General features: G+C 53.7%; 6 protein-coding genes and 1 pseudogene across 30 annotated transcripts; 4 read left to right on the top strand and 3 right to left on the bottom strand.

Annotated features, from left to right (window-relative positions):
- Positions 1 to 2,461: 2,461 nt before the first annotated feature.
- TBX1 (T-box transcription factor 1) lies at positions 2,462 to 11,104 on the top strand. 3 transcript variants are annotated; one of them, XM_047698228.1, is made up of 9 exons: positions 2,462 to 2,549; positions 3,253 to 3,372; positions 4,663 to 5,026; positions 7,007 to 7,108; positions 7,953 to 8,124; positions 8,731 to 8,886; positions 9,508 to 9,575; positions 9,661 to 9,761; positions 10,132 to 11,104. In XM_047698228.1, exons 2-9 carry the CDS (start codon positions 3,339 to 3,341, stop codon positions 10,617 to 10,619), a joined length of 1,485 nt encoding a protein of 494 aa, XP_047554184.1. In that variant the 5' UTR covers positions 2,462 to 2,549; positions 3,253 to 3,338; the 3' UTR covers positions 10,620 to 11,104. The 3 variants fall into 3 exon arrangements, with proteins under 3 accessions (XP_047554184.1, XP_047554186.1, XP_047554183.1); XM_047698227.1 differs by lacking the exon at positions 2,462 to 2,549 and having other exon boundaries at positions 2,764 to 3,372; XM_047698230.1 differs by lacking the exons at positions 2,462 to 2,549; positions 8,731 to 8,886 and having other exon boundaries at positions 2,755 to 3,372.
- A 17,925-nt stretch (positions 11,105 to 29,029) lies between these two features.
- On the bottom strand, positions 29,030 to 88,208 carry GNB1L (G protein subunit beta 1 like). Of its 11 annotated transcripts, XM_047697497.1 has the most exons (13): positions 88,109 to 88,208; positions 87,752 to 87,846; positions 85,614 to 85,723; positions 85,297 to 85,519; positions 84,524 to 84,638; positions 62,733 to 62,782; positions 60,695 to 60,840; positions 60,060 to 60,185; positions 54,810 to 54,972; positions 50,002 to 50,100; positions 44,949 to 45,164; positions 30,050 to 30,142; positions 29,030 to 29,596 (listed from the first exon to the last, which is right to left on the bottom strand). In XM_047697497.1, exons 3-13 carry the CDS (start codon positions 85,619 to 85,621, stop codon positions 29,279 to 29,281), a joined length of 1,557 nt encoding a protein of 518 aa, XP_047553453.1. In that variant the 5' UTR covers positions 85,622 to 85,723; positions 87,752 to 87,846; positions 88,109 to 88,208; the 3' UTR covers positions 29,030 to 29,278. The 11 variants fall into 11 exon arrangements, with proteins under 11 accessions (XP_047553453.1, XP_047553451.1, XP_047553455.1 ...); XM_047697495.1 differs by lacking the exon at positions 62,733 to 62,782 and having other exon boundaries at positions 84,546 to 84,638; positions 87,967 to 88,180; XM_047697499.1 differs by lacking the exons at positions 62,733 to 62,782; positions 85,297 to 85,519 and having other exon boundaries at positions 87,967 to 88,179.
- A 22,040-nt stretch (positions 88,209 to 110,248) lies between these two features.
- Positions 110,249 to 160,275, bottom strand: TXNRD2 (thioredoxin reductase 2). Its single transcript, XM_047697571.1, is given in 22 exon segments — positions 110,249 to 110,526; positions 111,708 to 111,852; positions 111,854 to 111,880; positions 111,882 to 111,918; positions 113,648 to 113,745; positions 113,926 to 113,997; positions 115,787 to 115,879; positions 116,188 to 116,283; positions 119,426 to 119,482; positions 119,484 to 119,563; positions 129,545 to 129,719; positions 132,077 to 132,103; positions 132,105 to 132,169; positions 133,032 to 133,051; positions 141,270 to 141,340; positions 144,848 to 144,910; positions 145,401 to 145,479; positions 147,204 to 147,278; positions 148,112 to 148,253; positions 148,593 to 148,649; positions 156,506 to 156,571; positions 160,144 to 160,275. Coding segments are annotated over 21 exon segments (1,578 nt in total). The 5' UTR covers positions 160,262 to 160,275; the 3' UTR covers positions 110,249 to 110,526; positions 111,708 to 111,792.
- Positions 160,232 to 181,587, top strand: COMT (catechol-O-methyltransferase). The gene is made up of 5 exons (XM_047697572.1): positions 160,232 to 160,364; positions 175,412 to 175,694; positions 176,581 to 176,774; positions 177,089 to 177,220; positions 180,763 to 181,587. Exons 2-5 carry the CDS (start codon positions 175,412 to 175,414, stop codon positions 180,961 to 180,963), a joined length of 810 nt encoding a protein of 269 aa, XP_047553528.1. The 5' UTR covers positions 160,232 to 160,364; the 3' UTR covers positions 180,964 to 181,587.
- An 820-nt stretch (positions 181,588 to 182,407) lies between these two features.
- On the bottom strand, positions 182,408 to 235,906 carry ARVCF (ARVCF delta catenin family member). 8 transcript variants are annotated; one of them, XM_047697562.1, is made up of 20 exons: positions 235,687 to 235,906; positions 230,235 to 230,288; positions 203,518 to 203,745; positions 194,339 to 194,497; positions 193,673 to 194,196; positions 192,133 to 192,632; positions 191,314 to 191,497; positions 190,375 to 190,492; positions 189,767 to 189,938; positions 189,051 to 189,068; positions 188,439 to 188,510; positions 186,845 to 186,972; positions 186,389 to 186,539; positions 185,908 to 186,106; positions 185,695 to 185,806; positions 185,497 to 185,587; positions 185,122 to 185,175; positions 184,616 to 184,701; positions 183,910 to 184,025; positions 182,408 to 183,257 (listed from the first exon to the last, which is right to left on the bottom strand). In XM_047697562.1, exons 3-19 carry the CDS (start codon positions 203,725 to 203,727, stop codon positions 183,921 to 183,923), a joined length of 2,883 nt encoding a protein of 960 aa, XP_047553518.1. In that variant the 5' UTR covers positions 203,728 to 203,745; positions 230,235 to 230,288; positions 235,687 to 235,906; the 3' UTR covers positions 182,408 to 183,257; positions 183,910 to 183,920. The 8 variants fall into 8 exon arrangements, with proteins under 8 accessions (XP_047553518.1, XP_047553522.1, XP_047553520.1 ...); XM_047697566.1 differs by lacking the exon at positions 183,910 to 184,025; XM_047697564.1 differs by lacking the exon at positions 189,051 to 189,068.
- LOC125081760 (60S ribosomal protein L30-like) lies at positions 209,472 to 210,065 on the top strand (annotated as a pseudogene).
- Positions 235,907 to 240,185: 4,279 nt separating the features above from the next.
- On the top strand, positions 240,186 to 280,987 carry TANGO2 (transport and golgi organization 2 homolog). 6 transcript variants are annotated; one of them, XM_047697324.1, is made up of 9 exons: positions 240,186 to 240,243; positions 251,982 to 252,077; positions 262,104 to 262,192; positions 267,967 to 268,086; positions 268,676 to 268,790; positions 272,477 to 272,547; positions 276,615 to 276,768; positions 278,308 to 278,412; positions 279,937 to 280,987. In XM_047697324.1, exons 2-9 carry the CDS (start codon positions 252,022 to 252,024, stop codon positions 280,055 to 280,057), a joined length of 831 nt encoding a protein of 276 aa, XP_047553280.1. In that variant the 5' UTR covers positions 240,186 to 240,243; positions 251,982 to 252,021; the 3' UTR covers positions 280,058 to 280,987. The 6 variants fall into 6 exon arrangements, with proteins under 6 accessions (XP_047553280.1, XP_047553281.1, XP_047553282.1 ...); XM_047697325.1 differs by lacking the exon at positions 240,186 to 240,243 and adding an exon at positions 240,272 to 240,480; XM_047697326.1 differs by lacking the exon at positions 240,186 to 240,243 and adding an exon at positions 243,841 to 244,692.
- The last annotated feature ends 615 nt before the right edge of the window (positions 280,988 to 281,602 follow it).

The raw sequence follows: 281,602 nt of genomic DNA, 5'->3' as shown, positions 1-281,602 counted from the left end.
GGTCAGCGTCCTCCCGCCTCCCGTCCTCAGCCGGACTTCTGGTCACCACCCCGTACCTACCGGCGCCCCGGCAACGCCCAGCCTCGGTTTTAGGGCCTGTAAAATGGTCTCATAGTAACCCTGACTTCGCAGCCAGCCGGGCCTCAAAATGCGGCTCTGGTCTTTTCTCTGCTCCCCAGACAGAGGGGCGGACGGCGCCCCCGAGAAGGCGGACCCCGGGCGGCTCCCGACCGCCGGCCCTTCGGCCCTCCCGGCCCCACGCAGGCCGGCGCCCCGCCATGCCTCTTACCTCGCGGTCATGGAGGCGCGACCGGCAGGGGGAGCGAGGCGGAAGGGAGCCGTGGCCGGCCAGGTGAGGGAGAAAGGCTTCCCGCGGGCGGCGGCGCGGCGTGCGCGTGCGGGACCGGGTGTGCGGGGCGCGGGCCGGCGGGCGGGCGCGCTCCCTCCGGGCTGCCGGGGCTGGTGCCGGGGCCGGAGCCGGGGCGGCGGCGAGCGCGCGGGCGGGTTGCGGGGCGGTGGAGCGCAGCGCGAGAGGGCGGTGCGCGCCCCAGGAGGGACGGAGGGTGGTTCCGAGAGGCGCAGTCGGGGTGGGCGGGGGAGGCAGCGACTCCGCCGCGGGCTGGAGGCTCGGGCGGCCTGGCGCTTTGAGCGCTTCGGGCCCCTCCAGTCGAGGGCTCCAGGAGGGCCCGGGCATTGAGCAGCGGGGTCGGGGGTTCTGCAGTCGCGCGGGTGAGTATCGGTCGCGGGTGGAAAGGGGTCGACCACGCGACGACGGAGCGGCCCGGGTGAGACCCCTCACCTCTTCCCGGCGCCCTTTTCCTTGACCAGGGTTTGCCCACCCCACAGAGTCATCTGCTCCCGCACTCTTGTCCTCCCAGCCCGGCCCGGCAGGTTCCAGTCTGGCAGGAAGGGGTTAATGAGGGGCTGGGGGGGATCGTGCGCTCCCCTCCACCACCTCAGACCCGGAGGGCCAAGGGCCTCAGGACGGTGCCCCAGAGGCCCATCCAGGAAGCCCCAGGGCTTTTCACTTTCACTTCTCCCTTCTCAATATTGGTGTCACCCGTTCCACTCCACATCTGGCCATTGCCCTTAGGTATGTGCCCAGATACACACGGGAGGCTTCCCAGGTGCACAGGACACAACCACTAGCATTCCCCCATGCTGGGGCAGCTTGCATCCCAGATAATGCACAACCACACAGAGGAGCCCCTCCCAGACACCCCCCCCACACACACACACACACATGGGCTGCACACTCAGCCAGCGCTGCCCAAGGCCTCTTTGGGCTCGGACTGCCAGCGTGAGGTACTCCTGGTGACACTGCCCTGTGTGCCTTTCTGGGTGTTAACTGCCAGCAGTGGGGCACATCTCGTGGGACACTGCCACGACCTGGCCACACCGATGTCCCCTCCCAGCTGGGCTCTCCCCTCCCGCAGCTTTTCCTGGGGTCCTGAAGGCAGTGGGCTGCCCTTCTCCAGGAAGAGAAAAAGGGACTTTAAGCCCCATTGGTTCCACATCTCACTCCCCTCCAGCCCTACCATAGGTCCCACAGGTCAGTGTCACTGTCACAGCCCCAAATAGCCAGGGCTGAAGGCACGCTCTGGCAACAGCTTCCCTTTCCTTCCACACTCCACAACTACAGCCGCAGCCAAGGGGGCAGGTAGGGGGACTCATGGCACAGGAAGTCACACACACCACACCCCAGTCATAAACCCACATGCTCCCACACGCGTGGCACTCACTGCCTCATGCTCTTTCCTGGTCCTCAGGCCCAGAGGCCAGTCCCTTCCTACTGGAGCGTACTCTCCAGTCCTGGGTTCCTGAGCCTTCCCCACTTCTACCCAGCACCCTCTCCAGCCTGGGGTCTGAGGCTCGGGCATTATAAAAAGCCCTGGAAGAGGCCCCCTGCCTCCCACCGCGCCATCCTAGGCAAGGGGGGGTGAAGGCCTACAACATGGTTGCAGGCTGAGAAGCTTTAGAAACAGAGGCCCGGGACTGCCAGAGCCTCAGTGAAGGGCCAGAGAGGCTCCTGGGAGGCTGAAAGACTTGATGCTCTGCTGGGGAGACTCTGGGCTGCGAAGTCGAAGTCGTGGATGCCTTGAACTGGTCAGCAAAGGCCTCAGGGGCAGTAGGTGAAGGAAGACGCAGGCCAAGTTAGGCCCTTAGTGTCCTGAATGCCTGGGCCTAGAGGCCTTGAGGCCTTAGGGTGGGCTTTGCCTCACTCTGCTGGGCCTGGCTGGACACCAAGGCAGCAGGGCCTTCCCAGGTGGGCAGGGTGGGTGGCAGGGTTCAGCATACAGTCCGGACCCGGTGGCCTGAAGTCCTCCGACTTGTCCTCGGCTCCCTGGGCCGGTGCAGGCCCCGCCCCCGGCCCTCCCTGCGCCCGGCCGGTGCGCGGGGAGGTCGGAGGAGCGGGCACTGCCCACCCTCCGGATGTATAAGCGTCCTGGCCAGAGGCGGGTGGTGCGCGCGCGGGTGCGCGTGACACTCGGGCTCCCGGGCTGCGCGGCCTGGGCGGCGTCCCTCTGCTCGGGGTCCCAACCACGACAGTGAGCCGGCTGAAGGGGGTTAGGGGGGTGTTCGCTGGGCTGGGTCCTGTTCTGCCGCGCTGAGGGACGGAGGACGCCACAGCTCTGGGGTTGTCCGCCTGTGGCCAGTGCTGGAAGCCCGAACTGCCCTCTCCCCACCCAGGTGCAGGGGCAGCCAGGGAGGAGGAGGCGGGAGGGGCCGAGGGCAGGGGCATGGCTGAAACCAGGCGGCCCCACGGTGATCCATCGGTGCTTCCTTGACACCGGCTGAGGCTGGGCGCTCCCCATGTAGCTGCTTCCACTCAGGGGCTGTCCAACTCGACAGTAGCTTCGCTGGACAGAGGGAACCCTGGCCTCGGTGGGAACAGCGGGATGTTTGAAGGGCGCTGGTCACGGAGGTCCCTGGGAGCAGAGGCCAGGGGCAGGGAGCTTGAAAAACAGAAGGGCCCCAGGCTCCCAGGGCGCTCCACCCATCTGGGCCCCTCCGCTGCCACCATCCCGGAGTAGGGGGCCCGTGACGCTATAATCCCCTGGGCCCAGGGCTGGAGGCTGTGAGTGGCACCGCAGGCCCCCGCCCCCGGGTCCCGTGGGCTGGGCCGGCCTCAGTGCGCCTGGGTGCACGCAGTCGGAGGCGGCGCCGGCCAGGCCGCCCGGGCGCCTATGGACGCGCGGAGCCCGCTGTCTCCCCGGGCCAGCGCGTTCAGCATCGCCTCTCTGGTTGCAGCAGAGGCCGCAGAGCGCACCGTTCGCCTGGGCCCCCGGTCCTCCGACCAGGCGAAGCTTCGCCGGCTGTTGGGATCCCCGGCCGGGATGCACTTCAGCACCGTCACCAGAGACATGGAAGGTGAGCCGCCCCGCTGTGTCTACTGGGACCCGCCCGCCAGACCCCCTGCCACTGCTGTCGTGGGGCCCAAGCAAAGAGTGTTGGCAGGGCCCGAACACAGAGTAGGTGGAGGGAGCCCTGGCAGAGGGGACTCCAGGCTTCCAGCGACTCTGGAGCAGAGAAGAAGGGCAGGCATCCTGCCCAAAGCCTGTGCATCCTCCAGCCTGGGGTCCCAGCTGTAGAGACCCACAAGCAGGAGACTCAGGCCCAGAATAGGACTTAGTGGAAGTGAAGAGGGATAGGAGAGGCGGACGGGAGAAAGGTGGCAGCGGGGGCCGCAAACTGGGAGAGGCAGAGGAAAGGTGGCAGGAGAGGAGAATGTCATAGAGTCTGGGAACGGGGAAAAACGAGAGAGAGAAAGTGGTGAGGACAGCGGGAGGAGAAATTGAGAAGAGAGAAAACCCAGAAAACTCCAAAGGAAGGTCGGAAAAATGAGAAAGGTGAAAAAGAAACAGAGTGAGAACGAAAAAGACGAAAGTGAAGGGAAATTTAAGATAGAAAATAAAGTCATAAAAGAGGGGGGAAAGCTTGAGAAAATCTCCAGTTTTTATTTTGTTTAAAAAAAAAAAGAGGAAAAAAACCCCTGAATAACAGGAAAAGACCTACAGAAATAAGAGGCAAAAGGCTGACTGGAAAGAAAGACGAAGTGATGAAAAATGAAGTGGAAGAAAGGAGAGGGGCAGAACTGGAGAAAGAAAGAGGCAAAAAATAAAACAGAAATAAAGAGAAACGAAAGAGATAGTGGAAGAAAGAAAGAGGATTAGGAGGGAAATTTTCATCGAGGAAGACAAAGGTAAAGAAATAACAAATTGGAAAAAGAGCCTGGAGAGAGAAAGGAGAAATGCAACGCGGGAGGGCGGCAGAGCGAGGGGCGGCGGACGGCCCGGCGCTCTGGGGAGCCGGTCCGGGCGGTCGGGGGGCCCGGGCCGAGCGAGCCGTGGCGGGCGGGCTGGGGGCCGGGGAGGGGGGAAGGAGCGGGGGAGGGGCGAGAGACGGGGGAGGGGAGGGAGGCCATTGTCTCGGCGCTGGGGGGGGGCGCGGGGCGGGGCGGGGCGGGGCGCCTCCTCGGGGCCGGCCCGCGGTGTAGGGCGGCGCGGCCCGGGGCGCAGCGCAGCGCCCGCCACTCGGCCCGGGGCGCGGGGCAGCGCTCACCTCGGCGGCGGCGGGGCGGCGGCGGCGGCCCGCGGGTCATGATCTCCGCCGTGTCCAGCCCGTGGCTCACTCAGCTCTCGCACTTCTGCGACGTTGCAGCCTTCACGGCCAGCAGCCTGAGCAGCCTGGGGGCCGCGGGAGGCTTCCCGGGCGCCGCGTCGCCGGGCGCCGACCCGTACGGCCCGCGCGAGCCCCCGCCGCCGCGCTACGACCCGTGCGCCGCCGCCGCCCCCGGCGCCCCGGGCCCGCCGCCGCACGCCTACCCGTTCGCGCCGGCCGCCGGGGCCGCCACCAGCGCCGCCGCCGAGCCCGAGGGCCCCGGGGCCAGCTGCGCGGCCGCCGCCAAGGCGCCAGTGAAGAAGAACGCGAAGGTGGCCAGCGTGAGTGTGCAGCTGGAGATGAAGGCGCTGTGGGACGAGTTCAATCAGCTGGGCACCGAGATGATCGTCACCAAGGCCGGCAGGTCAGGGTGCCCCCTCACTGCCCGCGACCCTCCCCACGTGGCCCCGGGCTCGGGCAGCGCGCCTCGGTCCGATCCACGCGAGTGGGGCCGACAAGCGGGGTGGGGGCGCGGCCCCGCCACCTGCGGCCCCCTCTAGGCGCGAGCTGACTCTTGGTTCTCCGCGGTCCCGGCTCCGGCGACAGCCGCCCGGCGTACGGAGCTGGGCCAGGGGACGGCGCGGGCAGCCTCAGAAGGCCGGTGGAGAGAAGCCCGGCGGACCGGCTCGCTCCTCCCGAAGCCCCAAGGCGCCCGCCGCCGGAAGCCCAGGGCCGGCTCAGAGCACACCGGGCTAGAGGGTTAGGCAGCTGCCCCTGAGCGGCCCTGCCAGCCAGCCGGCTTCCAGCGGATCCCACCTCAAAGGAAACTCACGTCTTTAGTTCCCCAGTTCAGTCTACACGGGTTAGATAAAGCGGGGCAGCTGGACAATTGTCTGCAAAATTTTAGGAGAAAGTTAAGACCCTTAAAAACAGTAGGGTCTCTCCCCTGGAAGTTGCTACCCAGTTTCCTCACCCAGTTTTCTTGGGCCTAAATTTCGGGTGATTGTGGGGCCTGGCTCTGCTGCTGGGGCTCGCTGCCTTCCAATTGGCCTGTATTTGCTCTAAGCGCCCAGAGAGAAGGGGAACAAGTTTTGCGATGCAACCTATTTGACCAGCAGACAAAGGCGGGTGCCGGGCTGTGTCTAATGTACACACGGAGACACCAGCTCTTCGAACACACAGCCAAGGGGAGCTCAGGGCCTGTTTGCAGAGCCTTCTCACGGTTTCTGTTTCCCTCCCGAGGCTGTCCTCCCTGGGGATCCTGGGGCCTGTGCTCAGCTTCAGCTCTCTGGGTCTTCTGCAGGCTCTCCTTACTGTCCCATGAGGATGGCACCCCAGCCTCTGGCCTGGTCCAGCCCAGCAAGGGCCGTCATGGTGGCCAGGCTTCATCCCAGAAGCCAGCATTCTGTAGCACCCACCAGCCTGCAGAGGTGGGAGTCGCAGGCCTGGCTAGGAGGCCCAGCCCCGTGGCCTCTGTTTTCTGCCCCTGCACGGAGTTACCTATGAGGGGAAGCCGTAGGAAGGGCCGGCGGGAGCCAAGCCTCATGCTGTCCTCCAGGGCACAGGGGCTGGCCCACAGCCGTGGCCCATCCAGGAGCTGTGGAATGTCCTTTCAAGAGCCTGGATGGGTCATAGAGTCAGAGTCCAGGGGAGGGGAGAGTTAGGTGACCACAAGGGCACAAGCCCAAATTCTCCCAGAGTAGCTGAATGGGGGGGGGGGTGGGGGGGTTATAGTGGGGGGCTGGAATTTGTGTGTATCCCTGAGGAAAGTAGAGAGACTCCACCACTGGTCCGGAGACAGGGCCTAAGAGTTGGGGCTCTGGGCTCTGAGGCCTCAGCCTTGCTGGAGGGACTGGGGAGCAGCCGCAGACCCAGCCGAAAGGGCGACTGGGACTCCTGGGAGCCACACAGAGGGCCCCGGTTTCACTTTGTTCCAGCCGGGAGCTTACATCCGTGGCTTACATAGAGCTGGGGGAGGCTCTGTGGAGGAATGAGACTCTCTGGGACCGAGTCTGGGGAGTCTTACTGAGCGGGTACTGCGGACTGCGGCTAGCTCTAGACCGGACAGCCGAGAATTAGAAAATGCGAGGCTGGCTCTGTGCAGGCAAATATGGCAGAAGCAGCCATAGACCATGCTGGGGCGCCGCCAAGGCTCAGCTCTAGTGCTTCGTGAGGCATTTTGGGGTCTCTAAAAAGGGGGCAGGGGGCTGCCCTGCCACTCTGCTTGCCCTCGGCTGGGCAGGGGCCTAGCTGGGTTAGAGTAGCTGAGGGAGAGGAGAGGAGGTGGACAGGTCAGGCTGCTGAACTCGGCGGCCAGCAGGAAGCTACCGGTCCGGGGTTGTTCAAGGTGGGGCAGCCCTGCCTTCCCCCACCCGAGGTGACCCGAGGCCTCGCCGCCCCCCAGGCGCATGTTCCCCACGTTTCAAGTGAAGCTCTTCGGCATGGACCCCATGGCCGACTACATGCTCCTCATGGACTTCGTTCCAGTGGACGACAAGCGCTACCGGTGAGCGCCCAGCAGGACCTGGGAGGGTGCCTTGGGAAGCGGCTGCTGCCTGCCTGCTGATGCCTCTGAGGGTGGTCCATGAGGACATAAGGGACCAATGAGTCTCGGCACCTGCCCGGCTGTCCCACCGGCTCCCCTTGATCAGCTTCCTCCACAGCCCTGTCAGACCCTCGACCGAACACCCCACCCCCAGTGGCTCTTGGGAACTCCCCTCAGGAGGCCCCCCGGGCTGGGCTCCTCCACTGGGCCTACAGCCGGAGACAGCTCCCCCGCCCCTGGCCAGTAGGCCCCTCGCACACAGCCTCTGCCCTTTTTCTCATCTTCTCCCACGAGGTGAGCTTGGGGCACCTTGTCCCCTTCCCCCATCCCCCGGGAACGCTGGGCCCTGGAGCCGAGCAGGAAAGGTGGGGTGGCCGCCAGAGATTATGCAGGGCGGGCCTCAGCTGCCCGGACAATTAACAGCAATTAATAAAGAGACCATGGTCCGCCCTGCGCCCGAGGCCGCCGGCGCCGCCAAATCCAGGCCTGGCACGGGCCACTCGGAGACCTCCAGGAGGCCCAGAGTGGGCAGACCCGCATGCAGCGAAATGTGGAAATGTGGCGCCCAGAGCCCAGCCTCCTCCTTTGGTGCCCGGCTTCCTGCGGCCTTTCGTGTGTTGGGACGGGAGGGAGTTTTCGGTTTTCTTCACAAACCCCTCGGAAATGCTCCCAGTCCGTGTGGCAGCTGAAGGCTCCATTTCACCGACGATGGGGAAACTCATCAGAGGCACTTCTGGGGTTCACTCAGCAAGGCCCTCTCAGTTGAGCTCACGTAGCATGACCCCCTGTTCTGGTGCTGCCCCAGGTACGCCTTCCACAGCTCCTCCTGGCTGGTGGCCGGGAAGGCGGACCCTGCCACACCAGGCCGCGTACACTACCACCCTGACTCGCCTGCCAAAGGTGCCCAGTGGATGAAGCAAATTGTGTCCTTCGACAAGCTCAAGCTGACCAACAACCTGCTGGATGACAACGGCCATGTGAGCGGTCCCCCTGCACCTCCCCAGGCTACAGCACTCACGCTCTCCCCCCCGGTGCGGGGCCTCCAGAGTCCCTGTTGGCCAGAGCTTGGGCAGGTTGGGGTGTGAATGAGGGAACAGGCTGAGGAGAGTAGGCCCCTCTGGGTCAGGGGCTCACAGGGCTTGGTGGCCCTCATGCCTGGGAGAGGGTGTCACCTTGCTTCCTTCGCTCCACTCCTGATCTTTTGCTGGAAGTTTTTTAACTGGAAAGGATGGGGCTGTGTATAGGGGTAGCGGCCGGTGGCTTTGCAGAATCCAGGCGGATGATGCTGCTTGCCTGCTGGGCTGAGCTCTGGCCTGCAGCTTCCTACCATCCACCCACCCACCCACCCACCGTAGGCCAGAAGTAGTTCTCTCGGGGACCTAGGCAAAGAGGATCGAAACCCTGATCTTTGGCCATTTGGAATGTCTTTCCTGGTGGCCCCAGCTGATTGCAGTCTCCGCTTGAGCCCCGTGGCCCGAACTCATCTGGGGAGTTCAGAGTTTTGTCCAGGTTCTCTGGGGGAGTTCATGGCCTATGAACTTTCGCCCATTTCCTAGTTCCAAACCTGCCACCTTATCTTCCAGATTATTCTCAACTCCATGCACAGATACCAGCCCCGCTTTCACGTTGTCTATGTGGACCCACGCAAAGACAGTGAAAAATATGCTGAGGAGAACTTTAAAACCTTTGTGTTTGAGGAGACTCGCTTCACTGCGGTCACTGCCTACCAGAACCATCGGGTGAGGCCCTGGGGATGGGCACATTCAATAGTTCTGGGTCGCAATTTCCAGTTGCCTGGGGCACAGAGGTTTGGACCCAAAGGTTGTAGGTCCTGGTGGAACCCAACACCCATGGCTTCCCACCCCTAAGGGCCTCAGACAGCGTCCTCCCCTCTGTCGCCCGCTGGCCCAGCCTCCTATCAGCTTGACCTCTCCAGCAGCAACTGTCACTGCGGCCTGAAAGTTTGTTTTCTAAATCATTCCGGAAACTCCCCATCAGGGGCCTGATCCACGGTTTACCCAAATTCCTAGGGCATCCCCCCCACACACACACATTGCAGGGTGGGCGGTGGAGATGACCACATTCTCATCCCAGCCAGGGACACAGGGGTCTACATCCTAATCACTTGGGGCCACAAAGGGGTTCTTTAGCGAGAAAGGAGCTTCCCCATTTGGCAGGACAGAGGGACAACCTCAGTGAGGGAGTTAACTGTGGGGAGGTTCTCGTCCCGGGAAAATAAAAGGGCTCTTATGGGGGAGCTCCTCCAAGCCACCCTACCGGGGTGCCCCCACCCCTAGCGCAGGGGCTCTAGCCACTTGCTCAATGCCCGCCTGCCCCTCCCCCCATCTCCCGCCCTGCAGATCACGCAGCTCAAGATCGCCAGCAACCCTTTCGCCAAAGGCTTCCGAGATTGTGATCCGGAGGACTGGTGAGTGTCCTCTGAGGAGTCGGCGACTGCTCCGGAGCCTGGCGGGGGCGCCCCCCTGACCCGCTGCCCTTCTCCCTCTCCGCAGGCCCCGGAACCACCGACCTGGAGCGCTGCCGCTTATGAGCGCCTTCGCGCGGTCGCGGAACCCCGTGGCCTCCCCTACGCAGCCCAACGGCGCAGAGAAAGGTAGGGCCAGGGTCGGGGGATCCGGGCCGTGGCCCTGCGCGCGCTCCGCCCCGGGCAGACGGCCGAGCCTGGCCTCGCCCGCGCCGCAGGGGCGCTCGCGGCCTTCGCGCCGGTTGCACAACGGCGGTGGCGGCGGGCAAGCGCGCACTCGCCCGCCTGGCCCGACGGCTGCGCCCCGCCCGCCCCGCCTGCCGCCCGCGGAGGGGCGCGGGCCCCTGGGAGGGCCCGGGTCTCCCGCAGATTCGGCGAGAAGGGGTGGGGAGCGCCCGAGTGCGAGCTGGCGTCTCCTCCCCGCCTGTAGCGGCGGGGCGCTCGCGGGTCTCCTCTGCGGTCCTGACCCGGCGCTCTCACCCCTCGGCCCTCCCCGCAGACGCGGCCGAGGCACGGCGAGAATTCGAGCGCGACGCGGGCGGACCGGCCGTGCTCGGGGACCCGGCGCACCCGCCGCAGCTGCTGGCACGGGTGCTGAGCCCCGCACTGCCCGGGGCCGGCGGCGCCAGCGGCCTCGTTCCGCTGCCCGGTGCGCCCGGAGGCCGGCCCAGCCCTCCGCACCCCGAGCTGCGCCTGGAGGCGCCCGGCGCGTCGGAACCGCTGCACCACCACCCCTATAAGTACCCGGCCGCCGCCTACGACCATTACCTCGGGGCCAAGAGTCGGCCGACGCCCTACCCGCTCCCGGGCCTGCGGGGCCACGGCTACCACCCGCACGCACACGCGCATCCGCACCACCACCACCCCGCCGTGAGCCCGGCGGCCGCCGCCGCCGCCGCTGCCGCCGCCGCCGCCGCCGCCGCCGCCAACATGTACTCGTCGGCCGGGGCCGCGCCGCCCGGCTCCTACGACTACTGCCCCAGATAATGCGGGCGTCCGCCGGCTGCTTCCTCGCCCGGGGTCCCCGCACAGCCCCGAGGGCCGTCGGGGTCCCCGTCCACCCAGCCCCAAGGGCCGTCCAAGAACACGTTCCTCCAGCCCCGGGGGCCAGTGCGGGTCTCCCCTTTCCCAGCTTCGAAGCCATCGGGGTCCTCCACTCTCCAGCCCCAAGGCTGTCGAAGGATCTGGTTCTCCAGTCCCGGGAACCACCGCGGGTCCCTCCCCAGCCCGGAGGGCCACGGGGTCCGCGCCCGCCAGTGCCAAAGCGCCCGGTCAGCGGCGGAAGGAAGTGATATTTATTGTTCTCCGCGAGACCGCGTCGCCCCCTACCCCCAGCCCCCGGCCCGGCCGGCAGTTGCAGTGTAGACGACCCGAGAGCCCGTCTGCAGGCGGTGTAGATACGTGTAGATATTTGTAGATACTGTAGATACCGCGCCGGCGCCGACTTGATAAAGGTTTCGCCTCTTTTGGAAGTTGCCTGCGTGTCCATTTATTTGTGTCCAGTTAGACCTCACGGGGGATGTCGGGGAGAGCGTCTCCGGTCGACTCGGGGGCTTCGGGGTCTCCCCAGCTCCAGTCCCACAAGCCGAAGCGAAGCGGGTGTCCCTACAGTGCCCTCCGAGCGCCTCCTCCCGGCCCGCTGCAGAGCCTCTTCCCGGCCACGCCCCTCTCCGTCCTCTCCCCGCCCCCTCTGCGGTGGCCCCATCCTGGTTCGTTCCCAGGGTCTCCTTCAGCCCTGCCCGCCCGCTCCCCGCCTCTCTTCCACCTTGCAGCTTCATCCTATCCTCCCCGAGGCCAAACGGACTGGGGCTCCGCCCCAGCCCCAGGTGTGCATAGGGCCCCTTTTGCTTAACTCTGACAGGCTGGCAGTTGTCCCTCCTCTGGGATTTAGGCGGGAGGCCCTGGCCTGTTTTCAGAACCAATGCCTGTCCTGGGGGCTTTTCCACCGGAGCGGGAAATAACCAACGCGGCAGGACACTGTCCGTTGGGGGCTGGGAAGGGGAGAAGTTCTGACTGATGGCAGAAAGACAAAAACAGGCAGTTCTGCTGTTCTAGCATTTCCCCTGGCTGGCCCTAGCCCAGGCCCGTGTTTTCCCCTGTTTATTGACTTTGCTCCCTGTGAATGTCCCCATGGAGTGACCTGGGCAGGGGGCACAATGACAGTGGTCATGAGTCATCTTGAAACCTGTCTGTGAAGCATTTTTCCCAGGCCAGGTGGTGAGGGACCGCTCCCCATTAACTCAACACCAGGGATGGGGCCAGAGGAACCCTTTGATCCCTCCCTTCCTGAGTCCAGGCAGGAAAAGCTGACAACCGGTCAACGTCAAGGCTGCTAACTTGGACACAAGATGGACGGGAAATGCAAGTGGCTGAGATTCTACCCCCTTTCTGTGTCTGTCCCAGGATGTCTGTGGCAGTTGCTGCCACATGACAGTGGCCACCTCTCCCCAGCCCGGCCAGGCATTTCCCCATGTCTATCTTAGACCGGACACTTTCTTCCCTGGATGTGTTCACCCCGGTGGCATGAGGTGACCCAAGACTTAGGAGTTGGACAGCAGGAAGTGTTTCCATGAGGCAGGTCTATGAAGGGAGGGGGGGGCTAGGCTGCTGAGGAGTGAGCCCTGGAGCCAGGGTCCACCAAAGCTTCAGAGTCCATCTAGTGCCAGGCATGAAGACTTGTTTGAGTGGCCCGTGGGCTGGCCAGTGGCTAGTGGTCTGTAGACATGGCTTCAGGGACTCGTAGGGGCAGCTCTGGACGTCCATCCCCTGTGGGCATAACCCCTCACTGCAGACCTCCCCCTGGGTGAGCCACATGCACCATTGGGCTCCCCACTCGTGCAGCCTGTTTCCCATTTGTACCACAAATGCACTCTGCATTCTTGTCCGGGAAGGCCTGCAGGAATGATGGGCTGTGGCCCACAGAGCTAGTCTCCCCTGCAGGGGCTGGCCTCCCCTCCCAGGTGCACTGTGATTCCCCTCCCAGGCACTCTCTTCCTCTTTATACTTTACACTCTGCCACAGAGAGGGTCAGGGGTTGAGAACCACAGCTGGAAAGATCTCCGTTTTGGTTCTGTTTAAAGCTAAAGGGAGCGGAAGCTCCCATCTGAACTGGCAATGGGGCCGGGCATTTGCAGCGGGAGGGTGCAGCTGAGCACACGGGTCCCCGGTGTGCGGCTTGCCAGCTCCCGCCTGTGCACCCGCTCCCAGTCATCACCTACCTACTCAAGATGGAAAGCTGCTGCTGCTGTCCAACACGGTGGCTGCTGGCTGTGGCAGGCTGCTTCCATGTTAATGAACAAAAATAGAATAAAATGAAACATTCATTTCCTCCCTGGGTGCATTCTGAGTGCTAGACAGCACAGGAGCGGCAGGTCAGCTCTCTGGACGCTACAGGTGAGGGCTCCCCTACACTGGGGAACAGCCCCTCATGCAGGCATGGTTTTCAATTCTCTGCCCCCATAGATGAGTTTGCCTTCCTTAAGAACTGCCCGTAGATGAGATCGTGTCACAGGACACCCGGGCTGGCTGCTTTCCTCTCTGGGGTGTTGCAAGGCTTACCACGCTGCCGCCCACCCAGTGGTTCTCACTGCTGACCAGTGTCCAGTTTCCTGCGAGGGACACTTGGTGGCTTTAAGTTGGATGCTGTAGGACTCGGTGCTGCAGGTGGGACTGGTCCCTCCGTGCAGCCATGCAACAGCTCAGTAGGCTGCTGTCATCCACCTTCCATCCTGGGGAGGCGGTGAGGAAAGGGTGGCTCGGGTCACCCAGATTCTGCTGGGGACCCCTCACATTTCAGAAAGGCACTAGGGCCACTTTTAGGCACTTATTCCTGAAATGGGCGCCTGGTGAGCTCTCCCAGGGCTGTCGCCACTGCCTGCCACGTGGGGCTGACATTCCCTTGGGCAACTACCCCAGACTGTCCTTGACTTCCCTGTAAAGCCACTGTCCTGGCAGCTTCCATGTCCTTGCTTTGGGCTTCTCTCTGGATGCACCTGGCCTGCCCCTTCCATGAGGCGCCGTGCTGCACTGTGTGGGGGCTCTGGGCCCCTCCAACCTGCTTCCTTGTGGACTCTCCACTCAGAGTCTTGCTCTGGGTTCCTCAGTTGGCCCAGAGGTCCCGTTCTGCTCCCTTCACCTGTCTCCAGGTATCCAGTTACTAGGACTCAAGAGGACAAGAGCTTGGATTAGAAGGAACTCCGGAGATGTGTCCAGGGACCCTCGACTCCTTAACCCTTGAAGCTCTTCAAAAAACAATGGCTGTCCCACAAGGGAAACAGGTTAACTCTTGACTAAGTAGAGGAGGGGTGGAGCCTGTCTAGTCCCCTCTTCACCCCTCTGGGTGCCCCATAAGGGATCTAGGGAAGCCAAGGACCCTGGGGTGTGGTGCACGATCCCCTCCCCACCACCAGCAGCCCAGCTTGCTCTTGTGAGAGGAGGAAGACCAAACCAGAGCTGCAGGTGCTGCCTTCCTCCAGTCCAGAGCCTCTGTCTTCAACGCAAACACTCCAGCTCCTAGGAAGGCTTGGGACATGCGGCCTCTGACAAACCCACCGCCCACAGGGTCTCTTCCGCAGGCTCACGGCCAGGGCAGGGGTGCTCTGGGATGGGACGCCCCCCACCCCCCGCCCATACTAAGTAAAGCTGGCAACACCAACGCGGCTCTCCTGAGACCAGGAGATAGTGTCCCAGACAAGCACGTGGGTGAGCTGTAGGGCACAGGCAGCTGGGGGCACAGGTCCCCGATGAGAGGCCTCCTGGGGGGGCTGGTGACACCATGTCCTGTGCAGGGAAGCATCTGGGGGGCAGAGCAGTACACTGAGATTCTGCTGTGGGATGAGGGGAGTCTGTTTGGTGGAACCTCAAGCCAGGAGTTGCAGAGGAAAGGAAGCCTGGTTGGGGGGCGGGGAGGGGTGCCTCAGCCACCCCTCTCCCTCTGGCGGGGGAAGTCCACAGAGTGTGTGGGACCTGTATGACGAAGGGTGGGTGAGCGTGAGGCACTGCTCTCCAGGTGTGCTGTAGATCAAAGCAGTCGTGCACGCTAGAGAATTCCATGGGGCCACAGTTGCTGGGGGGGCAGTGCAGAGTCGGCACAGCCCCGGGGAGCCACGTGCAGGCAGATGGAGGGAGGGTGGGGGCCTGAGGTGCTCCTTCTAGGACAAAAGGAACCCCTCCAGTGACAGCAGGAGTGTGGCCTCCCCTGGAGCTGGGTCCCAGGGAGACCCTACCTCCCAGGGGCCACAGGCCCTGTGCCTGTTTTCCCTTCATGCTGGGTACTGACCCCTGCCCTGCGGGAGCAGTTTAAGTCTCAGAGGCCCGTGTGAGCAGCGGGGACAAGCCTCTCATCCTCTGTGTGGATTCCAATGAGGCTGTGCCGTCTCACAGGTCCCCGGGTAGGGGCAGGGCCAGGCTTCTCCATTTGGGCGTGTCTGATGCCTCTGTACAAACCTGATCCCCACGTGCCTCCCTCACCCCCAAGGCCACCTCTATACCGTGACATGAGCGGGGTGGGGGGAGGCATGACATGGCCGCACATGCAACCTGGCCCTGGGAGGGGAGGCTGGGGTTATTCCTTGGGCTACTCCACACGTTTTCTGTATTCGAAAAAACACACAAATCTCGCCTTTGATTCGATTCCCTGCGCTGCTTGTTGTGCTCCTTCAAACCAGATGGGTTCACAAGCTGAGACTTCGTAGTCTCGGCACTTCTGCTTTACCCCCGCCAGGTCTGTGTGTTGGGAGCAGCAGAACTGAAGGTGTATTGGGAAAAGCAGCCCCCGTGGGGGAGAAGCTTGGGTCTTAATACCGGTAATTAAGTTATCTTCTTCTTTTTTTTTTTTTAAAGATTTTATTTATTTATTTGACAGAGAGAAATCACAAGTAGGCAGAGAGGCAGGCAGAGAGAGAGGAGGAAGCAGGCTCCCTGCCGAGCAGAAAGCCCGATGCGGGGCTTGAACCCAGGACCTGGGATCATGACCTGAGCCGAAGGCAGTGGCTTAACCCACTGAGCCACCCAGGCGCCCCAAGTTATCTTCTTAATTACAAAGAGGAATGGCATTGTCCACATCCTTTATCTCTCAGCTTTCAGCTGCGTCAAGTCAGAGCCTAACCCTCTGCCTCCCGCGGCCGCCACCCCTGTGTTGCCCCCAGCTCACAGGGCAGCCCTGACCGCTAAGACCTGCGATGGGGACACGTGAGGGTCTGGGCCCCCCGCTCCCGGTTGTGCCACCAAGGAAAAGGCCTTCTGATCAGTTTGTGACCCCCTTCGACGGAAACAAGTCCTGACTTTCTCCTGCTGCTGGGGTGCCCTCCAGTTTCCAGCTCTTGCCCACGCAGGTGTCTCATCCCAGTGAGAATGTAAGTTTCCAGAAGAATGAGATCCTATCACATGTACACCCAGAAAATAATTTATGATGAATGAAAAACTTGGTTGAAACCACAAGAGAGGGGCGCCTGGGTGGCTCAGTCGGTTGGGTGTCTGCCTTCGGCTCGGGTCGTGATCTCATGCTCCTGGGATTGAGCCCCACGTCAGGCTCCCTATTCCTCGGGGAGCCTGCTTCTCCCTCTCCCTCTGCCTCTCTCACCCTTGCTCATGCTCTGTCTCTCTCTCACAAATAAACAAATAAAATCTTTAAAAAAAATAAAAATAAATCAACCATGAGAGATTTCGTACCCATTAAGATGGCTGCTATGAACACACACACACACACACAGATAACAGAACACACGTGGGTGAAGATGCAGAGAAATTGGGCCCCTCGTGCTTTGCTGGTGGGAGTGTAAAATGGTGCAGGGGCTGTGGAAAACAGGATGGAGGTCCCTCAAAAGAGTAAGCCTAAAACTACATAGGACCCAGTAGTTCCACTCTGGGTGTAGATTCCCACAGAACTGAAAGCAGGGACTTACATAGATATAACCCGTGTCCGTAGCCGTATCAGTCACAAGAGCAGGATACAAGCAGACCAAGGGTCATCAGCTAACCCATGGATAAAAACGGACTTATGGGGACGCCTGGGTGGCTCAGTGGGTTAAAGCCTCTGCCTTCAGCTGGGGTCATGATCCCAGGGTCCTGGGATTGGGCCCCGCATCGGGGCTCTCTGCTCAGCGGGGAGCCTGCTTCCCTTCCTCTCTCTCTCTGCCTGCCTGTCTGTCTACTTGTGATCTCTGTCAAATAAATAAATAAAATCTTTAAAACTAAAAAAATAATTTTAAAAATGGACTGATAAATGGACAAAAATATGGGATGGCCATGCAGTGGCACCCTATGGGGTCATAAAAAGGAAGGAAATTCTGACTCGGTGCTTTGCGACGAGGATGGACCTTGGGGACATTATGCTTGGTGAAACAAGCCAGAGCCCACTGACATGAGATGCCCTAGAGGAGTCAGCTCCGTGGAGACAGAAGGTATTGGAGAGGGGTGCAAGGGGCTGGGGGAGGAGGGTACGGAGGAGTCGTGTTTAATGGGGACGGAGCTGTATTTAGATAACAACGCTCTGGAGATGGATGCTGGGGATGGTTGTTCAACACCGTGAGTGTGTTTAATGCCACTCAACTGGACACTTGAAATGGCTAAAATGGCAAATTTGTATCTTTCACGTATGCTTACCCGTATTTAACAATTAAAGAAAGGCTGGGGGTGCCTGGGTGGCTCAGTCGGTTAAGCGTCTGCCTTTGGCTCAGGTCACAATCCCACGGTCCCAGGGTCAAGTCCTGGATCGCTCTCCCTGCTCAGTGGGGAGTCTGCTTCTCCCTCTCTGTCCACGTGCCACTCCCCCGGCTTGTGCTCTCTGTCAAATAAATAAATAAAATCTTAAAAAAACAAAAACAAAAACGAAGAAAGCCTGGACTATCCGTAATCTACAAGAGCTGCTCTGTTCATCTTGGATTGACTGAGTCCCAACCTGTCTTAAACCAGGGGTTTTTAACATGGAAATTTCGTTCTGCAGGGCCATTGGGCAGTGCCTGCCCGGAGACACTCTGGATGTCTCCTTTGGAGGCACTTTCTGGTGCAGAGGACAGTCCCAGCACAGAATGATTGGGCCCAGACATCACAGAGTCACAAGCCCCAAGTATTTGGAGCCCCACCTAGCTGTGCAGCAGCTAGACCAGCGAGCGTCCCTCCTGGTGGGAGCTGCTCTCTTGGTGCTTCTTGCCCTAGGCTGAGTCCACCCCAGGCTCTCTCTACAAGCTTCTCTGGTGTCCAGGGACCCAGACTCAGCCATGAGGCAGGCTGTCCGGCCCACCAGCCTGAGCAGTTGGTCCTAAACCCTGGGGGTTGCTGGTGACTGCCCTGGGTGCAGGGTTTAGGACCCCTGGGAGATGCTTCTCCAAGCCCCTGTGCCCCAGCCAGTCCAGCTAGTTCCTGTGCCCCTCTTTTGTTGGTATAGCTTTAGTTAGGTGTCTCGACTCTCCAGGAGGGCCACTTAGCTCTGGGAGGGCCCCCACCAGCCCTCTCTCTTTCGGAGGAGGCAAAGGTGTGGTGTGAGGTAGGGAGCATGGAGTGACATGTTCGCACGGTCACCTGCCAAAGTGGCGGCCACACAGTATTGGTTGAGATAGAGCTTCTGCTCTAGGAGAATGCATGTTCCCACAGGGAGGGACAGATGTCAGTCGCTCTGCTGGCCAGGGCCTTGGCAGGCTTTACCAGGGTTGGGGGGTTAGGGGCTTGAGACAGGCTCCACAAAGGCAGACCACCTTGATGGTGGGTCCAGATGCCTATACCCCGCTCAGGAGCCAGGTCTCCCAGGCCCAAGGGTCACTCTGGGAGAAAGCAGCCATTTCTCAGCAGGGTAGCCAGCCCCTGGACCCCAAATACAGAGTTGCAGGTGACCAGAGGGGAGGCACCGTGCTGTGGAAGTCCGTCTACACATGTTCTGGAAGAAGCAAGGCTGCAGAACAAGAGAACAGACTGCTGGGTGCCGGGGCTGTGTGTGGGGGGCTGGCCAAGAGGTAGGAGGGTGTTCCCAGGGGTGGAATTTTGTCACGGTTCACACAACCATCTCCGAAGGAGGGTGACTGTACTGGATGTAAGTTCTCCTGTGACATATAAAGAACCTGGCAGCCCCTTTCTTTTGTTCTGAGCCCACTCTAGTGTCCTTTCTCCTCTTGCTCCCTCTCCTCTCTCTTCGCTCTCTGCCCCTGGAACTGATCTGAGCAGCGTGTGGCGGAATGACCATCAGATTTATTATTCCTGATTAGCAAATAGCAGGTTCTCGTTCTTTACTTCTCCAGCTAGGGAAGGGGGAAGTCGGGTTCGCAGGTTATGGATGGGAAAGGTGTGTGCCACTGTGGGCTTCACCGCTGTGGCTGCGGACTTGGGCAGAACCCAGTCCCCCCCACCCCCACCGTCTGCCCATCGGACACCTGACATCTGTCTAGTCTACAAGGAGAAGGAGGTGCATTTCATGAGGAATTGTTGCCCCCCCCCCATCTGCTGGAGTGGTCACTCCCATGTTCTAGATGAGAAAGTTACAAGCTCCAGATGTCCCAGAACTCACCCAGATCCTGGGAGCCTTCGCTTCCCAGAGGAAGGTGCCAAGTGCCCACCCTTCAACCCTGGCGGCAGCCAGGGAAACCTTAGTTTAATGTTTAGGCTGAGCATAGGCTGAGCACTGGCTCCCTGGGCATTGCTGTGCCTCCCCTCATTGTGGCCTCTGTTTGAAATCTCCAAAATAGGGGGCACCTGGGTGGCTCAGTCCTTAAGTGTCTGCCTTCAGCTCAGGTCATGATCCCAGGGTCCTGGGATCAAGCCCCTCTTTGGGCTTCTTGCTCAGTAGGAAGCCTGCTTCTCCCTCTCCCACTCCCCCTGCTTGTGTTCCCTCTCTTGCTGTGTCTCTGTCAAATAAGTACATGAAATCTTTTTTTTTTTTAAATGGAATCTCGGGCGCCTGAGTGGCTCAGTGCGTTAAAGCCTCTGCCTTCGGCTCAGGTCGTGATCCCAGGGTCCTGGGATCAAGCCCCGCATCGGGCTCTCTGCTCAGCAGGGAGTCTGCTTCCCTTCCTCTCTCTCTGCCTCCTTGTGATCTCTGTCTGTCAAATAAATAAAATCTTTAAAAAAAAATGAAATCTCCAAAATAGAAAACCACACCAATGATTTGATAAATTCTCAAGATTTATAAATTGTTATGTTGCAGAATAAAGAATTCTCACAATAGCCGCACCTGAACTTGGTTGATACAGCAAAATGTAAGGCTATAATAGAATAAAATTCTCCCGACATTTAAACACTGGTTGCAAATGCACTAAAAACACTTCTAAATATTTAACAAGAATGACAAGCCTAACGTAGGGAATCTGAAAATATCTTAACATCTTAGGAAAGACACACACGCATACACACGACATGAGATTCACTAAAGCTGATACTAAAAGTGCTGATCTGTTTCATTTCTCCTTGGGCTGCTTCTTATTTTTGCTTAGGTGTGTTCTCAGCACCCCGATGGCTCAGACTACCTACCGGGCCAGCAGGCAGCTCAGCTCTGGGCTGGGCACCGAAGGAGGGCCCAGTGCGGTCACTGAGTAAGGCTGGCCGACCCTGGCCTGCTCGGTGACAACTCTTCTCCATCACTCTTGATCAGAACCCCATCTCTCATATTCCCTGAGATGAAGGATTCTTTGGCTTTCCTGTGGATGGGAGATCCAGATCTGCTCTCCATTTATTTGGAAATAGGGCCTGGTGTGTCAGGATGAATAAGCTTCTTCGTGAGCATCTCATCACACCCTGCAAATTTGGGGTACCCTGTGCAGGACTGGAGGGAGTTTGTGGCTGGTTGCTCCCTCCTGGCCATGGCAGGAGGCCCAGGTCCTGCCCCAGGCTCCTTCCCCCAAGTCCTGGGGTCTCAGGTATCTGTGCTCTCTCTTTCTTGCTACACAGAGAAAAACAAGGACGTGCCTTATTTTGTAAAGGATGAAAATATTTTTACTTTCCTCCCTTACCCAGTGGGGTCCGTGTCCCTTTTCTGATACCATGGCTGGGCAGAGAAGACTCCTGCTGGTTTGTTGGATGAGCTCTTGGAGGGCCGTTGTAAAAAGCCTGATTCTCCTGAGACCGTCATGCTGAGAGGCCATGCAAAGGTGCTCCCGTCGATAGTGCCCGCTGTTGCCTAGCCCTCCCCAGGCTCCGCCGGCCCACCGAGGTTCCCAGCTTCCTGACCCCTGGATGCCACATGCATTGAAGGCTAAGATTTGGGCTGGTTTATTAATGCCACGACAGATCATTGCAACAGGACGAAACCAAATGACTTGATTTCCTAACATTCCACTTTTTTTTAAAAAAGATTTTATTTATTTGACAGACAGAGATCACAAGTAGGCAGAGAAGTAGGCAGAGAGAGAAGAGGAAGCAGGGTCCCCGCTGAGCAGAGAGCCAGATTCTGGGCTCCATCCCAGGACCGTGGGATCATGACCCAGGTGCCCCTCCACTTTTTTTTTTTTTTAAGAGGCAGGGAGGGGCAGAGGGAGAGGGAGAGAGAATCTTAAGAAGGTTCCATGCCCAGTGCAGAGCCTGATGCAGGGTCTGATCTCACAACCCAGAGATCATGGCTTGATTTGAAATCAAGAGTTGGATGCTTGACCTGCTGAGCTACCTACCCAGGCACCCCCCTAGCATTCCACATCCTAAAAAAAACCAAACCAAAACAAACAAACAAACAAACAAACAAAAACAATAAATTACAGCATCTTGGGGCACCAGCATGGCTCAGTGGGTTAAGCCTCTGCCTTCAGCTCAGGTCATGATCTCAGGGTCCTGAGATCAAGGCCCACATCGGGCTCTCTGCTCAGCAGGGAGCCTATTTCCCTCTCTCTCTCTGCCTGCCTCTCTGCCTACTTGTGATCTGTCAAATAAATAAATAAAATCTTAAAAAAAAATACGGCATCTTGTCTCAGTCCGTTTAGGCTGCTCTAACAAAATACCACAGACTGGGTGGCTTATAAGTGACAGAAATTCAATTCTCACCGTTCTGGAGACTAGACGTCCAAGATCAAGGCAGAGCCAGTGTCTGGTGAGAGTCCAATTCCTGGGTCCTCATGTGGCGGAAGGGCAGGGGTCTCTTTTATAAGGCCGCCACCCTCCCCCGCTCTCTCCTGGGGTCTCTTTTATAAGGCACTAATCCCATTCACAAAGGCTCCATCTAGAGGCCCCATCCTAGTACCATCACCTGCGGGGTTAGGTCTCAACCTATGAACTTCTGGAAGGACACAGACATGCAGCCCATAGCAATCTTCAGGCACGCTTGGCCTACTTCACTATTACAATACTTTTCTGATCTACTTCCTGTTACCTTGTCCCATTTGAGTATCAATGAGACTTCTTTGCCCACCGGAATCTTGTGTGTTTGAATAGATGACGGTGACCGTCGTCTTGCTGCCTGATGCATCCCAGGCCGGTGTGCAAGGCCCCTTGGCCCTCAGCACTGCTCTTGGCCCCTCTGAATGCCTCCTGGTTTGGGGGCAGTAACAAGATTCCCCACATCTGCCCCTAGGAGCCAGCACCCATGAATACTCCTGGCTCTCTGGGCCCGAGGTCCCAGAGGCTGAGGCCCAAGGGTGTCTATTGGTGGCACACGGGATATACTTTACTGAACCTGCTTCGAGATCTGAGAGCCCACTGTGGGTGCTGGGTGGATGGGTGGAGCGGCTCTGGGCCCCCTCCTGGCAGGGATGGAGGCCAAAGCATTTCCTCGGCAGGCCCTGAGCACCTTTTCTCAGCTGAGCCCTACTTCCTCCGGTCTGGGGCTCCATCTCCAGCTTGCTCAGATGTTTTTTCCCGCAGGGATTCCTTAAGCTCAGGTTTAGGACTGCCTCTGCAGAACTAACAGTTCTGTACTTGGGGGGCACATCTCTGGGCGGGTTGGGTGTATGTCTGCTCCACTCACCAGCTGCTGCCTGGCTCTCAGCCTTTTGCTCCGCTCTGTCCGGCCCAGGTGCTTCCTTCCCGTCCGGCTCCCAGGCTGGAGAGCTTGGCCGCAGGGGGAGCGGAGTCAATGCAGGAGTGAGCGTGGTGATGCTGAGGGATAGGAGGAGTGGGCCAGACGTGGGGATGGGGGGTTCCCCCCACAGCACCACCACCCTCCCCCGCTCTTGAGCCACGGGCTGGGGGGAGGAGTCGCCCCGAAGCACAGGTGCACAGCCAGCTCAGCTGTAAGGTTCCTGTCTGTGCCAGCTCGTCTTTGACACCAGGCTTTGCCATGAAGTTCTAGCTAGTTGAGTATCAAGCATTTCTAAAGAACCCCCTGAAGGAATGTTTTTCCTTTGTGCAAACAGTTCTTTTGTGCAGAGGATGTTCTGCGGCTTCTTGGCACAGACATAGGTGGGTAACACCTGATTGAACATCACTCACTCGGGAGCATAAAGACACGCACGGCACGTCAGCACCAAGCCAGCCGGCCGAGCGGGCACGCCAAGGTCTCCTGGGACACTGCGCCTCAGCAAGCCCTTCATCAGTGAAGCCTCAGCGTTAGAGCACCCCATCCAGCTCCTCAGGGCTCGCCCCCCTGTCACACACCAAGGCTGGTCTGCGTATTTCCCAAAGCCATGGCGGCCTGACGTCATCCCACCTGTGAAATGGAGAGAGCGCAAGAAAAGGTGGAGAATTCTCAGTGTCCCCACGGCCGCCCCACTGGTCATGTCCTGGTCTGTCCCCAGCCTCCAGATTGCCTGAGAGGGACCTGGCCTGTAGGGGATGCTGGGTAAGCGCTATACCCCCTGCCCATGAAAGAGGATGGGTGGAAGGTTCCCGAGGTGGGCTCTCACCAGAGGTACACGCTGGGCTGCTCACTTTCCTGGGCTGGCTGGTCGGGATGGCATAGCTGCTTGCCTTGCCGGGGAGGTGGCCTGGAGGGGGGACCCGCTGCAGCCCAGTCTGTCCTGCTGATGAGAAGCACACTTGGCCCCAGAGGCGGTGACTGGGGGTGCTTTGTCTCCCCAGTAGAACATCAAATCCCACCCTGGGCCACAAAAGGCTCCACAAAGAGTACCCCAAGGCCACTCCTGCTGGCCCTGAAGAGGCTGGGTAGACCCCAGGAGCTGAGAGCCTCAGTCCAAGAGCATGAGGCTCTGGATTCTTCTAACAACCAGGAGGGCTGAAAGAGGTACCCACCCCTACTGACCCCTAACTATAGCCTGTGAGGCTCCAACCAGGGACCCTGGCCGCACCGTGCCCACACTCCTGACCCATGGAAGCTCTTCCAATGAGGATAGAACGGCAGAACACATTGAGCAGAGCCAGAACTGCACATAAGAAATTGCATCGCTACTCCGAATGAGTTTTCTCTGGTTGTGAGCAGCCTCTTCACTGAGAGGGTCTTGTTTTGCCTTTTTTTTTTTTTTTTTTAAGATTTTATTTATGTGACAGAGAGAGAACGAGAGAGCACGCACAAGCAGGGGGAGCAGGAGAGGGAGAACCAGGTTCCCGCTGAGCAAGGAGCCTGATATGGGACTCGATCCCAGGACGCTGGGATCATGACCTGAGCTGAAGGCAGACGCTTAACCGACTGAGCCACCCAGGTGCCCCTCCACTAAGAGTATTAACGAAGAATTCTTTGAGACTGGTGAGCCTCTCTCCATGGATAGTTTGGACTAGAAAGTGTCTTGCTGAGGGGGAGGACACCTGATGAGAGATCCTTGGCCAATGGGTCCCCCATCACTCGCCTGGGGAACCTCAGGTCTCTGCCTGGTGCAGTTCCTGCCTCCGGGCACCTGAGCCACAGCCTTCCTCATCGCCCTGGATGATCACATCGATGTCAGCGCTGCAGAATCACCACGGTTTGGCCACTGTAGATTGTGCTAAATTCAAGTGGCTCCTGAATGAAATGGGGCTTGAGTATAAGTCCTGAAAAAGGTTGCTCAGTGAACAGCGCAAGTAGCTAGGAAAGGTGCTTAGGAACTGGGCAGAAAATCCCAGGGCCGATTTTGCAAAACCATCCAGCTGCCACGGACAGAAGTGGCTGGGAGTGCAGAGGAGCTGCTGGGCCTGGGGTGGGGGGTGGGGTTCTTGCTGAAAGCATCTGACGCGAGGGCACGCGGCCGGCCGTGCGGCCGAGATGCTCGAGATGCTCGGAGGCTCGGATGCTGCCTCCCCACCCCGGGCCCGGCCCCCGAGGTTACCATGGAGACAGGCAGACACCTGTCAGCAACCCCGGTTGCTGTTGGCCTGCAGGGGGGTGACCAGGAGGGAGTGGGGCTTCCCACACGGCCTGAAGGGAAGTTCAGGAGGCCTGTCCCGAGCTCTGCTCTCATTCTTTTGTCTGTTTAACAGGTGGAGGAACACCAGCAGTAACTGGACTTCCAAGGACAAGTTTTACTGACGGGCAGGAGGCATGTGGAAAGATCTTTAAGGAAAAGCAGGCCTTTCTGAATAGTGATGAAGTGAAAAGTGGAGAAAACTCTATCAGGGGGTGTGGGAGGCCTCTTACCGCCTCTGCCAGGCCATGCCCAGAGCAGCCTTCACCTCATGGAGCCCCACCTGCACAGACACCTCGCACGGCCTGCGGGAGATCTAGGCTACGCTGAGCTTTCTGGCCTGTAAGGACCATGGCAAGACTGTGGCTTCCCCCCACCCCGGTTCTTCTGGATCCATCCAGGCTCCTCTTCCTGGCTGGTGGGACTACACCGTACATATTTACCATGGTTTGCTTCTCTGTCCATTCACCTGTCAACCCATTTGGGTTGTTTCTGGTTGGCACTCTTAGGAATAAAGCCACTATGAGCATCCATGCGAAGGAAAAAAAAAGCCAAACCCAGAACATTCAGGGCCCTAAATTTACATCAAAGGGACCGACCCTGAGAGTGTATGCGTCCTTCTGGTAAAGGGCAACCTTGGTTCCACACAGAGGGTCCTCCTCGTAGAGCACCTGCCTGTACTGTGGGACAGCCGTAGGCACAGTGCTCTGCCCACTCTGCAGCTCATCCTGGAAGCTCAGGGAGATCGGCTTGAGCCCTTCCAGCAAGGGGTTCACACAGCTCTTGGAAGATGGCAGGGCCCCTGCACACCTGGGTCTCGCGGCACAGCCAGCCTCCAACACTGGGTCAGGTCTGAGGAATGACTCAGCCCTGGGAACGTGACAAGAACCATCTAAGGCTTTGCAAACAGGAAGTACCCTCCCCAGGCTGGGTGTCCGAGCGGGGCCCCTGTTTCTTCTTACGCCCTGGGGAGTTTGAGACTGGTCAGGTCTGTGGTGATTTGCTAATGCCTCAGATCCTGCTGATGGAGGTCATGTTGTGCAAAACTGTGGGCCCCACAGCGGGCACAGAAGAGGGCCCCACTGTTTCACACAGTAGTGTTTCTAGGAAGTCGGTGCCGCTGCAATTCTCGGCTGAGCAGATCCAAATTCTGGCCACCAGTCTTTCCACAGGACATCCAGAAGGCCTGCGTGGCCTTGGAAACTGCTTGCCTTAGCCACACAGCCCCATCAGGCACACAGGACTAGTAAGGCTTTGCCGGCCCAATTTGGCCCCCCGTACGCCACGATTTGGCCACAAGATGTCCCTGAGACACTGCTCACCAGCGCATGACCTCTGTAAGGAGTCAGTCACCTGCGATCCTCCACGCATCTCTGCTTGTGCCTTCAACATGAAGGTGAGGGCCAGGTATGGACTCTGGGTCCGCGTCTGCCAACACCACCTCCCTACCATCTCCAGGGGCAAGGCGCCCATAGTCTCACCTCAGACATTCTGGAAGCATCTCTGGGTTTAATAAACCTCACGCCAACTTGCAGTGCCCTGTCCCTTTGTCTGGAACACACACCTCTGTGGCTGTTTTTGTAAATGCGGTGATTCTACCAGAGGGCGAGTCACCAAGATTCTTGATGTGCTGATGACACAGGCCTACGCAGGGGTGGGGGCACCACTTTCTCAGCCATCGGGTTTCGAAGCCTCTCGAGGCGGTAGCAGCCCCGCGCCCAGCGCCTCGGAGTCAGAGCTGAGGCAGGGGGCTGGCACCCCCACAGGGGCCTCCCAGCCTCGACAGTGGGTTGTGGCAGGGCTGCTGGAAGGGTGTGCAAAGTAACTGATGAGACTCACATCTCCCCTCCCGCCCCACAGGCAGACAGGCGTGCCCCTCCCCCTCCGTGACCTCCTGCGGCGCAGCACACTCTCCAGAAAGTGCTCTCGAGCACTGGATGTTGTCACCACTCACTCTGTGCTAACAGCTGTGCTCTAACAAGGAGGCCAGGGACACTTTGAGATTCTTCGGACCATTCTTTGCCGTTGGGCACCAGCCCATGGCTGCCCGGCCACAGATGGGATTTGCAGAGGCTCACCTTCCAAAATGAGCCCCCACAACCAGCACCCCAACTGCCTTTGGTGGGGTCAGCAGAGAGAAGAGGGAGATGAGAAAAGGCACTGAGCCAACTACAGCTGGGTTCCAGAACACCCTCAGCACACGGCCTCTTGGGGGAGCCATGCGGGGCTCTGGCTTGGTGAGGCCCCTCTTCACTGTCTCTGACCCTACAGCCTCCCTGTGAGGAGCACCCCAAATGTGGCTGACTTGGCATTTTTCCTCAAGTCCATGAGGTTCAAGTGCCTGCAGCCTAAACAAAGCCCTTCCTTCTGACATTTGTCGTGCGCAGATCCTTCTGGATATGTCCTCCCAATATCCAGTGACGTGGCCACAGGATACTCGGGGGCCAGCGTGGTCCCTCCCAGGGGTGCTGGAGGACACTCGCCAGCACCTCCAGCCAATGGGGTCCATGTGGGTAGTAGGCCAGTCCCCGGGATGGGCCTTCTAGGAGCTCCAACGGTATACCGTCCCCTAGGGAGTGGCCATGTCCCTGGGGAGGCTGGGCAGAAGATCAGCAGTATACGTTTTCTGCAGTGTGGTGGGATCTTTCCTCAAGGGGCCTGGGCGGTGACTGAAGGGGTTGTGACTCTATTTTGGTGGCCCCGGTCACATATCTGTTGGCTCAATCCAGAACACTTCCGCTCAAGCTAAACCTGATCCGGCTGTCACCTCTACTCCTAGGGCCCCAAGGCCACCAGCCCATGCCCGCATCTCTGCCAGTCTGGCTGCTGGTGGCTGTGGCTGCTCACCACCCAACCACGTCTACTCCGTCTTAGGCAGTTAAGGCCACTGCTAGGCCTTGCCACTCGGAGACCCAGTGACTCCACTGCGTTTTGAGATCCTCGTTCCATGGCAGCGGCTCCAGCCGACCTGCAGAGAGGAAAAACCACAGAGCTCTTCAAGGATGCCGGCCTCCCCTTGCAGATGTACTCCTCAAGTCACGGGGAAAGGCTTTTGTGGAGGGTTGGAAGTGCTCATGTGTTGAGTCCCCTCAAATACCACAATCCCCCCGACCCCGCGGCTCACTCCCTCTGCAGCACACTGAGGTGGCTCTGGCAGTTAACTGTCCTCAGCGAACCCGCCCTGTGGTCCAGGTTTCAACCAAGCAACCATACCCTAGGGCCCTTTCTTAGTCCTTGGGCTGCAGCAAGCCCAGACCCTCTGTGAGTGGTCCTGTTTCCATGGATCTGGCTTCATGCGTTTCATATCCCCGCCACCTGGATCCCACACGTGTTCTCCAGATTTCTATCTGCATGAAGTTCTTCTGGAGCGTAGCCACCTCATCACGGGCCACACTTCGTACCTCACCCTTTGGGGCCTCCTGGGGCCTGAGTCTAGTTATAAGCAAAGCCAGTGTGGGGGGAGGTGGTCAGGAGTGTCCCACAGGGACCCCGCCCCCGGGGGAGCCATTCCGGTCCTTCAGGTAAAGAAAGACTGACCTCTTCAGGCAGAGACGGAAGGGGGCTCTTCTGGCAAAAAAGGCAGCGGAACAAAGGGGTTGGAGGCCCCCCAGCTTCCTCAGTGACTGCCCACAGCCCCCACCCCAATTTCCAGGGTCCTATTCCTTCCCAACCAACAGCCCAGCTTTAAAAGGTGCCCTGACAGCCGGGCCCGGTAAGGAGACTCTGGACACACGAGCTGCTTTGGCTGTTCATCCCGTTGCCCCGGGTGCACAGTGCTGGCTCTGTGTCATTGGTGGCCGTGTCGGCCGCACTTAATTCTGCCATACTTTCCACCCATGGCACCTTGCCGTCTTTGGTCTTTCTCTTTTGGGGGCGGTGCTTCCTCCCACAGATCCCGCGCTTGGCCTGCCCCTGAGCCACGAGGTCTCTCTGCCTCTGCCCTCACCCACAGCCCACCCTCCTCCTGCCTTGCTTCCCCAAGGGGTCTGGTCACTTCTTTCTACTGGTTCTGGCTTCAGCCCTGAGCATTGGGAGCTCCTGGCCAGCCTCAGGGTGAGGAGCCAATGGAGTCCGCAGGACCTGGGGGCCACATTCACTGTCCCCCAATGGACAGGGGTCAATTGCCCTGCCCAACAGAAGGTCTGAGGAGAGCTCTCAGAGCTGACCCGAAGGGGGAATCCAGGTTGTCACCTTGGAGAATCTGTACCTTGAGCCTGGGGGTTTGCATCTAGAGGTTTATTGTAAAGCAGGCCCAGGTTGGCCTCTCACCTGGACCACAGCTGCCCAGGGGTCTGGCCCAGTTACTCTTGTAAGCTGTAGAGTCACTGTCGTACCGGTGCTGTATTTCACAAAAGGAAACACGCACCTTAGGCGGAAAACAAAGACTCCACAGACCAAGTACCTCTTGCAGCTGGAGGAGGGGAACTGCGGCTGGCTGTTGCAGGGGTCCTGAGGTTCCACATGCCTGGGTCAGGCCACAGCATGGGCACCCACCTCCCTGCCTTCTGCGTGGCCCAACAAGGGAGCAGACATGTCACTGTGGGTCGGGTAGAGGGACCAGACGCTGATCCGCTGATCCCCAGATCCTGCAGCCAGCAAGCCATCTGCGGCAAAGGCCACACAGTGGACGGTGGCACTGTGGAAGGATAGTACGGCCAGTGGCTTCATCGTCCTCCAGTGAAACACTCGGACCCGGTGGTCCCAGCCCGCAGTGGCCAGGATCTTGCGGTCTGGCCGGATCTTGACATCAGCGATCCCGGGATTCGTGAGTTCATGAGTTCTGCACACCTAGAAGACCAAGAGCAGCAAATAGAACCACGAAGTGGCTTTTAAGACGTGTCCCAGGGACTCCCACCTGTGGGCAGCCCTGGTGTGGCAGGAAGAACAAGGAGGGAAATGCAGGCTGCCAAGATGGCCAAAAGCTCCTGCAAATTTACCGCCTACATCCCAGGAGCCAGGCACAGACCCACTGAGGGGAGCAGCCTAACTGCTGCCCTTGGCCGAGCCCTTGCATAAGACATCAGGCCCTTCCCTCAGAGAGCCCCTGAGGTCCCGCAGAGCTGTTCCCCTACACAAGGCCTGAGAGGAACTCAAGGGCTGCTCTATTTCTCTGCCTGTCAGGCCTTCAGGAAAGACCTCAGTGGGCTGGGTCCTAGGTTTCCTCATCACAGAAATACACTGCACTCTGGCGTCCAAGCAAGATGCATCTCCAGCTTGAGAGCAGCATAAACTCATGCCTACCCACAGCATGAGGAGGATGAGAGACACCAAGTCCATCTTCAGTGACAGGGCTGACAAGCCACCAAGCAGAGAGCCAGTGGGCACAGGCAGGACCTTGGCAGGGGTGGGGAACAACAGTGAAGGTGCAGAATGCAGGAGCTCCTGCAGGTCCTGCCACACTGGTCATGGCCGAAACCTTAGTCCCTAGCTTGGTTCTGAGTGGAGGACAGGCAAAACAAAACATGGAGGTACACAGGCATGTTCTATCTGCATGGAGACACTGGGAGCCAACCTCTTTCTGGACACTGAGTGCTCCCACAGTCAGTGCTGGGTGATGACCCCTTACCGACACGTGCCTCCCTGCAGCAGGCAGGGAATCAGAGTTGCCTTTGTGGTCACAGCTATTCGTGTGAGGCGAACGTGATGACCACTACACTACGGAAACGCAGCTATTCGTGGTTACATGGCACTGTCTCATGCATTGCAATCTGGCATCTCCATTGCGTCCATTGCAATGGACACTAAACGACAAAGGCACTTTGCTGTCATTGTGACAATACACAGTAGCCACTTCCTTCTACTGATTCTGGGTGTACCACAAGCTCTTATTGACCTGAAGTTGCCTTTGCTGTCCCTTACCAGCACACCGTTTTCTCCTAGTTCACTTCCCCATGGGGCCATGGTGGTTTTGGTTAAGAATCACTCACCTATGCGAAGATAACACATGGGAAAAGGAAGAAACACAGAAAAGCCATTTGCGATATTCCTTGGAAGCAACAGAAATTGTCACCAAGGATTTCTTTTACCATGATTTAATAAAATAAAACCTCATGAAGCAGTTATCTCCATAAAACAAGAACATGAAGCAAAACACAGAGGAGGAAAACTGAACTGACAGAGCTCAGGCAAGAAGAGGAAGACCTCAAAGAAATGGAGGGGAACGGGAAATGGCAGGAGACTGGAACAAGACAGTAAGAACGGGAATGATATAAAGCGAGCAAAGTGAAAGGGAAAACAAAGAGTTACAATAGACTGGAGAGAAAACACCAGACATGGAAGAAAGGCAGAGGCGCTCTAACATTCAGTGGTTTAGAAAATCAATTGTAATTTCTAGAAAAACTGAAGCCTTATGGTCCAGATCCAAAGACAGGCTACAGGATGGTCAATTTTAAGATACACCTTAGGAAAATCACTGGACTTGACAGCTTAAAAAGTCCTTTTGGTAGTCAGAAAAAGAGCATGTCAATTGTGAGGTAGTGTTTGGCTGTCCTCAAAATGTTCCACAGCCACATCTGTGGCAGAAGACAGCAGAGGCTGCAAAGGCAGGCATGGTTCAAGAATTTTATATCCAGCCAAACTGCTGCTCAAGTATAAAAACAATGGACAAGCATTTTTGAACATGTAAGAACTTAAAGAATTTGCTCCCGTAAGCTCTTCTTGAAGGACTGGAAGATTAACTCCAGTGTCATGAGAGATAACCAGAGAACTTTAGTAGATGATCTGCCAAAAGCAAGGAATCTACTTACCAGTGGGATTAGGTCTAAAACAATACATGGATTATGGCTACAGAACCAGTTATGTAAATAACCAAAATATGGGAGCATAGTGAGATGGGCTGTTTGTTAAATTCACTGCTTTGCTCATCTTTTGTCATTTGGGGCATAACATACAATAGTCAACCTCATACTTGAGAGATTATCTGACAATCCACTGTGAGTAATGACAAAAACAACATGACTTTCTTCCCCAACCCTGACACTAGATGCCATGTTTTCCTAGTATCTGCCCTTGTTTTTTTCCATAAATATACTCAACAGATTTATAATTAGATTCCAAAGTTAAATCCAGATCTGTGCTACATGTAAGAGAGACACAGAAAGATTGACTGGCAAAGATGTACCAGAAGAGTGCGGATAACAGAGACAGGAGTCCAGTGTCAGTAACAGGAGACACTGAATTCAGAGGAAAAAGCGAGAAGATAGACATTGGTAAGTATGGTAATACTTACCAATGACAAAGGGTATAATTCGCAATGAAGAGCTATGACTCTCGGTTCTAGAGACAAACGGGCATATCATTCATGAACCAAGAGCAACAGGAATGTGGCTATGATGGAGTAACTGGTACCAGACCAGTCCTCATGCTATAGACCACCATCAAACTGGACAAAAGATACCAAGCAACCTCATGTGGGCGGGCTGTGGACAGCAGGAGGGGAGGGGCAGCTGATAGGGTGAGCCTCACAAACACTCTGGCAGCAACCTGCCCAGGGACATGTCCCAGCCATGAAATCTAGGTGTGCACAGAGGCCACATGAAGCTGAAGAGGCAGAGACCAGAGTGTGGAGGCAGCTGGAGTGGCTAGATTTGTGGGGTGAGCCAGCAGCATGGAGGGAACTGGGGGAGGGACTGAAAGCCGCATCTGGGTTCCCCATCAGTCCTTGTGTGAGAGCTGGGCTGTGCGTGCTCAGGACACATGAGGTTTACCGGATAGGGACTACAACAGGGTGAGATGGAACAGATACAGGAGATCAGCTGTGACCCTGGGTCCAGCCGGCCCAAGCCAATATACCACCTTACAACCCAGCACTGGCTGGGATGCCACAGTGGTCTTGCTTCAGGAATAAGGGTCACATGTTCGGGTAGGGCCCACAATGGAACAATGCTAGAGACGGAGCTCTCTGTGACCTGAAGGAGAGGCAGAGTTCAGAAGGTGAGCACTACCACATCAGAGGAGCCTGGGAAGGACTCTGGGCTTTCCACGTATCTGCCCTGACAGAGCATAAAGCCAAGCTGCCACAAGTTCAAGGTGAACAGCCAGTAAATGAACTACCTGCCTGTAAGAACAAAAGTAAATATCCTTCAGAGCAAAAGATTAGAGTGCGGAGTCTCCACCACACATCACTTACAGTGTTGAGCACACAAACAGAAAAATTATTAGACACGCAAAGAAGCAGGAATATATGACCCACAGTCAACTGGAAAAAAAAAAAAAAGCAGTTTATAGAAACTGGCCCAGAATGGCACAGATGTTGAACATATCAGACAAAAACTTTAAAGCAGCTATTTAAGTATGTTCCAAAAAAAAAAAAAAAAAATGAAAGAAAACGCATTCAAGTAATTATAAAGAACAATTTCCCTGATGAGTGAATGGACAGGAATTATTAGCAGAAAAATGGAGATTACAGAAAAGAACCAACTCAGAACAGCCAACATATTATGTTAAAGGAGAAGAACAAAGTCAGAGGCCTGACGCTACCTGACTTCAGGACTTACTATAAAGCTGTAGTGGTCAAGACAGTGTGGTACTGATGAAAGAAAAGACAGATCAAAGAAGCAGCACAGAGAGCCCAGAAACAGACCCACATAAACAGAGTCAAGTCATCTTGGACAAAGGAGCAGAAGAAACATAACGAAGGGAAAGATACTCTTTTTAACAAGCAGTGCAGGAAAAACTGGACATCCACGTGCAAAAATAGGAGTCCAGACAAAGACCTCACTAATTCACAAAAAGTAATTTGAAATGAATCATAGACCTGAATATAAAACACACTATTAAAATCATAAAAGATAACAAAGGACAAAAACCTGATGACCTTGGGCTTGGCAATGACATTTTATTTTAGTTTTGGGGGCTTTTTTTTAGTTTTTTTTATTTTTATTTTTATTTTTTCTAAAGATTTTTATTTATTTACTTGAGAGAGAGAGTGAGAGAGAGAGAGCATGAGAGGGGAGAAGGTCAGAGGGACAAGCAGACTCCCCATGGAGCTGAGAGCCCAATGCGGGACTCGATCCCGGGACTCCGGGATCATGACCTGAGCCGAAGGCAGTCGCTTAACCAACTGAGCCACCCAGGTGCCCCAGTTTTTGTTTTTGTTTTTGTTTTTGTTTTTTTAAGATTTTATTTATTTTTGTGTGTGTGTGAGAGAGACAGCATGTTACCTTTGAGCAGGAGCAGTGGGATGGGCAGAGGGAGAAGCAGACTCCTCACTGAACAGGGAGCCTGATGCAGGACTCGATCCCAGGACCCCGGGATCATGACCTAAGCTGAAGTCAGATGTGTAATCGACTGAGCCACTCAGGGGCCCAGCAATGACATTTTAGACACAATACCAAAGGCACGATCCATGAAAGAAAGAACTGATAAGTGAAGCTTCACTAAAATTACAATTTTCCGCTCTGTGAAAGATATTGGCAAGATAATGAAAAGACAAGCCACAGAACAGGAGAAAATGTCTGCAGAAGACACATCTGATCAAGGACTATTAACACAAATGTACAAAGAACCCTTAAGATTCAACAATAAGAAAACAAACCACCTGACTAAAAAATGGGCAAAAGACCTTAACACACACTTCTCCAAAGAAGATCAACATGTGGCAGTAAGCACATGAAACGTGCTTCTGTCATACATTATCAGGGAAATGCACAATAGAACAACAACTAAGATAACACTGTACCTCAACTGTATTTCAATAACAGTGACAAGGAAAAAAACCAGATACCACTATACACTTGTTAGAATGGCCCAAGTCCAGAACACTGACAATACCAAATGCTTATGAGGATGTAGAGCTACAGGACCTCTCCTTCACTGCTGGTGGGAATGCAAAATGCTACAGCCACTTTGGAAGGCAGCTTGATGGTATCTTAACAAAACTAAACATACTCTCACCATGTGATCCGAAACAGCGTGCTTTGGTATTTACCCAAAGGAGCTAAAAATTTATATCCATACAAAATACTGTGGGGCGCCTGGATGACTCAGTTAAGCTTCCAACCCTTGCTTTCAGCTCAGGTCATGATCTCAGGCTCATGAGATCGAGCCCCGAGTCAGTCTCTGTGCTGGGTGTGGAGCCTGCTTAAGAGTCTCTCTTCTCCCCCTCCCTCCGGTCCCCACCATGCCAAATACCATACATCAGTGTTTACAGCAGCTTTACTTGTAACTGCTAAAACCTGGAAGCAACCAAGATGTCCTTTAATAGGTGAACAGGTAAATAAACTGTGATGCATCCAGACAATGGAATTTCAGTGCTAAAAAGAAATGAGCCGTCAAACTATAAAAGACACAGAGGGCCTTTAAATGTGTATTACTCACTGAAAGAGGCCAATCCAAAAAGGCAACAGACTGTATGATTCCAGCCTTATAATGTTCTGGAAAAGGCAAAACCAAACCATAAAGACAGCAAGAGAAATCAGTGGTTGTCAAGGGTCAGTGTGGGAGGAGGCATGACCGGGCAGAGCACAGAGGATTTTTAGGGCAGTGAAAACACAGTGTGTGATACTGTAATGGTGGATACACACCATTATACATTTGTCTAAACCCACAGAATGCACACCACTAAAAGTGAACTTACTGTGAACTGCAGACTCTGGGTGATAATGTGTCAGTGGAGATCTGTCTGTTGTACCAGTTGTCCCACTTTGGTGTGCTGTAGATAATGAGGGAGGCCGTGCACGCACAGGGGTGAGGGGCAAGGGGCATGCGGGATATGTCTGTACCTTCCTCTCAATTTTGCTGTGAACCTAAAACTGTTCTGAAAAAAAAATAGTCTTTTATTTAAACAAAAGAAGAAGAGGGGCACCTGGGTGGCTTAGTTGCTTTAAGTTCTACCTTCAGCTCATGTCATGATCCTGGAGTCCCGGGATTGAGCCCCACATCAGGCTCCCTGCTCAGCAGAGAGCCTGCTTCTCCCTCTGCCCCTCATCCTGTTCGTGTCTGCTCTCCCTCCCTCTCTCTCTCTCTCTCTGTCTCACTCTCTCAAATAAATAAATAAAATCTTAAAAAAAAAAAAAAACCACAATAGAAAATGGAGAATGGAGCAGCTCAGTAACTGAAATGAAAAACTTGTGGGATAGGCTTAGTGGCAGATTGTAAATCATTTTGAAAAGTCAGTTAACTAGAGGACATATCAATAAACATTATCCAATCTGAAGAACAGAGAGAGGAACATGATTGAAGAAAACTGAACAGAGCCTCAGGGAGTATGTAATGATACCCAACTGTCTAATTTATGGGAGTTCCAGGAGAGTGAGACTACTGCAAGCCACAGATGAACAAAAACTTGAAAGCCACCATGAAGTGAGATGCATGGTGTGTTTAGGAATAATGATGAGATACAATGAATTCTTATTTGAAACTATGGACACCAGATGACAATGGAACAACACCTTTAAAGTGCATGAAGGAAAACAAAACCATTATCCCTAGACTGTTTTTTTTAAAAAGAGGATGAAATAGACATTGTTCATAAACCGAAGCTAGAGAATCTTTTGTCAGAAGAACTACACTTCAAGGGGCGCCTGGGTGGCTCAGTGGGTTAAGCCGCTGCCTTTGGCTCAGGTCATGATCCCAGGTCCTGGGTTCGAGCCCCACATCGGGCTTTCTGCTCAGCAGGGAGCCTGCTTCCTCCTCTCTCTCTGCCTGCCTCTCTGCTTACTTGTGATTTCTCTCTGTCAAATAAATAAATAAAATCTTAAAAAAAAAAAAAAGAACTACACTTCAAGAAATGCCAAAGGGTATTCTTCCACATAAAGGGAAATAAAACCAGACAACAACTGGGATCTACAGAAAGAGCACCAGAAATGGTAACAGATGGGTAAATATAAACTCCAGTTGACCCTTGTACAACACGCAGATTAGGGGTGCTGACTCCCCATGCAGCTGAAAACCCACTTATCACTTCTGACTCCCCCAAAACTACCAACAGCCTTCTGGTGACTGGAAGCCTTACTGACACCAGAGAAGAGTTAACATGTATTTGGTATGCTATATGTATTATATCCTGCATATTCTTGCAATAAGCTAGAGATAAGAAAATATTAATAAAATCTTAAGGAAGAGAAAACACATTTATAGTACTATTCCTTGTATATATATATATATATATATATATATATATATATATATATATATAAACCTGGGGGTGCCTGGGTGGCTCAGTCAGTTACGCTCCTGGTTCTCGATTTCAGCTCAGGTCTTGCTCTCAGGTTTAATAACTGATAGTTTAACGCAAAGCCAATAACATTGAAATCTTTATAAGGCATGCAGAAGTAAAATGTATAACCATGGCAGAAGAAAGGGTGGGAGGGTGGTAAATTGAATCCTTCTAGCATGGGGTATGACACACGTTGGGGGAGTGGCGCAGCAGCACTGACTGAGTAGCGCTGGGTACATCGACAATGGGTACTGTGAACCTGCAAGGAGCCACTCAGAAGAAAAGGATAAGAGTGATATCAAAGAAACCAAGAAAGGAAATAAAATGGAAAACCAAAAAATGAATATTTGATTAACACACAGGAAGGCAGGAAAGGAGTAAAAGAGGGTCAAAAACAGAAGTGACAACTGGAAAACCAATATCAAGATGGCAGGCTTAAGGCCAGGCACATCACTAATTCCATTAAGTACAAACAGACTGAGTGCTCCAATCAGAAGGCAGAGATTGTCAGGAAGGACTGAAAAGCAAGACCAAAGATCCATTTTAAATATAAAGAGACGGACCTAGGTTGAAAATAAGGGAGACATGCCTCAAAAAGAGGAAACCTGAGGAAGTTGGTGTTGCTGCATTAGCTTCAGACTCAATCGACCCCAAGACAAAGGATGTGTTAAACCAGAAACTAAGGTAACATTTGTTGGGTGTCAACTACACTTTCATTTAAAAAAAAATTAAATTACTATTAAAAAAAAAAAAAAGACATGACAAGAGCTACAGAAGGTTATTTCATGATGACCATTCAGCCGGATGTGGTCACCACCTTAAATGCACGTAATGACAGCGCTTCAAAATTCATGAAGCAAAGCAGACAGAAAGGGGGAAATAGGCACATTCATGACCACACTCAAAGATCCAAAGTTACTGAACGAGGTTACTGAACGGTCACCTCGCTCAGTAACCGGCGAAAAACTAGATGAAACAATCGGCAGGGATATGGCAGACGCTAATGCTACCAACCACCTTGACCAAGGTCGTGCTGACGGAATGCTCCACCCAACAAATGCGTAACACACGCGCTCACAGAGATGTAATGCAGTGTGTGCTGGGCTAAACACAAGCCTCAATAAATAGCTAAATGCTGACATTGTGCAGGTTCCTTCACTGACAGCAGAATGAACCTAGACGAAAGATATCTACAAAATCAACAAATATTTGGAAATTAAGCAATTTACTTCTAAGGAACAACTGGATCAAAGAAGAAATCGTCAGGGACAATAGAAAGTATTTCGAACTGAACAAAAATGAAGACACAGAAATCAAAATTTGTGGGCCAGACCCCAAAGGCTGGTGAGTTAGCTGGGAGCTGGCTCCCCACAGTCCAGTGGGGAGCCAGGACAAACCTGGAGAAGCACCTAGAACTGTGGGTACCATCAACAGGCAGATTCACACAGTCGGAGGCCCCCACTAGATGTTCCGTAACAGGCAGCCCTCTCGGCCTCTGGAAGGAGTGCCTGAGGAATAAGAATGCCCGGGCAACATTTATAGTACAAAAGAGCAGCAATGAGACCCAATCCGTGTGCAAAGCCAACTCTGCGAGAGAGATACCTACATCTGAAGACAAGTTGAAGGCAAAAGATTTTTTTTTAAAGCTATAAAAGGAAGTAGTATAATCACAAGAAACCTGGCATGAACCACATTAAGAGTTGGCAAAACAGGCTTTTAGGCAAAAATCCTTCTCGGGGATAACAAGAGTCACAAAAGTATAAAGGTTCAATTCCCCAGGAAGGTGACCGTGCTAAACCCGGATGTTCCTAAGCCAGCTTCAAAATGCAGAAGAACACATAGGATGCCAGAGAAGTTGCCAAGATGTGTCTTGGCACCGGGGTCTCCCTGCCCCTTCCCGAGGCACCTAGTCACACGGACGGTGTCGGACTGCACGGCACCCACGGCTGCCTGAGCACATGCAGTGACGGCCGTGCACCCAGCAATGAGAAGCACTTCCTTCCCACACACATGTGGAATAGTTATGTCAACGGGACTGGACTCCACATTTCAGAGAGCTGATATCATTCAGACCTTATTCTCCGACCACAACGGCATTGAGTTAGAAATCCAAAAATTTAAAAAAAAAAACAAAACTGGGGAGAAAGAAAAAAAATCAAACATTTGGAAACATAAAAACACTCTGATCAGCTCAGTGGTCAGAGAACAAGCAAAAATTGGGTCCCCCTCAGAATGAAGACAGTAACATCTCCCAACATGGGATGCAGCTAGAGGGCTGCAGAGAGGCTGCAGCTACCACTGGGGGTCGGTCGGCAGAGAGAACAAGTGGGTTCCACACCCAGTTCAAGTCAGAGCAAGAGACCAAGCCCCAGAAAACACGGGAGGAAGGAAGGGAAATATCAGAACAGAAATGATGAAACAGAAAAGGATTTTTTTTGTCTTTTTTTTTTTTTTGCTTTTTTTTCTTTTTCTTCTTTCAAACCATAAGAGACTCTTCATGATAGAAAAAAAGATTTTTAAAGATCAACAAAGATAAGACTGATTAGAAATTAAAAATGGGACAGTTTTGTAAATACAGTAGAGTCTACATAGTCATTTCAAACAACTAAAAAAGGGGTAGTATGAAAAATATCTTGGGCGCCTGGGTGGCTCAGTTGGTTAAGCAACTGCCTTCAGCTCAATTCATGGTCCTGGAGTCCCAGAATCAAGTCCTGCATCGGGCTCCCAGCTCCACAGGGAGTCTGCTTCTCCCTCTGATCTTCTCCCCTCTCATGCTCTCTCTCACTGTCTCTCTCTCAAATAAATAAATAAAATCTTTAAAAAAGGGGGGGGGGCACCTGGGTGGCTCAGTGAGTTTAAAGCCTCTGCCTTCTGCTCAGGTCATGATCCAGGGTCCTGGGATTGAGCCCTGCATCGGGCTCTCTGCTCAGTGGAGAGCCTGCTTCCCTTCCTCTCTCTCTGCCTGCTTCTCTGCCTAGTTGTGATCTCTGTCTGTCAAATAAATAAATAAAATATTTAAAAAAAAAGAAATAAAATATCTTAAAGGTTTTTATGCCCAGAGACAAATTCTTAGAAAAAGGCAACTTACCACTCCCCCCACCCCCAAATCCAGAAACCTAAATCAGTCCAAGAAGAAAATCAAGCCTTCCTTGCAGAGAAAACACCTGTCCCAGTAGAAAACAGCGACCCATGGCCACTCACAAAACAGACCCCCTACCAGCTTATCCAGAGGTCAGGAGAGGAGGGGATGCCTGCCTTGATTCTGGGACTCCCCATACCCCAACACCATAAGCAGAGAGGGGTAACAGGGGAGGGGGTGCAGCTTAGTTTACTGAGAGGCCAACAGAGCCCCACCACACGGAAATCGACAGGCTAACGGGTTATTTTAAGACTATGTGGTTATTTTGAAATCATAAAATAACGCAATTCATTTACGTTAACTAATTTGAGAAGAAAAGCCCCAAGTCTGACAGCTCAATGCCTATTCACAATCCAGATTCTTTCTCCACTAGGAGCAGAAGGAGGATCTTCTACAATGAGACCTTTGCAAAACCTGACAGCAAACTTGCATGACGTCCAAGCTGTAGCATGTGGGTGGCTCACTACAGCCCCGGCCTCCTCGTGGCACAGCTTGGGCTCCTGGCCAGCGCTATCAGCACTCAGGCAGCCCCCCAGAGACCCAACCAGTCCCCTCCACGCCTGCCCCACATCTCATGGTCAGGGACTCCCCCTCCTACTCTTCAGGCTCTGGCCAGTACCTGGCCCACCAACTGGGGCACCACGATGTCCAGGCCAACAAGTGGCACATGCTGGAGAAGGACTGTGAGAGCCAAGGCCACTGTGCATGGGTGAGAAGGCAAATCCTATGTGTACCTGAACCCCTCCCCACTCACACGGACCAGAACACGGGGCTGGAAATGAGAACTGATGACCATCACCATCCCTCATACTTTTCTCTTCTGTGGACTTTGCCCTAAGCCAGGGGTAGCCAGGGGACCCCTGGGCTCAGAGCCATGGACTCCCTGGAACCCATGTGGGGTCCTGCTTCAGGGTCACCTCCTTCATATTCCATCGGGGAGTATTTTCCAGGGAGAAAAGGGCTGCTTTCAAGTCTGCTCTTGCTGACGATCATCAAGAACCAAAGGCAAGGGGAAGAGGAATTTGAATTTCCATAGACACCCCGGAGCCGTGGTTCTCACACACTGGAAGCTGGGTCTAGGGCACAGAACACCTTCCACGCCATGTTACTACCTGGGAGGAGCGAAGATGCCCAGCGCTGCCCACGGGGGCAGGAGTGACTCTGGTCCCGAAGCGAAGGCAGAAAGTAGGCTCCCCTGGCAGGAAAGAAGAGAAGCAGCAGCAGAAGCTTTGACGGCGACCTCAACCACGAGAGGCCAGTCCCTATCCTGCGCTTGTATTCCCGAGGAGGAGACTCCCGAGGAGGGTCCAACAGGGTCCGTTCGTGGTCACGGCTGCCAGAGCCTTGCTTATTCTGCTGTGTTCCTGAGATGCCTATGGGGGGTTGAGTTGTGTCCACAATTTGCTTGGTCTCGGGTCCACAGGTCCTGCCGCTGACAATTTAGAGGGTGGGGACTGGGAGAAAGGGCAGCAGATGCACAGCAGGACAAGCAGACACCTGGCCAACCAGCCGTGGGTGCAACTCGGGGAAGCGTGGTTGGTCCGATTCCCAGTCCAGGCTGCCCGGGTGGGGGGCGGGGAGTGGTTCAATATTACTTAAAGGCCTAAAAATACTGCTGGCCGTAAATCAGCCCCTGCTTCAAGGCCATGGGCCCTGCCCAAGTGTGGGAGGAAGGAGCAGGTCTGCACACCACCTGTGTCTGACGACAGCCAAGGCCCCATCCCCTGGAGGCTGGAGGAAAAGCCACCTCTGGAAGGCAAGAGAGTGGCCCAGCATTGCCACGTGCCCCCGAGGCCACAGTGTCCTGAGGAGGGTGGCCCAAGGCTCCCGGTCACTGCCACGGTCCCTGGCCGCACCCATCCCGGAGGGATCCCTGGCCACTAGTGGCTCTCACAGCACATGACCTCAGGTGCCAGGAATGTGCACGCGGCGCGGCCGCCATCTGGTTCTCATTACCCACGCTCTGCTGCGGGAAACCTCATCTGCGTCTCCGCTCCCAGCGCCCGCCCGGGAGAGATTGATTTGGGCTCATTAGAGACTCCAGCAGCGGCTTGTGAGGTGAGGCCCATCTGTGCCCACGTGGCTCAAGGGCCAGGGAAGGCAGCTGCAGCAGAGAGCCAGCACGGTGCACCAAGGACCTCGGAGCAAGGATGCCCGTGGATGCCTGTGGGCACCGGCCCCTGACACTTCCTCCTCAGGGGCCTTGTGTCACAACCTGAAAACCTCCAGGGTCTCTGGGGCCAACTCAGAACCTGACATGCAGCCGTTCTCAGTGGCTGTGCTCAGCGGGAGGGGCACTGTCCTCCTGCTTTGATGTGTGCTGCTGAGTGGGGCCCAGAGCCCTGAGTAACACCGTCACGTAACCACCACGTCCACCCCGCGGTGCCTGGTTCCCCTTCTGCTTTAACTTTCAAATTCATTAATAATCCTCTGTGCTTTAACTTTTCAGTTCATCAGTACAGTAAAAGTTCATCTCTGGACTGGAACGTGCCCCATAAATTTAAGTCTTAAGTTCCAGCAGCTGTTTCCCCAGCAAGCCGGCGGAGACCAGGCAGATCTGGGCCAGGTCGGCAGGAGGGGACCCTTCCCGGGGTCCTGGGGGTACTGCAGTCTGGGGTGGGGTTCTCAGGGAAGCACCCCGAGTCTTCAGCCTTTTGCAAGGTCAGGCTGATGAAATTCAAGCCACAGTGGGATGGAGCCCGGGACCCCACAGTGGGAAGGTGGAGACCCAGGCTTGTCCCCACCAGGCTCAAGGAACAGGAAGGAGGGGTGTAAGAGAGAACTCCAAGGCCTACCTGGCTGGGCTCAACACCCGGTGAGATGCCCTCCTCTGCTGAGGACAGGAAGACCCAGCACCAGCCTGGCTCTGCCCCAGTCTTAAAGATGACACCCATCACGACGACATTCACTCCCATTCCTGTTCAGGTCCACCATTCCAAGGGCTTGGGGCCTTTCTGCTGGGACAGAGGCATGAGAAGCTCTGCCCCACCACAGCCAGGCCTGGCCCCATTTGGAGGCCTAACCCCCCTTCCCCCAGGGCCTCCATGGGCTCTCTAAGACAAAAAAAGGACAGAAAGACAGACAGCTAGTTGCCTTTACTCTAAGTTGGCCATGTACTGCCACAAGCTGATCTGCTGGGGAAGAGCAGTGCTGAGGAAGCATAAATGTGTACCCATCCCTTAATATCACACTGACCCACTTTCCCCTCTCTTGCTGGGCTCTTGGCCAGCCACTCCCACCCTCAGGTTCCTGTTCTGATCCCACCTGGAGAGACACCAGGCAGCCTCACACTAGGACAGTGGGCAGCTCCTCCCTGCCGCTGCTGGCCACTTGCTCTGGATCATTTTCTAGGATGCCAGTCCCAATTCCAGCTTCAACATGAAAGCGCCCTTCCCAGGTCTCCCTCTGCCTGAGCTGTGTCTGTCTCTGGGCCTCTTTGTCCGTCACCATTCCCTCTAGCACCCCGCTGCCTTGTTCCTTCTCAGCCTCTGTCTTCCCCAGGACTCCTCACCTACCACGTAAGACCCCTGCCCCAGCTGTCCTGGCTCCATCCCTCTTTCGGGATGACCTGGTGGCAATGCCACAACCCCCTTCCCCTGCCCAGGGTAGCACCCAGGATGCGTGACACCTGCTAGGCACTGCAGCACGCCCTTAGTTTCCCTGGGGGCCCACCCCGCCCCTCTCCAACCCACATTGTGCCTCAGGGGCTTGGCCTGCCCAGATCTTTTTCCTCTGGCTGTGAGGGTCCAGGCCAGGCGAGTGTGAGGTACAGTAGGCTTGCCAGGCTAGCAAGAAAGCCTTTACCACCTGGTGAGGGGAGATGCCTTCTTCTCCCCCACAGCTCCTACACAGAGGGGCAGTCCTGTCCTCCAGCACTCCAGCGATGAGCGTCCAGCTGAGGCCAGGTGCCGAGCCTGCTGCTAATTCTGCTGGCAGTCTCCCCATGGGCCACGCATTTTCCAACTGGGGCCCTATTCCCCAACCAGACCTGGGTTTAGAGGGCTGCCCTTCCATGCAGCTTCCACGAGCTAGTCAAATGGCCAAGTCTCCTCCTTCCAAGGCTTCCTGGCTAATAGGGACTCCTCAGCCACCCCAAGACGCCAGAGTGCACCAGGCCACCCTCTGGGGGCCAAGAGGCATCAAACCTCTCATCCCATGACCTGCAGCCCCCCTGGGACCTGCCCTCGTGTGAGGCCTGGACAGGACCCTGACCCCCAACTCTACCCCCAAGGTCCCAAACAGGGCTAAGGGTGCAGGCTGGGCCACTGTAGGCCAAGTATCAGCCACAGACCCAGACCTGGCCTCCAAGCGCTCCACAAGCCATGTGGGAAGGGAAAGTCCACTGAGACTTCATGGGAAGGTTTTCAGCAACACCCTGCTCTGGCCTGAGGCTTCACACCCCTTCCCTGTTGTGGCAGGCAGAGAGGAACAGCTTCCTTGGGGTTGGCCTGCAGACTGCCCTGGGGGGCGTGACTCCGTGGGTTTCTCCACACTGGGTTGGTTTGGGTTGATTAATCAGTTCCTTACCCACCGAATTCCTCTGAGTCTTTGCAAATGGACTTGCCTACCCCTGGACTCTACATGCCTTTTCTCTAGATGGACAAGACGTGACTGCTGTTAACCCGAGGTCTGAGAGAAACCCAAACCATGTGAACGGTTCACAAGCGCCCACGCCCCCTTCTTCCTGCGCCGGCCCCGCGGACAGGCTGGCCTGCACCCCGCCTCGCGGTGATTAATTAGCCAGGGATCTGCAACAACTCCTCTTCATGCCTAAATATTGTTTCAGCCTATCAGACTGTTAGTGCAAAGCAGGATAAATGACACCTCGGGTCTGGCGTACTGACCTGCAGGGCCTGCTGCTCATCCAGGCTCCAGACAGCCAGCGCCTTCTCCGCAGAGCCCGAGACGCCCCTGGCCTTCTGGGAGTCAAAGTCAAAGCCCATGACGGGCTCCGTGTGGCAAGCGACGCGGCTGCACACCTTCCGCTCAGAGACGTCCCACAGGGCCACCGATCCGTCCTCATAGCCAGCCAGGAGGAGTGGGCGGGGACTGGAGTCAGCCTGCGGGGACAGCACAGCAGTCAGCTCCCGAAGAAGGCTCCGGTACATTCTGGGGGAGAAGGGGCTCTGGAGAGGGGCGGCCTCCCCCGCTGGGCCTTGGAGGTCGCCCAGCCAGGTACCGATTCCCCGTGTTCCCCACATGGCCCTAACAATTTGGAGGCTCCGTGTGTCCCCTTGAGAGCAAACACCAGCGGCACCAGGCTGGCATGGGCCAGCATTGGCGCACTCTGAAGACCGAGACTGGAGGGCGCCGAGCCCAAGGTCACCCGGCACGGCCCCCGCCTCACGCTGCCAGGCTACTGCTGCTTGCCAGCCGGGACGGGCGCTGCAGCTTCCTCCTGCCTCCTTTCTGCAGGCTGAGACTTGTGGCCACCCCTTCGTGGGGCCGGTCACCTGTCTAGAACTGCCAACCAAAGGAAATCGCGAACTCCATCTCAATGAAAAATGAACTTTCTGTGCTTTGTCAATGTCGCCGCGGAAGCCCCCCACCCCCCCAGGCCTGGTGAGTCGCCAGGGCGCTGACTGGTGTGAGCCGAGCTCTGCCGGCCCTGAGCTATTGTGATGAATGAGGACGCGGGTCAGAGGGCTCTGCACCCGGGACAGACGCCTCGTTTATCTCACCTCGGCAACCACTCCAGGGGAGCGCCTCGGGACGCCGTGTCACCCCAGCACTGAAAGTGGCAGCCCCGTGCTTGGTGCCCAGTCTCCAGGACAGGGACCCAGGTTGCTTCTGGGGCAAAGCACACGCCTGCTGATGCCTTTTGCTCTTCACTCGTCTCTGCATTTCCTGCTGAGCTGCCTGGGGTCAGCGTCACTCAAATGTCAGAAATAACTGAGCACACCCCCTCCCCAGTGAATTTTCCAAGAGCCAGGAGCTCAGCTGAGCCTCCGGGAACTGTGGGCCTGGCCTCTGTATGCAGTGGTAAGAATGGGGTCCTGGCGGCAGAGGGGTTGGAGCTGCTCAGTGAGACTGCTTCCTGGGTCACCTGCAACTCCCAGAACAGTCAGTCCCCTGTTGGCGGCAAGGCTGGCACTGAGCAGAGTACCTGGGCCTCATGGGTCACGGGCTGATGGCACCAGGGAGCCTCTCCTTCCCCACCTGCTGGAGCTACCGTTATGAGCTGCGTGGGTGCTTCCACCCACCCCGAGGGGCTCTAGGCCCCAACACTGTACACATCAGAAGAACCTTTGCTTGGCTAAGCAAGGTGACTGGGTTCAGCCAAAAGGCACCAGATCATGTGTCTAACAAGAGGACACTATATCCTCTACACCTGGAAACAGGGCTCTCTCTGTGTATCAGAAGGGGAAACTGAGGCTTTAGGGTGCGATGTACGTCACTGGGGCCCTGGTTAGTGAAGGGAGCCAGGGGGAGCCTGATGCAGAGTGGCTCTTTGATCAGAAGGAGATGGCAGCTAGCCTGGAGGATATCTCCCGCACATCCACAGGAACGGCTGGACATTTTTTTTCTGATGATAATACGTGTTCATACATACAAAGAAAGACTCCTAGCTTCACTTAGCCTGTGGCAGCCTATGCCCCTCCCGAGGGCCTCTTATAGGCTGACCCCCCCCCCCAGTGGGCCCGACTGAGCAAGCAGTTAGGAGAAGGGCCCCATGACCATGAACCCTGTGTGTGCACCCGCCTGCTGATGCTGCCACGGAGGGATCAAGGCTGGGAGCAGCCGAGCGTGATCCCTGCCTCCGTCTGGCCTCCCATGCAAACCCGTCAGGGTCGGTACGCTTTCTCTGCAGTTCTGTAATGGGGAAGAGCTCCACTTTGGTATCTTTCAAGTTACCTGAATGGAAACTATTTGTGCAGCATGAAATTATTTATAAGGCTTTTCTCCAGACACGTATAGACTGCTTGAAGAAGCGATTAGGCCCTCTGCTCAGGTACCTCATATCTGGACCCTGCTAGGAGGGTGAGAGCCAGATGAGAACAGCCCAGTGCTCTGTCTGTTGACCAGGAACTCATGCGAACCCCCTAGGCCAGACCTGCCCAGTCCCACCCAAAAGGTCAGCTCTGAAGAGCTCACCTGGGGCCCACTTGGGTCTGTTCCCTTCAGGGGAGTGATCTGTCTTGTCACCGGCTTTCCCATCCACCCTGCCTCTGCCCAGCCTCTCCTCCACCCCGCCGCCCCAGGGCGCTGCTCCTCTCAGTGCCAACACATTGGTTCTGGTCTGTCTCTGCAGCCCAAGTTTGTACCATGCCCGTGGTCTCTTGGTTCTGAGCATCTCGGCTCGTTCACTGGCCGCATGCCAGTCACCCACCTATCAGAATAGGAGCCAGACCGACCTGCAGGGGCTCGCCTCACTGTTGCTGAGGGTGACCAAGCACTGAGCTCTAGCCCTGATGGCTGCTGCTCCCCATCCATGCTGCAAGGCCCCTGAGGACCCCAGCTACAGGCGCGACAGGTAGAACAGCAGTCTCATGGCCTCAGGCCTTTGGGGACAGGCTGATCTCCCTGGGGCGAGGACCTAAAGTTGCCAGAAGGACTTGCTTTGTGTCTTCTGTCACTGGGCGTCCTAACTGGGTGAGACCCCAGCAGGCAGGCCCCGCCTACAGCACTTGCTGGGATCAGTACTGCAGGGAGCTCCCAGCTCACTAGAGGGGACCCTAGGCCCAGGGTCTGAAAGCCTGTTCTCAGGGCTGCTGTAATCAGTATTCCTGAGCTTTAATGTGATAATCAACCTAATTCAATGCAAGTCGGCCCCTTTGAAGAGCCAAACAAGAATCTGGAGTGCTTGGGTGGCTCAGTCTATCTGCCTTCCCGCTCAGGTCTTCATCCTAGAGTGCAGGGGTGGATCCCCTTGGTGTGGTGCTGGGCAGTGAATCTACTTTCTCTTTTACCTCTGCCCCTCCCCACCACTTGCATGCTCTCTCAAATAAAGTTTTTTTTTAAATCTAAAAAAAAAAAAAGGATACAGAACACATGGGTGGCTTAGTCGGTTAAGTGTCTGCCTTCAGCTCAGATCATGATCCCAGGATCCTGGGATGGAGCCCCACATCAGGCTCCCTGCTCAGCAAGGGGTCTGCTTCTCCCTCTGCCTCTGCCCCTCCCCCTGTTGGTGTTCTCTCCCTCTCTAATAAATAAAATCTTTTTTTAAAAAAAAGGATTAAAAAAGAAGAATACATCTGAATGTTTCAGTAAGAAATACCATTTTCAGGTCCCTCTGCCACACTCAGATTAATAAACTACAACCTGGACCTTCAGGTTTGAAGAGAAAAAAAAGGACATTTCAAATTAATGTCGACTCTCTTTTAACAGAACGCTTTGCGTTGGATCTGTATCAACTAACAAAAACTCGATTTGTCCTTCTGTCAACTATATTAATTACCTTAACAAGTTTGTACATCCCGTTTCTATACATTTTTCTGCTGGAATTTTTACATGATTACGCAATGACGGTGTTTCCAGGGAAGCAGAGTGAGCGGGTGCAGCGGCAAGGCCCTGCCCGGAAGTGTGAGCACCACACCGCAGCCCTAGGCGTCCAGACCTCAGGCGGTTCCCCACCACAAACCCGCAGGTGCCAGGAGCACGGTCATCTTGCAGCCTCACCCCCACCCCTCTGCTCAGCTCCCCGTGGGCTTGTCTCTGAGCGGTGGAATCAGCTTATCGAAACAAATTCCAACTGGAATGTTCGTGAAGAAACTGCATAGGAGGAAACCCATGGCAAGAAGGCGCAGGTCCGTGGAGGGACGAAAAGCGTGGGGCAAGGGCTCTGGTGGCGTACCTGGTCCTGTGGGTCCTCTTGGCCCCACAGACATCCCCAAAGTGCCCAAGCCCATCTTGGGAGAAGTGCAAACAAGCAGCGCGGCACGAGGCAGGAATCACCTCCTCCCAATCTCAGGCAGGCTCAGGTAGCTCCTAGAAGGTGCTGGTGAACTGAACAGAGCTGGGAAAATGGCTGTAAGCCGTGCTTTCCAAGGCAGGCACCGGTCAAGGACCTATCTACCGCGGTCTCTGTCACAGCAAAGATGCTACCTGGCATTCTTACCAGGTGAACACACCAGATCATCAGCTCTGTTGCCCCAAACAGCAGCAGCCCTGAGAAGCAGAACAGTAGTACGCTTTGAGCCAGTGCTGTCCCATATGGCCAGGAGGAGGCTGTGCCCTGTGGAGGGATGGGACTTCTAGTAGAGGCAAGTGGGCGGGCCCAGGAGGATCCCTCCCAAGACTCACTCTTTGCCTTGGAGCCAAAATCCATGCTGCTAGGACTCTGGAGTGTGACCCACTCCCTGGTCCTAGGCTTCAGCTGCCAGCCCCAGGAGATGTCTTCTGACCCTCTCTAAGCAGAAAGAATAGACAAGAAAGAAGGAAATGGCTGTAAATCAGAAATGCCAAGTGTGGCCGCAGGGAAAGTCAGCATGTTAAGCCCACTCCTGCCTTGGAGGCAAAAAAGTCACAGAAGGTAATCCCCAGCCAAGCAGGGGCCGAGCGGGCTTGCAGGGTTAGTCAGCACTCCCCTCCTAGCCCTGTGCAGGGCTGCACGTGGGCGTGCGAAGAGGAGCGGAGTTCGTGGCCCTCTGCAGGAGGGGGCTGCTCTGCTGACCCAGCTGTCCCTCCTCACTCCCCCGACCAGTGCGGGGGGGTGGGGGGGGCGCCCTGCAGAGGACAGCATAAGCCAGGCCCGCCCCAGGGCAGTTTGTAAGACAAGCAGCAGTGGCAGGGGGGCAGCAGGAGGCCCCGGGGGGACACTGAGGCTGCAGAAGGCAGCATGCATACAGGCTCCCAGGGGGCTCGTGGTTTGACGATAAACCAAATCCTGAATGGGGCATGATTCATGACCTGGAAGGCATGACTGGCAGGGCGTGGTTGGCGTGCGCTGGGCCTTACCTGCCACAGCTCCAGGCACATGGGCATGCCCGGCTTGGCATCGGCCTCCGGCTTCAGGGTGCACACTGACGTCTTGGATGGCATCTCCAGAATCTGAACCTGACGGTAAGAAAACAAGTAGATTTGGGCAGGCGCCAAGTCGAGCCTGTGCTATACAAACAAGAGACTTTTAAGGCGATTAGCCAAGGCTGCTGCGAGTTTCTGTCTGCTCCCCAGAGGAACCTGGGAGCCGAGCCTCCTAATTAGGCCGCACAGGCTCGTGGGTTCAGGCGCTGCTGGGCGTTGTGAAACTCACACGTCATTCCTGAGTGACCGGCATGTCCCTCTCACCAGCATCACCACCTATGGCCTTTCCTGATTTTACCTCTTCACTGAGCAGGGGGCTTGCTGGGCACTGACTCAGTTTACCCATCCTCCCGATCTCTGCCTCCTTCTCTTTCCTGATGTGGGCTTTCATGTGAACAACTCTGAACTATCTCAGGTGCATCAGATGGTTTACAGAAGTGCACGTGGGGGCGGGCACCATGGTGGCTCAGTCGGTTATATAAGCCTCTGCCTTCAGCTCAGGTCATGATTCCAGAGTCCTGAGATCGAGTCCCACATCGGGATCCCTGCTCAGCAGGGAGCCTGCTTCTCCCTCTCCCTCTGCCTGCCACTCCCCTGATGTGCTCTTTCTCTCTCTCACTGACAAATGAATGAATAATCTTAAAAAAAAAAAAAAAAAAGAAAAGAAAAGAAAAGGAAAAAAAAATGCACAAGGGACCCCTGGGGACCACCAGCAAGTCTAGGAAATGAACATCGTGTGCACCAAGGGGAACTGTGTTTGGGGCCTGGCTGGTCCCGACACCCCGCACCTCTATACTGGGTATCACAGTGGTGTTTTGTGTCACCTGAATGCAGGGGCAGGCCCTCCTGCGCCCGGGCTGGAAGATGTGCCTTTCTGGTCCACACAGCCAGGTCACATTCAGGCCTGTCCATCTGAGCTGGGCCAAGCTCTGCCCCACACCATCTGCAGGGGATAGCTGCAGCCACAAGGAGCAGGCTTGGGCACTAGAGCACTGCCGCCCAGAAACTGTCCCCCTCCACCCCATCTGCATCCCTACTGCCTCATCTCCAGCAAAAAGGGACAAGGGCGCCCCCTCCTGTGGTCCTTGGAGGTAGAGGGGATTCCATGTGAAGCAGGCCTGCCACTCCATGATGGGGAGGCTCGACCAGCCCTCGGGCCCCCTTGATGCCAGTGAGAGGGGCTGTGCTGACAGTGTGCAGCCACTATGAAGCCACATCGTCCCTCGCCAATAAGAGGACATCTTCTGGTTTGCAGATGAAGAGTCTGGGGCAGGGGTGGTGGGTGTTGAAGGGACAGCTGGCCTGCTGTCTCAGTCACCCAGTAAACTGGAGGCAAGTGGGTGTGAGCTGGGCTGCTCTCACTAACCCACAGGGGAGAACCAGCCCAAGGCCTGAGATTAAGTCCTGAGTCCTCTCACGATCTGCTACCTGCACGCTGGGTCTGTCCGAGGGCACCCTGCAGGCAGGGTAGAAAGCCAGTGGCATGGTGGCCCGGGCCTCCCAGCTGCAGGCCTGCATGGGGGTGGCAAACCCACAGGCTGAGGCTGTGGGGACCTTCTTGGCAGGGCTCTTCCCAGAGGCTCACGCAGTGTCCTCGGGGAGGGGCTCGCTGCAGAGTACGAACACGTCCCCACAAAGAGGCACACACCTACGTACGCACACACATACAGGCTCCCCCAGCGTCTGCGGGGCCTGCAGGATCAGTGTCCATACCAGCCCCTGCAGCCCTCACTGCCCACGAAGGAGACAGAAAAGACCCTCAGTGATGTGAGCAGTTGTTACTGTCGTCAAGTAAGAGGCTGCTAGGAGCCCCTGGAACAACAAAGATGGCTCAAGGAGGAGCTCTAGCAAAATAAAAAGACATGCAAGAAAAGTCACGTGGCAACCAAGACACAGCGGAACCTAAGGATGTCCCAGAAGTCAGGTGAAAACCCAGGAGAAGGGGAGGGGGCTTTCGGAGCCTCTGTGTCCTTGGCAGTGAGTACCAGCGACTCAATTTCAGGCTTACTGTTTGAGAATCGGCTGTAGACACTGTGGGAAGCCTGTGGGCCCCAGCCAGGGCGCGCTCACCTGGGAGGCCAGATGCTCCATAGAACAGAAAAAGAACTGCTCCTCTGGGTCGGGACACCTGGGCACCCAGCCCTGTACACATGCAAAGCAGCAAAGCTGCTAGCAGTGTGAGGGCAGAGGGAGAGGGAGAAGCAAGCTCCCTGCTGAGTGTGGAGCCTCCTTAAGATTCTCTCTCTCAGAGCCAGTTAAGCGTCTGCCTTCAGCTCAGGTCATCATCCCAGGGTCCTGAGATCAAGTCCCACATCGGGGTCCCTGCTCAGACGACAGCCTGCTTCTCCTTCTCCCTCTGCCTGCTGCTCTCCTTGCTTGTGCGGTCTTTCTATCAGTGAATAAATAAAATCCTTTAAAAAAATTTTAAAGAAATATGGGTGCCCGGGTAGCTCAGTTTGTTAAACGTCTGCCTTTGGCTTGGATCCCTGCTCAGTGGACAGCCTGCTTCTCTCTCTCCCTCTGCCTCTGCCCACGATTCATGCTCTCTCTCTCAAATAAATAAATAAAATCTTTTTTAAAAAATTAAAAAAATAAAAAGATTATCTTTCTTTCCCTCTACCCCTCCTCCCACTAAAAAAAAAAAAAAAAATTTTTTTTAAGTATATTAAAAAAAAAATACTGACTGGGTAGTTGGGACCTGGGGGGAGAAGACCCTGATTGCTTACATGTGCTCATGGGGAGACAGATGCAAGAAGAAACAGAAGTCCCTGGACACACAGTCTACATGGGCCCACACCCTGGATGGCCTGGTACAAGGGCACACAGGTATGGTGAGGGATGGCCTCTCCTAATCTGTGGGCCCAGGAAGATCCCTCTGGTGGCAGTGAGGAGGGGTGTGAAGGCAAGGGACTCAGGTAGGGATGAGTCACCCTGTAAGTCAGCTCGGGGAGGAGAGGGGGAAAATCAGGACAGCCCCGAAGCCTGAGCAAGACACTATGGGAGGAAGAGTGAGTGGCAGTACCCACAGCCACATCCTGGGTGTAGGAGAGCAAGGAGCCCAGGGGCCGTTGTGAGTCCCACAAAGGGCTCTGGGCTCTGGCAAGGGCCTGGACGCCTGCGCTCGGAGCCTCCTCCAGATACCAGTGTACTTTCCATCTGGCACTCGACTGCAACCTTAGTTTCCAGAAGGTAAAATGTTTGGTTTGGGCAAGCGTGGCCACCCAGACGGCCGAGCAGGGTGGGAGCATGTCCTCCCTGGGCATTGTCTGGGCATAGGCCAGCAATGCCTTTCCAAGCAGATTCCATCCAGGCAGATTCCAGGTGGGAATGTGGAAAACAATCATTTTCCCAGGATATCTGAGGTCCTTGGACTGGCTGCTCCTGAAAACCACAGGTGCCGCCCGCACTGGCGACGAGGGAGCCAGCAAGCCAGTTAAAAACAACCTGGAGCAGCACATTCTGGGTGTCAGGGGCCAGACCCCGGGGGTGGGACGTGCAGCCAGGAAGGCCCAGAGAGGCTGAGAAGCAGAGGGCAGCACGGGGCATCCCCGCCTCAGTGGGGAGAGCTGGGCTCTACGGCGTGCAGCGCAGGAGCAAGGCTTGGCGCTGCCTGGCCCCGGCTGTCCGGGAGGAAGCACACCACTCTCTTTTCACATTCATAAAACTTTTAACAGGTTTTTGGCAAATTGGCAAGAAAAGTGTATGTAGCTCCTAATTGGCGATTTAAGCGCAATCATGAACAAATAAATGCCTGTTCCTTTCTCATTATTTATGAACGGAATCTGCTTTAAGATAAACTAGTCTTCTTGGGTAGGGGCCAAACCTCGCTGCTGTGGGCATGGGGCCCCGTGTCCTTGCCCAGCGCCGCCTGCCGCACAGCCCCTTGGGGCCGGCAGGGAACACAGGGAGACATGGCCGTGGGTGGCAGACAGGAGGCTCCCTCTCCCTGCATGTGTGCACCCCCGGGCCCTCCCTGCCCCAGGCTCAGAGCCCCTGGTGCCCCACACTCAGCCCAGACCCTGAGCGCCTATGCCCCCAACACTCAACAGGCCTGTCTGATTGCTGCTCCTGGGTTTCTTCTTCAATTTCCCTTCAGCTCCCCAAGTGCTGGCCCCTCCAGCCACACCCTCATCCTCCACCTTACCCTCCCACCACCTGTTCCCCTTAGCAGACTCTGCCTCTTCTGCCTCTGGGGGTGTGGACATGCTGCCCACTCTGGCCTGAGCTCCATCTGACAGTCACCTCTGAGGCTCCATCACGCCCACCTGGAGCCCCGTTCTCTGAGTTCCCTTCTCACTTGCACCCTCTGTTCTGCAATTACTACCCCAGTGCCAGCCTCCCCCAACCCTCAGCATTCCAGGTCTGGATTAAGGCCTCTCATGCCAGAACTCAGTTCAGCAACCCAAAAGGCTGCCCCTGATGCCCAGACTACCAGAAGCCCACGATTTCTCTCCCACCATCTCCTGCTGGCCTGCCCGAGACTCCCCACCATACATGCCTGCTCCTAAGTCCTTTGAGGACCTCTCCAGGCAGTCTCTGCCCCTGCACTCCTGATGGTCTCAAGCACCATGCCATGCAGTACTGGGTACTGGGGCAGCAGCCACACCAAGGCCCCTGGAGTTGCAGTCTGGCACTCCATGGGGCTCCTGGGGCAGGCACAGTGATCCCCTAATAGGTGTTCAGGATGGGGAACCAAGTGCAAGCAGCTCGTGAAGCCAAACACCAGGCAGGCTGGCACTCACCTCGTCACTACCTCTCCCCGGCACAGCCAGCATCCAGCGCTCCTGAGCCCCAGCGAGGACGGAGCTCCTGCAGAAGCCCATGCTCTCCAGGGCCACAGAGTCCACGACGGTGTTCCTGCCCTCTGCCAGGTCCCACAGGCGCAGCTTCAGGTCCCGGCCCTGACTGCCAAACCAAGAGGAGAGAGGCCATTAGCCTCCAAGGTGAGCAGACCGGGTATCCCACCTGGACCAATGCCAGCATGCTGGAGCCAGCCTGATGCTGAAGAAAGGCAGGGGACACCTTCCAGAGAGGGGCCCAGATGGTATGCATTACCTGGCTGAGGACACCTCAGCCAAGGAAGGGCTTTGTATCCAAGATGTCTGAGGCCTGACACCTTCATGGGCCATCCCACAGGGGCACCATCAACCATGTGCCAGTGAGCTTTGCGACACATGCCCCATGACCAGCCTCCCGGGCTCTTCCTGCCATTCCCCGTGCTGCCAAAGTGTGAGTTCACCCTCCTCCCTCCCTCTGTGAATTAACTGTGATGGCCCAGCAATCCCACCCTCACGAGTTTTCCCAAGTGAATTTAATTATTCACACAAAAGCCTGTATACAAACAGCAGCTCTGTTCCTAATTGCCTAAATTCTACGCGACTCTTCAGTATGAGGCTGGGGAACCAACCATGTGCCTCCACACACTGAATTCCACTCAGTGACAAACAGGGACAAACTGTGACACGTGCTACAACCCACAGGAATATCGGATGCCTTCTGCTATGAACCAAAAGGCCACCTACAGCATGATTCCCCTGCTGGCACGTTTCTGGGACGGCATGACCGCAGGTGGGGGACTGGGGCTCCCATCTACAGGGGGCAGCACAGAGGCTCTGCAGGGTGCTGACAGCCCTATGTGGCGGGGGTGGGGGGGCACCACCATGATGATGGCCATCATCAAGCCCACAGAACAACCCACAAAGAGCAAACTTTAGTGTGTATAAGTTAAGGAAACGATCAGGGTGCTGGGCTCCCAAGATGGACTGCAGACTGTGAAAAATGTCTTGCACACTGTACCCAGGAGGAGGGCAGATAGCCAATCTGCGGAGTTCTGGAAAAGTGTGTTCACTCGAGTTAAAAGCAAATACTTTTACAGAGACATCAGACCGGAATGGGACTCCCACGCCCACCACCTCCTCCATTTACGAGACGCTATCCTACAGGAAGAATGGGTGTTCCCCTCACCTTCTGTTCTCTCTGTTTCCATCAGCTTGGATTTGCGTGTTCCTGTATTACTCAGTGGGCTGTCATCTACACTTCCCATTATTTATTTTTGTGCTCAAACCATCCCAGATTGGCCAGCGGGACCCCCTTTGAGCTGGCTCAGAGTCCTTCTGACACGTATCCATCAGCAAGATATTCCAGACCCAGAATCATTTCTCCAAGGAATCCTTGTTCCCTCCAGTGCAGAGAGATATCTGCAAACCAAGGTCTGGGTGCTGGTGTGGTTATTGTTGTGGGGTGCCGCTGCCGCCAGGCCCTCTCAGCAGAGCCAGGAAATACACACACAGTCACACACACACCCACCTCTCTCTCACACACGCAAACACTCACGCACGCAAACACACCTCACATACCCCCCTCACCCACACACGCAAACACACATGCAAACACACCTCACACACACACGCAAACACACCTCACACACACACCCCTCACCCACACATGCATACACACCTCAGATACAAACACAGCTTACCCACACATGCAAACACACCTCATGCACACATGCCTCACCCACACATGCAAACATACCTCACACACACAGTCACACACAAACATACCTCAAACACACACAAGCACACCTCATGCACACATTTACACTCACAGACATACTTCACACACACACCTCACTCACACATGTAAACATAGCTCATACATACACACCCCTCACACACACACAGGCAAACACACTCACACACACAAGTATTTCTGCACCTATCTTTGGGTATATACTTTCAAAACTTCACAAGTTCATGCTGATGCCCCAAGGCTTCTTCCTCCCCTTCCTCCTCCTCAGGTGTGTGACTCCATTCTCTGACTGGGAGAGAGCTGCCTCCCATTTTCCTCAAGATATTCACTGCCACCCTCCATTGACAAACTTGGTTGCACGATGCAGCCAATCTCCCAACCTCCCCAGCCACCTCTGAGACCTTGCTCCCATCACCCTGGTTCTCTGCCCACTGGGCACGCTGCTCTCACACCTCTGCCTCGAAGCCACCCCGCACCATCCACTTCCTCAGCCGCCCCTGTCCCTGAACTTGGGAGGGGAAATGAGGGAAGGGAGGATGGAACCACTGGCTATCCATATAGAAACAAAGAACGCACACCTCACCAACAGCCAATTCCAGCTGCAGTGTGGGCCAAAAAGGAACAGGAGGGAAGCTCCTGAGAGATCAGCTCTTCACGACCTGTTGCTGGAACTTCTTCACATGACACAGAAGCACCAGCCATAAGAGAAAGATGCAGCTCTGACCCCATTTAAATGGCTAACTTCCACTCATTGACACATCATAGAGTGAGAACTGTAAGTCACTTTGTGGGAGCAGCACCTGGTGATATAAATATCAGCCACATCTAGAATATAAAAAAAACTCCTGTAACTCAATGAGAAAAAGGTAGTCAGTCTGCTAGAGAAATGGGGATTGAAGGGAGACTCTATCCCAGTGGCTAACGACTGCAGAAGAGGGCTGGCTCATTAAGTGGTCAGGAAAATGCAAATGAGGCTGTACCCAGAAAGCAGCATGGGGGTGGGGGCACTTGCACTGGGGGCAGCCTGGCACCTTCTGAGCCGCCCAGTACATGCACACCCTGTGGCCGATGCCCCACCTCTGGTTCCAGGGTCCAATCCGCAGACACGCATGCACTGGGCGCCCGGAGACCCAGACTGGGTTCTTAATCCTTAAGCTTCTCAGCCCCAAGTGGATGACCCAGATCTCCACTGACAGTAGAATGAGCATTCACACACATCCAGTGGAACACCGCACAGGAAAATCCCACACAGTGCCCTAGAGCTACACGCACCCACCGTGGAGCTCACAAAGTAGAGCTGAGCGGAAGCAGTCCCATACAAAGGAAGCTGTTCTGCATGGTGCCATTTTTGTAAGTAAGAAAAAAAAAAACAGACCTAACAAGTCTATGCTTTTTGGAGATGCATGTTCCGAATGGTAAGGTAAGAACGAGGGGCCAGGGGGCTGCCTCCTGAGGACGAGAACGGAGCCAGAGTCAGGGCTCTGCCTCTGACTTCAGTGGTTACCCAGGTGTCCACTCCGTGATAGTACAACAGTCTGCAAACTTGTTCTGTGCACTTTTCTGCAAGGGTGCTGTGGTCGCGCCATAGAAGAGGTAGGAAACACACACACCCAGGTGGCTGTAACTGGGCACAGGTGTGCCCTCGGGCCCCCAGCTTTCTGTCCTCCAGCCTCCCCTTGACATGAAAGCGTACCTTCCTTTCTCAAGAGCCACTTTGGAGAGACTTGGCTTCCAAACACAGCTGGGCGCCCGGCCTCTAGTGCAACGTAAACGCACCTGGGCATTCCAAGAACGTGCACGGTCTGCACTGCAGACCTCCCAACCCACGGGCCCCTGCCCGGAGCATAGCTACCGAGGTGCCGTCCAGCTTGGAAAGGGGAAGGATCGACCGTCCAACATTCACTCACAGGCTGCCCTTGCCGCTTGCCTCCCCACACAATGTCAGGCCAGCTTTCTTTCTTTCTTTCTTTTTTAAAGATTTTATTTATTTATTTGACAGAGAGATCACAACTAGGCAGAGGCAGGTAGAGAGAGAGGGGGAAGCAGGCTCCCTGCAGAGCAGACAGCCCGACGCAGGGCTCGATCCCAAGACCCTGAGATCACTACCTAAGCCGAAAGCAGAGGCTTTAACCCACTGAGCCACCCAGGCGCCCCTCAAGCCAGCTTTCTGAGGGGCAGACCCCAGGGCTGGCGGTTCCCTGAGAACAGCCCAAGGCATCTGGGCCCTGGAGGGGAAGGAGGCGCCAAGGGTCCTAGGCCTTGGCTGAAAACACGGGAGGAATGTTTACAAGCAGCAGCATCCAGCGCAAGCGGTTCAGTGTGGTATTCAGACGCAGTGTCTATTCTAAGCATCAGGGAAAGTCCACAACCATACGGAGGGCCTGCCACACCAACCGGGGGCGAAGGGGACCAGCGTGTGGCTCTGCAGGCGCACGCGTCCAAGGCCACCAGCCTCCTGGATACCTCTGGTTCTTCGATCACCTGCGAGCCACCTTCAGGGGTGTAGCAGCAGCATGTCTGGCACAAAAGTGCTTTGCAAAAGGGTGTGTCCCTGACAGGCCTTGTCCTCTGGGGACTGGGAACCGTGGTGCCTAGATGCCCAGGATCCGAGTCCATGGCAGGAAGGCAGACCTGCCCTGGAGGGCATTCAGGAAAGTTTCACTTAAACTTAGACATAAGCTCATTCTCTCCCCCACCAGCCCCTTCCTGCTGCCTCCTGGCCCACCTCTCACCTGAGTCTCCAGCCTGGCACCTCTTCAAGGCCGTGGTGGCAGTGCCAGAAGCCCAGAGGGGCTCTGCTGCCCGGTCTCCAGATGCTCACAGCTGGGCCCACCACACAGCTTCCTCTATCAGGAGTGCCACATGCCCACCCTGCTCTCCTTGTCACCGGTCAGCCCAAATGCCATGGACCTGGGCGCCCCTGTGGCACTCCCAGTGCCTAGAGAGGGTGGCTGCTCTCAGGGTTTGGAGCACAACCCCAATCAGTGGGCGGACTTTAGACACAAGTTCTACACCACTGCGTGGAAAGAGGACCGCTCGTCAGAGGAGGTGTGGTGACACCAGAGCCCTAGGGTCCACAGGAAGGAAGCTGAGGCTCCTCTAAGAAGAACCCTGGAGCTCAGCCATGGACCCCTAGCTCTTGCCACTGGAGACCCCTGGCAGACCAGGGAGGCCTCTGCTCAGGCCACTACAGAGTTGTTTTGTGTGTCCATTAGGCTCGTCTCAGTAGGCACCTGCCTAGACAGAGCAGTGGTCACAAAGACCGCAGTGACGGGCACCCAGTGGATCTGGATACTGCCTCCGGATGGGCCAAGGGCAGAGATCATACTGCTCTGCCATGGGGAGGGGCTGCCCTGGCAGCTGGGGGAGACCCCAAGAACATCCAGTGGCAAGTTCATGGCCCCTGCTGAGGGCCACAGCTTGACTCCTTTGGGACTGTACTCGCTGCCATCAAGACCCACCTGAGCAGCTGGTGCCCTTGGGGCAGTGTCCGCAGCCAGGTCACACACTGGCCCCCGTGGCCATCCAGGGTTGCAACTGCCCTCCGTGTCTGCAGGCTCCAGATGTGCACCAGCCCGCTCAGGGACCTGTTGTGACAAGCGCAAAAGCACAGGCTCAGGGAGAGGGATCGGAGGATAGTCCCAGCATGCTCTGCGGGGCTGGCGGAGAAACCACCCAGCTGGTGGACCAGGCATTTCAGTCGGAGCTTTCAGTTTAGAGGACAGCTGGACATGTGAACTAAGGGTAAAAGTGGCACAGTGGTCCTTTACCAGGGATAGCAGGCAGAGAGCCCTCAGGAGCCTCAGAGGGCACCCGAGGCAGAGTCCACTCCTCTGGAGAGGCATAGGGGGCTACAGCTGACACTGTAAACTGGGTGGTGTCTGTGAGAGAGGGCGTGCTCCCTGCCTCCTCCAAGGGGGCCAGGCCCGAGGGACGGCTTGTCGGTGGGTTTTGAAAAGTCCGTGTGCCCAAGGGATGGGCAGTCTGAGCCTGTCACTGAGATCCCCAAATGAGCCCTTGGCTCACAGGTAGCCCACTGCCCCTAAATTCACCATGGGCTAACCCCTGGGGTTGGGTTGGGGCCCGAGCTACTCACCCTGAGAGGAGGAGTGGGCGCTCCTGTCCTTGGGCTCCTCCGAAGAAATGCAGCGCATGCACCGCCGACTGGGTACCACGGAGGACAAACTGGGGGTCCGGCGGTGGGAGTGGGTTGGCTGCCATACTGGCTGGGGGTGCAGGCACCTGGGGACCAAGGAAAGGCATAAGTGACCCACCTGTCGTCCTTCAGGAAGCCAGTAGGAGCCTCCCTGGATACTGCCCAGCCCCTTCAGCCTGTCTTCCCTCCCACCTATTGGCCTCTACACCCAAATGGCATCACTGTGGCCCCAACCTGCACCATCTCTGGGGGGCACAGTGGTGCCCGCACCCTTCTGAGGTCACTCTCAGCACCCCGCATAGAGCCTGCCTCTGGCATCCAAGGCCTGCTGTTCACTCACCCTATATCCTCTGACTCCCTGAATCCCACTGGCCACAGCAGCGGGAGGAGTGACTCCTCCCCCCTCAGGCTGGCTTCTCCACTCCTGGGCTGTCCACACGCCTGGGGGTGTCTGTCCTGCCTCTGAGCCTGGCTGAGTACTGCAAATTCAGCCTCCCTTCTCCCTCATGAGGCCCCTCTCCTCTCCTCCCTACAGTGGAGCAATGACATGGCTGGACATGCTGTCCACTCTGGCTCCACAGCAAGCTCAGGGAACAGGGGCCACACTGGCCTGCTCCCCCCAGACCACAGGCCTAACCACCGGCATCAGGCACACAGCAGCTCCTCAGCACGTGCATATTGCAGGGATGAACCGAGGGACAGACAAGAGGTGTGTGGGGGCCCTGGGGGCTGGGGTGTGAGCAGGACCCAAAGATAGAGAGGAATCTCTCTCACATGTGCTGCTGACCCTGCCTGCTGGGTCCTGAGGGCCTATACATCCGCCCTCAGAGAAGGCAGCACCACATTCACTGCTGGAGAAAAGGAGGCAGGGAATGGTCTGGTGAGCTACCCCAGGCCCCTCAGATTCAGGTCTGAAGTCTGCACGCTGTCACCAAGAGGCAGAGCGGCCAGTGCACTGGTGTGTAGGGAAGGGGTAGGGACTGAGTTACCATGTCACTCCCCAGGAGGACTGATATGACAGATAAGTGACCCTGCCTCAAATCACTGGTCCCATGGGGCCCACCCTCCTGAAAGGAGAAAGCCCCCCAGGGTCACCACTGAACCCACCCCAGCAATGGTACAGGGGGGGTTGCTGGACCAGATGTGACCTGCTCTAATGACCAAGGGGCACATCTGTCAGCCTGCAGGTCCCAGGCCAGGCTGAGGGTACAGAGGGAAAGGCCAGGAGCAGACTGCTGGGAGGCTGCAGCAACTTCATCAGGGGGCCTCTGCTGGGATCTGAAACGCTTCCCCACCTGTCCCTCTCCAGCCTGGACACAGACCAGGGAGGAGGCTACCTGGCCGCTGAGGGAGCCACAGCCACCAGGGGAACTGGGCAGGGCAAAGAACAGGAGCAGAGAAGATAGCATTCCTCCAGGAGGGAGCCTTTGCCAATGCCAGAGGCTGGAGGGGGTTCCAGGCCAAAGACAGAGGCTCATGTGGGATGGGGGCTGAGCCAGAGGACAGGCGAACACGCAGTCGCAGAGGAAGGAGGGGCGTGAGTTTCTCCAGCTGGAGACTGATCCAGGCACCACTCAGCCACACCCTCACTGGGAAGCCCTGTACCTCCCCTCGTTGAAACCATCCCAGACCCTTTCCTTCTCTCTCTCTCTCTCCAGAATAGAGCCCGGGGTAGCTTCACTAGAGTGCAAGGTTCAAACACCTGAGAAATGCCACCGTCAAGGCAGCTGGGACCTTGGAGGCCGGGGGCTCTGAGTCACCAGACAGGAGGGGAGTGGGGGGGGGGGCAGGTAGTGACCTGAGACTTCGGAGACCACTGGAGCCAGGGAAACGCTGCAGAGACCCGGTGGAAAGCCACTGCCAGCACCAGGCCAGCTGAGGCCTGGTCCACATGAGGGCTGGAAGTAGGGTTGGGGCTGATCCTAATGACTAAAAGCAGACATGGCAGGGCTGGGGACAGGAAGGGGCAGATGCTCACCTTTACTGGGGATTGACCATAGGCAGCTGCTCCATTGCTTGATCCTGTCTCTGTCAAAGAGAAGGAAGGGATCCCTGAGAATGGACCTTACAAAATGGCCAAGTCCCTGTTTGTTTCTTTCTTTTTTTTAGGGTTTTTGCTCTGAATGCCTCTCTCAGCTTTAGCTAAAAACTAACTGACTCTTCCCAAACGCAAGGACGGCCTCCTGTGGTCAGAGACCTGACCCCACATTGCTCCATGACCCATGGCCCCTGCTCTGTGGCCTGGGACAGGTGAGCTGCCAGGAAACACTACATGCACACACAGGGCATTCATGCACACGTATGTGCACACGGACAGAGGGCACACACTCACATGTGTACACACGCACACACATGCCTGCACACACTCACACACACGCACAGGCAGCACAGGGGCCTTGGGCGGCGCCAGCCAAAGCGCAGCCCACACTTGCCACCTGCCTGCGGCCTGATGGGAGTTTCCAGAACCTCACCAGCACAAGGCTCCGTCTGAGGTGATGAAATCAAGTTCTCCTCTATTGTTTCCCCAGAACTGCAGGGAACAAACCCGTCACGTTGTTACAACAACCAAACTGTTCAGGCCAAAATGATGCATCAGCAATTAAGGGCTCCATCATTTCAAGCAATTAAAATAAACGCTTTATTTGAAAACTAATTAATTCTAGCTACATATTTTTCCCATGACAATATCCTATGATTACTTGATTTATGACATCTAATTATTCTTTATTAATCTAATTGAGAATAATCGCGTTATCCTATCTCCCCTGGCAGTGAGCCGCCTGGAGCGGAGGCCGCAGCCCCTTGTGCAACACCGGTGCGCGGTACGAGCCACCCGCCACTGCCTCATTCCCCTGTTCTGTCACTCGTCTTTTCCTCCCAGAGGGCAAAGGAACATGAAACTTAATCCACCGAGCACAACTTTGGATTCTGCCTGTTCTTCGAGATGTCAAAGAGTGACACATTCTTTTCAAAATTAAAAAGAAAGACAACCTGACAAAATTTGCGCAACTCTGACAGCCTTTCCAACCAATGCTGCGAACCCCGAAAGCCCCTCAGGCCCTGGGCCCATGGATGGAGGATGACAGTGCCCCCCTGCGTCCCACCTCAGAAGCAGCAGCCTGGCAGGCCTCAGGGTTAGCCCCACAGAGAAGGGCCCGGATGGAGCCTTCCTCCTGGCATGAGGAGCAGCGGGTAGACAGGGTCCCATGGGGAAAGGCATAGGTGGCTGGGACCAGGCTACACCCGGTACTCACCCTCCCACCGAGCCATGCATGCCTCAGGCAGGCACAGCAGCCATGGGACCCAAGGGTGCCCCTCATGGGGAAGGCAAGCAAACAACCAGAGACTGGCAAATGCAGAGGAGGCAGGGAGGGCCAAGGGAGAAGATGGTACCCAAAGATCACAGCCTGATCCCTGAGTCAGCCCTGAGCACCCACTGTGCCCTCGGTCACAGAACCCTTTCCTTTTACTGCAACAGGACTGCTGGTCCTTGAAGAAGCTTGGAATCAATAAGGAGCAAGAAGTGAGAAGTGAGCCAAAGCAGGGAAGCCACCACCAGAGTCAACCAAGTACTATCCCTGCTGACTCCAGCCCACCAGATCTTGCCTCACTGACTGCCTATGCCTGGGAGAGCAAGGACAAGCTACGTGGGATGCTGCGAGTACCTCAAACAGCACCCCCCACCCCAAGCCCTCCATAAGTGGGCCACAGGAGAGCACAGAATGGCTTCCAGAAGCCCCACAAGGCACCTAAGAATTCCATAACCAGCAGAAACTAGGGAGGCACCACTCTGTGACAGGATAGATGCCCACAAAACAACTAAAATAAAAACCCAAGCTCAGGGTGCCTGGTTGGCTCAGTGGGTTAAAGCCTCTGCCTTCGGCTCAGGTCATGATCTCAGGGTCCTGGGATGGAGCCCCGCATTGGGCTCTCTGCTCAGCGGGGAGCCTGCTTCCCCACCCCCTCTGCCTGCCTCTCTGCCTACTTGTGATCTCTGTCAAATAAATAAATAAAATCTTAAATAAAATAAAATTTAAAAAACCAAATTCTTCAGTACATCACTAAGCTATCCAAAAAAAAAAAGTTTAGAACCTTCAAAGGCCAAACACTAAGTAAGCAGAAGTCAAACGTAGTAAGGTCTATGGAGCCCCCCCAATTGGCACCTGCCCTGAGGGCATTTGCTACATTAGTGATCTAGAATTCTGGTTCTAAGGCAAGGCCTCCAAGTCCATGAAGACAAAAGTTAGGGCCTTCCCAAAGTGGACAATCTCCTAGGAACATCTCCATAAAGATGAGACCCCACAGGACTAAATGCTCAGTGTTAAACTGAACCAGAAGTAGACGTACACCAGAGGTGCCAGAATGATGCTTTAATCCTAATTTACACCACCTCAGGAGGTCTCCAAAACTTCAATCTGTGGGGGCGCCTGGGTGGCTCAGTGGGTTAAGCCGCTGCCTTCGGCTCAGGTCATGATCCCAGGGTCCTGGGATCGAGTCCCGCATCGGGCTCGCTGCTCAGCGGGAAGCCCGCTTCCCTTCCTCTCTCTCTGCCTGCCTCTCTGCCTACTTGTGATCTCTCTCTGTCAAATAAATAAATAAAATCTTTAAAAAAAAAAAAAAAACTTCAATCTGTGAATGTCTCTCAGAAGGAGCCCACCTTCAACACAGGCCTGAATCAATTAACCGATAAAGTACTATGAAATGCAAGCAGTCAGAACTCATAGAAAAGAAAAAGGAAACACAGCACCATGAGTGAGAGCCATGAGAAACAACAAAAGGCAGAACTAGACCCCTAGAGCACAAAGCATCCAGGCATATAGAATAAAGATGTTTAAGGCTCTGAAGAAATAGAAAGAGGGGACTAAAATCACAAGTGGAGAGCAAGAGATCACAAAATTCACCACTCAGATTTGAAAAAGGATCCAACTGGGTGAAAGGCTGTTGGGAAACAGGAGATTTGCACTGTGCCAAGGTATTACATTACAGATTATTTACTGATCGCAGAAGGAGAATGTTCCTTAACAATGGAGACATCTGGCTGTCACCACCTTCACCATGAGATTGAAGCTGGCACCACCAGTAGTAAACAAACCAGCATCACTTATCTCCTGAGGTGATGCCAGAAAACATAGCACCATCCTTGTACACCTGTGCCAATGACTTGCAGAAAACAGACACATCCAGATTACAGGATATTGGGAAAGGCAGCTAGCTCATACTTATCAAAAAGGTCAAGATCAAGAGAAAAAACAAAAGCAAAAAGCAGGGAGAAGGTTCTAAGTTGAAAGACTAAGGAGGCATTGTGACCAGATATAACACATGAACCTTGACTGGATCAGAAAGGTAAGGGAACAACTGGGGAGTTTCTGAATATAGACTGTAGATAATATGAAATAACTGTGGGGCACCTGGGCCACTCAGTCAGTTGAGCATCTGACTCTTGATTTCAGCTCAGGTCTGATCTCAGCATCAGGGCAGAGTCGGCTTGGGATTCTCTCCCTCTCCCTCTGCCCCTCCTCCCGCTCATGTTTACTCTCTACATAAAGAAATATAATATCTTTTAAAATATGAAATTATTGTTCATTTTCTTGGGCAGGATAATGGTATTTTGCCTAGAAGAATGCCCTTATTCCCAGGCTACAATGTTTTAGGGCTGAAACGTCATGATGTCTGCACACTGTTTGCAAATGTTTCAGAAAGAGAAATTCTGATCTCTATCTACATACAGACAGGTAAAGCAAATGTGGCAAAATGCGAACAATTAATGAACATAAGTGAAGGGTATGTAAGTATTCACTATACTATACTTGCAACTTTTCTGTAAAATTATAAAAATTATAAATTATAAAGTTAAAATTATAAAAGCATTCTTAAAATTATAAAAGCATTCTAGAGGAAGACAAACCCACACTGGACTCATATCTAGAATAAAGAACACACAGATCAATACAATAAGAAAGCAAACGCCAAAAAGGAAAATAAGCGAAAGACTTGAACAGATATATCACAAGAAACATAAATGGCTAATAAACATATGAAAAGATGTTTAACCTAATTAATAATCTTGGAAAGCCTGTCAAAACCACAATGTGATATAATTACACTCCTAACAAATTAGCAAAAGATTAAACAATCTGTCAAATGTTGACTACAATGTGGGACAACCTGAACCCTTTATCTTGCAAGAGAGAACATAAATTGAAAGAATCACTTTGGAAAACAATCTAGAACTAGTCTGCACACCTTATGAGGCAGCAACCCCATTCTTAGATAAATACCCTAAAGAAATTCTCACATATGTACAAGGAGAGGTTTGTACAAGAATGTTCATAGCAATATTATGCATGCTAATAAAAACTAGAAACAATGCAAATGACCATCAACTGCACAAAGTAAGTACATACATATAATAGAATATGCCACACTACTGAAAATGTATAAACTCCAGTCTCACATGGCTAAAACTCAAAATGATAATTCTCATTAAGAGACATTAAGAACATAAAAAAGGAGGCTATAGACAGGGAGAAAATATTCATGACACATATATGTGATGATAAGCCATACCCAGAATACTCAGAATATAAAGCTAATAAGGAAAAAAAGTGGGGGGGGGGGGGGTGCCTGGGTGGTGCAGTCAGTTATGTACCTGATTGGTTTCAGCTCAGGTTGTGATCTTGGTTGGGGTCCTGAGACTGAGCCTAGGGCTCTGCATTCAGCACAGTCTACTTGGGACTTGTCTCCCTCTCCCTCAGCACCTCCCTCAGCAGCCCCCCACCACTGACTCATGCACACGTGCTCTCTCTCTCTCTCTAAAATAAATATATAAAATTTTTTTAAGTTAAAGCGATTCCAAAAGGCTAAAACTAGAGATGGACAAAGGTATTTCAGACAAACAGAAACAGTAAAAAAGCAGGGGTTGAAATACGATGTCAACAAAGTTGAATTCTAGCCAAAAAGCATCAGAATTGACAAACCCAGATACTTTGCAATACTGAAAGCTGCAATTTACAATGAATATATGATTGTTTCGAATATCTATGTACTAAAAGACAGAAACACCACCTTTATAAAACAGAAACTACAGGAAATGCATGGAGTCACAGAAAAAATTCACCAATAATTGGAGAACAGGATATACTACTACTCTTAGTACAAATCATAGCAAGTGAATAATAAATAATAAGTAAGGAAATAGAAGACTCCAAGGGGTAAATATTATGGATCCATATGGAACTTTACACCCAGAAAACAGAGACTAGCCCTTCTTCTCAAGTGCATGTGAACATGTATAAAAATTGTATACTGGGTCACAAAGAAAACATCAGTAAGATCCATAAAGAAGAAATATTATAAGCACACACTATGACCACAGTGCAGTTATATCAGAAATTAGCAATTTGAAAACTAAAATGTCCTCCCAACTAAAAATTTAAAACCATTTATTATACAACAAATTTTAGGTGAAATGGGAAGTACTTAATCTACTAACTTTAAGAAGTGACAATGAAAAGCACTATAAACCAGAATTCATGAGGTATATTTAAAGTGTTGATCAGAGGGAAAGTAGAGACCAATATAACTTATGATTATCATACAAAAATAGTAAATAAAATATTAGCAAACAAAATACAACATCAAATTAAAGAAATAATACAGGATGACCAAGTGGAAATGTAAGGTTAGTTGTTGTGGTTTTTTTTAAATATTTTATTTATTTATTCGAGAGAGAGAATGTGTGTATGAGAGAGAGCAAGCAAGAGAGAACATGAGCAGAGGGGATGGGAGGCAGAGGGACATGGAGAAGCAAGCTCCCCACTGAGTAGGAAGCCTGACACCAGGGTTGATCTCAGGAACCTGGGATCATGACCTGAGCCGAAGGCAGAGGCTTAACCCACTGAGCCACCCAGGTGCCCCAATACCCATTTTTTATTAAAACATTTAACCAGGGCACCTGGGTTTTTATTAAAACACTTAACCTGGCCCCCTGCTCAGTGGGGAATCTGCTGCTCCCTCACCCTCTGCGCTTCCCAATCACTCATGCTGTCTCTCTCTCTCTCTCTCTCAAAATAAATAAATAAAATCTTAAAACAAAACAAACCCCACCTAAACAAAGAGAAACTTATGGGTTTCTTAAAAATTATTAAAATACACACATACACACACACACACAACCTCCTTCTACAGTCAAAACATTACTTTATGAAGAAATATTGGAGGTATTTTCTCTAAGATCAGAATACCCAGTATCTATACTACTATTCAACACTATACTGAAGATTTAAGCCAATGCAATTAAATAAGAAAAATCAATTAAAGGCATATGACTTGGAAAAGGAAACATTAAATGATCTTCCAGATGACATGATGATATACTTGAGAGCCTTAGATAATCAATGATAAAATAAATTCAAATCTTAAAAAAAAAAAAAACCTTAGTATGGTATCAGGGAAAAAAACTAACAAAGAGAACTTAATAGCTTCCAAATGCATAAATAATAACTTGTTAAGAGAAAATTTCGTTCACAATACCAATTAGAAGATAAAACTAAGACATTTCTAAAGTTTATCATGTCAAAAGAGATAAAATTCAAATATCTTTACAATATACAGAAATCTTCAAAATTAAGGAAAGAGTCTGAAGACCAAATAGAAAATGGGCAAAGACATGAATTCACATTCACAAAAAATGAAAATGGCCCTTAAACATATACAAAGATGCTTAATATGACTCATGGGGAAATGCAAAGTAAAACTACATTGACAGGCTTCTGGATCTGGCGAGGATGAAATAAATTCACCATAGCCTCTTTCTCTGGCTGACTATGACTAAAAACTCTAGACAAAGTATAAAAAGCAATTACCCAAAACCTCTGAAAAGTGAACAATGACAGACAGATTTTGGAGGCAAGTAAAACCTTGGAGGAGAAGTGATCTATATGGGGTGAGTTTTCCAATTTTATTCATATGTCTTGGGGCATTGCCTTGGGTAGGCCCAGCTTGCATAGCTGCAAGGCAGCAGTAGCTAAAACTTAGACTAGTTTCTGGACAACTTTACAAAGAAAAAGTCTAAAGAATGTGAGAGGAAATCCCTGATGGCTTGTTTTTCTCTTCTCTCTCAGCACTGCCTGGACAAGAATGGGCCCTGGACACAGAACTGTGTGGAAGAAGTGACTCTGAGAGAAACCTCTGTCTTTTTGGCCAGAGGAACCATAAGAAGCGAATCCTGCTGGATGGAGTGTGTGTGCAGAGTTGGGCATGGGGGTGGGGAATGCAGAGAGGAAAGAGCTAAAGAAAAAGGTCTCTTAATTCTGTGAATGAACTCACAAAAGTCCCACGCTCATTACTGAGTTTCATAAGCTTGGGAGAGACCCAAAGGAACCTCTCAAAAGCTTTGAAAATTGAAGAAATTAAAACCATAGCCCAAAAAGGGCAAGACAGAACTTGTGTGGCAATTCTAACTGGGCTGACTGCCTGCTAATACAAAACTCAACATTCTCCAGAGGACCCCATGTAACACTCAACCAGAATATGTCTAGGATATAATACAAAGTTATTCAACATACCAAGAACCAGAAAATGAGAGCAGTTCTCAAGGGAAAAGTCAACTTACAGATGCCAAATTTGAAACTATTCAAATATTGGGAATATCAGAAAAGGATTCTAAAGCAATTTCTATAATTATGCTCCATGAGGCAAAGGTAAACATACTGGAAATGAACAGAAGGAAAGTTCTCAGCAGAAAAACATAAATTAATTTTTTGAAATTTCAAAACAATAATACAATATCCAAAACAAAACAAAAAAAAATTCAATAATGGAATGGGAGATGACAAAGGAAAGAGCCAAAGAACATGAAGATTGGTCAACAGAAATTATCTAATATAAAACCAGAAAGAAAAAACATTGAAATAAATAATTAGAGCATCAGGGACTTGTGGAATAACAGTAAAATGTCTGAGATTCGTGTCACTAGAGTCTGGAGAAGAAGAGAAAGAAATGGAGCAGGAAAATTACTTGAATAAATAACTATCTGAAATTCCACATATTTGGGAAGAGACAAAAATTTATAGATTTAAGATCTCAATGAGCCATAAGCAGGATAAAACCACATTCAAATACAGCATAAACTGTTGAAAAATAATAAAGAAAAAATCTTGACAGTGATGACACATACATAGGAAAATAACAATCTGAATTAGTGTGGATTTCTCATCAGAAACCACGGAAGCCAGCAGACAGTGGAATATCTTTAAAGTATTGAAAGAAAAAAATCTCTATATCCAGTAAATTCTCTTTGGGGAATGAAGGCAAAAACTGATATTCTCAGATGAAGGAAAACTGAGAGAATATTTGGCAGCAGATGTGGCCTAAAGGGAGTATTAAAGGAGGTTCTGCAGCTCAAAAATAATGTTAATCAGAAGGAATCATGGAACTTCAAGAGGGCAGAGGAAGAGAAATAGTAAATATCCAGGTAAATATAAAAGACAAATTTTCACCTCTTAAGTGAACATGTATATTGTTAAAATGATAATACTGTCTGTTAGGATTCTTAATAGACAGCTATCACATGAAGACAGGAGGGCAAGGGGACCTATATGATTATAAGGCTTCTATATTTTATATGAAATGAAAAATAATATTAACCCAAAAAAACTGTGAAAGGTTGAGAATGTACACTGCTACCTCTAGAGGAACCACTAAAAACATATAATACAAAGAGATACAGCTGAAAAACCAACAGAAAAATTTCAACAGAGTATTTGAAAATATTTAAATAATTTATAAGAAGACAGGAAAAAAGAGACCGAGGAACCAAAAAATTAAAGGAAAAAGAGAAAACAACAAAAGAGTGAACCAAAATAGAATCATATCAACACCTACAATAAATGTAAATGCTCTTAACATGTTAGTTATTAGATCTAACAATTATAACCTATTAAAAAAAAAAGACCCAAATGTAAATTATCTGGCAGAAACCCACTTTCAATATAAAACACAGATTAAAAGATGAAAAAGAATTGCCATACATATAATAAAAGAAAGTTGGTTGGAGAGAATATGTTAATGTCACAGAAAGTACACCTCAGAGAAAGGAATAGTACCAGGGATAGGAAGGATAGAAAATAATAACAAGTATCAATTCATCAAAAAGATGTAAGAGTCCTAAATATGTATTCAGCTAACAACAGAACTTCAAAATGCATGAAGGAAAAACTGATAGAACTGAAAAGCAGAAATAAACAAATACATAATTATAGCTAAGACTTAAACTCCTCCTTAGAAATTAGCTGAATAGGGGCGCCTGGGTGGCTCAGTGGGTTAAGCCGCTGCCTTCAGCTCAGGTCATGATCTCAGAGTCCTGGGATCGAGCCCTGCATCGGGCTCTCTGCTCAGCAGGGAGCCTGCCTCCTCTCTCTCTGCCTGCCTCTCTGCCTGCTTGTGATCTCTCTGTCAAATAAATAAATAAAATCTTTTAAAAAAAAATTAGCTGAATAAATGGCCAAAAAGTCATACAGATTCCTGATTAATACTATCTACCTACCTGACCTAGCTGACATTAAGAGAATACTCTACCCAACAGAAAAAAAACACATTCTTCTCAAATGCACATGGAATATTCATCAAGATAGACCATATCCTGGGTCATAAAACCTTAAAAAATGAAGAAACAAAAACATACAAAATATCTTCTCTAACATTATGGAATTAACCTAGAAATCAATAATGGAAAGGTAACTGGAAAATCTCCAAATATTTGGGAAATGAACAATATACTTTGAAATACTCAACTGGTTAAAGAGGTACGTAGTCCCAAGAAATTAGAAAATATTTTGCACTTAATAAAAATGAAAAACAAAATAATCAAAATTTGTAGGACACAGCTAAAGTGAGGCATGGAGGAAAAAATATAGCATTAAATGCCTACATTCAGGGTACCTGGCTGGCTCAGTCAGTACAGCATAAGACTCTTGGATCTCAGGGTTGTGAGTTCAAGCCCCATGCTGGGTGTAGAGATTACTTTAAAAAAAAAAAAAAAAAAACTATATTAGAAAGAAACTAGAAAAAGAAGTGCAAAATAAGCCCCAAAGCAAGCTAAAGGAAGGAAATGATAAGGATAGAGCAGAAACAAATGAAATAGAGAATAGTAAAAAAAATGGAGAAAATCAACAAAACCAGAGACTGGTTCTTTAGAAAGATTTACAACATTGATAAATCTCTATCTAAACAGATAGAAACAAACGATCTTCATGAAAGGATTATCACTCGAGACACAACAAACGTTAAGGAAATGCTATAAACAACCCAATGCACATAAGCTTGACAATTTAGCAGAAATGGAACTGAAGGCCACAAATATTAGAATGGAAAAAATAAAAAAGAACAAAACCAAGTGCTGATGGAAACGTGGAACACAGAATTCTCATACACTGTTCCTAAGAATGCAAAATGGTACAAGCATTCTGGAAAACACCTGGGTAGTTTCTTATACAGTGAAATATACATGTATCATATTGCCTGGCAATCCTACCCCTTGATAATTATTGGAGAGAAATGAAAATTGATGTGCAAACAAAAGCCTGTACATGAGTGTGTACAGCAGTTCTGTTCACATTGCTCCCAATGACCGTTCACAGGTGAATGGAATACTCTCAAGCAATAATAAGGAACTACTGAAAAACGCAACAACATGGATGATCTCCAGAGAATTATGGTGCGTGAAAGGTTACATACAGTATGAGCCTAGTTATATGGCATTCCGGCCCAACTAGGCAGAGAGCAAAGGTGGGCGGTGGCAAAGGGCCAGGGGTTGGGGGGAGAGGCTGACTATTGAGGGGGAGTAGGAGGAAGGTTCTGAGATAATGGATCAGCTTCTGGGTTGGGATTGTGATGGTGCTGGTGCAGACAGGTGTTAAGAGTCACTCAAAGGACATTTCATAGTAACAATCACATTAATAACAGATCTTCATGAGTTCATTCTGATATAATAAAATAATTTAAAAAATAAACGGGGGAGAGTAGACAAATACTGCATGTAGGAAAATTCCCAATCATTTGTGGAGATACTCAGCCCTCAAGGAACCCTTCATGAGGGGTGGCCCATACTGAGTCCTTCCTAAGAGGACAGTCTGGAAAGGGAGAGAAAAGACTAACTTTACAGAAAGGAAACCTGACAACCACTACCTCAGCCAGGTGACCAAGGCCGACATCAACAGTGATGTCATTTTGACAGTATGTACCATTAATATGTGATAAGATGGTGTTTTATCTTTGAGGTCCAGCTCCCGGAACCCACAGCCCCAGTCTAATCTTGAGAAAGACACGTGACATAGCCTAGCTGAGGAACAAACGTTGCACAAAAGACCTGACTGGTACCCCATAAAACGGTCAAAGCCAGAAAAATAAGGGAAGTCTAAGAAACTATCACAGCCCAGAGGACACTAAGGACACCTGACAACGAAATGTAATGGGATGCCCTGGATGGCATCCTTGGACGGAAAGGGGACGTTAGGTAAAAACTCAAGAAATCTGAATAAATGTAGACTTAAGTCAGTAATGATGCACCAATGTCAGTTCACAACTATGACAGCTGTACCATGCAAATCACATAAAATGTTAATAAGAAGAGAAGAGGACTCAAGCACGCTTCTGTGCACAAGGTAATGCACTGGGCCACTGCTCTCTTGGGATCCCAGAAAATGTTCTGTGATGTTATTTTTCAAATAAAATATATTAGACAATATTGTGCTGGGTTTTTTTTTTTTCAAGCTCCAGTCTATAGGAGTTACCACTAACACATTATGAAAACCCAGTTTCCTGCTTAGACTTTTCTGGCTTAGAGACAACTTCTAATTCTACTTAGGCGGCTTTAAAAACATTCAATGCCAGGGGCGCCTGGGTGGCTCAGAGGGTTAAGGCCTCTGCCTTCTGCTCAAGTTGTGATCCTGGGGTCCTGGGATTGAGTCCTGCATCGTGCTCTCTCCTTGGTGGGGAGCCTGCTTCCTCCTCTCTCTCTCTGCCTGCCTCTTTGCCTACTTGTGATCTTTCTCTGTCGAGTAAATAAATAAAATCTTTAAAAAAAAAAAAAAGATTCAATGCCAATTTTTAAGGACTTAGCCCACTTAAAATAATTCACCATCCTGTTTTTGCCCCCAGAGAAGCAGATTTAAATTCATCAGTAGTGTTCCTAATAGCTCCCTAATAGCTAAGCAAATTAGCTGATGACTTTTGTTATAATCATCATCACCACCATGGTCACCTGGAGAAGTAGAGCAGCGTGCCAGGGAAAGGAAGAATGTATCTGCATCAGCCAGACCAGCTCATTCTCTGGCCAGCCATCCTAGTGGGAAGGTTCTGAAGTGGCTGGCTCTCCAGGCTGGCAGGAACAGAAACCCACTTTATGCTTCCCAGGCTACACCTGGGACCACAAAGATGCTCTCTGGACAGGCCTGTCCTGAGCACTGCTTCGTCACCCTCCAGCCTTCCTGATCAGGACAGACTATAGCAAGAGTCCCAGAACTGACCCTTGGAAGCCACATCACAGACACAGTGACCTGGGCAGTCCAGTCCAGGTCACTGAGAAACTTTCCAGGGCTGCTGCTTCCCACCATGGGAATGGAGGTTTGACCACTGCCCTCCATGGTCTTTGAAATACAAGGAGTCCCAGGGGAGTCAGCAGGTGCACAAACAGGCATCAGGAACCAGCCTACAACTTAGGACAATCCCTTTCCAAGTCGTCACCCTGTCGCTGAGGCCCTGGGGGTCTGTGTCCCATCCACAGCATTGGCTTACCACTGAAGCCAGGGTGGGGGCAGCCCAGTAAATGATGCCCAGGCCCCAGAGGGGTGGTCCTGCCATAAATAAGGCCAAGGGCACAGTCCCTTCCAGGGAGGCCGGACTACAGGGCACCTGGGTGGCTCAGTTGTTAAGCGTCTGACTCTTGATTTCGATTCAGGCCATAATCTTAAGGTTGTGAGATCAAGCTCTGCACTGGGCATGGAGCTTGCTTGAGACTCTCTCCCTCCGCCCTGTCCCCAAAAGCAAAACAAAACAAAACCAGAGAGCCTGGACCTGCCCACAACAGCTTTAGAAAGTGTGTCTGGATGAGACAATGGAAGGAACAAAGCCTGGGGGACAGTAAGATCCCTGTCCTGTTACCTGCAGCTCCCAGCCACAAAGAACTGGACACACTCCCTGGGCCAAGGAAAGCACGCTGCACCTCCCTGCTCAGGCCCATGGACTGCCAGGCACAGGCTCAGCCTAGGAGGGATCTGGGCCAGCCGGGCCCATCCCGGCACTAGCCCAGCCTGTGCCCACAGCACCCCTCCCCAGCCCCGAGCCAGGGAGGCAGGTTTGCCGGGGGTAACTCAAACTTCACAAAGAAACCATTTCTGGAATGGGGCTCCGTTTGGTGATTCGGAGTCAAAGGCGCACTTCATAGCTCCTTTCCAAACCCCATGCATTGTCAGGGCCCTTTCCTCTTTGAAGCCTCGGTGAGTGATTGAAGCGTCTACTTTCCGAGGGGCAGATAGCACTGGGCCGGTAATCTGACTCTAAGCCCAGGGATAAAGGTAGTTTGTTTCCTCTCAGCCCATCTGTCAACACCTCCTCAGTAATTAGCCCTAATTATTACCAAGGGCCAGCCTCCCATTCGGTTATTAAATCAGAAATAGTATCGTGGCCGGGCATCTGTCAACGCCCGACTGGCGACCTTGGATTCATTGAATCCTCTGTCAGTATCCCTGGCTTCAAAGATGCAGATCCCAGGGAGGGGTTCCGGGGATGGAGCACAGCCAGCCCTGCCAGGGAGGGAGGGCTTAGGTGAGGGAAGACAGTGCTCTGAGCAGCCCTGCGCCCCACAGGCCCCATCCCTGCACCTGCCTCCCCCCTGGGCAGCAAGTGCGCACCCCAACTGCGACCATCCCCACCTCTCCTGGTGACTGATGGAACTCTGTGTGACAGTGTGGGGTGGGTGTATGTGTAAAGAATGCCCTCCAGCAGCGCTTACCCTAGGGGACCAAAGGTCAGTCCCAGGCCTGCCTGCCTCCAGCACAGCCATGTCCCAGGAGCAGCAGGTGAAGGTGACCTGAGGCTCCACAGGGCCCTGTGCTGGCTGCTTCTTGAGAGTACAGGGAAAACCACCAAGCCCCGCTGCCAGGAGCCCCCTCTGAGCTTTGAATACAGACAGGGCATCTCTCCAGGGGCCAGAAAGACCGAGAAGCAGATCTGGGGGACAGCTGTTGAAACAACAGGCTTCTGTGGTGGAGTCAAGAGTGCTGCACCCCTGAAGGCCCTTGGGAGACTGACAGCCGCCTCCACCCTCAGCCTGAAGCTTCTCGTTCTGTCCAATAGCAGCGAGTCACTTGTCCCATAACTTGGAGTCCTGCTCCTGCAAAGCTCATACGTTCCTGGCTCCTCTGAGCGGGGAGGTGCCCCGTCCTGGCCCCAGGAGCTCCTTGCCTGCAGTAAACCCAGCAGTGCCCAGGTCTGCAGGCACCCCTTCTGGAAGGGCTCCATGGTGTTTGGCGAGGGCAATGGAGGCAAAGTTACAGTCAAAACCCCTGGGACGTGGCTCCTCTGTGGGCATCAAGGCCCATGTGGTACAATGGGTGCCCAGGCAGAGGGGAGCATAGCGCTCCCAGCCGCATGCCTGCTCTCCCCTGCCACATCACAGCCAAGACCCTGCTGGGTGCTCTGCCGGGGCTCCCACGCTGGCCGGGCAAGACTGCACCGGGGCGGCCGGAGTGAGCCTCATAGACAAAGGCACAATGATGTCGGACAAACTGACAGCTGCAGTGTGTGAGGTGTGGCCATGTGCTCTGCGGCCAGCATGGGCTTTGGAGCTGGGCCACTGAAGCCAGCAGTTGCAGACTTCTACTCAGGATGGCGGCGGGGGCGGGGGGGGGGGGGGAGCAGGCCAATCTTGCTAGACTAAAAGGAAATGCCAGGGAGAGGAGCTGCCGGGTAGCTGAGGCAGGCCGGCTGGGCAGGCAGCGCCACTCCATGAACAGGCACCTCAAGCTGCAGCTGAGGATGCCCATCACCCCCAAGGGCAGGTCCAGGGAGCCTGGAAAGATGGCAGGAAGGAAGTCCAGTTCGGGAGCACTTTCAGCTGGCCTGCCCCCACAAACTTCCAGGCAGGGGTGGGAAGCCAGCCAGACCAGCAGCATTTTTGTCCCCGGTGAACACACGGAAAAGCTCACCGTTTTACAGGAAGTGTGACCATTCCCACACACCAGTGACAGCCTCTGGGGCCTGCTTCCGCCATGAGATCTGGTCCACGGCAGCCAGCTGCCCAGTGCTGATGACAGCCCTTCGACAACTCTCACCCTGGGCATGGAATGGGCCAATCCCCAGGGGATAGTGCCCAGGCAGCTCCTGGGAACCTGATCCCACTGGGAGAGAGGGTCTGTAACCATGGTGGTGGGGATACACTTTCCGACAGGTATCCACGTGTTTGCTCCTGCAACAGAGGCTACCTGCCTACTGCCTCCTAGCACATGCAAGGCAGAAATTCTCTCCATTACCCAGGCAGCAAAGGGAGCCTTGCTAAAGTTCAGCAACTTGTGAGGGATAAAGGGGGACAGGGGGCATGGGATGTGATGATAGGGGCCAGGAAGCCATGGTGGAACTCAGGAAGCGGGAACCTGAGTGGGGTAGGAACACAGGGGCAGAGCTGTACTGGCTCTGGGGTTACCCTCCTGCCCATCCCCATCCATGGCTCCCATCTGCACCCTGATTTTCAGGGAGAGGAACATAGGGGTCTTGGTGGTGGGAAGGTTGCCATGTCCTAAGAGGACAGTGCACTGGATGGGTTACCTGGTCACCCCATGCTTCCTGAATTCCCCTACCCTGTAGGCCCTCACAGGCCTCCCATCTCTCTACCTGTGGCCTTCAGAAAACCTTGGTTTTGGTGCAAAAGCGTCAAGGTGAACAACTCTCTGCACTCAGGACCCCATGGGGCATGAGAAGCGGCACTCCCAGTGCCAGGTGTCCCTGCACCGACCACACAGCACCTGCACGTATGGCCGAGTGTGGGCTCACTGTCAGCCCAAGCCCTGTGCTACTTAGGCACACAGGTGGAGGAGAGCCCGGAATGCTCCTCTCCACTGTTGGCGCCCCCTCCCGGCAAGTGGATGAGCACCCAGCACCCACAGGCCCCAGCCCTGGCTGTGCCCCTCCTGAGGCCAAGAGAGAAGGAATGGGCTGCCAAGGGCACCCCGCAGACCAGGGACTTCTTCCGGGCTCACCATCAACACCCTTGTAACAGAGATCACGTTGTCCATTTACAAATGAGGACACCACAGCCTGAAGAGAAAGTGAGCTCAGGACGCCTGCTGTCTGGCACGGCAGAGTTGGCCAGCTGACCCACCAACAGGGTGCCCCCAGGATAGGGACTGACCAACGCTGGAGCCAAGCGGACACACCACGGTCCACTGTACCATCCTCTCCATGTCTGTTTTTGACATGTGTTTTTATAACTAGCCAAAACAACTGAAAAAAAAGTGTCAGTGAGGGGGAGGGAGAGTTGGGAATATTTCTCTATCAAATAATGAACACTCACTATAAAGCGAGATAATTGGTGGAGGACCAGACCAGAGAGCCAGGCATGTATGAGAAAGATGGCACCATGGGCAGACTGGGCCTGCTTGGCATCCTTAACCTGGGGTGGGAAGGTCTGCGCCCTGTGGGAAAAGGGTCCTCTACTCTTTAGCGTAGGATAGGTCACGCTGTGGAAAACACGAGCCCCTAAACTCAACAGCTCCATACCTCAGAGATTCCCACTCCTGTTATAAGTCTGGCACAGGTGGGTAGGGGGCCCTGCCTGTCACTCAGCGATGCTCCAAGGGTGCTCACCATAGCACTGTTGGAAATTGCAAAAATGAAAAACAAGAACTCCATCATGGGTATTATAAGGGGCAAATTGTGTCCATCCCCCTCCCCCCCAATTCACATGTTGAAGTTCTAGCCCCTACCCTTTCAGAATGTGACTCTATTTGGAGAGAGGGCCTCTATAAAAAGGGCATTAAGGTTAAATGAGGTCATGTGGGTGGCCCCTAATCCAACAGAACTAGTCCTTATAAGAGGAATTAGAACCAACAGGCACAGAGACGCACCATGTGAGGACACAGGGAGGAGATGGCCATCACAAGCCAAGCAGACCACAGGAGAAACAAGCCTGCTAGCACCTTGATCTTGGGCTTCTAGCCTCCAGAACAGGGAGGAATACATTCTATCGTTTAAGCCCCACAGCCTTTGTAAACTTGCAGGCATCCTTCCACGGGTACTGATGAAGGCCTGCCCCCACTTTGGCATAGCTGCCCTGTTGAGTGTCAGGTTCACCTTCTCCATGCTGATGGCCTCACCCCACAGGAGGATTAGCCACTCATCTCTCAGAACTCAGGTGTGGTTTGGCAGCTTCCTTTGGCTACCATCATGGAAAAGGAGTGACAAGTATCACTTGTGGTTCACTGTGGTCTTTCCCCTGCCTCTGTGGTTGTGGAGAAGTGCGTCCAGTGAACTCCTGTTGGCATGGTTCCTCTGCCATGGGCGGAGGCCATACCCGTTGGTCTGTGACAGATGAGTAGTGAGACATGGGAGGTTGTGACTGCAGCACAGTCTGGCTCATCCCAACTGATGGGACTGGACAACAGCTCTATTTACCTCAGTCCGTGCTATACGACCTTTGGGCTGTTTCCAGTCTTGCTGTTACTGCAGTGAGTGCCTGCTAGGCACCTGACAGGGCTCAGGCCTTACCCATTTGCTCTTCCCACTGCCTTATGAGGTCAGGCGACACCAAGGATCATGAGCTTGCAAGTGGAGGCAAGGTGTGACTGAACTCAAGTCCATGCTCTGAAGCCCCACACTGAGGAAGAACAGTGGCCATCTGCACGTAAGCAAGTGGTCAGGGTCTGTGTGCTTAGAAATGTTATGGGGGGGGTGCCTGGGTGGTTCAGTGGGTTAAAGTCTCTGCCTTCGGCTCGGGTCATGATCCCAGGGTCCTGGGATTGAGCCCCACATCAGGCTCTCTGCTCAGCAGAGAGCCTGCTTCCCCCTCTCTCTCTGCCTGCCTCTCTGCCTACTTGTGATCTCCGTCTGTCAAATAAATAAATAAAATCTTTAAAAAAAAAAAAGAAAGAAAAAAGAAATGTTATGGGGGTGATTTGTAGTATTGGATAGTCCCACCAATAGCAAAAAAAAGCCTCTTTCTCCATACCTTCAGCAATTCTGGATATTTAGAACTTTGAAAGTTCTGGAATCACAGGCAGAAAAAAAAAAAATCACCCATATTTCCCTGTAGTACTTCCATGATTTTTTTAAAATATTGACATCTTTAATCCATCTGGAGTGGAGCCTGGCGCAGAGTGAGGTGGGTATCCAGTTTTACTATTTTCCAGATGGCTAACCAGTTGTTCCAACTCCTTTTACTAAATAATCCATTTCACCCCCATTAATTTGAAACCATACCTTTAGCATGAACCAAATTCCTTCATTTATTTGGCTTTATTTCAAAGTTCTCTATTCTCCTCTGTTCATCCATCCACACCAATTCCAAGTACATTCATTGTTGCAGCTTTATGAAGAGTGTGGTCCCTCAGAGGACTGTATCCATGATACTTCTGGTGTTCAACTTTTCCTCGGAGACATGCACTTTAAAAACTCTTCTATTGTGCCCACTGTGTCCTAGCTTTAGGAAATAAAATCTCCATGTTATTTCCAAGGCCAAGTACGGGACAGGCACAATGATCTGGTAGACAGACCCTAGCACATCGGCCGGACCCTGAGCATAGCCAGCAAACCTTGCCAGACTGTCCTGGTCCCAGAAGCAGCCTCCTCTAGCCTCACACCTATGTGTGAAGAGCCGGGAGTGGTGAATGCCCTGAGGATTCTCCTCCCATCATGCATGGCAGGGCCTCCTTCTGGTTCTCTGTGTTCCTTCTTCCCGCTCAGAGCGGGAAAGCAGCTAGGTCACTGCATCTACCCAAAGACAGGGCACAGCATCAGCTGCCAATAAAACGTCACCCTGCAACACCGTATGCACTGCCTAGCTGCAAGGCCAGGCCAGAGCCCTCCCCTCCTCTCCTGATGCCACCCTCAAGGGCACCCAGGAACTGGCAACCTTGCCTTTGCCGCTAAGGCCCCACCCTCATTTCTTGTCCTTTGTGATGAGAGCCCAACCACAATCAGACCCATTTTCCAAATTAAAATATAGGTCGTCTGACCCCTCCACAGGTCCTCTCGGGCCTGTCTCTGGAGAGGTGGCCCTCAGGAGAGGGATGCCAGACTACAAACCAAGCTGGCAGGAGCTGTCTGGGGCCCAAAGGAGATGGCCCAGGGGTCAGAAGGGAAGATGGTGATCTTGAGCTTAAAAGGATTCACTTCAGATTCACTACATGTGGATGAGAAAGGTGCCCTATGCAGAGGCCAGCACTAGAGGGGAGGTCAACTAAGGCACTGGGCCATCGGCCCAGAGAGTAACCCCAGGTTCTACGGTCAGAGACATCTTAAAGATATGATATGGCCAAGAATATCAGACCCACTGGCAGGCCACGGTCTGCCCTGCCATGGGAAACAGTCTGAGCTGGGTCTGGAAAAGGAGGAGGGTCCAGACCTGAGCAATAGCAGTGGCAGGGGAGGCAGCAGTGCGTCTGGGGCCGGGTAACAATGTGCAGAGATTTCCTACACTTGATCAGAATCAAGGCTGCAGTGATTTCTTCATTTCGATTGCTTGTTTGCTTTTAGGGTTCTATCAGCTTCCCACTTATTTCTAAGACTTGCACCTGTTTTACTTACAGGGCATCAGGGCCATAAAACAGCTCATACATAAAACCATCTGAAGCCAGAGACTTTAAAAGTGACAATTACTAAATACAATAATCCCAGCAGTGTCTATTTCACTTAAAAATTTTTACCAGATATTTGTTTATTTGCTTCCTAATTTTTCTCTAAAATAACTAGTTTTAGGGGCGCCTGGGTGGCTCAGTGGGTTAAAGCCTCTGCTTTCGGCTCGGGTCATGATCCCAGGGTCCTGGGATTGAGCCCCACATCGGGCTCTCTGCTCAGCAGGGAGCCTGCTCCCCCCACTCTCTCTCTGCCTGCCTCTCTGCCTACTTGTGATCTCCGTCTGTCAAATAAATAAATAAAATCTTTTTAAAAATAAATAAATAAATAAAAAGAATAACTAGTTTTAGCAGCAGTTCACATTTCCACTTACTTTTTCTTCCTACTTTCCAGGAAAGCACTGTTTCCATAACTGTAAAACTGGAGGGATATGACGTTCTTGTCTAATTATCCCTCTGGGTAGGGGCACTGTACCTATCCTGTGTTAAACTTGGCTGAAAGGAGCTTCTGAACTCAGTTCTCATTATTAGAAAATCCATCCTTGTACAGAACAGGTCTTCCTTAATCCCAATCCAAACCTCTGGCCCCTGGGTCTAAAGCTCTGGTTTGCAGCCTGCTGCTGGATTTACTTCCAGCTCTAGGAAGTCAGTTCTCAAAACCACACTCTACCTGCCAAGCCTCCCGCTCCCACCTATTCAGCCTAACTCCTGCCTTCAACCAGACCCTTCAATTCTCAAAGCCCCCACCAGAAACCACGCCTCCAACACTGACCTTGAGTGCTCGAGGCTAGGGCCTACCCTGTTCCCAACAGAAAAGGCAATAGTGCTCCTGCTAACAAAATAAGGGCTCTGCCCGCCGGCACCCACCACGCCACAAGTGGAGCCATGGATTCAACATATGTTTAATGAGCACCGAACTGTGTATCAGGAACACAAAGCTGACTGAGATGGAGCTCCTGCCCTAGAGGCTCACAGTCTACCCAGAGATCCAAGTCATTTATAGTGTTATGGTTTAAGCGCAGAGTGAGCAATGTGCAAGAGTGGGCAGGGAGACAGGGACCGCTGAAGAGCAGAAAGTGGGAGGGCAACATAGGCAAAGGCACTGAGACAAGAAATTCATGCCAACTTCTGAAGAAAACCAGGTATCACTAGAATGTTGATAAACAAAAGGGGAAAATGAGAACTGAATTGAGACTGGCCAGGAGGTCTGTATCTTACCTTCCTAGCTGGCCAAGGCTGGTGGTAAGCCCAAGGGAAGCATCTTTCTCTGCCATCCAACTCATACTAAATGATCAAAGTGGCTGCTTCCTCCATGCAGCCATCCTTAAATTCCAGCCCAGAGGACAGAGGTCACAGGGAGCCAAGATGGGGAAGGGGGCCAAAATAGAGACATCACCCAGGGGCAGATACACAAGGAGCTGACAGGACAGACCTAGTCCAGTCCAGCCAACACTGAACAAAGGGGTCCAGGGCGTGGAACGGCTATAAAGACAGACAAAAATCTGATGAGACTGCTTTTGAAATTGTCCAACCAGTGGAAATGCAGCTGAGAACCTACTGGGAGGCAGATTCTAGGCCACTGGGCAAGTCATGAGGATGATGCGCACAGCAAAGAGCCCACTATTCTGTTATAACAGGAGGTGGGGTGGTGAGGGGGACAAGAGGGCTGTTTGTGCTCAGAGGAGAGGCCAAATGGGTGCACCTCCTACCCAGCAATAAAGCAAGGGGGTAGGGCAAATATCTGGGAAAGCCATCCTGTCCTGTTGTGGGGCTGTGGGCTATGTAGCTATGTAGGCCACTTGGTCACAAGGAGCACTGCTCTACCTGCCTGGGCTGTGTGCAGAACCCAGGGCTGTGGAGTGGGGAGTGGGAGAAACTGCTAAGTCTCCTGGGGTTTTTGAGGTGTCCGCCACCCACTGTGGGGTACCTAAGGATGCCTCCTGGTCTACCTCCGTCTCAGAAATCTCCTCCTCTGTCTTCTGGGGGTTCTGGACGCCCTGGTAGAACTGGATCTGGCTTCTGGGCAGGCAGGTTAGCAGATCCTGAAAGTACAGGAACAGGTGCAGGGGTCATCTCCCCTGGCTGGGACGGGGCTGGCCCCACAGGACCAGGATCAGTGTTGCATGCAGAGCTAGACAAGGTGGGGGACTCCACAGACCCAAGGCTGTTCTCCTTGGCCCACTGCTCTTCAGGGAAAGTATTTCTGCGTGTAGAGATGGAACTACAAACAGCAGGGGTGGCCACAGCAATGGGGACAGCGCCCATGTTGAGTACCAGGCCTCTGAGTACCTAGCTAAGCACTGCCTCACCATAGGCAGCTGTGGGGCCATTGTGGGCTGGCTTGAGGCAGCAGGTAGTGGGGCAAGGTGATACAGCAAGGTATTCAGTGAAGCTGTTCGGGTTTTGAAAAACTGCCTTGAGATCCTGGCAGAAAAGCTCATAAGCATCAGGAAGGAGCAGGTCCCCGTTGATGTAGGGGGCTGCCCATGCCTGGGGTCAGTCCATCAGGTGCCCTAGGATCTCCCAAGACACAGGAGAGGTTGTCCTGATAGTGCTCAAAGCAAAAGGACAGATCTGTCCAGAAGCCATGGGGAGCAATCAAAGGTGCATGGGTGTGAGATTGGCACACAGCAGAAGTCCACCCTGGGGGCCATGGGCCAGGCATGCGCAAAGCCGGGGGCCCCCCTTCTGTGGGTTTACCATCAGGAGCACTAATGGCCGTGCTCTTCTGCTCCGTGGTTGTGCAAGCACACACAGAGGGTCCCCACAGCAGAGCTGCTCAATCCAGGGATCCACTGGGTAGGGGACTGCTGCCCAGGGTGTGCAATGGCATAACTGGTTCCCACCCAGATGGGATTGTGAGGGCCCTGCCAACACACCAGCCAAGGGGCATGCTGGGAACAGAGGGGAGTTTCCACACCAACTATTAAGAAGAAGGAAGAAAGAAGAGATGGTGCAGTGGGGAGAGTGGTCATGACACAACGGGACAGAGATGGGCTGAAAGAAGAGTGGCAAACCCAAGCATCCCAGGTAACTGCTGAGGGTCAGAGGAGCTGACAGCTGTGGCCTCAGGAGTGTTGAGAAGAGCTGATGGGACTGTCAGACGCAGGCCACCATCCAAGGCAATCTGTCCAAAAACAAGGTGGGGAAGAGCGGGAACAAGGCCAAACCAGCTCCACTGTGCAGCAGGAGGAATCCCAGGCAAATCCCAGGAACCCAACTAGGAGCTCTGAGTGGAAGGAGAGCCCAGAAGGCAGGCCTGTGAGGTCTGAGAAGGTGGGCAAATGCCACCTGTGATGTTTCACGGGCAAGGTGAGATGGCAGATGCTGTCAATCACAGGAGAAGGAAAGGGGGCCAGATCAGAATCCCCAGGGTTTCCTTGGATGGCCTGGCTGGCTGTCAGGGAGTTTCAGGAAAATGACAGAAGCAACCTTTTACTGAGTGCTCTAACTGTGTCAAACACTAACCACCTGATGAGGCTGGGACTCTTATCATACCGAGGCAGAGTGGTGAATGAAGTCATTTGTCTGTGGCCACACACCAACCACCACTAAGTGATGGAGGCAGCTGAACCTGACTCTAAAGACCACAGCTTAACCACCACACGTCACCATGCTGGTTAGAACTACCCTTCAATCCACCGAGAAGGAGTCCCCTAGTCACCCCAAACACTGTGACTGATATGTAAGTGTCAAAAGATCCTTTAACATCAAAGCACTAGGAGCTTGAAAGGTGCTACCTTTATCCTCAACAGAGGCCTGGGGGCCAGCTATTCTCTGTGCCCTCCAACCTCCTCATCCGCGCTTTCCAGACTCACCTCACCACACAGACTATAACCCGTTGGCAAAGACACCCCACCTTGAACACCACCTCCCTGTGTCCCCATTCCTGTCAACAGCCCAGCATCCACACCCCCAAGTTTAATCCCACTTGCTACATCTTCTTTCACATCCCAAAGTCACTCCTGTAAAAGGCCTGGAGAGCCGTGGTCATCAACCCTAAGCAGCCCAAAGAGCCCCAATGTGGAAAAGGAGGCTGCAACCATCATCTTCCAATGCCAGGAGCCCTCTCCCAGGGCTCTCACGCTGCCCAGCTTATAGTGGCCACCTCTTCAGTCTCTCTGCAAAGGGAGGTCCACTCATAGCCACCACAGAACACATTCTGCAACCCCTGCACACAGACCCTAATGCTCCATCAACTCACAACGGGGCACCACGGCCTGCACACACCTTTGGGCATAGTTGCCCATGTGTTTATCTCTCCTGTCCCCATCAGAGTGAGATCCTCCAGGGAGATACAGCTCTGCTGGGCTTTCTGCTGAGCACCTCCCAAAGCAGCCTTCAGCACTCGAAGCTGCTAGGACCACCAGCACCCACCTTTGCCACCCAAGAATTCTGGAACCTCTCAGGTTCCAGTGGAGGTTCTTCCACCTGAAAACCCTTCCCATCCTAACACAGGAAAAGAATATGCTAGAGCCTGCCAGCAGCAGTGGCCTAAGGGGCAGCACACAAATGCAGTCCACTTGTGAACCCAGTTCAGCCCCTCATGGAGTTCTGAAAACCAGTGACTGCGAGCCATGCCCCTCTCCTGCCACCAATCTGAGGTTAAGTGACAGGCTGCATGCAAAAACCACATCCTATGCTCAGGACAGAGTGCACACGACCCAGGTCTCTGCCCTGGATTCCTCCCACTCCCAATCAGAACCCCAGCTGTTTCCTGCCTGCTCACCAGCATGCCCGTGTGCCCCCTGCAGCCTGAGGGAGAAGATAAGGCTCCCTTGCTCCAACCAGCCAGCCCTGGTTCAGACTTTGGGCCTGAAGCTTCCTTGGCTACCAGTCTGTTGATCTCTACCCCTTCTCTCCCCACCCTAACACTGAAGAATTTGGGCCCTTCTCCTGGACTGCACAGCGCTTTACTCAAGGAACACGTACGGGGACGCACGCGCATTTGCCTCCCCGCAAAGCCCCAAAGCACCGCGAACGCTAGAGCATTCTCAGCTCCGAGGTGACCAGGGGCCCCGGGGGTAGAATAACTTGCGTAAGGCCTCACAGCGAGTGGAGGGCAGACCACTGCACCACCCCTCCCGCAAACGTCATGCAGGAAACAGCCGGGATATGAGTTCACAAGTCCCACTGCAAGAAGAAGCCGACCTACCTGAGGCTGCGCGAAGCGTCTGAGAAGAGGGTCCACGGATCTGCGGCTGGAGACTGCGGACCGGTCCCCTCCCGGAGCGAGAGTCCAAGTGCCACCTAAAAAGTGCAGAACAATATCGGCCGCCGTGAGGCGAGGCGGGGCGCGGGAGCGACCTCTGAAGACCTCGGGAACCACCCGAACATGACTCCAGGATCTCGCCAGCCGGCGGCGCGGACCGAGAAACTGAGGCTCGCCGTTCGGAAGCGCAACTGGGACACAGTCCGGGGACTCCGAGCGCTTCTCTGCGGACAAGGGCTTAGGAAGGGATGGAGGGGCGGGGGCCCAGCCGGCCGCTCGGGTTCCCGCCGCCCCACTAACCCGCAGGGCCGAAGGTGGCTACACCCGTTCGGACTGGCGCACCATTCAGAGCCGGAACACGTCGCGCAGCCACGCCCCCTGCGTGCGCGCGGCCGCCCCATACGACCCACGCTCGCTTCCCAGGAGGGCCGCGCCTGCGCCCTGAGCCTTGGGGCGCAGGACTGCGCAGGCGCTCCCAGGCCTTGCCAGCGCGGCAGTGCGGCGCGGGGGGTTCATGGGAGCGCGTTCAACCTGGCGGCGCGAAGTCCGCGGAGAGGGTCGGGCCGCTTTCGCGCGTGTGGGGCGGCCAGGGCTGGCGGTGTCCCGGAGGGAGACGTGAAATGCTCTGGGGCTGAGGAACGGATAGCTGGAGGGAGGGGCCGGACACCCACCCGGCTCCCCCAGAGAAGTTTGAGCCGTTGCCACTGCCCTCCGTCAGCTGGGCACTGGGGCGCTACTGAAAGTCAGAAGAGATGCTGGGGACAGAGGGCATCAGGGAGGGTTTGGGCATAGAGGGGCAGCGGCGCTTGCATGTTAAGTGTCTCTCACCACCCAGTGCCTGGTTCTACATAACCTCCGGCCCAGGAGTAAAAGGGCAGGGCAGGGCTGGCAGCGAGGAATCTTCACCGGGATGCCTAGGGGCTGGCAAGCGGGGGCCTGTGGGTTTTCTAGTGGGTGGGTTTGTTCTACCTACCCCGGTCGCGGCTGGACCGAGAGAGGACAATGAAGGCAAGCTGCCAAGGCCAAGTTTGCTGCCCAGGAGTGGCAAGCCCAGTCAGCACCCAGAGACTTTGCAAAAGCGAGTGGAGCATGAGATTGGGTGCTTCTCGCGTGCACCGCTCCATGTCTCCTCTTCCTGTGCTTAAGGTGAAGAGGTGGGAGAGGGGGCCGGTCCCCCAGCCCAAAGACCAAATGCCCTGTGGGCCAAGGACCTGGATGCCGGCCAGATGTTATTAAAACCATCAGCGGAGTGGAATTCACTGGAAAAAGATGTTTCTCCAGGCGAGCACACACATAAGAGACCAGCTCCCTCTCTGCCCTGGTCTAGTGACTCCTTTCATGAAACCATCTCTGAAATGTTATCTGCATTTACACCCAAACTCTCTCTCTTTGATCTTTGAAACGCGAATCAAAGATCACATTGTACTTTTACTTGGGTCTGTGGGGCTTTCAGCCGCGTTGGCCAAAAATAATAAAAGTGGCACCCAGCCAGGAAACGCCTCCTTGAAGTGTGAATGAAACTTGTATTTTTCGGTTGTATCTTTCCTAATTGACCTGATAATTTAAACTTCCTGCCTCAAAGGAGAGGGGGAGTTCCCTACAATTTGGCTTACCTCAGGCACTAGGCAGCTCAGGCCAACTCAAGGCCGGTCAGCAGAGAGGAGGCAGCAGGCTCCTGTAAAAAAAAACTAATCCAACCCAGCCAAACTATCAGAAATCACTTTTTTTTTTTTTTAAGATTTTATTTGTTTATTTGACAGAGAGAAACACAGCGAGAGAGGAAACAAGCAAGGGGAGTGGGAGAGGGAGAAGCAGGCTTTGCTTTCCCACCAAGTAGGGAGCCCAATTCGGGGCTCCATCCCAGGACCCTGGGATCATGACCTGAGCTGAAGGCTAACGCTTAACAACTGAGCCACCAGGTGCCCCAGAAATCACTGTTTTTTATTCAGATTGCTTTCATTCAGGCCAGCTTCTATGTATAAATATTTTTTTAATTGCAGTAAAATATACATAACAAAATTTACCTTTTTTCTTTTTTTTTTCAAAATTTACCTTTAAAAAAAAAAGATTTATTTATTTGAGAGCAAGAGAGTGAATGAGAGAGAAAAAGCATGAGAGGGGGATGGGTCAGAGGGAGAGGCAGACTCCCTGGTGAGCAAGAAGCCCAAAGCCAGACTTGATCCTGGGACTTTAGGATCATGACCTGAGCCAAAGGCAGTTGCCCAACCAACTGAGCCATCCAGGTGCCCCAAAATTCACCCTTTTAAAACCATTTCTAGGTGTACAATTCAGTGGCATTAAGCATATTCACACTGTTGGGCAACCTTCACCACCACCCATCTCCAGAACTTCTTCATCACCTCAGACAGAAACTACCCATTCTAATTCCTGGCCGCTACCTCTGTCCCAGCCTCTGGTAACCTCTATTCCATTTTGTTTGTTAATTTACTTATTCTAGGTACCTCATATCTAAGTGGAACCATACATTATTTGTCCTTTCACTAACAATAATGTTAAAGAGGTTTGCAGTGTAGCACCTATCAGAATTTTTGTTCCTTTATAAGGCTGAATAATATTCAATAATATGTACGTACCACATTTGTTTATCCATTCAGCTGTTGATGGCCACTTGCTTTGCTTCCATCTTTAGGCTATTGTGACTAATACTGCTATTAACACGGGTGTACAATTATTTATGTGAGTCCTGTTTTCAGTTTTTTTAGGTATATACCTAGTAGTGGAATGGCCGAATCACATGGTAATCCTATGTTTAACCTTTTGAGAAACCGCCGGAACTTTTCCATAGCAGTTGCATCATCTAATATTCCCACCAGCAATGCACAAAGTTCCAATTTCTCCACATCCCCACGCTTACTCTTTTCTGGGTTGGTTTGTTTGTGGTGTTTTTTTCTTCTTTTTTCTTTTTGATAATAGCCACCTAGTGCGTGTGAAGAGGTATTGTATGCTTTTAATTTTAGCGATGAGAGAAATTCAACATCTTTTCATGTATTTATTGGCCATTTGTATATCTTCTTTGGAGAAGTTTCTGTTCAAGTCCTTTGGCCATTTTTATTGGACTTTTCTTGTTGTTGCGTTGTAAGTGTTCTTGGTAGATTTTAGATGTTAATCCCTCATCAATATAAAATTTGTGAATATTTCTCTCATTCTGTGGTTTATCTTTTCAGTCTCTTGATGGTTTCCTTTGAGGTACAGAGCTTTTAAATTTTGATAAAGTCAATTATCCTTTGTTTTCTTTTGTTATTTTGGTGTCATATCCAATCGTTGCCAAATCCAATGTTGTGGAAATTTTCCCCTGTTTTTTTTCTAAGAGTTTTATAGTTCTACCCTTATGTTCAGGTCTTTGATCCATTTGAGTTGTTTTTATATAACTTGGTTTTTTGGGTTGTTTTTGTTTTTGTTTTTGCTTTCCATGTGGTTATCTAGTTTTCCCAGTATCACTTGTTGAAAAGACTGTCCTTTTCCCATCAAATAGTCTTGGAACCCTTGTCAAAAATCAACTGACAATATAAACTTGGTTTATTTCTGAGATTCTATTTTATTTCATTGATGTCTATGGCTGTCACTATGTCATACAGTCTTGATTATTGTAGCTTCATAACAAGTTTTGAAATCAAGGGCGCCTGGGTGGCTCAGTGGGTTAAAGCCTCTGCCTTCTGCTCAGGTCATGATCTCAGGGTCCTGGGATCAAGCCTCGCATCGGGCTCTCTGCTCATCAGGAAGCCTGCTTCCTCCCTCTCTCTCTCTCTGCCTGCCTCTCTGCCTCCTTGTGATTGCTGTCTGTCAAATAAATAAATAAATAAGTATTAAAAAAATGTTTTAAATCAGGAAGTTTGAGTCTAATTTCACTCCTTTTTTCCAAGATTATTTTGGTTATTGGGGGTCCTTGAGACTCCATATGAATTTTAGGATGGGTTTCTCTACTTCTACAAAAAAAAAAAAAGAAAAAGAAATACTGCTGGAATTTTGATAGGGATTCCCTTTATTCTGTATATCACTTGATATGGTATGGATATTTCAATAATATTAAGTCTTCCAGTCCATGAGTATGGGATGTCTTTCCATTTAAGTCTTCTATAATTTCTTTCAGTGATATTTTGTAGTCTTTAGTGTGCAAGGCTTTTGCTCTTTGGTTAAATTTATTCCCATATTTCTTATTCTGTTTGATGTTATTATAAGTAGGATTATTTTCTTAATTTCCTTTTCAGATTGCTCATGGTTGTTGTATAGAAATGCAGCTTTTGGGGCACCTGGGTGGCTCAGTGGGTTAAAGCCTCTGCCTTCGGCTCAGGTCATGGTCCCAGAGTCCTGGGATTGAGCCCTGCATCGGGCTCTCTGCTCCGCGGGGAGCCTGCTTCCCCCTTCTCTCTCTGCCTGCCTCTCTGCCTACTTGTGATCTCTGTCTGTCAAATGAATAAATTAAAAAAAAAAAAAAAAAAAGAAATGCAGCTTTTTTGCGTGTGTATCCTACAACTTTGTAGAATGTATTTATTAGCTCTAGCAGTGTTTTTGTGGAATCTTTTTAGAGTTTTCTACATAGAATTTCATGTCACTTGTGAACAGAGATAATTTTACTTCTTCCTTTATAATTTGAATTTATTTATTTCTCTTTCTTGTCTTATTGTTCTGGCTAGGACTTCTAGCACTAAGTTGAATAGAAGTGGCAAGAGCAGACATCCTTGCCTTGTTCCTGATCTTAGAGGCAAAGCTTTCCGTTTTCACCATTGACCTTCATCAGGGGCCTTTCCCAGAGCCCATTGGTGGATGCCTGAGCCCAGAACCAGGAATACCAGGGTCTCTCTGTTCAGCCAGCACGTTTCTCATTCTACCAAAATTTTCCCTAAAAAATATAGAGCTGAATCTTTTGGTGCCTTTCGCAAAGGTCCCACTTTGCAGAAAGAGTCTATTTTCTCTTCTTCTTGTAGGGCTGTGCCCTAAGTGATTAGCATAGATGCCTCAGAGACCCTTCTAATTTAGCCAGGTGGCTGGGCACCTGAGCCTGGCACCCCTGGGGTTCCTTGTGCTTCAGCTTTGTTATGGACTGAATGTTTGTATCCCCCTAAAATTCATACGTTGAAATCCTAACCCCTAATGTGATCGTATTAGGAGGTGTGGCTCTTGGAGCTCTCATGAATGAAATCAGTGCCCTTATAAAGGAGACCTCACACAGCTCCCTCATTCCTTCTGCCACATGAAGACCCAGGGAGAAGTAGGCTGTCTATAAACCAGAAAGTAGGTTTTTACCAGACATCAGATCTGCTGGTGCCTTGATCTTGGACTTCCCAGCATCCAGAACTGAGAGGAGTAAATTTTTGTTGTTTATAAATCACTCAGTCTATGGTATTCTGTTATAGCAATCTTAAGTAAGACAAGCTTTTAGAAACCATTGTTGTCTTTGTCAGTTTCTTTACATTCTTTCTTTCTCTTTTGAAATTGGGACAAGATTTACTTCAATAATATACACAAATCTTAAAAGCACAGTTCCATAAGTGTTGTGCAGTAAGCCACTACCACACACAATTAAGCTATAGAATGTTCCATATCCCAGAAAGGGTTTTCATCCCTCACAGGACTTGTTCTGATTTCTACTGCATAGCTTTATTTGCCTGTTCTGGAACTTCTTAACCATGGAATCCCAGAGCGTGGACTCTGTGTTTGACCCAGTATTTGTAAGATTCATCTGTGTTTATGGTTCCAAGTGTCTCATTTGTTATTGCTGTGTGGCACTTGTTGCATATGACTACACAATTCGTTCATCCAGTCTCCTGTTAGTGGACATTCAGGTGATTTTTAATTTGGAGCCATCAAGAACAAAGCTATGAGCATTGTTGAAAAAGTTCTTTGTGTTAACTTAGGGTTTAATTTCTTTAGGGGGAATATCTATGAGTGGACTTGCTGGTCATGGGGTAGGTACATATATTTAACTTATAAGAAGCTGTCAGACGTTTTCCAAAGTATCTAGAACTTTTACACTTCCTCCAGCATGGCATGAGGATTCCAATAGCTCCACCTCCTCACCAACACGTGGTATTGTCAGTCTTCTTACTTGTAATCATTCTGGCTGGAATGGAGTGGTATTTCTTTGTGGTTTCGATTTCCCTGACAACTGATGATGTCCATGCTTTAATGTGGTTGTTTGTCATATTTTATTAATTACAAGAGTTTTTTCATCCATTCTTCATTTAGAAGTGTTTGTCAGATATATGTATTGTATATATGTTCTCTTAGTCTGTCACTTGCCAATTCGTTTTCTTTTGAAGACTAGAAGTTTCCCATCTTGGTGGCTAGTGCTTTTTGTACCCTAAAAAAACCTCACTACCCTAACATCATGAAGTTTTTTACTATGTGTACTTCTGGAAGTTCTATTGTTTTAGTTCTTACATGCATGTCTGTGGTATATTTTGAATCAATTTTTGTGCATGATAGGAGTTACAAGTTGAAGTTCATTTTTATCCATATGGACATGCCAATTTTCTAGCACCGTTTGTTGAAATAAAATGGTCCTCTTCTCAACTGCATTACCTTGGCAATTTTGTTAAAATCCAGTTACCACATTTGTGTGGTTCTAATTCTGGACCCTCTACTCTGTCACTGATCTTTGTCCTTAGGCAAAAAAACATACTCGATTACTTATGTAGCTTTAGAGTAAGACTTGAAATCAGATAGTTACATCCTCCAACTTTGTGTTCCTTTTCAAAATTGTTTTAGCTACTCTAATTTTTTTATACTGCCATATGTTTTAGAACCAACTTGCCAATTTCTATGAGAAGTCAGCTTGTCAATTTCTAACAAGATTTTGATTAGGATTGTGTTGAATCTATAAGTAAATTTGGAGATAGGGAACTTCTTAACGATATCACGTTTCCAATTCATGAACAAATTATACCTCTTTGTTTATTTAGGTCTTCATACTTTCTTTCAGGAATTGTTACAGTTTCCAGTGCACAGATCTGCATGTGTTTTGTTAAATTCATCCCTAAGCATTTTATGGTTTTCGATGTTTTCAGTTTGCAGTTTTTCGTTGCTGGTATGTAAAACTAGAATTGACATGTTATCTTGAGCTTTTGCTAAATTCACTTACTAGTTCTAGTAATTATTTTATAGTTTCATTAGGATTTTCTAAGGATATGACCCTGTTATCTACAATAAAACAAGTGTGCTTCTTTCTTATATATATATGACATTTGTATATTATATCTGGATATAATAGGTGTATGCATACATACATATTTGTACATATAACTACATGATTTTTTTTCCTTTGTTGCTGTGGCCGGGACTTTCAGTAATAAAGTTCAGTAAAAGTGGTAGGAGTAGACACCCTTGACCTACCCTAATCTTAGAAGGAAAATGTTTGATCTTTGACTATGAAGTCGGGTGTCAGACGCAGATGTTTTCATAGACACCTTTTTATTCCGGTTGAAGGTGTTTTCTTTCATCCTAATTTTCAGCATTTTGTTTTTTCATAAATGGGTGCTGAATTTGGTCAAACGCTGTTATGCCACCTATTGTTATGATCACAATATTTTCCTTTTCATTCTGTTAGTGTGATAAATTACACTGATTGTGTGTTGAATGCAAAATCACTTTGCATTCCTGGGATTGAGCTCACTTGGCCATAATCATTGCTTTGTATGTATTGCCAGGTTCAACTTGCTCATATTTGTGAGGACCTTTGCGTCTATGTTCTTGAGGATAGTGGTTTGTTACTATCTTTTCCTAGAACGTCATTGTCAGAGTAACACTGGCCTCATAAAATGACAGGAAGAGATTCTTCCTCCTCTGTTTTCTGAAATAATTGGTACAATATTGGCATTATTTCTTCCTTAAGTATTTGACAAAAATTCATCAGTGAAACCATCTGGACCTGGAGTTTTCTTAATGGAATAGTTTTTAATGAGGAATTTAATTCTTTTGATAAACATGGAGCTTTTTATATTTTCTACTTCTTCCTATGTAAGTTAAGGAATCCGTCCATTTCTAAATTGTCAAATTTATTGAATTAACTTTGTTCATAATATTGTCTTATTATCTTTATTATTTATTATAAAGATTTTATTTATTTATTTGACAGACAGAGATCACAAGTAGGCAGAGAGGCAGGGGAGAGAGGCGGGGGAGCAGGCTCCCCGCTGAGCACAGAGACCAGCCCACTGGTCCAATCCGAGGACCCCGAGATCATGATCTGAGCCAAAGGCAAAGGCTTAACCCACTGAGCCACCCAGCCTTATTATCTTTTTAAAAAAGATACCCCAGGGGCTCCTGGGTGGCTCAGAGGGTTAAAGCCTCTGCCTTCGGCTCAGGTCATGATCCCAGGTCCTGGGATCGAGCCCCACATCGGGCTCTTTCCTTGTGGAGAGCCTGCTTCCTCCTCTCTCTCTCTGCCTGCCTCTCTGCCTACTTGTGATCTCTCTCTGTCCAATAAACAAATAAAATCTTTAAAAAAAATAAAAAATAAAAAAAAATAGAGGGCACGGATTGCATGGAGCACTGGGTGTGGTGCAAAAATAATGATACTGTTATGCTGAAAAAAATAAAAAAATTAAAATAAAAAAATAAAAAAGATACCCCAATTTATTGGTGTACAAGGTGGCTCAGTGGGTTAAGCCTCTGCCTTTGGCTCAGATCATGATCCCGGGTCCTGGATCCAGCCCTTTGTCAGGCTCCCTGCTCAGCTGGGTGTCTGTTCCTCCCTCTCCTGCCTCCATACCACTTGTGCTCTCTCTCTTTAATAAATAAAATCTTTATTTAAAAAGATATATTTTATTTATTTAAGAGAGAGACAGAGAGACAGAGCAATGAGTGGTGGGGAGAGGCAGAGGGAAAGCAGGAGAGAGAAGCAGTTTCCCCCTGAGCAGGGAGCCTGACATGGGGCTGGATCCCAGGACTCTGAGATCACAACCTAAGCTGAAGTCAGATGCTTAATCAACTGAGCTGCCCAGGGGCTCCATTGCCTTATTATCTTTTTAATGCCTGCAGACTCTATAACAATGTTTCTTCTTTTCTTTCATTCCTGATAATGGTAATTTTGTTAATAACAATATTTAATTTTATTGATCATCACTTGTTTTCTAAGTCACTGGTTTCCACTTTTATATTTATTATTTCCATCTTCTTCCCGTGATCTGAATTTGCTCTTCTTCTTCTGCTTTCTTCAGGAGCGTTGTGTGATCAGAGATCATAAACACAAGTATGTTTTTAAATACAAGTAGTTTCTTTTGACACGAGTATTTTTTTCTTTTAACACAAATGTTTTAAAGCTATACATTTGCTTCTCATCACTTCATTGGCTGCATCCCAGAAACAATGAAGTGTTATGTTTTTATTATTGTCAGTTCAAAATATTTTCCAATTTCTCTTTTGAGTCCTTTTATCCCTGGTTATTTAGAAGTATGTTGTTTAATTTCTAAATATTTGAGGTATTTTCAAGATATCTTTCTGTGATTTTTTTTATGTGGTTTTCTCTCAGTGTGTAGCCTCCTTGGTGAAAGTTCCATGGGTACTTGCAAAGAATGTGAAGAATAAAACAAATGTGAAGAATGATGGTGGGAAATCTAGTACAATCACTTCAGAAAAACTCTTCGGCGTTCTTATAATGTTAAACATATACCTACCATAGATCCTAACCATTTCACTCCAAGATGCATTTCCAAGAGAAACGAAAACATACATGCACATAATTATTCATTAATATTCATTGCAGCTTCACTAATAATAGACAAAAATGACCTAAATATCCACCAAGAGGTAAATGGAATAAACAAAATGTGGTATATCTGTACTATGGAACACACTCATCAAGAAAAAAAAGAACCAGCTACTGATATACAACTGAGTAAAAGAAATCTGATGCAAGGACACCTGGGTGGCTCAGTCGTTGGGCATCGGGCTTCAGCTTAGGTCATGATCCCAGGGTCCTGGGATTGAGCCCCGCATCAGGCTCCCTGCTTGGCAGGAAGCCTGCTTCTCTCTCTCTCACTCCCCCTGCTTGTGTTCCCTCTCTCACTGTGTTTTCTCTCTGTCAAATACACTAAAAATCTTAAAAAAAAAAAAAAAAAAAAGAATCTGATGCAGAAGAGCATATACTCTAGCTACTCCTTTTATAGAAAATGTAACTTAATCAATAGTGACAGAAAGCCTGATCAATGGTGTCCTGGAGCCTGAAAAAAGTGGAAAGGGGAACAAGGAAATATTTGGGGGGTGGATTTCTATATCTCGATTGTTGGGATGGCTTCTTGAGAAGTATACATCTGTCAACACAGGATCAAATTGTTCACTTTAAATGGGTGCAGTCTATCACATTTAAATTATATATGTTAAAGTTTTTATAAAGCTCAAACTGAAAAGCTACCCTTTAGAGTATAGGAGAAAATAAAGTGGCTTTCTGTTGGGGACTGTTTATTCTGCAGTTGTTGGCATAGTGTTCTATAAATGTCAGGTTTCAGTGCTTGATAATATTGTTCTGCTCCCCTGAAATATCTCTAGTTGTGGTCCGGTTGCTAGAAACAGATGTTAAAAATCTCTAAATGTGATTAGGATTCATCCATTTCTCATTGTAATTCTGCCCATTCTGTTATTAAGTGCATACACATTTACGATTGTTATCCTTTCCTGATGAATTGAGCCTTTTATTACTATGAAATGGCCCCGCCCATCTTCGGTAAAATCCTTCTCTTGCATCAATGTTGTTTGATATTAATATTGCCACATCAGCTTTCTTTCTTTTTCTTTCTTTTTTTTTTAAGGTTTTATTTACTTGAGATAGTTTTGAAAGCAAGAGTGCAAGAAGGGAATGGGGGGAGAGATAGAGGGAGAGGGAGAAGCCCAGGCTCCCAGGGAGCCCAACTCGGGACTCCATCCCAGAACCCGGGGACTACAACCTGAGCTGAAGGCAGACGCTTAACCAACTGAGCCACCCAGACACCCTGACATATCAGCTTTCTAATGTTTAACTTTTGGATTTTGTATCTCTTTCCATCTGTTTACTTTCAGCTTGGATCTGTCTGTTTACCTAAAGGTAGACAACATATAGTTGGATTTTGCTCTTTTATTATTTATTTATTTATTTATTTGACAGAGATCACAAGTAGGCAGAGAGGCAGGCAGAGAGAGAGAGAGAGGAGGAGGAAGCAGGCTCCCCACTGAGCAGAGAGCCCGATTCGGGGCTCGATCCCAGGAACCCTGAGATCATGACCTGAGCTGAAGGCAGAGGTTTTAACACACTGAGCCACCCAGGCGCCCCGATCTTGCTTTTTTAAATCAAATACGTTAATCTCTGCTTTTTACTTAGAGAGTTTAAACCATGTATTTATGTAATTATTGATATTAATTAGGTTTGATGAGGTTTAAGCCCACCATTTTCCTATTGTTCTCTATTTGTCCCATCTTTTCTTCCTTTCCTTCTTTTTTTCTGTTCCTCCTTTTCTCCCTTCTTTTGGGCTTATCGAGGTTTTTTTTTAGTATTTCATCTTAACTACTCTATTGGCTTTTTAGTTGTACCTCTTTTTTTTTTTTAAGATTTTATTTATTTATTTGACAGAGAAAGACACAGTGAGAGAGGGAACACAAGCAGGGGGAGTGGGAGAGGGAACACAAGCAGGGGGAGTGGGAGAGGGAGAAGCAGGCTTCCTGCCAAGCAGGGAGCCTGATGCGGGACTCAATCCCAGGACCCTGGGATCATGACCTGAGTTGAAGGCAGATGCTTAATGACTGAGTCACCCAGGCACCCCTAGTTGTACCTCTTTGTATTGTATTCAGTGGTTGTTCTAGGAGATGCTTCTTTAATTTACATGCATCTTTAATTTACTATAATCTACTTAGAGTAAGTATTGTACCACTTCATTTCCCATTAAGTATAAGAACATTGCAACCATATAAGCCAATTTGCAACCATGTTTTTTGCTGTTGTTACATTTTTCATTCATATGAACCCAGTCATACATGGTTACAATCCTTGTTTTAAGTAATCAGTCTCTTTTAAAGAAAATAAGAGAAGGAAGAAAATAGCATTTTATTTTAATTTTTTAAGAAAATAGCATTTTTTAAATTTTATTATATTTACTTATTTTTTTAAATTTAAAACCAATTAGTCCACATATAGTACATCATTAGTTTCATATATAGTGCTCAATAATTCATCAGTTGCGTTATAACATCCAGTGCTCATGACATCACGTGGCCTCTTTAATTCCTATCACCCAGGTGCCCTATCCCCCTACCCACCTCCCCTTCTGCAACCCTCAGCTTGTTTCCCCAGAGTCAAGAGTCTCTCATGGTTTGTAACCCCCTCTGATCTCCCCCTCTTCAGTATTCCCTCCCTTCCCTATGGTCTTCCATACTATTCCTATGTTCCATGTATGAGTGAAACCATATGATAATTGTCTTCCTCTGCTTGACTTATTTCACTCAGCATAATCCCCTCCAGTTCCATCCATGTCGATCCAAATGGTGGATATTTATCCTTTCTGATGGCTAAGTAATACTCCATTGTAAATATGGAGCATATCTTTTTTTTTAATTTTTAAAGATTTTATTTATTTGACAGACAGAGATCACAAGTAAGCAGAGAGGCAGGGAGAGGGTGGGGGGAGCAGGTTCCCTGCTGAGCAGAGAGCCTGATGCGGGGCTCAATCCCAGGACCCTGAGATCATGACCTGAGCCGAAGGCAGAGGCTTTAACCCACTGAGCCACCCAGGCGGCCCCAAGGACCACATCTTCTTTATCCATTCATCTTTAGAAGGGCATCTCAGCTCCTTCCACAGTTTGGCTATTGTGGACATTGCTGCTACGAACATTGGGTGCATGTGCCCCTTCTTTTCACTGCATCTGTATCTTTGGGGTAAATACCCAGTAGTGCAATTGCTTGGTCATAGGGTAGCTCTATTTTTAGCTTCTGAGGAACCACTATACTGTTTTCCAGACTGGCTGCACCAGCTTGCATTCCCAATTGACCTACATATTCCCCATATCCAGTACTCTTTTTTGCTCTCAGTCAATCTGAGCTTCCATCTGGTGCAATTTCCCTTTGGCCTGAAGAAACTCCTATTGCATTTCTTGTGGTGTGTGTCAGCTGAGGAATTATTTCAGCATCATTTAAATACCTTCCATTCTCCCTCATTTTTTAATATTGTCATTGCACATAGATTTTCTGAGTTGGCTTTATTTTTTTTCTCACATAAATTTTGTTCCATTGCTTCCAATCTCCATGTTTTCTGATGTAAAGTCAGAAATGTGATGTGTCCTATTCCTCTGGCATCTTTCAGGATTTTCCCTTTATCTTTGGTTTTCAAGAGTTTAACCAAGATATGCCTTCGTGTTTTCTTCATGTTTATACTGCTTGGATTTGCTGATATTTTTACATATGTAAGTTGATCCAAAATTCATTAATTTTTGGTTCTTGCTTTTTCAGATTTTTTTTTCTGCCCCATTCTTATTCTTTTTCTCCTTCTGAGCCACAATTACATTAGACTTTGTAGTATGGTCTCTCTGGTCTGTATTTCTTGTATTGTCACTCTCTGTTTTTTTTTTTTAAGATTTTTATTTATATGTTGGGGCAGGAGGCAGAGAGCACAAGCAGGGGGAGCAGCAGGCAGAAGGAGAAGCAGGCTCCTCCCCTGAGCAAGGAGCCCTATGCAGGACTTGATCCCAAGACCCCAGGATCCCAGGATCATGACCTGAGCCGAAGGCATCTCCCAATCTGTTCCTACGGTCACTTAAAGTCCATCCAATTACATTCTATTTGTTGTAATTTTCAGCTCTAGAATTTGTTTGGTTCTCTTTTGCAGTTACCATTTCTCTGCTGAAATTCCTTCTGTTCATTCATTGCGACCCTTTTTTTTTTCCTCCTTTGAGTACTTAAACATATTTATAATACCTGTTTTAAAATTGAATTGAATTGAATTGACTTAGGGATGCTTTCTCTTAGCTGCTTTTTTTCTTGGCTAGGAATCACATTTTCATGTTTCTTACCCCATCTAGTACTTTTTTTTTTTTTTTTAAGATTTATTTATTTATTTGACAGAGAGCGATCACACGTAGACAGAGAGGCAGGCAGAGAGAGAGAGAGAGAGAGGGAAGCAGGCTCCCTGCTGAGCAGAGAGCCCGATGCGGGCCTCGATCCCAGGACCCTGAGATCATGACCTGAGCCGAAGGCAGCGACTTAACCCACTGAGCCACCCAGGCGCCCAACATCTAGTACTTTTTTTATTGCATTTTGGACATTACAAATGGCACTTGGTAGAGGCTTTGGATTTTCTTCTGAAGCATGTTAACTTGTTTTTGTTTCATTTTAAAGTTTCAAGAAGCTTACTTTTATATTTGCAAGGGTACGTCTGTTGTAGTTCTGTCCCTTGGTCCTCATTTCACAATCCTTTCATCCTGGAACATAATTTTTTTCTCCTAAGGCAGGGACTTTCAGTGGTTCAATGGAGAAGCCTGGTGTTTGCACAGTCTCCCATACTTGGCAGGTATTTGAGATCCACACTCTCTCTCCTTTGTGGTAGGCAAGAGCCGAAACTATCTGTCCATTGTTATCTTCCTACTAGACCCCTTGAGTTTCATTCATACAAGAGCAGTCCCAGGAGTCAACCAAGGATTTACATGCACCATTTTCAGGGAACTTTCTTCCTCATATCCAAATGCTCTGACTGACCCCAAACTCTGTTCTCTGGAACATTGAGCCAAAAGGATTACAGCTTTCTGCTCACATTTCAGTCACCCATGCCATGTCATGCAGGAGGGTGCTTAGGGGAAAAAGCAGTACAAACGTGGATCTCACCCAGGGCATTTCTCTCCTTTTAAAGGTTGGATTCCCTCTAGTTCCACCACTTTTATTTACTTGTTCTTTAGTGCCTTCAAATAGTTATCTTTTCTATTTTTTTTTTAAGATTGTATTTATATTTTGACAGAGCAGAGAGGGAGAACACAATCAGGCAGAGCAACAGGAGGAGGGAGAGGGAGAAGGGAGCCCAATGCGGGGGCTCAATCCCAGGACCCTGGGATCATGACCTGAGGGGAAGGCAGACACTTAACCAACTGAATCCTTTCTATTTCATCTAGAATTGGCCATTACAAACTCAGGAAAGTTAGCCCTGGGTAAGCTACTCAGTCATTACTCAGACCGGCCCCTCCTTACACTTACTTTATAGGGCACCGATCTTGCTGTGCCTGCCTTTGTGGTGAGGACACACAGTGCCTGATGAAATGCTTGAAGCCAATCTCCTGTTCCACTCTCCTCATGTGGCCCTGGCATGTCAGAACCAGGGAGGGCGGTAAGCTGAAGGAAGTTGGGTCAGGTTCTAAGCCATACCCCTTTTCCAAGGAGGCATAGTGTGTGGGGGGAGAGGCACAGCCCTCAGACCTGCAGAGTGGCACATCATGGAAATTTTGGTAGGGAAAACACAAGATTTCATGCCAATGTTCATTTGGCTGCCATATTTTGAGGCACCTATTATGTACAAGGCATTATTCTGGGGACAAAGACGTGAATGAGGGCGGCTCCTCTGAGAGGGAAACACCATTCTGTGGGAGCCCTCAGCAGGTCCCTTGCTGGGTATCAGGGAAGGCTTCCTGGAGGGGGATCCTTGCACTGAATCTTAACCAAGGAGGGGAAGTCAGACAGGGACAGGACGGTGGAGGCCCAGTTTGGGGCTAAGGGGACAGCATGGGCAAAGGCTTAATGTGTGTTGTGGGGAGAGTGTACAAGACAGGAGTAAGATGAGCCCCCAACTCACTGAGCGCCTCCACGGTGGCGGGTGTCTTATGGCAGCCCTCAGAGGCTGTGCTGGGGGTCAGGGCTTGTCTGAGCCTGTGAAGGCAGGGACTCACTCACGCCGTTGCCTGGGCCTCCTGGTGCAGCTTCCCGTGCTGACGTGCCTGGGCACTGCGGAGCTGACAGGTAAGCATCTTTTGAGAGCAGTAAGGTGCTGGATGGGACCCTGACTTCCAAGAACAGGCTGATGTGAACAACACACTCCATTTATACACCATCTCCCCTGCCAAGACTTTGAAAATCAAATACTCCCTAAGCTATGGAAACCCAACACTGGCTGATTGTTAGGACTTTATTATTCTAATCACCCGGCCCCAATTCCAGCCACTGAGGGCAGAACAATGAGCCATTGAAGCTGTGAGGAGGTCTCGCCTCCTATCCACCCTTCCCTCAGCGGGGCCCTGGCGCTGAGGCATCGGTGGGGAGGATGGCGGCGGGGCCTGTGCCCCGGCTGCACCATTGCACCCCATGGGGACTTCTGGGGGGTCTAGGCATCGGTCTCACTCACCCAAGTGGGAGGCCCCAAGAAAAACACATCTGGACATTGCTTTGATCTCCCCACATTCTGTCCCATATCTTGACCATGGTAGCTGAGGAGCTAATTACATCTTTTGGGGAAATTTATGGGTATGAAAATTCTTCAAAGATGCTAAAGACCACAAGGCACCATTAGCTGTTCTCACCATACGTGGTCTGTGTGCCCACAAATAAAGCTATAAAAAGAGAGATGGTGGGGTGCCCTCTGCTGGGATGCTCACACCCATAAGCCTGGTGCCCAGTGCCTGGGAGCCCTGGCTGGGTTGAGTGGCCAGTGGTGAAGGCAGGGAGCTGGGTCCAGCTGGCTCTTGACCCCCACTGCTATGTAACAAGGTCACACCATCTCTTGTTTATGGTCCCACGTCATTCCCAAGGATTGGTTTTATTTGATCATCAGTTATAAGCCAAATATCCCGATTTTATTAGGAAAAAAACAAACACAGTTTAATTTTGTGGAACCACAAGGCCAGATCACTGTCCTGTGAAACTCTAGAGGCCAGGAGCTCAGAGGGCTTGAGCTCGGTCGGCCTTGCCAATCCCTCCTGCTGTTGCCGCTGCCTTTGGATTTTTCTGCCTGGGAAGAGGCCGGGACATGACCAGCCAGGCAACAGAGGGCTTGCGCTGTTTCCTGAGCTCCTCTGGGGTTCATCAGGGTCGGATTTTCACTCATAAGCGCCCAGCTCTCTGCCCTGTCCTAGGGGGTTCATCTCCAAACCCAGCAGGCCATGGAGGGGGTCCTCTTCTTGCCTGCTCAGATGGCTCTGGAACGGTTGCTGGGACCCTGCTTGGGTTTCAGGATTAGGGAAACCCAAGCACCGTAAAGCACGTCAGGGCTGGGATTAGGCGGTCTCAGCTCTAAGATGCTTTGCTGGGCCCATGGGCTGACGCCATGGCCCTTTCACTGCCCCTCGAAGGCACAGGTGCTTGGCCAGGCACCAGGCCACGAAGGGCTCCCAGAGCCTTTGGGTGGTGAGACCAGTAACCCGAGAGCTCAGCAGAGGCTGTGCTGTGCAGCAAGGGCCGGCCAGTCGGGGAGGGGCGGGACTGGGGCGACAGGATGGTGGGTCAGTCCTGCTCAAAAAAGGTTCTTCAGGGGGTGCCAGAAGCAGCATCTGTGAAACAGTCCCCAGGTCTGGCCTCCTCCCTTCCAGGGCCTCCTCAGAGATCCAGAGCTAGTATGGCCTCCTGGTAGGCCCTGGCTACTCGGCAGGGGGTGGCACACCTATTGTCTTTCTCATTCCCTGAACATGTATTGCTAGCCTGAGGTGGGTGCTGTCTGTGGCTGGTAGGAGCCCAGAGTGTCTGCTGTGCATCCTTGGTCTTCGGTGAACTTTCCCAGTCATGGGGTGGGGGGTGGTCTAGAAACAGGAAGTGGTGACACCAGTCATGGAGGCAGGGCAGGGAGACAAGCCCTGCTGCCTGATGTGAGACCCAAGGAGTGCTGGGCACAGATCCCTCCACACTCACAGACGTGACCTGGCCTGTATGTGTGAACTGATGTCTCTTTCTCCCAATTACCCACCACACTTCCTGCCTAGTGATCTCCACAGGCTATGGCTGAACCTGCCCCCTCCAAAGGTACCTGTGCCACCTCCCTCCTTCACCAGCTTGTCTGAGGGGGGTCCCCTGGCAGCTGGGCTCCCCCGACAGTCCAGCCCGTTTGAAGCTGAATACCCCGCCTGGGTGGTGAGCAGCACAGAGCTGGTGTGTGCACAATTTTGGGGAAGGACCCCCGCCACACACCACACACCCTGTGAAAAAACCCAGCAGAGAAGCCACTCATGTGGAATGTCAAACACCTCCTTCAGCCTGGGGGTACAGAGTGGCCTGTGGTGGGCAGAGCCGGGGTCCCATGCCCTCTTGTCCCCGACCCACCCCGCTCCAGGAGGGAGGCATCCAGAGCATATCTCTACTTATTTATTGATGCCCCTGCCAGGTATCAGACAGGCCTAAGGCAGCTCCCAGAGCCAGAAAGCCCAGGTCTAAGATGGCGGCTGGGGAAGGAAGAAACAAGGGCGGGGTGTAAAGGGCTGCCTACAAAGGCTACAAGGGCCACCTTCTCTGCCTGGAGTCCTCAGAGGTCTTTTGTGCTGGTGACCCACCAAGAGGGCTTGGGGCTGTGGCATGGGGTTTCTGGGACACACCCTGGAGCAGGAGCAGGAGGAACCTCTTGTGTCAGTTGGCCAGCTCTCATACCAGGTGGCCTGTCAGCAGAAGGGAAAGAAGGATATACGGGTCGGGGCCCTGGGTGGACGGGCAGTGGGTCCCCTAGTGGTGTGAGCTAAAGGCTGGCAGGGCTCAGGCCCATGTGTGGCTCCACTGGAGGGACACCTGGTCCTGTGCTCTCTGATTCTTGTCTCTCCCACAGTATGACTTGGCCTGAAGTGAGGGCAAAGCCACAGACCCTTGTCAGGCCAAAGATCCACAGCTTGTGAGTTTGAGGCCAGAAGCAAGCATCTGCCTCTGAGACTGGGCACCATCCACCCTGAGGAAGCCAGGCCCAGCTTAGGCCCCAGATATTGCCAAGTATGCAAGCAACCCCGCCATCTGGGTCAAGAATTGGTTCAGAGAGAGAACACCCTACTGCTGCTTGCTCACCTGGGGCCTGGGGCATGGGCTCCCGACCTGTCTCTGGCAGTGACCAGCCCACAGTGTTCCCTGTATGCACCCTGACAAGGACCATGGTGGGTTGAACGGGAGCAGTGGGCACTGATGAGGAAGAAGTTTGGTGGATGGAGGCCGGGGCAGGCTTAGTCAAGCTAGGCAGGGACAAAGACCAGGCCATGGCCCAGGCCAGGGGCACTCAGGGGCCCCAGAGTGGAGAGAGGTAAAGGAGTGGCTCCCAGAGGGACACAGAGTATGGGTGGGAAAAGTCTGGGACATGGAAGACTTGGCTGGATCGGAGTGTGCCAGCTTGGGGAGATAGGAATGGCCCTGGCAGTCCGGCCCCCCACCCTGGCCCAGACCCCAACCATCAGCCCAGCACCAGGGTGCCTCACATGGCATACTTGGAAGAACTAGATGCCTACATGTGTACTTCCTGTGCATTCTATAAGCCCACGGTACAAGGAGCCCCGGACCCGAATGGGCTGGGCACCTGAAGCCTGAACAGGGTTTGGAGGGTCAGTGACAGGGCCTGGTGGCCCTAAGGATCTGGAAATGGCACAGCTCCCAATGAGCACACTGCCTGGCTGACTTGGGTGTCATGTTTTACAGGGTCCCGGAACACCTGCGCAGCTCCCAAACAGCTCTGCATGCATCGGGGAGCCAGGGGCAAGGTTCTCAGCCCTGCCCCTGGGGCCTGCTTCAGGCTGGGGAGTGGTCCATGGCGAGAGCCCCGCCCACACCTTGGAGCTGCTGCCTGAGCCGGGTGAGATAGGCATGTGGCCGAGACACTGGGAGATGGGCCACCCCAGGGACCTCAGGGGCAAGTCCAGACCTAAGGCACAAACACAGACTCCCAAACCACAGGCACCATCTGACGCCAAGCTGTTTCTCATGGGGAATTCCATCTCGTGAGGGCCCCCTGGCTGGGCACCGTGGTCGCTTCCCCAGCCAGGCCGCCCCGGCCACATGAGAACACAGCTGAGGCATGTGTAGGGAGAGAGTTCCCTGCTGGCTACCCATAAAAGCTGGCAGCCCCAGCAGGGCCATGGGATATGGGGGGTGTGGGGGGCACCAGCGACCAGGTTTGGAGGACCTGCCGACTGAGCACCCAGGCCACCTTATGGGGGCTGATCCCCTTTCTTGCAGCCCACCATCAGCCCCACATGTCCCCCTCAGGCCCAACCTGCTCCTTGCTTGCTCCTGGTCCAGCCCTCCATAGTAACTCGTCACCCCTTCTCTGTCTCCCCACCTTCCTGGAGACCTCAGGACCTTAGAGACCAGTACCTCACGGGGCTAGAAGGAAGGGGATGGTGGGTGACCAGAGGGGGGGACCTGCTCTGTTTTGCAGCAGAGGCGGAGGCAAGGGAAAGGGGTAGCTTGGCCCCTGAGTGGCAGCACTCCCTCACCCCCCAACCAACATCATTGCGAAATCTGGAGCCATAAGTAGAAGCACGCAGGGCATTGCTGGGCTAATTATAGGTTACACGAACAATCTGAGAATTAAAAATCATATTTTCATTGCACCATAAAAATAGGCAAAGGTGGTGGGAAGGTAGCCCGGAGCCAGGTGGAGAACACCCGGCCTGTGCCACTTTGGCCCCTCCCTGAGTCCTTGGGAGGAGGCAGGGACAGGACAAGGGGTGTTGCCCAGGGAGGGAGGCCTTGGGCCACAAGGTGAGCTGGACCTGGACGGTCCCTGGACGTGCAGAACAGAAACGACGATCGCCCAACACATCCACCCGGTTTCCCCATGCTCTTAACTCAGACTGGAGACCCCAGTGCATTACCTGCCTGAATGCTGGGCAGGGGACCCTGGGCTGCTAGGCCTCACCAGAGCAGTGGGGGCATGTAGGGCACCCTGGGTTCCGAACCTCACGGCCAGGCAGGCATATGCTGACGCAGGATATGTCCCCAAAAGTGGCCCAGGTGATGACCTTCTGTGGTAGGCCTTCACTGGGAATGCCCACTGTTTGCGAACTGGGCCAGGCCTCCACCCGCAGTTTACCAGGAAGGCAAGAGCCGCCATGCCGGTGAGTCAGTGGGCCTGAGGCGGGGCTGTGAAGCTCAGGACCACACAGGCAGCATCCCCGACAAGGGCTGTCCCAAGTCCTCGCATGATTGGACAGTGAGGCGGCGGGGGCCCAGCACCATAGACACTTCTTTCTGTCCTAGGGGAAGGCACAGTCTGGGTGACCTGGCCAGACATGGTGTGAGAGTGGTTGTTATGGACTCAGCAGGTGTGCCAGAGCAGGGCCCATCCTGAGGGAGAGGGTTGCATGGAGAAAACCACTGGTGATGCTGGGGGGATGGGGTTTATGGCACCACAGACATAGGGCTGGCTGGCCCTCTGGCTGACTGGTGAGTGGGCAGGGAGGTGGCAAGTCCTAGCCCCAGAGACTGTCTGGTGTGTGCTGAGAGCTCCCCCACGGGCTGCATCGTTTCTCCCATCCCGAAAAGCAGCAGAGCCATTTCAAGCTCCATGTTTGTCCCATGGCAGGGGCCCGGCCCTGCTCCAGGGGGCCCCTCCTGTCCTGCCGCCCCCAGCTGCTCAGCTGCTTTAGCTGACCTCTGCGGACCTCTCCCAGTGCCTGCTAGGCAAGGAACACCTCCTCCTGGCCCAGAGGGGAGCCCGAGCTACACCTTTCAAGGCAGGGGCGTGGCGGCCAACCGTGCGTTAAATGGGACACGGCTGGTCTCACGCTGCACTTGTCAGGAGGGCGCTGGCCCAGCCCTGCACTTGGCGTCTTCACTGGGCGTCTGAGAGCTCCTGCACACGCTTCGCACCAGGCAAGCGAGCGTCTGAGGGCTCCCGTAGGCCCATCAGGTGCAAAGACATTCCTTTGTTCGCTGACAGCAGGGGTCCCCATCCAGGGCTCCGGGCGGGCAGACTAAGTGATGTTTTCTTAAGGAATACACGATAACCACCGCTAAAGCACCAGCACAATGCAGGGCCCTGCCCTCACTGTCATCGCTGTCTCTCTGCAGTGACTGACAGGTGCAGCCCGGTTGCCGAAGGGCGCTCCTGGGGCCCGTCAAGCCCCAATGGCAGGATTAGCCCGAACGCAGCAGACACGCCGGCTGGGAGGGCCACAGTGGAAAGTAATGGGGTGCCTGATGTTCGAGGGACAGAAAGCCTCCCACAGCCCTGCCAGCCCTGTCACTGGGCCACAACAACCGCAGGTAGCTCTGGAACAAGGCCAGCGGCTTCCCACCCCTGCTGAGTGTCTGCCTTGCTGTGAGGCGCAGGTAGACCCTGCAGAGGGCCGGGGGGGTGGGTGGTGGGGGCGGGTGCTGCGCTTCTGTTCCCTGTACCTGGGAGAAAGGTCAGGGTCTTCTGAGGTGTAGCTGCAGGGGTCGTGGGCATGCTGACAGCTCAAGAGTGGTGCCTGACTGACAACTGTGAGGGGAGGAGAATAGGTTTGTGTGTGACAGGCCTGGGGCGGCCAGGCCCCACCCCGACCCGAGGCCGTCCTGGGGGTGCTTTAGGGACAGCATAGGTAGGGGCACACTTCAGGAAAACACCCTCTTTATTTACACTCCAGAAATACCAGGTGGAGAGCTCGGGATGTGGGCAGCCCACAGGGTGGGTTTCTGCACACACCGTCATCTTCTGGCATCGGGGGCTGGTGGGGCTGGCCCGGGCAGGAGGGTGCGCGAGGTGCAGGGGCTGACAAGCCCTGGAGCCATCCCTGCGGGGCACGCGGGCAGTCCGTCCAGAGGCCACCCACGCCGACGACCTCCGGGGCTCTCCAGGGGTGAGGCTTGCCTGGGCTCAGCCTCTGGTGTCCTACAAGAGTGGCGGGGGGTACTCAGCATGGGACAGTCACGCCATCCCTGCATTGGCCCTGGCCATGTCTCCCATGCCCACACACAGAAGGATTCTCTGAGGACAGGTGAGGACACAGGCCTCAGAGAGAAGCCCCCCGCCCTTCACCAGACTGATGCATCGCAGGGAACGCTACACTATTAAAAACTATTTTGAAATGATAAAAACATACAGCTAGCTCTTTACAAAACAGCTGTTAGGTACGATATTCTGATGAGAAGTTTCCTCAAGATGCCCGTATCAAGGGTCCGTATCAAGGGTAGCCCTGGCTGTGGAGGCTGTAGGACAGCGGGTGCCCAGGATGCCCCCAAGGGAAGCCCCAGGCCTGTGCCCAAATCCATGGGACCTTCAGCTGCCATTCAGGCCCTCAGGCCTGGTTGAGGGTGTCTCGTGGGGTGCTCCCTGCTCTGTCTATACTCTACTTCAGCCCTCAGTACCCCAAACCCGGGAGGGGCCGACAGCTACAGGGGACACCCCAGGCGGGGCTGCTAGAGCTTGCAGAATGTTCTCACAGGACCAGCTGAATAGGCCCTGACCACATGCAACCCTTTCGGCAGGGGTCAGGGAGGAACTCACTAATTTCTTCCTCCTCAGAAGAGGGCTGCGGTGAACAGACCCCAAGGCTTCCGCCTGCTGCCCGGCTGGGCCAAACTTTGCAAAGCTCTAACAGAACCAGATGTGTGGGCCACTGCCGTGCATAAGGCAGCATCTCCACCTTCTGGGCGACAGAGAAATGAGCTGGTGCTGCTCTGCATGGAGTGAAGCTGGAAAGGGATGGCCTGCTTCTCCTACCCAGCAGCCCACTGAGCTCAGACAGCCCAGTGTCCCCCAGCCTCCCCCCAGAGCCGAGACAGGCCACTAGGGTGTAAGCCCAGCCTCAAGACATTTCCTGCATTTGGGGACCAGCGGCAGCCAGGCTAATGTCTGGGGAAGGAAGGTGGTCCTGTTGGGGGGAGGGGTGCCCTCACAGGGCCTCCTTCCCAAGCCCTGTTTCTTCAGCTCCTGTAGTTGGGGCACAGGGCTCCCATGTCTGAGGTATCTCCATGTATCTGGAGAGAGCTGTTACAGTGACACTCCCCCACCCCCTGCCCCCCACCCCATGCTTCCAGCCTTAAACCCAGAGGCTGCCCCAGCTGTTGTACCTGGATCTGAGCCTCCGAAGAACTGGCCGTGGGGGGCTGCAGGCGTGCCGCGTGCCCTTGGCTGGGCAGGGATGGCTGCTTACCCTCAGCAGCACGTCACGGTGGGGTCCAGGCCCGAGCGCTTCGAGATACGCAGCTTGGCCACCCTCCTCAGCGCAGGTGGGGTGGATGCCCCACTGTCCGCATCACCTGCGCATAGGAGGCCCCACACCTGCACACAGGGGGGGCGAGGGAGGGTTCAGGAGATGAGTCCACACAGGGTGGCACGTCCACATCATCCCGTCCCTCAGAAGATGGCACATGGGAGGGCCGTGGAAGTCCCAGTATCCTCGTTGCTCCCCAGCCTGGTCACTACCCTCTTCTCCAGCCAGCAGCCAGGAACACCCACGCACACCTCTGCTGGACCTGTCTCCCACGCGTCTCCCAGCAAATGCCAAGCAGCCCCACCTTAGGCCCACCTCCCACCTCCCCCCGGCCCCCTTGCCTGCTCCATCCTGGCTTCCTGCTGCTCCCAGCCCACCAGGAGCAGACCTACTCGGTCCATGGCTCCAGCTACTCCTTCTGTGGGCCTGTTCCCCCTCCCCACCTGCCCAGCGAGCTAGGTCGAGCCCACTTTGATGAGCCCTGCGCTGACCTGGCCTGGTCCTGCTCACGGTACTCTTCTGCTCAGCACCCAGCTCTTGTCACACACACATCCCCTCCCCCTGCAGCGGCGACCACCCACGGGCACCGGGCCCCTCCTTGGAGGCACAGTAAGTGAGGACTCCCCGCAGGGCGCTGCCACTGTCAGCAGAAGGGGCCGCCACAAACAGCCCTCCTCCCATCTATACACACATGTTACAATAGCTGGTGCGTTGAGTTCCAACTCGAACAAGCGGTGTGTGTTTTCAAACTGGGCAGAAGGGCCCCCAGAGGGGGCGTCCGGTTCACACCCTCCTCCTGACTATCTCTGAACATGGGTCCCCTCACTCCCTGATTTGCTCAAACCTTTCAGTGTCTCCACAGTGCCGGTGCTGGAAATGATCACCACCAGACTGGACGTTATCAAACTTTTCAACCCTCATTGACCAAAATGGTTTCTTGGTGTTTTAATTACATTAAAAATTCCAACAATGCACAGCATCTTTCTACTATTTATTTTAACTTTCTTTACCTGTGAATGGCCCATTCACATTCTCTGTTGGCTCTGTCCTAAAATTATTACTGTTACCCTGCCAGGAAGCCAGGGGTGCCCCTGGGGTGTCTGGACTAGTCCCTCATAGCCCCCATCAGTCTTCCTGGTAGGGGGCCTGCCCCTCGACCTCCCACCCTGTCCTAAGACCTCCACCAGCCTCTGAGGCTAGATCTTGGCCATGGCCCCAGCCCCAAGTACATGGTGGGGTGGCCCATGCAGCCCTTCTCTGTTCCCTCAGCTCCACTTTGGCCTTCCCACCCTCCTGCCTCTGACAGCCCCACACCCTTCTGCCCCAGACAACCCACCCCCACCCAGAGCCTCCAGCAGCAAAAGTGCCAGGCAAGCCTGGAGACCCGGGACCCCACAAGCACAGCACATGCCGGCCCTGGGGCAGCGGGCAGACCTTGCTCGTGACTGCCTGCGTGCTGGGCCACGTGAAGGAGGGCCCCAGCCCTGTTCATTCTAAGTAGAGAAGACCCAAACTGGGACCCACCCTCGATGGCCAGGGACTCGGGCCTCTACCCTGGCTCCCCAGGTGGCCTGGCCACAGACTGACACAGTATGGCTGGCTTAAGAGCTGGCTGGAGAAGAAAGCTGCCTCTCTTGTGACGGGAGCTGCCGTGTCTAAGGAGATGGTCTGCCAAGCAGGCGGATGATGGTACCCAGAGCAACATCACAGCCGCAGACTTCCCACTGCAAGCACCACCGACTTTCAGAGCCACAGGCGCCGAAACAGTGCACAACGCTAACATTCCTCCCCACTTACTTGATCCCCAGAGCAAATCCTTGAGTAACTTCGCCTGCGTTGGGGCCAAGGAAGTGCAGGCCCAGTACCAGCTGTGGGGGCTTCTGCAAGCACACCATCTGAAAGCCACATGATCAATGGTCCACCTGGCTAGCGATAGAGCCCTAGGGCTAAACAGGTGGGCCTGCCGGGGCGGGGGGCGGGGGGAGGGATGGGCAGTTGCAGGGAGTTTCCCCACCCCTGGGTGCCGGCTCTTTCCTTGCCTCTCACCTCCTGGCATGGCCCATGAGGACACTCACCTTTATGTAACACTGGGACGCATCCCGCTCAGCCACTGTGAACTCCAAGGGTTTATAATATGCGTGATAAACCTAAGGGACAAGAGGGGCCCCTGGGTGGCTCAGTGGGTTAAAGCCTCTGCCTTCAGCTCAGGTCATGATCCCAGGGTCCTGGGATCAAGCCCTGCATCGGGCTCTCTGCTCAGCAGGGAGTCTGCCTCCCCCCACCCTCTGCCTGCCTCTCTGCCTACTTGTGATTTCTGTCTGTCAAATAAATAAATAAAATCTTAAAAAAAAAAAAACTTGTTTGAGAAGAAAAAATTTAAAAAAAATGTTTAAAAAAAACCCAAAAACCTAAGGGATAAGATACCAATTCCTGGAGTCAGTAGCTTCCTGGGCTGCAGGGATGGGCTGGGGACCCAGAACTGCCCACGTGGCCTCCAGGTTGTGGTGTGGGGTAAGGACATGGTGGGGTTGGCTGTGATTACCACCCTTCTCGCTCCCACACAAAACCAACCTTTGGCCAGGGCCACACTGTCTGTAAGACAGAAACCTTTCCCACCCAGGCCCAAGGCCGCCACGGACCACAGTAGCAGAGTGGGCCCCAGACTGGCTAAGTGGAGCCCACCATGTCTTGTCACAGAGCCCGAGTCTCAGAGCGTCACACAGGTGGATGCTGTGGAGCAGATGGGGTGATGGTGGGCAGTGGAAGGGGGTGCCCGGCCCACCCAGTGGCTCTGTGGCCTCCCAAGGGTACCCTGGTGCTGGCTGGGCCTTCACTTGAGCAAGGAGTGGGAGGCAGGCCTGGGGAGGCCCCGGCCCACACCGGAGCTGTCGGCCAGAGGCTTTCAGCACCCAAGAAGGGCTCGACAGCGTGTTCGGGGCTGCGGCTGAGTAAAAAATGAGCAGGGCCCTCACATGTGCTGCACAGCCATTATTAATTAATGGAACTTCAGAGAATATTGTTCTAACTAAGACAGAATTGAAAGAAAACAAACAAAGCGTATTTGGCCATTCAACATTGTGAAACATAAAACAACATTATAGAATGCCACGAACATATGTCCCCATGTACTTGTGATGAATCAAACAAAAATAGCAAATAAGTGCTGGGGGGAAGGCTGGCCTGTCAGGCCTGGCCCGTTGATGGAGGGGACCGGGGCGCTGGGGCAAGGGGCAGGCCCTGGAACCCAGTGACTCATTCCCAGAGGGTATGAGGCCCGTGGCGGTGGCCACACGGGGGCTAGTTTCTCCCGATCCGTGGCAAGCTGCTGCAGTAGCAAGATGAAGCCATGCTGGAGGCTTCTGGCTTCCCTGCTCCTGCCAGGCCATTTAGGATACACTCAGGGGCCACCCCAGGGCCATGGCAAGCTTGGCTGAGCACACTCAAGAGGCAGTCTTCCTTTGCGGGGAGTACTTAAATCTGGGTTTTTGGGGGCCTGTGAGAGCTGGACAAATCGCAGATCAGGAACAGAGGACCGGGGTGGCAGGGAGGTGGGGGTACCTGAAGGCACAGCTGGGCTGTGGCAGGCGGGGGCGCAGGACGCTGGAAGCAGAAGCCGATGGCAAGAGAAGGTTGGGAGAGTCGGAGCCTTTCCAGGTGGAGGGAGACACGTGCCCCGTGAGGGGCCACACCCCAATGCTACCCTGGTTTCTGGGCTGTCCTCCAGCACTCCCGTCCCAAGTGTCCCTCCATGCTATATCTTGGCCAGCAGTCTGGGCCCCCTGCCCCACTTTGACAAACTGCAGGCCCCAGGAAGCAGGGACACCAATGCTCCCACTTGCCCGCCAGGCCTGGCTTGGGGAGGGGCTGTCGTCAGGGTGTGAGCGCCACACAGGCATTGTGTCCTGGCAGCCCTCTGTCCTTGGAGCCCCAACATACCTCCACGTGCTCCTCCCCGTGGCGAGCCACAGCCTCCTCCTCCGACAGCCCCACACAGCCGTACTCCAGCGGGGTGAAGACGGTGGTGGGAACCTGGAAAGCCAGTCCAAGTGAGGTACACGCCTGGGGACCCCAACACTGAAGATCCCCACTCAGGCCAGGGCCCCGGCCGTGCAAGTTAGCAGCCTGCCAGAGGGGGTGTGGGGGGCTACCCTTGCTGGTTTGCGAGGCCACTCCCACAAAGCTAACCCTTACGCAGGAGTGTGGTGTGCACACACAGAGGTCCACATGCCTGCGAGCATGCACACAGGCACATGCACGGCCCCCCCCAACCGCCCCGCCCCAGGAGCTACCTTGTCTCCAGGCTGGATGCAGCTCACTGAAGGGCAGATGGTACTCACGTTGTCGTAATCCATCACGTCTGAGGACTGACCACACAGCCGCTGGGCCAGGAGCTTTCCTGCCATTACGGCCGTGGGTGTCAGCTCAGGCCGCCCCTGATGCATGGGAGGAGCCCAGGGTTACTTCGGCACGTCTGGGGGAGTCTCCACAGGACCCCTGCCGCCGCCCATGCCTCCTAGTGAAGCTTCTCCCCCTCCAAAACCTCCAAAGCCTGTTTGTCTCTGGGCGCGGAGCCTGGGCCAGTTGGCTTGTCCTTCTGCTTCCTTCCCCCTGTCCTGCTCTGGGGGGCCCACCTGCGGTTATGGCCCCCATCCCTGGAAGAGCAGGTGAGCTGCCAGTGAGCCCCACCACACCACCCACCCTGACTTGTGGCTTCCCTCTGAACCCCTTCTTCATGTTGGTGACCTTGGAGAGCTGCCCGCAGGACAGAGCTCGAAGGAGTACCCGCTCCTACTTAATCGTCTGCAGTACCCAGGATTCAGGCTAAAACGGGCCCTGGAAGGATTTCGTGTGTGCCTGACATGCAGCTTGGCTTGCACGTCACCGTCCATTACAAATCCCAAATCCGAATGCCTTGCTGCTGGAGGCCCCTCCGTCCCAGGGTGTGTCCCGCTCCAGGAGCCAGGGTGGGGGTGGTGGTGGTGGTGCACAGCCCCCATGTTCCTACACGCGTCGGCCTGGGACCGGCTGCCAATCACCTCTGCAGCAGCAGGAAATGCAGATGTTGTTTGACATTCCAGAAATGAATAGAGATCCACAGAGATAAACTCGTAAAAGCAGCCCGTGCATTCCACCGGGCCTGACTAAGTGCGGAAACGTCCATGCGCGCAGCACAATATGTCACCAGACAATGGCCGCCCCGCCTGCCTACGGGACTCTTCCCCACTGCACACCGGACCACTGGTTTAGTGTTAACTCTTTGGACTGCCCCAAAGGACCTTTCCAACTCAGTGGATTTAATATTTCAATAGATGCGCCTTTGTGTGTACTATTTCTGGCAAAACAGTCTGAAATACTATGGTTTCCTCTATGTTCGCGCTCAGCTCCTGGGGTGCGCAGAAAGCCTGGTATAATCCGCACGGCACTCTCTCCCAGGACCATGGGTGCTATCTTGGGGTGCAGCACACAGGATGAACACAGAGGGGCCACCAGAGAATGCCACGTCCCCACCATCGGAGATCACATGAGCAACAGCACTGCCGGTCCAGTGGGCACGTGAAGCCACTCACTTCTGTCCACACCAACAGATCAATGGATGGTCAGATAGGACTTGGTGGGAGGATGGGCTGGAGCTCTGAGCACAAGCTCCAGCAAGCTGTCCCTGGGGTCCTGTCTCCATTTGGTGGTCTACTCCCCCTCATGTACCATTTCATGAGCCTGGGTCCACAGGCAGCCTGAGGGACTCAAGGGGCAGCCCTGTGGTTCACATGCCAGCATGGAGCACAACTAGGGAGTGATCCGTCCGGTACAATGGGCACAGCAGGGGCCATGTTGTCCTTGCAGGAGGGGTCTGTATGGAGTCAAGTGTCTGCAAGACGGGCCTGCGCCAGACGGGTAGGCTGGCCCCTCAGGAACAAAGGGAAAGCCCAGCCTTGCATGGGCTCCTGCCTGGTCTGTTTCCATGAGTGTGTCAGGCTCTCTGGAAGACCCAGCCATCATAAGCTGCAGCAGAGGCTGAGGGAAGGATGGGGACAACTGCCACCTGTACTCCTTCAACTCTGGGATGCCCCACCCAGGGACCCACCTGCCACAGATACTGGCTCCCCCACCCCCAGGCATTTCCCAAAGTGGGCTCCGGGGTGAGTGGGGGCAGGGCAGTGCTTACACTCTGGGGCAGGCACGAGAATCCTTACTGGGCTGGCTTGGGCCTGTAGCTCGCTCTACTCCTCCCTCAGGTCTCCCTTGACCGCCACACTAAGCATCTTCTGACATCTCCCTCAAACAGTTACTTACTCACTTGTCAATCTGTGACTCCGACCAGGGTGTCACCCTAAGAGCTAAGACTTCTGTCTGTTCCTGTAACAGTCAAAGAACCCAGAAAAGTGGCTGATGCTAGAACACATCACAGCAGGTTTAAGGCATCCCCCAAGTTCATGTCTGCCTGGAACCTCAGAATGGGACCTTGTTTGGAAATGAGGCTCTTTGCAGATGTAATTAAGGGAAGAATTGAGACCATTTAGGATCAGTCACTTAGGGTGAGCCCTAAATCCAGTGAGGGTCCTAAGAAGAAAGAAACAAGGGACACACATGCGTGCGTGTGTACACACACACACACACACAGACTGGCAGAGAGTGCTGTAGCTCCAAGTCTGGACTGCCTGATGGATGACGACGTGTCCTCCCCTAGAGGCTTCGGAGGCAGCCCAGCCTGCCCACACAGACTTCCGGCCTCCAGAATGTGCAAGAATACAGTTCTATCAATCTACGCCACCCAGCTTGTGGTGATTTGTAATGGCAGCCCCAGGACTAACACGTTGATGATGCTGGCAGAACTGGCCAGCAAGAGCCCTGCTGGGGTCTGGGGGCCCTGGTGTATCTCTCAGGCTTCTTTGGCCAGGGCCCCACCTGAGCCCCTTCCTTAGGTCATGATGCAAATGTATAGGAGAGGCCGACTGCTCCTGGGGCTTTGGGAAGGTGGTCGGGGGAGCAGGGGTCCCATGACTGACCAGCCATGATAGGGCCACGAAGAGGGGAGGGATGCTGACCAGATGCCTCCCAGGCTGGGGGGGCAGGGCTTCTGCCAGGGACTCACAAGGGGAGGAGCAGGCAGGCCTGGTGGGTGGGGCTGTGTCCCCATCTGACAGCCCAGTCAGGGACAGTACTGACCCATCCTCAGATGAGAGGGTAAACTGAGGTGAGGAGGTCACACCCAGGGCTGCAGGGCCAGACAGCCCCAAGGATCGGACCACCAGGAGCATCTCTAGGGCTCTGTACCGTCAGCCCACCTTCAGGAAGTCGAGGCCCATGTTGTGTGCAAACAGATGTCCCTCCCTCAGAGCGGACAAGAGGGATTTGCTGATGGTGCTCTTCGTTTTTAAGCCTCCCCCCAGCCCCCACCCCCCACAGAAACATTCGAGTAAGCAGAGGCTGGTGCCCAATCCTTCCCAGCACTTGAGTCTACCAGTAGTACTTGGGGTTTGGCCCACAGCCTTTGTGAGCCTCGTCAGGTCCCTGAGGCCCAGCTGGGGTGGAGGGACGGGGAGGTGACACCAGGTGGCAGGTACAGGCCGTACGTACCTCTGCTACATCTCCGATGGCATAAATGTGGGGGACGGAGGTGGTTTCCTGAGCATCGGACCAGGATCTTCTGACTGGTGGGCTGGTGTTGTACTCCAGCCTTCTCTAAATTCAGGCTTCTGGTTTCTGGAATGCGACCTGAGGGAAATAAAGTGCAAGGCTCAAAGACGTAGAGCAGTTCCCACTGAGATTCCTCCGTTGAATCAGAATGCTTCTCAGCATGCCCACTTGGCAGGCCCATCAAGCACAACAGCGTCAAGGGGCTGTCGGCCTCTGCAGCCTCACACGCACGCACGCACACAGATGCCCAAAGCACACATGCACACAGCCCCACACCGTTACTTGCACAGAGTTGACAAGAGGAGGAGGCAGGATGAGGAGGAACAGAAAGGAAAGGAAAGGGGTGGAGGAAGCAGACCAGGACAAGACTTCTCTAAACAAGTCCTGTGATACAATTTTGGTTTTTTAATTATATACGTAGTTCACATATTCAAACGACACAAAAGAAAAATGGAAAAGAAAAAAAGTCCCCATAATTTGTAAACAATCTGAAACCTAGGGGCCAAATTGGATATGCGGTTGATAACCCGCACAGACAAAGATGATTCGCTCAGGAGACTATGCCAACCTATATTTCCACTGTACGATTAGATCCTGACAATAAGCTTACAAGCCATTCAAAGAAGACAGGCAAAACCCTGTGAAGTCACATTTGAGTTGGAAATTCATTCATTCTCCATTTTCTTAATAGGAAGTTCCTATGGCTCTGACCACAGAAAAAGTCTAGAAGTAGCGAGACCAGGAGTATGCGCACCCCATCGCTGGACAGTGATCTCAACCCTTCCCCATGGCAGGGGCCAGGCTCTGGGGAGCCAGCCAGCCCACCTAGGGCTGGATGCCTTACAGACACAGCAGAGCATGATCGAAGGTCACTGTACCCATAGTTGCAGACACAGTGCGACAGGGCCTCACAGCCTCTGAAGGCATCGGGCCCTTAGGGGAAGACAGGGGACCTACACAACCCGGGCCTCTCACAGAAGAAGCCTGTGCACATGTTTCCCAGCAGTGCCGGGGTGCGTGTGCGTCTCAGTCTCTGCGGAGCACGCCTGTGGGCCCCAAGTGAGCCCACAGCCTCCTGAGTCCCCCACATGGCCCTTCCTGGGATAGGGAATGCTCCTTCTCACTCTCTCTGTGAACATGGGGGTTCCCACCCTCCCACAGGTGGGCTCTTCCCACAGGCCCATACTCAGGATGGTGCTTTGTGATGGATTTATGCGTCTCTCCTGCCCTCAAATTGGGTCTGTGTGAATAGGCTATGGCCCTGTGTCCCCAGAGCTGGGCAGTAGAATGTCCTCCAGAGCGGGCAGCGAGAAGGCAGACTCAAGCCCTGCTCAGGGTCTCGGGGCAGGCCCCGCAAACCCCCTCTGGCAGCAAGTAGGGCTAGAGGCTGGCCTTGGGCAGCTCCATGCTACAAGCCCTTAGCTCCTCTTCTCCTGTGCCTGTGGCACCTGGCCAGCAGATATCTCCAGCTTAGAGGACCTCTAGAGCAGAGATAGAAATGGGCAGAAAGGCAGAGCCCAAACCACACACCCATAACCACCCCTGGGTGCAGTCATTTTTGGCTAATCCTGGTGAGCGACTCTCGGGTACAAAGCTGGCAGGGGCAGGGGACAGCAGCGGCAGCCTCCCCGCCGGGACTTCACATGCTTCCAGCCCTGGGCCATTGTCACCGTCGAGTGCCAGCAGAGGTCCCTTTCTCCCCTAGTTCAGACAGTGTGTCTCACTAAGCCAAGGGTGTGGTGGAGTCAGCTCTTCCTGGGGGGCCCTGGGAGGACAGAGGCAGCCCTGCAGGGCTCCTGGTATGTCCTTAAAGGCAAAGACGAACTGTTTCAAAGGCACAATTCCCACAGCTCGTGCTGCCTCAGATACACGAGAGATCAGGTAGCTGGTGATGCCAAGCTGAGCATCTGGAAGACCAAGTCCTGTGAAGGAAACCTTAAGTCTCCAGCTGCTCTCCCAGAGTGGGAGTCAAAACACAGAGAACTCAACTAAGCCGTGCTTCTCAGTTCATGGGAGCCGGCTCCGGCCTCTTCAGTGCGCTTGGCCTCAAGAATCAGGTGCTGGGTGGTCGGGACGCCCGTGCCCAGCACACCAGACACTGGCGACGCAACGTGAGGCTCTGGAGGTCCCTGCCCTCTGACGGCACCAACACCGGGCCCTAGTTGAGTGAGCAGAGACGCATGGGTGTGCGGAGTGCATCACGCCACGCTGGCCAGTGTCCTGCCTGGAGGAGGCAGCATGAGGGCCCAGGCCTGATTCCTGAGTAGGGGATCCATCTGGAGCCTGGGAACTTCTCCTGCACCTAGGAAGGGACTGGAAGGGGCTGCGCTCTCAGCAAGGAAGGAGCTGGGCCCAGTGGGCAGGCCTGGTAGGGGTCTGCGGGTGGGCCTGAGAGTCCCTGCAGGTAGGGGACTCAGAGCTGAGCCCTCAGGCTCCGCCCCCGACTGCCGGTTTTAGGGAGCAGGGCCTACAGCAGCTTGCCTTGCTCCAGGCTGAGGCTGGAGCATCCAAGGACAAGCTGGCTGCCACAAGACTACTCTGCTCTGATGCTGGCCACACAGCACTCCTGCCTGGCAAGTCCCAGGACACTAGGAGCACTTCCTTGGGCCTCGTAGTAAACCATAGTAACCCTACACCTCAGAGATGTCAGTCTAACCACATCCCAGGTCTCAAGGAATATGGAGATAAATTTAAAAGGGGTAGCAGCGGGGCGCCTGGGTGGCTCAGTGGGTTGGTGCCTCTGCCTTCGGCTCAGGTCATGGTCACGGGGTCCTGGGATCGAGCCCCACGTCGTGCTCTCTGCTCAGCGGGGCGCCTGCTTCCCTTCCTCCCTCTCTCTGCCTGATTCTCTGCCTGCTTGTGATCTCTGTCGGTCAATAAATAAACAAAATCTTTAAAAAAAAAGGGGGGGGGGTAGCAGCAGCAGGGGTAGACAGAATACGCCAAATTGCGGAAGGCCCTCCATCGAAGCTTCTGGCCACAGCCAGGACGCGGGGCCTCACTGAGCAGACAACCTGGAGGAGGGTCATGGGGGAAGGAGAGACATATCCCTCCGAGTTCTGCTGCCTTGTGCTCAGAGCAGAGTCCTGTCTCCCCACAGGGGCCGGGGGGGCCGGGGAGATGGTGTGGGGACCCCACTCAGCTGAGGCCTGGAGCCCCCAAGGAAGGCAGAGCACGGGTGCTCGCGTGGGGACCCAGTGGCCAGCCACGCGAGAAGGGTGGCTCTGGCCCTGTGGACAATGTCCAGTCCGGGTCACGCTTACATGGCCAGAAGCAAGACCCAGGCAACACGCAAAGCTTTCTCCCTCACGCAAAAACAAAGGTAGGACTCCTCAGGCGACCTGGGGGTGGGGGAAGACGGGCAACCTCTGTGGAACCCTTCTCCCATGCACATCACCCTGTGTGTCGCACACAGTGCTTTCCCACACCTTCGCAGGCCACTCACTCCATGCCCTGGGGGATCTCTTGCTCCCTGGGGCCTTGTCTCTTTGGTACCCAGCTCGGGCTTGCTAAGTGCAGCTGAATGGCTCCTCAGGCCTGGTTCCCGCATCTGCTCCCTGGACACCACCAGCATGGGGAAGACAGTCTGTCTGGTGTGTCAGTTTAGTTCCCTGGGACAGTCCTCAGAGAAGGCCCGCCCGACCAGGTGGGGCTTCCCAGGCCAGGGAGGGGAGCTGTGCCTGGATGGTGGCCCCTTATGGGGCTTGTTCCTTCCCTCTGACCAAGTTTTTAATTTCCACTTCTTTGACTACCAGTATATTTACCAGTAAAACTAAGGACTTTGGGCCAACATATTCAGTAGCTGTATTCTTCTTGTGAACTGCCCGAGTGACACTCATATTTACTGCAAACAACAAGGGTGTCAAGATTCCAGAAGAACAAACATGTTCTCACTTCCTCCTCAGAGGCAGAGTCCAAACCAATGTGTGGATGGGTCCTTAGAGCTGCCTCCCTCACCAGGCTCAGCCTTGTCTGCTGAGTCCCTCTAAGTGACCCCTGGTGTCACCAACGTAAGACAGTCCTGGCATCCAGGACATCCTGGGCCCTGAAGTGGTGCAGGAAGCCGCAATCAGCCTGAGAGCTCCTGGGGCAGCTGGACCAGACCAGCACTCCTCTCACGGCCCCAGAGTCCCACCAGCTGCTGCTACTGGTCTGGGGAGGCAGCCTGGCCCCCACGCTCACCAAGCCAGCTGGAGAAGGCTGGAGAAAGCTGAAGGTCAAAAACTCCCCAGATGGCAGTTTTGGTCCTTCCTACCTGCTCAGCTGGGCCCAGGGACACAGACAACTGGACATATGCAGTTTCCTGGGCCTCTGTCTCCCTGTTACAGGAAAACGGGCATTCCCTCCAATTTCACGCCTGCCTGGAGCACACGTTCCGACGAAGGTGAAGGGCAATCCGTATAATGAGTTAAGATTTAAGTGCCAGCAGGAGTATGACAGGGCGAATGAGGGGCTCTGATCACACAGACGCAGGCGAGTATCAGGAGGGTGGGGGTCCAGGAGATCGGACCAACAGCTTCACACAGGTTCACAGAGCACCCCTCCTGGCATCCCTCCTGCGGGGGAAACATGCATGGGCCCCCAGAGTCAGCCACTCCCCCTAGGCTGGCCTGTGGGTCACCCTGGGCCAGACAGGGAAGGCAGAACTCACACCTTTGGCACCTCTAGTCAGATCCCTTGAGGCTCACCTTTTAAAAAGTTTATTATGTGTCTCTTGTCATCTTTGGGACTTTAGGGGAAAGGATAACAACAACAAAGGGCTCCTTTTGTTTTCTCAAATGGCCCCTTCTAAAATAGCCCCAGAACCCCAGTCTACAACCTTAAGGGCCCCAAGAACAGGGCAGAGGACCCAACCTGCTGCCCTGGGGTCCAGGTAGGGCTCAATGTTTGCTGAATGAATAAGTGAGCCTTACCATGACCTGAGCACCTTAGCGTGACCTGAGACTGGAGGCTTACTGTGACCACCAGCACCTGCCACTGCCCCCCAGGCCATCCTGAGGACACCTCTCACCACTGTCCCCTCCCCATGAAACACAACATGGGCCTTTCCCATTCAAGCCTATGTGCAGCACTGACAACACATAAAATAAGCTCACATGGGCTCCTAAACCCCACAGCCAGCCCTGGAACGTGGTGCAGCCTCCAGCCCAGACCCAGCAGCAGTTGGTCCACGGGAACCCTCAGGAAGGGACACATTCCCTGGTAGGTGGTAATATTGCTGTAACAATTACAAATATCAATATAACCTTCCTGCTGGTTGATGGCTCCCAGTAGCACTTGCAAAATTAGATAGTGCACATTAATGCAAAAACAAAACAAAACAAAAAAGATGCCTATTATCTTTATAACCATTTTCAGTAAGACTTTTTTCTTTTTTTTAAAAACAACTTGCTTCCACTAAGTTCTAATCATAAATATTGAATCTGATTTGGTAAAAAGACCATAGTGTGAAGGTAGGCTGGCCTGGGTCTGACGGCTGTGGGGGTCAAGGTGACCCTGGACACAGGCAGGAGACAGCTCCCGGCCTGCACTGGTGCAGGGCTTCCCAGAGGGCAGAGGGCCAGTCTGCGAGCACAGAGGCTGTTTTCCCGCTGCCCTGCCTCTGCAATGGGTTGATGCCACAGTGAGCCACAGCAGAGATGAATGACAGCCAGAGTCGACGGTGTTGGCTCATGAGCTGGGGTCCATCACCCAGGGCCACATGGTGTGGCAGGGGAAGGCCATGGTCTCAGGCTCAGCCGCTTCCCTTGGTCTGTGGGAGGGGCCGACAGGAAGAACTCCCTGAACATCTCCTTTCCCTCCAAGGAAACACACCACATACACACAGAGACTGGAGTCTCTCTTCACGTGGCTAGTTACAAACTGACGTTTAAACTGAAATAAAAGGTGTTAGACTATGAGAGGCTCACGAGCGGAGCAGTGCTCCCCTTTCAGGCCTGGGGAGCTGAGAAAGGTGGGCCTTAGGTGACCTGGGGAGTCCACGTGTGGGAACCTGTCACAACCTGTTAGGTTGCTCCGAGGTCCCCCCCGGGAGGAACACAACCACGTGCAGTTTCCTACAGCTACAGCATGACACGGCCCCAAAGAACAGGCCCAGGGGCCTTGGACTGGGCTTCTCTCAACAAGGTTGCACCCACGCTCCACCTGCTAGTCCCCTCTCCAGCAGCCCACGCCAGCCTGGGCTTCTCTCATGGCTATCAGGGGGCACAGGGGCCTGGACTGCTTCATCCTTCTTGCTGGACTCAAGAGAACCCCCCCCCCACACACACACCCATGAATTCCCAGCCTTGGGGGCTCACTTCTGTTTTGCCTCCAGCTCCTAGCGCTGCTGCCCAGTACTCAGGGGTGGGGGGTGGGGAGACGGTCCACAAGGACTCGAAGGGGGTGTCTGTGGGATGGAGGAGCCATCAGCTGAATGTAGCTGAGCAAGGCGGCCCCCTGGAAACCAAAGCCAGCAGTCCCCGTGGTAAAGAGGGGAGCCCAAGTCTGCAGCCCACCCTGGGCAGTTGCACTCCACTCCTCGGGTACCGCAGGCCCCATTGCTGTCTCCACAGGTGCTACCACCTCCCCGGCTGTGGTCCATGGGTACACTTTGTGTAAGTGGGCTCTACAGGGAGGAAGGTCCCAATATGGTGGTTGGATTAAAGCTGGAGAGCCGGAGTAGGGGGGCACCTAGGTGGCTTAGTCAGTGGACCATCCAGGTCTTCAGCTCAGGTCATGATCTCAGGGTCGTGGGATCAAGCCCCCCGTTGGGCTCTGTGCTCAGCATAGAGTCTGCTTGTCCTTCTCCCTCTGCTCTTTCTACCACCACCACCCCCATGCTCTCTTTCCCAAATACATTAATAAGATTTAAAACAAAAACAAAAACAAAAACAAGAAACTAGAAAGCCGGGCCTCCAGCGCCTGCTGGCTCTCGTTATGCCATTTTAGAAGCTTGGAAGTTATCTGTGGGTTTCACACCCAGGCGGCGATACCAATTTCCCTGCTAAGACAAAGTCCGAGGAAGAAAAAGTGGCTGATTCCTAATAGACCAAGGGGGGGCTGCTGAGGCATGGCCAGGCCGGCCCTTCCTGGCACTCCGGGCGGTGGGGACACCAGCCGTCTGGGCGTTCTGACCGTGGGCAGGACTCTCGTGGCCAGGGAGGGAAGCACCAAGAGCGTCCACCCTTGCCCTGAGATGGGGCCAGGAACCTTCCAGGAAGCTAGAGATGCTGGGGGGCACAGGAGAGTTTGAGCGGCCGGCTTTCCCAGGGCTTTGCTCCAACGGCCCTCTGTCCAGCCTCGGAAACAAAGTCGAAGCTGAACCTCAGCCGAGCTCCAGCTGGGAAGCGATTCCATGCCCAAGTGTCCCGTCGGTGTCCCTGTCCTGCCCCATCCTGCCCCTGCTCCCCCCACCCACGGCCGCCCCCCAATGGCTGAGGATTCAGGCCACAACTGGTTAACTGAACAGGGTGAATTCGAGCCTGCGGCGGGCGCAGGCTGACTGTCTTCACTCAGCACCGTAATCGGCACATCTGCAGACAGGAAATCCTCCTCGCTGCGAGTTCCCAGTCTATTATCTGAGACACCTGGTGTGGGTGGGTGATTCAGAGACAACAATGAGCCGGCCCCCTGCACAGCAATTAACTGCTTTAACTGCTAATGTGTTTAATCCACCACGTGGAGATCAAGGCTGGGCTGAGGAAGAGGCTCAGGAGTCCTCCCGGGCTTGCAGACTGCCGGGCCCTCTCGCCATCCCTGCGCAGACTGTCCTCACCAGCCGTGACCCAGGTGCCAAGCACAAGCTCGGCCCCACGGAAGCTCCTCGTGGCCCTTGCTGTGTGTCCTCCGGACACGAGGGCCATCCTTCCCTCCTGTTTTTTACACACGTCAAGTCCCGCTGGTGTGCACGCAGCACTCGCTACTGGAGCAGGACCCACGTCCCAGAGCTATTTGCTGGGCCAGCCCTTCGGCCCCCAGGGAGCTTTATTTTAACCTCCTGGCCCACTGATCGTCCTTCATTGCAAGCAGAAACGATGCTTGGCTAAAGGCTTATCAGGGTAAACCGGCAGAAAACCATTCCCAGTTGTTTAAACTGGGAAGTGGCTCCCGATTGTTTACAAAACCTGGCCCGGGAGCTAGCAGCAAAGTCAGCACATGCCCGTACAGCCCCAGGAGGCGTGCCAGAAACCGCCGCCGCCACCGCAGCGCCGCCTCGGGAAGCAAGGTCAAAGGCCAAGGACTGTGAAAAGCTTCCACCCCCAGCATCAATCACGTTGGGCAGACTGTCTGGGGGATGCTCTTTTTGAAAATACAGAAAATAAAACGGACTCCTGCAGAGGGGAGGGCAGGCATGTGCACCGGGGGCCCCTTGTGTCGCCCACCAGGGACCTGTCTGGAAGATGGGAGGACCTCGAGGCTTCCCCAGGGCACAGCCCCTTGCCCTCTGAGCTGCTGCCCTTAGCGTAGCATAGCGGACAGCATATTGGCATAGGCCTTTGCCTCTGCCAACGGCGAGAGAAGGGATGTGGGTGTTTGGGTCCCCGGGTGTTATCAGGGGACAAAGGAAGAGCTGGGGGTGCAGACGGTAAGGGAGAGACTTGCCACTGCACCTTTAGAATGGACTGTCAAGATAAATGTCACTTACACTTCTGGACCTGAAAAGTTATAGAATCTTTCACGGTGTTTACCAAAATAAACCCACTTCAATTTACTTTTATGAACTGAACAAGAGTATTTCCTGTGGCCATTTACTAAGTTTTGGGCAAGAGGGCACTAAATGAACTGCAAGGATGTTTTCCTGCTTCTTTCTTTTTTTTTTTTTTTTTTTTTTTAAAGATTTTTATTTATTTATTTGACAGAGAGATGAGAGAGAGAGATCACAAGTAGGCAGAGAAGAGGCAGAGAGAGGGGGAAGCAGGCTCACTGTTGAGCAGAGAGCCCGATGCGGGGCTCGATCCCAGGACCTGAGACCATGACCCGAGCCGAAGGCAGAGGCGTAACCCACGGAGCCACCCAGGCGCCCCGTTTTCCTTGCTTCTTAAATCTGCCTGTGTTGACCACACACAAGTGAAGGGCTCCAACTTCCTCAGAGTTTATCTCATGGTCTGATTCCTAGCATTCTGAGGACTCAGGAAAATCAGAGAAGCTTCTCAGAAGCACACTGCTCTATGACGCAGCCTGGCTCCTCCCGGGAGCCTCCCCGCAGGGGATGCCGGGACCAGGCCAACCAGGTCCTGACAGACACTGACATGAAGGCCCTCTGAGCACTCAGTAAACATTTGATACACCGATGTGGGGGTGGGCTTAAGGATTTCTTGACAGCTACACAGTCCGAGCCCAGGCTCACGGGAGGAGGGACAATGGACCAGGCTCAGTGCAGAGAGACCTGCGAGAACTGGAATAGCGCACAGGGCCAGACCCCACTCACAGCCACAGGCAGGCTCACGATGGACACTCTGAGCTCTCTGCTTTTCCCGCCTGGCTCCTGGCCAGGGCGCCTTTCCTCAGAACCCATGTCCCATTCCCTCAGACCAGCTGAGGCCCAGGCCCTGGGCAGGTGTCTCCCTACTCCATCCCCACTCTCCATCCTGCTCCCTTGCGATGCAGGGAGGAGCCCGCCTGGGAGGGAGTACATCCAGCAATGTCAGCAACAGGCTAATCGGTCCACCCATGCTTGCTCAACTTTCGCCCCCCTCTCCCACAGAAAGCTAGACCCACACCTCTCAGAGAATGGAGGATGAGAACACAACCACGTGTGGGTTGAGCTGGCTTCCAAGCCATGTGCAGCAGAGGAAGGCCCAAGGCCTCGGCCCCATCACTGACGCCATCCTGGGAGATCTGCAAAGTGTGGTTTCCACAAAGCCCAGTGAGGCATTTACTCCTGCAGAAGCTCAAACCCACCCACTGGAGGTGAGGGAAACACCTCCATGGGCTGTTCCGATGGCCTAAGAGGTGTGCTGTGACAGCTGACCCACCCAAAAGCCAGCAGGACGAGGGGAGCCCTGGAGACAGCAGGAAGGGGGATGGCGATGCTGCTGGTCTCCATTGTGGCTCACCTGTGGCTCGGCGCAACCTTACCTATGGCCCACAGAACGGTGTTTGAAAGTGCCCATGTCCTCCTTGCCAGAGCTGAGGTCCTCCAGGTAACCTGGAGCTGGCCATCTGAGAGCCTCCGTACTCTGGAGGGGGTACAGCCTCTCAGGAATCGGGTGCCTTGAGATGCCATGTACTCCGTGACCAAGGAAGACATTTGCTGCAAAGCATAAGAGATGTGCTGTGAGGCCTGGTGGCAGTGAGAACGTCCACTCCTAATGACTGTGGGAGGAAAGGACATGGTCTCCTGCCTGCTTGAAAAAAGCCCTAGAGGAGCCCAAGAAAGGTCCATTCAAAGGGGAAGGTCCAAGGCCCCCCAGCTGCTAGGTGGCCTCTGTCCACCCCACTTCTGGGTCCCCTTGTCCTCTGTGGAACTGAGGGCTGAGCTGGGAGAGCACCTGATGCCAGCTCCAAATCCGAGAACCTGGGGCCCTTGGATTAGGATGCACTTGACCTTCAGGGCCTTCTCTACATGCCGATTAACTAAGTCTTCACTGAAACAGTGACAGAGAAGCACCCTTTGCCCCTGGGGCTCTGGCCTGGCTGAATGAGATGATACTTGGCTCCATTCCTGCCACCATTGCCAAATGCTGTCACCTCCTCTGCCTCTGGGGAGTTGGGACAGTAGGTGGGCCCCTCTGCTCCCCACCAAGATATACAAGGTAGCAGGCATGGTGGGGGTGGTGGAGGTGGACCCTGGCATCTGCAGAGAGGGCTCCCTCCTCCCAGCCTTGGAGGCTCTGTACCCCTTGCTGCAGATGGGGTCTCAGCTCCGGGGCCGCTGTGAGGGAGTAGCAGGGCTTGCGCTGACCAGAGCCCCAGTCAGACAACAGTTTCCTCTTTGAAGAGGAAATAAAGCCACTGTTTAAATCCTCTGGTACCCCACTCATATAGAGACATACACCATGAAGAGCCCTGCCTGTTCAGGACTGTCCACATGAGTCACGGGAACACAAGTATAGGCGGCTCCTCCCTCTGGACTCCTGATGAGCCTGGAGTCTCTGTCGCAGTCCGTGGGGGAATACTGGGCCCAACTGAGCCACGTGGCCAGGACCATGTCCTGCCACCAGGGCTGCACATCTTTCTGAGGCAGGGCCTGGGTCACCTGGCCTCCCCACTGTGCCCCCATGTCCCAGGGCATCCCTCTCGTTGGTCTTCAACTTCTGCCTGGGCTGGAAGGCCAGTCTTCTGAGTGGTCCCTGTCCCTACAGCCCCCCTGCTCACAGGCCTTGTCCTTCTCAGTGTCCTACAGCGTGGCCTCATGTGGCTCCTGTCTGGTTTGCGACTGGCCATCTCCACCCATGGCCCGAGGCACCGAGACTTTCCCAGATGTTGCTGCCTGGCCTGGCTAGCTCAGTCGGTTAAGGGTCTGCCTTTAGCTCAGGTCATGATCCCAAAGTCTTGAGATCAAATCTCACATCAGGCTCCTCACTCAGGGGAGAGCCTCCTTTTCCCTCTGCCATACATTTTTCCCTACTCATTTGCTCTTCTCTTTCTCTCTGACATAAAATCTCAGAAAGAAAGCAAGAAAGCAAGCAAGTACGGCCCCACACAGCATATACAGCATCCACCAGGTGGGCTGGGGCTGGGCGCTGGAACGGCAGGCCCACTGCTTCCCCACCCCTGCAAGAGCTCACGAGGCCAGACAGCACAGACAGACAGGGGTCTGTCTTCCTTCTCAGGCACGTGAAGGAAATTTTGACCTCTTGACAGTGAAAGCCCTAGACTTCGGTTTTAACAGGTGACTTTTTCTTGAAGAATTTTAGTTAAACAAACAACAAACAGCAAACCACGTGCCCCTGACATGGATGCCTCTGCCATCATCAGGGCGTCTATGGCCCTAATGTGGGTCAGGACAACCTGTACTCTTCAGACCCCACAGGGTGGCCCTCTGAGCTCCTGCCATGTGGCTGTCAGGAGTGGCCAACTGACAGGCAGGCTGTGAGAGGAGCTGGCCCCATGCAGTGGACAGGACGTGGAACTGGCGGGGCTTCAGAGGCTGTTGTGGGACACTCTGAGCACTTCAGGGTGGGCCGCCGGCCAGGACAGCCACCAAGTGCTCGTCCTTACTCCATACATTCCCTCTTTTCTGTCACCTCCTAAGGCTCCCATGGCCTTACCAGTCTGGCACCTGCTTCCCGACCCGGTGGCTGTCCCCACGGAGGTGGCACCCTGCTCAGACACCAGAGGGGCTCAGCAGGGAGACGGGGGACAGCAGACTAGCCACCACATTCTTTCTGCTTTCTAATGGAGGGACTAGAAGGGTTGACCCAAACCTTGTGGTCCATGAGGCTGGCCTGCCGTGCCCACCAATGTCCCTTCGATCTGGGGGGATGTTACCACACATTCCATGGGCCAGCCCCTCCTTCCACACTCTGGCAGGTGTTTTCTGTTTTCAGGAACAATCTCCTCACTCAACACAAGGGCCAGTTTTGAAGACTGAGGACCTCACTCCCAGACCACACTGCACCCGCTGGGAGAGAGAACAGGGTGGAGCTGGGGCACCCACGGCCATACCTGGTCAAAGCCCCGGAGAGGGATGCTTTCTTATCATGACGGTCGTGTCCAATCCGAGACCGGTAAGGAAGCCAGCACACTCCAGGGCCACGTCTGCCAGAGGCTAAGGAAGGCTAATGGATCGTGACATCAGGAGCCAAGGGACCGGGAGGGCACCAGGCAGCAGGAAGGATCTGGGAAAGCAGCAGCTGTGGCCAGACATTCCCAGTGCTCTGGCCAGCCACCCGCTCCCCGACAATCTCCAGTCAGCCTGGAAGAGGTCCCAACACAAGCCACAAAGACCCCCTCCCACACCCCGACCTCAGAAACACATGTCCAAAGTGAGGAGGGGACTCTGAGAGCCACGGCACAGGGGCACCCTCCAGCACCCAGGGCCAGGTGGCTTCTGCCTCCATGGGGCATCTGTCCAGGCTCCTTGCAATTTAATATCAGCCTTTGGTGCCAGGACTCCCAAGGGGTCCGAGTAGCAACAGAAGGGAAGAGTGTCCTTCATGAAAGAAATGGAAGAGCTACCTTCGAACCTGGCTCCCAGCTAGCAGTCCCAGCTTTCCCCTTCCCTCAGCTATCCCCTCTCCTGACCTCAGATCCTCCATGGCTCCTCCCTGAGCCTCTCTCGTGTTACCGCCCTTCTGAAGGAACAGGCCCAGATGGGACTGCTCTCCAGGGAGCACCACCTGCCTCACGGCTGTGTCCAGCTGCCCTGAAGGGCTCCAGGCATCTCAGTGTGCGGCTCAGGAAATGCCTCCAGGAAGCCCTAGCCTCAAAGGTCAGCCTCAAATTGTCCCCTGGGTACAGGTCATCTGCCCTGAGTGGCCCTGGAAACGCCTGACTCCAGGCGGCAGACGGTCCTCCCTGCTGGAAGGGAGGGCCATGGGGGAGGGGCTGTAGGAACCGGGCGTCCCCTCTCAGGCCTGTGAGCACAGCCGGCTGTCACCTGTACGCTGGTAAAGGATACAGCTGGCCCCGACCACCAACCTGTTAGAGGAAAGGACACAGAGGGAAAGAATGGTGAGTACCATACGTGGCTCACCATGGCCCCCATGCAGCTGTCCTGAATGGGGCCTCTGTCGGGGGGACAGGGCCCTTGAGCTTCCCTGCAAGGTTGCCTGGTCAGCTGATGTGTCACTGTTGATGACTCAGCCAAGGCTCACTGTTCAAACAGGTTGTCCCAAGGTACAAAACCCACTTCCCAGAGGCTCTGACTGTGAGATAAATGACAAACACAGTGTCACTGAATCAGAAAATTGCCAGGTGGTGAAGGATGTGAGTGGTCAGTGAGAGAAGAGCCCATGTCCTGCGAGAGATCCCAGGAGTGCGACTGATGTGGAGTCCACGGGTGTGCGGAGGAAAAGCCCAGTGGAACAAGGGGAATAGTTTTCCTTCTGTCCTAGTGTAAACTCTTGCCATGGGGTTCCCTCCGGATCTTCGGTGGCAGATATGCTCTGCAGGACAGGGAGGGCACCAGACAGCAGGAAGGATTCTGGGAAAGCAGTGGCTATTCAGAACATCCTCAGACCCTGGAAGGCCAGGCTGTCCAGCCCCACCTCACACGGGCCGGGGCCAGGAGGGCCAGTTCCTTGGAGCAAAGATGAGGACACCTGGGGGCAGCGGGAGACATAGGACACTGGGACCCAGAAGAGTCATTTAAAATATCTACCCTAGTAGCATAAGCCCTCTCTTGTGATTCAGCTCCACTCTGCATATGTGAACACACATGCACACCAGCACAAACACACACACACATGCGCACAGCCTAATATAGACCGAAAATTCCCAGCCCGGGTGGCAACATGTGGGTGGGCTGTCAGATCACCCCTTCAGCCTTTGAACAGAGGAGGTGATGTAAGGACGGATAAGCCCAATGTCAGCACTAATCCCGGCAGGTACTAATGATATAATTCCATTTCAAAAAGCAGTCTATCCCGTGGAATACTGCCGCAGGTGCCCGCGGGAGGCAACTGGCACACGGCTTCCTCTCGGGGGCTGGGGACAGAACTGGGCTGGAGTCATGCTCGGGGCGAGTGAACAGAGCTCACCGCATGAGAAAGTTGAGAAGAACACTAGGCCCCGCGGCTAGCAGGAGCACGGAGATGCATTCAGGGTCCCATACGGGCCTGGCAATGTCTAAGAAACAGACACGGTGGCGTTCACGCGGATCCACATGTGGATGTGGCAACACACACAGGCGTGTAACAGGTCAGTCTCTGTGGAGGGACATTTTCAAAATGACACAATCTAACTTCTTTTTGTGCTCGATGTATGCGGTGAGAAGCACAAGCTTTCCTCTAAGATGTGAAAGCCACAGCCACATCACACTGTCGTGTGATGTGGGAGCCCCTCTGTTGGACAACAGGGCTGTCCTGGCCTGTCTTGGAGACTCCTGGCCTCTGGGACGTAGGCCCTCCAGCAGGAGCTAGCCAGCTGTCAGCTATTGCCTGTAGGACATCTCCAGACCCTTGTGTCACATTGCTTAGGATGCGGGAGGGCAGTCTCCGGATTTTGGCATGACTGCTTTGTTCTGCTGCCCCCGGTCCCTCGCCACTTCTTGCCCTGTGTGGTTGGGAAGCCGAACAGGGAGGTAGGCAGGCGGCCACGCAGATGCGGAGCCCCAGGTCCCCCTATCCCGGAGCCACCTCAGCATTCTGGGCCTCCCACTCTCACCTCCCAGTCATGGGGACCCACCCTTCTCAGGCCACCAGCTCTGAGCTGCCAACAGAGGGCACATCTGGGAGGAGGCTGGTGCCAGCCAGCTCAGCCACTCCAAAGTGGGTGCCTTGACTGCCTGTGTAGAGCTCAAATCTCATAAACAAATACACGTCCTGCCTTCTGGAAGGTAATTTGAAGTCTCTTCTTGTCGTGAGCAAGGATTATCAACAATACTGGTTTTCACTCCACCCTACCCCCAATTTGTCAAATGGTCATTATTCTTTGCAGAACACAGGCTCCAAGAACTCAGAAAACTCCCTTCAAATGAGCTGAAGTAGGGAAACGCCAGAGCAAAGACAGACAGACTCTGGAGTCTCTAGATCACAAGAGGTAGGGAGGGCCAGAAGAGGGGCTCTGGGTTTTTTTGTTTTGTTTTGTTTTGTTTTGTAGCCTTGAAACTGCACAGAAATTCCTCTGGCGGCTAAGGGGACTCTTGGCCAGGAAGGGGGCCTGGGAACAACGGGGCTGAGACCAGTTGCCAAGGTGCAGGGACCAGTGCTGGCCTTGGCCCACCACAGGACAGGGGTGCTGGCAGCAGCAGAAGTCAGGACTGCTTGTCAGGTCTGGGGTGGAAGGGCCCGAGTGAGCCTCCGCAGGATGGAAACCCTCACCTTGTCACTACATTAAGAGACCCGGACTTAAGGGCACTGGCCCATGTGGGCAGTCACCACCCTCCCATCCTGGGAGCGCCTGATGCGATTGTACATGTGTTCTGGGCAACCCTGCTGTCTGTGCCCTTCGGTGTGCAAATATTTCATGCGAAGCTGTAACAACTGTGGGATTAGCCTAATCACAGGGCAGCCTTTCTTGTTCAAAATCTGAATGGGGGAGGAAGCAGAAACAAAAGCCTTAATTCAGACCCTCGAAGCCCCAGCTTAAAGAGCCCTCCACCTGCCTCTCGAGTGTGAAGGCCCCTGATCCGCTCCCCAAAGGGGAACACCCACACAAAGTGAGGGCCTCACAGCGGGCACCTGGCTCCTTGGCAGCCCCACCAGTGCAGGAAATGCCAGGTGGGCTACCGAGCGCAGGTGCCCCGGGAAGACCACGGGCGCGGGGAAAGGCCTCCTTCCCAGTGGGGGCTAGCTCCAGGCTTGCCTGGGATCTGCCAGCCCCATCCCACCTATCAGGGTCTGACACTGGGCCCACCTGCGCCTAGCCAGAGCCTCTCTGTTCTGGCCTCATAACAATGCCACCCCGAGTTGTTGTTTTCCTTGCTGTCTTCCTCCCGGCAGCCCTCCACACACCAGGAGAGATCTTTACGGGCTGGTAGCCAAGTTGCAGGCAGAGAGCCCGTCTCCCTTTTGCTGGAGCTCACACCAAACGAACATGGGTATTAAGCGGGAAATGAGAAATTGACAGCAAGGAGTTTTTCTAACACAACGTCTGTGGTTCTTTGCAGGATAAAATTTCTATCCTTCCCTTTTGTGCTCAGGTTAAGAGAAGAATGATCATAATACCTAATCAGCTTCCAGACTTGAAATAAGGGTCCAAAAAAAAAAAATGCTCTTTCTAGGACCAGGTCTGACAGGCAGTATAAAATCAGCCTGAGTTAAAGAAACACCCTTCTGCACAGAGCTCTGGGCCGTAAGGACAGAGCAGCTGTGGAAGGCAGGACACTCCTGGCAACTGGGAAGAGTAGTGAGCACATCAGGCAACGTGGGGGAAGAGCTGCCCCAGGTAGCTCCGGTCTCATTCAAGTCCTCTGCCGTCAGAGAAAGGTGATGGCACTGGGGTCACCCCCAAGCTGCAGCTCAGAGCCCAGCTGTGCAAAGAGCTAGCCTGTAGACCTGGAGTGAACCCCAGGCGGGCTTGCTGACCGGCTAGGCTGGGGAGCCGAGGGGGCGTGGAGCAGAGTGACCCTGGTTCACCACCCTTAGGGCACCTAAACAGTTACAGGCAGTGGAGACCTGAGGATCCTGGCCCGGGGAAGGTTGGGAGGCCAGGCTCAGGTCCCAGCCAGGATGCCCAGGCCCAGAGGCGTGGAAGAGGTGGTCCTCCAGCTGAGTGAGCCAAGATCACCAGGCCATGGGATCAAAGGTGGAGCCGAAATCCTCTGGCCTGCCTCCTTGAAGGCACTGTGGGGAGCTGGCCTACCTTTCTCCCTTCCACCCTCCCTCTACCTGCCAGGGAGTCGCTGGGCTGGACATCTGGGACACGCAGATGCCGTCTCTAAGCTCCCCATGAAGGGCAGCACACTCCCTTTGCACCCCCACTTCCTCCCCTGGTGGTTGATAATTTCTGGAAGTGACCATTATTCCCCTGATCTTTACTTCTGAAGGGGCTCCTGCTACCTGCCAGGGGACCCTGTTCTTCCCCCAGAATCTTCCTTACTTCTTCAACCTGTGCCAGCCACAAAGCTGGTATTCGGGTGGCTGAGGCTGAGTAGATGCCAATCTTGTGGTCCCATCTCGGGCCGAGGGTGTGGCTCCAAGGGTCTGGGGCACCAGGGCTCCCCCCCCCCCAGCCCCAGCTTGGCCTCCGAGGGCCCTGCTCACAGACTTGGGAGCTCATGCTGCATACAGTGAAGGTTTCCATACATGATCTGTCACCTCGGGGTGCCAAGCCAGGCACCCAGCCACGTCATGAAGACTTTCATTCTTCCCAATAGCCAGGCTTGGGCTTCATCATTCCCTCCCTGCCATCTCTCTAGCCCTGGGCTCCCCAGGCCTGGATTCAAGCAAAGCAAGACAGTGGGGAGGGGCTCTCACATGTCTGGAAGGCTCAACACCTCTGTGGCCACTGGGGTCCGTGCCTCGAGGGGACAAAGATGTGGAACAACCACAGGAGGCTGAAGGGCTGTGGGCCCACCGAGGGCTAATGGCCCCTGTGCCCCACTTGAATGCACCCCAAAAGGTCTCGATGCTGCCCATTGCCCCATCATGGGAAGGGATGGAGGGAGGAAAGCCCATGTGCATGCTGCAGAGCTCACAAGGGACGCAGGGCCAGCCATGCCCCTCGGGGAACCTCTGATGGGGTCGTAGGGAGCTGGCTGGTGGGGACCACACTCGCTGGGTGCCTCCACCACCAGCCGCGCCTCCCGACGGGACCCAGCGGAGATGCCCCACCCGCTACAGGAGGCACGACAGGGCCGGGGGGCCAGCCCTCAGGTCCCATATTAATTTCAGCTCCATTTTAAAGGCGAGTTAAAATAAACACAGGGAATATTTATAAGGCAACTAAATCTGGCAGAAACAGCCCCTCCAAGTGTGAGTGGAGGCCTCCCCCTCAGCCCCAGCCCAAGCTGATAAAATACAGAAATGCTACTGTAGACCCTCCGGGCTTATTTTGACTGCAGGAGAGGAATGCAGCATGTAAACAGTGCCTCCCATATCACACTGTTACAACTTGCATTAACGGCACCGGACAATAAGCCGCATTTTCACAGAAGCATCGTACAGGGATATATCTCCAGCTTAATTTTTAAAAAAACCATTTCCTCACATAAATCATGCTCAGAACGAAACGGGTGACTGATACATTGCAAACACTTTTTTTTTCTTCAACAATAACATACCTAGATTCCTTCTAAACGAAAGAGCTTTTTTTTTTCTTAAAAAAAAAAAAAAAATCTTCTAAATGTTTTTTTTCTGAAGAAAATAAACACAGTGCTTGCTCTCCCGGCCGAAAGATCTGGGGTGGTGTCTTCCCTGCCTGGCTGCCCTGGCTGTAAGGTTGCGGAGGAAGGGACCGGGCCCTAGGACACCGTGCTGAGCACCAGTGGCACCCGGTGTGCCTGGGCCTCCCAACCTCCCCAGCCCAAGTGATGGCCCCGGCCAGCCTCTGTGCACACCCAGCCTCCTGTGAGCAGTGGCTCGAGAGGCGATCACTGCAAACTGACCCCTTCCTGGACACGGAGACGGGAAAATAGCAAACAAAGGAAACAACAGAAGATATAGGAACTAATTTGACAGAAGACCGGGATTCAGCAAATGTTGGCCTTTGGTTACAGGCCGAGGTGACTGAAGTGCACGGGGGCCTCAGACAGGACACACGCTCCGGTGGCAGCTGGAGCTGTCTGAACCACAGCCGGAGGACCACTATGGAGAGGCTGGCAGAACGGGTCTACACTCCACTCACAGGAATCAGTGCAAAAGAAAACTGAGAAGATCTGAGGCCATTGCCAGGCACTTGGGCCAGTGATACAGGAAAGTCAGAGTCAGAAGCCAGAGTGGGACTGGACTCCACTCAGGGACGGAGATTTCACACTGGCTTGTGGGGCTGTTGGTCAGTGACACCAGAACCCTGGCAGCCCGGGTGCCACCCCGTCATGCCACCCCATACCACACATGTCATGCCACACCATACCATACCACACCACCATGCCATCCACGCCACACCAAACATGAACTGCCAACACCCCAAGAATGTAGAGGAAAATCTGACCTAAGGAAGCCCTAAAGGAAACACAGGGGCTCTTTTTCGAAAGCTATCTTGGGGGTGGAGCAGGCCTTCCTGAACATGCAATAAATCTAAAAGCCATTAAATGTAAAGAAAGATCTAAGGTAGGTTAGGAAAAATAAATAAATAAATAAATAAATAAACCATTTGTACACCACACAAGTGAAATGACATGACAAGCCAAGAAAATGTGTGGTCAAAATGGCCTGAGATCACAGCCCGAGCTGCGAAACAGCTGGAAGATAAGGAACAGATAAGAAAAAAGAAAAACTAGATAGAAAGTAGGCCACGGACCAAGCTGACAACACACACACACACACACACACACACACACACATACACACTCCCTCTCTCTCTCTCACACACACTCATACACTCACAGACACACTCAGTTTTAAACGGCTAGTAAATACAGGAAACGATGACTAAAAATAGCAAGGGCAAATAGACTCAAGGTCACATTTAACCCCTTAGCGAGCTAAAGATAAAAGAACAGATAACCCAGGACAGTTCAGCATCAAGGAAAAAAGTGATCAGTGTCACAGCATGAAAATTACGAACTTCTGTATGAAATAATATCACCAAGTAAAAAGAGAAAGCACAGCCTGGGGAGCCAGTGGAATGAGACAGAGGGATCCAAGCCAGCGTGAGCTTGACCACCTCATTGGAGGGACCACGCATGCCTTGGGCAGAAACAACTGCTGTTTACCCCTGCCCCTAGAGCAGGAGGAGAGGCTCCTTACTGTTTCCCCGCTCATGAAAAAGCTGATGGCCCAGCCCCATTAGGGGGAAGTGGGGAGCAGGCAGAGGTGTGCCTGGAAATGCGGGACAGCCCACAACGAGGGAGCACCTGCTAGCAGGACGTGGGAAGCCCTGTACCTGGGTTTTCTGCTTACAGGACACCCCCCTCCCCGACAGGTATGTAGAACACGTAAGAAGCATTATGCCAGCAGATAAGATGCACACCAAAGGTGTTCACTGCAGCATTTCATAACACCGACAAAAAGAGCCTAGTGAGACACTCGTGAGTGGTGGGAAGATAAACACAGTACAACCACTCAAGGGAATCAAGCCCTGACCCCAGCCAGAGATGCCTCAGGAAGTGGGAAACATCGAGGAGGAGAGCACACGCATGCCCATTCACACACACTGCCCTACACGTACACTTGTGCCCACACAGCCATCCTCCCTGGCACACTTTTCCACCTGTATTTTGTCAAAGCCAAGTCCCAAGGCAGCGGAGAGCCTGCTGATGACAAAGCCTCTGCTGCCCTCTGGTGGCCATTCCAGTCCCTGAGAGCACGGAGTCCCCCAGCCGCCACTCCCAGTGCCTGTGTGGACCTGGAATCCCCACCCCACCATGGCCTGCTCTGTGGGGACAGGAAATGCATTTAGTGCATTAATACCTACTCACAGAGTATAAAACTGCTCACACACTGCACATCTCATTTCCTGGGCTATAGTTTCTGAGAACTTTGGAGACTTTGCTGCTTTTCAGAGAAGCCCAAGTTTCAAGCCAGGGGAAAGGGGATGTTTAATCAAGGCCTGCAGAAAAGCCAATGGATTTCCCAGAGGATCTGGCCTTACTTTCTCCTCCTGGAACATCCTTCTTCTGTGATATCCCTGACGGACCCACTGGAAGCCCGGGGCTCCGGGAACCCTGTTTGAAAAACCACTGCCCGAGATAGTGGCTGGTCCATTTGGTAATACACGGGTCATCACTTCCAAGACAGGCAACAGCCCCACCAAGGGGCACAAACACCATCCTCCCTGTCTATAGACAGGAAAGAATGCACTAGGGAGAGAGGACCAATGTGTGGTTCTGAATGGCTCTGATGCTTGGAAACCGTGAACAAAAGAGGATCATCAGGGACACCTGGGTGGCTTAGCCGTTAAGCATCTGCCCAGGGTCCTGGGATCGAGCCCTGCATTGGGCTCCCTGCTCAGTGGAAAGCCTGCTTCTCCCTCTCCCACTCCCCCTGCTTGTGTTACCTCTCTGCTGTGTCTCTCTCTGTCAAGTAAATAATAAAATCTTTTAAAAAAAAAAAAAAAAAAAAGGAGCGCCATTAAGGCACACATGGGGTCTTACGTTTTTCCAGGGGATTCCTTCAGCCAGAAGAGGTCATCACTTGTAATTCCATATTCCAGGGCACCTTCGATCTATCCAGGAAAAAAAAAAAAAAACGGTCAGCATGAGAAGAGCATCACTCAGCCTGTCCCCAGAGACTTTCCCCTCAAATAAGATGACCATTTCATAGACACAACTCAAGCAGAACCACCCCCACCCACCCCTGGGGGTGCTTCCCTGCTCTACACACTGTCCATCAGGTTGTGGCCTCTAAGGACCGGTGACCTGGGTTTATCTGACTAGGAGCACCATGAACTTTCTGGGCAAAGCACCCAGCACTCCTTGGCTGTTCGAGGTGGCTGGGAGCTGGTGTGGGGCCCGCAGCTTTTTCCTCCCTGCTCTCCAGGGCCTTACCCTTGATCCAGATGCTGGGCTCAGGGAGGGCAGCAGGGAAACAGAGTGACACAGGGTGTGGAGGGGCAGGCTGGCCCCAAGGGCACTGATGCTCCTGGGCATCCTCGAGGGAGCCCAGGAATCGCATGGACTCCCCTGATTCTCAGCAGAGCCTGAGGAGGGGCCACTAAGCAGGTGGGGGAGATCCAAGGACCAGAGTCCTCTCCGTGGCCCATGAGAGTAAGAACAGTAAGATGTGCTGGTGGAGAGGAAGCAGAATGCAAACAGTTTATGATTCCGATTGGCAATAAAAATAAAGTCAGGAATTTCTCGGGTTTGTGGAAAGAAAACCAAAAGGTCTAGAAATCAAAGGGACTAAAACCCAAGCAAGCCTTGGCAGGCACCCAGGGAGGAGGTGGTAGGGTAGGCGGTGGGAGAGCGGAGCAGCCACTGAGCTTCCTCCCCCCGGGGCCAGACAGCTCCTGCTCTATCCCCTGCCGGCCTGGGGAGATGTGGCGGCTGCCTAGGCGAGGTCCAGCTGGCTGGGGCCCAGATGACCGCCCAGCTCCTAGGAGCAGACTGTGGCCTTCGGGGCCATTATGCAGAACCAGCCTGGCTGAAGGGTGAGGGGTGGCTAATGGCTGCCCACTTCTGTCTGTCAGCAGCTACCTTGAACAATAGCACTCCACCACCCGACAGAGCCATGTAAGCCAGCCAAGGGCCACCTCTGTGCACAAGCCACCCGTCCCCTCCGGAGGCCGCTCTTGCGGGCCCGACAGCTGGAGGCAGGCATGGTGTTCCTCTGGGGACCAGAGTGTGCCTTTTCCACCACAACCCCTCTGTTCCGTTTCCAGAGAAAGCACAGAACCAAAAGGGGAGGCTTGGGATTTGGGCATCTGAGGAGAAATGGAACCAGTGCCTTGTTCTTCCGCCATCTGGAGGCAGAAGTGGCCTCTAGGCCCAGGGAGTCTGTGCGCCTTGTGCACTTTGCTGCAGCCCGTGTGGAGGCTCAGGGGCTTGTGCTGTCTGCTTCCCAGGGCCCCTGGGAGACCCACGAGGATATATGGCCTTGGCCAAGCCCCTTCCTGCTTCCCATCCCCCTCTGCATGACCTTGACCATATAGCCCCTTCCTTAGCTCCACCTGCCTTGTGGGAGTGAGGGCAAAGCAGCGCCCTCACAGAAGACCGGGCCGGTAAGGGGGACGAGGGCAAAAAACAGTGGTGCAAGGACCTCCCAGTGTTCACCCTTCCATAAAAACAGCCAGACAACTAGCAACAACAGTCAGATTCAACTTGTGGAGCACTCCAGAAATGAACCAAAAGGCTGCGGCAACACAGGGAATATTTAGTTAAGAAAAATGGCTGGAATTTGGTAAGAACAGTGAGTTTTGTGGTGTTGTGACAGACTCTAGACCCATCCCTCAGCACAGCAGCAACCTTGAGCAAGGGTGAGCAACTTAAAAAATATATTAGGGAGAGCCGAGCAGAGCCGGGCTGGAGCCCTGACAGAGCTCCTTCCCAGGAAACAGTCATTGGTCGACCTGGCTGGGCTTCCCTAGGAGACCCCAACTCGAAAGGCTGGTCTTCAACCTCGTGTGACCTTGCCCATGGCCAGAAGCCTCTCTCCGAGCAGGATCTGTCCCGTGACGGATGTCACAGCTGCCCAAGACAATGGGTGACAGCAGAAACAAGCAACGCACCATCCCAGAGCTTAAAAGGAAAAGCCAAGGAGTGAGCTGTCCACGGGGGCTTTGAAAAGCTCCTGCACACTCCTGGGGACCTAGAAGGCTGGGTGTAGGCCCTGGGCTGCACACACACCTGGGAAAGGCCTGAGACAACCTGAGCTCTCACTTTTGGCTGGCCTCGGGGCCTCGCACAGGCAGGAAGTGAGAGCTAAGGCAGAGTTTCTGGCGCCTGGCTGACGGCCCAAAGCTTGCCCTCAAATGCCTACAGAATCCCTCAGCAAAGACTGGGCCATTTCTCCTGGCGTTTCAGGAAATCTCTCTCTAGTTACTCACTGAGCACTAAGCCAACGAGCAGAGACCTCGGTGGCATCCCTTGACAAAGAACAGACTTTACAAAATCGCTTCAGACATACAATGGCAATAAACAAAACCCTGTAGTGGAGAAAGATTCAGATTTCCAGAATTCATGCGTTACTTTATTTGAACTACTCATTGCTCGAAAACAACAACAAAACTGTGAAATGCAAAGAACCAGGAAAGCATGACCTTCACACGTTACTGGGGGAAAGGGGGTACGAGAAATGGTGCAGCCACTTTGGAAAACAGACGGCCGGCTCTTCAAAAGGTTAAAAACTATGTTACTGTATGACCCATCAATTCTGTTCCTAGGTCTAGAGCCAAGAGAAGTGCAAACTTCAGTCCATGGAAAAACTTGTTCACAGCAGCGTTATTCACAACAGCTCAAAGTGCAAACAACTCGGATGTCCATCAATGGACAAGTGGACAAACAAAATTATGGTCCAGCCACACAATGGCTCATTATTCAGGCATAGAAAGGAATGAAGGTCTGACCCAGGCTACCACGTGGATGAACCTTCTGCTGAGTGCAGAAAGCCAGGCACAAAGGCCACATGTTGTCTGATTTCATTTATGTGAAGTGCCCAGAATGGGCAAATCCACACAGAGACAGAAACCAGACTAGTGGTTGCCAGGGGCTGGGGAGCCACGAACATCAGTGACCACTCACGGGACAGGATTTCATCAGGGGCATGAAAATGTTCTGGAATGAGGTAGTGGTGACTGACGGTTGCACAACTCTGTGAATTAACCAAAAGCCCCTGAATCGTACCCTTTCAAAGGGTGCGTTTTATGGTAGGAGAATCTTATGTCATGATGTGGAGTGGGGGCAGGAAGGAGAGGCTTGAGTCCTGGATGTTCCAACACCCTGACGCTGAGGAGAAAAGGAAGAATCAGCAAAGAGAGACAAAGGAGACCAGAAGCAGGGGTGTCCCAGAGCCATGTGAAGTGTGGGGGGCTGTGGGGGTCCCTGCCAGGCTGCATCCATAAAACGGAGTTGAGAGAGCATGAGAAGGTGACCAGAGTGAATATAGAAAAAAAAAATTATTATTTTTTTTTTAAGAAAAGAAAGAGCAGGGGGTGCCACTGGTGTGGGAAGCGTGAGCCGTGAGACCGTGAACGTGCCCAGGGTGCGAGGGAAGGCTGTGTGCTGGGGACACTCACGTGGGTCGGGTACCTCGGCCGCCCTCCGGTAGCAATGACAATATGCTCAGCCGAAAGCAGAGTCTGAGAATAAACGGAGGAAGCTATAGTCAGGCAGGTCTGCAGAGGCTGCCAGCAGAGATGCATGCTTTCTAATGACAGCCCCTGCCTTGCAGTGTGCACCCTGGGGCCAGCAGCTCAGGGGTCGCTCGGAGCTGGGAGCCTGTCCAGCGTCCTCGAGCCAGGAGGGAGCCCAGCAGGAGGGGGCAGGGAGACATTCTAACTCCAAGCACCCTGCAGCTTACATGGCACCCTGCAGGTATCTCATCACCTCCAACCCCTGCAAAACTCTGCGAGGGTCTGATCACCCTGGCGCAGCGGGCAGCTGGGTACTGTGTGCCTCTTGGTGACGTGTCTCACCGTCCATAAAGCATCATAACCAGCCTCAGAGGGATCTGTGGTCAATTCCCGCAGTGCTCATTACTGAGGACAGCACTGAGGTCGAACAGTGCTGGAGTGCTTGGAAGGGTCAGCACCACCTGAGCGGAGCCACTCAGGAGAGCCGGGCCCTCACCTCTTTCCCGCCTTTAGAGACACCGCAAATCGTGTGTGCGTCGACAAAGCTGGCCTTGATGTTAAAGTACATGACTTTTCTGCAAAATAAAAAAAAAAAAGACTGTTAAATATTTCCTCTGCAAATTAGGCATCACCGATGGGACCAGAGAGGGAGCAGACGGCTAAAAAGCGAGCTCGGGGCCCACAGCCCCCTGTCCCCAGCCCAGGCCAGGGCAAGGGGTGAGTGGAGAACAGCACTGGGAAGTGTGCAGGGGGAGGAGGGCCATGGATCCTTGGAACTGCCAGGACAGAAGCCAGCTCGGGATGGCCCCAAGAGCCAAAGTACAGCCCTGGCGTGTGATGACAGACGTGGCTGGGCCTCCCCAGAGTCAAGCCTTGTCACCTGGACACATTCTAGCAGGGAGCAGAGGCCCTCCCTCCCAGTGACCCCCGACACCCAAATGACCAACTTCCGGCAGACAAGGGATGGTGCCCACCACCCCCTGCCTTTAGGGGATAGTAAGGCTGGAAAACAGGCATGACGAGGACAGAATGCTACTCAGGTACATGGTGTGCAGAAATGATCCACACCTCCTAATAATGAAGGCCACTCCATATGGTGGGTTCTTGGCGCCTTTGGTAAGGCTTCACCACCTCGACTGTACGTCCTCCCCACAGTCGTGCCCTGTGACTCCATTTGCCGCCTGGGCTGTAAGAACCAAGCCCTCACTCACCCCCATGGCCCAGTAACAGCCAGAGGACACAGATGTAAATTCCACACTGGCTTCCTTCTGTGGGCACCTCAGAAGGTGGGCTTGGGCCTGCCTGGCACTTGCCTGGGAGCTGCCTGGGGCCAGCAGGAAGCATGGAGGAACCCTGTGCTTCCAACAAACTGCCCTGGGAATACTGAGCCCCACACAGAGGAAAAGTGATAGGATGCAGCTTAGCTCCCTGAGGTGGCGGGGGATGGCCGGGATGGGCAGGTGGGCCACTTCCCCTGCTCAGCTGTCCTGGGCTTCATGGGCACAAAATGGCTGCCTATTGCATAGCCTCAGGAAGACTCCTTGGAATCTTGGAGGTCCTTGGAGCCCAGCACATAGTGCTCAGATGAAAGCCCCCAGACCTCAGAGGTCACACTGTCCCCTCCATGACCTGTACAAGCAAAGGGCAGAGCTATAGGGCTGGGAGCCAAGCCTGGCCAGAGCTGAGTGCAGCCTGGGGCACCTCTTCTTCTGGCAGCAGCTCCTTGGGGAGGGCGCTTTGGTGGAAGGAACCATTGGCATCGGGGCTGGGGGAGCCCAGAGGGTTGATGGGACCCAGCCATTTCAGGCCAGAATGATCACGTTGGATGTGGTGAGGTGTGGGGTTCAGAGTGTGCTGGCTGGGTATCCTCTTTGCAACAGCAACGTGGGGCTCACTGGGCTCTTCCCACATCACTGTGGTTGATCCTGCCAGAAGAAAGACCACCTGCCTCGAAGGAGGCATCGGCCACCAGGATGGCCCTCTCCTCGCCCCTACTCTCCAGCCTCTGGACTCCGCAGTGCCAGCCCCAAGCATGCCTCCTCCCTGGTGTAGACCCAGGCTCTGGCTGTCCCGCCAACACGCCCCTCACCCCCCTCACTACTCCAGGCTCTGCTGGTGCCAGCTTATAGGCCAGCCTTTCATTCCCAGGGCCCTGGCCCCACCCACCCTGTATGCATACATCCCACCCCACGGGCAGGGACTTCTTGTCTTGTCACTGCCCGGCCTCTGGTGAGAGAGTGCCCACAAAAGGAGGAAAGGTCCCCAGAGAGGGTGGGAGGGCTGGCCAAGGCCTCAGTACCTATCCTGCAGCTGGACCCGGTGCCCCCAGTTCAGGGACTTGACATGGTTCTGCACGGCCTCGGCCATTGTCGTCCTAGGAACACACAGGACAGGTCAGAAACCGCCAAAGGAGCACGAACTGCTGAGTCCCACAACACATGAGGAGATGCAAACAGCGAGTTAGCAGAAATCCCGAGAAACAAGCTGATTCTAAAGGTGGAGAAACGTTGGGCGCCTGGGTGGCTCAGCTGGATATTGGAGAAGCGACTGCCTTCGGCCCAGGTTATGATCCTGGAGTCCTGGGATCGAGTCCCGCATCAGGCTCCCGGCTCATCGGGGAGTCTGCTTCTCCCTCTGACCTTTCCCCTCTCATGCTTTCTCTGTAATAAATAAAATCTTCAAACAAAAAAATAAAAATAAAGGTGGAAAAACGTGACATCTATGTCCACAGCCACTGTCTCTGTCCTGGGTCTGGGGCTGTGGGCCTTGGGCCTCAAGGAAAACGGGGGCTTTGGGCCTCGTTTGGGCCCCTTCATCAGGACACATCAGTGGCCCTGAGTCTCAGTCATCTGAGCACCACTGAGGGGCCTGTGTGCAGCTTGGAGCAGACCCAGTGCCACCTGCAGAAGCTCCATCAGTTTCTCGCTGCGTACTAGTGGCCCCTGGGCCTGGACTGTCCTTTTTGAGGGTGTCTATGTGCCACAGGACCTTTACCAGCATCCCGGGAGACACAGCAGCCCCCGATCCGCAGTGATAGCCAAAGTGTCTCCAAACTTTTCGAAATGTGGGGAAGGGGGTCGCCCCTGGGTGAGTGTTCCTGTCTGGTAGCTGACTCCCGTGAGGGTTAAAGGGGCAGCAAACCTCCTCTCCCCCCTCCTCCCCCACCCCAGGAGCACAGAAGTGAGGGGAGTGGGCAGGGCTCCTCACCAGTTATGCGGGACCGGCTGGAGGGCCCAGCCGTAGTGGGGGGCATCGCGGATCATGCCCCCTAGCAGTGCTGCCTGGTGCATCAGCTTCTTAGGGATGCAGCCAACATTCACGCACGTGCCACCGAGGCCCCACCTGGTACCTGGCAGGTTGGGAAGACCCTGCTTAGATTGACATTCGGGGTCCGGAAGGCTCTCCTGTTCCTCTCCACCCAGGTAAGAGTCCTTTCAGCTATTGTAACTCAAGCGCGCTCCGGGTGAACCCTGCCCTGGGAATTTAGTCTCCATGACTGTAGTCAAAGTGGTCTTTAAATCAGAAGACTTTAAAGTAAGGGCAGCTGACTTGCCAAGGAGGACACTGGCCAGAGATCCCGGGCAATGGTGGCAAAGCGTTCCGGGTTCAGCTGCCGCCCCCATAGGTGAACCAGGACCCCATTCTCCTGCTCCCCCAGGACAGACGGCTCCCTTCTGGGACTACCTACCTTGGGGGGAAGGCTCCACGTAGTCTACCACGGCCACCTTCTTTCCCAGCTGAGCAGCTGGAATGACAAGAGAAGCGGGAGGGTGGGGAGCTGCTTTGGGGCTGGGGCTGAGGACCAGACAAAGGCAAGGAAGGAGCCTCCCACCAGCTCTGCGCCCAGTCTCCCCACCTGTGGGCTGCCACATGGCTGTGCTGCCCACGATGGGACCCCGTGGGGCTCTTCTTGACTGCAGCCTTCATCCCACCCACCACAGTGCCAGGACCTAGTGGGACGCCCTCCCTCCTTCATAAGCCCACTGCCGCAGCCCTGGGCCCAGCCCTCCTTTGCCTCCTGCCACAGCCGGGTCCAGCCCAGACATTCTGCAGGAGCCCAGTGCCCACCTGGCGCACACTAGCAGGCATCACAGGGCACCCATGCCCCGAGAGAGGCCCCAGACTCAGAGTTTCCCCTGGCTCTCTCCCCAAGCCCTCCCAGTGGACTCGCTCACCTCCTCTGGTCCCCACTGGACATCGGGGGGGCTCCCACCCAAGATCTACTCTTGTGGGCATTTGCTGCCTCATTCTCAGGGTGAGGAATCGAAAGTTCCGAAGTCAAATGTCACATACAGAGTCAGCCAACTTCCAAAGGGGGAGGGAGATCTGGGTTCCAAACTGCACCTCCTGCCTGGAATCTCCTGGCCTCCCCCACTGGCTGCCACCAGGTTCCTCCCAGGGCCCCGAGTCCCAGGTGTTAACCCTGTCACCAATTATCCTGGGTTAATCGCGGGGCTTCCCCTTGGCTTGCCTGGGGAGGTGCACTGTGAACCTGGGCTCTGGACTTGACTGCCCCCAAGGGCATGCCCGACTTAAACTTCATGACCCATGAATATTGGACAAACTACAGAACGCTCTTGATCCATAGTCATCGACCAAGAGCAGAACAAAGTTTTAGAAGGCTTCACGTAAAAACCCATTTCACTTGACTGGACAATAATGGGATTGCAGTGATTGCTTTAAAAACTCCAGCCAAGGGGGTAGCTGGGTGGCTCAGTCAGTTAGGCATCTGCCTTCGGCTCAGGTCATGATCCCAGGGTCCTGGGATCGAGCCCTCCATCGGGCTCCCTGCTCGGTGGGAAGCCTGCTTCTCCCTCTTCCTCTGCCTGCCACTCTGCGTACTTGTGCTCTCTATCTCTCCATCAGATAAATAAATAAAATCTCAAAGAAAAAATCCAGCCAAGGGGACTTCACACATGCCAAGGTCTGTCTTCCACAGCTGACCACAATGGAGCAACAGGGACTAGATTTATCCTTGCATCCAAGACAACCAAAGATCCAGAAGAAATACATAAAATAATGCTTTCAAGAAACCGAACATCAGAAGACCAAGGAGAGTGATTCTTGGAAGACGGGAAACAAATACGGTGATGCAGCATCGGGAGGAGGCCCAGGCAGAGTCCACTAGACTCCCTGGCTGAGGAGAGGGCTGGGAGACTGGGGAGACTGAGGCAGCCAGAGCTCCAAGCACGGAGGACCAGAGAAGAGAGAGCTGTCCAGAACCCCAGATAGCTGATCGGTACATATGCGTGAGGGAACTACAGTGGCCCGGAAAGAACCATTTAGAAAGACTAGAGGATAAAGTACTCACACAGGGCAGGAAGTAGTACCTGTTCCCAGAAGCCAGACTGGAGGAAACACATAATTCCTTGAGAGCGGGGTAAGTACTAAGGTTAGACCCTAGTCACTGAGAACGACTGGGCCCAGCTCCAGACCCACTGAACATATCTTTTTTTTTTTTAAGATTTTATTTATTTTTTTGACAGAGAGATCACAAGTAGGCAGAGAGGCAGGCAGAGAGGAAGGGAAGCCAACTTTGCCCAGCAGAGAGCCCGATGCGGGATTTGATGCCAGGACCCCGAGATCATGACCTGAGCCGAAGGCAGAGGCTTAACCCACTGAGCCACCCAGGTGCCCCCCCACTGAACATATCTTAAGTGGAAGATGCAAAAGAATCAAACTCTCTTCCCTGCATCCCAGAACATGCTCGAAAATGTATCTAGGAATCTAAAAATATCCAGAAGCCAGGAAGAGAAAGTCCAAAGTATCTGGAATTCAATAAAAAATGACCAGACTGGGGCGCCCGGGTGGCTCAGTGGGTTTAAAGCCGCTGCCTTCGGCTCAGGTCATGATCCCAGGGTCCTGGGATCGAGCCCGGCATCGGGCTCTCTGCTCAGCAGGGAGCCTGCTTCCCTTCCTCTCTCTCTCTGCCTGCCTCTCTGCCTACTTGTGATCTCTGTCTGTCAAATAAATAAATAAATAAATCTTAAAAAAAAAAAAAAAATGACCAGGCTTGCAGAGGAGTGGGAAAAGATAAGACCCAAGAGAGAAATAATCAGTCAACAGAAACTGGTCAAGAACTGACACAGATTTAGCAGAAAAGAAGTAAAACAAGTATTGTCACTATATCCCACATGCTCGAAAAGCTCAGGAGCACCATGGAAGATATAAGAAAGGACCCAAGTCAAATCTGTAGAGATGAAATTACAATACAAGAGATGAAAAAATATATCACATAGGATTAATGGTAGATGAGACCTCGCAGAATCTTTTATTAGTAAATTTGGAAACATGGGAATAGAAACTCTTCAAAATGAAGAGAATGTCCAGGAGCTGAGGGGAAACTTTGAGTAGCTTACATATGTGTGATTGAAGTCTCCAAAAGCGAAGGAGAAGAGGAAGGACAGGAAAATTCCCTGAAGAAATAATGGTTGAAAATTCTCACAACTTGATGAGAACGATCAACCCACAGACCCAGAAAACTCAGTCAACTCTAGCAGAAAAATAATTAAGAACTACACCAAGGTTGCACCCTCTTTAAATCACTCAAAATCAGCGCCTGGGTGGCTCAGTGGGTTAAGCCTCTGCCTTCAGCTAAGGTCATGATCCCAAGGTCCTGGGTTCAAGCACCGCATCGGGCTCTCTGCTCAGCGGGGAGCCTGCTTCCCCCGCTCTCTCTGCCTACTTGTGATCTCTCTCTCTGTCAAATAAATACATAAAGTATTTTTTAAAAAATCACTCAAAGCCAATGGAAAGAGAAAATCCTGGAAACCACCTGAGACAAAGAGACACATGACAAAGGAACAGAGATAAAAAGGGCAGCAGATGACACCGGAAACAACGTAGTGAGAAGCCAGGACAGCAACATCTCTAAAGTACTAAAAGAAACTAAGAAAAACTGTCTACCTTGAATTCTCCACCTAGAGAAAATATGTATTTTTAAAAGATTTTATTTATTTATTTGAGAGAGAGAGAGAGACCATGCTTGAGCAGGGGAAGGGGCAGAGGGAGAGAGAGAATCCCAAGCAGAGGCCGTACTTAGTGCACAGCCCCACGAAGTGCCCTGAGATCACGACCCTGAGATCATGACCTGAGGTGAAATCAAGAGTCGGATGCTTAACCGACTGAGCCATCCAGGCGCTGCCCACACACCTGCCTCACCAAGAAAATACCTTTAAAAAATAAAGGCAGGGGCACCTGGATGGCTCAGTGGGTTAAAGCCTCTGCCTTCAGCTCAGGTCATGATCTCGGAAGCTTGGGATCGAGCCCCGCATGGGGCTCTCTGCTCAGCGGGGAGCCTGCTTCCCCTACCCCCTGCCTGCCTCTCTACTTACTTGTGATCTCTGTCTGTCAAATAAATCAATAAAATCTTTAAAAATAGATAAATAAAGGCAAGATAAAGATTTCCTCAGACATACAAAAGCTGAAAGAATCCATTATTCTTAGAGCTGTCATACAAGAAATGTTCATGGACATCCTCAGGGTAGAAGAAAAATCATGCCAAGACGGCAACTCAGATCTATACAAAGGAAAGGGCACCAGAAATGGTGACTTCTCATTAGTTTAATCTTTCTGGAAGGTAACTGTTTAGACAAAATGTAACAATGGGTTATGGACCTCATAACATGTCAAAGTAAAATGTATGGCCACATGGGATAAAGGCTGGGAAGGGAGATGTGCAAACACGCTACCATCACAAGGTTCTTGTACTATATGTGCATTGGATCATATCACTTGCAGGTAGACCGTGAAGAGTTCAAGATGTCTTCAGCAAACCCCCCAGGCAACTACCTAGCACCGTATTTGTTACGTGAACCCGAGATAGACTAGAGGCCCAAGTGTCAGGGCTGAAACTGGAAAAGTCTTAGGAGGAGACACAGGCATACATCTTTGTGAGCTTGTATTAGACAACTGCTTCTCAGATACCAAAAACATGGCAAAAAGACAATAGGTAAACTGGACTTTCATCAAAATCAAAAACGCTTGTGCTGCAAAGAACACCATCAAGAAAGTAAAAAGATAATCGAAGGAACGTTAGAAAGTATTTGCAAATCACATGTCTGAGAAGGGTCTAGTATCCAGACTATGTTTATGTAAGAATATGGAACATATGTATATGAACTCATGGAGCAGTCATGAAAACACAAATAACCCAATTTCAAATGGGCAAAGCTGGGGCACCTGGCTGGCTCCAGTGGGGGGAGCGTGAGATAGGGGCCAATTTGAATCCTCCGACAGTGCTGGTGGGAAAATAAAATTCCCAAAAGTGAAAACAACCAAATGTCCATCAATGGCCAAGTGGATAATAAAATGTGATATATCCATGCAATGGAATGATATACAGCCATTAAAAAGAAAAGTGCCAGCATACACTCTGCTGTGGACGAACGCTAAAAACAGCATGCTAAGACCACATATTTGTATGAAATGTCCAGAATAGGCAAATCCATAGAAAAATAAATCAGATTAGTAGTTGCCTGGGGCTGAGGGGTAGAGGGGCTGAGGAGTGGCTGCTACGGGGTACAGAGTAGTTTTGGGGAGTGATAAGAATTTCTACAACTGATATGATGGTTTTACAACTCTGTGAATACTAAAAATGACTAAATTATGCACGTTACATGAATGGATAGTATGATATGTGACTTAATCTCAAAAAATGCTATTAGAGGGGCACCTGGGTGGCTCAGTTGCTAGGTGTCTGCCTTCGGCTCAGGTCATGATTCCAGGATCCTGGGATCGAGCCCCGCATCGGGCTCCCTGCTCGACAGGGAGCCTGCTTCTCCCTCTCCCACTCCCCCTGCTTGTGCTCCCTCTCTCACTGTGTCTCTCTGTCCAATAAATAAATAAAATCTTTTTTTAAAAAAAAAAGCTATTTGGAAACATATGAAACACTTAGGGACAAATCTGACAAAAGCTTTAAGTTGAAAACTACAAAAGGTTGTGGAAATAAATGAAAAAAATACCTAAAGAAGAAATATACTACACAACCTAGCAGCTCTACTTTTAGGCATTTATCCAAGAGAACTGAAAACACGCATCCACACAAACATACAACCACAAATGTTCACAGCAGCACCGTTCACAGTAGCCCCAAAGTGCCAACAACCCAAACGTCCTCCTGCCAGTGTACGTGAACAGACAAAACATGGTGTATTTGTACGACAGAATGCTGATCAGTGATAGAAGGGAATGAGCCCCAGACACACACAGCATCACCAACAAATCTCAGAAAGTTAGGCTGCATGAAAAAAGCCAGAGAAGAATACATATGACACAGTTTCATTTATGCAAAATTTTAGAAAATGCAAACTAAACTGCAGTGAGAGAAAGCAGATTATTGGCTGTCTGGGGATGCAGCAAGGACTGGGGAGCAGGAAGGGGTTCCCAAGGTTTGAGGAAACTTTGGGGTTTGTCAGGAGCTGAGTCATGTCCCCTCCAAATTCTTCCCCAGAACCTCAGAATGTGACCCTATTTGCAGACAGGGTCTTGATAGAGGTGATTAAATTAGAATGTGACCATATAGGCGGGCCCCATTCCAATCTGACGGGGGGAGCATAAAGAGAGATCGGGGCATAGACATGCCGATGAAAGACCACGTGAGGACTCTGGAAATGATGGCCATCTGCAAGCCAAGGACGGAGGACTCAGAAGAAACAATCCTGCAGGCACTTTCATCTCAGACTTCCAGCCTCCAGAGCTGCCCCAGCAAGTGCATATGGGGGTGATGGCTACATTTGCCAGTGTGACTGTGGTGCTTGGTTCCATAGGTGTGTGCCTATGTCAAAGCGTATAGCAAGTCGTCCGCTTTAAACATGTCTGGTTTGTTTTACGTCAATTATAGCTCAATAATGCTGTAGAAAGGGCGATAATCCACAAGGAGAATGCCGCTGTTCCAAAAGGCAAAGACAGACCTAGGAACCGTGGTAGGTGAACGGAGATGGGCCTCTGCAGATAAGACACTGGTGTGGACACAATATCTAGGGCTTTCTTCTGCTATAAGGGACATCGCTGGGACAACTGGCTGTCTATACCCTGTTTCTTGCGGTGGCTCTGTGGTCCAGTGGGATGAGGACTTGTGTCCCTCTGTGGGCTCCCATACCAGCTGGGAGACTTCCCAGGTTCCTCCCCTCTGCCACAGGCCAGCACTCTCCTTTGCCCCTTGGAGAAGAGTAGTGCACAGCAAATTTCCTTTATGCCGACTGGCCATGATTCTAAAAACCCAGGATCTGGGGTGCCCGGGTGGCTCATTTAAGCATTGCCTTCGGCTCAGGTCATGATCGTAGGGTCCTGGGATCGAGCCCCACGTAGGGCTCCCAACTCAGAGGAAATCCTGCTTCTCCCTCTCCCACTCCTCCTGCTTGTGTTCCCTCTCTCGCTGTGTCTCTCTGTGTCAAATAAATAAATACAATATTTAACAAAAATAAATAAATGGGGTGCCTGGGTGGCTCAGTGGGTTAAGCCTCTGCCTTTGGCTCAGGTCATGATCTCAGGGTCCTGGGATCAAGCCCCGTATCAGGCTCCCTGCTCAGTGGGGAGCCTGCTTCCCCCCCACCCTCTGCCTGCCTCTCTGCCTACTTGTGATCTGTTTGTCAAATTAATAAATAAAATCTTTTAAAAAAGAAAGGAAGGAGAGGAAGAAAGAAGGGAAACGTCAGAGGGCTGTCCTTTCATGGTCAGGGTACCTGCTCAACTCCCTCTTGTTGCAGCCCTGTTTCTCCCCTGGCTTCCCCCCTCCCTTACCCACATCTGTCTCCTTATCATTTAGACAGGCAAGCAGAAAGCCAGGCACTCCTCCAGCAGAGTGCAGAGCCCCACAGTGAAATGCTGGGTCTGTTCCCCACCCAGATTAGTGGCAAACTGCAACATATGGTCTCTGGACGCCTCTGGGGCCAGCCCTTTCATTCAACCCATCTTCACTGAGCACCCCAGGGTGCCCAGGCCCATCTGAGTGCCTGGTTGAGGAGAGAGAGTAAGACACAAACAGCAGGACAAACCGGGATCTCTGTGGGACATGCCGGGGGCCAAGAATGAGGACAGTGGAGCTGGGGACGGGGACCAGATGGTGAGGCTGTCATTCTAAGTAGGGCCGTCTCAGCAGCAAAGGCTGAAGGAAGGTGAGTGGAACCCTGGAGCTAACCAGGCAGGCAAAGAGAAGAAGACCAGGCCGGGCAGACAGCCAGGGCATGGAGCAAGGCCAGAAAGACCTTCGGGAAGCATCTGCAAAACACCGAGGTGCCGAGGGACTGGAGCGGCACAAGGGAGCAAGGTGTGGGCGGTGAGAGACATGTCAGATGGGTGGGGACAGATCCCACATGGCCCGGGACTGGAGCCCAGGAGAGCTGGCTAAGACCTGGGCTACCCTCCTGCCTACTGGGTACTGCACAGACTGTGGAATGGCAGGGAGGAGGGACTGACAAGGCTCCTGGGGTGACTCTGGCAGGATGTAGGACCCCAGCTACAGAGATAATGCCCTCTACAAAGCCAATCAGGGTGCATCTCCACCCAGCTTCGAGAACAATGCAGCCCTCTTGGGGGGTAGGGGAGCCCTGAAAACTTGGAGGCCCTGCCACACCGGCAAAATGCAGGGCACAGGACACATACCTTCCTTGGCACAGGCCAGGCCGCCAGATCCCCCGCCAATCACCAGGAGATCATAGTTCTGCCGGCCTGCTGAGGAAAGGGGGAGAGGTGAGAGGAAGGGCCAGGACAAGTCTGGGGCATGGATCCCACAAGGTGCCGCATGATTTCCAAAGGGTAAGCAGCTCTGCCCGGTTAAATGTGGTATGGGATCCGTGTTATTGGAGCAAAGCCCGCAGCCCATGGCGGTCTGGGGTGACAGTGCATCCCACATCCGGGCAAAAGGCAACCTCGGTATCCATCACCGGCGCGAATCCTGAAACTAAGCAACAGCAGGTGAGGATGGCCCAGGGAGCATCACCACCTTTGCAGCAACAATCAGGCCAAGAAGAAGGTAATTTAAGTGGCAGAATGGCTCTGAACTCAAAATTCGCTGAATATTCTAAGCCAGACGTGAGTTAAAACACTTTCCTTGAGTCTGTCTTTCAGTTCCAACAGTCACCTTTTGTTCTACATGAGGAAAAATGAAAAGCAGTCCCTGCATTGGGCAGTACACCCTGGCCTCTCAGAGTGCCTGGCGCACTGTGAGCCCTGGGATAGAAGGGACTCCGAAATGCCTTTTGGGGTCCCCACGATGTCACCTTGGAGGCAATGCACTCCCACACCCAGCACAAAGGCTGGCTCACATCTTTGCTGCCCTGCAGAAGACATTCGCTGTCTTTCTTGGGCAAACCGCTGGCAGGGAAGGCAGGCAAGGGACAGCCAGAAAGGAGGAGGGGGTGAGGAAGGGAGTGGGGGGGGCAGGTGGGAGAGGAGCAGGTGTGTCCTTAGGTGTGGCCTGTCAGTCAGAGCCCATGCCTGAGATACCCAGCACCAAGCACTGGTCCACTCCCGGTAGGGAAATGAAGAAATCATAGAAAATCATCAGTATGTGGGGAGGGAGACAAGGGTGCCAACTGCTGCGTTGTGTCTAGAGCTGACCATTGCTCCTGGGCCAACCACCCAGGTCCTGGGATCAAATCAGGCTCTGCCACCCAAGGCCAGAGCAGCTGGACTAGGGCCTCAGGAATGAAAAGACTGTATCTTCCTTTGGGGCCACCTTGACCTTCCTGGTGGGCGAGGCTGTAGAGAATATTCCTGAGGTCCTGCGTTCCTCAAGGACCTCGGCTTTGTAGGTCCCTGCACTCACAGACAGGTCCAGGACTTGAGCTCCTGCAAGGACATAGGAGCTCCAGCCTAGAGGCGGCCCTGGCTTGCAGCTGACGAGGCTAGGGGAGCTGGCCAAAGGAGCTGTGTCCCGATGCTCAGCTGGTGGCCTGTTGCCACCAGGCCCACCCCCGGCTTTGTATCCACCCCATCTGAGGGCACCTGAAATGTGTACACAGGCAAACATGGGACCAAACGGAGCCACAACTTGGTTCAAACAGCCAGTCCGAAGGATAATCAATTCCAGATTCAACCCAGGGGGGTCTGAAGAGGCCTCAATTTTTGTCAGTTATTCTGGTGGCTTTGATATGAGCCCAAAGAACCGAAGACAGACTGCCGGTTGGAGAGAAGCAGCTGCAGGTTCCCCCAGGGAGCACTCACTTCTGGCTGCTCCGGGCTGGGGGAGGTGGGGGACGCGAAGCTTTTGCCCAGGACAATACCCCTACCTGCCATTGCAGGTGCTGATGCTGGTCCTTCCTGCTGACAGAGCAGGTCCTGGCTAGCTCCAACTGTCCCCAGCTCCACACTGTCCCCTCTGCCTACTATCAGGCAGAGGGCAGAGCAAGCCACCGAGCTTATCTTCGTGGGTTTGCCCTCCCCAACTGCTGCCCATACCCTGGAGCTCTGCCAGTCGGATAAACACTTGGATGAGGACTCTACCTTAAGGACAGGGAAGGCGGATGAGGCAGGTGCTGCTCTGAGGGGCCTACCTGGGGACATACCACTCCAGTGCCTGGGGCAGCCTTCCAGCCTCACCTTCCCCACTGCACGTTCCGGGCTCAGTCCCAGAAAGGCCTGTCTTCTTTTCGCTCTGAGCCCATTGTTCTTAACTTTTCTGCTCCCTGCAAGCATGGCAAGGCCAAGTGAATGGTGCAATACTCTGGGAGCGCCAGCAGAGGCTTTGCTGTGTGTCCACAGGCATGCTGACCACCTCGGGGAGCCACCTTGGGAGTCCTCCTGTGCTGTCCTCCCCACTGCGCATTCTTTCCTGGTAGCAGGTGTTAGGGGACAGATGACACCAGTGATAGTGTCATTCTGGTTCCTGTTCTGGAGTGGCATGGGCCACACCCCCAAGCCTGGGATGGCGCGTGTGCCTCCCTGCTCTCAGATGGAAAGCTGGGCTCAGAATCGGACCTTGTGTATGCCTGTTGGGGGTTGGCACTGTGCCCAGGCCCTGTCCGCCCCTCACCACTGCAGCTAAGTAAGCGCTAGCCTTGAGGCTTCCTTCCCCTTGCTGCCTAAGGACCATGGGTAAAGAATCTCTGGGGCTGGCCAGCTGGAAACAAAAAAGCTCGACCCCACGGCCATCCCACTCTGCCACAAGGCCACGGTTACAGTGGACGAAAGGCCTTGGACTTGGAAGGGCAGCAGCAGCATCTATTACTTGCATCCAATGGGGTGAGGGCCTCACCGCATAGCTGCTATCCTGACCCACGCACCAAGGATGCTTTCAAAGACTGGGGGCCTTGGCCAAGGTCTCAAGGGCCAGCAAAGCCATCCTAAGGGCAACACTATCTCCCCTTTTCCTAGGACTCCACAGACCCAAAGCTCCCCAAGGCCATAGCAGCACACAGCTTTGCCTTTCCATATCCACTGTCAGCACCATTCCACAGCTGGCCAAGCGCCCTGCCACTTTCCCTGTCACAGCCACCATCTCGGTGAAGGAGGCCTCATCCCTTCTTTGCTCAGGCCCCTCAACACTCGTGCCCCACGGGGAGTCATCCAGGGGCAAGGTCTGGGGGCCAGTCACCAAGCAGGCATGTGGTGGGGAGCACATCACTACATGTGGGGCTGGCCATTTCACCATGGCAAGTGGTGGCCCTGTGACTGGCACTGGGGATCCCGTCTGCTGGGCTAGGCAGGTGACCTGGCATCCGGTCAGTCCCTGCTCTGGAGCCTGGCACCGCCCCCTGAGCCTGGTGCTCTGATAAATGATCCTGGTTTGATTGGTGATCCTTGGTGGCTCCAGGAGGACAAGCCAGGTACTGTCCCCCACCCCAGGGCACCCACAAAGCTCTGCAGACAGCCAGTACTTGCTGCCCATCAGTTTGCAAGTGTCCCTGTCCCCTCGAAGACTCCATGCAGTGCACGGACGAGCACCTGCTGTGTGTGGCCACTAGAGTCTCCGGAAAGGAGGCGGCCAGGTCTGACTAGTGGGGTCTGCGGGTGATGGCCTCTGGTTACCTCAGGAGGGGAGCCGCCCCCACCATCATCAGGACTATAGTTAATATTGGGCTGGGGGGTGGGGAAGCGAGCACAGATCATTTTACCCAGCAGAACCTCCGGCGGGGTCCCCCCACTGTTTCCCCAGCTGGAAAGGGGGTTGGGGTGGGTGGAAGCCGGCAGACTGCTGTCCCAGCTAACTGGGGCTCGCGGGGACACCCCCACGTGGACAACCTCTGGCGGGTACCCCCTGCCCAGTCCGCGCAGAGAGCCCCCTCCCCGCCCCGCCCTACCTGCTGCCCTCCGTGCCGCGCCCCGCACCCCGCCCGCCGCCGCCGCCGCAGCAGCAGCCCCAATCCGCCACCGGAAGCGCCCGCCAGCTCCCCGCAGCGCAGCCGCCATCGCAGCCATCGCCGCGCGGGGCCTCCTAGGCGCTCGGGGCTGTCCGCCGCGCTGCCTGCGCGCCGGCTCTGGGCGGGTCCTGCAGACTAAGGACGCCGCCGCCCAGGGCGAGGTGAGAGCGCCGGCGGACCGCGGGGATCCGGCCTAGGGTGGGGTCTCCGGACTGGGGGAGGATCTGATCACGGGTGCGGGTCTCGGGACCTGCGGTGGATCTGATCCGGGGTGCGGGTTTCCCGACTTGGGGCGGATCTGATCCGGGGTGCGGGTCTCCCGACCTGGGGCGGATCTGATCCGGGATGCGGGTCTCGGGACCTGCGGTGGATCTGATCCAGGGTGGGGGTCTCCGGACCTGGGGCGGATCTGATCCGGGGTGGGGGACCTGGGAATCTGTCCTAGGCGCTCCGGAAGCGGGGTGGCAAATTAGAACCCGTGTGAAAGGATCCGACCTTGGGTGGGAGTCTCTGGACAGAAAAGAAGGGGCTGGGATACCAGACTGGGTTGAGGGAGTGGAAGATCTGTATTGGAGTGTGAAGATCCGACTTGGGGATGGGGTTCCAGACAAAGATAGGGGATCCAGCCTCCTGTGGGGATCCATACACTAAGGTGGGGGCTGTCTCCTGGGGAGGGCTTTGACTCCATGGACTTTCGGGGTCAGAGCCTGACTCACCAAGGAAGGGTCACACTTGGTCTTTGAGCAGGGGCCATTGTGGCCATCCAGGCCCTGAGCGGCTCAGTGATCTTTCCAGGGGAAAACTTGTGGTACCTTCAGGCTTCTCCTTTCAGAGGAATGGCTGACACCCCAGGAAGGAAGCTACCAGAGCCCAGCACCCCACAGGACTGGGTCTGGCTGGTGTGGCCTCAACCTCAAGTGAGAAAGATTGAGAAAGAGGAAGTCACCCCAAAGGGACCTGACATAACAGCCTTTCAGATTATAAGAGTCAGGGACTTTTCTTGACCTATTGCCTGGGGCTAACTTTCCAGACTGCCTGCTGCCTCCCAACTCCCAGAAGCACTCTGTGGAGCAGTGCCAAACCTCGTGGGGAGAGGGTTGCCATAGATGAACACGGCTGGATGGTAGTTACCACAGTAAGGACAGATTTTATTCAGTAGCTAAGCATAGTAGGGGAAAGAGCTGAGCTCCATTCAGATTTGTTCAGAGGCACTTTTAAAGGAAGAGTAAGTGTGTGGGGGGATGGGAATGACAGACCTGAGTGAGTCAGGAAAGTGAGAAATTACAAAAGTGGGAAAAAGCAGTTTGTCATTGTGACACCCCCCCCCCCCCCCCCCCCGTTTGGAAATGCTAAGTGTTGCTTATGGGAGTTAGGCTTCTCTGCTTTGCCTGAAGCTGGGAGATGGAGCCCTATCCTCAGGTGTTAGCTGAAACAGTCCTTTCTTTTGGAACCCTTGAGTTCTCTGTCACGCACCTTAAGGAGGCCAGGGTCATCCCAAGGATGCAGCCTTGAGCTGTTAGACACTGTTTAGTGTTTGTTGAAGTTTTCATAGGCCAAGGTTGAGACCTAATTGAGAATTCTGAAGACTCAGAGGAGCTTGGATAGAGTTTGGTCAAGGAGAGAGTCTGCGGTAGGTCCCCCTCTGTTGAAGGAAAGGAGATGTTCTGTCTGCTGACTAACAGAAACCTGTTTTCTGTTTGATCACCTTTTGTGGAACCAACTGTTGGGGCTTAGTAGTAGAGGATATTTGCAGGATGATTCCAGTGATCAGGCTTTAATGAGGGACATTTCTGTGGAAACAGAAAGAAAAGCAAAGATGAATGGTGAGAGCTGAATGTAAACCTGGTTTTTGAGCCCTACAGGTAGCCAGTTGGGACAAGTTTAGACATTGATGTGTAAACATTTCTAGATTATGGGTGAGAACCAATTCAGTGAATTTCCCAGTTTGTAGTTTGAGTGTTTGTGGTGACAGTATAGACATCAATGTCACAGTCAAGTTATTGACAGAGCAGAACATGGGAGATGTGGGAGTTCCCATGGACTGGGAAGGGCCCATGCAGCCGCAGCTCTAGGAATGAAGGCGGGCACACACCATTTGTTGCGGTGATGAGCTCTTTGAGGGTCATGTCAAGCTGTCTGCATGCTTCAGCATGAGGGGCTTTTCAGATCCTGGCGGAAAAGGGGTGACAGTAAGATAACCAGTGTCCCAGGAAGGGTCTGGGTAGTCAGGTTTTAGTTCTCAGTGATGCCAAGTCAGGAGGGAAGGAGGAAAAATTGGAAACATCGACTTGGAGAGTTGTAGCCAGATACTGAAGGAAACTAGAGGACCTGAGGGTTTGGTGAGGGCCAACAAAATGTGTAATATGGGAGGATGGCAGTCCCAGTCACCTCAAACACAATAAACAGGATTAAAATCTGATAACCCACAAGGGTGTATTATTTTTCCCCATTGAGACAACATTTCCCTTAGAGCCATCTCCCTTTTTGATCAAAGATAATCAAAGGAAGGGGTGCCTAGTGGTTCAGTTAAGCATCTGACTCTTGATTTTGTCCCACGATGTGATCTCCGGGTTGATTGGGCTCCATACATAGCGGGTAGTCTGCTTCTCTCTCTCTCCCCCAACTTCCTCTGTCTCCAACCCCCACTCAGGTGCTCCCGCACACACAATCTCTCTCTCAAATAGATAAGTAATTCTTTTTTTTTTTTTTTAAATATATTCAAAGGAAGGTTATTCTTGTTTTACAAAATAATTCTGGTCTCATTAAATGTGGCCTGATTTTTTACATAAGTACAACCAAAAAGGCAATTGACCTCATAGGCCTTGTTAAGTTTGCTTTGTGGAACTTTTCATGGGGAATCTCAGATTGGAATTTTAAAAGCCTGTTAAGGCTAGGAAGCCAAAGCAAGAACTTGCCATCAGACTTCACCTATAGATTTGGGTGAATTCCTCTCTTCTCAAGCTCTCCCAAATATCTTAGGGTTCCTGGGCCTGCCAGGAAGTGACCTTCCTTACTCACTTGTAAGGCTGGGAATCTCTAAGCCAAATACCAGGCTGGTTTTTTCCAGAGGGCTTTGTGAGCATTGCTCCTTGTAAAGTTGACTGTAGCTCCTCAAAACCTTCTGGTCATCTGATACCATGCATCATTTTCAAACATGACGTTTCCTGGTTATATAACCAGCTTTTTAAAATTATGTCCTATTGCAAAGAGGACAGATTTTTATTGAACCTATGCAGATAATTATATTGCCACGAAAATAAGAATACTCAACAATAGATTCCAATTTTTGGAGGAATCAAGCAGGGAGAAGAAGATAAATGCTTCAATTTTGTTTACAAAAATATAACTTGCTAGAGTGGGATGATTCAGAGATAGCTTAATAGAAAAAAGAAAGGGTTTTTTTTTAATATCCGGAAAATAGAACACTAATGAGCCAAGAATATTCCAGACGAAAGCCATATAAACTTAAAATCATCTTTTATTAGTTCATCCAGTTCCATTTCGTTGATTCTTGCCTAGTTTCACAAACCCATTGGTTTCTGCACTAGAGTTCTGGAGCTCCTTACTCAGTCCCATGGGATGATCTCAGAGGCAAGGCCACCAGAAGTCTGTACCCCAGGGACCTGTCATAGTCCTTTCCATGGGTCTTGGAGACAGTCTCTTTCTGTTGAAGATGAAGCACTCTGGCCTATAGCTGATTGCAAATGATTTTGGAGAAGAATTTCTCCAAACAGAAACTATCTGTGGGTGACAAAGACTTAAAATGACCTGGGGTTAAAAATTTGCTGGGAGTCCCTTATAAAAATAAAACAACTGACAAGGAAACTTGGTTGTTTCTATAGCATACACGCCATTTAAAGTATTAACTGGAATGGTGATGATAACATTATACCAGAATATTTCACAGTCACTGAGGGCTCTCACAAATGTATAGGAACTTTATGTAAATTCTGACATCCTGATATCAAATAACATCTACTCACAAATAAAACTCTTGGAAGGATAAGCAGCATGTCTTAATTTGACAATGGCTTTCATGAAATCCAACTTGTTAGTAAAACTACTTAGTTTTAGGGGCACCTGAGTGGCTTAGTTGGTTTAAGTGTCTGCCTTCAGCTCGGGTCATGATCCTGGGGTCCTGAGGTCCTGGGATCAAGCCCTGTATCAGGCTCTCGACTTTATAGGGAGCCTGTTTCTTTCTCTCCCTCTGCCAGTCCCCTGCTTGAGCTCTCCCTCTCAAATAAATTTTTAAAAATCTTAAAAAAAAATAAAACATTAAAACTACTTAGTTTAACTCTTCTCTTTTATGAGGTGAAAGAACAAACCCTTTGAGATCTTCTAGAGGCCCTCTGGGAAATCCCAAAGCCAGTTTGAAGTCAAGAAAATAAATTCATGAAGCGCTTGGGTGGCTCAGTGGGTTAAGCCTCTGCCTTCAGCTTAGGTCATGATCCCAGGGTCTTGGGATCGAGCCCCACATCGGGCTCTCTGCTCAGCGGGGAGCCTGCTCCCCACCCCCCCCGCCTGCCTTTCTGCCTGCTTGTGATCTCTGTCAAATAAATAAAATCTTAAAAAAAAAAAAAAAAAGAAAGAAAGAAAGAAAAGAAAAGAATTTCATTTAGGATTTGTTTTGGGGAAGACAGAGTTGTCAAAAATATCAAAAGGTGTGAATGCTTGGCTAAATAGGATCCCAGTTCACTGTGAAACAATTTTTTTGGTTATTTACATAACCTAAACGACAATAAAAGAATTCATAAGTAAATATAAGTGATAACATGATTGTTTAAAAAAAAAAGTTGGCTTTTTTGGCAGTGAGAAGACTAAATTCTCTTATGTAATCAAGAACACAGTAATAACAACATGAAACACAGGAAATTATTCTGATAAGAGAGAATCTTTGTTTCCACAAAAGGGAAGGGTTGGTAAAGATTACCCAAAAGGTAAAGAAAAACCTTTCATGATCTCTTGTTATAAGCAGACCACTAATCCAAGAAATTTTGTTGCTTGAGCAGAGAGAAAACCAAATTCTAGTTTTACATTAGTATTTTACTGATGGTAAAGTTCATTTCAAAAACTTTGTATACAAACCCATTTAATCTTAGCCAGCTTTGACCTACAACTTCCTATATCCATTCAGATTCTTGTTCTGTACCTTCCCTTTTTTGAAAATGTAACTCTAGAATAAAATTACTATCCTCCTTTCCTTAACAAAAACAAATCCTACATTCTTTGCATACTTTTCATGTGAAACACATGGTATTTTCCTTCTTTGTATACAAAGTTGTTTCCCTTCACTCTTATTTTTTGTAGTAGTTTTGTTTTCATATACTGATTATAAATTTTAGCCATTTGCAACCTTTATTTTATAGAGAAAACTAGGATAAATGATTATGAATCATCAGTCATACACCAGCATTCTGTAACAGATCAGCAAGTTTTATGAATATGCCAAGTTATAATCTATAGCGGTATATACTCTGAATAGTACAAATACATTTTTTTTAAAGATTTTATTTATTTGACAGAGAGAGAGACAGCCAGGGAGGGAACACAAGTGGGGGGAGTGGGAGAGGGAGAAGCAGGCTTCCTGCCAGGCAGGGAGCCAGACACAGAACCCTGGGATCATGACCTGAGCCAAAGGCAGACACTTAAGGACTGAGCCACCCAGGCATCGCACAAATACATTTTTTAAGATTTTATTTATTTATTTGAGATAGAGAGCGAGAGACAGCACATGCAGGGGGAGGGGCAGAGAAAGAGGGAGAAGCAAGCTCCCTGCCGTATTGGGGGCGAGGTGCTCTGGGGACGGGGTGCTCGGTCCCAGGACCTCAGGATCACAACCTGAGCCAAAGGCAGATACTTAAGCAACTGAGTCACCCAGGCGCCCTAAAACTTAAACTATAATTAATAATGACTGTTTCAGCACTTTATCTTATGTAGAAGTCATTTACATATTCAATGAATATCTGTTATTTGACTTAACTTGGCATAACTCTAAGGTACCAAGTTATCGAAAGTGTCTTTGGAGACAGTTTTTAGAAGCAGATATGTATATACAAATATATTTTAAGTAATCTCTACCCTCAACATGGGGCTCGAACTCACGACCCTAAGATCAAGAGTCACATGCTCTACTGACTGAGCCAGCCAGGCACTCGGAGGCAGATATATTATAAAACACGAAGATTGTTGAGGGGTGCCTCAGTGGCTTGGCTGGGTGACCCGCTCTTGATTTCAGCTCAGGTCATGATCTCAGAGTCATGGAATCAGCCCTGCATTGGGCTCCTAGCTCCATGGGGAGTCTGCTTGAGGTTCTTTCCCTCTCTCTCTCTGCCTCTCCTCACCCTTGTGCTCTCTCTCAAATAAGTAAATAAATCTTTAAGTAAAGAATAGGAACTCAGTTTGATGAAAATCAGATTTATCATATGTGCAATCTTAAACATTGAATAGATAAAATATTAACTTATTTGACTAAGAAGCCAAAGTAGAATAAAAATGTATGTTTGTATTACATTTAATGTTGATAACACTGAAGATATACCTGTTTCATTAAATCAATAATATTAAGTTAGTCTTATTTACCAGAGATTACCCAAATTATGTAAACCTGAAAAACAGTTGAGTTGATTCTTCTATTTCTGGGAGTTTGGGGAAGATTTAACTTATTTAAGTGCTTATTTTTCTCTAAGCCAATTAGATAAAGCTAGAACTACTTTAAGGGATTTTTTTTTTAAGATTTTTTATTTATTCATTTGACAGACAGAGATCACAAGTAGGCAGAGAGGCAGGCAGAAAGGAGGAAGCAGGCTCTCCGCGGAGCCGAGAACCTGACGCGGGGCTCGATCCCAGGACCCCGGGACCATGACCCGAGCCGAAGGCAGAGGCTCCAACCCACTGAGCCACCCAGGCGCCCCTTTAAGGGATCTTATAAATTAATTTGGTGATACCATCTGGAGGTAGAGAAATGCTATACAGACACACACACACACACACACACACACACACCCGTGCATCATACATAAATAAACATACAGACAGATGTAAATGGAGATCTTATGTTTTTCATTTAAAATTTTTAGCCATGGGCGCCTGGGTGGTTCAGTTGGTTAAGACTGCCTTCGGCTCAGGTCATGATCCCGGAGTCCCGGGATCGAGTCCCACATCGGGCTCCCAGCTCTTCGGGGAATCTGCTTCTCCCTCTGACCTTTCCCCTCTTCATGCTCTCTCTCTCTCAAATAAGTAAATACATAAAATCTTTAAAAAAAATAAGTAAAACTTTGAGCCATGCATCAGGCATAAATACAATTCTATAAAACTCACTAGTTTACATAAGAATTGGACCTTGTCTTTGTTTCATTTGATATTTTTATCTGGATTGTGTTTCTAGCAGACAGAACAGGTTAGTTACCTGTTCAACGTGGGGGCTAAAGCTTTTCACCAGTGTTCACGCGTTCACGGAGGAGGCCTTTAAGATCTTTTTGCCCTGATATATAATCTTATGGAGGCCATGGACTAAATGTCTGTTTCCAATTAGCTTTTTTGTTTTCTTTTTCAACCTCAGGTGGTTACTTTTGGGGGTTCCTGAGTTCTTTGAGAGCTCCCAGTGGGGCAGGGGGTTCTTTGTGGCAGTGACTATGGGAGCTAAAGGGCTGGAAGTGAGGGGAAAGTCTGGCAGGCTGGACGGGAAGGAGGAGGTAGGGGCTTCCAGGTGTCAGATCAGAGGATGCAAGGGAGTTGGAGAGAGAACAAAAGGCAGGACAGGAGGAAGGAGGAGTGGAGGGGATGAAAGGGAGAGGTCTCAGGAGCCACTCTGGGGAGATCTGCAGTTTCCCATGAATGCCACTGAGGTTCCAAATTATCCTTAGCGAAGTTATGCTGATCAGAAAGGAAGCGGACAGAATTAGCACCATGGTGACACACTGTCAGCAGGGGTGTGAGGAGGGGGTTTCAGTCAATGGAGAAGCTCCCCGTGGGAGGAGCAGGATCAACCAGAGAGACAAAGAGGCCTCCCCAGCAGCCAGGAAGTACTTCCAGCCCCAGAGCTGCTGTTTGGAAGCCTGGCCTCTCACCCAGCCTCTGAGAGTATATTCAGAATCATGAAACTGAAACCTGCCCTCACTGCCATAGTGGATGTTTGTCAGGAGCACTGGATCGGGAGTCAGAATCACCACCAGATGCCCTAAATGAGCGGCAGACCGGAGACGGAACAAAGGGCTGCCATCCAGCGTGCGAGGAATAAGATGGGGAGTCCTCATTCAGTTTGCACACAGGGGCAGGGCTGGAAGCAGGCAGCTGCTCGGGCTTTGCTGAAACTGCCCGTGCACTGCCAGAACTCTCCCAGTACCCAGGAAGCGCAGTATCTTGGGTTTTGTCCTAGGCTGGCCAGTGGGGCAGGTAGCCAACCATCCCACCCTGGGAGGCATCTCCTGGCCCACTCCACCCCCATCTTTTCTGTTCTCCCCACAAGGATCCTGGCCAGCCTGCCTGTTTTTGCCCCCAGAATGTTCTGTGCACTCTGAGGCCTGGCCTCCATTCAGAGCCAAGACAGCTGGCCCTGTTTCTAGTGTATGAGTCCATTGACCAGAAGAGGGGCTTGGCCTAGGGTGGGAGTCCTCCAAGAAGCTGGGGCTGAGACGGTGTCAGAAGTGACTGGGGGAGCTGGGATGCTTGGCGCTGCAGCTCTTGGTCAGGGAGGGGGCCTGAGTTCCTTCTGGCCTGGACTTTTCTTCTGTTGCTCCTGCAGCCTCAGGCACAAGCACAAGCATCCTGGCCCTCCCTAGTTTCCAGAACGAGCGTGGGCAGGAGACTTGCTCTTCCGAAGGAGGTGATGGCAGTGTGGGCCTAACAGCAGATTCAGAGCCTCACAAAGGGACCAAAAGTTCTAGTGCACTTTCACGGGTTTTTTTAAATGAGCCTAGGAACGATGTCATACAATTGATTCATCATTTTACAGAACTCTAAGAGTCTCGGTAACGTATCCACCGACGGTTGCTTGCGATGTATTTATGAAAAACATTTGCATTTCCTTTAGAGAAAAAAAGAGTGTCATCTAGGATACATTACATGGGTAAAAAGATCACTGACCAGCTGACCAAAGGGTAGGCCATCTGGCTACGACACAGAGAGAGACAGAAGCACCTCCAAGCTGGCCATCCTGCAGGGCTGGAGTTTAAGAGCGGAGTGGACAAGGGAGGGGCAGACTCAGCAGGGAGTGGAGCCCCCAAACCCCAACACGCACGCACTGGGGGCCCAGGTCTCAGTGAAATTGTGCTGTGTGTCAGGCTGTATGTGGGGAAGTACTTTGGTCACAAAGGATCATGGAACTGAAGGTCCCGGGACCAGTGGCTCTGAGTGTTAGGGGCCCATCCGCCTGTCCTTAACCTTGGTTCAAGGGTGGCTGGGGGTCTTGGCCCAGCTGCCAAGCATCTTGCTTGCCCCCTTTGGGTCTGGACGATAATAAATGGTATTCAGAGTTGAGGGAAGCTACAGTTTCATGGTTGCTGGGGGAATACTGAAGGACCAGCTTATGATAAGGAGGGTTTGGGGCTGGGTGTTATTTTTGCTGTGTGTGGAGAGAGGTCTGTGGAGAGGTGGATGCTGGCTGAGGTGGATGCTGGCTGTACACTGTAGGCCTATTGGAAGGAAGCAGACGGGGCAGGCAGACTGCTGAGACAGGAAGGCCCCTTCCCCTGCCTCCAAGAATGACCATGAATGTGGAGGCAAGTGTCCAAGCTGTACCCGTCCTCCCAGCTGCCCCCCAGGGCCAATGAGCAGGGTTAGAGCAAGAGATGCCTGAGCGCCCTGAATCCCCCAGGGAGATGGGAGCAGCACTTGATTTTCTGGATCCTGCTTCCTTATGGGGAATGGCATGTCCCTTTTCCATTTTTAGAACAGGAAGGGCCAGAAACGGGGTTGTCCATTTTGTTTGTTTCCCAGTGTTCTTTTTCCTACAGTAAAACACACTTAAGTTATGAAGCGCCTGGCTGGCTCAGTCGATGGAGCAGGCAACTCTTCATCTTGGGTTTGTAAGTTCAAGCCCCACATGGGGTATAGAGATTACTTAAAAATAAAATCTTAAAAAAAATACTTAAGCTAAGATTTGCCATTTTAGCCATTTCATTGTTACAGGTGTACAATTCAGTGGTATTAAGTACATTCACAGCATCGTGTAACCATTGTGACTATTTCCAGAACTTTCTCATCATCCCCCAAACAAACACCATACCCATTCAGGAGTAATTCCCTGACCCCTCCACCCAGCTCCAGCAGCTTCTGTTCTACTTTCTTTCTCTGTGGATTTGCCTGCCCTACAAAGTTCACAGAAGTGAACTATATGTATCTATCTATATCTATATTTTTATCATATAGTATATTTTTATATTTATATATATTTATTTGTATAAATTTATATCATATATATATTATCATGTAGTATCTATCTATATCTATATTTTTTTTACGTACCATAACATCTTCCACGGTTCATCCAAGTGGTAGCATGAATCAGTGTTTCATTCATGTTAGTGACGAAGTGCAATTCATCCTGGGGACGCAACACGTCCCTTCTTCTGTGGATAGATGGGCTGTTTGCCCCGTTTGGCTGTTGAGAATAATGCCGCGGGGAACATCGGGGCAGTGGTTTCGGTTCAAGTCCCTGCTTCCAGTTCTTTGGAGTGTGCACCCAGGAGTGGAATTGCTGGTCATAGGTTAGTTCTATATTTAACTTTTCGAGAAACCACCAAACTGCTTTCCACAGCAGCTGCACCGTTTCTCACTGCTGTCAGCAGCCCACAAGGGTTCCGGTTTTCCCACATCCTCGTCAACATTTGTTATTTAACATTTACCAATTTTTTTGGGAAATGAGCCACCTTAATGGGTGTAAAGTGGTATCTCGGGTGGTTTCAGTTTGCATTTCCATAATGACTAATGATGTTGGGCATCTTTCCACGTGCGTATTATTGGTCATTTGTAGATCTTTGGAGAAATGTCCTTTGCCCATTTTCTCATTGGGTTGTTTGTCTTTTTGTTGTTGCAAAATAGGAATTCTTTATATAATCAAGACCACCCCCCCCTTTTTTTTTGAGAGAGAGAGAGAGCGCGCGACCGTGTGGCACAAGCAGGGGGAGGTGCAGAGAGAGAGAAAATTCCAAACAGACTCCCCGCTCAGCACAGAGCCCCAAATGGGGCTCTATCCCACGACCCTGAGATCATGACCTAAGCGGAAACCAAGAGTCAGATGCTTAACTGAGCCATCCAGGTGCCCCTATATATTTAAGATATTAAACCCTTATCAGATGTATGATTTGCAAATATTTTCTCCCATTCTGTGGGTTTTCCTTTCGTTCTTTTTTTTTTTTTTAAAGATTTTATTTATTTATTTGACAGAGAGGAATCACAAGTAAGCAGAGAGGCAGGCAGAGAGAGAGGAGGAAGCAGGCTCCCTGCTGAGCAGAAAGCCCGATGCGGGGCTCGAACCCAGGACCTGGGATCATGACCTGAGCCGAAGGCAGCGGCTTAACCCACTGAGCCACCCAGGCGCCCCTCCTTTCGTTCTTTTGATAATGTCCTTTAATGCTTTTAATTTTAATGAAATTCAATTTATTTTTCTTTTGTTGCCTGTGCTTTTGGTGTCATGTGTAAGAATCCATTGCCAAATTCAAGGTCATGAAGATTTACTATGTTTTCTTCTAAGAGTTTTATAGTTTTAGCTCTGAAAATCAAGGCTTTGATCCATTTTGAGTTCCTTTTTGTATGTGGTGTGTGAGAGTCCAACTTAATTTTTTTGCATGTGGAAATCTGTCCCCAAGCCATTTATTAGAGAAACTGTTCTTTCCTCTTGAGTGGTCCTGGCACTCTTGTTAAAAAATCATTTGAGGGCGCCTGGGTGGCTCAGTGGGTTAAAGCCTCTGCCTTCGGCTCAGGTCATGATCCCAGGGTTCTGGGATCGAGCCCCGCATCGGGCTCTCTGCTCGGCAGAGAGCCTGCTTCCTCCTCTCTCTCTGCCTGCTTCTCTGTGATCTCCGTCTGTCAAATAAATAAATAAAATCTTAAAAAAAAAATCATTTGATCATAGACTGGGGGTTTATTTCTGGCCTCTCTGTTCTGTTGGTTTATATGTTTACCTTATGCTAGTACCACACTATTTTATTTACTGTAGCTTTGTGGTAAGTTTTGAAATCAGGAAGTAGGAGTCCTCCGACTTTGTTCTTTCTCCAGTTGTTGTGGCTCTTTGAATTTGAAATGACCTTTTGGAGGACTTTTCTATTCCTACAAAAGATGCCATTGCAGTTTTGATGGGAATTGCACTGTATCTGTAGATGACTTTCATATTGACATCTTAACAATATCAGATCTTCCAGTCCATGAACATGGGATGTCTTTCCATTAATTTGTGTCTCCCTTTATTTCTTTCATGCTCTCATGATACTAAATGTATCATCTGTGGAAGCCTTATAAAGGCCTAGCCTCTTCGGCCAAACCCTGAAGTCCGTGCGCAGCTTCTCCCTGCACTGCTACCCTGAGGTCAACAGCCACGAGAGATAGGAGACCCAGGATCCTGCACCGAAGCTTTGCCTCCAGCCCTCGATGTGGTCAAGAAGCCATGTTTGAGACTGTGCTCGGCGAGCCACTTAAAAACTTTCCCTTATGGCTTGTTTTGAACCTATACAGAACAGAGAGGATCTGAGAGTGCTGCTTGGCTTCCGTGCTCTGGCCTCCTGGCCCGGCGTTGAGTTTCCTTTATCCTCCCGACGATTCCCTCTCCCCCCAGAGTGGTTTAAAGTCCCAGCATTGCCCTTTCTGTTCGCATATCTGTTAGGTAACCAGGACTCAGAGCCAAAGCAGAGCCTCCCCCCAGGTTGCAGCCCTCCCTGTGCCCTCTTGTAAGCCCCGAGGCACACAGTGCTGTGCAGTTATAAACAGACCTAGAGATTAGCGATTTACAAGCCAGGTTTTTAACACAAGCCAAGTATTACAGAGATTGAAATTTATAGTTTATGACTCTAGAGTCCGTCAAATAATGGGATACCTAAGTAGAATATTACTTCTCATTTTTGATATTTTGATTATTTCCAACATTTACTGGGTATTTTTTTAAATGCAGAGAATAAAACAGTGGTGCGTTGTAGCATCACCCAAACAGTGATATGAGTAATAATGGTAATGACAAATAAAGCAACACAGATGTGTGGTTAGGAAATCCTGAGTGGTAGAGAGTTCTAGCTCCAGGCTGCAGGGGCCTCCCCTCGCTGTTTCCTGTCGGCTGTCCACTAGAAGAGAGATACTCTACCCTTATCCACTGTATCCTCCCCTGCCTCACCCCGTGTTTTCCCCTCACCAGCCCCCTGGGTCACGGTCGATGCTGCCTCTCAGTGAGCCCTTGCCCAGGGTGGGCCCCAGAGCTACGGCAGACAAGACTCCTGAGGTATACTCTTTCTGGCACGGTGGGGCCAAGGCGTACACCCTGGGCAGGGACACTGCCTCTGGTGCTAAGACCTGCCACATCTGCTCAGGACTTCAGGCCTTCTGCTGTTGTCTGTGTCCCTGGGGTCCCAGGCTGACATCTCCCTACCTCTTTGGGGCCTTCAGCTGAGGACAGAAGGGTGAAGTGCTGCCCTAGGGGGCAAGGCTGGCCTAGAGGAAGAGGCCCAGATATCTGGACCCAGGTCATTTTCAGGTTATGGTTTCCATTGGTGATATCTCCCATCCAAGTACTAACCAGGCCCGACCCTGCTTAGCTTCCGAGATCAGACGAGATCGGGCGCGTTCAGGGTGGTATGGCCATAGACTCCATTGGTGATATCTAAAGGCAAAAGAATCCTGCACCAATTTTCTCTGCTTTGCTGCTGTGCTCAGAGAAGGAGTGCACACACCCGCCCTTCAGCACGGAGGGCAGGAGGCGGCTGGGAGAGCGGCTTGGAAAGTCAGGGTGGCCCCTGGGAGCAAAAGAACAAGTGTGGGCCGAGGGTTGGGGCCCATTGTGGCTGCACTCCGACCCGTTGATAAAGTATTCCGTGTGGGTAGACCACAATGCCTAAAACACTAGAATCTGGGTGTCCATACTCACTTGGGGCAGAGCCTCAGTTTCCTATTTCTCTGCCCTGTTCCCCAAACCACCCACCGTCTCCTCATGGTCCTGCGTGGTGGGGTTGAGGGCCCTCAGTGTTCCTCCAGTGCTCTTCCCACCAAGGCGCTCAGCCTGCCTGCTCTCCTGGATGTGCCTTTCTGAAAGAGAGCCTCTAGGAGAGCAAGGCCCTGCGTGGCTGCTGGGGTTCCATGGCCCTTCCTTGTGAGTCACCTGTGAGCGACCATTGGCCCCAACCAAAGCCTCCCATGTTCTTTATTTTGTCCTTTCCCATTTTATAAGGTGTCTGGCCTGAACTCTGGCCATCTGCCCAGAATATTGTGAAGTCTGCTCCATGCCCGCCAAGAGCCCAGGGCTGAGGGGCTCAACCTTGCCAGTGTCTCTAGGGGCCCCGTCTGGGTGGATCCCTAGCTACCTGAAGGGGACTTGCCAGGCGGACGTGGTGCCGTCCCCGTGGTTGTCTGCTATAGCTGGCACGTCCCCTTTACCTGTGGTGCAGGCGGCAGGTCTGGCCTTCACCAGGGACAGATGTAGCGTGGGTGGCTGTCCCCAGGGGGAGTGGCTAGTGGGTCTCTGCCTCCTGTGCCTGGCCTGGGGACTGCCTGTGTTCTTACTTGGAAATTCACTTAAAGGGCTGCAGACTCCTCCTGGTATGAGGACCCAAGAACACTATACGCAGATGGGGCCTCCCCTGTGCCCACCTCCATCAGGGCTGTCTGGGAGAGTATGCGGGGAGGAGGGCTGTGACTAGTAGGTCCCCAGGCAGGAGGGCCAGACCTAGCACCTGCTCTGTGCACCTGAGGGAGCAGCCCCAGGGGACTGCCCCAAACAGAAGGTCTGCCTTCCCCCAGCACTGAGATGAGCCGGGCCACTGGGACACATGGCTAAGCTCTTGAAGGCCCCCATCAGCAATGGGGGGCAATAGCAGCACCCCCAAACTGAGGAGAGGGTGGGTAAGCCAGGAGGGGCAGGTCTGCACTAATGCCGAGGGGCTGTAAGGCCCCAAGCCTGCTACGGGGCTTCCTGGCAGGCTGCAAAGCGCAGAAACCCACTGCCCTATGCCCGGCTCTCTTCCCTCCCCCTTCTCTCCCCTCCTCCTCACCCCACCCTATCCCTGCCCTGTCTCAGATGCCGGAGGCCCCAGCCCTGCTGTTGGCAGCCTTCTCATTGGGCCTGGTGCTGCTGGTTCTTCTCTGCCTGCGACGCTGGGGCTTGGGCAAACTCCTTATCTCCTGGAACGAGTTGGTCCTACAGCCCCTCTACAACCTGTTCATGGGCGACACCAAGGAGCAGCGCATCCTGCGTCATGTGCTGCAACACGCAGTGGCCGGGGACCCGCAAAGTGTGCTGGAGGCCATCGATACCTATTGCTCACAAAAGGAGTGGGCTATGAACGTGGGTGACAAGAAAGGTGGGTAGTCCAGCCGGCAGGTAGCGGGCACGGGAAAGGGGACCTGGCGGGGGCAGCCCGGCCCTGGAAAGGGGAGGCCTGTTGTTGCTGTGTTTCTGGGTGTTGGGGTGGGGGATTGCCTGGAGCCCTGGAGGCCCCTGGAGCTGCTCATCCAGCTCCTCCCCAGCCAGGGGCAAAGGCTGTGCAAAGACCCCGGACAGGTGCATCACTGTCCTTGTGAGGAGGGACAGACATTCAATAAACTGCCCAGGAACCTTCCTTGCCACAGAGCAGCTCAGCCCACGTTCGTCGGTAGGCCTGACCCTGGCATGCCTTCTGATGGAGCCGGGTGGTGGTGCACGGCAGCCGGCAGCCTCCTAGCTGGCCCTGCTGGGCATGAGGGCGTGTACAGAGCTCCTTGGACTCTGCTCGGCCCTGGGGCCCCAGTTCCACCTCCTGACCTTTGGACTCCAACCTGGGGCACAGGCCTGTGCTGTGCTGCACCCCTGGGAGTTGGGCCCTGCGGACAGATAGGATAGCCATTGTCCAGTCCCCTTGGAGACTCTGACAGTGTCCAGCCCAGGGGGCCAGGATGCAGCCTGTGGGCATGGTGGCGTGAGGGCTTCCGCAGAGGGCAGCTCTGGGTTAGGACGAGTTGGGGTCTGGAACCAGGCAAAAGAGAGGGACCAGCTTGTGCTGAGACCCAGAGGCCAAAGGGACCAGCATGTGCTGAGACCCAGAGGCCTAAGGAACTCTGGAAGCTCTGAGGGTGCATTTAGTGCGATGGTGGTGGGGGTGGGGGAGGCAGTCATTGGTAGGGGCCTATGCTCCGTCTAGAAGGAGCAGGTCTGGGACCAGGAGTGGGTCATCTCCTCCCGCTGTGCTCACCCTCCCCTCTACCCCACAGGCCAGATCTTGGATGCAGTGGTGCAGGAGCAGCGCCCATCAGTGCTGCTGGAGCTGGGCGCCTACTGCGGCTACTCGGCCGTGCGCATGGCCCGCTTGCTGGAGCCCGGGGCACGCCTGCTCACCATTGAGCTCAACCCTGACTACGCTGCCATCACCCAGCAGATGCTGGACTTCGCGGGCCTGCAGGACAGGGTGTGTGGCCGCCCTGGGGCGTAGAGTGCAGACACCCAGGTGCCAGGGGCTGGGTGCAAGGGGGAAGGGAAGGGCCTGGGTCACTCCAGCGTAGTTCTTTCATCCTGTCATACGTGGCCTTGTGCTGCCTCCCAAGCCATGTTTCCCAGAAACCCCCGCAGAGGAAACTCCCAAGGCTGTCCTTGGGCGGTGGGGTGGGGTGCAGAGTGGGGACTTGTCTCCCCAGAATCCCAAAGAAGACTGGTGATGACCCTCAAGCTGGTGTCCAGGCAGAGCCGTCTGTGAGGACAGATACTGACAGAATGCTGTTCCAGGTCACCGTTGTGGTCGGGGCATCCCAGGATGTCATCCCCCAGCTGAAGAAGAAATATGACGTGGACACACTAGACATGGTCTTCCTCGACCACTGGAAGGACCGGTACCTGCCGGACACGCAGCTCCTGGAGGTGAGTTGTGCAGCTACCTGACCCACATGGGCCTCATTGCTGGCTGCTGGTGCAGGGGCAGTCCTGGCTGGCCCCAGCGGCAGAGGAGATTTGGGCAGGGAGTGTGGAGGGCCAGAGGGCAGCATGGAGATGGGAGGAAGGGGGTTCTAGGCAGAAGTTGGCCAGGCCCGCTAGGTGGCCTAGGCTGGGTGACAGGGAGGGGTGAGCACCAATGGGGCATCTCCTGCCTGTTTTCCCCTGAGGCTCCTTATGGCGCATTCCTCTCCACCCCTTGATCCCTGTCCTCACACCCCATCCTGTCCCAGCCCTCAGTGCTGCTGTTTGGCTAGCCCCAAGTGGTGACCAGAGAGGCTGCCTTGTCCCCACGTGGGGCACTGGGTGGGCCCTTCGTGAGCCGATGCACAGAGCTTATATCGATGATTACTACCTTCCCCTACCTGGGCGGTCAAGGTCACACTGGGTCCTTGGCCTTCCACCGGGGGGCTTGGAAGTTTTGCCCCACCCTGGCCTACCCCTTCTGGCAGTCAGCATGGAGTGATTCCATGTTGTTTGTCCCGTGTTTACCCACCTCAGTTCCCCATGGGCTGGCTACTCTGCCTTGTGCAGTGGGACTATGAATGGGGGGATGCCTGGCCACCGGAGCTGTGGCGAGAGGTTGGCCAGGACCTTGTGCCCAGTGGATCTTGTCCAGATGTGGAAAGCCAGGAGCCTAGACATGGCAGGAGGGAACCTGCCCTGGCCTGGGGTCTAGGAGGGCACAGGATATCATGGGGATGGGCAGACCTAGGGCAGTAAGTCAGAGCCACACGTGGAGGCCTTGAACAGCACACACTGAGGGGAACATGGGGGGTTTTAAGCAGGTGAGGACAAGGTCAGATTTGTCCCCAGGAAAGGTCTCCATTGGGTGCGTGGAGGGTGGGGAGGGATGGCCATAGAGGGTGGTACAGAGACCTGGACTCCACGGAGGTGCTGAGCTCTGAGAGTGGAGGGGGACAGGGGACTGGCCATCTGCTGAGACAGGTGGTCAGTGTGGCTAATGGCAAGGAGACCCTTGGGCCAGGAGCCAGGCAGCTATGTGTGGAGCATGGCCGGCTGGGGGAGGGCCCAGCCTCAGGCTGGGGGCATGAACCTGGAAATCAGATGTTGAAGGCAAAGGCCAGCCAGCCAACCCAGCTGGGCCTGCACAGGGAGGGAGGGATTTCAGCAGCTCTGGTGTATGTGATAATTGTGGGGCCTGCATTTATAGGAAAGTAGCAAATATTGCCGTTTAGTAACTAGGAAACTGATAGTTTTCTCAGTGCTGCTTGTTCAAAGCTGGTAATTATCTCAAAAGAAAAGAAGTCACGAATTGGGAATAGCTGTGCTTTTTTAAAATACACATTCTTTAGCCCTGCAGCTGGGCTCTGCCAGCCCTTGGCTTTTGCCCGGTCAGCCCAGCTCTGCAGCAGCCCAGCTGTCCCTCTCTTGGCCGGGCTTGGAGGCCGGCAGGGGCAGGTGGCAATTTGAAATCAGATGGCTTCTCTGAGGAGGCCTCAGTGCCGCATCTCACGGGCTCTCCACGGGGCTGCTTGGGTGTCCTCACAAACCCCACTGGGGTCGGGGGATGGAAATAGAAGAGGCAACAGGGGAGCTGTGGTTTCGGAAGGCATGCACCACCACTTTTGCCTCCTTCCCTTTGTTAGAAGCGAGTCACTAAGCCCAGCGTACTTCCAGTGGAAAAGGAACTGTGGACACAGGTTAAAACCTTATCCAGGGGGCGCCTGGGTGGCTCAGTGGGTTAAGCCGCTGCCTTCGGCTCAGGTCATGATCTCAGAGCCCCGCATCGAGCTCTCTGCTCAGCAGGGAGCCTGCTTCCTCCTCTCTCTCTGCCTGCCTCTCTGCCTGCTTGTGATCTCTCTGTCAAATAAATAAATAAAATCTTTAAAAAAAAAAAACAAAACCATTATCCAGTACAGGCAGGGGTTGGCACAAGAGGTTGCTCAGACTGGGTAGGCTTCTGGGCAGAGTTCTCCAGAGGGTCTGTGTCCTCTGTTGGGAGGCGTGTGATGCCTAGAGAAAGGCAGGATAGGTGCTGCCTTTTCCTTCCTGCTGTCTCCAGCTTCCTCAAGGGTGTGTAGGGCCCAGCACCCTCCAAATGTGCCCAGAGCTGCTTTCTTTTGTTCCTTCTTTCCTGGTCAACTCACTGGTTTTTAGGGTCTGATGACTTTCAGGCCACTGACTGACCCATCTTGAGCTCCTGCTCACCTTGTCCGCTTCTGGCTAGAGACCTAAGCCACCTTTCTGGGGCCTGGGCCAGGGCCGCCTGCTCTGGGACAGCTCTCCATTCTAGGTCTTTCTAGCCAAGACTGCTAGGGAGCTTTCTTTTTATATGAGGAAATGCTCCATGATTCACAGTGGTACTTTCTGTTCCACTCTGGTTCATGGGCTGTCCCTGGCCTCCCTGATCTCACAGCTCTGTTTTCCACTCTCGCTGGAGGATCCTCGGCTTCCCCCACACAGCCCACAGGCTGGAAGTGACCATGGCCTCCAGGAGCACTGAGACACTTGTAAGACTCTGTGCTAGGGCACATCCCTGGAGGGGTGCGGAGTTAAAGCCCGTGTTTTTAAACCACTTAGAGATGTTCCATTGCATGTGGTCCTGTTGGCAGTTTGAGACATGCCTGGGGTCACTCTGATTTTGCTTTTGATGTCTCAGATTGCTTATTATTTTTAACTTTTATGATCATGTGAAAAAGCAGCTCTACACTTCCAAAATTAAATCTAGGACAAGGCAACTGGGGTGACCAACTGCCCTGGGCTGCCCCTCTCCCACAGGCAAGCATTTCCTCCCAAGCTTTCTTTCTTTTGTTTCCTATAGCTGGGCAGCCTTGTCCCCAGTGCTCCTCCCTGGCCATGTCCAGCTGGTCCTTCCTTCTGCAGAGCTCCCAGGCCCAGATGCTGGTAGAGGGGTGTCTCACCTGCCAGACTTTGGGGATGTCCAGAGCAAACCTCTGTGGGTGGTGAGGTCTACCCCACCACTGCCCCCATCCCTGCAGGGTCACCCTGGTCGGGCTGTTGGGGATCTCCAGCAATGGCGCACAGTGGTAGCCAATGCACTGGGCACTAGGCAGCTCACCCGGAAAAGCCCCATGTTCCTGGCACCAGGTGACCGAAGGACCCGCTGGCCTGGAGTCGGGCCCGTGGCCTGAATCCTGGTTCTGTTGTCTCTTCCCACTTATTCCTCTGGCTGTCGTCCCTGAACAACTGTGTGGCTGCCACATGCTGTTCTAGGGGCAGGGACACAGGACCTAATGGGGAGTGAAAGAGTTTCCCTCCCAGAGCCATATTCTGGACGCAGGACTTGTGCGCAGCTGCCAGGGAGGAGATGGAAGGCAGTGGGGAGACCCTTGTGGCCCCAGGAGCTGGAGCAGGGCTGACTTTAGGCCAGGCACAGGCCAGTGTACAGACCCACCCTCTAGCCAAGAGCACTTACCCTCCCAGTTTGGGACTGGCTTGCTGGGTCCCTATCACCCTCACCCCTTCCCACCATCTTTTCCCTGCAGGAGTGTGGCCTGTTACGGAAGGGGACAGTGTTGCTGGCTGACAACGTCATCTGCCCAGGAACACCAGAATTCCTGGCATACGTGCGTGGGAACAGACACTTTGAGTGCACATACTTCCCTTCATACCTGGAGTACTCAAAGGCAGTAGATGGCCTAGAGAAGGCTGTCTACCTTGGCCCGGGCACCCCAACTCAGCCGTGACCACCTACCCTGCTCCTGGATCCCTTGCCAAGCCTGCTTATGAAGGGCACCAGGGATGTGCTCCTGCCAAGCCACTTTTGTGGTTCTGGGGTCAAATGTACGACACTTGAGGCCTCTGAGCCACAAGCCTGCTGGCCCTGGCCCCTCTAGAGGGCAACTCTGGGCTGTCACCCCTGGTCTGCCCCAAGTGCAGCCAACTCACCATACACAGTCACTGCAATAAATCTGTAAAGTATGTTTGTGAGTACCAAATCAGGACGGGTGGTTCCCGTGACAGTGTCTCTCACTCCCACCAGCATTTCAATCAATAGGGTTTCTTACACGGATGGGTCTTCAGGCATCAACTTTGCAGTAGACCCTTGAAGTAGGAACATTTGGAAACCAATGGACTGTGCACTCGTAGTCTGTTCTTGAGGTTTGCCGTCACCAGGTGGCAGCAATGCCTCAGTGATGGCACCATGCCCAACAACTCACACCTACTCGTGATTCCTGGGTTCTTTGACTTCATTTTTAAGAATGAAATGCAACTTCTTTACTAAAATCAGCTATTAACAATCTTGTATACCGGTATCATGTTTAAAAGATGCTAAAAGAGGAATTAAAATTTTAAATATTTACATAGATAACTTAGTGCTTCTTTTTAACTGCTTCCCCTCTCCTTCTTTCCTGTAGTGCTCCCCTTCGCCGGATGCTAATGCTGGCCTGGGGTACGGGGGCGGGGGGGTGCAGCTTATGTGGTCAGGCTGAGGTTACCCGCTGCATCACCAGGGGGATGTCAGCAGGCTGAGGTAAGCCTGGAGGCTTGTCCTGGGAAACTGGAACACAGCAGCTGGTCAGCCTGCCTGTCTATCTCTGACCAAGCAGGCACTAGGGAATGGTGGACGTGGGTTCTCCGCCACAGTGCAGGGTGTGAGCTCTCTGGCACCTGGCCCGTTGGGGTCCCTATGTGGCACAAGTAGAAGCAACTCTCCCAGCCGACGTGGCATTGTTTATGGAAGACAGGACTCGGGTCAGCTCTGGTGCTTCCACAGCTGTCCAGTGAGCAAGGGAGATATAATTGCTTTTCATCTCCCCAAATCCACAACTGCCCAAATCCCCAGTCCCAACCCTGGCCTTTTGGCCCCAAGGGCGCCTAGCTACCTTAGAGGCTCCCCAGGGATTCCCCCCCCCAATTCTGGCTGAGCCCACCTGTGTGCAGACCAGCCTCTGGCCAGGACACCGCCATGGGACTCGGGGCCCAGCCAACCACCCAGAAGCAAGTCTTTTTCTGTGTGTGTGCAGAAAGGGGATCACAGTGGGCCTGGGAGGACATGGAAGAAACCCACTCGGGGCCAGGGAGCTGAGCCCCCTCCGGATGTAGCACATGGATACTCATGCCCCACCTGGCAAGCAGGGAAGGGCAAGCAGCTGGTGGCAAGAGATCTGAGCCACAGAAAATAGGAAGTTCCTTTGTTGCTTTTTTTAATTTTTAAATTTTCTTACAAAAATTTAGTTGTTTACCAATACAGTCTTATTTTGGTTTCATTTTTAATGCTTTTTGTCAGTGTTTTTCTTCTGTGTTTAAGTCCCGAACAGCAGGCACTAGGCAGCAGTCCCCCATTGCTGCCGAAGGTCAGTCCCGGAGCTGTGACTTGGGGATCCAGCAGACAGGGTTCAGCAGCCACGGCCAGGCCAGAGCCGCTCAGGGAAGGCTCCTGCTGCACTGGGGTTCCATGGAGCCAAGGGCAGGGTGGGGGGCAAGCACAGCCTGACCCCCATCTTGCTACCTCCAAAGCCTGTCTGTATGGGCCAGCACCCCCCCCCCCCACCATGGTCTGTCTGCCATGCAGGGTGGGACACAGAGCCCAGCAGATCCCGTCTACCTTCCAGAGTCAAACTCCTTCTTTGAGCCCCCTCCTCCCTTCCCCACTGCCTGCTCTCAGGGCCCGCCGCCAGGCTCCTCTGGGGCCCTGCACACACAGGAGCACAGTTTCCTACACCACCAGCCCCAAAGCAAAGCCAGGTGCCCTGTCCTGCCGCTTCCCTGGCCCCACCCTGGCAGCTCCACTGGCTTTCTTTCTCTCTCTCACTTGCACACAGCACCATGTCAGTAAACAGCTAACTCAGCCTAGGGAGTTAGGAGGGAGGGAGCGAGGGGCAGGAAGGGAGGCATGTCCAGAATGTCTGGCCCTGGCTCCTGGGTGAGAGGCGCTGCCAACCCCTGCCGCCAGGGGGCTCCAAGCTCCACAGCAGGTTCTGTGAGTTCCCTTCTTCCCAAGATCAGATCCCTAAGAACAAAGGGCTACGCTGGAGACCTAAGGAGGGAGAGGGGAAGGTTAAGCAGGGTGGCCTGGGGGCGGGGGAGAGGGGGTGCTAGGCGGACCCCTCCACAGGCTAGGCCAATGAAAGTATGGACAAGGGGCGCCTGGGTGGCTCAGTGGGTTAAAGCCTCTGCCTTCGGCTCAGGTCTAGATCTCAGGGTCCTGGGATCGGGCCCTGCATTGGGCTCTCTGCTCAGCAGGGAGCCTGCTTCCCTCTCTCTCTCTGCCTGCCTCTCTGCCTACTTGTGATCTCTCTCTGTAAGAAAAAAAAAAAAAAGAAAAGAAAGTATGGACAAAGGCAGCTGCTGTAGGTGGCAGAGGCTGACCTCGCGAATCTCACTATCAGGGCCAATCCGACTTGCTGGTCATTGGGGGGCACTGTGCTTGGGGCATTAAATGTGGGGGCCCTGTTCCTGCTCTGGACCCATATGACACAGTGCCTGAGCCGGGACTGCATGCCTGGGGGGCATGTCCATCTCAAACCCCAGCCTGTCCCAGAGATGGGCATTTGAGCCTGCTGAGCTTGAAGCCGGAGTCCCACCAGGGAGCACCAAGGGACAGAACATGCAGCCAGCAGAGATTAACGAGAAGCCCCTTCCCAGAGCACAGGAAACAGCTGAATGAAAAACCAGACGAGAGAACGTACCAGGCATGCAACTAGACCCAGGAGTCAACGGGCTGAGGCTTAGCGTCCCCCACGGCGTCCACCAGCCTGACTGCGGGCCTGCTGGGCCCAGGAGGAACCTTCCTGCTGGGGTCGGGCTGCAGCAGACCAGTGGGCAGTGGGCAGGAAGGCATTAGAGGCAGAACAGAGCAGGTTAGTCAGCGCTGACGGGTGGGGGCTGGGCTGCTGAGGGGGCGAGGCCAGAGCCAGGGTGCACACAATGGGGGAGCTGAGCTAGTGTGGCCCACATAGATACACACTGATGTGTAGACACACACAGGCCTGTGCCCAAAGCCAAGAGACTGTCACAGAACAGGTTAACAGGAGCTGCCCTGTAGGCAGGACAACGATGGGCCCTCCCCCAACCCTCCTCCCCACACCACACAAGCAGAGAAGGGTGAAGACACGCTTGCTCAGACTCCCCCGGCCCTTGTGCATCTTCAGGGCAGGGCCCTCTGTCCTGTGCCCCTGCTCTCCCTATGCGTGTGAGCTTTAAACCACCTGCACCCAGAGACTAATTCTGACAGTAAAGTTTCTGAGGCTGGGGGTGGGGGGCAGTCCCCCAGGCTCTGTCTCCCAGCCCAGCTGCCCTGCAGGTGAGCCCCACCCCAGTGGACCAGGTGGCCTAAACTCAGCACGTTCAGCACCTAGCCAGGCATGCCCTGGGCACCTGCCCACAGCCACTTACTTTCAACAGTTCCTTCTCAGAGGCTTCCCCTGCAGGGTCACTACCTCGAGCCCTCCGCTCCCTCCGGTCCACAGTGGAGTATCCGTCTTGGGGTGGGGACAGGAGAGGAACTCAGGGGCAGGCATCGCAGGAGCAGCTCTCCCTCTCAGCCCAGGCACAGGGGGTCCCTGGGACAGGGTGCACTGGGAGATAACCTCTACCTGCTCCAACACTGTGCTGGAGACTTGGGCCAGGTCGTTTCGTGGTGGCTCAGAACCCTCCAGCCCCCCTCAGCTGACAGACCAAAGACCTTGCCTGGGCATAGACCCCTCCTTTTGGCTACCCACCGCCCCGCCCCCCAGCAACACCCCTAAATCAAATCTCTTTTCCAACCAGCACCTCCTTGGTAGGCTTTCCCAGCACCAAACACACAAGGCAAAACCACCTGGCCCATTTCAGAGCCTCCACTGCCCTCCGCCACCCCCTGCCCCCCCACAGGAAACAAGCAGCTCCATATCTGCACTCACCTGGGCCAAGTGCCTCCATGGGGATCACGTCCCGGCTGCCTGGCTTCTCACCATCTGCAAAGCACAAGCCAGGTGGCTGGCTCGTTGCAAGAACCAGTGGGGACACCAGGACAGACAAACCCACAGCAGGGATGGCTTCTGTGACCTTGGGTATCCTTTGTCACTAATATCTTAGCACCAATCTGCCGGTCCTCTGCCACGGAAACACCCCCCCCCATCAATGTGGACACCATGGGTGTAGAGGTTGTAGGAGGCTGCAAGCCAGGAAAGGGGCCCTCCCAGCCCTCACCTATCTTGGCATAGTCAATGCACCTAGGTGGAAGAGCATTTCTTATACCTCAGATACGGTTTTCCACGCCCCGACCCCATACTCACCAAGGCTCTTGTCCACCAGTGGCAGGGTGCTGTCATCAAAGCCTCCAGGACTCGGTGCTCCTTTGGGTCCCTTAGCAGTAGCAGCGGCTGACTAGGGGTGGGCAGGGGCACAAAACAGGGTGTGGGGTCAGGGGCACTCCTGTGGGGGACCTAGCCTGGAGAAGCGTTGGAGGAAAAGAAAGGCCAGGCAGGCCGCACCTGGAAGCGTGCCTTTGTCCAGCCATCCTTCTGTAGGGCACCTCGAAGCTCCTTGTAGCTCCACACAGTCTGCAGCACGTGGGAGGCGGCCTTCGCTTCACGCACCGATTGGCTGCGGCCAGGCCCAGGGCGGGGTCAGCACTTGGTCCGTCCTGCCCTCCCCACCGGCCCCGCCCTCCCCTGGCCCCCTCTCCAGGCTGCACCCTCATCCACCTGGCAGCGCCAAGTGCTACCAGCGCTGGCACCCCTTGGGCCTGTAGCAGTGAGCGCGCATTGTCCAGGCTGTCGGACACGATCTCATGGATGGTGTTGAGCACGGCCACCACTGTGTCCTCCTCTAGGCGGGCACCCGGTCGCGGCGGAGTCTGTGCATTGCGCACGTTCCGCACCAGCTCCGCCATGGCATAGCTCCCTGAAGGGCAGGGGCCGTTGTCAGCACACACCTCTGCCCACCCCAGCAGGAAGGGGTGGGATCCACCAGGAGAGCCCTCAGGGAGCTGCAAAGTCACTCACTGTGCTCAGGGGCTAGACTTGAGACTGTTTGGGAAGACCTGAGCTCCAGAGGCTGAGATGGAATGACAGAAGCAGGGCTGGGCCCCTGACCTTCTCCCCACCCTGCCGGGGGATGTGGGGGAGCACCCCAGAGCAGCCCCCTGGATTCTGCATCCTGGCTCTGCCCCACCAGCATCCTCACCAATGAGGTCCTTGTTGCGCCGGTCCAGGGAGAGGTTGCGTAGGGCGATGGCGACAGCACGCACCACCTTGTCAGTCTCGGACTGCAGCAGCTCCACGAGCACCGGAAGGCCACGTTCCTTGCGCACCATGGCACGGATGTAGGTGGCCCACTGTGGCAGTGGAGCGGGGAGGGTGCTCAGCACGCTGAGTCCCGCCCACAGGCCTAGACACTCTCCTGCCTAAGCCCTGACTGTTCCCTCTGGCTGGACCCTCCTCCCCGGCAGGACAAAGCCCTACCCAAGCATCTCAACTCTACCTCCAACTTGCAGCCTTTGTGCTGCAAACCTCCCCGGACTTTGGGGAGGCACCATGTCCCATGTGGTCCCCCCACCAAGACTGGGCAAAGGCAGAGGCCGGCACCGATGGGGTACCTAGGATTCTCTATGTCCCCTCCCTGCCAGATTCGGCCTCTCACCATCCAGTTGCCAGCGCTGAGGTTCTGTAGGGCGCCAGCAGCAGCCTCCAGGGTGTTAAAGTTCCGGCTCTCCGTGAGGAGGGAGAGGTAGAGACGTACCACCTCGGGCTGATACAGCAGCTCAAAGCCTGGGCACAGAGCACCCACCGCCCAGTCACCCAGGCCCCCCCCCATTACCCCCTCTTCCCCTCCTCCCATCAATGCCCCCAGGGCAAGAGTCAGCTGGGGCCAGGGATGGGTATGTGCAGTCAGGGAAAATTTAACCACATGTTCACCCCTTATGAGCCACCCAAGGGAGAAAGAATTCCCATTTCATGGAAGAACAGAGACTCAGTGAGGAGGCAGGGGGTCTAAACCAGGTCATTGTTCCCTTGACCCTGCTGCCAAAGAAATGGTATTGGACCTGCCTGGTATCCAGAGCATCCAGGAGGCGGGGGGTAGGGAGGGAGGTGGTAACCAATGGTAACCAGGGCCGCTCCCCTAGCAATAGGACTCAAACTCCCTAACAACAAGGCCAGCCCTCCTGGGTAGTGCAACTAACTGGGGGGGAGGAGCCCTAGCAATGAGACCCATCCTCCCTAGTAACATGGCCCTATTCTCTCCTATGTAACTTAGGCTGTTACCAGTGCGCACCCCTAGCAACAGGGCCCGCCTTCTCAGTCCGCACCCTGCTCAACCACTCCTGGCTCCCCATCAGTTGAGGCCCTGGCCCCCCAGTGCAGCAGAGTTGCCCCAAGGTACTCCAGAGAGGAGGGGCTGAACAGCCTTTCAGTTGTCCTGTACCCAGACATTATTCCTCCTCTCCTATCCTCCCACTCCACATTTTCTCACCCCCTCCCCATTCCTCATGCCTCAGTCCCTCCACTCCAGCTCTGCTGGGCTTCCTTTCCCCAGATGCTCCAAGCACGTCTACCACTCAGGGTATTTACCGCTGAAGGCATCTGCCGGCACTGGTCCCTCTGTGTGTGATGTTTTCCCCTAGATCCCATGGCTGGGGTCTTCCACCCTGCTTGGGGGTATCTGGGCTTGCAGGGTGGGCCGTGGCCTGGGGCTCACACAAGGGCAGAACTATCTTACTGAGGCTAGATTCCCAGTGTACAGAACATCACCTGCACACAGTAGGGCTGCAACAGACACAGGGGACGAGAAGACAAACCACTCTGCCTCCTGCATGATCAGCCTCCCTACTAGACCTGACTGCCCACCTCAGCTCCTAAACCCCCGGAGTGAACATGAGCCCCTCAGCTGACACCACAGGTCCTGCCTAACCGGTCTCTGCCCTTCACTGAAGGCCTTACTCTGCCCTTCACTGAAGGCCTTATCCCCTCTAGTTTTTTCGCATGCTGTGTGACCTGGTAAATGCCTGGCCTCTCTCTCTCTGTGCCTCTGTCTCCCACCCTGCCTGGAGTGACCCACAGAACTGACCCTGATTCTGAACCCATAGCAGGTACCCAGGGACTGGACAGCCTTCTGGGGGGCGCACACCTGTGGACTGTTTCCCCACGGGATCCCCAAGGCCCTTCAAGTCTGCTTGGTAGCACAAAGCCTCGCTACCTGGATGGGCCTGGGCTGAATTCTGCTGCTGTCGACTCACCTTTGGCAGCCTCTGTTCGCTTGGGCAGGTCCAGTGTGTCAAAGTTCCGGTCCATGTCACCATCCTTCTTCCCTGGAACAGAGAAGCGGCGGAGGTGAGCTCACTAGCTCGCAGTCACCCTCATCTCAAATGAGGGAGCATCTTCTCCTCTGAAAGGCAGCAGAGCTGAGTTCAGATGATCTGGGCTCCCTATCTGCCCAGCCTCACGGGGACTTTGTGTGGTCCCTTTAAGCCATATATCACCTCATTCCCAGGGGCAGACTTTGTTCCCTGGGGCCTGTGGAGACATATACACCCAGACCCTGCCCCCCGTTGACTCTCCCTGTTCCAGCTCCAGGCCCAGCCCTGCCTGGGTAGCTGGGTCTGAGGTTACAGAGGAATAGCCCGTTGGCCTCCCAGTGAGTCCAGGGCTGACATTCCTGCCGTTGCCATGTCCACACAGTTGTCATGGAGACGGCTGCCTGGGAAAGGGACTGGGGATGGGGCAGGGCCTTGAGGCGGACCGCCCTGCAGTTGTCATAGCGATGACTGCCTGGACAACAGGGTGGGTGACACCTCCCTGGTGTCCACTGCACCCACTGGGCCTGGACAGCAGGACAAACAGGGACTCACCTTGGTGGAACCACTCCTCTGGGCGGCCGGAGGAAGCACAGGAGAGAGGAGATGAGCCTGAGTGGGCAGCACCCCCCCACCACGCCCTCCTAGGTGGCCTCGACTTCCCAATGCATACCCTGGGTTGAACAGATAGGTCGGGGAACCCCATCCCGATCACTGGGGAGGGCTGAGTGCTCGCAAGTGGAGCAAGAAAGGGGAGGCCTGGGTTCAGAACAGGTCCACACGGGGTGGGCGGGCGGGGGAGGAGGTCAAGGCGGTGCACAGATGCAACTCAGCAGGTGCCTGAGAATGTGGATCCCGGAACCTGCACCCAGCAAATGCCAGGTAGGATGGTGTGAAGGCAGGGTGGGGTACTGCCTCCAGGCCATCTCAAGGTCTTCAGGTGCTCTGTGAATGCCAGGAGGCAGCATTGACTTCAGTACTTTCCAAACAGGGACCCAAAGAACCCTTCCTGGGGCTGAGGGACTGAGTCCAGGCAGCAGCAGGGACAACCATGTAGGTTCACCCCTGCCCTCCACTGGGGGACCCCAGAGTGCAGATGGTCTGTCAGTTGGATGACCCTACGGCCTTCCAGGCTCCCTGCTTCCCCACCTGCCCATCACGAGCTGACCAGGTGGTCTCTGGCTTCTGGGATGGCCACAGGTATGGTGCCCCTTCAGCCTGGGGTAGCAGGGGGAGTCCTAGAGTACAGTACCCCAGTCCCTCCCACACACCTTTGGCCTTCTTGCCACCGAAACAGCCGGCGTCATCCCTCCTCCGGCGCTGGGAACCCGCAGCACCGCCCGGGGGCCCTGGCTCAGCCTCCTGGTACCTGTCGGCCCCAGGCACCTCCTTGTGCACGTGGTAGGACAGGTTCCGCATGATACACACACAGTTCTCCACCGACTGCGGGGAGAGGAGAAATGGTGGAGCAGGGCCAGGTGAGCACAGAGACTGCCCACCCTCCCCAGGGAAGTCTGGCCACAGCCAGTGTGCACAGAGGGAGCTGAGGGTGCAAAGACAGGGAGACCAAAGCCAGGGGGCCTACAGGGGTGAGGGCTCCCAGGGAGGGGCTGAGGAAGGAAAAATGTGGAGAACACACCATGGGTAGGAGCTGGTGGGGGACTTCAGAGCATGTCCACTTTGGAGTGGTCACTTCGGTGTGGCCCATGCCCAGGGCACTGCCCCAGACTGCATGCCTACTTCTCCTGTGCTGCCCCAATAGTTCAGGGCCCCCTGGGCCCAGTCCCTGCTCCATCTCCCTAACCCTTTGGAGGAGGCTATGAGACTCACCCAGCTGAGACCTGCTAGGGACATCCGCCCTGCCCCCTGCCCCACCCACCTTGTTGTCCGTGTCCTTTCTGCCCACTGCAGACTGCAAGGCGTGCAACAGGGCATCCACCAGCCCCTCACATTCCCGGAGCCGCCGCCGGGCCTCTGCACCATCCGAACTCACGTTCCTGGGTGGCCAAGAGCAAGCCTGGTAACCCCTGGCTCCCACGGGGATTTCCCAGCCCCTCCCCTGCACCAGGCCTTGGGGTCAGGTCTTCGTCTGTAAGAACAGCTCTGACACCAGCCTGTTAGGGCTATTGACAGTGTCTCAACCACTGCAACCCTCGGAAGGAGCCCTGGCCTAGCATCTGTGTGGAGCTGGGGGCCTTTTCTGATGCCCAGCAGAATTGGAAGGGTCCAGAGTCCTGAATCCACGCACAGGTAATTCTGCTCCCCCTGCCCCAGTGGCAGTTCTGAGTTCAACCTTACCCTGAGATGAGGACCCCAGAGGGCCACACGGCTACATCCTGATGGACAGGCAGGACCATGGGAACCCAGGATCCCCTGTGGGGACTCTGTTGTGATGGCCAGGGTTGGAGGACTGGGGCTGAGGTCACCAGGACGTGCAATGAGGCCTCTGAGGCAGACGGAAGATGAGGGTCCTGGCTCCCCCTAACCTGGCTGTCACGGTGATGGGAATGTGGGTAGAAGCTGAGCAGGGCTGGAGACATGGGGTCCTACATGAGAGCGTGGCAGACCTTGTCCAGAGGCTGCCCTTGGGGCTGAGTACAGCCCCATCAGGCCCCATTCTCCGGACTTGGGCAGGAACTGCGACATTGGCTAGGAGGCTCCTGAGACTTGGGTGGCTAATTGCCTTCCAGGTTATATAGGACACGAGTACATTCCCAGGTCTGTGTACAGGCTCTGGTGCCTGGCTCCTGCCTCCTTGACCAAGAACGGTCCTGGGTGGCTGCAGAGAAGAGTGCCCGAGCCCAGCCCCCACCCACACCTCAAGCAGCCTGATGTGTTCTTGAAGACTGTCGTCCACTCAGCATCCCTTGGCTTGGAATCCTCATTGGGCTCACGCTCCCAGCCTGAGTGGGGCACAATGACCTCGTGGGTCAGCGTCTGCAGGCCGTGGTCAATGATGACCATCTTCAGGGGCTCGTAGGATGACAGGTTCCAGAGTGTGCCTGCAGGGTGCCATTAACCAGCCCGTGCTCACCACACAAGCAGTGACCTTCCGACCTCCCCACGAGACCTCACTCAGGACATGCCCCAGAAGGCAGGAATTAACAAAAGCCGTGAGAGGTCCTGGGTGCCCACCCTGGCCCAAGCAAGTTACCTAACAGTAGCTACCTGCTGGGAGGAAGCACCAGGCGGGGTGGGACACAGAGGAAAGGCTGGCAGGGAGCCCGTGGCTGGACAAGCAGGTACATTCTCTTCCCCCATCCCTTCTGAGCCCGGGGGGTGGGGGGGGCAGGTGGCACTACTGCTCCACTGGCCCCACCTAAAGGTGGTCACATGACCCTACCTGACTAATTGGGTCCCATAAGGCACCATCGCCCAGCACCAGCCCCATTGGAGGGTGGGACCAGAAGGCTAGACCTGGAGTATGGGGATTGAGAGGGTGGGGGCAGAGATGGAGAGGGAATGTGCCTGAAGAGTCCACAGGTAGAGAGACTGGGGACCTCAGCCTAAGCTTAACGCCTACTCCCAGCAGCTGAACTCCTGACAGAATGGGTGGGTGGTTGTGGGGTGAGTCTTTCCCTGGCCGAGCCTCACTCTCCTCTCCCTGAGGGATGGGGGGAGGCCAGGCGTCACTCACCGGTGACGAGCTCTCGGACCTCGTTATCCCGGGCAGCCCGCAGCAGGCGCACCAGGGCAGGCACACCACCGCAGTCCCGGATAGCAGCCTTGTTGTCCGTGTCCCGGCCATAAGAGAGGTTCCGCAGTGCCCCACAGGCCCGCCGCCGCACCTCTGCCCTCGGGTGGTCCAGCAGAGCCACGAGCAAGGGCAGGCCCCGCAGCTGCCGCACGCGTCGCTTGACGCCTTCATTCTCGAAGCACAGGTGCTGCAGGTAGGCAGCCGCGTTGGCTTTCACAGGGTCCACGGGGTGTCGCAGCATAGCCAAGACCTCTGGCAGCTCGGGGTCCCGCCAACGCGGCTCCTTACGGGCACTATCGACTGAGGGCGACCGCCGTACCACTCTGTCCAGACTGCCCAGGCTGCCCCGTTCTGGCTGGGCCAGGGGGGCCGTTGCAGCGGGAAACGGGGGCCGCTCCTCTATCAGCTCACCGCCATCATCTGCCACATCCTCATAGGGCCTGTGCAGGCAGGCAGGGCACAGGAATATCTCAGCACTGCCTGAGGATGCCCACTCCAAGGCCACCCACCATTATCTTCATTATCGTGGACCACGAACCCATGAAGGGTGGGGATAGGTCTACAGCATTCGTATGGAGCCCCAAGTACTGAGTGGGTGCTGCAAGTCACACCCTAGGCCAGCAAGAACTGACTCACTAGCCAGCGACCTGGCCAAACACCAGCTAGTGGTTATTGGGGCTTGGATCCCCCTAAGATGGGGAGCTCACTCACTCCCATCACCATGCAGCATTCCCCAGTTGGGAGTTAAATGCATTTCTATGAAACATCTATCTGTGACTGGGATCCTGCTTTCCCATGAGAACCATCTTTGTGACATGAGATCTGCCAGGATGTGGGGGCAGGAGGTGACCCTCCCTGCACACAGCCATCCTGGTGGGACCATATAAGGGGCATTCAGGCCACCAGTCCCCCAGAGTACATGATGTCCTTGTGGGATGTCACCAGCAAACCTACTTCCTAGAGCAGGGAGTGAAGCCAGGAGGGGTCAGATGTCTTGCCTGTGGTCACCCAGCATAATTCATACCAAGGCTGTGATCATGTTCTCACTCTACAGATGGAAAAACTGAGGGCTGAGGTGACAGAACCAGAGTCGATGCTGGGAAGAGCTTGATAGCCTAGTTTCTGGTTGCTTCTGTACACAGGGGCAATTGAGGCCTGGGGAAAGGCTGGAGCCTCAGACTCAGAGGAAATGCTCTGAGCCTCTTGTGTTCCTACCTTCATGGTCATCTGTCTGGAGCAGGGATAGTGGGTGTTGGGCATGGTCACTGACTTCCCTAATGCTCCAGACTTCCAGGGAGGGTGCCTGGTACAACTTCCACTATCCCAGAAGCTTCCCTTGCTGCTGTCCTTGAATTGAAGCTGATTCAAACTAGTGTGTAACTAACTTAGCCCCAGCAGCTAGACCTCCTGCAGAGGACTCTCTGCTGGGGGAATGGAAGGCAGACTTCCCAGAGGCGGTGGCCAGACTGAGGGTCCTCACCTGCTTCGAAGGCCACGCCCACACTCAGGCCTCCTCCTTGTGGCAGTACCGTAGTCAGGCTCCAGCTCCGGGCCACCCTCATCGTCAGCAGCTAGACTGCGGGTGTCATCCTCTAAGCCGTATGGCTCTGCCTGGAAGCGTTCCGGCTGGGAGCGACCAGCTGGTGGCACAGGCTCGGGGCCTGCAGGGAAGGCCTCACGTCGGCCAGGCAGTGTGAAGCAGCCATCGACGGGGCCTGGGCCAAGTGGGCCACGTGTGGGCCGCACACCCAGCCCCCGGGAGAGACTGCCATAGCTGGGGACATCACGGGGCTCAGGGCCATCGGTAAAGCTGCCCGCGCTGCTGAGGTAGGCGCGGGAAAGTGTGGCTGCCGGACCGCCCCCGCGCAACAGGAAGTGCCGGTCCAGCGGGCCGTCTGCAAAGGGGCCTAGCGGGGGGCCTCCATCCAGCAGGGGTAGGCCATCTGGGCCTACGGGTACTTGGCGCACTGTCCTGGTAGTCACCGTCTTGACCGTCTTGGTGACCTGGTGGGGAAGTGGGTGGCCGGTGGGCAGAATGGGCAGCCTGAGAGGCCCGGACACCAATAGGTGCCCTGGGAGGCCCCTCTGTACATGCAACAACCGTGGCTACATGGCCTACTTGCCCACTGCCTGGGCCTGGCCATACCTTGGTCTCAGTGCGCCGGGTTGTGCCGTCTTCTGATGTGACAATGGACACGTGGGAGGTAGGGGTGCCGGGGTCCTCCTCTACAGTCACCGTCTCCTCCAGCACCTCGGGCGCCTCTGGCATTGTGGCCAGTGAGGCCTGGCTGCCCGGGCTCTGCTCCTAGGTGTGTGTGGGGGGTGAGGGGTTGTCAGTGGGAGGACCCACAGCTCGCTGGCCCTAGAGTGTGGATGCAGGTGCTGGCCTAGAGGCCGGGAGGGCCTTCTTCCCACCCCTGGAACCCACAGGCCCCAGAGCCTATCTCAGCCCCAGCCCATTCCTGCCTCTGAATGCCATGCGGCTGACTGATCCTGCTGCCCTATCCCATGGGGAATTTGGGGCTTGACCTCCCCCAGTCCTGGTGCCTCCCTGGGCTGAGCTGCAAGGCCTGGCTGCTACAGGTTCCTGGTGGCTCAAGGAGGTTGGTGGGACCTGGAGCTTGGATTCTGGACATGGCTCACTACCCCCGGCTGGGCCTCCTTGTGTCCTGGGCCTCTTCCCAAGAAACCCTGAACGCAGAGGCCTCGGGGAGCAGCTTCAGCACCACTCACTGACTCCCCAGGGCCACACCCAGGCCCCCACTGCTCCCAAGGCCAGCCAGACGCCCTCGCAGGACGGAAATACCCAGTTCTCAGAATGCCCAAAATACCCTTGCTCCTTCCGGCCTGGACACTCTTGGGGTGTTGAGTGGGCAGAGCCTAGCCCTACCTCATTTGGGCCAGCATTTGGCGCTCCCTGTTGAGGTGCTGGGTATTTTCTCAGAACCCTGAGGTGGTGATTCAGGCCAGGTGTCCCCAGTTAGTCCTTGATGGGAGCCCTGGTGTCCCCTCTCCATATACCTCCCTCCAAGGTCTCCCCAACTACAGCTCCCCTTGCCTTCATCCCTGCAGGGGATGACCATGGTGGAATTCCAGGCAAGACAACTCTGGACAGAAGCCTTTTTAAGGCCCTACACCTAGAGCCAGACATGCCAGTGGGGAAGCAGAGGCTCCATAGCAGAGCTAAACTGACTGTGCTGACTGGCAAAGGGGGCCGAGAGCTGAAGTCCATCTACCCCTGGGCCTCTGACTGCACGGGTCCCCACAGCATGCCAACGTCCCAGGATTAGCATCTGGTCAGCATGGATAGGGGCTGAAACCCAAGCTGCCGTGGGCAGGCAAGCAGGAGCACATTCCTGGGCAGCGGGGGCCAGGTCAGCAGGAGGACAGGCCCTGCTCTGTGGCCCAGATACTGTGCCTTGAGGAATGGGTCCCCTGTCTGGGCCCCCAGGCCTCTGAGGACCTATCCAGAAACAGAGCTGAGGCCCAAGGAAGGCCACAACCCTATCTGCCCACCACTAGAGCCCTACTCTGCTCCTGGCCCTGGGTGTGGGAGGTACGTAAGCCTAGATGCCCAGGGCTGCCCTGGGGCCTGCCTCCCAAGGTTCTTGGGGTGCGGAGTCTCCTCAGGTTGGGTCCTGCCCTGACAAAACGCTTAAGCCGCCAATTACACACCATGCTGAGATTCTGGACCCCTGCAAACTCTTTGGAGGTCCAGATATAGGCCTGCACCAAGTTAGGACAGGCGTATGCCCTGGGCTCTGGAGACACAGGAACGAAGCCCCAGAATGCAGCCTCTGCTCCCAGAAGCAGGACCAAAGAGGACAACAGTATGTGATTTCATAGAGAGGAAAACAGAGGCCTGACAGAAGGGAGAGGCTTAGCCAGGACTCCACAAACCACCGACAGGGGATCTCAGGCATCCACAGGGAAGGCCATTTTGCAAGGCCTTCCAGCTAACACCTCACCCCTTGTGGGCCGCAGCCTTGGCTGCCACTCAGTTTGGGGTTGTAGGTGGAAAGCGTGATGGGGACGTGGCCAGGAAGGAGGAACGATGTTCCCTGAGGAGGAGGAGGAAGCTGAGACCCTGAATAGGGACATGTGGCTGGGCTGCCAGGCTAGGCGGCCTGGGCTCTTCTCTGAAGGCCCTGGGAGCCGGGATAGTTCCAGACTAGAAGGTTCAGGGAGAGCCTGTCACTGCTGGTGTCTCGCCTGCCCCACCTGTGTTTGGCAACTGTGGGAGCAAATGTGTGTCAGATGCTGAGCTCTCTCTGTTGGGCCCTGGGGGGCCAGGCATGGAGGGGCCTAGGGCCACAACCTTGTGGCTACAAGTGGAGGGGAGAAGCGAGAAGCAAGATGGACAAGAGGGGACCAGAGCACTGCCAGGAGGACATGGCCCTGAGAGTGGATAGAAGAGCCTCCAACTCCCCAGTTAGGGGCTGGGTGTGATAAGGGAGGAGGAGGAGGAAGCACACCTCAGACTCCAACGCTACCGTGACTCAGTTTATTCTCACTCTAGCCTGGGATGAGGGTCTGACACAGTGCAGCACAGGGGATGAAGAGATGGGGTCCAGAAGAGCCAGGACCCCCCACCCCACCCCAATGCCTGGCAACCTCACAGCATCACCCACCAATGCCCAGTCCAGGCAGCCCGGTAGTGGGATCCTGAGGCCCCAAGAGCCCCCACTGGCAAATGACCTCAGGGAGCTAAAAACAGGCGATGACTTCACCCAGGCGGGCAGGCAGGCAGGAGCCTGAGTCAGCCGGTGATCACAGGAAGGCCCGGCCCCTGTTACACACGCCTGGGCACACATGCAGATAAGGAACTGGACATGCGTGCATGTACCTGGTGCTTCCAACAGGGACACATGCACAGACACAGGTGTGTGTGTAAGCACCCAGCCTGGCCCATGGGCCCAAGCGCGTCCATCTGCATGCTGTCCTAACAGTCCCTGGTACACAGCGCCCGCTGCCCCCAGAGGGACTTGCACGTGCCAACACATCCCCGTCACCTCCTCCTGTCTCCCATCCCTGTGTCCAGACTACCTGGACACCCCCTCAACCACCCACTCCGGGTGGTCTCAGAGCTGGCAGCAGAGTGGGGAACCAAAGCCTGCGGTGGAGAAAGGCCCAAGGTCAACCACAGTTCAGGCCTCTGCCACATCTTTGGGGGTGGTGGCATGGGTCTGTGGAATGATGACTGGCAAACAGATGGCACTCAACAGAGGCAGCTGACCGGGGTGCCTGCATCTTCATCTGACCTCAAGACTCTGCTCTAGGGCCACATGTCTTTACCCGGGGCAGCACACCCCAGAGACCCCTGGCAATGCAGCTCAGGGCCTCCCTGCACCCCAGACACGAACACCAGCCTGGACCCATAACCCCCAGCCCTTCGCATCCCAAGCCAAATCCTGTCAACTATCTCTTATCACCCTTCCCCACCCCTAGCTTCATTCTTGCCCCTCTTCCTGGGACCACTGACCTGTCTCCCATCACCTACCTCCACGGCCCAAACTGTCCCCATGGCACTCCCATCCATGGTCTATCCGGTCCAAGGTCTATAGGCCTGGTCCAGAGTGGGGCTGCTATCCAGACCTAGGGTTTCCCAGGAGCTCCCTTGAACTTGTGGAAGGGGCCTGGCCCAAGACTCCAAGTCCGAGGCCAGAGTGGCCAGTACTCAGAAAGGTAAACCCAACCAGCCACCACTGCTCTTAAGAGGGTCCCCAGAGGCACAGAGAGAGGGCCATAGGCCCTGTCACACACCTGGGGCTCAGCTTCCTCATATGGAAACAGAAGGCACCCAGGATATCACAGCCAAAGGACAAGCGGGATAGTGCCAGTCCCGGACACCTTGGTGGCTGGATCTAAGGAACATGGGGAGTAGAATACAAGATGTGGGCCAACGTACAGAGGGGCCACAACTCTTGTGGGCTGCAAAGGCCCACAACCACATCTGAGGTACATGTGGGAATGGCAGAGGGAGGGGATGGGAAATCAAGCCAAGTCATAATGGGGAAGGAGAGTTGGACTGGGGTCCCGGAGACATGGATTGATGTCACCAACCGCACTTCACAGATGAGCACCCATGATGTGTATTGTGAAGAGCAAACCTCAAGACAGGCGCCCCACCCTGCCCATGGTCCTACCGCACACTCAGAGAATGAGTTAAGGTAGGATCCCACACTTGGCTCCCACAATCCCGTCCTGGCCCACAAAGGGCAGAAGACAGCTGGCACTGAATAACTGAATGGAGGGATGAAGGGATGAACATGTCCCCCTATCCCCTTCACCCCAGCACAGCCATCCCTGATATAGTCCAAGACAATCCATGCTGGCATCTCTCATCGGAGGGTAAGCTCTTGGCCACTACAGATGCCCTCTCCTGATGTCCAGAGCCTCTGCCCAGCCCAGGCAGATGGGGGGCTTATCACCTCCCCAGGGCAGCAGCCCACCTACCAGGGCTTGCAGACCACACTGAGTGGCCAAGACACCATGGGGCAGTGGGTGCCCAGCAGACTTGGGAAGCGAGTCTGTGGGGGATAGCAGGGCTGGCTGTCACCATTGCAGTTTCTCCAAGCCCAAGCCACATCCATCAGCTACACAGTGGCCCCAGCTGCCCCCAGCTGACACTTATCTGGGACAATCAGTAGGTCGACCCTAGGGGCCATACCAAAGCTGCATAGCAGGCACAAACCCAGCCGCCAGGAAGAGGCAGGTGGCCCCCAAACACAAGGGGCCTGGGGCAGTTGTTCCTCCAGCCTCAGTTTCCCAGCCTGTAATCGCACCCCAAACCCTCTGAGCACGGAGGTGCTGGCTGCCGAAATGCCTCCCTCCCGCTCCTTCCCAGCACTGGGAAGCTGACTCCGAGGGTTTTCCTCGGAGACCCCCCCACCCCTACACACACACCGCCTCCGCACGTGGGCAGGGCCCTTTTCCACCCCTCCCCTCACGTGCGCTGCCGCGGCAGACAGGTCTTCCATTAAAGCTCCGGAAGCTCCTTTGCAGGTCCCCAGAGTCGGAGCCCGCGCTAAGAGTGTGGAAGGGAGGCGGTGCCCACCGAGACCCCCAGGGAGCTGGAGGCCTAGCCCGGCTGCCCTCTCCGGACTCGGCATCCCTCCCGCACAGAGGAGCTGCTCAGAAAGGCCCTCACCCACCACCCGCGAGCCAGGCACCTGTCCTGGGCGCTGCCCTGGGGTGCACCCACCCCGATCCTGTCCCTCGCTTCCCGGCGCCGAGTCGCACCGCCCGGGGCCCCCGCGCCGGGTCCCCAGAAACCCCGCGGCCCCGCCCCGCGCCTTGCACACCCCCCCGGGCGGCGCGCTCACTCCACCGCCCCGCCCGCCCCCGGGCAGAACGCGCCGGCCTGAAGCGCAGACAATAGCCTCCTCCGGCCGGCGGCTCCGCGGAACAAAAGCGGGTCCTCCCGGGAAGGCCGGCGCCCCGCCCTCTGCCGCCTGGCCCCCGGGACGGTGCCCCCACGTCTGGGACCAAGTTCCCTCCAACCTGTCTGAGTTCGGCCGGCATCGGGCCGGGCTCGGGGAGGGGGGGCGGCGCGGGCCGGTAAGGACGACGGAGGCGGTGGCGGCAGCTGAACCGGGCTCGGCTCCGGCGCCTCGGCCGCTCGGGCTCGGGCTCGGCGGACTCGCTCCCCGCGGGGGCGGATCTGGCGGCGGTCACGGCTAGCAGCCAATGGAGCGGGGCCGCGCCCAGGCGGGGCGGGGCGGGGGCCAGCGGGGTGGCGGGGCGGGAGCCGACGGGGCGGGGCGAGGTCCCGCCCCCCGCCCCTCGCCACCCCGCGCTGGGAGCAGCTCAGCTGCCAGAGCGGGGCTGAGGTCGCCCCTAACTCCCCAGCAGCCGGCCTGGACTCCTTGTCCCCCCGACTTCCCCGGCGGGGCTGACATTTTCCCGCCGAGTGACTCTGGCTGAGTCCAGTTTCCCAGGCCTCATTTTATCTCCAGTAAAAAAAAACTCACAGGCCCCTCCCCCTGCAGAGTTAGGGAAACTGAGTTCTGGCCGAGCGGGGGCCAGGGCAGCCATCCTCTTCGACACAGGCTGCTCACCTGGACTGCGAGAAACTTTGCCCTGCTGTGAAATGAGGGCTGATCAGAGAGTAGTTAAAGCGATGTTCAGCATGACAAGGGCTCTCAGGTGACCCAGATCGGGCCCCAGGCCCTTGCCCAAACCCCATCATAGCCCCCCCCCAAGTTAAGTGCCTCAACAAAGCTCAGCTGGGGCCTGCCAGATGGACCTGGCACTGATCCACTTTGTCTTGGGTTCTCCCCATCAAGACACAGAGGCCCAGGGTTTCCCCCACCCTCTTAGGGGTGTCAGAGCAGATCAAATAGGTGAGAGTGGTTGTGGGGTGCTCAGCAGTTGGATGACTCTGGGTGAAAGCTCCCAACGCCAAGAGGGCCGCAGACCCTCTCTCCTCCATACTTCTGATGCACTTGGAAGCCGTTGGGGGTGTGGGGGAGTGATGTCACAGTGGCTGGTTAATCAGGACTTCTCCAAACCAGGCGGGAATGAAGGTACAGCCACGCCCCGGAGAGTCTGATGGTGCTGGATGGAAATGCAGACCCAGAAGGGCTGGGCTGGGCTCTGGAGCCCTCTTGGGTCATACCCCACAAAGGCAAGCCAACGGCTCTTGTATCACAGATAAGGAAACTAGGCTCTGAGATGAGTAAGGGCAAGGGCCAGTGCAAGGAGGTTCCATGGGTCTGGCAAGAGAGGAGGGCTCCTGGCTTCCTGCCCCCTCCTGCTTTGCCCCAGACCCCATGCAGAAAATCCAGCCACCCCCAGGGGCTACCCTTCTTGCAGGCAGCCAGCATGCTCAGGCACCTCTGAGTGTTGGCTACATGTCCTTCCAAGCCTTTGTTTCCCCCATCTGCACAGGGCTGAGTTGCCCTGACCACTGGCCCCATTATCTTCCATCCTTGGCAGCCCCACAGGGAGCCACCTGGAACAGGGACAGCAGCAAGAGGACTGGACCACTGCCCTGAGGGAACTTACATTTCAGCTGCTTCTGCCTTCTCCCTAATTTCACCAGCTGCTAGTACCCCAGCCACAAACCCACCTCAGCCTAACCTGGGGCCGGCCAGGTCCCTAAAGGCATCCCCCCAGCCACACACACCAACACACACACTGCTTGAGGGCTGGCCCTGCTCTGGCCAGGTGTCTGGAGCCGGGAGCTCTTCCTGCTGGAGGATTAAAGGCAGGTGGCCAGGACAGCGCTGCAGCCCGGGGAACACAGCAGTAGCCCCTGGCCTCTCAACCCCTTACCCCTCTCAACCCCACTTAGTCCCAGTGACCCGCCTCGCCACTGGCCCTGAGCTTCACAGACCCCAGCTCTAACCCTGAAGACCAGCTCCAGGCAGCCCTGGGGCCCAGCAGGTAGGTCACTAGGCATCTCCTGCTGTGACAAATCTGAGAAGCAGTTCTGGGATCAGGGCTGCCAGGCCTGGCCAGCGGATGTGGCCCCGCCTCCCCCAATGTCCCATCAGCCCTGCCAGTCCACCCCCAGCCCTGGGAACACACGCTCTCTCCGATCTTGCCCTGAGAAAACCATCTCCTCCCCAGAGACAGAAAACTAAGGGCAGGCCAGGAGGACAGTGGGCGGGGAGAGGTCACAACCTTAAGTCTTTAGTCCACAGGCCTCAGGAGGCCAGGGCAGCTCCAGGCTATGGGGGCACTGTGGGGGCACTGACCCTCAGCAGTGGCCTCTGGGCTGGAGGCTAAAGCCCTTTCCGGCCTGGGAGAGCTTGAAAGAGGGCCTGGTGCCTGAAGGATGGCCTTGAGGTCACTGACTGCCACTGTCCCCATGTGGCCCAGCTGGGCTATTCCACTCCCCACATCTGGGGGTGCAGGCCTCAGCCTCCGGGGTGCCTGAGATCCAGGGGATGGTGGGGGTGGGCTCTTGCTCCTGGACCCACCCTGCCTCAGTCCTGGCCTCCTGAGAACTGGCTCCTTGGCCCACCTCAGCACCCAAGGCTTGGAAAGATAGCTTCCCAATGGTGGGGACTGCTGGCGCATATGGGCCCTCGTCTTTGGCTTTGACTGTATACCACGCTGGGTTGTGCAGGTGGATTGCCCACTAACAGATGAGACCATCAACAGTCTGGGGGGGAAGGTCACATGCCAGGTCCCCTCACCTGACATGGGCTGCTGCTTTCTGAGCCCCACGTGCCCTGGCCAGGCAGAGCTAGCCCAATTGAGTCAGTCTCAACCAAGACCAATACATTGCTCCCTCTCTCTCCAGCCACATAGGTACAGGCTGCCCCACACTGCCAACAGCCTGTCTGGTTGCTTAGAGTGGGGGTCCAGTGATGAGAGCAGGTGCTGTGGGACATACCGGGAGGAGGTCTGGCTGCCAGGTTTAGGAGGGCAGTGGTGCTACTCCTGCTCAGGGAGCTGAGCCAGAGAAGCAGACCACCACTGGGAGAGCCCTCTAGGGTCACCCTGTGAGGAGACTAAGTAGGCTGTGCCCCCCGCCACCAGCCTCTGGATCTGGTAGTGAGGAAGGGCAATAGTGGGAGGTCTGTAGAGTGGACTCCCACGCAGGGCCCTCCTTCTCCTGGCTCCTGGGATAGCTCTGCCTTGCCAGCCCCTGCCTTGTGCCTCAGTCAGTAATATGAACTGAAAAATCACACCAAACTCCAGGCCTCCCCCGTTTTCTTGTTCTGCCCCTCCTTCCCCATAAACCAGATGCTCTTGTGTCCCATCCGTAGGTTAGGTACTGGGGTACAGTGGCTGGAAGGAGGGGTCCAGGCCATTTACTTCTGACTCTAGAGTGCTTAGGGCCTGGCCACAGAGCAGACAGTGCTTCACGCCTCTTAGGGCTGAGCAGGAGCCTGAGCCCAGTTTAAGGGCATTGGCTGGTGGAGAAACTGAGGCTCCAGGTCACCCTCTGAGCCGCAGGCAGACCCCAGAGCCTTGCTCAAGTCTTCCCCTCGGGCTGACTCACTGACGCATGCGACAAAGGAGGATACCATGGCAAGCAGACTCCAGGGCTGGCAAAACCCTCGGTGTCACCAGAGTGACTGCTGAGCTGCCCAGAATAGACCTTGCCCAGCTACCTGGGCTCTGAGGACTCACTTGAGTGGAGGGTGCCATTCGGAGTGTTGGGCTATGTCCTGCCCATTCATCGCAGGGTGCCCTGTACACCCAAGTGAGGCTTCCAGTCCCCTTGGGATCCCACTTTCCTCCCCTCTTCAGAGGCCCCAAGATATCTTGCAATAAGTCATCCAATACTGGCTTGTGGTCCACCAAGGCCCCTTGATTGTTTCCCTACTTGGCCATTTCCACCCTTCCAGAGTCATGGGGTGTTACCTGCAGGACCAGCTGTTGCCAGGCCATTGGCAGGGGCTGCCCACTGCCCACACCACCACTGCTCATGCTGGGCTGCTGGGCACGCTCCAGCTGCAGGGCAACATGGCGCCGCTCCTGCTCCAGAGCTCGCGTCAGTCGCTCAAAGCGGGCCTCCTGCTCTTTCACCGAGGCCAGGATGCTGGCAGCTGAGTGCATGTTGCAGTCCTCCATGACCAGGATGCCAGCAGGCTGCAGGCAAAGCAGAGCAAGGTCAAGGTGGGGCCAGGACAGAGGCCCAGAGAGGCCATCATAGGCCTCATGCCCAACCCACTCACAGATCATACGACTCACTCCCAGACCAGAGCATCCAGCTCTCCAGAGAGAAGCCGCATTGATTAAATTCTAAATTAAAAGCCATTAATCCGAGGCGGGCCGGAAGCAGCCAGCTCCCTCCTTGCGGAGTGTGGGGCTCTGAGCTGGGAGCCCCTGCTTCCTGCCAGGCCCAGCAGAACCACTGACCGCGAGCATCCGGGGCCCTCTGGGAAGGGAAGGGTAGGAAGAGCTGGTATGACCACCTGTCAGACCACCCAGGCCCTCTGCTGCCCACAGCGCATGCCGGTTCATCCCAACCTCATGGGGCCAGCACAGCCCCAACTCACGGAGGCAGTTCTCAGGCCCAGAGAAGGTAGGGACCACAACACAGCAGTGTGGCAGAGCTGGTGCCTCCGTGGGCAGGGAGAGAGAAGGCACTCCACAGCCACCAAGTGGGCAGGACCCGTAGGCAGGTGAGGGGACCAGCAGGTAGGCCTCCACTCACAGCCACACTGGCTGGGGACAAGAGTGCTATCTACTCGCATGACAGAGTAAAAATCTGGTTGAGATGCTGAACTCAGAAGCAGCCCATGCAGCTCACGCTGGATATGGAGGGAAGGTGGAGGGCAGGGTCCCAGGCATGTAAAGCCCCATCTATAGGGAGGGCCCCAGGGGTGCGGGAAGGGGCAGAAGGGACTCAGCAACTGCAGCCACACACCAGCATTCTCCTCGCTGCTGGCTCCCTGGCTGCCCAGCTTATGTGCTCTTCGTGAGCAACAAGAAGCAGGGGAAGGATGTGGAGCACAGACCTGCTCACAGCAACAGGCCAGCAGGTGGGGTGCGGGCCATGAGACCACATGGCTAGGTACTTGGGGTGTGGTGCGATGCCCAGCACTGCTCAGGGCCTCCTCCTGGCCCAGCCCACACCAGCCTGCTGAGGCTGACTCGGCCAGCCCCAGGGCCCATTCACAGCACAGGGCCTGAACTTAGAGACATAGCGTGGTAGGCAACACCCTCGGAGGGCCAGCTGCAAGAACAGAACCCTAGAAAGGAGGGGTCGGTGCTGGGTCTGGCCATTGGTACCAACTGAGCCAGGGACAGGGTTGGGGGGCATGCGTGGACATGGAGTTCAAGACACCATGGATCCCAGCCCACTCTGAAGCTGGGGAAACCAGGCCCCATGAAGCAAGAGGCCAGCATAGGTCCCAGAAGCTAAGCTTCATTTTCCTCAGCACCTGCCACACAAAGAAAACTGTCAGCGTGACCCAGCAGAGGGGCAGCCAAGTCAGCATGTTGGGCTGGGAGAGGCGGTGACCATCTTGGGGGGAGGGGAGGAGCTTGGGTGGCAGAGGGGATGAGGAAAGTCTAGACTGGGTTCTGGGGCAAGCAAGGAGTAAGGGACAAAGAGCATGGTATGTCCACGGCTGTGTGCACACAGCCTCCTGGGCATACCCACTGCTACCTGGGTACGGGCCCCAGAAGCACGCAGCCCCACAGCTGGTACCACCCGACAGTAGAGTAGGACTGAGCCTGGTGGCCCCAAGTGGGGCAGGGGATGGAGCCGGGTCACTCGAGTCCTTGGTCGCAGCACGGGTCTCAAGGCCCTGGGAGGCTGGGATCATGACATCTGTGAGCCTTGTACCTAGGTGACTTTCCTCCTTCCTTGTGCCGAGACATGGGTTCCTGACTGACTTCAGTCTCCCCTTCAGACCAGGCTTAGGGGACAGCAGGGGAGGGGCGGCCCCAGCCTCCAGCTTCACTGCCCTGGGCCCTCCAGCATGTTCCAGCTCTGGGGTCCAAGGAACACCCCCCATAAAGGGAGCCTCCTTACTCTGGCTGGGGGCCAGCGAGAGGCCCAGAAATCTAAGGCTATGGGGAGAAACCCCACAATGACCTTCCCATTGCCCAGTTCTCTCAGCTGGAGCTAAATGACTGTGTGTCTCCCAGGAGACACCCCCAAACGGCAGCTGGCTTGGAGGAAGAATACCCTGTAGTCATCCACGAAGACCAGAGACTCTGAGTCTGGGGCCCAGGCTCTGTGCCCCAGCCCGAGGGTGCACCCCTCTTTCTGCCTGTGAGTGGGGAGGATGCTGGGCCTGTAGTCCACAGCCTCCTCACCTCAGTGGCCTTGAGGACAGGCCTAGGGTATGCAAGGTCCTAATGTGGTGGCCTTCCTGGTTCCGCGGTGTATGGCTGTGCATAGGAGTGCGTGTGGGCAGAGGCGAGCCAGGTCAGTGCTCCAGAGGGCGGCTTTTCTAATGGTAACTCAAAATATTAAAACAATAAATATGTGATGACATGAAAAGCAAATTGTACATGAATTTTTTAAAGATTTTATTTATTTGAGAGAGAGAGAAGAAAGAGAGAGAGAGAGAAAAAGATAGAGAACACACGTGCACACGCACACAAACAGGAGGGTAGGGGCAGAAGGAGAGGGAGAAGCAGACTCCCTGCTGAGCAGGGAGCCTGATGGACAGACTCGGGGCTCTATCCCAGGACGCCGGGATCATGACCTGAGCCAAAGGCAGTTGCTTAATGGACTGAGATCCCCAGGCACCCCTATGCATGAATTTTTAAGATGGACCATGAAACTTTAAAGACATCATCCCCAGGGGGACATCAGGGAGGGGCCCAATCCTGGGCAGGGCCTGAGGCCAGCAGGGAAGCACCATGCTTGTGGGGATCTTGGCTGACCCTTGCTCTCCTCTCTGGCCAGGGTTATCACAGCTTCCATTCACCTGGAAAGGGCCCCACACTGCCCATCAGGCAGAGCCCTCACAACCCTCAGCCAGACCCCAGCTGCTGGCTTTGCAGTCCCTGGTGGAGGCTGCTTCTTACCACACCCGACCGCCCAGGAACGAACATGCAGTGCAGACCCAGTCTCACTGACCCCAGGTAGGAATGAAGGTAGTGAACCTGGGGTAAACCTATCTTTGCTTGGACATCCCACCAGTGACCCCAGGTAGATAGACTGCTGAGTGGATGAAGGGATGGAAGGACAGGAGGCAGGATGGATGGGGAAATGGATAGGAGCGTGAGTAGGTAGGTGGTTGTGCGAGAGGATGGCGGTGGATGGAGTCAGATGAGCAGGTGAATGAGTAGGTCGGAAGTGGGAGGGTAGAGAGTCAGATGGGTGGATGAATGGGTGCGTGGGTAGATAAGAACAAGGCTCTGAAATGCTGCTGGGCAGGGGGAGCATGGAGCCTGAGCACTCTGTGGCACAACTGTGGCCAACACTTGGGTCTATCAGGAAAGCAAAGACACCACCAGAGGAGCTAAGGGAAGACGCTGATCCTCCCCCCGAAACCTAAACCCACATTTGATGTCTTCCTGCTGACCCAGACATTCTTCCTCACAAGGAGTCCAGCCAAACCCTGCTCCAGAAAATCAAATTATGGGGCCTGAATCCAATCTGGGTTGAGGAATTAGAGGAATTTCCTAAGGGTCAGGCCAGCAGGGGGAGGCAGGCAGAAGGCCTGGGCTCCAGTCCCGACTCCTCATTGGCCATCTGTCGGCCCACTGCCACGTGTCCCCCAAGAGCGGGGAGAGAGGACTGGCCACTGGTTGAACCCCATTCTGCCCCTCCCACCCCCCACCCACCACCCTGCCCATCTAGATAGGGAAGTGGTATGAGCAGCAGAACCCTGGCCTGGTGGTTCCAAGGCCCTCTTTGCCCAAGAGGGCGTCATGTCCCCTACCCTCCACACTGCCAGCATGGAGACCTGCTCCCAACACTGCTGGCCAGGCTTCATGGGGGCCCATCTTTACCCTGTCACCCGTACTATGGTGAGACGGTGCCCACAGCTGCAGGGATAGCCTCTGGCCAGCCCACAAGGATGGGCACTGGGCCACCGCTGGAAGAGGAGGCCAGGGCCGGGGAGTTCACACAGAGCAGAGTCCACGTCTGTCCAAACCCAGCAGGACTGCGGTGCTGCTTGGAGGTCAGTGTAGGGCTGGGGGTGTCTGGGCAGGACAAGGCTATTCTTAACCTCAAAGCAGTGGGACAAAGTGCCAAGGAAAGACAGACCAGCTCAGCTTTATAAGAACGAAGCATTTCTGTACATCCTCGCAAAACAGCGTCACAAGCTGTGGTTTATGGTGGTTTTGTTTTTGAAGGGACACCATTTAGAGTAACATATGAGGAGAGCATTTCAGATGAAAGACAGGCAATGACTTTACTTCTAGACCTTGACTTCATCACAGCAGAAGGTGGTGAGGGGCGCCTGGGGAGGCATCACACCAGCCCCTCTGCTGTTGTGCATTTGCAATTTTCCATAATAGAAAGCGGGAGAAAAAGATATAAAGACAACGAAAAGACAATCAACACATGGGCATCAGGTCTTTGTGACACCCAGCAGTAAAGTGACACCCTTCATCTATAAAGCACACTTGCAAATCCATAAGGAAAAACCAGAACCCCACCTCCAATTGAGTAAAGGCCCTAAACGAGCGATGTGGCCAGAGATGTAAGATGCAAAGCAATGATCGTGGAAAACAGCAAGTGATCCCACGCCCTGTGGAAAGACTATAGGGAGAGGCACCTCAGGTCGCAGGGACCCTCTAGGTGGCAGAGTTCTGCACCCACCGGTGTTGCCAGGGTTCAGGGAGGGGCCAAAGTTACTGCTACAGCTGAAGGTAAGGAAGAGATAGAAAAGCAGTTGCCTGGGGCGCCTGGGTGGCTCAGTGGTTTAAGCCTCTGCCTTCGGCTCAGGTCATGATTCCCGGGGTCCTGGGATCGAGCCCCGCATCGGGCTCTCTGCTCAGCAGGGAGCCTGCTTCCCTTCCTCTCTCTCTGCCTGCTCTCTGCCTACTTGTGTTCTCTCTCTGTCAAATAAATAAATAAAAATCTTTAAAAAAAAAAAAAAAAGAAAAGAAAAGCAGTTGCCTGCCCTAGCAGGCAGACAAGTGAAGGAGGCAGCCTGGGAATCCAGCTACCCAGGGGCCAAGGCAGTGCCACCTGCGGGCTGAGGAAAGCAGAGGGATTTTTAGGGACAGAATGGTTATTGGATTCAGCCTGGAAATTAGATTTCCCCAGCAGAGGCGGCACCCCTGTTGCAAGGGACCAGATTCCCTGGTGGGGGTGGGGGTGGGACAGATGGCCCCTTAGTGACCTGCCCCCAGGCTGTCCAGCACACATCTGATGATCATATGGAGGACGACTTGCATGTGCAAGGAGAACAATCTGGGGGGGCTCTTCCCCTGTGCCACTGGGGTATCCTAGGCCAAGTGCAGGCCAGGTCCGCGGCAGTGCTACCTGTCCCCCAGGACAGGTGTGCTGCTGGGCAGGTGGTCCAGAAGGACCAGGGGCTGTGGTGGTACTGATGTAGGAGGCTCAGGGTCAAGTCAAGGCAGGGACACTTGTGGGGGCCCAGGGTGCCTGAGGTCTGGGAGCTGAGAGCCTGGAGCTGGCAGCGCCAGCCAGACATGGCAGAGACGGGCCTCGCTCTGGCGGGGGTGCGGGCAGAGACAGGTGACTATCCCAGCCGCTGCCCCTCCTTGGGGCCTCAGCTACAGGGAGCCACCACGAGAGGCACCTAAGGGGGTGGCACAAGATTCCCACTGGGACAGGTCACAGACACTTGCTCCCCGTGCCAACCGAGGCACTCCTGGAGTCTCCTTGGTTCCCTGGGAACTGCCTCTATCAGAACTCATGGGATGGAGCCCTTTCTCTCTCCCGGCCATTGTGGCGGCTGCTCTTGGTTGGGGCCGTCCCACACCTAAGGCAGGAAGATGGTGGCCGCAAAGAAGACGAAGAAGTCTTTGGAGTCGATCAACTCTGGGTTCCAGCTCGTTATGAAAAGTGGAAAGTACGTGCTGGGGTACAAGCAGACTTTGAAAATGATCAGACATGGCAAAGCGAAGCTGGTCATCCTCGCCAACGACTGCCCGGCCTTGAGGAAATCTGAGATAGAATACTACGCCATGTTGGCCAAAACTGGTGTCCATCACTACAGTGGCAATAACATTGAATGGGGTACAGCATGTGGGAGGTACTACAGAGTATCATTGATCCAGGTAATTCTGATATCATTAGAAGCATGCCAGAACAGACTGGTGAAAAGTATATCATGCAGAACTTTTCCTTAATAAAACTGGCCACAGCTTGTTTTAAAAAACAAAAAAACAAACAAACAAGAACTCATGGGATGGGGATGGACAGCTCTCCCCCAGGCCCCAGGCTGGGATTCAGGGGAGCCCCTTTGCTATCCCTCCGGTACCAGGCCCACATTCCAGCTGCAGCCACAGCCCCACAGTGATACCTTGCAGGGTCCAATTGTGGGGTGTGGGCAAAGAGGATTTACCTCCTGGGCGGTCCCTGTAGCAGCCAGCCCAGGGACACCCCAAGGTCCCCAGGGCTGGGGAGCTGTGGAGCTCCATATAAGGAAGGTAGGGGCTGGCAGTCACAGTGCTCTATTTGCACCAGCAGCCCACCCACTCTACCTCAGCCAAGACGGGCGAAACTGGGGGGCAGGGGAGGGGTCAAGCCCCAGGGTGTCCTACTGTCTGAGGTGGGCTGGCCGGCTGCTTCCAAAGCCAATGCCACCGAGATCCCCTGAGTGGCCTCCCCCCAACCATTCTAGCAGAGGCTCACACTCTCCCCATCCCCCACTCCATCTCAAGGACAGCAGAGCAGCTTGGCTGGGGCAGTTCTGAGGACCCAGGCTCAGAGTCCCACCCTATCCTACCCTGGGGCAGGCATAGGAACCAAGGCATTCCTGAGGAGGGGGCTGAGCCTCAAAGCCAGGCTGGGACCACAAGCAGACAGATCTGACTGGCACCAGAGCCTGGGAGCTCAGCCCCTACCAAAGAGCCAAGGTGTCCATGAAGCGTCCTGAGAGCCCCACTAAAGCACAGCTGGGGCGGCTGTCTAGCCAGGCCAGGCCAAGGGCTGCAGAGAGGCAAGTGCAGCAGTCGCCCACACTGGCTACCGGCCTGTGTACGCTAGGAACGCCCTTTCCCCCCAAGACGGTGGACCCCCTTCTTCCTGGCCCCCTCTGTCACCATGGCAACACCCAGGCTTCTCAGTGAGGGACAGAGCCTCTTTGTGGTGGCACAAAGCCCCTTTGAGGGGCAGTGGAGGTGCAGTCCCTAGGAGCCTGTGGCCAATAAGCCTCTGGGGGGTGAGGCAGGGCCCCTCAGCCCAGCCACCCTCCTCCTGGGTTGTAGAGCCAAGGAAGCTAGGGGTGGCAAAGTCTGTTGATTAGCAGCTGGGACCGATCCCCCCCCCAGTGCCACCTGCCCTAGCTGCCCACAGAAGGGTCCCTGGGAGGAGCCCCAGGGCTGTCTGCTAAAGTCTGGGGGATTTCCAAAACTTTCCCATCATTTTGAGAAGAAACATGCTCACCTAGATAAGAGGAAAAGGCACAGGCAGTGGGGAAAACTCCCACCTGATGGGAACCAAGCCAGCAGGCTCAGGACCCAATGGGAATTGGGTACAGAAGTCCTTGGGGGGCGAACAGGTCCGATGACAGCAAGTCTGGCACCAGGTCCACTAAGGGGGCTGCGCATGGCACCCAGGCCTACCCCAGCTCGCTATCCCTTGCTTCTCTTGCCTGGCTTCCCCTGCTGTAGGGAGTCCCCATCTTTGCCTGCCTTCCCCCGGGGGAGAATGCAGCTGGCCCAGCGTTGTGGTCTGGGGCGGGCCTGCTGCAGCCACAACCTCAAGACAGACTTGGACAAGAGGAGAACCTGAGGGCAATGCGGACCTGGTGACGGAGCCCAGCACAGAGCACTCCTCCCCCCACGCCAGCAAGCCTGCCCCATCAGGGGCCTCATTCACCCTACCAGGCTCCCAACCCTGGAACCCCTCCCCATCCCAGCCAGCGGGTCCCTGCTACCCTGATGGCTGCTGACTGGGCACTTGGCAGTGCCCTTGCATGCTGGGCGCCCTGCCCGGGCAGCCCTCCCCAAGCAACCTCAGCCTGACCCACGGCAGCTTTGCTAACTAAGCCACTGGGGTGGGGGTCATGGCCCCCGGGGCAGCAGCACGAGGCAGAGCTGGCCCCGGGAGAGATCAGTCCCTTTGTGGGTAGATCTACGCAGGTCCTGGGGAGGCTGCCAAGGGGCCAACCCTGACACGGCGGTGCCCCTCTGAGTCAACAAGCACCCCCTAATTCCCTCGCCTCACCCTCCCTGCCTGCTTTTCCCATCACATTCCTGCCTGCTGTTTGTGGGCACCAGTGTGCCTGCACTGGACCAAAATCAGCAATACCAGGTCAATTCTCACCATAGCCCTGGGAGGGAGCAGATGGTGGGGACCTCTAGCAAAGGGGGCTTCCAACAAAGCCCAGCCCAGGTTCTTGCCATCCAGGGAGACGGGGCCTGGGGTTCAGCAGGATTGGCTTCAGCCTCCTCTCTCTGGAGAGTGAGATGGGTCCGGAAACGGGTCACTCCTTCCCTCCCTCCTCAGGAACAACACTGGGGACTCAAGCACGGAGACTCCACGAGGCTTTGCCAGCACAGCACCCACAGCCCAGCGCCTGGGACAGGGCCAACAAGCACCACAGGTGGCAGGAAGGCCCTCCAGCTGCCGTGGGCACAGGTGAGATGGCTGTGGCCATCCGGTTCTGGATGGGTCAGAAGTGAGTGTGGGCGATAGAGCAGGGTCCACCCTGGGGAGGGAGGTTCCAGGCCCTTCCAGCGTTGCTCCTGGCTGGCAGCACCCATGGGCCAGGTCCCCCCCTAGTCTGCTCTTGCCCAGGGCCAACGAGCAGGTGACCACAGCCAGCTCTGGCTTCTCCTGGGCCCCCAGGCACATCCTTCCCTTCCAGGAGCTTAGCTGGACACCAGCCTTGCTGCTTCTAACCCCCTCTCCAGGCTGGGAGCCAGCTCAGCTGCTCTCGAAGCTCATGAGTGCCCATGGCAACAAGTCCAGACACCACCAACCTCCAGCCAGTAACAAACTCCCCCCTTTTACATGCAAATGACTCAGTGGGAAAGGGCAGGGGGCTCCACCTCACCCCCACCAAGCACAGACTTTAGGCCCTGCGGGGTCTCTTCTGGCTCCTCCCACACATACCAGGAGAGCCTCCAGGGAGCTGGACTTGTCTCTGTGTCCCCTCCCTGCCCAGAGGCATTGGGAGCACTGCAGGAGGGATGCCTACCATTTGGGGACCTCCCAAAACTCACCTGCAGGCACATGTGGCAGCCACCCTTACGTGCACGCGCACACAGGGAGGGATGATGCCCCCACAGGACACCCACACCAGCCATGCTGTGTGCCCACTGCCCACTCAACCACAGCTGCCCCATGGACTTCACTTGCCCCAGTGGAAAATGGGTGGTGGGTGGCCCGAAGGTCCTCCAGGTCCTTGTTGCAGGAGAGGAAGGGAGGATGAGTGCTCCGTAGCCACTGTGGCTCCTGGTAAGGATCAGCATCCTATGCAGACCCCGTTCCTGTCCTGACCTCCCCATCAGGAGCCTGATGGGCTGCCCCCCCATCAGGACCTCAGAGGCCAGGCCTGTCTGAGACACCTCAGTCTGCACGTGGCTCCAGCCTCGGGTCCACACCAAAGCCTGTCTGTGACGGGTGAGGGTGGCTGGGGCACGGACTCTGGACAGAGGCACCCAACCAGCACAGAGCTGCCCACAGCACACCAGCACCCCGGGGCAAATCCTCCTGCCTTTGGAGGACCTGAGGGAGTGGCTCTTGGCTAACTTGTATTTAGCACACTTATGAGTGCAAATACTAGGGAATGGCCGACATGTGTCCTCCAAAGATGGAAGATGGTGTTGAACAATGAACTGGGAACAGACCACAGAGGAAAGGCGTGATCACAAATGACGATGCCCCCGTGGAGACTTAAAGAAAGCTGGGGCAGAGGCAGTGAAGGGCAAGACAGGGGTTCCCCGCAGCAAATCTGCACACAGGGAGGCATCGGAAAGCAAACTCAGGCCAGACCTTCCAAAGCCACAGAAAATTACATGCAGCTGATGAAAGAGGGAAGCCAAGAGATGTGGAAACTAACCGATACATCGCAAAAATCCCCTGAGGGAGAAAGAGCAGAGCGGGACCCACAAAATAGTCAGAAACCACCCTCAAGAGAGGAGGCCTCTAGTGGGCTTGTCAGTGTACAGGTAGGAATCGAAGCTTTCCAAACCAGCTCAGAAAAGCGTGGATGCCTCTTTTTCTGCATTTTACGATTCCATTCCATTTTACGATTGCATTTAGGCTGAGGATTCCCCCCACCCTGCCCATTTCCTAAATGCTTGAGGTCAGCTCTGCAGCATGGGAGGGCGGTGCACTTGGCCCGACCTGCCAGCACAGCCCGGCGCCTCAAATGTTCCATGGCACGCTGGTTCTCCGCCCAGCTGTCCACATCCCAGAGAGGCCGCACCGTCCATCCACAGCTGTCAACCATGCATCCCGTCTCCCGCTCACCATCTCTTGTGCTGTGGACACTCCTATGGCCAGGAACAGCTGACAGCTTTGTTCGACAAGATGCCCAGCCTTGGGGCGCCTGGGTGGCTCAATGGGTTGGACCTCTGCCTTCGGCTCGGGTCATGATCTCAGGGTCCTGAGATCAAGCCCCGCGTCGGGCTCTGCAGAGAGACTGCTTCCCTTTCTCTCTCTCTGCCTGCTGCTCTGCCTACTTGTGATCTCTCTCTCTGTCAAATAAATAAATGAAATTAAAAAAAAAAAAAAAAGATGCCTGGCCTCCTTAATTCGACATCGCTAAAAACGTGTGAACCTTGCGCTCTGAAATTTCTTAAGGAAACTTCAGGGTGAAATTCCCTGATTTTCAGAGTCATGATCTGCCATTCACATGACGGGTCTTTCTCTGGGAGGGAGCAAGGAGGGCTCGCTGGGAGCTCTAGACAGCCCGGAGAAGTCCAGGCTAACCCGGTTATTTCAGCTGGGAGTCACCACACCATAGGCAGAAGTTCCAGACCCCATGCCTCGGGGAACAAGGGCTGCTGAGAGGCTGAAATGGATTTTCCAGCAAGGCCTTGATACTCTGCATGCCTTACGAGGACTTCAGCTGTCCTTAGCCATCCTTTGCAAGCTGCCTGTGGGGAGTATTTTTACCGTCTCAGGATATCTGTGGATCTGTGGATCTGATGAGTGTAAGAGATTAGGTATGAAAAAAAAAAAGGGGAGATTAGGTATGAATCCATGAAACACAAAACAAAATCCAACCAAGTCAAAAAGAGCAACAATAACAAACTTAAACACCACATACACAGACTCACATACATAATACAAACTCACAAAAGTTATGACATCACGGATGTGGTCATTAACCAGACGGCAGGAACCCTTTCACAACGTATTTGTATATTCTATCACCATGACATGCACATCAAGTAGCTTATAGATTTGTCAATTATACTCAGTGAAACTGGAAAAAAAAAATGAAGAAAGACAAAGGAATATTTTTAGCTACCTTAATTTTACAAATCCAGTTGCTTAAAAATAAACTTGAAAAATGTAAGAAAAAAAAAACACAACACAAAAACCCCCACTCTCTTGTGTTCAGTATGTCTCTTCTCTGTATAATATTTTTAAATAAAAAGATTATAAGAGAATATTGTGAACAATTATACACCAACAAATTGCATAACCTAGAAGAAATGAACAAATTCCTAAAAACACACACACTACGAAAACTGACACATGAAGAAATAAAACCTGAGCAGACTTTTAACTAACTCCCATGAAGGCCCAGGACCAGACGGCTTCACTAGTGAATTCTAACAAATACTCAAAGAGGAGTTAATATTAATCTTCAAACCGTCTCCAAAAATTGACAAGTAAGCTAATACTGACTCATTCTACAAGGCTGAAATTACCCTGATACCAAAGCCATAAAAGAAAACTATGGTTCAACAGCCCTTTTGTGAAAACTGATGCAAAAATCTTCAACAAAGGGACATCTGGGTGGCTCAGGTCATGATCCCAGGGTCCTGGGATGGAACCCCGCATCGGGTTCCCTGCTCTGCGGGGAGCCTGCTTCTCTCCTTCCCACACCCCCTGCTTGTATTGTTCCTGCTCTCACTGTCTCTCTGTCAAATAAATAAAATCTTAAAAAATTTTTTTTCAACAAAACACCAGCATACTGAATTCGGCAGTACAAAGGATTATACACCATAACCAAGTAGGATTTATTCCTGAATTCAAGGATGGCTCAACATATGAAAATTAGCCGACGTAATGCCCTGTATATTAACAAAATAATGAGGGAAAATGATAATTTCAATTGATACCTAAAATACATTTGACAAAATTCAACATTCTCTTATGATATAAACATAAAACAAACTAGGAATAGAAAGACATACCTTGACATAATAAAGACTATACAGAAAAAGGACTTCATACTACATATGCTACAAATTATATTGTACATACACCACAGCTTACATCAGACCCAATAATGAAAGAGTTAAAGCTTTTCTCCCAAGATCAAGAATAAGACAGGTAGGCTCAAATGGCTATCAGACACATGAAAAAATGTTCGTCATCACTAGCCATCAGGGAGATTCAAATAAAAAAAAAATTTAAAAAAAAATCTTAAAAAAAAAAGAACAAAAAACTGAGAGATAAACTTAACTAAGTTGAGGAAAGACTTGCATACTGAAAACTACAAACCTTGCTGAAAGAAATTAAAGATACCTACATACACGAATGGAAGACATTTCATGCATATGGAATGGAAGACTTGATATTGTTAAGATGTCAAATTTTTTTTTTAAAGATTTTATTTATTTATTTGACAGACAGAGATCACAAGCAGGCAGAGAGGCAGACAGAGAGAGAGGAGGTAGCAGGCTCCCTGCGAGCAGAGAGCCCGATGCGGGGCTCGATCCCAGGACCCCGAGATCACGACCCGAGCCAAAGGCAGAGGCTTAACCCACTGAGCCACCCAGGCGCCCCTAAGATGTCAATATTAACCAAAGTGATCTACCAATTTAATTCAGTCCCTATCAAAATCATTTTTTACGGGGCGCCTGGGTGGCTCAGTGGGTTAAGGCCTCTGCCTTCGGCTCAGGTCATGGTCCCAGTGTCCTGGGATCGGGCCCCACATCGGGCTCTCTGCTCTGCGGGGAGCCTGCTTCCACCTATCTCTCTGTCTGTCTGCCTCTCTGCCTACTTGTGGTCTCTGTCTGTCAAATAAATAAATAAAATCTTTAAAAAAAAATCACTTTTTACAAAATCATTTTTTACAGAAAGCGAAAACTCCATCCTAAAATCCATGCGGAACTTCAAAGATCCTGAACAGCTAAAACAATCATAAAAAAGAACAAAGCTAGGGGTCTCACCGAAATCACTCCTGATTTCAAAATTTATTACGAAGCTTTAGTAATGGAAACAGTGTTGTCATGGCATAAAGGCAGAAACAGACCAATGGAATAGAATAAAAATAAATCTTCACATATATATAACCAACTATTTTTTACAAGGTTGTCAAGACCATTCGATGGGGGAAAGAATTGTCTTTTCAACAAATGGTGCTAGGAAAACTGGATATCCACATGGAAAAGAATCAAGTTTTAAGCTTTTATAACATATGCAAAAATTAAAAATGCATCAAAGATCTAAACATAAGACCTGAAACTATAAAACTCTTAGAAGAAAACATAGGGGGAAAGCTTTATGATGTTGGATTTGGCAGTGATTTCCTGGATATGATGCCAAAAGCATAGGCAAGAAAAGTAAAAATAGGTAAATCGAACCCTATCAAAATTAAAAACTTCTGGGACGCCTGGGTGGCTCAGTGGGTTAAGCCTCTGCCTACAGCTCGGGTCATGATCTCAGGAGCCTGGGATGGAGCCCCGCGTCGGGCTCTCTGCTCAGCGGGGAGCCTGCTTCCCCTTCTCTCTCTGCCTGCCTCTCTGCCTACTTGTGATCTCTCTCTCTGTCAAATAAATGAATAAAATCTTTAAAAAAAAAATTAAAAACTTCTGTTCAAGTGACACAATCAACAGAGTAAAAAGGCAATACAGAGAATGGCAGAAACATTTTAAAATCATGTATCTGAGACATGACTGATAACTTCCAAAATACATAAAGAACTCCTACAACTCAACAACAGCAGCAAACAAACAACCCAGTTAAAAAAAACGGGGAAAAGATTTGAGCAGACATTTCTTTAACGAAGATACATAAATGGCCAAGTATATGAAAAGATGCCTAATGTTAGGGAAACGCAAATCAAAAGCACAGTGAAATGTTGTCTTACACCCATTAGATGGCTACTCTCCAAAACACAAAATAACAGGTTTTGGTAAGGATGTGGAGAAATTGGTGCTCGTGGGCACAGCTGGTAGGACGTAAAATGGCATAGCTGCTAAGAAAATCAATATGGTGGTTCCTCAAAAAGTTAAAAATAGAAATACTGTATGACCAAGCAATTCCCCCTCTGGGTATATATCCAAAAGAGGTGAAAGCGCAGTGTTGAAGAGGTATTTAACACTCATGCTCATAACAGCATTATTCACAATAGCCAAAAGGCAAAGCAACTCAAGTGCCTACCAACAGTTGAATGGATAAACAAAATGTGATACACACTTATGGATCATGGAATGTTACTATCAATGGAAGATGATTCCACCTTTAAAAGGAAGGAAATTCTGACATGTGATGTAACATGAGGAATCTTCAGAAATCATGCTAAGTGAAATAATCCAATAATAAAAAGACAAATGCTACCCCTGGGGATAAAAATATATTATGTTTATAAAAAATAAAATAAAAAAAATAAAAATAAAAATAAAAAGACAAATGCTGTATTGGGCTACTTTTATGAGTCAGTTAAATTAGTCACATTCCTAGAAAGACAACATAGAATGGTGGTTCCAGGGGCTGGGGAAAGGGGGTAATGGGTTAATTAATGTTCATTAATGGATACAGAGGGTCAATTTTGCAAGATGAAAAAGTTCTGGAGGTTGGCTGCACAACAATATGAATATACCCGATGATACAGAACGAGACTTTGAAGAATGGGTATGATGGTAAATTTGGTGTATTTTACCAAATAAAAATAGAAATTTGTTTTTTTATTTTTTATTTATTTATTTTTTAAAGATGTTATTTATTTATTTGACAGAGATCACAAGTAGGCAGAGAGAGAGGAGGAAGCAGGTTCCCTGCTGAGCAGAGAGCCCAATGCAGGGTTTGATCCCAGGACCCCAGGATCATGACCTGAGCCGAAGGCAAAGGCTTTAACCCACTGAGCCACCCAGGCACCCCTAAAAATAGAAATTTAAAAAGAGCCATCTTGTGGCTCTTAGAATATGCAAAAAATTCTTTTAAATAAGTAGAAAAAGATAAAAATTCAAGCATACAGGGCACCATTGTGGTTCAGATGGTTAAGCATCTGCCTTTGGCTTAGGTCATGATCCCGGGGTCCTGGGATCGAGTCCTACATCAGGCTCCCTGATCCTTGGGGAGCCTGCTTCTCCTTCTGCCTCTGCTTCTCTCTTTCTCTCTCTGTCTCTCATGAGTAAGTGAAATCTTTTAAAAAAATGTTAATCATACAAAGTTGACTATTTACAAACAGTGAAATATATATTCAAACTTCACACATAAAAATATATGGGTTGTAAAATGGTGCTTATTGGGGCTAAGGATAGGGGAAATGGGTAGATGCAGGTCAAAGGAGATATGGAAGATATCTTCCAATTATATGATAAGTTCCAGGGATCTAATGTACAGCATGGTGACTATAATTGACAACATTGCATTACATACTTTGAAGTTGCTATAAGAGAAGTTGCTATGTTTAATGTTCTCATTATAACAACAAAACAATGATAATTGATGTGAGATGAAGGATGTGTTAACTAATCTTATTGTGGTAAACATTTTGTAATACATACATGTACCAAATCATCACAATGTACCGTAAACCCACACAGTGTTATATGTCAATTATATCTCAATAAGCTGGGGGGAACAGCCAAAGCTATACTCAGAGGCAAATTCACAGCTTTAAAATACTTTCATTATTAAACAGTAAAGAATGACTATGAATACAAGTGTATCAGGGCTGAATGAAAAATGCTAAAACATCCTTGCAACAAGCTCCCTGTTTTCTACCTCTAAAGCTCTCCCAGGAGTAATACCCACTTTCTAACAGAGAATCAACAACATAAATGATTCCAGAATATATATATTTTTTAAAAAGAATGAATATGAATAAACTAGGACAAACCTAAAATAGCTAGCACACAGTTATCTAAGTCCCCAAACCAAGATTCCTATCGAAATGACCAATGCATTTCTGAATACCTTTCACATGCCAGAAATAGAAATTTCTCATAGGTGTAGTTCAGAGAGGACAGGACTTAGAGAAGATGCAGAAAATCAGTCTGTGAGCCCAGGATCACGCTATGAAGTGCAGTCCCCAGCTCTCAGGCCTCTGCATGGGCCAAACACCACAACAAATCTAAGACCTCCCCTGCCGCTACATGTGGTACCCAACGTGAGGGGGCTGATGCGGAAAGTGACCCCCTTGGCCTCTGCTGGGTTATAGGCCAGAGCTAAGTGGCTGCTGGCCAGCATCTGGCACGTGGCAGGCACTCAATTTGTTTCTGTCACAGGAAGGAAGCAAGGACGAATAGCCGGAAAACAGCATCTAGACCAACAGAATACTGTACCTCCCAGGCCTGGGCGGCACTGAGGAACCCAAGCACGTGTTCCATAGGGAGGCCGATTTTTGCGAAAAACAGGAGAAATGTCAGGAGAAGGATTGCCTAAGGCTCCTGTAGACTTAGGAGAATGCTGCCTTGCTGAGGGCATCTCTGCATCTAGAATGATGCAGGGAGTGGGTCCACAGAGACCCTCACCGAGGCAGTGCCTGCCAAGTCTGGAGGTGGGTGCGGCAAGGAGCAGGGCTGAGGTTATCACAGGGACCAGACGTGGCTTTGTCCTCGAGGCCATGGGGGATCTCACAGGGGAGAAACCAGATAAATATTGGCTAAAGGAGTGAGCAAGAGGGGGCGCCTAGGTGGCTCAGTGGGTTAAGCCTCTGCCTTTGGCTCGGGTCATGGCCTTGGTCCTGGGATCGATCCCCACATTGGGAATCCCTGCTCAACACGGAGTCTGCTTCTCCCTTTTTCTCTGCTTGCCTCTCTGCCTATTTGTGATCTCTGTCAAATAAATAAAATTTAAAAAAAAAAAAAAAAAGGGGAGTGAGCAAGAGAACCAGGCCCAGCTGAAAGGCTTCCTCTCCCCTGGCTGAAACAGCCCCCACCAGCTTCAGGGAAGGGGACAGCAAATACCCCTCCACAGCCACCCAGCCCCCTGCCCCTACCCAAGGCTGCTATTCTTGGGCCCTGGGTCTTATCTGAGATTCACTCCTCCTGCCCATCAACCATGCTCATGCTCTGGGCAGTGGAGTCCCAGCAGAGGACAGAGCCACCAGGAGTAAGGGGATATGCAAGGGGCTAGGGTTCCCACAGGGCACAAGGTTGCTGCCTGTGTCATAGTCCCAGATGGCCTCCTTCCCTGCACACGCTCTGGGGCATCAACCACCCCACCCCCACCATTGGATGTCCTGGCCCTTTTCTAAAGACAAAAGTTTGCAAGCATAAAGGCTTAATTAAAAATTAAGCAATACCCTGTTTTCAAAGGTTTGGCAAAGAAATGTCTGGAATTACTTCTTCAAATACAAATACTGAAATAGTCTCATCATAACGAATAGCTCCCTGCAGATAGGCAAATGCCAGAGAACTGTCACCGAGACAACTGGAAAGGGAAGATATGCTTGCCTGGGGCAGGCCTGGGAACAGCGCCCAGCTCTGCTTGCTGAGCCTCAGTTTCCCCATCATAATTCCCCATCCCCATGCTGGGAAGACCCAAGAGAGAAGATGATTTTGGTCTCATGCAAGTCCCTGCCCCAGCTGTGGTCCCAGCTATGGCCCTGCACACTCTGGGGCCCTGGACAGGTCACCTGCCCCCCTGGGTGGCAATAAGCCTGCTGCTCATCCTAAGCAGGAGGTGACAGGTGAGGCTGGTAGTCTGTGCCAACTGATGGGGGCGGGGTAGGAGGGTCGGGAGTCCAAGAGCCCACACCAGCCCTCATGGTGTGTTCAGGAAAGCCCCTTTCCCAGGCTCAAGTTCTCAGAAGGCTCAGTGTGTGGCCAGGGTACTTAGAACATACTACAGAGGTGTCCAGATGGCTCAGTCGTTAGGCGTCTGCCTTCAGCTCAGGTCATGATCCCAGGGTCCTGGGATCCAGCCCCACATCGGGCTCCCTGCTCAGCGGAAAGCCTGCTTCTCCATCTCCCACTTCTCCTGCTTATGTTCCCTCTCTCACAGTGTCTCTGTCAAATAAATAAATAAAATCTTAAAAGAAAAAAAAAAAAAGAACATACTATAACAGGGCCTAAACCTGGGCCCTTCAACTACTTGCTGGCCTCCCTCCTGACCTCAGCATCCCTGCCTCGCTCTGCACACTGCCCTTACTTCCCCCTGCATCCCTGCCTCTCCCTCCATGCCTGCTCCTCCACTCTATACTCCCATACCGCTCTGGTACCTTCACTTCCCCTGTTCCCTGCCCTCTCCCTACAGCCTTGCCTCTCCCTTCCCCTGAACCCCCGCCTTCCCTAAAGCCCCCCTTTCCGCTATATGTCTGCCTCCTTGTACCCCCACTTCCTCTTGCATCCCTACCTGCCTTGTCTCCTATACTCCTACATCCTTGCCCTTCCTCCCTCCTGCACCCCTCCCCTTCCCACTCTTGTTTCCCTCTCAGCCCTGTCCTGTCTTCCGCACCCTATGCTGACCCACGGTGGGTGAACTGAGCAGCCCATGATATGCTCCGAGGGGCACAGCTGGCACTTTCAGAGCCCTAGTGCCCTTCCCCCATCATGGTCCCTGGACAAGGGTGGAGGCACTGAGGTGTCTTGAGCCTGGGGCCTCCAGCTGTGTGCAGAGGAGACTCACCACTGAAGCTCTGGCTCTTACGACAGAGCCTTCAGTGCACCCTCCCAGAGGGTCTGAGTGACTCACCTCAGAGGTAATCATCTGTGGGAGTGCTGGCACTGCCAGGGCTCCAAATCCTCTGGGCATCAGCCTGGGAGTGGGGAAGTAGGCATTTGACGGCCTGGTGGGAGCAGAGGCCAAGGGGCGGGGGGAGGCCCCTGCACCCATTGTGTGCAATGCCCACAGAGCCAGGGACCAGCCAAGCCTCTGGATCACCAGCATCCCTCAGCACAACATCGCGAGTGGTATCAGCTCACACACGCCTGCAGGGACACCCCGAGCTCCCACTGCACACTTGAGCGGATAGGAGGTGAGATGGGGTCCTCACAGGAGGTGTTCCTCCCTGCATTGTCTGCCTTTCCTGGGGGCCCGTCTCCTATGCAGGTCCCTGGCTGGGCTGTCTGAAGACAGCAGTCCTAGCTATCTCTTGGGAGAAGGGCTGTCATGGGGCATGCCCTTGGCCACTCTCTCAGGCCACACTGGCATCTGATGGCTCCCACCAAGGCTCTGTCCCCAGCATGAGTGTGTCTGTGTGTACACACACACACACACACACACACACACAGGCACCCCAGCAGTGCCTGAACCTCAAGGTCAAGCCCAAGTTGTTTAAATGTAGAAAAACAGCTCTAGGCAAAAGTTATTTACTGCAGCAGCCCTGACAGTAGAGAACTCCAAACAGCCTGAGTCCGTGATGGGATGTGCTTCTGAGCTCTTAGTTGAGGGGTGCACGGGCCTCAGGGACAGAGGGGGACTGACATGGGTGTGTCTGGGCAGTCCCCCCACCCCAAAAGGCAGGACCAGCACAGCCAACCACAAGTATTACCTGGAAACAGGAAGCCCACGCATCTGCTTTGGCCTAGCATCCCAACACCAATTTGGGAGATGCTGGTGAGGTGGGGGGTGGGGATCACAACCTCCAGCCCCCCCCCCCCTTTTTTTTAAAGATTTTTATTTATTTATTTATTTGACAGAGAGACAGAGAGAGACATAGTAAGAGAGGGAATACAAGCAGATGGAGTGGGAGGAGAAGAAGCAGGCTTCCGGCTGAGCAGGGAACCCGAGACGGGGTTCAGTCCCAGAACTCTGGGATCATGATCTGAGCAGAAGGCAGATGTTAACAACTGAGCCACCCAGGCACCCCAACCTCCAGCCCTCTTACACATGCACATGTGGAAATCACCACCCCAGAAAGGAGGCAGAAAGTGCTGCGCTGTACGGGTACGATAGGTATGATTTTATTTTCCTTCTTTTCTGTATCTTCTATATTTTCTACAAACAAGTACGCATATATAATTTCTTTTAAAAGGCAAAATGAACAACAAGTGTTGGAGAGGACGTGGAGAAAGGGGAACCCTCTTACACTGCTGGTGGGAATGCAAGTTGGTGCTGCCACTTTGGAGAACAGTGTGGAGATTCCTCAAGAAATTACAAATAGAGCTTCCCTATGACCCTGCAACGGCACTACTGGGTATTTACCCCAAAGATACAGATGTAGTGAACAGAAGGGCCATATGCACCCCAATGTTCATAGTAGTAATGGGCACAATCGCCAAACTGTGGAAAGAACCAAGATGCCCTTCAACGGACGAATGGATAAAGAAGATATGGTCCATATATACAATGGAGTATTATGCCTCCGTCAGAAAGGATGAATACCCAACTTTTGTATCAACATGGATAGGTCTGGAGGAGATTAGGTTGAGTGAAATAAGTCAAGCGGAGAAAGTCAATTATCATATGGTTTCACTTACCTATGGAGCATAAGGAATAACATGGAGGACATTAGGAGAAGGAAAGGAAAAGTGAATTGGGGGAAATCGGAGGGGGAGAGGAACCATAAGAGACTGTGGACTCTGAGAAACAAACTGAGGGTTTTGGAGGGGAGAGGGATGAGGGGATGGGGGAGTGGATACTAAGGAGGGCACGCATTGCATGGAGCACTGGGTGTGGTGCATAAATAATGAATCTTGGAACACTGAAAAAATAAGATTAAAAATTTTTTAAAAAAAGGAAAATGAAGGGGCGCCTGTGTGGCTCAGTCTGTTAGGCATCTGGCATTGGCTCAGGTTGTTATCTTGGGGTCCTGGCCCCAAGCCCTGTGTCGGGCTTCCTGCTCAGTGGGGAGCCTCCTTCTCCCTCTCCCTGCTTGTGCTTTCTCTCTCTCCATCAAATAAATAAAATCTTAAAAATAAAAAAATAGCAGGGGTGCCTAGGTGGCTCAGTGGGTTAAAGCCTCTGCCTTCGGCTCAGGTCCTGATCCCAGGGTCCTGGGATCGAGCCCCGTGTTGGGCTCTCTGCTCGGCAGGGAGCCTGCTTCCTCCTCTCTCTCTGCCTACTTGTGATCTGTCAAATAAATAAATAAAATCTTAAAAAAAAGGAAAATAGAAGTGGGTGGGGGGTGCCTGGATAGCTTAGTCGGTTAAGCATCTGACTCTGGATTTCAGCTCAGGTCATGATCTCAGGGTCGTGAGATGAAGCCCACCCACATAGGGCTCTGGTATCCAAAAGTGTGCTTGGGATTCTCTATTTCCCTCTCCCTCTGCTCCAACCACCCTCCCCCACAGGACTATGAGTGCTTGCTCTCTCTCTCTCCCCACCTCCCTCAAATAAATAAACAAATTAATTAATTAAATAAAAATAAATAAATAAATAAATAAATCTTTAAAAAGCTTAATAGGGGACTTTGATGCCATGGTCATTTGGCATCTATGAGTCAGTCTCGTACCCTCTCCCTTGCTCGCAGCCCCTAAGGCACATCCAGGGGAGCCTGGGACAGCAGGATCTAGAAGACACCTCCCTTGGCCTTGATCTTGAGCCTGGGGTGAAGGGAGATGCTGCTTTGTGAAGGGTGGGCCTTGCTGGGGCTGAGACCCCTTCACCTACACCATCCCAGACTCCTTAGCAGCCCAGGCCTCACTTTCCCCATCTGTGCACTTGGTGCTCCCCCACCCCCAGGCACTGTGGCCCAGATCCCACAGGCAGGTCTGGCCCAGGGGGTGCCAGCATCTCCCTCCAGGGCAGAAAGTGAAGGCCCTGAGAGCTTGGGGATGGCAGCATCTGGAAACCTCTCATTATCTTGCAAAATGCAGAGAGCAGCAAGTACATTCAGACAAATGAATGGCCTAATTAGGATTTCGCCAGAGAGTGAAAATATTTTAAAAAGAAAAAGTTTAACTAAAGGCATATTTGAAATACCAAACTCATCAACTCCAAAGTCAACCTGGCAAGATGCGCGGGATGGGGGTGGGGAGTGGGGGGGTGGGTAATACTTCCATCTCCCCACCTGACAGTGATAGTGGGCAGTCTTCCTGCCGGCCAGATAAGCTGGGGGCTAGGGGGCCGGGGAAAAGCAGGGCTGGGTAAATGCTACCTAGGCTTGCAGAGACACCCCGGGCCGGGAGAGCCTGCATGGGCCAGCCCAGTACCATCTCACCCGGGGGGCCTGGGGGATGCAGGCCTCTCTCAGTCAGCCCCACTGCTGCACCAGCCATACCAGCAGTTGTGAATCACCGGGAACAAGGATGGCACAGCCAGAAGCAAGTGCAGCGCTCGGGCTGTCACCGCAGCGGAGCACCACCGGTGCCAAGCCCTTCACAAGGTCCGCAACATGAGCAGAGCCAGGGTCTGAGCCCAAGTCCTCTGTAGAGAATGTTCTTCCTCCTGCTTCGCAGGAGAAGCATGGGCTGTGGGGGTGGGAAAGGCTTTAGGCTCCTCTGGGCACCTGCCCACCTGGAAATGACCCAGGAGTCTGATTCCAGAGGTCCCCAGATGCCTGGCTGAGAGTTGCACAGGAACGAGAATAGCACCCTGCACGAGGCTCTCCGGCCACACCAGCAGGGGCCCTGTTTCTGAGGGACTCGACCATGCAGGGACCTCTTTTCAGAAAACAAGGGTGCTCAGAGGGGGTCTGGACAGGCTCTCTTGTGAGAGCCCTGAGACATGAGGAGACCAGTGGAGGACATGCCACACACAGATCCATACAGGGAGGGCCGACTGGCTCCGAAGAGTGAAGCCTAAGGTGAAGCCCACAGAAGTCCCAAGGAGGGGGACCCAGCAGAGTGGTTCCAGCAAGTACATGTGGGGTAAACGTGTAGAATAACCATGACTTTTGAGAACAAAGACTGTTCAAGGGGAGGCTCCAACCTGATCTCTTTAATCAGGCAGTGGGCACTGGCTAAGGGCTGGATGCTTGCCATGGGCACCGCAAACCTGAGGACACGTTACACAATGTTTCCAACTTCTGGTGATGGAAAATGTTAGTCAAGAAATGGTTCGAGGGGCACCCGGGTGGCTCAATCGGTTAAGTGTCTGCTTTTGGCTCAGGTCATTATCCCTGGGTCCTGGGATCGATCATCACGTCAGGCTCCCTGCTCAGTGGGAAGCCTGTTTCTCCCTCTTCGTCTCCCCCTCTGCCTCTCTGTTCTGCTTGTACACACACACACTCTCTCTCTCTCCCTCTCTCTCTCAAATGAATGGATAAATAAGATCTTTTTTAAAAAAGATTTTATTAATTTATTTGACAGACAGAGATCACAAGTAGGCAGATAGTCAGGCAGAGAGAGAGGTAGGGGGAAGCAGGCTCCCCGCTGAGTAGAGAGCCCGATGCGGGACTCAATCCCAGGGCCCTGAGATCATGATCTGAGCTGAAGGCAGAACCTTAACCCACTGAGCCACCCAGGTGCCCCATGGATAAATAAAATCTTAAAAAAAAAAAAAGAAAGGGTGGCGCCTGGGTGGCTCAGTGGGTTGGGCCTCTGCCTTCAGCTCGGGTCGTGGTCCCAGGGTCCTGGGATCGGGCCCTACGTCGGACTCTCTGCTCAGCGGGGGGGGGGGGGGGCCTGCTTCCTCCTCTCTTTCTGCCTGCCTCTCTGCCTACTTGTGATCTCTGTCAAATAAATAAATAAAATCTTAAAAAAAAAAAAAGAAAGAAAGAAATAGTTCAGATACAGGTGAAAAACTAAGTTAAATCCTCAACTTACACTTATGTCAAAATAAATTCTAGACAGATGAAAGCTTGAACGCAAAACACTAAACTAGAAATACCTCAGGAAAAGAAAGGGGTGCCTTTACCAGACTAGGAGCTCAAGGAGGACAACAGAATGACTGAAAAAGGAAAATGTTCATTGAACTTCTCCACAAAATATGAAAAATTTCTGAACATGAAAAGCCATCCTAACAAAAATGGAAAGATTAAGAAAGAACTTGCTGCAGGCACACAGGTGAGAGAAGAATTCATGCTTTAAAATGAAGATTCCGGGGCGCCTGGGTGGCTCAGTGGGTTAAAGCCTCTGCCTTCGGCTCAGGTCATGATCCCAGGGTCCTGGGATAGAGCCCCGCATCGGGCTCTCTGCTCAGCAGGGAGCCTGCTTCCTCCTCTCTCTCTCTCTGCCTCCCTCTCTGCCTACTTGTGATCTCTGTCTGTCAAATAAATAAATAAAATCTTTAAAAAAAAAATAAATAATAAAATAAAGATTCCGATCGATGACTAAGAAACACATTGAAATCCAAAAAAACCCCAGCACGGGTCCAGCAGTCACAGAAGTACGGCCGTGCTTGGCACGGCTATGTGGAGGCTGACTACAAGGCCACCACAGGGCAAGACCAGGCTGGGCAGGGGGCAGTGTGGTCCCCAGGAGGTGGTATCAGTGCTGGGCTGGGTGCAGTGAAGGGCCCCTGCTACCTCCGGGTATCAGCATCACTCCTGCATTGTCTTCCAGCTCCCCCTTGTCAGGGGGCCCCACAATTCTCCTCACTGGCTTACAGTTCTACGGTTGGTCACTTTCTCTGTTTGTTGCTGCCTTCTTGGCCAGGCCAGGGACTCCCCTACAGCAGGCCTGTGTCTGATTGGGTCACAACACTCAGCATCTGACGTGGAGCTCAGCAACTGGGTAGAGAATGGCTGAAGGCAAGTATGGGAGATATACGGTGCTTGCCATCAGCCCCTTTCCCAACAGAGTCGCCAGGTCTCCCCTTCCCCTTCTCCCTCTTAATGTAGACAAGGCTATACCCCAGAGACCACAGAGCAGGGAGCCCCCAGCCAGGACCCAGGTTCTGCTTCCCAGTTTGTGAAATGGTCCCAGCCCATAGAAGAGATGGCACGAATGCCACAACGAGTATTCCAGTGCCCAGGGCAGACATGAGCAGTTAATCGCTGTGGGAGACAAGAATAATCAATGACCACACTTGAGAAGAACAGGACAGGACAGACACAAAAGAGGAAAAGGCCGAGAGAGACACAGAGAAGACCAGAGGAAAGCTGGGAGAAGGCCAGGAGCAGGAGACAAAAAGGGATAAACAGGGATAGGAAACAAGCAAGCAATGCTGGGAGACCAGGCAAGAGCGGCGGGCAGGATAAGGGAGACCCCGTGACCGGAGCTATCATTCGGTGTTCGGCTGGTTGGCTAACCTGACGTGTGGTGGCCTACCAGAAGTTAAGGAGGGTAGGGACCAGCACCCTGCCAAACTCGCCCCCAGATACCACGTCACACACACCACAAGCGAGGCCACGGTCTGAGCCCTGGATGCAGCTTGAGCCTCTTTACCCCAATCCAGAGGCCCCACTATGGCCCAACAGCCTGCCACTGAGCTGCCAGGCCTGACCTTGATCGGCCCAGGTGGGATACCGCCAGGTGGCAGCAGAGGCACAGCTACCACCAGCCAGCTGGCAGCTTCCCACGCCCACAGTCATGTGGGATAGGGAGGAAGGAGCCAGGCCCTGTCTCTCCCTGTCCTTGGCACAGAGCACTGAGGAATCTGGAGGCCTGGGGGCTCCTAGGTCTGTGGCCACTATCTTCTCACCACACAGCGTGGCATTGGCCGGGCCGGGCCATCCATCCTGGATACTCAGGGCCACTGAGCATCCACAGGGCTGGGTTGGTCAAGCCTCTCACGGAGACAGCACCCGGTGGGGCAGGAGCAGATGGCTGGGTTGGGGACTGGACACCCATACCAGAGGGACAAGAATGAGCAGAGGCACTCTCATTAGCCATCACCGCTCTGTAAACACAACCACTGCAGCAAACTGTGCCAGGCCAGGGTGCTGGCAGTGCATACTTTCCCACCATTCAGAGGGATCTGGGGGACACAGGGAGCATACTGCTTCCCGACCCTGCCGTACTTCCCAGGCCTTAGCCTCACTGGAGGAGCGACTACCAGGAAACCTACAAACACTGGTAATGCCCAGGGCCATGGGCCAGCATGTGCCAGTCTGTCCCCCGCTGGGAGCTCTAGTCTCCCCTGGGCAACAAAGACCACCTGAGCTAAGAGCCAAACTGGGTAGGCTATGCCGAGCCGAGCGTGGCAGGCCTCCAAGTCAAGACAGGTGAAGAACAGATCCAGCCAATGTCCTGGTATTAGCCCCCGGAGTGAGGATGACCAGAAGCATCCACCACCCTGGGGCCCGCCCTCTTTCAGTCACACCTGCCAGGCCCAGGAGGACACTCTTCTGTCCCATGCAAAGAGGGGGACGGCCCCAGGCCAAGCCCAGGACACTTACCTGTCTTGAGAGGAGATCAGCATGTCCAAACGCCCATCCTGCCAGCCCCAGCTCCTGCAGAGAAACCACAGGGTACCCTGTGAGATCAACCTGTTGGGATAAGTCCCTTTTGGATGAGGCCAGACCCATGGTGGGGCAGTGTCATCCCGGACCCTGAGGTCATCTCACAGAGCTCCTGACATGGACCCATACCTTCATGCATGTTCTCTTATCCCCACTCAACTGGAACCATGGTGTCTGTGGTCTATGTCAGACTATCACCATCCCTTATAAATGTTTCTACCACTGTTGACCTTCAAAACTGTGACTGTTCAGCTGAAGATTGATAATAATGTCTTCCCTATTCCAGAAGGCCGGGTGTGCTTCATTGTGATAAACAGTACAGCAAGGAGAACTTCTGCACAAGGGTCCCACTGCCCCCCACCTCAACACCAGCCTAGCTCTGCTCTCCTCTCCAGGATCCCACTCCTGCCTTGTGTCACAAGCCATCTGCTTGTCCTGATGCTCCTTGGGGCTGCCCTAGAACCCACATTCCTGTTGGGCAGGCAGCCCAGCTCCCAGACCCTGGGACCAAGTGGCCAGAGTTATGGCTACGTGTCCCTCACACGTAGGAGCTGTAGCCCCATGGGCTTCCTGTCTCAGCCCATGACCCAGAGGACACATTCTCCACCACTGTATCTAAGGCTAGAGACCAGGCCAGAGAGCGTTCGCATCAATAAAAATGAAAAACAGGGTGGTAGGCACTTGGCTGGCTAGTTGGTAGAGCATGCAACACTTTTAAAGATTTATTTATGTATCTGACAGAGAGAGAGAGAGAGAGAACAAACAGGGGTAGCGGGGAAAGAAAAGCAGACTCCCCGCTGAGCAGAGTCCGATGTGGGGCTCCATCCCAGGACCCTGGGATCATGATCTGAGATCAAGGCAGATGCTTAATTGACTGAGCCACCCAGGCGCCCCAAAGACCATGCAACTCTTCAAGCCCTGTGTTGGGTGTAGAGATTACTTAAAAATAAAATCTTTACAACTGCAAACCAAAGCCAGGGTGGCACAAAGAGGAGGAGAGGTCTGGGTCAAACAAATGGAAAGCCATTCTGGGGGTGGTCAGAGGTGATAGAAGCTCTCTCCCCCGGGCTCTACAGTGTTTTCCAGACTGTTTCTCTATCTAAATCTTCCTTTGTGGATGTGGCCGGGGTGGGGGCCCCAAGGGTAGGTGTCCCTGCCTCCCAGCAGCCCCTTCACCACCAGGAGGGGCTCTGAGTCATGGTGGGATCGTGGAAAGATCAGGATGCATGGGGCTGAGGCAGGAAAGACTAGTGGCCTGAGCCAGGCAGTTGTGCGTGCGTGCACACGTCTGTACTCGAGCACGCTCACTCTCCTGAGTGCCTGGGATGGCAGTCTGGGAGGGAGCCTGCCCACCCACGACAGCCGCTCCGCCCACAGCAGAGGACCTGCTGTTCCCACCCTGAAGTCTGAGGCTCAGGAAGCATCTCAACTTGCAGTGTGACGTTTCTGGGACACTTCTGTTTTTGGCTTAAACGTTCACATAGGTTTTGTCCCACAGAGAACCACATGCCTTTCTTATCAGTCCGGATAACTGTCAACCTCCCCCTCAGTGCTGGCCCTGTGCAGAGCCTCACAAGGTGCTGGCTATGTGCCCTCATGTCACTCTCGCTAGGGACCTTGGATTGGCCCAAACCCCATTTTACAGACGGGTAAACTGGGTCTGGGATTTGAACTTAGGTCTTCCTGTTCACAGTGCCCCCACCTCAGCTGGGGATATTCGGTCACAAGAAGAACATGCTCCCTCCTTGTGGGGCTCTAGCCAGATGAAGAGCTCCATAAACAGAAGAGAGCCAGTAGTAGACACCAGTGGGGGGAGGGTATTTGCAGGGCTGCTGGGAGTGGGGCACCAAAGGCCTCTTGCAGGAGGAGAGTAGGGGAAGTGGGAGGCTCTGGGGGATGCAGGGTGGTGGTGGTTTGGGGAGGCATGGGTCCCAGGGTGACACTGTGTAGGAGGTGGGGGCAGGGCAGAGCCTGACAGGAGCCCTGAGGGAGCAGACAGAGTGAGAGAACGAGTGACAGGATTCGTGATCAGAGTGCAGGGTTACCTGTCTTGGCTATCCCTTCTTAGCATCCCCTCAGGGCTGAGCTGTAGGCTTTGGGGTCACTTACTTGGCCTAGGACTCCCCACCTGGAACTAGGAGCCTTGGGGCTAAGGGAGCCACCAAACCTCCCTCTTACGGGGCTCCCTCCCCAAATGAGGATCCTGGGAAGTGAAATAACTCCACCGGGCCATTCGAGCCTAAGCCCATCCACACCATGGGCCTCCCCACAATGGAGTACCCTGAAAATCTGTCCAGTCTGCCCCCACTCTTGGAAGGCCTGTAGCATCTCCGACTGGGGCAGGAGCTCAGCCCACCAGGGTTGCCAAGCAGCCGGGCCTGCAAAGCCATGGACGGGTCGTGTGTCCCTGGCACTAGGCAGCTCCACGATCACAAACCAAGTCTAGATGAGGGATGGGGCCCCAGCTGGGTAGGCAATTCAGGGCTATGGCAGGTAATGAGGACCCCAGGTGGGAGTGGCAGGGGTGGTGGTGAGGGGATCAGGCAGGTCTTTCTAGAAGCCTGTTCTGCATGCAAGCCTCACGTCCTCCTCCACCATGACAAATCCTAACGCGCTCCTCCAGGCCGCTGGCCACTTTGGGTGCAATGTGAAAAGACACCAACTTCTGTGGCACCTTCTTCAGAGATTAAGTGGAAGAGGCCCAGCCTTGCCCTGACAGGCTGACTCAAGGTCTGCACTGGCACCCTTAGATGGGGGCAGGGTCAGCCAACGGAAGCCAAGGAGTCACCGGGCACAGGCCTGAAGGAGCCCTCCCTCAGGGCCTGGTTTTCATGGTCTTTGCCTAAGCCTGTGCTCAATCACCCGGCCAGTCAGGCCCGGGGTCTCCCCTTTGCCTGACTAAAGGGGGTGAGGGGTTCTGGGGGCTACGGAGGAGCCTCACCCCAGGGATCCTTGCTCCTCTCCAGCTCTGTACCCTGAACAGGCAGTCTGGAGAAAGCAGAGCTCTGGGCTCCCCACCGGGTTCCTCAGGAAGGGTCCCAACCCTGAGGGCAGCTGGGTGGGGCTAGTCTTGCCTGCCATGGCAGGCCTGGGTGCCCTCTGGTGGCCGTATCCACTAGTTGCTGCCTTCCTAGAGGCCGCTGGCGCCTCAAGATCCACTGGGGCAGTGGGAAAAGTCTGTGCAGGACACAAGGTGAGGAAAGGGATGAGGGCCAGATGTGGATGAAATGGGCGTCCACCGCTCTGGGCTCATCCTCCTGACCCGTGAAATAAACCGAACTGTGCAGTTGTCCCAGTCAGGAAAGCCCAATAAGGGATTCCTGACCCTGTGTTCCCTCTGGTTACTTGCTAATTCTGGGTCTCCTGCTGAGCAGCCCAAGACTTCATCACTATCCTGACGGAAGCTGGTAGCAAGAAAACAGATGCCTTCCCCCCAACTTGAGCCGCCACTGGGAAGTCCCCAGAACCCCCGATGGCCCCCTGGGCAGTCCACAGGACTTGCCCCACCCTCCATCCCTCTGCCGAGGCCAAACCAGGGCACAGGGCAGCTGCTAGGGACTGGCTAGGGTTCTGGCATGCCTGGTGTCCTTGCTCCCCAGCTGTGTGTCACTCCTGGATCCTCCCGAAGGTGCAGGACCCCACTGTTCATGCCCCTCAGGCCTGTCTCTTGGGGTGAAGTGGGTGTGGCAAATCTACCCTGAATCTTTATGTAGCACAAACAGGGACGCCTTCACAGAACCTCAGAGAGGCAGAGACCTCGGTATTGGGAAGAGACCTGACAGGCCACCTCTGGAGGCAGCACCATGCAACCCCAATGTGGCATGGGGAAGCTAACTGAGCAGGACTGAGAGCTGGCCCAGTTTACTTCAGAGGGTCGTGGTCTGTAGGTACTCGTGTCAATGCAGAAAAGACTGTGAAGAAGAGCAGGGCAGGGGCTGGCTTGGCTGTGAACCTCCTTCCTAGGCCAGGACCAGAATCCTGAGCATAGCGAACACTCTGGACCCAGCCCCGTGTTGGGTGCCACTGGACCACAGACTTGAGGGAGCAGGGGACAGACACAGTACTGGGGGTGGGACAGGGCAAGGCTGTGGGAAAGGATGTGTTCTGGATTTCCAGCTCCACATGCTATGGCCAGACCCAAGGCCTACTGGCCATGGGTGCAGTATGCCGTATAGAGGTCTTTGATTGTCTCCTGTGTCCAGAACCACCTCAGGTCCAGAGATACACTGAACACAAGACAGGCACGACCTGCTCTGGACCAACAGACCTCTGATGGTGGCCTGCTTCTCAAGTGGAGGCAGAGGGAGGGGATGGAGGCTCTCAGTCCACCTCTGGTGCATGTCCTCACGGGGAGATGTTGCCCTTACATCACTAAACAGCTCATCTCCCAACCCCCTGCGTTTATAAATCCTGACTCGGTGTGTGTCCTGCACAGTGATGTAGGTGACAACTGGAACGGCTGTGAGAGAGGCGCAACCACCCGACGTTACACTGAGAGCCTACCCCCAAAGGATGAAATTCTGTCGAAGTGATTCTTTTCTCTTGTTTCTAAACATGCCTGGGTCTAGAGGGAAAACAGCCAGAGTCCCTGAGCTCTCTTTTCAGCGATACGTTACGCACAGGTTAGAAACAGTGACATATTTTAAGCACCCAACATTTAATTAAAGATTAAAATGGGAAGGCTCTGGATCTCGGGCCGCCTGCCCTGGGGCCACACCCCAGCAAACTCTGGCTGAGTACCACCCCGAGTGGGGAGGACACACCTCTGCCAGGGGCCCGCTGTCCCACCGAGGGGACCCAGGGGTGGCGGAACAGGGGGATCCCCGTTCAGGGAGGCCCCGTTCCGGGCAACAAGCAGGGACGCCGGGCATCCCCTCCCTCGTCCTCTAGGCGGCGGGAGCAGCGGGAGCTGGGACATCCCCTTGGCCCCGCCGTGCCCCAGCGGGTTCCAGTGCCGCGCCGCCCCAGGAAAGTTCCCGGGCCCCGCCGCCCCTCGGTCCCCTGGAAAGTTTCCGTGGCTGCTGGACCCCAGCTGCAAAGCGCCCGGCGTCGCGTGGCGGTCAAAGCTGCAGGTTCCCGCCGCATCTCGGCGGGGGCGCGCGGTGCGGGGTGCCCTGGCCCTGTCGGCCCCGGCCCCGAGGCCGCGCACAAAGGGACCCGCCCCCGTGGTCCAGGGTCTCGCGCACCGCGGCGCGGGCGAGGGAGCAGGTGGGGCGGAGCCCGGCTCCTCCCCCTGCCGCGATACCCGGCCGGACTTCGATTTCCCCCCCTCAGCCGCCCACCTAGACCCCGTCCCCGCTGGACCGCAACCTGGATCCCGTCCCGGATCTCCGGCCTCGTCCCAGTCCCGGCCCCAACCTCTGGACCCCGCCCCCCGGCCCGAGCCTACCTGGAGCGCGGCGTGGGCGGCCCCGCAGCGTGGCCCCCGCCCCCAGACTGGCGTCCCCGGGTCTCTCGGCGCACCGGGCGCGGCGTCCTTAGGGCGCCGCGCGGTTAGCGGTCCGCGGGGTGCTCAAGTCGGGCCGGTGCGGGGGCGGACCCCTCCCGGGCCCAGCGTGCAGCCCCGGGACCAACCCTCCCCGCCCCTCGCGCGGCCCGTGCGCAAAGCGGGTCTGGCCGGCTACGCGACCCTCCGCCCCGCCCCATCCGAACGCGAATTTTCCCATTGGTCGGGAGACCCAGCGCGGCCCGGCAACCCCCGCCGATTGGACGGGCGCTGGCAGACGCCGGCTTGCCATTGGGCTCCCGGGGTGTCCGTCCCGGCCGACGACCGGCCTCTTCGTGGAGTGGCCGAGGCCCGGGCACCTGCCGGCACCGCTGCGGCGGCCGGAGCCTCGGGGCTGCCCCCTCTCGGCCGCATTCTAGGACGTCCCCGGAGCGTCCGGCCCCGAGCGGGGATTGGCAGGCCCCGAGCGGGGGATTGGCAGGCCCCGCGCCCCTTCCCCGGACTCCAGCCTCGCTGCCTCCATCATTGCCTAGCTCCTGGGATCCTTCTCCCGCGCCAGCTGTTTGCCGGGCGCTGCGCGCCGCGCCCTCCTGTCAATATTGATCTAATTGTATTCTTCACACACTCCACGAGGAAGAGTTTGCTGCTTTCCCATTTTACAGATGGGAAATTGAAGCTCAGAACTGTTCTTACTTGCTTTAGATCACCGGAACTCAAACCTCCCGGGACTGGGGGTTCTTGCATCCCGCGGTTCTCACAGAGAGGCAGGGGTCCGACCTTAGCGAGGCTGGATAGAGAGCCGTGTTCCTGAGGGCGGGAAGGGACTTTCGGTGAAATAGAGGTTTTCCTCCGCCATCGGGCCTGAATCTACGGACATCTTGGCTCAGCCCACTCTGCAGGACTGCCACAGGGCTGCCCTCCATCATCTCCTCCATCACATCACCACAGCTCAGGGCTTGGGAAGGGGTAGGGGGAGGAGTTTATGAGTTTATCACCGCCCCTTCTTCCTGGTGTCCCATTTCCTCCACCCTACCCGGGATCTTGGAGGATCCCTGTGGGGTGCAACTACTTGAGCAGAGTTTCACACAGGTTGCATTTTTCTGTCAGGTGGAGAGCAGCCCCCTGCTCCCTTCAGAGACGCGAGGCACACATATATGACCACAAATGGGACCATAATCCTTGGTCAGCTCCACTTAAATTTGTGGTAGTGGGGGCAGCAGTGGGGGTGCTGTCCATTGGAGCTTATTTTGGGGGGTTCAGGAGATGATGGCCCCTTGGCCAGTGACTCTGGCTCACGCCTAGTTCTAAGCCTTTCCTGCCCTGGTTGCACCTGGAGATGACCAGATTCTCAGCCCACCGTATTCCCTATATCCACCCATGGAGTCACAGGCCCATGACATTGCTAATGGGGAGACCAGACATTCATGTCTTATCCACCCACATCAGGGGTCCAGAATGTTCACACTGTAGTTACTTGCTCAGAACAAAGAAAGCGAAGCGATGCAAGGCCAGAACTCACCACTGGTACCACCATTGGGTACCCCCTGTGGTACCTGGTGCACACAGCAGATCTACCCTAGCCTTTTAGAGCCAGGCAGTCACCCCCAGTCAACTGGAGTTGGCACTTGAGATGAGAGCTATTTGATACTCTGGCATAGTGATGTTGCTTGTGGTTCTGGGGAGATGGAAGGCAGTGTCCTTCTTTGGGACGCAGGGGCCTCCATAAACAAGGTATCTCTTGTGCTGTGCAACCGCACCATTGGTGACATTCTGAGCCAGCTGCTGTGTGAGCTGGGGGATTCTCTTCCTTCCATTATGAGTGGATCTCATTAGTCCAGCTGTCCCTACAGATTTCTCCAGGGGCATTGGCCCTGGTCCTCCCGGAGCCCTATTCTCATAGTGAGCTTGTGGTCCAGCATCTTCCCTTCCCCACACACTTGCTGATGGTGGCAGGAGGGGCTGGACAGACCTCTGGTGAGAGAGCAAAGGGGAGAATTGTGCTCCAAGATTGTCCTAGGTGAGGACGGCCTCCCTGTCCCCCACTCCTGGCAGGATTCTGTCCCCCAAGCTGGATCGCCAGCCACACACAGAGGAGTAGGGTGGACAGTGTCAGTTCCAAGATGACTCAAGGCCACTCTCTGGCAGTGGCCTCACCATGACCCAGGCTGCAGGTAGGGGTCAATAACAGTCAAAAAGCAGGGTGGAGAGCCCCTACCATGTGACCATTGGCACAGGGACCAGTAACCTAGTCTCCTCCCTCTCTCACACCCTCTACACCCTCCTGCCGGACAGCTCCACGTGTGAGCAAAGCTATAGGGACAAAAAGGTTTCAGCTGGAGGTCAGGAAGAACTTCTTAACAGTGGTAAATGTTCAGAGACTGAAAAGGTGACCAAATATGGCAGTGAGCTCCCCAACTGAGGATGTGTGAACTCTTTCCAACCCCGAGACCCCAGAGTTCAGCTTACCACCCCAACCCATCTTATCTGATCTTATCTACTTCCTAGCACTAAATGTTGTCAACTGGAGTCAGCGGAGACAAAAACAATATATCAGAGTACCTGACATGTATCCATCCAGTTGGGGAGAGTGTAGCTAGAAGTGGGGCTGGCCCAGGGGCATATACTTCTGTGGCAGACCAGGACTTGAACCTCTGTCCAACCCATGCATGACTGCATTCCTCTTTGTTAGCAACAGGAAAGCACCATTCTGTGTCCCATTCCCCTGAGGCATGTGGCCCAGTGGTTTGGGGCAGACCACTCTGCAACTGCTGCCTTGTACCCCACGGCATGGTCACATGCGCCTAAGCCCCAAATCTTACTTACCACTATCACCTCTTAGGTGGGCTGAAAGGACTGGCTGTCCAGAGTGAAATCACTGGTACCAGCCCAGGAGGATTCTGCTGCCAGATGGTGGGAGGAAGGACCATGCATCAAGCTGAGTCTGCCACCTGCTGCCCATGAGTCCTTGGACATCTGGAGTCCTCAGTTTCCATGTCTATAAAGGGCTCCTGTTGGATTCCAGGAGGAGCACAGAAAACGTGGCAAGAGAGATGGGTGGAATAGGCATTTGGGTGCGTCATGAAGGTTTGGGATCAACTCTTGCCTTTGCCGATCACCCATCAGGCCCTTTCCCTTTCTAAACCCATTTTCCAGGGGGCATCAGTGCTCTGAGTTGGGATCAGGACAGTTTAGGTCTTCACAAAGGACTGTGGATCTAACCCAGCCACTGCCACTTGCCATCTTTTTTAAAAGTGGTGTAACTGGGGCGCCTGGGTGGCTCAGTGGGTTAAGCCACTGCCTTCGGCTCAGGTCATGATCTCAGGGTCCTGGGATCGAGCCCCACATCGGGCTCTCTGCTCAGCCGGGAGCCTGCTTTCCCCTCTCTCTCTGCCTGCCTCTCTGCCTACTTGTGATCTCTCTCTCTCTGTCACATAAAAAAATAAAATATAAAAAAAAAAGTGGTGTAACTGCTCTGAGCTTCAATGTTTGCATCTGTAAAATGGGGGGAATGACACCTGTGAACTGGGACCCTGGGTTTGGAGTGCTTAGCACATTATTATCCTTAATGTAACTGTCTTCCTTGTCATAGTTTACTGAGCGCTAACTTTGGAGTAGGCGCTGGGCTCTGGGCCTCTGACTCTCCACTTTCCTTGCACTTAGGTCCTATACACAGCCTTAAGATCACTGAAGGCAGGGAACCCAGCAACTGCCTCTGTTCTTTTGAAAGGGCCCCAGTCAGTGCCCCTTCCCGCCTTCTTGCTCACTTGCTCACATATTACAGCTGAGGGTGGACCCACTCTTCATCCTAGGGCTTGGACCTCCAGGACTGCCTCAAAGTGGGCTCAAAGGCCACAGTGCCTGGGTGGGTCTGGAGTGCCCAGTCCAGTGTCTGTCCATAGTATGGCAGGATTGCGGGGGGGGTGGGGTGGGTAGGGGTGATGTGGGGTGGTGCAAAAGCCAGATCGTAGAGGCTGAACCGAACTAGGAGCCATAAGGAAAAGGGTGGGATGACCAGGTCTAGAGCCAGTAGTAGGTGTGGAACAGGACGAGCCTGAGGGGCGGGTCCGGCAGTGGGCATCCCCCTATCACTCCCGGAGAAGGCCGCCAGGTGGTTTGGTGACCTATGGCCCCTGGAGTTCAGACCGCAGCCCTAATGGGTCCACGAAAGCATGCCCTTGGGGCGGCCGCAAGCGGCAGCGACCTCCCAGGGCCGTCCTCTGGGGTGGGGAGCCGGGAAGCCTGGGAAAGCGGCGGGGGTCACGAGACCCCCAGACGCCCGCGCAGCCCCGAAGCTTGGCGCAGCTCTGGGGGCGGGGCGCCGGGAGGGCTGTAGCCCCCGAGCGACAGCACGCTCAGCCAACGGTGCTCGCGGTCGCGGCGTGCCGCCCCACCCCTATAGGAGCAGCCCAATGGCGAGCGCTCGGAGGGCGTGGGGGCGGGGCCTGGGCGGCGGCGGTGGCGCGCGGGCGCGGCACCCGGAAGTCGGCGGCGGCGGAGGCGGTGAGTGTGCGGCTGCCGGCCCGGGCCGGCGGACTTGTCTCAGCGGAGGTCCGGCCGGGGATCCCGGGCGTGGGGCTCTGGGGGCGCGAGTAGGGAGCGCCCTGCCTGTTTCCCTTTCCCAATGCGTGGAATGGAAGTCCTGCGGCTGGGTCCGGAGAGACCAAACTGACCCCGACGAAGAGCCCCATGCGTTACTGGAAGGCGTTTCCAGTAATCCCCGCTAGAATGGGAGGCAGGGTCCGTTGGCAGGCCGGTCGGTCTCATTGCGGGAAAGCAAAGACTGGTGGGGCTGGGAGCTGCGTGGTCGCTGCAGGGTGGGTGGGCTAGGGCCTCAGTTCTGAAGCCCTGAGTCACGGTGCCACCTCCCTGTGGCCTGTTGCGGGGCAGCTGGGTGACAGCTGATGTTTGAGTAGGCAGCAAGTGCTGGGTCATACCTGCGCTTGGACATGCCTTTTCTGGGGTGGCTCAGTTAGTCAGACCATCCCCCCCCCCAACCCCTGGGGCATCAGGGGTAGGGGTTGGGCAGGACTGCACCCAGGGCAAGGGCTGGCCCTGGTGCTGGGCTTTAAGACCCCTTCCCTTGCCCCAGCATGTCAGTTGCTTCATGGGCTCCCCCTGGGCCACAGCTCTAGAGTGAGCCTTTTGCCCTTGGACCAGTCCCTGAGCCTTAGCCCTTTTCCTCCAGCAGGGATATCACATGCTAGCCTGGCCTGGTGACCTGCTCCCCCCACCTGCTGCCTGCTATTTTGCTGCTGCTTTCTGGACTCAGAGCTTTCTTCAGCGAGGCAGATGGGATGTGATGGCAGCTATAAGGGGCGCCTATAGCTGGTAGCACTTTGGAAATGCTTTCTCGGACTTGCTTATTAATCCTCTGAGCAACCTTTTTGGGCAAATATTCATTGGTTGGCTGCTGTCCACGGTGAAGAAAACTCAGGCTGAGGGGCGAGGGGTGTTCCCAAGGTCACTCAGAGCCAGGGCCAGGTCCCAGTGCCTCCGCTCCACCTGGGCCACTGTCTCAGGATCCTGCCTGCTTTGGTGACCTGTCTGGTGAGGTGGAGGCAGGAGGACACAGCTCTGTGCTCTCCTCTCCAGGATCCTAGTGCTCCCGTGTGGTAGCTAGGCTGCCCTGGTGCCCCCACCTTATCTGGTTTTTGACTATCAGCCCCAGTCCTATGCCTTCATTTTACTGGCATGTCCATAGACTGCAGGCCACTCAGACCGCCTGCTCTGATGTGTGGTGGTGACAACAGCCTTCCCTGAATGAAGGAAACAGGCTGTCAGTTCTGCCCTGCCTAGCTGGCCCCTGAATTGTTGTTATTGCCTCATGCTTTTTTTGTGACCTCATTTTGTGGGCTATTTGATCACTTTTCACCATGGGTGTAACTGTGTGTGGTATCTTGGGGTCTCGATCGCGTGCCTGGCTTCTGCATCAGAGGGGGAGGTGGTGTGGTGCCTTCCCACAGAGGAAGTGTGCCTGTTCCTTCTAAGGACTTATGTGGGGAAATGAGGGGCCTCCAGAGCATGTCTGGAGATCAAAGGCCTAGGGCAGGGAAGCCAGAAGGGCTTTTAGAAGTGGTGCCGCACTTGTCATTGACGTTCCAGATGTGCAGGAACTGGGTCCATCCTTTGGCGACATGTCAGCATGTGAGGGCATCACTGTGGAATCTGGCATTTGTTGGTCCAGACCGTAGGGTGGGGTGATGGGCTCCGTGAAAACAAGGTCGCCCCAGGTCACCAAGCTGTATTTTGATTTTCATTACAGCTTTTTTTTTCTTTCTTAAGTTTCTTTTTTAGATTTGCAAAAATGACATGTGTGTACTTAAAAGTTAAAAAAGGCCGTCCACCATCTCTTGGTGGCTCCTGTCACTTGAAGTACATCTTGGTGGGAATACTCTGTTGTCCTTTATTAAACATGGAGACAGCAGAGGTCACCGTGAGGCCGGGCTGGCCCCTGGCTTGTGGGGAAGCCAGAAGGGGCTAAGGTAGAGGGGCTGCCCTGCGTCCAGAGCTTTCTCTAATGCTCCTTCTTCCTCTCATTTGTGTTGCTCCTTTGAACAGCAGGGACAGTGACACTTGGTGTGGAGCTGAGTTAGTGCTCCCCAAACATTGTGGAGATCTCAGAAGGGAGTAACCCTGTGGAAAGTTGGTCGCGGTAAAACGCCACTTAGTCAAAATGACAAAACACAGACTGTAGAATCCTCAGTTGCCGAGCTGGGAGGAGGGTGGGGTGTTGCAGTGGGCCGGCTGCTCAGAATATTTACAGACGTCAGGGCTTTCTCAGCCAAGGCTCCCAAACAGCACAGCGACACTGTGTTCCCATGTGTGTTTACGTCCTCGGCTGGCAGCCTCCGGGAGGACATGATGCGTCACGCGAAAAGAGCAGTGCCCGCTTTCCAGCTCCGCCCCTGGGGACTGCCACAGTGGTAGCCTGGTCTGCGCTGGGGGAGGCTGGGCTGTCTGGCTCCTTAGCCCAGGCACGTGAAGCCCAAAGGCCCCGTCCTCTGTTTAGCCCCTCAAGACCAGATAGACAGGCTGGCTAGCCTTGAACATATATCTCGAGTGAAATGGAGCTACAGATTCTGCCTTCATGTGTGCAGCCAGCCAGTGGGAGATGAACGTGATACGAACCGGGAACCTCCCTTTCTGGAAGTCTAGGCCCTTGGAGGCCACAAGAGCTCCCCACTCATTCGTGCGCATCCCCATCATTGGCTGCATTCTGATTTGGCGCGTCTCTCCTCCATCCAGAGGCCCGTGGGCCTTTCCAGCTGACAAAGGAAAGTGCTCCCACCGAGGGGGCAGGCCCCCTCTCCTCCCTTGGCACCCCGGTTGTCAGGTGTGGTTTTGCTCTCTGCTCAGGGGCTGCTGTCATTGTGCAGAATTCTACAGCAGCCCTGCTGCACTGGGTTCTGCTTTGAAGGGTTTGCACCAGAGCTGCGTTTGCTCTTGGCCGGGTCTCCCATGGACAGACTCTTTCTTGGCCTTGCTTTCCTTGCTATGCCAGCCTGCCCATGAGAGGACACATAAAACACACCTGCAGCGAGAGTGCACGTGTTTTAAACGTCCAGCCCCATGGCTTATACAGGGAGCCCACCAGCCACACCACTAGCATCCATACTAAGAAGGTGTGCAAGCACCCAGCTGTCCCCTTTTTTCCCCAGACCAGGTGGCCCTGTCCTGACTTGTGTCCTTAGGGATGAGGCTGGCTTATTTCTGGCTTTGGTACCCGTGCCAAGGTGGTGTGCTCTCTGTGCTGCCATGGGGCTGCCAGGGAACCGGGGCTCATTCAAGACTTACCAGCTTGCCGTGCTTCCTGCCCAGTGCGGGGTGCGGGGGTGGGTATCATAAGCGGGGGTGGGGCATGGCCCAGCACCATTCATTGGGCTCTTCGAAGATTCTGTGAATAGCCAAGAGGGAGACTTGGCCAGAGTGTGTGTGCTGAAGCTAAGAGGCCTGCCTCACATGCTGGACCCTGTGGAGCCCAGTGACTGCATGTCCAGGGTATGGCTGAGGTGGGACAGACCTGACGCCTGGCACCTGAGAAGCAAGGGAGGGGGGGTCCAATACCTTACACTGCCCACTGGATCAGGACACAGGCTCACCTGAGAACTAAGTCAAAATACAACCATATGAAGAAGGCAATGGAAAGGACTTTTTGCTTTGGGACAGGGAGGGCGGCTGCTCTGCGGTAGTGATGGGGAAAACTTGTGGTAAAGAAACAGACTCTTTCCAATGGGCAGTGGCACGGGCAAGGCTGCAGGACAGGGGCAGGACGGGGAGGAAATATTGGCTACCGGTGGAACAGATAGGCCGTGAGCCTGCCCATACCACGTGCACCGCCGTACAGATCAGTGCGGCAGAAGTCCAGGGTTTAATACCCAAATCGGTGATTCGTGGATGCGGGTAGGCAGGTGGCTGTAAGGTGCGTGGCCCCTGGGAGTTGCCAGTATAACCGTGGTGAGTGTTTCCTGCCACCCCGAGGAGGGCAGCAGCGGCAGGCTGTGGTGCTGGCGGGATGCACCCCTACCCAGCCAGTGGTACCTGCCCTGGATGTCTGGGGGGAGTTGGGCCGCGTCTGCTCACCTGAGAGCATCTTCCTCCACCAGCCATTCCGCCTCCTCCGTCTCTGCCTAGGAAGGTCTGCAGCCCCTTTGCAGGGCCGGGGCATGGGGCTCCTCTGTGGCACTCTGCAGGGGCTAGAAACGTGATGGGACTGAAACATCCAACAGAGCTGAGTGGCCGAGTGAAGGGGTATGTCCTCCGGGGAAGCTGTGCGGCGGCTAGCAGCCTAGGGGGACAGCTGCCCCTTGGTGAGGACAGCTCTGCACAGCCAGTCAGCAGGGCGACAGGGCAGCGGGATCCTGCGTGTGTGATAACCCCATGGCACACACCCATACCTCGCTGAGAAACATCTGGAGGCGTACTGCCGGCAAGATACAGGGCGTTTGCGGAGTGAGTATACTTGGAAACTTTCCAGTTGAGAATCTGTGCTCCTGGACAACCTGATGGTGGGAACCACAACCACAGACTCCACTGACCCACAGGAGCTGCTGTTTGTGGCCACAGGTGGTGTGGAGCCTTGGGCTGGGGATGGATGAGTGGGTCGCAAGTGTGGGAGGATGGGTGGTCTGGGAGGAAGGGAAGGGGGCCAGCCTTGTTGCAAATGCTGGAGGAGATGGTGTCGGTTGGTGTGGGGTGGGTGGCCGGCACAATTGGTATATGATGACTGTGAGCCCCCAGGCTGGGTGGGCGAGCAGCTGGGTGGCATCTGGAGTGCACAAGAGGGACACGGGGATCAGTGAGCACCCCCAGCAGTGCTGAGGTCTCCTCATCCCCTGGCCACACCCTTCCTCATCTGGGTTAGCGGCAACAGCGAGGTCTGGTCCGCGTGGCCCTTGGGCCCCACTTGCCTTCTCTCCTAGTGAGCCTCTGTGAGGTTGTGGACGTGCCTTCCTTGGCCAGGGAAGCAGATCCTCACCGTCGGTCCATCCTGGTGCCAAGCCTTGTCCCCACACGGCCCTCACCTGAGCCACAGCAGCTGTCACTGTGTCTCTTGGCGTGTGGCCCTCACCCACGTTTGGCCGGGCTTTCTGCCCACCAGCTCAAGTCGTTTCCTTGTAGTGCTCTTGTTAGACACCATGTGGAGTGAGGCTTGGGGCTTGAGTCAGCTGAAAAGCCTGGTTATTCTGCACGTCAGCATGTACCTGGCTGCCCTTGGCTGGTAGGACAGCTCTGTTGGTTCTTCTGGAAGGCAGGGGAGGAAGAGGAAGGCCCCAGCTGGAGTGGGCAGTTTTCAGAGGCAACAGTGGGGGAGGGGGAGAGTAGCAGGCAGCGTGGAGCATGCGGAGAACTCTCAAAAGCCTTATCAGCAGATGGGCTGGGCTGGGAGTGCCTGGAAAGCTTCCGGTGCTAAGAAGAACTGATATGAGACTCAGGACCCGTTCTTCGAGTTTTGCATTACCAAGTGCTCACTCAGAGCAGGGGAAGGCAGGAGCGGGGAGATGGGAGGACTTCCTCTGGCTTTCTCAGAGAGAAGAAGGGGGCAGCCCATGGCTTTGGTTTGAAGTGAACTTTCTGCTTTGGCCTCACCCCTTGTAGGTCCTTCCTGCCGGGGCTCAGGTGTGCCCAGGAACTGTAGGTGTGTGCAGGGAGTGTGGGCCCTGGGCTCCTGGTGTGGGGGATTGGGAGAGGCGCACACTTGGGCTGGGGGAGGCCACCCCGGGGGACATAGTGTTCCTTTCCACGGCGTGTTTCTAGGCAGGCCAAGGACACAGCGGGTGTCCCAGGCTGTGGGCAGGTGTGAGGTGTAGTGTGGGGGTGCCGCTCTCGTCCGTGTATGTGTGGCCTCATGTACCTGCTCGGCCTGAGTCCCAGTCCCTGGGTTGGGGGCCTTTGTCAGATCCATGAGAGAGCCCTTACTTTAGAGCTGTGGCCTTTCTGTTCCCCACACGCGGGCCCTATTCAGTTCTAGGAAAGACCTGGGTAGTTTTTTACAACAGAGTCATCACTGGGTCACAGAGGTCAGCTTCTCAGGTGAAATCTTGGTTGTGACGAAGATTGCCTGGTAGCCGCTTGCAGCTGTGAGAGTCCCTGTGAGTTCTGGAATGTGGCGTCGCTGGGAAGGCATGGGGCCGATGCTCTTGAGCAAGTGATTGCTGAGGCTGCCTCCTCACCGGTGGGGCCCAGCCCTCTCATTTTCTCTGTGGAATAGTCCAGGAAGAGTCTCTTCGGTACACACAGCCTGAAATGATAGGTGCCCCCACGCCCTCAGCCTCTGTACCCTGTGGGTGTTCTGGGACCCCTGTCAGGATGGTTGGCCACCTTATAGGCTCCATTTTCCAGCCCCATTGCTCACATGTCTTCCCCTCCTTGGTCTGAGCTGCTGTCTGGGCTCTTCCATCCCTGTGGGCAGCTCCAAGGCCTGGCTGCACCCTTGAGTTTGTGGCTTTTGTGAGACAGCACCCCTGGTGGGACCACGTGTGGACTTGGGGACTTTTTGTCACCTATCACCACCAGCTTTCCCAGGGTTGACCACTGAGAGAACACTGCAGCGGGCATGTTGGCTTCTTAGTGATTCCAAGAAGGCACTGGCTGTGGTGGTTTGTGGGTGGGCCAGAGTGGTGTTGAGGTGCGGTGCTGGGGGTGTCCTGGCCTTCTGGGAGGCTGCCTGGGAGCAGATGCAGGGTTGGGAGGCCCACTCAGTTCCAGCAGTCCATGTGTGCCTGCCCCTTTGCTCTGAGCGCAGCCGGCAGGCGCCTCCACAGGCCTCCTGTGTGACCTTAGGCACACTGCCAGAGGTCCTGGGGAGGGGGGAATCACCCCTGTGAAGCACCTGGCATGGGAAAGTTTTCCCTGGCTGTTCCATCCTCTGCTCTGTGGCACCGGGGGCCCGGCCTTCTCTGGGTCTGTGTGTCACCCTCCCAGAGAACCAGATTCTGTGGCACCTGCCCCTTTTTGGTGGGGGTACTCCTTTGCATGCATGGGGTTACCCGTGCTGCCCTCCTGGTTGCTGTGAGGCCAAATGAGGGGAAGGGGAACCCTTCCCATGTGAAAAGGACGGGTCTATGACATTCAGCTGCCATCCGTAAGCCAGGGGGTAGGTGTGCACACCACCGTTGTTGCCTCCTTCACCTCCTGGGGCCCACAGCATCCTGGGCGCAACAGGTAGGGGTGGGTACGGCTTCCTTCACTGCTTGGATGCTGCCAAGCTTTGCTACCTCAAGGTGCCCCCCACCCCAAGGTTGCCAAGGCCCATGGGTGAGGTTCCTGATCAGACCTTCCCAGGACCTTCCTGCCCGTCTCTTCCTCTAGCTTTGGGCTGCCCCTGGCCTGGAGGCTGCCATGGGGATGCAGACACTCCATGAGGGCCCAGGCTTACATGCCTGGTGGAGGTGGGGACCAGAGGGGCGGGGATGTCACTGAGAAAGCCAGGCACACTATTGCCTGGGACTCCATCCTCCTTTACACATTTTACCAGCTCTGGTGTCCTTCCAGGGTGAATTCCCCATGGCGAAAAAAGAAACCACCAAATATGGATGAACCCCAGCCCCAGCTGGCATGGTGGGGCCTACAGAGGCCTGTCCCCATCTTTTTCCCGCTGTGCCAGCCTTGGAACCGTGGGTAGTGGAGAACAGTGTTGTCTTAGTGCCGCGAGTGGCTAGGCAGGCAGGCGTGCGATGGCAAGAGCAGAACGCTATTTGCCCCTGTTAGTGGTTCCAGCCTCTTGCCCGCCCTGTGCCTAGCCTGTGGGACAGTGCCTGGGACCACAGTGGCTGTATCCAGAGCTCACTCAGGGAGCCCTGCAAGTCAGCAGGAGGGAGAAGGTGGCCCAACAAGTAGGATATCAGGGAGGAGTTCCCCAGGACCTGGGTGGGGGCATGCTGGGAGAAGGGCCCTGCACACGTGAGACCTGCCTAGGTGAAGGAGGTTGCAGGGGGTGGTGGGATGAGGAGCTGAGAAGGGGTGGGGCAGTGGGCAGCGGGCCTGGCTTGAGTGGGGGGGCGAGGGATTGGAGAGAAAGGCAGTTCCTGATGGTCCCCTCCCCAGGGGCTGGCTTTCCTCTGGTCCTTCCCTCCCAATGACCACGTCTTCATCGAGGCCGCAGCCCTGGGCTTTGTGCCCACACCTCTGGCTCCAGGCTGCTTGGAGATCCATCAGTGGCCTTCCCTCCAACCAGAGAGCCCTTCCTGCTGCCACTGTCTGGAAGGCTGGGCTGCCACCCACATGGGCTGGCTAGGATGGTGAGGTCCTGCAGCCAAGTTGGAGGGCTCTACCTCTGGCTTGTGAGCATCAGTAGCCAGAGCTGCTCCCAGTGGATGGCCTTGTCCAGCAGCTAGGCACACAGCCCAGAGAGGTGCACAGCAGGCCAAGGCCTACGTCATGGCCTCTTCTGATAACCCGGAGCTGCATGTTCCTGGTGGGACAGCATGTCCCTGGTGGAGTAAGCCTCAGAACCATCCTCTGTCCTGGTGGGGCTCTGAGTGGGTGGGATTTCAGAAGTGATGGCTTGGCAGGGCTCCTCCCACTGACCCCGGTTGGCCTGGTTGCCATAGGCAGTGCCAGTTGACCTCTCCTGCAGTGTTCTCCTTTGTGGGAGTGAGAAGGCCTGTGTATTCTGTGGTGGACAATGGCCAAGTGGTAGGTGACCACCTGCTGCCCCTGGTGGGTGGGTCACTTAGGACCCCAGGAGGCCCCATGTGCTTCCTACCTCCCTGGATCACGTTCTGGACAATTTGACCTGTCTCATCAGCTGTGTCTAATCTGCTCATTGTAAATCCACTGCTGAGTTTTAATCTGTGGTTCCCAGAGCTTCTGGTTCTAAAAGTCCTTTCCGGTTCTTTGCGGACCTCTTGGTTTCTTCTTTCTTGGATCCTTTTCCTGCAGATGTTCTCCAGCTTCATTTTTCTGCAGTCAGAGCCTGGTGGGTTTGTGAGATGTGTGGGGGATCACTTTCCGCTGCTCCTTGCTTATGGCGCTGGGTTTTGTTATGTGGCGTTCTTTCTGATTGTCCTGCTCTTTGTCCTGGAAATGATTGGTGGGATTTCTCAGAGGTCTAGCATGAAGATGAGAACTTCGGTTCTCCAGGTGCTGAGGAGCACTGTCAATTCGAGTCTTGGCATGAGGATCCCTGGACCCCCAGTGTGGCCCTGGCTGTGCTCTTGTGACTTCTCAGAGCTTCTTCCCTGCTTTGTGTGCTGTCCCTGTGGCACCTGGGGGTGGCTGAGGATAGAGCCCACCCTCACCCTAGGAGTGGTGCCTTTCAGGGTCCCAGCTCCACTCAGGGGAGGGTTTCCTACTACAGTCCCATCTTGGGGCAGCCCTGGGCCTTATCTTCAGTCTCCCTCACCTTCATGGCCACCAGAGCCCAGTTTGCCCACAGAGGCCAGTGCCCCAGGGAATAGCCAGCGTACTCTGCTCTCTTTTTTCCTCTGGGTTCCCACGTTCTCTGAGATACTGGCCAAATCCTGCATGACCTTGTTAGTTCTTGGGTGCTTTTAAGATCTTTTCATATTCTTTCAAGCATTTTGAGTTGTTTTTACTAGAAGGGTCAGTTCCAGCAGCCTGCCCACCAGTCTTGATATCATCAGGTAAGCCTAGGATGCTGGCCCTAGTGGGCACTACCCCGGCAGCCAAGGGTGGGAACCCAATGTGCTGCTGTCACCTCGGGGACCTCTTCTGCATCAGGCACTGCTTTCAGCTCCATCTCCTGGCACCCTGCATTTCTGCAGTTGCACTGGTCACCATGGTGATGTCACCCACAGCTGAGGGTTCTACCAAGGACAGGGATCGGTTCCCTGAGGCATTACTGATGCTTATGCCTGCAGGGGCTGGGGCAGGGGGGACATGGGACAGAGTCGTGGGGATCCCTCCAGGGCCTGTGGGAGCCAGTGGCGACAGTAGTGGCGTGGATCCCTCCTCCCTGACCCCCTCCCTCTACTTCCCAGGCCAGCCAGACCAGTGAGCAGAAAGGAGTGGAGAGGCAGGGACAGCGTGGTGTCAGCCACAGGAAGACCTCCATGTGGCCCCGAGCTGTGGTCGTGTCCACAGTGCCAGCCTTGGGCTTCGGCCCCTCCTTGGCTTTTCCATGCTCTGTGGCCAGATCCCCTGCCACCTGTCCACCCACCCGCCCACACTTGGGTGATGGTACAGCTTAGAGGGCAGTGTTGGCATGGTAGGAATTTCCTCCTCCTGTGAGTCCCCAAACAGAAAATATTTCACTTCAGAGACCCAAGAACTGGGAGCAGTTGTGCGGGTCTAGAGGGGGGCCCTCACCTGTCCTCTGTTCCCCTGCCCCATTCCATGGCAGGGGTCCGCCTCTCTTGGGACTGTATGTGTGTGGGTGGTGGGGACCCTGGCTTGGGGCACTGAACTAGAGCCCCTCTTGCTCACTCCTCCTCCTCCTCCCATGCCTGAAGGGATCACTATGCTGGCGGCCCTCACAATGGGCTGGTCCCCCCCCCAGCCCCCCCAACCCCGCCATGGCTTTAGGAACGGCACAGTTTTTGTGGTTTATGTTGAAACCTGGAGCAAGGATGGGCAGGGTCTGGGCATCACATCCCACCTTCTCCCAGCTGGGACCCAATTCACAGACCCCAAACCCTGTTCTACTAGGCACTATGTGCTTACTCTTTTGGGGTGGGGGATAGGCAGGGTACCACATGGACCCTCCCCAGTCCCAGGGGCCCCAGGCTAGCTCACTGGGAGCTCAGCGGCCTCCTTCAGGCACATGTACACACACAGTCACATGCCCGCATGTAGGCATGGGCGGGAACACACACACGCAGATACCCACACGTGGCTGTACACTCGCACATGCGTGCAGACCTCAACGCCTCACATGCACACACATCTGCTGAACACTCCCTCACCTCCCTTGCTCATGAGGCTCTTCTTGGGGTATCTTTTTTGGCTCCCTTCAATACCTCCGCAGCCTCTGTGTCATCCATTCCCTGGCCCTGGCCTCTGGCTCCGCCCTGCAGCCATGCCCCGGCTTAGGCACACATACAGGACCAGAGCCCCTCACAGCCACCTTGTCGAGGGTCAGTGGCCTCAGGAGCTCATCTCCATCCTCAGCTCGGTTGGGGGTAAATATCTGGTGGGCCTAGAGGCCGCCAGGCCCGGGGCCTGCGTGTTACAAGGGTAGGCACTTTGTCCTCGCTCCTTGGGACCTGGCTGCCTGTCCACTTCACCAGCACCTGTGTTTTGCCCCTTGGGCCCTCCTGCTTACATGGGTCCCCAGGCTGCATCTGTGCTGTCATGGGTGGATGGCGTGGGCTGGCATCCCCAGGCCGGTCAGATGGGATGCAGCCCTTCCTTGGGGGCTGGGGCCTGGAATAGGTGCCATTGCCAGGGGATGGGATAGTTTGGTCTAGGTGGAGGGGATGGAACAAACCACAGGGCCACTCAGGTGTGGTGGGGAAGGGTGCCCACCGGATTCCCCAGCTGTGCCTGTGGGTCTCATTCTTGCTCATGTGGCCAGCCTCCACGTGGTGTGGCCAGGGCCAGTGAGCCTTGTAGGCAGCGGGGACAGTCTGGCCAGTGCTGATGTGTGTGCACACTTAGGGAGATGGTTGGCTGGTGCTGATGAGCATCATGGTGTCTGGCATATTCTGCCGTGCCCCATGAGGGTCAGGGGCATCCCGGAGGCAGGTCGTTCTGGGCCAGGGAGCACTGCAGGTGCAGGAAGGCAGTGTTGTGTTGTCTGCTGTTTATTCAACGCATTTTTTTTCCTTTTCCCGCAGACTGGTGATCCTTTGTGAACAAAGCCACTCTCAGGGACCCATGTGCATCATCTTCTTTAAGTTTGATCCTCGCCCTGTCTCTAAAAATGCATACAGGTAACCCCCTTGCTCTGTGTCTGTGGTCCTCCACTTGGCCTCAGGGTCCCCACTGTCCTCCTAGTGCCCAGGTGGGGACAGGCTGTACAGGCTGGGCCTGCCCCGTCCCACAGTGGTTACTCAGTATGGGGTGTGGCAGTGAGTACCGCTCGGTGGCAGGAACGCTGAACTGACATACAGAGACTTAGCTGCTTAAGGTCGTTGTGTGAGCAGCACAGAGAAGCCACGTGCGGCCAGCCAGGGGTGCACCCCTGTGGTCTCGACAGGGGCACCAGGGATGGCAGAACTGGTTTGATGAGCAAAAGCCCCATTTGGACTGGCTGGTTTGTGTTGCCAGTGGAAAATCTGGGTGGTGGTGGCAACAGAGGGTCTGTGGGTCCTGAGCTGGGGAATGAGGGTAGGGGTGGGGAAGCTGGGAGACCAGCAGAGGAGGTGGGAAACTGAGGCCAGAAAGGGGTAAGACATGGTCCAATGCACCCCCCTACCGCTCCCCATGATCCTGGGCTCTGGATGTGCCCCTCTGTTCCCTGGGGCAACCTAGTGGGAATTCATCTACGTTTTTCCAGGTATAAGACTGAGAGGTAACCCAAAACCAAAAATGACATTTAAAAAACCAAATAAACATTTTATTTATTTATTTATTTATTTATTTGACAGAGCGAGAGAGAGTGAGAGAGTGAGTGCACAAGTAGGGGGAGCGGCAGGTAGCAGCAGGCTCCCCACTGAGCAGGGAGCCCAACGAAGGGCTCGATCCCAGCCACCCAGGTGCCCCCGAAATGATATTTTAAACTGATCACTAGTGCAATTGCTTGGAAAGTTTTTATCATTTTTTTTTTAAAGGGGATGCTTTTTTTTTTTTAAGACTTTATTTATTATTTATTTGACAGACAGAGATCACAAGTAGGCAGAGAGGCAGGTAGGGAGAGAGAGAGGAGGAAGCAGGCTCCCCGCCAAGCAGAGAGCCCGATGTGGGACTCGATCCCAGGACCCTGAGATCATGACCTGAGCCGAAGGCAGAGGCTTAACCCACTGAGCCACCCAGGCGCCCCAGTTTTTATCATTTTAAAATCTATACCAAAGGGACGCCTGGGTGGCTTAGTCAGTTGGGTGTCTGCTTTTGGCTTGGGTCATGATCCCAGGGTCCTGGGATCAAGTCCTACATGGGGCTCCTTGCTTGGTGGGGAGCCTGCTTCTCCCTCTGCCTGCCTCTCCCCCTGCTTGTGCTCGCTGTCTCTCAGACAAATAAGTAAATAAAATTAAAAAACAAATAAATACATTTAAAATTTATACCAGAAATGATTTAAATCATCATGACTAGCTTCTTAGATTTGAGTCACCGTGCAAAATTGCACAGACACCATGTTGCCTAATTTCGTGCTGAATGAAAGTCATTCCAGGCCAGCGGCTGGGGACTGAAGAGTCCCCAGTGTTCCCATCATTCAGAAGAGTGGCCAGCAGGGCCAGGCCAGGATCCTGGAGCTGACCCTGAACGACCCCCAGCAGAATGAGCTCTGAGTCAGGGTGCAGCCAGTGGGCAGAATCCAGGTGCAGTGATTTATTTGAGCTGGGGAAGCGTAACATCCAGAATTATTAACCATACTAGGATTGGAATGCCCTGGGCAGAGCCCCATCTTCCACCCTCAGGCTGAGAGCCAGACTTTGCCGGAGAGGTTCAGCCACAGTGCATTGACTAGGAAAGAAATCGCTGGGGTGCCATAGCAGCAGAACTTGCTAGGAGTCTACTGTCCAGTGTGCTGGCAACTGTCGCGGGAGGATACTGGGCAGAGGTGCTGGCCACACTGGGTGCTTGGGAGAAGCCCCATGTGTATTGGGATTCATCCTGGGGGAGCTGGAGAAGGGGCCTGAGGAAGCACCTTGGAGCCAGGCCAAGAAGCCTCTCCCTCGGGGTGTCTCTCCAGCGCCCTCTACTGACAAAACTTAATAAGGTATCAGTCTCAAAGTTCAGCTCCTTTATTATGAGGAGGCAACGAGAGGCAAATTTGGGGTTGAGTCATAAGGACTGGATCCCGGACACGGTCGACCCCTTTGGCTTTTGAGGTTTTATGTGCTCCCTTCTGTGCTCACGTGAACCCTTACATACCAACAAAATGACTCCGTTTCACCTGAGAAGTGAAGGATTTCTCGCCTGGGGACACGCAGTCTGACAATTCCTGGGTCTGTTGCTGGCTGTATTTACAACCACATTCAGCCACAGCCTCCCTGGATGTGGTGTTTCCCGAAGTTACCACCAGTCTCTGTCAGTAAAATAAACACGGGAAAAGGAGGAAAGAGGTCTCTCTTGCTTTTGCTCAGGATCTGTGTGTCACTGCCATGACCTCTCCACGACTCCTTATGGATTGTGATTCGAGAGTGCCTTAGCGTTTCTCTCCAGTGTATTCCAAAGCCCCGAGCCAGAAACTACATTTGCCACCTCTGGTGACTGACCGAATCCACTTGTTTACCCTCTTGCGTGGGAAGGCAAGAGGGGCTTCGGGTTGGAGCGCCTGCTCTAGCTGTGGGACTCTCTGGCCCTTGAGAATGGGTGGGCCGCAGGCCCTTGGTGTCCGTGGTTCTGTATGTGCATGATAGGAGAAAAGGATGGGGGAGCAAGTTGCAGAACGCCTCGGGAGGGACACTGCAGCAGATCCAGTGAGGAGAGGCCAAGCCTGGCCCTGTCCGAGGTTGGAGAGAGGTTCCTGGTGCCTGGAGTGGGATGGGGAGCAGGCCAGGCTCCAGGGCCATCAGTGTGGTAGGGAGGAGGCCCTGGATGGGGCCAGCAGGACCTGACCCAGCACCCCTCTTGCTTTAGCCATCCCTGTCCTGGCCTGGGGTGCACCAGCTTCTGTCCCCTGCATTGGCATCCACTGCTGTGTCTTCCTCTCCCCACCCCCCACCCCCCAATAACTGGCAGGAATAGGAATGTGTGCCATTCTAAACATGGACAAATGTCCAGTTCAGTGGCATTAAGTATATTCACATTGTTGTGCAACCTTCCGTGCCATCCATCCATCTATCTCCAGAACCCTTCATTGTCCCCAACTGAAGCTCTGTCACCACCAAACACTGACTCCCCATTTCCCTCCCCCCACCCCTGGGAACCACCAGTCTCCTTTCTGTTTCTATGACCTTGACTGCTCTGGGAACCTCATATAAGTGGAATCGTAGTATTTTTTTGTGTGACTGGCTTCTTTGACTGAGCATAGGGTCCTCAAGGTCACGGTGTAGTAGGTGTCCGAATCTCCTTCCTTCTTGAGGCTGAGTAACATCCCACCATATGCAAGACCACAGTTTTATCCGCCTATCTCTTGATGGACATCTGCACTGTTGCCCCTTTTTGGCTATTGTGATTCATGCCGCCATGGAGATTCGCATACAGGTGTCCATTTGAGTCCCACATTCCTTTCTCTTGGGGACAGATACCCCAAAGCAGAATTGCTGGATCATATGGCAATTCTGTGTTTGACTTTCTGAGGAACTGCCAAATTGATTCCCTCGAGTGTCTTTTGATGGCCTTGCCACAGGCTTCCCAGGCCATGTCAGCCCATGTCTCTGTTTGGTGGCGAAGTATGTCTTCGCAGTGTATCATCATTGTGCCTTGTACAGACCAACTTCTCCCCCACCAAGCTGGACAAGCCAGGTGCTGGGGCCACCATCCACTTGGACTCTGCTGCCCACCAAGCCAATCCACGTGGCTGGGACCGATCAAAGACCCTGTGCTCTGTGCACTCTCTTAGGCACTCTTACTTTCATCACAAATGCAGTGGCTTCTTGACACTTGGGGTAATGGTAAGCACCTGGTTTTGTTTGTGGGTTAAGCTCATCCCTGCAGTCACCGTTGCTCCCGGGGCCAATGGTTGTGAAGGGGACTTTTGTAGCTGGGATGGTAGCCATCCTTGCCATGTAAAGTTGGCCTCTGAACAGTGTGGATTTGCACTGTGCCAGTCCACTTACATGCCGATTTTTAATTTATTTTTTATTTTTATTTTTTTAAATGATTTTATTTATTTATTTGACAGATAGATTACAAGCAGGCAAAAAGGCAGGCAGACAGAGGAAGGGAAGCAGGCTCCCGGTTGAGCAGGGAGCCTGACACGGGGATTGATCCCAGGATCCTGGGATCACGACCCGAGCGGAAGGCAGAGGCTTTAACCCACTGAGCCACCCAGGCGCCCCCATGCAGATTTTTTAAAGTATGATACTATACTTTATGTATTTTTAATGTATTTTTCTCTTCCTTATGATTCTTTTTTAAGATTTTTAATTTTTTCTGAGTAATCTCTACACCCAACGTGAGGCTCGAACTTACAACCCTTAGATCAAGAGTCGAGGTTTCCGACTGAGCCAGCTAGGCCCACCTCTTTGTGATTTTCTTAATAATGTTTTATTTTTCTCTAGCTTACTTTATTGTAAAAATATGGCATGTAATACACATAATGTATAAACTACACATGAATTAATTGTTTACGTTATTGGTAAGGTTTCAGGTGAACAGTAGGCCAGTACCAGTTAAGTTTTAGTGGAGTCAAAAGTTATACGTGGATTTTGGGGCACCTGGGTGGCTCAGTTGGTTAAGCATCTGCCTTTGGCTCTGGTCCTGATCCCAGGGTCCTGGGATAGAGCCCCGTATTGGGCTCTGCTTAGTGTGGAGCCTGCTTCTCCCTCTCCCTCTGCTGCTCCCCCTGCTTGTACTCCATCTCTCTCTCTCTCCCTCTACCAAATAAATAAATAAGAGCTTTAATTAAAAAAAAAAAGTTATACATGGATTTTTGACTGTGCAGGAAGGGGGGTTGGTGCCCCAACCCCTGTGATCAGGGGTCAACTGTATATGTAAATAATTTAAACATCTCTCTGCCCTACAGAAAAGAATGAGACAGCCTCACCTTTGATGGCATGGGCAGTGTCACCCCCGGTTCTACCCTTGCCAGAGGCTGATCTCACAGGCGTGTATTTTCTGGCTTCCCAGGAGTCAGTCCCTGAAAGATGAGCCTGTCCCTGTCCTCCCCTGCCTGGGCCTGGCCCAGCGATGGTGGCATTTGGTCTGTGGCCTGCCACTTTGAAGGTCTGCTGATGAAAGGCATGGCTCCCAAAGCATCTCTCCTTCTCTTGGGCCTCATTTGATCATCATATCATCTGTTTCCCCACAAGAGAAAGCAGCCTGCTAGAGCACGCGTCCTGTGGTCTGTTCTGCCCAGATTTAGCAGTCCTAGTGTATCATTGAATGACACTCCCTGGGCGTAGGCAGGGAGGGAGGGAGCCAGCTCAGCCCCTGCCCAGGGAGTGAAATGAGCATGGCCACTTCCACAGACCATCTCCAGGCCTGATGCTGAGCTCAGCCCTGGTATCATGGATACCATGACCTACACCTCCTGTCCCCTATGTTACCATCCCACTGCCCCTCGCTGTTGGGGATACCTGTCCCTCCAGGTGTGGCAGCCGTCCCCATGTCACATCCCATTGACCTGGCATGACTCCCCAGATGCCCTCGGGCCTCCCCGTCTATCTTCTTGGTACTGAACTGGCCCTGGTAAGGGGGTCTCCTTTGGCGTGACTCCCTATAGGGGTTGCCCCTGCCCAGCTGTGGGATTCCCCTGGGTGATCCCAGCTTCTGCCTCCCATGCCCTGGCACTTGGAACCTCCAATTTTTGGCGACGGTTACCCAGTGTGAGTACTGTCTGGATGCCTAATGTCAGTTCTGTTCGTTTTTAGTTTTGGTACTGATGCCTGCAGCACTGCAGTGAGGAGTGGAGCAGAGGAGAAATTATTTGAGCAGCTTGGGAGGTGCTGACTTAGAAGTTTTCCCTGTTGGCTGCAGCTTTGCCCTGGGGTCCGATTGACCTTGCTCTGTAGAGGCAGCGGTCTTTCCCCGGGATTCCAGTTCTCCCCCTATTTGCAAAGGGATACATGTTTTTTGGAAAAAAGTCATACCCTACAGGACATACAAAGTAAAATGTGAGCTCCCGTAACCCCTGTGGTAGGCTCCCAAGATTCCTGCCCCCGCTGTATACATCGGTGTCATGCATTCCCCTGGTTGTGTGTGGGACTGTGGGGCTAAATGCGAAGGGATTTGGCCAATGTGATGAAGGTCCATAATTGGCTGCCTTGGAGGTAGTTAAATGGGAGAAGTCCTGGGTTGGTCTGATGTGATCAGGGGCCCCCCAGAGGTGCCAGGCCCCTCCTGAAGAGAAAAGCTGCTGTGCTTGGAGGGGCCCATGGCCAAGAGCTGGGGGTGGCCTCCAGGCGTTGAGAGTGACCCCGGCCGAGGACAGGAATTCTGCAGCAACCTCAGGAACACGAGGAAGATGCTGAGCCTCAGCAACACCCTGCCAGTTGGCACCTTAGGGGCCGCTGAGCAGAGCACACGGCACATCCGGCCCGTGCTCCTGACCGCAGACTGAGATGAGAAGTAGGCCCCGCTCTGAGCTGCTGCATGCACATGCTATATGTGTGGCCATTTGTGAGGCCCCAAAGAAAACCAGTACACTTCCTGTCAAGTAACACCATCGTGGTTGTCGTAGAACCACCATCTTTATAAAAATGTCTGTCTGTTTATTTGTTTATTTTTAAGATTTTTATTTATTTATCTGACAGAAAGCACACAAGCAGGGGGAGTATCAGGCAGAAGGACAGGGAGAAGCAGGCTCCTCCCTGAGCATGGAGCTGGATGTGGGGCTCAATCCCAGGACCCTGGGATCATGACCTGAGCTGAAGGCAGACACTTAACCAACTGAGCCACCCAGGTGCCCCAGAATGCCTGTTTAGACTCACGATCTGGGGCGCCTGGGTGGCTCAGTGGGTTAAGCCGCTGCCTTCAGCTCAGGTCATGATCTCAGGGTCCTGGGATTGAGTCTCGCATCGGGCTCTCTGCTCAGCAGGGAGCCTGCTTCCCTCTCTCTCTCTCTCTCTCTCTTTCTCTGCCTGCCTCTCCGTCTACTTGTGATCTCTGTCAAATAAATAAATAAAATCTTCAAAAAAAAAAATTTTAGACTCACGATCTGAGTCTCCTTGTTGACTCCAGTCTGGAGGGGCTGCTGGGCGAGCTATCACATCCTTCTGGTGGCTTCCGTGGGACTCATCACTGCTGGTGACATCATGGGCCATGGCCCCAGGCACCTGCTACCTGGTGCTAAACTCTCCATGGAGGGTGCACAGATTTGCTCCCTCAGATGGTGCAGAGACCCCCCCCCCCACCGCATAGTCATAGATTTACCCCCGCCAGATGGTGTGCAGGCCCATCCCAGATGGTGCACCGACTCACCTTCTAGACAACACACAGCTCACCCCCTAGATGGTGCATAGACTCCACCATCCCGACTGTGCACAAACTCCTTCCCCCCAGGTACTGCGCAGACTGTGCACTGCAGGTGGTGCACAATACCCACCCTCCCGTGGTACACAGACTCTGCCCCACAGGTGGTGCACAGACTCCTCCCCATGGGTGCTGCGCAGGCTCACTCAGGTGGTGTACACCCAGTACCTCAAGACAATGCACAGACCCACCCCCAGTCGCAGGGTGAGGAATCCCATCAGTGATGAGTCGTTGGTGGTTTCAGTTATTAGAACAAAGCTTTGGGTGACTTGCTGTCCTCAGAGCCCCTGGCTTGTGGGCATGGCCCCTGCCTCTGGGCGCTGTGGCACAGATGGCCTTTTGGGGTTGCAGCACCCAGAAGTGGTGAGTGAGAGAGTACTTTCTCTTACTTGGAGCCTTGATGTGAGTACTCAGGCCCACATGTTTCCCAATTAGATATGTAATGGAATCCCCAGCAAACCACTAGCAATTCAGCGAAATAGTGACTCCTTTTTTTTTTTTTTTTTTAAAAAGATTTTTATTTCTTTATTTGACAGAGCACAAGTAGGCAGGGCAGCAGACAGAGGGAGAGGGAGAAGCAGGCTCCCCACTGAGCCGGGAGCCCGATGTGGGGCTTGACCCCAGGACCCAGGATCACTCCTGAGCCGAAGGCAGCTGCTTAACCAACTGAGCCACCCAGGTGCCCCTAAATAGCGACTCTTGTGGCAGCAATAACCCAGCAGTTAAATTTTCTAGTTATTAACAAATGCATGTCACTGCTCCCTATTTTAAAAATAGTAGGGAGTTGGAAATCTTAGGACAGAAGGTTCTGCTCAGTCAGCTTTTTTTTCCCTCTCCCTAATTTTTCCTTTTCTGGAGACTTACATAAGAGTCAGAACCAGAAGCCAATAGTACCAGTGTCAATTTGGGAAGCACCTCCCCGGCCTCCCTGGGTCCACTCCCCGCACAACCCTGCCCGTTCAAGTGAGCAGACGAGCAGGAATGCGTGTCTGAAGGAGAGCACCGTTTCCTGACCACATGGAATGACCTCCGCCCACAGGGGTTGGTGGGGTCCCCAGCCCATACAGGCAGCCTGTGGAGCAGTGCCCTCTGTGCAGCCGGGGTGGATCCAGAATTGAATAACAGAAGAAAGGGACAAAGTAGATGTGGTGGAAGATAGGGGTCAAGGCCCAGGGGCTTCTCCCTAAGGCTGCTTACCTCAACCTGGGGCTGGGGTCCGACAGGTGGAGCTGCAGAGGACTGTTCTGGGAATGGCTGGGGGTTCATATCAGGGACAGCAACTCCTCCCTGAGTGCCTGTCCCCAAGACCTGGAGCAGCCCAGAATGCTGTGTCCGGGGGGGATAGAGAGCTGCCACAGTTTGGATGGGTGTCCTGAAGGTGGTGACACTTCCAGGGCGGATCCGGAGGGTTTGATGGTTATCCCCAGCCCTTGGCCTTACTGATGCCTGTGGCTGGGGCTGGGTGGGGAGGTACAGAGTTGGGGGGGGTCGTTGCACACAGGACGAAAGACTTTTGTGGGCCTGGGCGGTGGTGTGGGTGCCAGTTTCACTTTCAGTTTTATGAAGTTTGTTAACTCATTTTACTGAAAGCAAGTACTCATAAAAATCATTTTTTAAAAAAAATTTTGTTTATTTGAGAGAGAAAAGAGAGTGCACGTGTGAGCAGGGCGAGGGGCAGACAGAGAAGGATAAATGGACTTTCCGAAGAGCAGAGAACCGCACATGGGGCTTGATCCCAGGACACTGAGATCAGGAGCTGAGCTGAAGGTAGACACTTAACCGACTGAGTCACCCAGGTGCCCCTAAATGTTCTTATACATCTAAGAGTCAATACAGAAATTATTTTGGAAGACTCCTTGAGGTCTGACCACTGACTAGACCGACTTGGTTTCAGACCCAGTGTGACCACAGGTGGCCAAGCCATAGCTCCTGGTCCCTTGTCCTTTGTGCACCTGCCCATGGTGCTCGGAGGGTCCTTTGGCCATCACATCTTAGACCCAGAGAGGTCTCATGGACATGGAGTCCCACTCAGTCACTGTCTATTTTCTTATTTAAAATGGCAAAACCACGTAGAAAATATGTTTTCTTATGTTAAAACTAGAGCTCTTCTGAAAACATGGACATCTTTTCTGTTTACCAACAAAGAACTTGCTGGATTCATAATGCAAACCACTAAAGAAACACAGAAGTTCTTACCCTCTTCCTTCTCCCAGACACCCCAAAACTCAGGAGAACAGCCCCCAGAGAGCCTGTGCTCTGCTCCAATGCATACCCTGGCCCCTTCTGGTGGGCATGGTCACATTTCTAGGAAGTCACATGCTCACAGTGGATGGCCTTGGGAAGGGACAGACGGACAGAAGGGGTACCTCTCTGCCACCGGGACACCTGGGACACGCTTGGTCCCAGCTGCTAAGGGCCCTTCCCTCTGCAGGTCCTGCCACCCTTTTTGGGTGAGTGGGGTATGCAGGGCGGGATGGGATATGCGTCTTTGCCCAGCATCTCCTCTTTTCTTCGGCAGGGTCCTAGGGCACAGTCTTGGCCGAAGGCTCCCTAGGAAACTCACCTGTCTGGAACCATCACTGACCTTTGTTTCCTGCGAGTTCCTGTCCTCTTTAGGACTTGCCTTTGTTGCTATGGAGGCAGATTTTCTTTGTCAACAGGAGGAAAACATTGGCTTTTCTGTTTTCCCCGGAGACCTTTAGTCATGCTTTCTTTTTCAGGCTCATCTTGGCAGCCAACAGGGATGAATTTTACCACAGACCATCCAAGGTCGCTGACTTCTGGGGGAACAACAATGAGGTCCTCAGTGGTGAGTCTTTCCTCAGGGGGCAGCCACAGTATGGCGGGAAGTAGGAGGCCCCGAGTGCCTCTAACTGGTACTATAAGTGCAGAACAAATGAGTGGACGCTGACTGGTCTCATGGGGGAGGCTCCCAGGTTGGGGTCTGGGACCAGCATTGAGGTGACCAGCCCTGAAGTGTCTACCCAGCACCAGCCACCTGTTTTCACGTGTTGTGAACCCCCAGAGAAGTAGCTGGAAGAATCAGTTGGTTTATTTGGCTCCACCTTTTCACAGTGGGGGTGTGGTCCGGTTCATAGGAGGTGCAGGTTCACATTCGGTCACCCCGTGAAGTGTCGTTGTGTGGTGTGTGTGGGTGTGTACGCACGTGTGTGCACGTACACCTGCACATGTTTCTGTTTACACGCCAGTGCGCCTCGCTCGAGAGCTGGTCTGAATTCGGGGAGCAGAGGCTTGGTTGGAGCACACTCAGATGGGAGCTGTGTGAGGAGTTCCCACAGAGAGGGAAGGAAGTGGAGGTGACATCTTTGTCCCCTGCCAGCTTAGCCCCGTGGACAGAGAGCAGTTTCTGCCCATGGGGGGCTACTTGGAGGCACGTGGACAGTGCTGGCCAGGCCAGGGTCCCTTTGCCTGTGAGCTGGGCATCAGGGAAGCACGAGGGAGCCTGGTAGAGCTGACAGGGGTGCTCAGGGGTCCAGTGGGCTGAGTGGGTAGCCTTAGGGGCCTAGGGACACCAGGTGTGCCCAGCTTTGCCTGCAATATCTAAGAGCTGGACTGTGGAACTTCTACAGAAGGCCTGTATAGACTGGTTGGGCGGTGGTGTGAGGGAAACACTGCCCAGGCTGGATCATCCTGGTACCGTGTGGGAAGAGGACAGGAGTGGGGACACTGAGGCAGGGCAGTGTCGTGGACAGGAGTTCTGGCAGGTAGTGGGGAAAGCTGCTGTGAGGCTGTGAGGTGAGACCCCTCTTGCTGAGTGCAAGAGGGACAAGAGGCTAGGTCTCTCGGGTATGTCTTGGCCTCCTCAGAAGCTGCACAGGAGACCGTGGAAATGTGTAGACAGGAGAATAGAAATGGGGGGCAGGAGACCCCTGTTGTGTAAGCTTCAAGTACCTCAGTATGGTAACCCCAGAGGGGCTGTGTATGTGGGGTCCTTGGCTGGGCCAGCCATGGCTCTCCCAGAGGTTGAGGGTCAGGCCTGCAGGGCTACATGAGGAGGGCTGAAGGGACCTGTGGGCCTGGCCAGTACCATGCCAACCATCCTGAGCTAGAGTAGAATGGAAGGGGGTCAAGGGCATGGGGCAGGCTGTGTGTGTCGCTGCTGCGGGGCATTAATGGGAGACTGAAGTGGCGTTGGGGGTGGGGGAACCAGTCAGGGTGGGTGGGGTGAGGGCCTGATGGCACTTGAGTATTTTTGTGGATGAGGACACAGATGAAGGGTTAGCCTGTTGGGCTCCTTTGGCCATCCTGGCCACCTGCTTCGGCACTCCAGCCTGCACCCTACCCCTAAATCAGGGCTAATTTGTAGTGATTTGGAGTTGGTCTCTGGCATGCTGCCCAGTGGCACTGCACCAGTTGGGGCTGGAAGACACTAAGATCCACATCCTCTCACTATCCGGCATCAGCAAATTGTGTGCAAAATTGTTGGCCATTGGTTCTCCAGTTGTGATCTCTGAGCTACTAGCATCAGCATTTCCTTGGGAACTTGTTAGAAGTTTGGAAAAATTGGGGTGTTATTTTTTAAAAATATTTTCTCTGGGTCCCGCTCTCTCTTCTCAATCTCTTTATCTCTGTCTGCCTCTTCACACATGTATTAGTTTTCTTGAGGTTGTCCCACACTTTGATGATGCTCAATTCATTTTTTTAAAGATTTGTCAATTTTTTTTTTAAAGATTTTATTTATTTATTTGACAGACAGAGATCACAAGCAGGCAGAGAGGCAGGCAGAGAGAGAGGAAGGGAAGCAGGCTCCCTGCCGAGCAGAGAGCCCGATGCGGGACTCGATCCCAGGACCCTGAGATCATGACCTGAGCCGAAGGCAGCGGCTTAACCCACTGAGCCACCCAGGCGCCCTGATTTGTCAATTTTTTAAACTTAATTTTATTTTATTTTTTTCAGTGTTCCAAGATTCATTCCAATTTATCAATTTTTTAGAGAGCGTGCACATGCGTGTGCGTGAATGGGGGGAGGGGCAGAGGAAGAGAGAATCTCAAGCAGATACACCGCTGAGTGCAGAGCCTGATGCAGGGCTCAATCTCACGACCCTGATTTCATGACCTGAGCCAAAATCAAGAGTCAGATACTTAACTGACTGAGCCACCCAGGCACCCCTGATGATGTTCAATTCATTTTTTTTTTTAAGATTTTATTTATTTATTTGACAGACAGAGATCACAAGCAGGTAGAGAAGCAGGCAGAAAGAGAGAGGAGAAAGCAGGCTCCCTGCAGAGCAGGGAGTGGGGCTTGATCCCAGGAGCGTGAGATCATGACCTGAGCTGAAGGCAGAGGCCTTAACCCACTGAGCCACCCAGGCGCCACTGTTCAATTCATTTTTAAAAACCTTCTTTTCTCTCTGTTTCATTTTAGGTCATTTTTATTGCCATATCTTCACAATCACTAATCTTTTTTTCTGCAGTGTCTAATCTGTTTTTAAGCCCACCGTGTATTTTTTTTTATCTTACACAATGTAGTTTTTATCTCTAGAAATTCAATTTTTCTCTCTTACATTTAAGTTCTTAACTGTTGTAGCATGCAGAGTATAGTTTTATTAACTGAATATCCGTGCCTGCAAAATCTGACGTCTGTTTCAGTTCTAGTTCAGTTTTAATAGATTGAACTCTTAGTAAGCAGGGCTGTGGTTTTCTGCTTCTTCGCATGCTTGGTAATTTTTGGTTGGATGCCAAATGTTTATGGATTTTATCTTGTTGAGGACTGAATATTTTTGTGTATCTATAAATATTCCTGAGCTTTGTTTTGGGACACAGCCGAGATGCTCAAAAACAGTTTGATCCTTTGAGGTCTTGCTTTTAGGATTGGTTAAGTGGCTTTGAAGCTATGTCCTGACTAAGGCTAATGATTCCCTCCTCCTCAGGCAGATCCTTCTATCTTCCCTGCCTGTGCTCCCTGGATCTTGAGGTTTTCTAGGCTGACTTCTGGGAACAGGCACTCTTCCCAGCCCTGTGTGAGCACTGTCTCCTCTAATCTTTTTTTTTTTTTTTTTTAAGATTTTATTTATTTATTTGAGAGAGAGACAGTGAGAGAGAACATGAGAGGGGAGAAAGTCAGAGGGAGAAGCAGACTCTCCAAGGAGCAGGGAGCCCGATGTGGGACTCATTCCCAGGACTCTGGGATCATGACCTGAGCTGAAGGCAGTCGCTTAACCAACTGAGCCACCCAGGCGCCCTGTCTCCTCTAATCTTTCTGGATGGTTCTTTCCTGGCCACAGTAGTTTCCTCACGCACATGTACTGATCAGTTGTCTGGTTCTGTGCAGCTCTCTCCTCTCTGGTCCTCTGTCCCAGGAGTTCTGGCTGCCTCAGTCTCCCCAGGCTCCCAGCCCTTCTCCTCTGCCAGGGAGTCCAGTGGACTCTGCCTGGGCCTTCTCCCCATACAGTGTCTTGGAGACCCTCTCCAGTCTTGGGGTTCACCTAGTTTGTTTCTTGTCTCAGAGATCTCTGTCCTTTGTTTTTTGATGTCCGGTGTCTTGAAACCCACTGTTTCATGTATTTTATTTTTTGGTGGTTTTAGGTAGGAGAGTAAATCTGGTCCCTGTTGATTGGCTGGATGTGGAATTCTTTACTTTTCAGCATTTGATTTGTAGGAGTTTTTTATGCATTCTGGATTGGTATGTTGGTTAAATGTATTGCCTACTCATTTTCTTAATGACATCTTCTGGTAAGCAGAATATTTTCTTTTGGTTAAGTGTGATTTACTCTTTGATGGTTTATTCTGTTTGTGTCTTTGCCTACCCTAAGGCCTTAAAGATGTTTTCCTCTTTTTGCTTCTAGAAGCCTTTTGATCTGGGGTTTTGTGTTTAGGTCTGATTTATCTTACGTTTTTGTACTTGGTGTGAGGTAGGGGTTGAGGCTCATATCTCACCCCCCACATCTCTCCAGTTCTTCTGACCTTATTTATTGAATAGATACTCTTTTGTCTATTGCATTGCTATGGCAACTTGGTTGAAAATCATTTGAACCCATGTATGTGGATCTATTTTGGACTTCTTTGTATCCCATCGATCTGTTCATCAATGCTGATACCAACATCACACTGTCTGGATTACTGTAGCTTTTTTCAGCAAGTTTTGAAATCAGGTGGTGTTAAGTCCTCCAGCTTTGTTCTATTTCAGGACTCCTTTGGCTCCTGGCTCTTTTGTGTGTGCATAGCGATTTTAGAGTCATCTTGCGAATTTCTGTAAAACAGAAAGCTTCCTGGGATTTGGATTTGGATTGCTGACTCTTCTGGCCCTTTGGGGAGGACTGTCATCTTAACAATATTGATTCTTCGGTTAAGGAACAGGGCCCATCTATCTCTCTTTTAATCATAGCTTCTTGACTTCTCTCAGTGCTACTCTGTGGTTTTCAGTCTTCAGGCATTACATGTTTTTCCTTAAATGTTTTCTTACGTTTTGTTTTGTTTAATGCTATTGTAAATGGTATTTTTAAATTTTCATTTTCTGATTCTTGCCTCTATTTACTTACCAGTTCTAGGAGATTTTTTAAAAGTTAATTTTTGGGGTGTCTGGGTGGCTTAGTCAGTTAAGCGGCTGCCTTCGGCTCAGGTCATGATTCCAGGGTCCTGGGATTGAGCCACACATTGGGCTCCCTGCTCAGCAGGGAGTCTGCTTCTTCTTCTCCCTCTGCCTGCTACTCTGCCTACTTGTGATCTCTATCTGTCAAATAAATAAAATCTTAAAAAAAAAAAAATCAAATAATTTTTAAAAGTAATTTCTATATCCAACATGGGCTCAAACTTAGGACCTTGAGATCAGAAGTCCCATGCTCTTCTGACTGAGCCAGTCCGGGCCCCCCACGAGATTTTTTTTTGGAGGGGTAGATTCCTTTTGGATTTTCTTCACCTGTAATCTTGTCTACAAATAAAGATAGTTAATTTTTTCCTTTCTGATCTTTCCACCTTTTATTTCTTTTATAGTTACAATTTTTTTTAATTATTATTATTATTATTATTATAAAAATGATTTTGCTGCTTTTGCCCCAGTCTTCAACTGAAATGATCCTCTAATCTAGGAATACACTTTCCTGTGGCTTTAAGGGCCTTACCGACCCAGTGGCAAGGCCCCATGGAGGACTAACCATGGCCCAGGCCTATGGGATGAAAATGAGACAAATAGGTGGACCTAGATGTGCTCAGGGCTCCTAGTGAATCACCCACCTTAGGGCTTATGTGTCCTGCTGTGTCCTGCTGGGGGAGGACAGCTAGTGGCCCCGCACCTGATCCAGGATGTGGGCTTGGGCCTGATGCCTTTGCTAGGATGTGGCTGCCACTGTGCTTCCAGCACAGTGTTGATCCAATGTTGATCCAAGCATCAGGATGCATTCCACACATGCCAGGCTCCACTGCAAGTTTTAGGGACTCCCATGGGCATCAGATATCATCTTGGGGGCAGGGTCTCTCTCACATGCCCTGTGGGCTTTGGGGCTGCCTTGCCCTGAGTAGTTCAAGACCCTTTTCCTTAGCCCAGGCTGCTGGGCTGAGCATCTGTCTCCCCAGGACACAGGGATGGGGCAGTAGGTGCTACTGGTGGTGACACTACCATCTGTCACAGGGCTTGACATGGAAGAAGGCAAGGAAGGAGGCACATGGCTGGGCATCAGCACACGGGGGAAGCTAGCTGCACTCACCAACTACCTGCAGCCACGGCAGGACCGGGATGCCCGGGGCCGAGGTACCGTGGGACCCTGGTTCCGGGGGTGGGGGGTGGGGAGGGCGGGCTTTCCTCAGGCACATGTGGTCCAGGAAGAGGAGGAAGGGGAATCAGGGTGTTTCTGGCTCTGGGACCCACTGGCTGGCATCACTGTGGGAATCCCCGCTCTGCCTGGCCCACGCAGCCCCTGCTGGCACAGACATGGTCGGCCCCTCTCAGGGAACACTGTCCACATTTGTGCCCCAGGCCAAAGTGTCACTTCTGGCTCTTGTCATTGTCCCCCCCCCCCACCTGTCAGATGTTTGCAGAGCAGTACCCCTAGGAAGACAGCTGTGGGGACACAATTGTCCCCAATGAAGGTTTTTTCCTCTCATGCTGTACTTCCATTTTGGGCATAAGGGCAGAAATATAAATAAATAAATAAATAAATAAATAAATAAACCCCAACAAAAACCTAGTTCTGGATGCAGACCTCCTTAGTTGCCAGGTCAGTGAGGTATGGCTGGTGTGGGGGTTTAAGTTTAGCCTGCACTGGCCCCACATCAGTCTCCCCAGGATGAGGGACTCCACCGTGCCACCTCGGCCATGTATGTCTGTCCCCTACCCACAGGTGAACTTGTGACCCACTTTCTGACTACAGACATGGACAGCTTGTCCTACTTGAAGAAGGTCTCTGCGGAGGGCCACCTGTACAACGGCTTTAATCTCATAGCAGCTGACCTAAGGTGGGTCTGCTAGGAGGGAGATGGCAGCCCACCGGCCACTGCCACGGAGCAGAGCTGTGGGCTTGGCAGGAAGTGGGATTCCCACCCTGCCACCCAGGTTGGGGTGCTGTGGCAGCCTCTCCAGGGACATCGCACCTGGTGGGCATGGTGAAGCTTCCCAGGGCTGACTGACTGTTGTGGGGATGCAGGGAGTGGAACCCAGGCTTCTGGTGGCAGCGAGATGGTCACCATCTCCTGCACATGAGCTGTGGCGTGACTGCAGCGGGCATCTCTGGTCCCGGGGGCACCCCTGGCCCACATCGGCCCCTTGCCCCTAAGGTCTCCTCCCCAGGCCTGTGGCTCAGGAGTGCCCTGTTCTGGAGCTGCCCCTCACTTGCCCTGTTCTCTGGTGCACAGAGGGGCCCCTGGAGAAGGAAGGTCCCTAGCAGCCTGGCTTCCCCGCAGTGCTGGCGGTCAGGTGCTGCTGAGCTCTGGGGCCTCCTGGTGGCTACTTTAGGGCGGTGTGTCTGAGCACATGGCGTGGCTTATCTCATGTTCTGCAAGGGGCTCAGTGGGCAGCTCCCAGGGTCTCTGTGGTGTTGTCAAAAGGGGCGACAGAGCTGTCCCAGCTGCCCATGGGCCCCGTCGCCAGAGGAAACGGAAGCTGTGCTGTACAGTCATTTGGGGAAAGTTTTCCCCTCCCTGGAGTTGGGAGAATAGGCAAGGAGCAGAGGCAGGAGGAAGGGACCCCAAAAGGCCTGGAGCCTCAGGGTTGCTGGCACTGGCTGAGAGTCAGGAGTGGGGTGGCTGGAGCCTGGTAGGGACCTGTGGCCAGTGGGGCGTTGCCAGGCCCCATGAGGCATACAGGGGTACAGTAGTAGCAAGCAGTTAGCTGCATGGCCATGTGGGAGTGGATGCTGGGCCCTTCCTGTGCAGCACCTGGCACTGCCGTCCCATGTGCAACTGCTGCGGCCAAGCTCCCGACGGGCTGCTGATGTGGCTGAGACCCTGCTGGTATGTGATGGGGCTGTGGTCCAGCAGCCCCTGGAGATAGTAGCCCCATCCTACTGATGAAGTTCTAGAACATATGTGAGGTTCGGTGGGGTAAGGTCCAGAGCCGATGACCAAGAAAGAATTTTTGAAGCATCTTTGGTGCAGAATGGTGGTTTATTAAAACATGGGGACAGGACCCATGGGCAGGAAGAGCTGCTACCCCGGGGTTGTGAGGGGTGGCAGGTTGTGTACCATGGAGTTGGGGGTAGGTAAGGAAAAGGAAGGTTTCAATAGAACTTTCGTATGGTAAAGAGGACCTACAAGATACCTGATACCAGAGGCCCTGCCATTGCCAAGGTCATTTTGTCCTCTAGCAAGGTATTAACATTAAGATGGGTGGGAGATTCCCAAAGAATGTCACATATGTCCCACCCAGGAGTGGGGGTGGGGGAAAGTTGGAGGGTGTCAGCTTTTGCTTTGTCCTCAGCCAGCCTTCTGTTCCCTCATCACTACCAAGTGGGGACTGGGTTGGGGACACTGTTGACAGTCTTGATGCATAAGGCAGATCACGGCAGGTGGGAGGGTGGCGATGCCATAGCCGCAAAGGGTGGCCACGGTGGAGAGGCCCTGGCGGGTTGTCCTCGCCTTGGATGCCCCAGGGCCCATGTGCATTTCCCAGAGCAGGGTGTACAGAGTGGCTGGTGGATTCAGGCATTGGGTGGGAACAGGGCAGGGCAGCCAGGGTGGTCTGTGCTCTGTCCCACACTTGACAGATGTGGCCTGGGAACTGCAGGGGTTTTGTGACTTTGTCCTTTAGTGAAGTGAGCATCCATCGTCCTGCCCTCCTGCCCTCCCACCCTCCCCTTGTGCACCCCCACTGCCGATGCCCCAGAGGTCAGTGAAGGTGGTCAGCTTCCACCCCGGGAGGTGGTCAGTACGGCACAGAGGGCCCATGACCAGACACGTGGCCTGAGCCCACCTCCTTCCTCAAGAGCCCCAGGCCAACTGTGCCTAGAGTGTCCATTGCATGTGACCTGCTCAGCCCCACTCTTGCTGCACGGATCGACACACTTATGTGGAGGCTGCAGTGGCCATGGGAGGAGGTGGGTGCTGGCATGGGCGCTTGCTGGACCCGGCCCTCTCATTCTCACCATGGACAGCTCCCAGAGGGGAACTTCCATGCCTTTCTTGCCCGCCCTGTGCTGGGACCACCTTACTTGTCATTCTCTGTGCATCTGACCTGGTCTGGGAGACCAGTAGCCCAGCAGGACTCAGTGCTCAGCAACCATGTCAAGTGGCTGGGTGATGAGGGCCCTGTGCTCTGAGTGGACACCTGCATGGGCAGGTGGCTCCCGCAGGTGGGCTTGGGCCCGTTGGTGCCTGAACAGCTCTCCTGCCTCCTGGGACCACAGGGTCAGAGCCTCCCTCCCTAGACACAGCCCTCAAGGACAGGTGGTGGCCAGGGCAACTGAGGGAGTTGGCCGTCAACAAGCAACCCCAGAAAGGTGCCAGAAAGAAGTCAGGGTCAAGGAGAAGAGCTTCTCATCGCAGTCATGGCCAGTCCCTGACCAAGCACAGCAGGAGTCGATGTCTAATCCATGGGTCTTCATGCTTTCTAGCTTTTTGCCTTTAAAAATTTCTGAAGACTTAGCTAGATAGCTTAAGAAATGAGCCAGGGGCTGTGGGGAGGAAGAACAGGAGCAGAATGTGAAGCCACCTGGGGCCAGGTTGGGTGCAGCGGGAGGGACTTCCTGGCCGCCCCTCCCAGCCCTTTCTTTACAACGTTCAGCTTGGAGGCTTAGGTCCCGATGTGGCGTTCTCTGCACCTGCAGGCCGGAAGGTGGCTCACAGGCCAGGAAGAGACCTTCTCTAGTTTGCAGAGAAGGCAGTTTCAAGGAAGATTTACTATGGTATTTACTACGAGTGGGAACATTTTCAGCTCCCAGCCATTTGAACTATTTTTAAATGCACACTCAGCACATAAAAGTAGGCAAATGGGATCTTTGGTGCTTTGTTCAGAAGCCTCTGTTGCCCTGGGGCATCCCACTGTGTCTGGAGGTGTATGGGGATGGGCTGTGGGGGTGGGGAGTGGTGTTTGCAGGCACAGTGAGGTCATTGCCAAGGGTCTCAGATCTTAGCTCTGAGGCCCCTGGGAGGCTGGAGCCCTGACTAACTCCTGTCCTGACCCTGTGCTGGGGATGGTGATAAAGTCTTAGAATATAAGTGAGGTTCAGTGGGGTGCGGTCCGGAGCTGATGACCAAGAAAGAGTTCTTGAGACATCTTTGGTGCAAAATGGTGGTTTATTAAAGCATGGGACAGGACCCGTGGGTAGAAGAGCTGCTGCCCTGGGGTTGTGAGGGGTGGCAGGTTATGTACCATGGGGGGCGGGGGAAGGAAAAGGGAGGTTTCAATAGAACTTTCATATGCTAAAGAGGACCTACAAGATACCAGAGACCTTGTAGCCTTGCCATTGTCAAGGTCATTTTTCCCTCTAGCAAGGTATTAACGTTAAGATAGGTGGGAGATTCCTAAAGAATGTCACATCTGTCCCACCCAGGAGTGGGGGTGGGGGAAGGTTGGAAGGTGTCAGCTTTTGCTTTGTCCTTAGCCAGCTTTCTATTCTCTCATCAATGGGACCATGGAGATCACCAGGCAGTGAGAGATTTGGCACCCTGTGGCTCCCATCTGACCTTCTCTGTCCTCCTGTCCACAGCACGGAGAAGGGAGATGTCATTTGCTACTACGGGAACCGGGGGGAGCCCGAGCCAGTCGTCCTGGCACCAGGTAAGCCTACTCTGGCGGGCGGTGACAAGGTGGGGGCTGTTTCTGTGGGGACACTTCTGTAATTTTCAGAACCCAGGCCCCGGTCACATTTCTCTCCAGGGATTATGCTCCTTGGCCTTTGGTGTGCCTTATGCCCCCATAGTGGCCCATGGCCTACACTTGGTCCACAAGTCAGGGCACCCACGGCAGGGCTACCTTCCCCTAGCCCAGAGCCGGTGACTGCCCAGAGAGAACTGAAAACTGACAGTGTTTACAAAAGGACACAGAGGTCTCTTCTACCCCCAGTTCTGTGCGTTGGCCCAGAGGCCTTTGTGGAAGTATCTGGAAACTGCCCCTGTGATGCCCTCTCGCAGTTCTCAGTATTTGAGATCCTGTGACTGGAGATGCTTGTTTTCTGCTAAAGGGAGGAAGGAAGGGACACAGAGGGGGAAGGTGGAAGGGAGGGAGTGAGGTTGTTTCAAGTATATCAGGTTGTTTCCCTGAGCTTGACCCTGCCTGATCATATCACTTTTTAAAATTAACAGCTTTAATGAGATGTAATTCAGATATCATACTGTTGGGTCCATGGTCAAAGGAGCAAGACTGATACAAAGCGAAGATCAAGTAAAGCTTTATTTCGCTCTAACCATTGAGAATCAAACTGACCAGCCAGGGCCGTATCTTGCAAAGAGGCGACGACCGTCTGCCTTACAGACTAACTTTTAAGGGAGAAGGCCATGTGGTTGGACCTGGCCATGCACGGTGACCAATGAGATTTTAATGCAGAGAAAGCTGCACAGTCCTGCTAGGTCACACGTAAGTGACCAATTGAATTACAATTTACCCTATAGTAGATAGTTGAACTAGCCTATCACCTTGGTCAGAATGGGCGCCCAAAGGGCGGGGCCCATACTCCTTGGTAGCTAGGAGACAGTATGCGCCCCCCATCGATTGGATACCTCCACCTGGCCTGACCCACCTTTGTATTTGGGCTTTGTTACCTGGGACTGATTTCCAGGACTTGTTTTTAAGTAAGTTCCCTGAAGGGGGAGGGGCAGGGCCAGGATGGAGCTGCTCTGGCTAAACAGGCCCTTACAATACAATGTACTCACATACACTGTATCATTCGGTAGGTTTTAGTCTATCTGCAAAGGTGTGCAACTATCACTGATATGGAACCCCGTGACATTTTCATCACCCCAAAAGAAACCCCTGTCCCCATTAGCAGTCACCCCCCCACTCCCCTCCACCACTCAGTCCCAGACAGCCACTAACCTCCTTTCTGTCTCTCTGCATTTGCTTATTCTGAACATTTCATGCAAGTGTAATCAGCCAATATGTGGCCTTTTGTGATTTCTTTTTCCTTACTTCCATCCTTTCTTCTTTTTAATTAACATATAATGTATTATTTGTTTCAGGGATACAGATCTGTGATTCATCAGTCTTACAGAATTCACAGTGCTCACCATAGCACATACCCTCCCCAATGTCCATCCCCCAGCCACCCCATCCCTCTCACCTCCCTCCCCTCCAGCAACCCTCAGTTTGTTTCCTGAGATTGAGTCTCTTATGGTTTCTCTCCCTCTCTGGTTTCATCTTGTTTCATTTTTTGCTCCCTTCCCCTATGATCCTCTGTCTTGTTTCTCAAATTCCTGATAATCAGTGAGATCATATGATAATTGTCTTTCTCTGATTGACTTATTTTGCTCAGCATAATACCCTCTAGTTCCATCCATGTCATTGCAAATGGCAAGATTTTGATGGCTGCATAGTATTCCATTGTGTATATATACCACATTTTTTTTTTTTTTTTTTTTTTGACAGAGAGAGATCACAAGCAGACAGAGAGGCAGGCAGAGAGAGAGAGGGAAGCAGGCTCCCTGCCGAGCAGAGAGCCCGATGCGGGACTCGATCCCAGGACCCTGAGATCATGACCTGAGCCGAAGGCAGCGGCTCAACCCACTGAGCCACCCAGGCGCCCTATATACCACATTTTTTTTTATCCATCCACCTGTTGTTGGACATCTAGGCTTTTTCCATAGTTTGGCTATTGTGGACATTGCTGCTATAAACATTGTGGTGCAGGTACCCCTTTGGACCACTACATGTGTATCTTTGGGGTAGATACCCAGTAGTGCAATTGCTGGGTCGTAGGGTAGCTCTATTTTCAATTTTTTGAGGAACCTCCATGCTGTTTTCCAGAGTGGCTGCGCCAGCTTGCATTCCCACCAACAGTGTAGGAGGGTTCCCCTTTCTCTGCACCCTCGCCCATACCTGTCATTTCCTGACTGATTAATTTTAGCCATTCTGACTAGTGTGAGGTGGTATCTCACTGTGGCTTTGATTTGTATTTGACTGACTTCTTTCTTAACATCATGTTTTCAAGGTCTCTCTGTGTTGTAGCACAAATTAGGGTTTCATTCCTTTTTAGAGCTGAATAATATTCCATTGTCTAGATAGTCTACATTTCATTTTCCCGTTCATCTGGCTGATGGACCCTTAGGTTGTTTTCAGCTTTCGGCCATCGTGGATCATGCTGTTGTAGACATTTGTTCTAAGTTTTTGCACAGATCTGTGTTTTCCTCTTTTTTATGCATATACTTAGGAGTGGTGGTGCTGGATGGTAAGGTGACTGTTTAACCCCTTTGGGGAACTGCCAAACTGTTTTCCAAAGCAGCTCTACCATATACATTCCCACCAGCAGTATATGAGGTTCCAGTTTTTCCACATCCTCACCAGCAGTTATTATTGTTTTTTTTAAAGATTGTTAAAATTAAAAAAATAATAATAATCTCTATACCCAGTGTGGGCCTCAAACTCAAGACCCCGAGATCAAGAGTCTCATGATCCCCTGACAGAGACAGCCAGGCGCCCCTGTCTGTCTTTTTGATTACAGCCATCCTAGTGGGTGTAAAGTAGTGTCTCCTGGTGATTTTGATTTGCCTTTCTCTGATGGCAAATGATGTTGAGCATCTTTTCATGTGCTTATGGGTCATTTGTATGTCTTCTTTGAAGAAATGCCTGTTTAGACCCTTTGACCATTTTTAAATTGGGTTGCTTGTATTTTTATTTTTGAGTTGTAGTTCTTTTTCTCTTCTTTTGAGGTTTTATTTTTTAATTTTTTAAAGATTTTATTTACTTAAGGATGCCTGGGTGGCTCAGTCAGTTAAGCGTCTGCCTTCAGCTCAGGTCATGATCCCAGAGTTCTGGGATCAAGTTCTACATTGGGCCCCTTGCTCAGCAGGAGGGGCGGGAATGCTTCTCCCTCTCCCTCTGCTGCTCCCCCTATTCATACTCTCTCTCTCTTACTTTGTCAAATCAATAACATCTCAAAAAGAAAAAGATTTTATTTATTTATTTATTAAGAGAGAGCATGAGTGGGGGAAAGGGGCAGAGGGAGAAGCAGACATCCTGCTGAGCAGGGAGCCTGATGCAAGACTTGATCCCAGGACACTGGGATCATGATTTGAGCCAAGGGCAGACACCCAGGTGCCCCTAAAATTTTATTTTATTTCTTTTATATTTTTTAAAGATTTTATTTATTTATTTGTCAGAGAGAGAGAGAGAAAGCATAGGCAGGCAGAGTGGCAGCAGAGGCCCATTCTGATGTTGGCCGACTCCCTAACCACTGACTGATATCCAGCAGGTATCCCTCTGGCCTCAGGTTGCTATTCTCCCACTCTTGACCTTCTTAGGGAGATTGACACTTTGCAGCTTTTTCCTGACTTAGAGATGGGAGTGAGATGGGGAGGTGGTTCCTTCTTGAGGTTCCCCTTTCTTTTGCCTCATTGGAATTCAGTTTGTCAATTTCCTATCATTCTGTCCATCAAGCCTGCTTGGTGCTTGTGCCTTAAGTCTCCTGTGAGTGCCCTGCTATGCTGAGTTCTCACCCTTTGCCACACAGATGGGTTAGGAATGTGCATGGAGAAGATGCTGAAGTGTGGGGTGGTCTGGGCTCTGTGTCCCTGCCCATACTCCTAGTCCCTTGCCCAGTGCTGGATAGGTGGGTAATCTCTGAATTAGTGACATTTACCCTGAATTCCCACAATGGGGCCTCTGCCCTGGCTGGGCTGTCCCCTTCCCTGCAGGAACGTATGGACTAAGCAATGCGCTGCTGGAGACGCCCTGGAAGAAGCTGTGCTTTGGGAAGCAGCTCTTCCTGGAGGCCGTGGAGCGGAGCCAGGCTCTCCCCAAGGATGTCCTCATTGCCCAGCTCCTGCATGTGCTCAACAATGATGAGGCGTGAGTGGGCGGAGCCTGCTGGGACAAGGAGAGGGTCCCACTTCTTCTCTAGTCCTGGGACATAAAGGCAGGCTGGCTGTGCTGCCCTGGGAGGCTTGTGGAGGTGACTGGGAACAGCTCCTCAGCCCGGGGGTGCCCAGTAGACATACTGTTCTTTGCTCTTCTCCTAACTGCTCCCCTCCTGGGTCAGTATACTTGGAAGCTCAATGCTCTCAGAGGCTTGGTGTGGACCTTTGTGGGGCAGAGAGTAGCTGGAGGTTCCCCATGTCTGCACACAACTGGTGGGAGATTCTAGAAAGCTCCAGGTGCTCAGCAAACCACAGAAGCAAGCAGCCAGCCTGGAAGTATGTCTGGGGGTTAACTGTCCTTCCCACATGCTGTCCTATGAGTGCTGTGGCACAGACACACCTGTCCCAGGAATCGCCTGGGGGAAAGGAACTCCTGACCCAACTTCCCTAAGGTACCTCCATGGCCTCTGCACACAGTACTTGGCTCAGGGATGCCCACCCCCTCCACCCCCACCCCCACCCCTGCCACATGTCATGGCCATCCCACCTGGGAGTCAGAGGTGCTGGCCATGCTACCTTCCTCCCATGCTGCAGTGTCACCCATACTCAGGCCAGGCCCCTATCCTGCCTAGATGACCCGATAACCCCTCAGAGAACCCCAAAGGGCTGCCTCCTGCTTCTCTCTCCTGGAACCCTTCCCTGCCCCTTGCTTACTCTCCATCTCTTTTTGGAACCATGATCTTTTTGGAACCACGAACCATGGGACCTTCAGCCTCAGCATAGCCACCCCTCAGGGAAGCCCTAATTGGGCTGGTCCAGCATCCCATGCTCAACTGTATGTAAGTCATGTGGCCCTCAGTCTCTTTTCTGTCACTCCTGCTGGCCTGAAATGGGGTCCTGGCCGCTTTGACAGTTGTGGTCCCAGCGCCAGCTTCAGTGACTGGCAAGTTGCAGGGCTCAAGTGGGCTCCTGTCATGTGGAGAGATGCCCATAGGGTACCTCTTGGGGCAGGCAATGTGTGTGTGTATGTGGCTGGGGGCCCCTCAGCAAGGCCCCTGCCCCACAGCACCCCAACCGCTCAGACCTCACCAAGACAGGTAGGTGAGTTTGCTCTAAGAGATGACATCTGTCCTTCCCCGGGGGCAGGGGGTACGGGGAGTTGTTGCCTGCACAGGTCTGACCAGATGGACCACCTCCCCCCACAGCATTTGCTGATTCAACAGAGCCTTCCCCAGTGCTGAGCTCATAGGTGCTCCTGTCCCTGGGTCCTTGGAAAGCACCTGGGGGCCCTGGTAGGGGGAGCTGGCCTGGCAGTCCCTGTCTGGCAGCCTGGGCCCAGTGACGGAGCCCTAAATAAAAGACTGGACTGAGACTTGAGGCCTTCAGCAGAAAAGTGCCCAGAAAACCCTGTGGCTCCCAAACCACCTTGTGAGGCTGGTAGGCTCCTTGGGCACTGCAGGCCTTGAGGATGGCAGGTGGGGCTGTGGGTGGATGGGAGGGGGTGGCAGTGACCCCTCCTCTGTCCTTCCAGGCAGCTGCCAGACCCGGCCATTGAGGACCAGGGCAGGGAGTATGTGCAGCCCTTTCTGAGCAAGTACGCGGCTGTGTGTGTACGCTGCCCGGGCTATGGCACCAGGTATGAGGGGCTGCTGGGTGCGTTCAGTCCTGTCCCATGAGGAGCCCTGCCTTCCCTGAACTTTCTGGATCCCAGAGCCTCTGCCCTGTTTACAGGCAGCTGCCATTTCAGCTTGTGGGGCTATGGGGCCAGCAGACACCACAGGTGACGGCTATGCGCAAAATGCTCACTGGCCCCCAGGGGCGCTGCAATGTTTCCTGGGCTGCTTCCTGCTCCCTATGCAGCCATGAGGGGGCTGGGATGGCTGTGGGCGCCCTCAGGTTGCCAGATCCCTGTGGGGCCAGAGGTCTCACTTCCTGGCTCTTCCCCTCACTTCGCCCTATGTCCTTGGGTCTGTTACATTCTGTGTGTGACCAGGGCAGAATTAGGTCATTTCAGCCTGGGGACATCACCCAAGAAAGGGGCAACTTTTGGTCTCAGCCACAAGGGGGGAGGGAATGCCTGGGAAGGAGAAACTGTTGGCATGGGTGTCTGCTGTCCCAATAAGTTCCTTCTGTGCCTCTTTCCCTCCTGGGCAGAGGAAGATTGGCTCTGTGTGCCTGGGAGGTCTATCCCATCCCTGTGATTCTGTCTGGGGCAGCCTACCTGCTGTACTTGGAGGTGGGTGGGCTGCTGGCCCAGCCAGGACGCCCTAGGAGTGCTGTTGTGCACCTGGCCCACCTGGCCTGGAGACAGACTGTGGCCTTGGGCAAAGCAACATCTTCCTGGATTCGGCTTGAACCAGACCCCGTGGGTACCAGCCTTGTGCCGGCCTGGTGACCGGCAGTGTGGACTGTGATGGATAGGCCAAGCTCTTGGGGGCCGGTGGCCACTAAGGACTCAGGGATGGGGTGCATGGGTGGTGACAAGTGCTGAGAGATGCCACGATGATATCACATGTACTCTGGGTACATGGTGAGGTTAACACATAATGCTTGGTTTTCGAGTTCAGGTTGGCCCGAGTCTTCCATCCTCCCGCAGATGACAGCTTCAAGCCCTCTAGCTGGGGGATGGGATGGTAGGCAGGGCCAGGGTGGTGCCAGGGCCCAGCACTGGTGCTCCAGAGCCCACGGGTTGTATGCTTGAATGGTGGCCTTTCCATTTCAGGCTTTTCCCTTGGCAGGTGGCAGGGCATCTGTTCTCTCAGGCTTCTTCAGCACAGACTTGTTTTCTCGACTAAATTACATGCTTATGTGTAGCCACGTGCATGAGGCAGAGTGCCAGGTCTGTTCCCTGGCTAGGTGTGTGGCTGCTGGGTCCAATCCTGACTGGGACCCCCAGTCTTCAGCATGCGTGTGCCTACTCTGGGTATCAGCCTATACCGGGGCTGCTTGGGGACCTGGTACCTGCCCTCTCTCAGGGGGAGGCAGGTGGTAACAAAGTGAGGACTGTCCTTAGGAACAGCTGGCAGGAGGAGAGAAGGTGTGCTGAGCATTTGGGATGGGTAGTCGGGGAGGAAGACAGGAGAGGGTTCCTGGTAACAGAGACCTCATTTGGGGTTCTACCAGGCAGAGGGCTGAACATGGGCCCCCTGCTCTCTTTCAGAACCAACACCATCATCCTTGTGGACGCAGATGGGCACGTGACCTTCACAGAGCGTAGCATGCTGGACAAGGACCCCTCCTGCTGGGAGACCAGCACCCACGAGTTCAAGCTGCAGAGCTAACCCCTCTCCATGGGTGTGGCCATTGGGCTCCTGGAAGGCCCTGCCTTGAGGACCAGTATGGATAGGAGCCTCCTGTAGCCACACACACTGCCTGTGCCTTGGGCAGGACCAGGGCCCTCTGGTGTTTTTGTAACCTGTCCGTGTCCGCGTGTCCAGCTCAGGGTCTGCCCTTACGCCAGTGGGAGTGACAAGAGTCCCGCAGCCCGGCTCGGGGCAGGCCCAGGTGTGCTGTGCGTGTGTGAAAGCACCTGGGCCTGCACCCTGTCCAAGCATAGAGGCACACACTCAAGGCACATGCTTCCATGCATACCTGCAGGTGCATGGGCACACGTACACATGTATAGGTACCAGATGGGCACACGCATGCTCAAACGCACACACCGATCCTAGCGTACACACATATGCATGCCAGACAGAGATGTGCCTCTCACATCTGCAGGCGCTGCTGGCCAGTGGGTCTTTGCTTCGATCAAAACAACAGGGTTTTGTGTTTAAAAGACTTGTGTTTAAAAGTGGCTCCCTCTCTCCTGGGCGTGGTCTACTTCTGGACAGTTAGACTTGCTCTTGGAGAGGGGGCTGAAGGATGACAAGAACCCTAGGAAAACCCACTGTCATAACAGAAGCACAGGCTGGTTGGTGGTCTTTTGTGCCCTGGAGGGGGGTGGTCTCCTGTGTGCATGGGGTAGTCCTGTTGGGGGAGGAGGGTGGTCCTGCCTGAAGCACCAGGGGTCCTGTGTATGCTGGGGCACCTTGGTAGGCTCTCAGGCACCTACCTGCCCACTGGAGGTCATGGGTCTTGGGAAGGCCCTCTCAATGAGGGGACACAGCCAACCCTTGCTGTTTCCCTTCTCCTTGGGGAGTCAGACTTCATAGGAATCTGTACTTGAATGTGAGACCATGATAATAAAATTCTGAGGCTGTGGTGAGTCAGTGCATTTCAGGTCCTTGTGTGTTGGGGGACAACTGTGCAAAGGCTCAGTAGGGCTGCTCTCCTGGTCTACAGGAGCTCCCAAGGCACACCCACCAGAACAAGCCTCTTTCCACTTTCTTCTTTTGCTCATGGGTCCCTGAGCACCATGATGGAAACCTGAGGGGCCATTGGCCTGTCCATCCATCTGTCCTTGGGCAGAGGCTGGGGTTGGTGAGAGCCTGTGTGCATGGGACATGGTGGGTGCCAGTTACAGGGCATCCTGAGCTGGGCTGAGGGGCCAGGGACTCATCTGGGTATAGTGGGGAGCCCTTGGGGACTACCCCATGGAATGGTGTGGTCAGGCCTACACTTGGGGTAGACTCTAGAGGCCAGGGGATGGTAGGAATTGATGGGTTTTGGGGCAAGGGGGCAAGTGGAGTCTCTCAACTCTAAGACCCTGGTTTGTGGCAAGTAGTCAGGAGTTCCTGTCCCTAGCCCAGACTGAACATCAAGGGGTTCCATGTGTGTCCAGTGCTGAGACCCAGGCTTCCATTGGCCTTTGCAGCTGGCCCCCCAACTTGGCCTTTGTAGAGCCAATGAGCGCTTGGGGTGGGGTGTGGACCTGTACCCGGCCC

The sequence above is a fragment of the Lutra lutra genome, chromosome 12, assembly GCF_902655055.1.
Source record: "Lutra lutra chromosome 12, mLutLut1.2, whole genome shotgun sequence".
In the NCBI taxonomy this organism is placed as follows: domain Eukaryota; kingdom Metazoa; phylum Chordata; class Mammalia; order Carnivora; family Mustelidae; genus Lutra; species Lutra lutra.
Note: the sequence above shows the minus strand (reverse complement) of the source record. Positions and strands in the feature narration are given on the sequence as shown.

Coding starts and splice junctions, on each gene's coding strand:
- TBX1 (XM_047698227.1), top strand. CDS start 3,189: ATGGACGCGCGGAGCCCGCTGTCTCCCCGGGCCAGCGCGTTCAGCATC. Junction 9,576..9,660: donor GATTGTGATCCGGAGGACTG/GTGAGTGTCCTC, acceptor CCCTCTCCGCAG/GCCCCGGAACCACCGACCTG. Junction 9,762..10,131: donor GCCCAACGGCGCAGAGAAAG/GTAGGGCCAGGG, acceptor CCCTCCCCGCAG/ACGCGGCCGAGGCACGGCGA.
- GNB1L (XM_047697497.1), bottom strand. Junction 60,186..60,694: donor CGCCCACTCCTCCTCTCAGG/GTGAGTAGCTCG, acceptor TTGTCACAACAG/GTCCCTGAGCGGGCTGGTGC. Junction 29,597..30,049: donor TCATCCTCCTCATGCTGTGG/GTAGGCATGAGT, acceptor TTGGTCTTCTAG/GTGTGCAGAACTCATGAACT.
- COMT (XM_047697572.1), top strand. CDS start 175,412: ATGCCGGAGGCCCCAGCCCTGCTGTTGGCAGCCTTCTCATTGGGCCTG. Junction 176,775..177,088: donor TCGCGGGCCTGCAGGACAGG/GTGTGTGGCCGC, acceptor ATGCTGTTCCAG/GTCACCGTTGTGGTCGGGGC. Junction 177,221..180,762: donor CGGACACGCAGCTCCTGGAG/GTGAGTTGTGCA, acceptor TTTTCCCTGCAG/GAGTGTGGCCTGTTACGGAA.
- ARVCF (XM_047697562.1), bottom strand. CDS start 203,727: ATGGAGGACTGCAACATGCACTCAGCTGCCAGCATCCTGGCCTCGGTG. Junction 190,493..191,313: donor AACACATCAGGCTGCTTGAG/GTGTGGGTGGGG, acceptor TTGGCCACCCAG/GAACGTGAGTTCGGATGGTG. Junction 184,026..184,615: donor CTGAGAAGGAACTGTTGAAA/GTAAGTGGCTGT, acceptor GGTCTGCTGCAG/CCCGACCCCAGCAGGAAGGT.
- TANGO2 (XM_047697324.1), top strand. CDS start 252,022: ATGTGCATCATCTTCTTTAAGTTTGATCCTCGCCCTGTCTCTAAAAAT. Junction 252,078..262,103: donor GTCTCTAAAAATGCATACAG/GTAACCCCCTTG, acceptor TTTCTTTTTCAG/GCTCATCTTGGCAGCCAACA. Junction 268,087..268,675: donor CCGGGATGCCCGGGGCCGAG/GTACCGTGGGAC, acceptor CCCTACCCACAG/GTGAACTTGTGACCCACTTT.